Consider the following 288,358-nt stretch of genomic DNA (forward strand, 5'->3'; position numbering starts at 1 on the left):
AGACACTTAAAATATTTTCATCCATCTTGTTATATCTTGTTTTCTCATATTCCTAATGGTGACTTTCGAAAAGCAAATTTTTAATTTTCATAAAGTCTAGTGTGGTTGGTTTTTCCTTTTATGGTGTAAGTTTTTGGGTTCTTAGAGAAATATTTTCCTAACAATGTCACAAAATTTTTTTCTCGTGTGTTTTATCTCTAAGTTTAAAGTTTTAGCTTTTACATTTCGATCCATGATCCATTTTGAGTTGATATTTATGAGATAAAGTACTTGTAATACAATTTGGAATCTGTGACAAAGAATATTTATTAGCTTTCAGGAACAAACAAAAAACAAGAATTATGCAAGGATTTAGAAAATATCTATCTCATACCCTTTCCAAAGCTAATGGAGTGTGTATTCCAGCAAAGGGCGAAAACCAAGAGGAAAACATAGGTTCTGATAAACAGTTGATCTAGCTCAAATGAGGGATGAAGAGAAGCCTAAGGATGATTATTGTACAAGAGCCAATCAATTCAGATTGGAGCAAGAGGACAACAGGGCTCTAAAGTAGGGAGATCAAAAGGAAGACCTCTAGGGGCCTCACTAGTGGCGCAACGGGTTTAAGACACAACCTATGAAGCTATCTACAGCTACTGCAGCACGAGTTTGATCGCTGACCAGGGAGCTACCCACATGGCTCAGCAGACCTGTCCTGTCTTTTCTGCTGCTCCCCTCAGCAGTGTATTTCAGTCAATCTGCCTGTTGTGCTCCCCACTCTGTCTCTGGTGAATCCTCTCGCCCTCCACACTTCTGGTCTGTACCCCAGTTCTTGTATACCTAAATAAATCTTTAAAAAAAAAAGGAAGTCCTCTAGGTAAAAAGGGGATTTGAGAGACTATACTACATGTTAGATGATGGGACTGTGAAAATAATTATGAACCTGCATATTTTAAATATTGCAAATGAAAAAAGGTAATTTTCAACTCAAGAGAAAAGGAAAATGTTATACAAAGAAAAGAAATTACAGTATAAGAACTGATTTGTGAAATATGTGTGTGTTTGTGTGTGTATGTGAGTGTATAGTCACACTAAGTGTAAGCACATATTTAACAGAAAGAAGTAATGTAACTGTATAGCTATATCACAGGGTTGGGAGGATGAAAGCAAGGCAATACTGGAGACAAACATCCAAAATAACAGGAATTATTAGACAATGTCTAAATAACAAATTGAGAAATGGTCTATGCATAATATTTAAGTATTGTGACAGTGTGGTGGATTATATAATTGTTTTCAACATGGGAACAATTCCAGGGGTATATACATCCCTACCTTTGACATATGCCTTCACACCTCCCTGTTATTGGGAAATATTTTCTGTCCCATCATCAGGCTTGGCAATATCTCAATTGGGCCAGTGGTGTATGAGCTTGTGTCTATCACCTCTTGCCTTTTTCCCTTTGTCATTAGAATGGCATGCCCAAATAGAGACCGTTCTTTCACTCTGCGTCTTAAAATGAAGAGATGGGAAAGAGTTGAAACAGGGCGCTGGTAGCCCACCTGTAGCCATTAACAAGTAAAACAAGAAATAAATGTTTCGGGTTGGATGTTGAGATTCTGAAATGTGGTAATTGTTACTAGTAAAAAAGCTCACTAGAGAATAATTTTTTCTATAATTTATTATGCATCTTGGTCCACTGGTTTTTTTTTTTTTAAAAAAAAAACATACATGCCTTAGTTTGTTTTTCTAATTCATTCTTTTTGAAAATGCCTTCCTTTAAATATTTTAAATTAGAGTGGGACTAGAGGAAGTCTATGGCATAGGTACTAGGGGAATCTGCAGTGAAAGAACTGATGTCCTGGCTATTGCCAGTGGAGCCCTGACATTTGGCTGAAGGTTTTGATCCCTTGGTACCCACTGAGAATGCCTTAGGAATACCTGAGGCAGGTCCAGATGGAGGCAGCTCACTGTCCAGATGTTGTGGTAACTCAAATTGACCCAAACAAGTTTAAAAGGAAGCAAAGTGTGAATGTTTCTCTTTCAAGATGCTAACCTCCTCCTGAAGGATGTTCCCCCACACTTCAGTGGCAACAGCAACAAGTGGCACAGTTTTCAAGTATTCAACAGAATGTGAACAGACATAGAAGTTACTGGAAATTGCAACAGTTGGATAGCAATGTGACCATGCCAAAATGCCAAGATGAATAAGGCTGGAAAAAATTTTGTCTGGGTGAAAGATCATGTGCTGTAGAGGTGGTTGAACCAGCCACAAATAAAAGTCCTGGAACAGATTACGCAAAATTGGTTTTCCTCCCCTGCTTAGTACTGTTAACAGAATGAACAGGACAACAGTAACTAGTGTCTTGGAATATATGAATAATTGGCTTACAAAAAGAGACTTTATTTCAAAATTGGAAAGACAGTTTTATGCTTTATTGGTTTGTCTTGAAAAACCTTTGTTACCTGAGGCTCATTCACTGATTCAGCACCTTGCAAGAAGGCGCTCTCATGTGAGGCTCTTAGCGGACAGTAAAAATGATGAAAAGGTTCCTGCTTTGAATTTATTAATCTGCTTGATTAGCAGGTATTTTGACCAACGAGATTTAGCTGATAAGCCAGTTTGATGTAGCTGTTCTCTCAGAAATAGAAGATAATTGTACAGGCGGCCTACATCTGAGGAAGTGCAGTGCCAACTCAAGAATGGATTATGTCCTATCATGAACACTATGTCAAGGGTTGTCATCATAGTCTATGCCATTCCAGTTGATATCCAGAAGACAGTTGATACCCAGAAGATGTATAGATATGAATATCTGAAGTATCATTTGGAAAGACCCCATCCAGTTTTTGATAGTTTAAATTTTTTTTTGTAGGGCCTCCCCTGGTGGCGCAGCAGTTGAGCACTGGGTTGAGAGGCTGCCCGCAGCCTCTGCAGCGCCAATTAGATCCCCAGTCATGGGCGAGGGTCCCACCAAAAAAAAAAAAAAATTGTAATTAGATGCTTTTGAAACAAATTGAGTGCCATTTATCGGTGAAGCATCCTACACAGAAACTATGAAAATTTTAGAGGTTCTTGGTGCGGTTTCATTTTTTTATTGACATACATACATATAACATTTTCTTTAAAATGAAAGAAAAATTATAAATTAGCATACTAATTTATACTAAGTTTCTTGTGAGTAGGATTAGCATGAATCAATCTTTAGAATCCAATCACATGTAGGAACAGGAAGAAATTTAATTTCCTGAACAGCAAAAGTGAGACTCTGATTAAAGCAATCACGTAACTACAAGAGAGACGTTCTTTAGCCAAAAGATCTCTAAACCAAAAGATTTACCTAAACTCCAAACTCTGTAGTGCAAATTAAAGTGCAAATTAAAAAGGTAACTAATTATATGAAAGCAACACTAACACCCAGACAATATCCAAACATTCTATAATATAACCATATACAAAGAGTTTTTTAAATTTCTTTGAGTTTTATTTATGTAAAAAATTGTATTTCACAATACAGGGCTAAGTATTCAATTTTAAAATATCTTAATGAATAAAAAATAATGGGAAATTATGAGATATGTTTTGACTAAGTAAGGAAAAATTATCAAGCTATTTGGAAATACCTAGTTAGCAGAGGAGTTTAAAATGTTAATAAATGTTTACTGAATAAAGTATAAATAGATAGTGGAATGAACAAGCTATCATATCACTAAACATGTTTTACTTGAAATTTTGCTTTACTAATTAAAATTTCTGCGTTCAGGGCCTCCCTGGTGGTGCGAGGAGTTAAGTCTCAGCACTATGAAACTACTGGCAGCCACTGAAGCAAGAGTTCGATCCCCAGCCAGGGAGCTAACACACATGGCACAGCAGACCTTACCTGTCTCGCCAGCTGCTGCCTTCAGCAGTGTATTTCAGTCAGTCTGCCTGTTCTGCTCCCCACTCTGTCTCTGGTGAATCCTCTCACCTCCCCACCACACCTCTGGCCTACATCCCAGCTCTGGTACATATGAATAAATAAATCTTAAAAAAAAATTCTGTGTTCACTAATGAAAATCTTTTACTACACAACGCAGGCTCATTTTCATTTCACGAGTTTATGATCATGAGCATATTATATGTGGCTATACTACTTAGCAAAATAAATCACAATTTAGAAAGGCCTTGCCCCACATTTAAGTCAAATTAATGAGGTTTTATAGGAAGCCACATAAAACCAAAAGATAGGTACATTTTCTCATCCCTACATAATCTCTAAATAAAGTAGGAACTAAAGAATTATATGATTAGGGCCTCCCTGGTGGCGAAGGGGTTAAATCTTAGTGCTATCAAGCTATCACCAGCCACTGCTACCTTAGTTCGATCCCTGGCCAGGGAGTTAACCCACGTGGCGTAGCAGACCTCTCCTGTCTCTGCTGCTCCCATCAGCAGTGGATTTCAGTAGGTCTGCCTGTTCTGCTCCCTACTCTGTCTCTGGTGAGTTCTCTCACCCACATACCTCTGGCCTGTACCCCAGTTCTTGTATGCATAAATAAATAAAAATAAATCTTAAAAGAAAATAATTATATGATAAAAATTACTTGTGTGAATAAATTAAAAAAAATTTAAAAATTTAAACCTAAAATAATACTAAATACACAGACTCTTTTTCCAGTAAAAGGGACCTTTGCAATACCAGAAAAGTAATTAAGAGCCTTTGATTTCTAGTAGCTGGTGCCATATTTATTATTACTAAGTGCTCCATCACGAGTCTTCCAAGTATGCCTCGGTGAAGATGAGGCTCACGTAAGATAGCTCCTCATAATTTTACTCAGGATGAAGACCACATTGTCTCCATTGCCTACAAGACTCTCAGAGCTCAGCCTGCCAACTCCTCTTGTTTCAGCTCCTCCCCTCTCTGGTTCTTCTGTTCCCTGAATGCTTCATGTTTTCTTCTTCCCTCATGAGTTTTATCAGCTACTGTTTCTTCCATCCGCAATGTTCTCCTTCTGTAATGTTCTCCCTTCTCCCTTACCTCCTGTTTATTTCCTACACATCCTCAAGTTCACAGCTAAAACATCACTAGTCTAACTTCTCAGAATAGTTCAGGTGCCCTTATTAAATGAGCTCATAGATGCCCCTCTTTATCTCCATAGCACTTTTCACAGTTTATAATAATATCTATCACTTGATTCACCAGCACCTCCCCCATTAGACTTACAACCCCATGGTGGCAGGAACTATGATTTGCTCAGCATTGCAGACCCAGGCCCTAGCACTATACCTAGTTATTTAAAAATACCAATTTTTTAAATGTTATATGCAATGAATGAACTAATAAAGAACAAACCCTGAAAAGGAAGTGGAAAATGGAATTCTGTCTGAGAGGGGGGAAAAAAAATCTCCTTTTGTTTAAGTACAAACCCAATTTGAGGAAGAAATATGTAAGAGTGGTTACCCCTGCTCTTTCTAAGCTTAGGAAACATATATCAAGCTTAAAATAAAATCATCCCTTCTAGAGACATAAGAACCTTAAATTGTCTCACAGAATAGAAAAATATTTTTAGATTCATGATTTGAAAGAATATTCACAAAACAGCACTGTTATTTCCTTCATAAAGAATTTATATGTCATATTATTAAATTAAAATGATCATTGATTTGTGTGATTTCCAGGATCTCTTCTGAAGCTAAGATTATTTAAACCTATTAACCTTGCTTCAAAACCAGTACTGGGATTTTTATAGTTCTTGGTGTACGTAATTCACAAAGCAGTCATTTCTATATAAACCGGAGGAAGTATAGGTCACTTATTATTTGAAAGTGAACCTGAAGGAAATGACTGATTTGGAAACAATGGGGCGGGGTGGGGGGCTTGCACCCGTGAACACAAGCTTCTGCCTACCATCCTACTTGCCATTATCCTTTGTGTTCCCACTAAATTCCCTGATGCATTTGTTGAGATGGCACATCAGGAGTAACTGAGAGATATGACATCAATTAATTGCTATTTCGATTCTGACTATTCTTCTACATAGATAAATCTTTGCAGCTTATCTTAGATGTAATGGAAATAAGCCAAAAGAACAAAGGAAATACAAACAAATTTTGTTCATTTTAAATAGGGCATATGCCACACTATTTCCGTTTTTCGTCAGTTAAAATGATTTCACGCCTTTTCTAAGGGGACACATTATATATTTCTGAGGTTTTAAAATTGTTCCTTACTCTCTTCTCACACAATAATAACAGGAGAAAGTGTAAAAACAACATTTACTTCTAAGTGTATATAAAAATAAACAAAAACCCTGCACACTGATTTTAGGAATCATTTTCTCATAAATATACTTTCATGCATAATACAAATGCTTCTTGTGTACTTTGAACAAATAACTCTTTTCTTTTATGATACAGATTATATATTTGTCTCTTATTTATAAATTGTAGTTCAATTAATTTAGTTCAATTAATTTAGCTAAGGAATAATCTAGTGTACCCATTTTGAATTGTCAACAAAATGTAGTTATGTAACAATATAAAGAAATTACAGAATCACCCAATTTCACACTTGCACTGATATTCATGAATACATTGCTTTAAAAGATGTGAATTTACTCACCTTACATTCTTCCTGGCAAGTATCTGGTCCAAAGTTAGTGAAAATCCCATGCATAAAAATATAAGTGAAAAACTAAACAAGATTTTTCTTCCCATCAAGAAATGAATGTGTTTCTTCAAGCCAACCACATCTGTTAATTCATAAATGCAAACATTGCAGAGGCAGTACCTTTTCATGCCTTGTGACTGACAGCACATTCCTCCAATAAAAGGCCAGTTAATTTACCAGGATGTATTACATGTGAGGAAAGGTGGAGAAAGGGACTTAATACAGCTTAATTTAGAATCCAGAGTAAAACCAATGAGTCTACTTAGATTGTTTATTTAAATCAATCACAAATTATTAGGAACAGATCCTTAGAGAAAATATCTCTATGTCAATGAGCATTTCTTAGAAATTTATGTTCTTTTGAGACTGTCACATAACAATTTTTTTTTGAAATAATATTGGTTTACAACATTGTGTATGATTCAGAGGTATAGGTAAACATCTCTTTGGATGTATGTTACCACATCACACCCACAAACAAAGCACGCATAGTTCACCACAGTCCTCTAGGCCCCTTCTACACTTTGCTCTCCACATTCCACCGTCCCCTCTGGTAACCTCAATTTTATAGTCAGATTCCTAGGGTTTGTTTGTGATTTGGTTTTGTCTGACCTCTTGTTTTGTTTCTCTGTATTTCACATATGAGTAAAAACACCCAGTATGTATCTTTCTCCTACTGGCTTATTATACATAGCCTAATCCCCTATAGAAAATGAGAGGTTTAAGTGCAATGACTGGGGGCAAGAGGGATTGCAGAAATGAGGAAGAAATGCCAGAAATTTCTGCCAGAAATTGCAGAAATGCCAATAAAAATTATAAATCAGAAAAGGTCACAGCCATTAATGTTGCCTTTCTATGTCCTGTCTTATTACTTCTTCCCTTAACTCCTTTTCTTCTTTCCTTTCTTTCATTTCCCCCAACGTCTACTCTTGACCTCTCCTTTTACCTCTTGTTCTTTTCCTGATTCTGGACAAGAGGTGTCTGATTTTTGGCAGGTTCGCAAAAAAAGAAATATAGGACACCCAGTTAAATTAGAACTTCAGAAAAACAACAAATAATTTTAATATATGTAGGTCCTGTGTAATATTTGGGACAAGTGATAATAAATTATTTATTGTTTACCTAAATTTAACTGGGCATTTTGTATTTTTATTTGCTTGACCTGGCAATCTTAGCATAGGGATTCTCTGCTACTCAAATTTTAACATGCATACAAATCACCTGGGATTTCATTAAAATACAATCTGATTCAGTAGGTCTGGATGAAGCATGAGATGCTTTGTTTCTAACATGCTTCCAGATGATGCTGAGGTGGCTCACTGGGGAGTGTGCTGATGTGCAAGGATCTAGAACAGATGTGCAATAGAAATGTAAGGACAACTACATATGTAATTTAAACTTGTTTACAGCCGTGAAAGAATTTTTTAAAAATGTAAAAGTAATTTTACTAATATATTTAATTTATCTAAAATAGTATTTGAAATATTAATTTTAACAATTATTAAAATATTTTATTCCTTTTTTGCCCTAAGTCTAAAAACTGGTATATAATATACTCTCATATCATATCAATTCAGACTAGGCAGAATTTCAAGTTCTCAGTAGCCTCATGTGTCTAGTGGCCACAGTACTGGACAGTGGCAACACAGAACACCTCTTCCAGCTGACAGAGCAACACCCCAAAGTCTATCATGGTAGCAGTGGCAGGGTCTGATTATACTGCTCCAAAATCCCTGGTCAAAAGGGCCAAGCCCAAGCCTATGGCGATCCTCCACTGTGATAATAATAATTCTGTGAATACTCAGAACACATAGTGTTAGCCCTCATTGCTTACCATATAATAATCTTTTACGGAAATAGGCTTCAGTTATATTTTCAGGCACATATATACACACAAAATTATTTCTTTTAAATTGAGTATCATTTTAATATATTTTTATGGCCTGATGCTAAAATTTAATATAACATTCTTTCTGTTGAATTTTTTTCCCACTTGGTTAAGAATATTTAAGACAAAATAATAAGTTGCTAGTAGATTTCACACGTGTATTTGAGAATAGAAGTCACACTTAAGATGTGATTGTCTGAGAATAGCTCATCCTGTGACTTTGGAGGAGAAAAGCAGTGACAAAAAAATGCTAATATGATAGCTTGTAGGCTGCAAAGCACTAGGTATCACCTGCCTGGCATTGTACCACCCTGCTCAGATGGCTGAGCAGCCTGTCCAGAACTATGAAGGCTCTCAGACTGATCAAGTAGCCAACAGATCAAACTGCCACAGTTTCACGGATGCAGACAGGAGACACAAGTTTCCTGGGTCAGAGGCCAAGGAATTTATTACTCACCACACATCAAACAGCATGACCACTGGTATTTACGGCAGTTCCCCTTGCCTAAAGAAAAGTGCAGAAGGATGAATCCAGATGGGTAGATGGATGCTTGTACAGAGAGTTTCATTTGAAGAGAGAAACCCTGACTTCCCAAGGCTATAAGGTAACCTGCCTGAAGACACACTTTCTACCTTTCAAGGCTGTTTGCTCTACACACACAGTGCAGGAAGAAAAGAAGTAACCCACTCACTTGCAGCTGCTATAGAATTTGCAGAGACACACAGAAAGTTTTCCTTCAATGGTATCCCTAAGAGAAGAGGAAATGTTCATTCATGCTGCCTTTTCCATTGAACATACTACTTGAATTGCTTCATTTTTAATTTACAATAAATTACTAAATGAAATGTTACTGAAAATTTGAATATCAAAAATTAATCTTCCCACTATCATATCTGACCCTATAGAACTGTGCTCTCATGGGGTGGTCAGCCAGTCATTAGACATTCCATCTCGGACCAAAAATACCATTAGTCAAATGTTCAACGGTGTTCAAACACTGATACCAAAACCAAGTCCATCTACCTTCTACGAAGCCCTGAGCCACCTGAACTTAGTTGGTCTATCATTTAATATTATGCAAACGATTTTCCCCAACATATTTCAGTACATTGGCTTGTACTCAGTTTCTCAACACCCTCCGCAGGACAAGTTTTGCACCTCAGTGGCTTTCCATATACATTGTTCCCTCTGTGAGGATTATCTCACACCCCTCTAGTGCTCCCTGCATTCATTTTTGAATATCTTCACCATGGTAATTTTTGAGCTCTGATAGAAAGATAAAGTCTTCCATGTCTTTGTGCTTGGAATCTGGAGAGTAGTTTACTCCTTGCAATGACATATTTCCCCTGCAATCTCTACAATACCTTGTGTTGCATTTTTTTGTCTTTAGATTGCATTACTTTTTTTTAAGTATAAATAGTAGTCATGAATAGATTTGTACCACTTCTACTTTTCCAACAGATGGTGCCATGGTTTTATTTTAATTATTAATTTATTGGCCTTTCCCAGCCTCCATAGATCAAGAGACCTGATCTGTAGCCATTAAAACAGCGGTGGGGGAAAAGGCCTGGAGTGATCCAATTACTGGAAGGAATGTGCAGGGGAAGGAGAGGCAGGCTCATCCTATGGCATCACCAATATCCTTTCTCTCTAGGATTGCACACCTGAGTATCTGCAGTCTGCACTTCACTAGGTGAGTACCAGTCACCAACTGTGGGGAATGGTAAGCCCATCACAACACACTGTTCTTTTTCTTTTTCACTGGGAACCGGGTGCTGGGAATACCCTAGCTCCTCCACATGTGTCCCCTATGTTCAGGGTGTGTGCCCATACCTTCAGTGCCCCTGCACAAGCAGCACCACAGTTTTTATTGCAGCCTCCCTACACCACAACAGAGCCTTCGAGCACTTCTCTCCACATACCTCTTGTTTACTGAAGCATGAATTTCTCCAGTGTTCCCCTAGGTATGATCCACAAAGGTCTCCAATGGCCAAGAGGTGCTCCAGTTTTGCCCAAGTGATGAGGCCCTCTGGGTTTAGTGATCTTGTAGATAACTTTCACATTTTTCTCTTGGGAGCAAAGCAAGGACTTTCATCTGATGCCATCTTAAACTGACCACTGTCTCTTAAATTTCCAAAACGGGGATTATGTCTAATTAACCAATATAGAACTAGAACTAATATGCTGATGGCTCAAGTTGGTGCTCAGTAAAATGTACAGAATAAATGAATAAAACTATCAAAAGTGCCAAAAAAAAGTTATTTGATGTAACATAGTTCCAGGGCCTGAATATTTAGGTAACCATAAATGAAAAATCAACTAATCCAATTATTCATAGAGCTCAACAGCTTGAAAATACAAATAGACAAAACTCTGTTTATTAGCAAAATTATGTATGTAAGTATTGTTCCGCATGGAGGGAGGACTATGACTCTGTGATGGTTAATGTCTATCAACCTGACTGGGCCATGAGATGCCCAGATGTTTGCCTGAACATTACCCTGGATGTGTCTCTGAGGGTGTTTCTGAATGAGATTAATCTATGAACTAGTTGGATGGGCAAATATCATTCCCCTCCTATCAATGTGGGTAGGCCTCATCCAATCCATTGAAGATCTGAATAGAATACAAAGTTGGAGTAAGGGAAAGAACTCACCTTCTGACATGACTATCTTAGAATGGGGACCTAGGTTTTCTCCTGCCTTGGGCTTTAGCTAAGACTACAACTATACCGTTGGCTTTCCTGGGTCTCAAGCTTGCTCAATGCAAATCTTGGGACTTCTCAGCCTCCATAACTGCATGAGTAAATTCCATATAGGAAATGCTCCTTATATAGATATAGATGTTATAAATATGGATGTGGAGAGAGAGAAAGGATCTCTGAAGAATTCAAACTAATACAGACTCTATAAAGTTCAGAATCTAATTGCTGCCATGATTTCTACCAATTTTCATCAACTTCTTAGTTGATTAGAATCAGGTTAGTAAATGAAATACCTCTAAATGCTTTTGATTTAAATGTTAATGTTTCTTCCTTTAGATTTCCCCTTGACTTCTTGGAATGTGGATAATGTGTCAGATTAGTGTCTCATTCATATATATATATATGAATATATGAATAACATATATATATATATAATGTTACTTTTCTCAAACTGAGACAGGTGGCTTGCTCTTTCATAAATTTTCCATTAGATAAACACTGGCATGCGCTGGATACCAGTAATACAATATAATAATGTCATAGTCCATAGTCCAAGAAGCTCCCAGCTCAGTGATGTGCAGAAATGTGGAGATATAATTGCTGAGATAAGTACCTTTGGGATATTTCACCTAGCAAACCAGTGACCTTTGCTGAAACTGTTCTTACCTCCATTCCAGACAATAACTGATTAAATGAAGGGTAAAGTGAGGTAAGTACATAAGAGCTTAAGAGACAAATCATAAATAACTCTTTTGAAGAATTCAAGTAGCCTTACAATTCTTGATTCTACTCTTTTCATGAGGTCAGTATGCATCTCTCATGCTGCTGGGGTCTGTGAGTTACCCCAGCATCCCTCCAGTAAGTTGGCTCTTGTTCTCAGCACATTTTCTATTAGTTGCAATACTAAAGAACCTTTACTAGAAGGGATTTCTAGATAATAAATTTAGTATAATAATAGAGGCATTTTGATTAGTAAGGGAGGTTTGTGGGCAAGGGAGAGCCTCTCAGACTCTGGGTTAAGACTTCCTTCGCATTCAAAAATGCTCCCAGCACTTATCTGCAAGGTCCCCACATTGACAGGGATGAGAATCACAGTTTTAACCCACGAAGGTAAAACTCACATAGTGAATATATGCTAAAAATGTTGCTTATGATGATGACATCTACACCTTATATTTTAGGCCACTGTTTAAAATAAGAGCAAACTGGATTTTACTGGAATAAAATTAATCAGCATACTTTGTTTCAAAAAGAGCACTGAGTACAACTACTCAGTAACAAATCCAAGATGTTTTTTAGCTAAATGATTAGCATAAATTTGGAAATTTCACTTAAAATCTATTTAAGCAAAAATTTTTAATTCATTGGTATATGAGCACATTATTCCATAATATTAAAAATGATCATTATCGGGCCTCCCCAGTGGCGCAGCGGTTGAGCGCTGGGTTGCGAAGCTGCCCGTGGCCTCTGCGGCGCCGGTTCAATCCCCGGCTGCTCCTCGGCCACCGGAGGAGGGTCCCACATGGCGCGCAGACCTCTCCTGCCGCCCGCTGCTCCCCTCAGCAGTGTACTTCGGTCCTTCTGCCTATTCTGCTCCCCACTCTGGCTCTGGTGAATTCTCTCACCCTCCCATGCTTCTGACTGTACCCAGTGCATGTATAAACAAAACAAACAAACAAACCAGCAAAACAAATAAATAAAGCATGCCTCTTTAAAAAAAAAAAAAAATGATCATTATCTATGAACTGGTTACCAATTCAATTATTTTGGTTATCTTCAAAATCAAACAGGAATTCTGGTACCCACATGATTAAGAAGTAGTGTTTTTAATAATTGGAAAAATTATTCCTCTCCTTTGTGTAACTTATGAAATCAGAATACCTTCACTTTTTTTCTTTCTCTCTTCTTCCATTTCCTCCCTCTTTCCTTCTTTCTCTTTCAATTTAGGAAAAAAAATTTTGCATTACATTATTTAACTTATAAAATCTTAGTAAAATAAAATGCTCAAAACTTTGTATATTTATGTAGAAGAATTTAATTAACATTATATATGCATAATATGTTATAACATTGTATAAGTTTCAGGTATTCACTTTTGAGAATCATCATGTGTGTCTATCACAGTAAAGTCACACCAAGAAGCCCAAGTCTATCCTTCACCATTCCACTGTCTCCTTTTTCCAGATATACATACCCTTTTCCCTCTTCCTTTCTGGCAGCCATCAATTGATATTGCATTCAAAAAGTTTACTTTTTGTTTTATTTAGTTCATCTGTCTGTCTATTTTCTATATATACCCCTCCAAGTGAAACCATACAATGTCTGTCTTTTTTCTGTGTGGATTATATCACTAAGCATCATTCCCTCTAGGTCCATCCATGTTGTTGCAGGATTTCATATTTGTCACAGCTAAAGAATATTCCATCATGTCTATATTCACACATCTTATCATTTTGTCAATCAATGGGCACTTATGATGTTTCTAGTTCTTGGCTATTATAAATAGTGCTACAACAAACATGAGAATGGATAAATCTCTTCAAATTAGTGTTTTTATATTTTGAAGTAGATACCCAAAAATGGAATAACTAGATCATATGGGATTTCTAATTTTTTGAGGTATCTCCACATTGTTTTCCATAAAGACTGTACCAATTTAAACTCACAACAACAGTGTGTACGTTTTCATTCTCTCCATATGTCCTGCAACACTTGTTTCTTGTCTTTTGTATAACAACCCATCTCACATGTGTGAAATATCTCAATGTTGTTTTGATTTACATTTCTGTAATGATAAGAGGTGTCTTATCTGTTCAGATCATCTGCCCATTTTTCAGTTGGTGTTTTATCACTGAGTTTTATGTGTTCTTTGCATGTTTTGGATAGTAACTCCTTGTAGGATATATGATTCACCAATATCTTCTCCCATTCAGTAGGGTGTATTTTCAGTTTGAAGTTTTTTTGCTGTGCAGAAACATTTCAGTTTGTTGTAGTAGCGCTGATTTATTTTTGCTTCTGTTTCCCTTAACATTGGAGTTGAGTTCCCAAACGCATCTATAAGGCTGATGTCAAGGAATATATGACTTGTTTTCGTTGAAGTATGTAGGGTAAAGAAAATGTCAGGCTTTTCTGCCCTTCCGCCATCAGGATAGATGGTGGATCCTTGTCCTGAATGCATGCCTGATGGCGGGCACCTGGAATAGGGTGTGGGCATAGGTAGATGGGATTCAGCTGAGCTGAGACTGTGCTTTTAAGGGCAGTATCACGGGGGGACGCCAGCAGCAGCACCAGCAGCAGCAGTAGAAGCCAAAGCCGAAGCCGAAAGAGAAGCCGAGAAGCAGCAGAACAAACGCTAGAGAGCCCAGATAGAGTGAAGACTTGCTGGGGGCTGGCAGCCCCCCAGCCAGCACCCCTGCCTGCCATATGCCTGGTGAACCCCAAATAAAAAACCTGCAAAAACCCACTAAGGACTCTGACTCCTCCTTTACCCGGTCTGCATGGGATCAGAAAACCTGCCCCGTGTCCGTTCCTGCCCCTTACAAAGTATTAAATGGTTTCAGGTCTTACATCCAAGCTAATCCATTTTAAATTTTTGTGTATGTACATTCACCTTTACAGAATGTTTTGCATGTATATATTATAATAACTTATATACTACTATATTTAAATAATCTAGAAATAATGCTAATCTTCATTTTACTATGGAATACAAAGGTTGAAAGAATTACCCCTGGTCATTCATTCCCCATCACCAAAGATCAACTGATCCCCACTGAACTCACTGACAGCATAGATCTGGCTAACTGATCCTATCCTTAAGCCTCTCTAGGGAATGAGCTTATAATTTTTATTATTCCATGAATGAAGAAAATTATCTTCCTTTTCCTAGCAAATATACAATCTTTCTTTTCTGAAAGAAAAGGCCCCTGTTGAAACAGAAACCTAGTTTCTTTTTGTTTGGTCCTCAGCCAAGACAGAGAACACCTGGAGAATAACTCCCTTCCAGGAATTTCACTACAGGCATTAAAGAACTGCTTTGCCAATTCCCCCTAGAACCTACACATATTTTAATTATAATAACAAGATTTTAAAAATCAGAACTGAATATTAGAAAGATTAAATAGCAATACACGTGTTTCTTTAGTTTCACCTTGGAATTCATGTGAGAAGAAATAATCACGAACCAAAAAGTAGGTAGACTTAGGACAAGAAATCCTATTCATTTGGGTAAAGGAAAAAAAAAAAACTGCTTAATAATTTAATCAGGTAAAATGAAGCACTCAACATTCATCACTACTAGTTATACAAAGTATGCAATCATCAGTCTAACTGCTTCTGCATTCTTACTTAAAACAGTTATTCTAACTTGTCACATTTCCATAGTAACTGCTGCCTCAAGTTTTATAGCTAACACACTAGAAATCATTTCTAACTATTCTGAATGTTCCAATATCAATTGTAAACATTGTAAAAACCACTGGCTGTTCCTCCCCAAAAGGTAACTTCTCCCCAAAATGGTATAAAGAATCAGCATCACCCTTTACCTCAATCTCCTCATCAGCTGATCTAATTCATGAAAACCAATCTTTCTTCAGGGGGGCTTTGAGAGAAGTCAAATAACAACACCCTTCTGGCCTATATAGGTACTAAGTCAATTGAGAAATAAGACAAGGGGTAAGATAAGCAGGTGCAATACTACTTTATTACTGCAAAAGGTCAGAATGATGGACAAAACTTAGTGTAGAAATAAAATGGATTGGAACTGAACCCCTCCCTCACCGCTAGCAGAAGATAGACATGGCAGCCTCTGAGAGCAGCCCTGGTCTCTTGATAGGGAAAAGAGGCCTGCCCAGAAGAAACAGGAAACCATATGCATAGTGGGTCCCAAAAAGGAGGGCTGATTATGCCCAGACCAATTTTTCTAAATTTACCATAGAATGTCACCCTTCCTCACTTGGCACAGAATGAGTAAATTGACAGAGAAATCAGGAGCTGCACAAATTGAATTTTACTTGAAAGGAAATACTAGCAAGCAGGGTAACTCTTCCTTTGATAACAAATGTTGAAATGGCATCTAGAAAGGTGTTTCCAAGAAGTTTTCAATTTACTGTCTGGATCCATCGGAGGAATTACTATTTATGGTAGCTATCGCCTCCTAGAATGTACTTAATAAATAATAATACTTGAAAGTCAAAATTACTACTTGAACCATGAGCTGCAAAATGGATGTTACATTAGCAGGTATTAATACAGCATAAATGTCCTTGCATATTTCCATCAGAGCTCTTGAGTGACCAGATTCACTGTCAATGGACATTAATATTTTGAAATAAGTCTTCTTCACTGAGTAACAGTTCTTAAGAATGGGCTTAAATATTCAATGTAAATCACAATGGAAACACAGGTGCTGTCATCTAAGCTTTGTTATTCCATTTAAGAAAACAAGCACAACAGATTTAGCACATTCCTAAGAATGACAAATGAACATTGGTTTCAATTTTATGTCCCCAGTTGCATTAACTCCTAGCAAAGAGAATCAGTCTATCTTCTGAAGTCTTAAAGCCAGGCATAAACTTTTCATCTCTAGTAACAAAAGTCTTAGATGATATCTTATTCCAATAGAAGGGTGTTTGAGCTACACTGAGTATCTGTTGTTAGTGTTGCCACCTGTCAATTATCTTAGATCTTCTGGATAACTTGCTGCAGCCTCTTTATCAGCACTTCCTGATGACGTTTTCTTCTAGAGATGGTGTCTTTCCTTAAACTTAGTGAACAAACCTCTGCTAGCTTCAAACTATTTTTCTGCAGGTTCTTCACCTTTCTGAGCCCTCAAAGAATTGATGAGAGTGAGAACCTTGTCTAGATTAAGTTTTGGCTTAATCTAAAGAATTCCCTTAAGGAATCAGCTATAAAGCTGTTCTTTCTTCACATTTGGATGTTCACTGGAGTAGCATTTATAATTTCCTTCAAGAACTTCTCTTTTGCATTCACAATAGGCTAGCACAGAGGTTTTCGACCTTTCTCAGATTCTCATACCTCCCTTGCCCAGTGTAACCATTTCTAGCTACAGATTGAAGCGAAAGACATGCGACTTTTCCCTTTCCTTGAACACCTAGAAGCCACTGTAGGGTTATGAATTGGCCTAATTTCAATATTGTTATGTCTCAGGGGATAGAAGCTCAAGAAGAGGGAGAGAGAATGGGAATGGTTGGCTGTGCAGCAATCAGAACACAACATTTATAGATTACTTTTGCCTTCATATTTAGGTTCAGTGTGTGACACTCCAAAACAATTAAAACAGTAACATTAAAGGTCACCATAAGAGACATAATAATAGCAAAAAGCTTTATATACTGTGACAATTACCAAAATGTGACACATCATACAAAATGAGCACACACTGTTGAAAAAGTAGCACCTAGACATAGTGCTGTCACAAGCTTTCAATTTGTAAAAAACACACCATGCCTTCATGACAAACTACACTATGTCCATACATTTGGCAACTGAAATGAAATGGAAAAGCGCACACTGCGAAAGTTCACTAAAGTAATAATATGTATAGTACTATATCTACTAAATAAATTAAATTCAAAGTTAAAAACCTTCAAGCAACAATACACACACACGTAAATGAATGTCATAACAGCTTTCAACAATTTTGAAAACTTAACTGAAATAGACAAACTCTTAGAAAAATGACTTACCAGATCTGACTTAAGAAGAAATCACAAGTCTATGAGTGGCCCTATTAAAGAAATATAGGCTATGGTTAATAATCTTCCCAACAAGAAACCCCCAGATCCAAATCATTTTACAAAACTTTCAAGGAATAAATCATCCCATCATTACATGAACACTCAGTTTGTAACTGTGGGTATCAACTCAGTTTGCAACTTGTTTTTTTGCTTTCTTTCAGGTCTTTGTTGAACACAAGTTGTTAAATAGCTAAATTTATCATTCTTTTCTTTTTATCTTGTTTAGAAATATTTTCCTTTTTATATTAAGACTTTTAAAATATTGTTGACATTTAAGTCCTTAACGGATCTGGCATTGGTGGTTTTTTGGTCTTTTTTTTTAAAGCATGAGATGGTGATACAATTTTATTTGACTAACCACATCTCTGCTTGCCAGTTCCTTCTTTATGCCTTGATTTGAGATTTAATTCTGTTATTTAATAATATTCTATACTCATGAGTCTCTTGCTGGATTCTCTGTTCTATTCACTGGTTAATTTATCTACTTTTGTACTAATACTTCAATAACTTACCTTCATAGAAATTTCTTATATATAGCAGGGCAAGGCATTCAGATGTTCTCTCTTCCTGGCTTTTTACTCCTCCAATTTCAATATCATAGTTCAGTGCAATCCTTTCTTTGCAATTATTTAAATCCCTTGTGCTTTCACCCCCAGCTCTACTAAAACCCAACTCTCCACCTACTCAGTCACTACACCGAATAAATCTCAAAGATTATACAAAACCATTCTGATATCACCTTATGACTAGTCACAAATGAATCCTAGTAACTTCCAACAATCCCACATCATTTTGTCAATTTCTTCCCACATTTCTAGATTAGGAGGCAAAACTCATGTTGAAGTCGAATCCCCAATGTGCTGGTTTTAGTAAGTGGGGGCTTTAGTAGGTGATTAGGTCATGAGAGCAGAGCACTCAAAATGGAATTAGTGTCCTTATAAAGAGACCCCAGTATGTCAAATATATATCAATAAAACTGGAGGGAAAACAATATATAAGAGACCACAGAGAGCCATTTGAGATGCCAGCCAAAAAAACAAACAAACAAAAAAAAAACCTATCTATGAACCAGGAAGTTGGCTCTCACCAGAAAATAAATCTGTCAGCACCTTGATCTTGAACTTTCCAGTCACCAAAATCATAGGAAATAAATTTCTGTTGGTTATAACCCACCCAGCCTATGGCATTGTATTATAGCATCCTGGATGGACTAAGACTATACTTCAGTAAAAATGGGGCAATAAAAGTATTCATCTTTTAGTGTTATGAATTATTAAATGTAAATCACCTAAAATTGAATCTGGCACAGAGTAAGCACTATTTAATGCAAGTGTTCCTATCATAGATGACTTCACTTGACTCTCTCCTCAAACCTATGTTGCCTGCCCTTTGTCTTCACTGATGTCCTTGCTACTTACTTATTATATTGAGAAAAATAAATCAAAAGTTCCACATTTTTGCCATCAACAAATCTTCCAATTAAGTTGCAGCTATATCCCTCTCTATATTCTATCTTCTCTACTACCACAGATAAATTACTTTTATTTCAAAGGTCAATTCCTCCACTTGGGCATCATTCTAGTCTACGGAAGAACTTTCTTGTATAACTATCCTCTTTCTTTCATAAAGTATACACTTTTTGTTCTATATTGGAAAAACCACATCAGCATATACAAAAAGGTCAGAAGACCCGTCATCTAAAACAAACCCATCCTGGCACCACAAAAAACTTTCATAGTTAGTCCTTTTCTCATTACATTATAGAAAAATTCCTTGCAAAAATTACCTATAGTTACTGTCTATAATTCCTTCTCTCTCATATTCTTATTGCTCCAATCCAATCAGACTTACATTTTCACCACTCCATGGGATTCCCCATTTAACAAAGACACCAACAACTTCCACATCACCAAATCCAAAAGACAATTCAATCTTCATCTCACCCTTCTTCCACACTTGCTCAATGCTACCTTTCCACTGGGCTTTGGTTAGAGTACAGCACTAACAGTCCAAGTCATCATCGCTCAACTGAACTATTACAATACACTCCCAACTGGCCTTACAGACTCATTTTACAGATTTTTTTCTCCTCACAAGAGCCAGAGTGGTCCTACAAAAATTAAAATCTTATTTTGTTACTCTCCTGCAGCAAAACTTCCAATGGCATTAAATTATCTGGAGAGCAAATAGTTTTTTACTATGGATTATAGGTCCCACGTGTCACTATGCACCTCTCAGACCTCATCTAGTGCTGCACAACTCCTCACTCCCTCAGCTCCCCTTCCCTCGTCCTTTAGTTCCTGAAGAGCACCAGTCCATTCTAGCTGAGAATGTCTCTTCCTGGAAGGTTCTATCTCACATGCTTGTCTGTCTGGTTACCCCTCTTTAGGCTCTCGACACGATGTCTACTTAAACCACACTATACAGAGCAGCCACCCTCACCCCTAATCACTATCCTCTATCTGTATTTTCTCTAAAGCACTTATCAGTGTGTAAAATTGTATTTTGGCTAACACTGTGTACTGTCTCCTCCCATCTAGACTATAATATAATCTTTGTAAGGGAAACCTTCACTTTCTTGCCAACTGTTGTATCTCCAATGCCTAGATCAGTGCAGCACAGAGAAGTTTTGTTTTGTTTTTTGTTAAATATTCGTGGAATGAACCAACAGTCCAGAAAACCCTCACATCTACTTGATCTTACGGGACAAACAGGTTTCAAGAGTTAAATGAATATAGCCCAAGGTCACACAACCAGTAAATGGCAGCTTTGAAGTTTAAGGGCTGGTATAAAGTTCTTAATTCCTACACCACACTGCCTCCCTAAAATCTTTCCACGGTACTATGTTGCCTGTGAGGAAGAATTAAAGCTCAGCGGTCTACCTTCCCACACTGAGCAGAGGGCATCCACAAGACCGCCCGCAGACATCACGCCTGGGCCTCACCCCAAGTTCCGCTGCCAGGCCCCGCCCCCTGTTCCGCCCCAGGCCCCGCCCCCTGTTCCCTGCCTGACCCCGCCCCTGTGGGCTTGCCCAGAGCGCCTGCGAGTGGGTCTGGGGTTGGTCGTCCGTGTTCCTTCTGTCTCCGGCATTCACATGAAAAGAAATAAAAGACGCAAAGTAGATACCTCTGAATTTCATGAAGATGAAATAAAATGCAGATTCTGGTTTATGTCGTCTGCAAAGTGGTGCAAACGTGTCGTATTCAAACCGGCGGTGCGGTCTCTGGTCAGGCACTGCACGGACAGCCACGCGGGGTCCTTGGCTGGGCGGGGCTTGCTCGCGGTGGCTTGTGGCTCCTTCTGTGCAGGTTCTCCCTTTTGCGTAGGCCCTCGGCGCCGGCAGGATGGGTGAGTTGAGCCGGGCCGGGCTAAGGGGGCCGAAGGCGGGACTTGGGGGGGTCTCAGGGACAGGCATAGGGGTTGGAGCAGATCGTTGAGTTGGACGCAGAATGGACGCCCAGTAGGGGAAGGTCGGGGAGCGCTGCTCCTGCAGGCACATGGCCCGGCGCAGGAAGGGCCCGAGCGGCGTGGAGGCCTCCGGGCTCCCGAACGAGGGGACCTGGTGGCGGTCGCTGCCCCTCCACTGGCGTGGGGCCTCATTCCTTTGAGCGAACGCACCCGAGAAACACTTTTTAAGTTGGTTCATGGGAAATTTTGGTTTTGGGCAGTTGTTTGGTCTATGTGCCGAGATGTAATGCCTACCAGTTGGCAGCCCAGGTGAGCTGCTGTCATAGAAGATGTAAAAATATGATCGGCGTGTATTTGCACGGGAAATAAGGAGATTTTTTTTTTTCACTTTCAGGCAAGTGTCGCGGTCTTCGTACTGCCAGGAAGCTCAGAAGCCACCGACGAGATCAAAAGTGGCATGATAAACAGTACAAAAAAGCCCATTTAGGTACTGCCCTAAAGGCCAATCCTTTCGGAGGCGCTTCCCATGCCAAGGGAATTGTGCTGGAAAAAGTGTAAGTGAAAGTTCATTATCTCCTTAAGGTTTTTGGGGGGGGATATAAATTGTAGGTTTTTGTATAGCCATACATGAAATGTGTAGCAGGGTTTTAATCCTAATGTTAGCCTGTAAGAAATGAACTTGGGAACATTTGGAGAGCTTTAATGGTGTGAGAACTGATCTAAGCTCATATACCAATTTTGTGATCACAATTTTTTGTGTCAGGGAATTACATTAAAGAGAAATTTCTTGCCCTAGGTTAGTTAAGACTGAGCCTCATGAATTTGCCTGTATGCCTTTGTTTTATTTTAGTAAATGATCCTATCATAGTAATGAAACACTGAGGGGAAGCTTCTTGAATTCACAGGGGTTTAATAATTATGATTAACTTAGAAAGGTAAAAACAGAATTTCATGACCTCCATTGGTGCCTAGTGAATTAAGATGAATCCCCTTTGAAAAAGCCAGCTCACTTTACTGTTCTCTTTATTTCAGAGGAGTTGAAGCCAAACAGCCAAATTCTGCCATCCGGAAGTGTGTGAGAGTCCAGTTGATCAAAAACGGGAAAAAAATCACAGCCTTTGTACCCAATGATGGTTGTTTGAATTTTATTGAAGTGAGTGCTTCAGTCTGTTAGAGCTTTTGTTCTTGGGATAATTTCCCCTAGTTTTTTAATATGGTGAATGGATATTTCTAGTGATTACCACTGATAGCAGGAATAAACTGTTGGTTTTATTCCAGGAAAATGATGAAGTTCTGGTTGCTGGATTTGGTCGCAAAGGTCATGCTGTCGGTGACATTCCTGGAGTCCGCTTTAAGGTTGTCAAAGTAGCCAATGTGTCTCTTTTGGCCTTATACAAAGGCAAGAAGGAAAGACCAAGATCATAAGCTTCAATGGTGAAAAGGTGGTAGCAATAAATTTCTACATGGTCAGAAATCATGTGTTCTGTGTCTTGCTTTTCCCACTACAGAGATGCTTTGTAGCAGTTTGGGAGAACAGTTAATTCAGAATTTTCTGGAGTAAATGGGCTATTAACCTAGGACAAAAGTTTCCCCTACACTGTGGAATAAATGAGTGTGTCGTAAGTAAATGCATAATACCTGTATGGAGGACTTAAATTGAACCTGTAGTGGGAAACATTTGGGGGAGCCAATATGATAAATAAATGCTACCCTCTGCCAGTGTTTACAGATATCTAAAGGTCAGAATGGATGTTATACTTTTATGTGCTGCTGTGTTTATAAATAGTCACATGCAGTCACTGGTGTAAGTGGGAGTTGATGGAACCTTATACAAGTATATGAGGGCAGAAAAATAGTTGGGAAATGAGGTATAGAAAGGTTAATGTAAATATTTTGACCTTAGGCTTTTCTCTCAAGACACAGTAATGTGAGTAGGAACCGACAGGATGTTTTGGTTATTACTGAAGCTGACTGTTGGGTCATCATGGCACAAATTTTTATTTACAATTTTTTTCACTAAAATGGTACAGTGAAACAAGACTTTTTAGCCTTCTGGTTCATATCTGACCTGAGGAGCGGCTACGGGGCTGTATTCAAAGCTTAATGTTAGTTTATGTTCAGATCTTTGGGAGATGGCTTTGGCTTCTCATTTCCCATTGAATAAATACCAGAATCCTTACCCTGGCACAGAAAACCTGTGTCCCTCTGGTTCCTGCCTGCTCACCAACACCAAGTCACTCAGACCTTTCCCCAACTAGCTTCAACACCTCCCTCCCCTATATTTAGGCACCTCCCTTGTCACCTGCAGCTCATAGCACCACTTTACAGATCCCCAAACTCACAGTAACAGTTGTGCTTGTACTTTTAACGATTGTACAGGTGTTACCTAACGTGTATATGCAAGCTGTTTTCCATTACGGCGCCTTCCTGCTAAGTGTAATTGCAGACAGCGCTGGTCAAACCATCCCCAGAGCTAATGTCTAGCCAATAAACCCTGGAGATCCCCGGGCCTCACCCACCTGCATCGAAAGACGCCCTGGAGGGTCACGCTTTACCTCCCAAAGGCTGCCCACGAGGGTGATTGAGGGTGGGGGCGGAGTCCTCCAGCAGGCGGGAAGCTCTAAGTCGGTTCTTAGGCGGGGCCCCGCAAGAGTGGGGCGGGTCCTGGTCAGAAGGGGCGGGGCGGGGCGGGGCGGGGCGGGGTGGGGTGGCGGGTTCCTTCCCTGGTTGCGTTCTCAGCGGGGCTCACAGTTTATCCAACCTGTTAAGACCGGCACTCCTGGAAGAAATTTTAATACTACCAGCGACACTAGCCCGCACTTCTAGTGCTCTAGGTGCACGATGAATGCCCGATTTACGAATTAACTGACAGATTGACCCAAACATCCATCTAAGGAGCTTTAAACCCAAAAGTTTGAAACCGATCTGGGTTCCTTCTGCCTCCTGTGGTTTCCTTCCACCCCATCGCACCCACTGCCCCATCACGTTATGGCCTGCCCCCTTCATTCTTAGGTCCAGCATTAATCTATATCTCAGCCTAGCCCAGTGCTGTGCCCAACTGGGCACCAGCAGTTCTAGGGTGACAGGAATGAAGCACTCACCTTGGGTGCAAAATTTAAGCAAAATCCCAACAGCTTTTTTTTTTTTTTTTTGTAGAAATAAGTTAATTCTAAGATTTATTTGGAAAGGCAAAGGAACTACAATAGCTAAAACAATACTGAAAGTAAAGCATGGGCCTCCTTGGCTGCGCAGGGGTTAAAGACACAGCGCTATCAAGCTATCACCAGTCACCTCAGCACAAGTTCCATCCCTGGCAGGCCAGGGGAGCAACCCAAATGGCGCCCCAGACCTCTCCTGTCTCACCGGCTGCTCCCCTCAGCAGTATATTCAGTCAATCTGCCTGTTCTGCTCCCCACTGTCTCCAGCATCTCTGGTCTACACCCCAGTTCTTGTATGCAAAAATAAATTTCAAAAAAAAAGTAAAGCATGAAAGTGGAGGGATTCCAAAGCCTGGTTTAAAGATTTAATTTATAGTAGCAGTAATGAAGAGTGTGTTATTGGAGGAGTGATACACACCCAGAACAAAAGAGAGAGAGAGAGAGAAAGAGAGAGTAAGCGCACATAAATTGACATATGATAGGAGCACTGATTTTTGACAGGGAGAAAAAATTTAATGGAGTAAGGAATTTTTTTTTCATTAAAAAAAATCTAAATCTCATACCTCATTAAAAACATTAGCTCAAAATGGACACTATAGCTGCAAAATATAAAGGTATAAAACTTGTATAAAGAACTTCTTTAGACATCACACCAAAAGCACATTTCACAAAAAGAAAAAAAAAACATGAATAAATAGGACTTCGTGAAAATTTAAAACTTTTGCTTTGTAGATGTTAAAACAATGGAAGGACAAACTACAGACTGGGAGAGAATATTTGCAAATGACATCAAACAAAGGGCTTGCGTTCAAAAGAATTAAAGAATGTTCTAAATTCAAAAGTATGATCACAAACAGATCTGTTACAAGATAGGCAAATGAACAGTCACTTAACCAAATGATGACAAGCATATGAAAAGATCTTCAATATGTTAGCCATTAGGGAAATGCAAATTAAAAGGCGTTATTACCATTCAGAATGGCTGAATTAAAAAATACTGACATCAAGAATTGACAAGACTGGTGCAACTGGGTCTCACCCATTGTGGTGGAAATATGAAATGGTACAGTCAACCTGAAAAAGTTTGGCAGTTTCTTATAAGCTGATCCAGTGACTAAACTTACAGTTTTGTTTTGTTTTTTTAAAGATTTATTTACACAAGAACTGGGATACAGGCCAGGTGCACGGGAGGGTGAGAGGATTCACCAGAGACAGAGCAGGGAACGGAACAGGCAAAAGGAATGAAATACACTGCTGAAGGGAGCAGTGGGCGAGACAGGAGAGGTCTGCTGGCCATGTGGATTGCTCCAAGGCCAGTGGGGATCGAACCGGCACTGCAGAGGCTGAGAACAGCTTCATAGCGCTGCGCTCAACCACCTGCACCACCAGGGAGGCCCAACTTCTAGGTAATTTTAATACAGAAATAAAAATGAATGCCCATACAAAATCCTGTACTTTCATGTTCATGGCAATGATGTTTGTGATAACCAAGAATTGGAAACAACCTAAATGTCCTTCAGTGGACAAATAAACTTGGTACATCCATATATGAAATAAGACTCAGTCATAGAAAGAAACGACTGTTACATGTAACAACTTCTATGAATCTGTGTTATTATGCTCTGTACAAAAAAACCAATCTCAAAAGGTTACATATATCTTATATGATTGCATTTATGTAACACTCTCAAAATGACAAAATTATAGCCATGGAAAAGAGATCACTGGTTGCCAGGGATTAAGAATGGGGCTAGTATTTAGCTGTAAAAGGAGAACCCCAGGCAGTTTCTTTGAGGTGATGGAGCAGTTCTGAATCCTGATTATGGTAGTGTTTATACAAATCAATGCTTGTGATGGAATTTCATACACATATAGACCTAAAAAAACAGCAGAAGTACAAGTAAGAACTGTAGTTCAGTTAATAGTGTTGTAACAATGTCAACTTTCTGATTTTGAAAAGAACATCATGAAAGATGTTATCATTTGGGGATGCTGGGCCAACTATATTACTCGTGCAACTTCTTGTGAGTCTAAAATTGTTTCTAGATTACAAAGTAAATAAAATAATGAATGGGTTATTTTAGTCTGTTATTTACTTTGTGTTCATGCTTATATTTGCCTAGCAAAGTCCAAACAAATCAGAAATTGTTGAAGCAGAAAGAAACTGGAGATCACTTAGTTGTATGGTTTCCAAATTCGGGAATAACAGAATTCTCTAAGGCATTTTTTTTAGCTTACAAGTACTCCCTATCTTCTGGCAAACAGTCTTTAGGGTATTTCAGAACAAATACCATCAGAGCTGTCTGACAAGCTCTCAGGTAGTCCTCATATAGTCAATCCCTTCTTTCCTCATTTTTGAGAAGTACTAACCTCATCCAACCCTTTATCTTACAATCAGATGCCCCAAAGAGGTCTCTTAAGTTTTTTCGGAATTGGCCCAAATAATCATCACAACTCAAATCAGAACAGTGGTCTGTCCTCTAAATGAAACCATTCCTCTCGGAAATCCACTCCATTGCAAGACAATGAACACTTCCTTACAGGTAACTACTTAGTCACCTTACATTTATGCTGGGTATTTAGTAAGGTTTTTTTTTGTTTTGTTTTGTGCCTTCTAAAGGAAAGAGGGGTAATATAACATAGTAGTAAATGTTACATTTATTTGGAAATACTGAAATGCTCCAGTTAATGATTTCCTGGAAAAAAATATATAACTCTGTTAGGAAACACAATGTCTCAAATATACAGATCTCTCTCTCTTACTCTCATGATCGCTCTCATAAAACAAAGAAACACAGTTCTACTTTCACAGTTTTATGAATTTGAATGTTTTATTTGCACATATGAATTTCCTGTATTTCATTTTAGGAAAATGTCTGGTTGCAAGGTTTGGGCATGATAGTCACACAGTGGCTAGGATTCCTGGAGTTTCTTTGAAGCTTGTTTAAGTAGTTCATGTTTCTTCAATTCCAAAGAGCACCTGCACCCCTATGTTTATAGCAGCACTATTTACAGTAGCTAAGCTTTGGAAATAACCCAAATGCCCAAAAATAGATGACTGGAGCAAGACGATGTGGTTTATATACACCATGGAATATTACTCAGCATTCAAAAAAGATAAACACATGCAATTTGCAGCAACATGGATGGCGCTGGAAGGGATCATGCTCAGCGAAATAAGCCAGAAAGAAAAAGAAAAATACCGGATGGTCTCATTCATAGCAGGAATCTAGAAAACTTAAATAAGGGACCAGGAAAAAGAATAACTATAAGAAAGAAAATATCCAAATCAACAAACAACTATGAACCAGAGACACTCTATGGGGGGTGGGGGGCAGGGAAAGGAGGGCTTGGGGTCAAAATAAGGAGGTTGTAATTATATGGGGAATATAAAAATAAAATTTAAATTAAAAAAAAGTAGTTCATGTTTCTTTACTAGCTTCGCACAAAGTCAAAGGAAGAGACCAAGATCATAAATTACCATATTACAATAAATTTTTCACTAACTGCTACTTGTATAATTTTAATTTTAACTTATAAAATCTCTGAATTGGGTCATTCAAATATTAACTCACATTTCTTATGTCATTGCAGCAGGGAGGTGTCTGCCAGTTGTAGTGGATTCTTAGTTTCTAGCAATTTTGTCCATATTATTTCATAAGCTGACATTATGTTTATTAGTATATAAGAGAGAGAAGTGGGTGGATTTTTAAAAGTTTATTGTCATAGTAATGTCACCACAATCATTTTAGAACAAAATACTGAAACATTTAACAGTTGGATGTTTCTAAGCTTGAACTGCTTCATAGGAGAATATCACTTTTTAGACTGACACATTTGAAGGGACTCATGAGTCATAGGTAACTAATACTTCCAAATATGCACACACACAGTTACCACCACATTCACATTGTCATGTATGCCTTTAATATGTAAGTATTTTCCCAAATGAGGGCACCCCCCCCACATGCAGCCCTCAAAACTTCAGCCACGCATGATGAGTGCCATCCAAATCCCTTCCCATCTTGCTTTCAAGATGCCCGAAGTTTTTAAAGAGCAGATGTGATGCTAAAGAGAAGTTTTCCCTCAGGAGGGAAAGGAAGAAATCATGGTCTCTCCTCACCTCTAGGGTCTTTTGGCCTGAGTACCAGCTACTTCCACAGGTCCTTCCGTGGCCTGCCAGATTATATGTGGTAATAAGTTATCGACATGGATTTCATTCTTTCATTCACTCACAGTGTGAACATTTCATTTAACTCAAGCTTTCTAAAACTGCTTTTACTGTGGTTAATAGGAAAGAGAACAGGGTTCCTATTACTTGGCTGGTTTAAAATTATAGGACACACTGAGCACACCAACATTTTCAAATAAGTTTATAGTGAATACATGTATTATAATGCTTCTTTAACTCTTTGCTAACCAGGTAATGTTTAAATTTCTACAATAGTGAGCAGAGTAGGCCACAGTTTTAATAGTTTTTTATTTCAATCACAGCTGATGGCAGTTGAAAGAAATGTTACTTGTTAGAACATGTTACCTTATTAACACCTATTTAGAAATAGTGATATGAAGTAGATCGTTGTCCTATATCTTTTTTCTCTAATGATTTTGTGAATTTGTTCTGTACATAGTAAGCTATAGTTTTCTATATAGCTAGAAAGCTTCAGGTGCTCTGTTGTTTGTGAGAACAAGAGATTCTTTGCTGAGAATCCTTGCGTATTTTAGCATGACAGGTAAATTGGGCCACTTTTTCCTTATGTTCGTCCCCAATAGATTCAAAGTATTTTTTTTTAGGATCTTAATTCTAGTATTAAGTAGCTACTCTTGTTCATTCTGTAGCTTATGTTGATGATGAACTAGTTTTTTCCCCAATCACTATGCCTCTCTTCCTCTTGCTCATGACATAATATAGCTGTGTGTGTGTGTGTGTGTGCAATATAAGAAAGCAACTGTACATGGGATTTATTGATGATGATTCTTGATTCAGAATTTGAACTAGATTTTAGATGGTTTAGGAACCTCCTAAAACTATATGCAGAATTTTCTAATATAAATATATATATGTAACAACCAGCTATATGTGTATGTACACACATACACATATAAACACACATGTATTTTTTATAAAATGGTTTCTATACATTTTTCAGATTTTCAAGGGGGTTCCTTCCCAAGAAACTAGTGACTATTTAAATCTGTACAACAGTGAGCAGACTTAGTGACATAATACATATTTTTCCTTTGATCACAGCTGAGAACATTTACAAGAAGTCACCTATGATTTGACATGGTTAATGACATGTCCCCAATGTAGTAAGAACTGGGAGTGGATGAACCAGGCCACAGAACCTGCAAAATGCACGTCACATTCTGCTTTGATGGCACCTGCTGACCTAACTATGGAACAGCTCCCAACTTTATAGAAAAGCCCCAGCATCACTGGCCAATGCTGAATCAGAAAGGTGTGAAGTCCCACACTCAGGAGTAAAAACAGAGGACAAAAACCCAAAGACCTTTTTATATCTAAGATTGGAGTAACTGACAGATTGAAAAAAAATGTTCACTATGCACCTGTAGAAACAAATGACATAATGTCTACCTTTTACTTTGAAATATATGAGCAAACATAAAGAAAGGTTAAATGAAACAAATATGGGAAGAATCTTAGTAACTCTAATTCTGATGTATAAGTATGTGAGGGCTCATTGTACAACTTGATTTACTTTTAAGGATGTATGCACTTTTCCGTAATAAAATTTTAATTACACACACATCTTAATTTAATGCCATGCTCTCCCATCTGTACTCGAGCCAGTACATGGACAGTCAGCTGCAAGAGGAGCAGGATGGAGACTCAGGGTAATGGTGTGGACAATGAAGGAGCTGAGGAAACCAAATCTAGCAGTGCTGAGAAATGCATAACCTATCAGGAAGAAATGAAGCTGAGAATCCTTGCATATTTTAGCATGACAGAGAAAAATGTCCAATTCAATAATAAAAGCAAACTAAAATAAAATTATTTTAAAAGAATTTAGGAAATAGTAAAACACTGATTGCTGCAGGGAATGTAAATTAGTATCACCTTAGTAGTGAACAATTTAGCAAAGTGAATCTTAAGTCATAAGAACATCCCATATTCTTTGATCTGTTAATTCCCTTAGTACCAGTGTAACCAAAAGAAACAGATGCCAGTAACTGCTTCTACATACATTTTTTCACTATACTACATTCTACAAGCTATTCAAGGGAGGGATTTCATTTGCACTCCTGATCACCTTCCCAAGCATAGATCTTGATCTTTGAAGCAAGGGCTCAATGAATGTATGTTAAATGAATAGCAAAGACTTAAAAGCATCCTAAAAGTCCAATAATAAGATAATTACTTGGTACAATGTGATACAGAAGATATCCCAGTCATTTTAAGTTTCTTTTTTCTACGAAGACTAAATAATATAGGAAAATATTCAAAATATAAGGTGGAAAAAATCTGGAGGTATAAACCACGTGTATTTATTTATTTATTAAGACATATATATCCTAGTAAATATGTTTAAACTAGTATGAAGATACACATAACAGTGTTTATTGCAATTCATAAAAATTTAACTATAGTTGTGTTTAGGTGATATATTTATGGGACTAAAATTTTTTTAAATGAATTTTTAGTTTCACATTGCAAGGATAAAAAAAATGTAGCATTACATAAGAATCAGTCTTCTTTAATACAGAAGTCACTTCTAATCCAATTTCTCTTCTAATCCAGAGTCACTTCTAAGCCAATTTCCCATGTGTCACTCTCATTCTTGATCATGTTTTATGTTTTTAACACCTATACTGTATATGTACTGTAGAAAATGTATGGGATTGGTGTAGTTCTGATGTAGTGTTTAATGGGCGGCACAGCCAGATAGCATCTAGTATTTGTTTCCTATCCTAGCTCAACAATTTATGAGATCTGCCTGTTTTGTTCCATAGATATTGAATTCATTCCCCTTAAACACTGTGAAGGACCATGTTTTATTTAGCTACTTCCCTATTAACATTAGGAAAGGGCCTCTCTGAACCTATCCTCTTTGTTGTTGATGTTGGAAAAGAAAGCTTCTGAAAAGACAGAATGGGTGGAAATTCCAGAAAGAGGAGAGTGGGCCCATTCCCTGCTGTCTGCAGAAAAGAGACCGCGGGGAAGCCATGCTCAGGTGTCACCCACATACTCAAATATCCACAGAGATTTATTGAGTGTTACCAAGTACCAGACACCATGATAAAGTCTGAGATCTGACATGCATGTGTAAATAACAACTCACCAAAGGTTCAGGATATTCTGCATTATGGTATATTGTTAACCTAACGGCATGCTTTTTTATATTTCTGCCTCATAGTTACAATAGTGATTTCTGGTTCTTTGGAAAGTAATTCCAGAAATTACCACGCAGCCATTAACTTTATTCATTCTCATATAAAGTATATTTTAATGTAGAAATACATTTAAGATTTCAGCTTGTTTTTAATAATTTACGAAATAGGATTGGGTAATCTCTAAAATCACTTCAGCTCTAATTGTCGAAATACAAGATCCTTGCATTAGGGCTTCTTTACCACTAGGTGCCGCTATTGACAGCACAAAAGTTAATGTAAGGGCTCTCTATTACAGCATTGCTTGAAAGACCACCATATTTAAGAATAAAAATGTTAAAACACTTTTGTACACAAGCCCTATAAAAATCCAGAGGGGCTTCTGCACGGACTTATGTTCACATGAAAGTAGCTCAGCATTATGGGAAGAAATAATAAACTACTTCTTATCTCCTTCTAGAACAACCTTTAGCAATATATTGGTCAGCAGCAGTCAGAAGAACTAGAGGATCACAGAATTGGAAGAGAGTTTATTTATTCTAATTTTCAAGCTTCTGACACTTGCTTGGAGTTAGAGATACATTTATATTATAACACAAGACACATCCTTTTATACAAATTATATATGTAATATATATAAAGTATATATTTGTGTGTGCAGGGACTTTCTTCATTCTTTTTTTTAAAAGATTTATTTATTTATTTATACAAGCATTGGGTACAGTTAGAAGAGCGGGAGGGTGAGAGAATTCACCAGAGCCAGAGCAGGGAGCAGAACAGGCATACTGATGAAATACACTGCTGAGGGAGCAGCGGACGCAGCAGGAGAGGTCTGCTGCGCCATGTGGGACCCTCGCCTGCAGCTGGGGATCGAACTGGTGCTACAGAGTCTGCAGGCAGCTTTGCAGCCCAGCGCTCAACCGCTGCACCACCGGGAAGACCCCCTTTCTTCATTCTTGAACAGGCTAAAACCTGAGTTTTTCTGACTGCACTCACATCTCTCTTGTGCAAGCCTTCATAGTGCATGCTTTCCACACCTCTGCCATGACGAGCATTCTCCAGCCCCCATCCTCACCTGTCAGTTTCTCCAATGCACTGAGGCATTCCTGAGAGCAGGGTCACACCTGCTCTGCCTATCACCTAACCTCAGGTTCAGTACATGACAGTAGTTCAGTATCCACAGAAGAGAATATTTGCATATTCTTACCCTCAAGTTTTAATCCTAAAATAACCCTCAACTCATTGGAATATCAGCTCTCTGAATTATATAAGAGCTGACTCTGACAATACAGATCTCTATTTCTATTATCTTGAGGATGAATAAAAATAATATCTTAGGAGAACAGATGCAAAAGACCAGTTTAACTCTTTTTTTCCTCTTTAATACATTTTCGTATTATAGACTAGCACCCAGGGATCAACACAGCTTCCAACCCTTGCAGTGGTGGCTCAAAGAACTAGCCCACCCACTGAACTCCCCAGACTGGAAAGTTTTCTCTGGATAGATTACAAGGGGCAGACACCAACTCTTCTATGTATGCCACCTTACTATGCTATAAAACACAGTCCCCAGGGTCTCCTGGTGGCACAGGGTTAAAGTCTCAGTACTATCAAGTTGTCACCAGCCACTGAGCTACCCACATGACGCAGCAGACCTCTCCTGACTCGCCTGCTGCTCCCCTCAGCAGTGTATCTCAGCAGACCTGCCTGTTCTGCTCCCCACTCTGTCTCTGGTGAATCTTCTCACCCGCTGTACCTCTGACCTATTCTCCAGTTTCCGTATGCATAAATAAATAAATATATAAAAACACTACATAGTCCCCAAAAGTGGGTCATCACTTTAAGTATACATACTATCCATTATTAAGGAGAAGAAGTGAAAGCAAAAGACTAATTATAATAAAGTAAAAATCAAAATTAACAAGCAACTATAAACCAGGGACACACTACAGAGGAGAGAGAAGGGAGCAGGATCAAAACAAGGGGGGTGGGAATTGTATGGGGACTATAACCAAGATGAAAATGCATACATTCTGCAAAAATGAAAAATGATGTAAGAAATATATAAAATAAAAAAGAATTAAAAAAAAAGACAATTAAATGCTAATATGACTAAGCACCATGAAAAATGAAAGGAGGAGGTTGACAATTGGGTGCTGGTGGTTGGAGATGGCTTTGTTGAAGAGGGACTCCTATGGACTAGGTGGAGAGCCGGGTAGAGGCATGGGGAAGGAAGCATCTCAAAGTGGGAAGTGGCATGAGCGACAGTCAGAGAAGGACACGGCAGAGAAGATCTGCCTGATCTCCATTTGCATCTGGGAGCAGCTGGACACAAAAGGAGGTCCCGGCAGGAGCAGGGGCCCATTGTCCATGATCCAGATTCTGCGGGGCATTGTGTTGGTGCTGAAGCACACTCAGATGTACCAACCATTGTGAGCTTCTCTGTACCTTTAAGCAGGATAGGTATTGTGTGCTTCTTACTCATAAAAATGGTAACAGATAAAAGGACATGAAGAGCATTAGCCCAAGTGATATAACACAGCTAGCCAGACTCAGCTACGTCTTTGGTACAGTCACTATTCCAAAGGTCCAAGGATTGAAGTGGGCCTCACAAATCACAGTTGAATTTCCTCATTTTGTAAATGATGAAATTGAGGACCAAAGAGGTGAAATAATTTTTCCAAGGTCACACAAAAGTAGAGCTCAGGAGACTGGCTGGCAGGAGCTTTAACCAGCCTTATTTCTGACTGAAAGGGGCTTTGCATTATATTAACTGGATGGGAAACCTGGAGGGAAAAATCCTCCTATTGCAGAGAAAGAAGCGTTTCTTTGAAAAAACAAAATATTTTTTAATATTTTATAACTGTTGGGATAATAGTCTGTTGTATAAGTGCATTCTCAAAACTGGAAATATTTTTCACATTTTAATCAAGAATTTTAATTTTTTTAAGTAAAAAACATTCTGAAAAGAAACAGAGTAACTTGAGGAGAGGGAATCTAATCTGGGGGGATGTCTATACTATCTGGGGAGACATCTCTATAGCCTACAGGGGCAATATGAACTTTTGTCTGCCACTGATGAATTTTCAGGTCTTCATCAACCAAAGAAAAAAAAATTAACTTTTAAAAACAACTACATGCTGACCACAAACTATCATCTCAGAGTCTGTTACCAAATTGTAATTAATATTTCCAAATGAGTATATCATCTGGATGACACATTATTATTATTATTATTATTATTATTTAGCAGCAGATAAGACAAGGCTTGAGAAAGGACTTGCTGAGAAATCTGTGTTTACATTAAAGAGAAGGGGAGGGGGAGAAATCCCTTGCAGAAGTTGAAAAGATGTTAAGTGGTAAATACCAAAATGCCCAGCAAGCATGTAAGCAGGCTCACAGCCCGGCATGAATATATGCAGCTCAGCATTTTAAAATTTACTTTTAGCTTTTCTAGCAGTTTGAATTAACTCTTTCTCCACTACTCTTCTCTGTGAGAGTCCAGCCCTTAACCAACTGGCTGGAAGTGAGTGCTGTCAGATTCACCAGCAGATAATCCCTTAAACTAACAGCTTCTCCCACAGGCTGCCTCTCCAGTCCTAGAATTCCTTCCTCTCTAGGATCTCAGGGCGACGAAATCAGTCCAGTTTTCCAGAGTTGCACATAGAATTGGAAAACGCTGCTATGTTGACCCAAATCACACAAATAATTCCCACAGTAAAAGTACTTTCAGACCAGAGATCTTTCAGGAGCTTGTGCTTCAGAATCACTGCAGTGAGGCTGCATCTGAAGGTGGCTCTCAGCATTTGTAGTTGTAAAAGATCCTCAGGTAATTCCAAAGTACATCCTTCACTGACAGGCACTAATCTAGATTCTCTGAAGAGCCAATTACATTTTTCTCATACATTTTCAGCCCCTGGCAAGTTAAAATGAAAAACTAAATAAGCAGCCCTGAACAAAAAACTCTCCCAGATCAGGTTCATCTTAATACCTTACTGCTACACTTTGCTTACAAAAATACATTATCTCACTTTTTATTTTTATACACTATCTCCTGTACTTGTTTTCTTTATTCTCTACCTCCCTATCTATCTACAAACACACATTTAAATTAAAAAAGAATGAATAATCTATCATCCTGAGTCTGATTGTGGGAGAATAATGTAAGATAGATCATGTTTATGACATTAGCTTTCAGTGACATGTAAATCTTATATTTTACTATAATTTCCACACATCTTACATTAAAATGAGCACAGATATCTATTTCTCCATCAATCTTCATATCAGAAAAGGGGATATTTTGTTTGGTCCAGAAAAGAATGACCTGGTAGTACTTTAGTGGTGTCTGTAGGTCTATAATTGAGTTAGACTCAATTTTTTGCCATTTATAGTGATTTGTGTCTTTGAGATATTTCCTTTCAATATACATAGTATGTCAGTTGCTATCAAGGGATTAAAAAAAATCCATGTCAAAATCTTGATGTGCTGAAATATCACAGGGTGTTGGTACTAAACCAGGGTCCCCACATAAACTGTTTTCTTCTTGCTATTTCTATGTTCATTGGACTCAATAGAAGAATATAAACAAAACAAAAGGCTAGAGAATAAAAGAAGGTTAACTGAGCAGTAAAGACTTATTCAAGAATATCAGTTCTAAAATAAAACCATCCAGTTCGGTAGTTGGGTAACTACTATTGTAGTAAAGTTAAATGCTTTTAAATTATTGGGCACTGGTTGGTTGGAAAACTAAAAACACAAGTCAGTGTTCAGTCTGTAAAAGATGAAAGCGAGCTTGATATCTGGTGGGGCCAGCAAGGATGACATGTCCACGAGCATCAGAGACATTGTTGTGATCTTTGCAATGGCAAACGTGTCAATTAGTTTTTCATTGTACCTGGTCAGTCAATATTTCATTCATCTTGATTAGCTGCTTTCGCATAACTCAGAGGTAGATTCAGCCCAACAACTGGCCCGATAATGCTCAGCCATGAGGTAACGTAGTTGGTGTTCCTGGGAAGCAAATGAAAATATAGGCAATTCCATTTCTACTCTATTTTGGATGAGTGATAGAAAATCAGTTACCAACCAATGAGGGTCCCTTCAAAAATGTGTGCCTACCACTTGGAATCCTGGCATTTCCAAATGCCAAACCCCATTATTTGACAAGAACTAGAGGTCCAAAGCCATTGACAAGCGAAGCATTGGTTAAGAGCATGGCTCTATGGTTTCAAGCCCCAGTTCCATCACTTCACTAGAGGTGTGACCTTGGTTGAGTCACTTAACCCCTCTGTGCTTTAATTTCTTCTGTAAACTGGGTTAAAGAATGGTACTTAGCTCATAGGGGTGCTATAAAATGTAATATATTAATATATCTAAAATACTTAGAACAGTACCTAGCACATAGTAAAAATCAATAAATGTTAGCCATTATTATTATTACAAAGAATATTTCTTTTTTTCAGCTTAGCTTTTAGAGACACCTAAGAAGATTTACACTTTGAAAATAAGAGTAAAAGCCAATGTATCTTGTGGTGTTTCTTACCTATTGATTTTCCGAGAATTCTTTAACACGGGAGCCATGAATTCATTTGTCTTGCAGGGATGAAGTACAAAAAATGGTTGCCCAAGTATTGGATGCTCCTGTAAGAACCAGAGTTGGTCTAGGATTGCCAGTGTGAGTGCCGTTGAAAAGAGTTAACATACACGATCTATTTGTTTATTATTATTTTTTTAAGATTTATTTATACAAGAACTGGGGTATAGGCCAGAGGTGAGGGAGGGTGAGAGAATTTACCACAGACAGAGTGGGGGCGGGGGCCAGAACAGGAGACAGACCAAAAGCACTGCTGAGGGGAGCAGTGGGCGAGGCGGGAGAGGTCTGCCGTGCCATGTGGGTATCTCCCTAGCTGCCCGGGAATCGAACACATGCTACAGAGGCTGATGACAGCTTCACAGCGCTGCACTCACAGCGCTGCGCTCAACCCACTGCTCCACCGGGGAGGCCTGATTCACTTGTTTAAGACAAATGTTTGTTTTAAATTCTTAGTTGTGTTTATATTCAGATTCATTTCAATTTTGAAATACAATTAATAACCCAAACATGAAGAGAAGTTAGTGTGTAGAGAGATACATTGACAAAATTGTCTGGTCAAGTATAGGAGAGCTCATAACCGGTTTACACAATACAAACTGTAGATAAATTTTACCAACTCTTCATCAGCTAGTGTTTTGCTTTAGTCTATAATTATTCTTATTTTTCCTCAGTGATGTCCAGGAAGCCTAGTAGCCTGACAATATGAACAACGCATTTCATTCACCCTTGTACCAATGGTAAGGGGACCATAATCATTCATACCTTTTTTTAATATAAAGTTTTTCAAATACATTGTTTCAGACCTAACTACATCCAGTACCAATAGGCACATTTTCAGAGAATAGGATGAGGGAAGGAGTGGCCTGCAATATTAAATTGCTCTCTGAGTTTCTGCTATCTGTTTTTCTCCTGTCTCTCCCAAGCCCATAGGGCTGTTTCTATAAGCTAAAACCCCATGTGGAACTCGCCGCCTTTATAAGATGATGGCTCTAAGTTGCAGTTAAGACTGCTGCCAGGTAAGGAATGCAGGTGTCAATTGGCAAGCAATGGTGAGCCCTAGAAGGTTTCTATGTAGCGAGTGAGCTGTACACAATTCTACCAACATGAAAAAATTTTTGTTGATAAATATATCAATTGTTTACACTGTGAATTAACCAGTATGTCAGACTGCAAACCCAAATACTAAATTCGTATGTTCCAATCCTAAACTCCCATGTGATGGTGTAAGAGGTGGGGCCGTTGGGAGATGCTTGAGTCACGGGGTGGGTAGGGAACCTCAGGAAGAGATTAATGCCTTTACAAAGAGTCTCCAGAGAGCCAGCTCACCCCTTTCTACTCGGCAAAGACTGGGGGAGAAGTCTGGGACCCAGAAGAGGACTTTCATGAGACCAGGCTGTCATCCTGACTTCAGAACTGTGAAGCAGAAATCTCCACCACTGATGGGGACCTCATCTGTGGTATTTTGCTATGACAGCCTTAACAGACATAAATATCTGTGAAGAAGAGGCAGTGACCTGAAGGGGCGAGACCAGTCAGATACACCCCCAGATGACAAGGGCTGTGGGGAGCTGGAAAGTGGATCCAGCCGAGGCTGAGCTTCGCGCTCTAGCCAACTGTGCCATGTGGGAATGCAGGTTCAGTGTGCCAGGTCTTCCCATTTGTCAAAATAACCTACAAATCCAGATTTTTATGTAAAACTTCCTAAATTTAAATATTGGCACAATTTTTTAAAAAATGGTGTGGGCCAAATAAAACAAGCCCTTGGCTGGATTTTATCAAGGGACTGGCTAGATTCTCATGGCGTTTCCTCATCTTAGATTCAGGAGAAGCTGAACTTAGAGGTGCCCATGAAAAGAATTATGTGTGGTTGTTCCTTCACCTTCCAACCCCAAAACATTTATGTCTGTAAGAACATGCATACTCTTACTTATATGAAATGGGAAAGACAATTCCATTTGTACCGGTGACACTGGGAGTGGGGGTTTGGATGTATGTGTGGTGGGGGTTGAGTTACTCATTGTTTGGAGGATGGTGCATGTCTCCCCAAGTGCCACCTACACATTGCCTCTGCCTGTACTCTCTCTTTGCTCCCCTCACTCTCATTCTCAGCCTTAATCAGACCTTGGGGCCATAGCTCTAGCAAGTCCCTGTCCAACTTGAATCCAGCTTTCTTCACCTGCCACACACTAATATTTATTAACACATATCTATTGATATCTCTTATGCATCTGCTAGCTCTGGCTACCTGAAAAAAAAAAGTTATTTTTTTTTCATGTATTATATTAAGATTTTATAGCTATTGATTAAACAGATGATATTAAATCAATGACTAGCTGTAAAAATCAAAAGTTTATCTTAGAAAAGCTGCTAGAACTTCAAGTTAGGAACAGAGAGAATCTGCAGGCTTCTTACCTTGAAACACTTGTTATCCCCACCTGCCTCCACCCTGGCTCTGTCAATAAGGAAGTTTTACAGGAGTGGAGCAGGACGTGAGAACAGGAAGCTAGGCTGCCAGGCAGTGGGGTGGACTTGATTTAGAGCAGACTGCAAAGACCACTACCCAGTGGTACTGGCAATAAATATAGCAAAATAGATACCAATTAGAAAGGAAAAATGGCAACTGAGAAAAAATGCAAGTCAGATGTGGTAGTCCTAGTGGAGACAAGCAGCAGACCTGCTAAAAATGTAATGGGAAGAGCCTGGAAATGAAACAGTTTCAGAGAGGCTAGGGACATTCTCTAGGTGTCCCTGGCAGGTTGGGAACTACACATGTGTGCAGCAAAGATATAAGAAGCTCTGATGGAAAGTAAAAGCCAAGACCAACCTGAGTGTTATCTGAGTTTTGAATGTGCTCTCCACCCACACCTACATCCATGGACCAAAAAAAGAAAGTCTTATGGACTTGAGGCATTTTAGCATGGCCTTTGGCCAATCAATCTATTATGCCAAAAGCAATGTGTGCCAGTCTATGCTAAAACATGTAAACAAGAATGAAAAACAAAACAAAGACGTCAATGACCACATTAACAGGGAAGATAAATTCTGCAGGTAAAGCACAGAAAAGTTTATAAAACACATTTTAAGAATACTGACAACAAAAGGACAACACTCAAGAAAAAATACTGGGATCCAGAATCGTTACAATATTTTTTCTAAAATGTCTGGTTTTCAAAGATACTATGAAACATGCAAAGAAACAGAAAAATCAGATCAGATTAAGGGGAAAAAGTTATTAATAAAATGACTTCGTGGGCCCAAATGTTGAATTTACAAAGCATTGTCAAAACAGCAATTATAAAGATGATGTTTGGAGAATTAAAGAAAATTCTGTTCAAAGAGTTAAGATGGAAAATTTATAACAATAACTCTGTAAATATATTATCTCAATGCAGGAATACAAACTACTAAAAAATTCCCAGGAAATTCTAGAGTTGAAAGTTATGTTTTTTTTTTTTTTTTTAAAGATTTATTTATTTATTTATACAAGCACTGGGTACAGTCAAAAGCGTGGGACGGTGAGAGAATTCACCAGAGCCAGAGCGGGGAGCAGAACAGGCAGACTGATGAAGTACACTGCTGAGGGGAGCAGCAGGAGAGACAAGAGAGGTCTGCGTGCCATGTGGGACCCTTGCTGAGGGCTGGGGATCGAACCAGAGGCTGCGGGCAACTTCGCAACCCAGCACTCAACCTCTGCGCCACCTGGGAGGCCCGAAAGTTATGGTTTTTAAAAAAATTATTATTTGGGTTCAACAGTAGATATGAGGTGGTAAGTAGACTAAAATAATGAAGATACATTAATAAAAATGATTCAGTCTGAAGGAAAGATAAAAAAATGAACAGCGCCTCATGGGCCTATGGGATAACAGCAAATATGCCAGTGTATGTTTGAGAAAGAGAGAAAGGAACAGGTGAACTATCTGAAGACATACTGACTAAAAAACTCTAAACTTTGATGAAACACATATAACCTATAGATCCAAGAAGTTTAACAAACCCTAAATAAGAATACATAGAGATGCGCACCCAAATACATCACAGTCAAATGGCTAAAAGTCAAAAGCAAGGAGAAAATCTCAAAAGCAGCAAGAAAGAAAGGACTAATCACCTAGAGGAGTAACAATATAATAATGACCGGCTTCTCATCATTCTAGATAGCAGCAGAAGGACTTACATAAATCCTAAGGGAAAACCCCAGAACTGTCAACCAGGAATTCTATAGCAAGCAAACTCACCCTTCAATAAATGAAAGTAATATATAAAAACATTTCCAGGGAAAGAAACTGAGAGAATTTATTAGTAGACCTGCCTTATAAAATACACTAAAGGAAGTTCTCAGAAAACAATACCAGAGGAAAAAATAAAATGTTTCATAAATGGTAAATGTACAATGGACTATGATGGAGGTGGAGGACTGGGGGTCTTGGTGGTGGGTATGATGTGGTTAAAACACCTTTTGAAAGAGGAGCTACTATATCTCTACATCACAAACAATGCTGTAATCCAATGTACTTCAAGGAAAAAATAAAAGAGGAACTACCACTTGTGGCATAATATTTATATACATACATGTGTATACACACATACATATATATACATAAATATATACAAAAGCATAGTGAAGTATTTTTTCTTAATTACTTTAATAATACTGAACATTTTTTTCATATAAATTAATGGTAATAGCATCCCTTCAAAATAATCTACCAAATGACAGCAAATAGAAGCATTCTACTTTTGGATAATAGGAGGTAATACAAAATTATTAGGAGGTAATACAAAAATTATACTATGGTGTTGGGTTTAAAATGTATATAGAGGTAACACATATGAAATAACAGCACGGTAGGGGAGACTGATATATATATATATATATATAATAGCTGTATTTTAACGAAATAAGTCAGTATTAACTTGTGTTGTTATTGTTAGACTATAAATAAGGTTCTTTGTTTTTTTAATTAGAGTATTTAGAATCCTAAAGCTCCTTCTTGTTAAATAATCCTTTGAGCATGTTGCTATTCATGACCACTCATGTAGCAATGTGTCAAAATCATCCATAATTAATTACAAGACTAAACTCTATATGTTCAACACCCAGTGTTTTCTGAAATGTATCAACTACTCTTAATTGTGGCAAATTAACCAACTCATTAATTACTTTTCAAATATGGATTAAAAATTAATTTTAAAATACTCAAAATAAATACTTGTTTCTAAATATGTAAGATGCCTAAATACAGGACCTTGCTTTATTAAGAATATAATAATGTAGAAAAACTATGAAGATGTAGAAAAACTATGAAATTTCCCTTGTGATTAGAAATAATATATTCTTTCATTCACTTAGCAAATGTTAGTCTCTTGTTTGACAGTTTTATAATGATTTAAAGGCAAAGCATATCCAATTCAAAAATGGTTATCGTATGGCTATCCTAATGCTATAAAAGTGACTGAATTCAAAGTTAGACATGTTATTTGATACAACAGTATGTTTTTCAGTCACATTCAATCAGCTAATCCTACAAACCAAGCAATTTGTATTCAGACATAGTAAAGCAGAGAATTCATAAACAATTTAAGGCATTTGATCAGTATAGACAATCAATCTGGATAATATTCTCCAAAAGACATGTTTCTGCAATGGAGATATTTTCAAGGCTATGCTATCAGGAAGATGGTCTGTATTTTCAAATTTCTCCTCCAGCCAGCCAGAATCAGAGATGTAAGCAATCGTTAGTTGGTCTAGGAATTATGTGCTATAGTTTAAAAAAAAATCTAAAATCCTACACCTTATTTGTTTAACATACCATTTTCAGAAATGGAAGAACATCAAAACTGTCAGGATCTTTTTAGTGACATTTCTTAGATCAATTCAGAAGGTAAATTTGTGTGAAAGTGCTACCATCTGCTGTCAGTACTAATGAACTGATGCAAATCTGCAATGAGAAAAATGTCAGTGTGGAAATACATGCAGCCAATGAACTGTGCTAGGCTTACAACTCAATAAACACTTCTACTGGAACAAAGTTCTGTTAAATGGTTTCCCGTGAAAATAGAAATGATGGGTCAGATTTCCATCTCTGTAACTCCAGAGGAGTTATACAGGCACATTCTCTTATGAAATTTAATTTAGCAATGGTTAAATGTCTCATAAAATAAGTCTGACATGAATACTGTGAATTGGTTTCAGAACTATTAGATATGACTATCACAAGGAAATGATAATACTGCACCTTCATTCTTACATCTAATAAATATGATGAGTTACTTGGCTCATTTCTTAATTTTCTTGACTCTTCAGGAAGGCACAAATATAATTTCACATACTAAGCTTTCATCCAGTTTCATAATCCAAACTGATCAAATTTTGCCTTACACTCCTGGGCACATTCCTTATAAATGGAGAGGGACAGCTCCCTCATCCTGCTGCCTCAGGCAGGGAAAGGAAAATGGTTATGGCACATCAGTAGTATCAGGCACTGTACGACTAGTTTAGCACGGTTCACCTATGCCAAAATAACTCTTTGAGGAAGGCTTTATTATTGCCACTTGAAGAAGAGGTTCAAAGACATTATGCTTAAAGTCATTTATGAGTGAGGGGTAAAGCACCTCCCTAGTCTCCCCTTTTCACTGTAATTGCAATTCCTCGCCCCATTGACCAGACTTGATGTAATCAAGTCCATGGCTTAACCCTTTCTATCCACCTGTTCAAAAATGTATGCTTTTTATTTCAAAATAACGTATTTCCATACAATTATAGGAGAAATACGTACAGATTTCAGAAAAATGTTAGCAACACAACAGTACATAAACAGATCACTTCAGCCCTCAGAAAAGCTGCTGAAATATCCAAAATATTTTTTATTTCCAAACTGTTGTCTTTTTTTCATGGTGATTTTAGATATGAAAGGAAAAGTAAGTCTTATATAATTAAATTTATATTGTTTCTCCCTTGCTATTTTTTGTATCACTTTTATATTAAAAAAATCCTATTTAGAATTAGAAAAGCAGATATTTACCTACACATGTGTATAGCTTACTATTAAACTGCCTGTTGTTCCCCCCACACACTGCTTTTCTCCTAACTCCAGGCCTTTGTACATATGATTTTCTTTGCCTGGAACAACTCCCCACCTCCCCCCACTCACCTAGTAACACCTATTTCTCTCCTCCAGATTTCAGCTTTCTTTTACCCCAACCTTCAGTTGGGTGCCCTCTCTCTGTATTCCCCACCCTACCCCATGAGCCTACTGCTTAATTCTGCACTGTTCTGCATAGGTAATTGACTGTGTACAAGACTCCTTCACTACAAAGTAATTCCTTGAGGGCAGAGGATGTATTCTAATTACTTTTACCTCAGCTTTCAGGACACTGACTATCGTCTGGTAGGCACTCGATAAATATTTGTGGAATTACTGCATAGACTTTAGGCATCCTGCTACACCACACTGAATTGGTATTGGCACATGCAGTCTGTTCCATAAAGGGGAACACTTTTATAGAAAGCACCAGGGGGAGCCTAGGCTACTGTGAGGACAAAGCTGGGGACAGCACCTTCTGTATATTTATAGATGTCCCCAGATTGCTAAGAATTTTGATCTGTTTTCTCTACTGCTTTCCTCCAAAGTATATCTAAGAGTAAGAGAGGGGGCTTGCAGGTATGGTTAGGATTAACACTCTACATAAAAACTTAACCATGCAACATATTCTGAATATGTGTCTACATAAGAAGATAATAGGTTGCTATTTTATATACTTATGGTAACTAAAATTAGAATGTAAACTCCATGGGAACAAATTTTGCTTCTGCATTGCATACACTTAGATCTCCTGTGCTTAGGACAGTGCTTCATATATAGAACACGCTATGTTGGCTAGACGACTGGGTGGATGGATGCATATCTAACACAGAGTATCCATAGTAGGGTGTTCACTGGTATTTACTGAATGCATAAGTAGAAAAACACATGAAGTAATAAGTACAAAGGTATGAATTTATTGTATATTTTAGTAATGTTCGGTCTATTTCAAGTGTGTAAGACATACCTTAGGAAGATGCAGTGGTGTGCCATGGGGATAGGCTAACTCACAGAATTAAAATAGGTATCTCAGTGCATCAAGTTTTTTAATATGAGATATTACTTCTTATGTAGAAACCTATTAGCTTAACTCCCAAGTTTACAAAACAGTTTGTCTCCAGTACTCAAAGTTCTGGGCTGCACCTCTAGGGGGCAGAGCTCCAAAGAGGAAATAAATTTGCCATTAATCCCCTTCCTTAGGATAGTTTTAAAGAATGGAAAAGTAAAAAAAGATATTTCTTTACCAAATCCAGATTATCAGCCAACATTGTTTTTACTCTACATTTTAAAAGAAGCATTTTCAATATATTTACTTTTATTAAATTTCCTTTCCAGTAAAAAAGAAATATGTTCCTATTCTTTTCTGGAAATATGTTCCAGAGTAATATGTTCCTATTCTCATGAGAGATAAATAATTATTCTTTTAATTGTAAAAGCCAAAGTTCATTGACCAAAATTGATATTCTGAGTAGGATTTCTTCTTCCCAAAGAACAGGAAAAGCAGAATCACTAAACCTCAGATTTCTTATTTGAAACATGAATTAATTACCCTGATTTATAAGATCTTGTTAAATCTTAAATAATGTGGTAAGTGTACAATAATTAATAAAAGGTTTGACTCAAAAAAAAATAAAGAATGGAAAAGTAGCTCTCCTATGCATTTCATCTGCCTCATGGTAGGAGGTGAGTAATAAACAGGACTTGTGACCAAGTTCAAGAAAAGGTGGCAAGACAGTGGTTCCTCCATGGGGAGCATTTCTTTTTTCCTCATTTGGAGAGGAGATATAAGGCATCAAAGTATCACTAGCAAAGAATGAGGTACTCCCCACCGGGAGATCAAGGGGGATCTGAGGAAGACCTGAAAGTTCCTGAGGCCAGACAGAAACTCACCAGGAGAGTAAAGAAAAACCACAGTGCAGGGGTGGCTTACACCAGAGGGCCTAAGGATTGAGAGACTGCTTGTTCCCTGGAATGATACTCAAGGTGAGATAGTGGGTGCCTGGAATTCAACTATTTTCATCCCGCAGATCTGATGATTATTTTAAGTGTGTGATTTTTGTAAAGCTGTGGTGAGTGCCTGCAGTTGGAAACACCATTCTGTACATGGAGTGCATATTTTCATGAGCTGACAGGGACCTTGAGTTTAATGAAATCCGTTGTTTGTTGTTTCCTCTACTCTCTCGGCCCCACAGTCCATTTGGGCATTTTGCTATTCATGAGTTACAGAAATCAGTATACTACATACAAGATGATGAATCTGGCCACTCAAAAGGTCCAAATCCAGGAACAAGGGAATTCGGAGAAAGAAGGTGAGGGTCAGGGGCAACAAAGACTTCCTGAAGGTATGGTATTTCATCTGCTCCAATCCTTAAAGGTTGGGGAAAACCTGGGTGGGGAAGGGCAAACAAGAGTAAGGCAGTAGAATTTAAGACAGAATCAGTTCCAAGTTTAATGAAAAAGGCATTAAATGGGGGACACAGATTCCTACCTCTTAAGTAAGTCTGAGAAGTTTGGTAAATTTGGAGAAGGAAAAAAAATGCCTGTTTTGTTTTGTTTTATTGGTGTTGGAAAATGATTGAGGCAACCCCTGTAAAATCCAAAGTATTCTCTAGAAGTAATCAACATCTACAAGACAAAGAAGCAAGGTTTAAAGTGCAAGCAATCCTTTATTACAGTTTTGAAAAAAGAAAGGGGGAGTCAGAAGAAAAACTTCGGTATAGATTTCTGGTATATCTTATAGGTACGTGAGGCTATAGATAGAAAGAGAATTTTTTTTTTTAATATCTGGGGAAGAAATCAAAGTCTTGTCCAAGTACCCAGAAAGATCAGCAAATTTCTCCTAATTTCTCAAGTGGACAGAGGAGGCAGGCTGGCTGACGTGGCCAGTTAGTTAAGAATAAATTTCTGATGGTTTTGGGAACAGCGGGTTCCAAAAGCAAACAAACACAGGACAGTTCTTCAAAGTCGTATGCCGCACAGAAGCCACCAGACTTCCTAGAATTTTTATTAAAAATTACAGATACCACAGCAATAGTCTCAGATGCCACTTTCTCTAACAAAAACTTTCCTTTCATGGCTCCAGTGGGAGCCCAGAAATTAATTCTCCCACCTCTGCACAAATCTACAAAGGCCTCCTCCCTCCCCAAGCTGCTGACAGTCCCCACTCCAACTCCTGGATTAGAGAGCAGAGTGTGAATATATTTATAGAGTCTATATGGGTTTTTGCTTTAAGCAACCCCATTAATATGCCAGAACTCTGAGTTCCCAACTTATTCGGTTATCAATTTGTTGTACATAATTTAATCTCTCTGTATTTTGATATGCAAAATGGAAATCGCACTGCTGATACTTCACAGGGTGAAAGGAGATAACCAACAAGACCATTATAAAGCTTGCTGGGGGGAAAAAGAGCTTATGTAAATGTCTATTAATTAAACGGGAACTGCTGCACAACTAGGTCAGGCATGATGATAAGACTGAACAACCCACCCCAACCAGCAGCATCAAAAAGAAAAATGAACATTTAATCCTAATAGCACTTGTTGGTGACATTTTATAAAGAATATTAAATCTCCGTATTCTGTAACGTAACACAGTAACATATTTCAGATCAGCCTCAAAGAATTCTTTGATAGAACATAAACTTATTAGAGACAACAGCCAAAAACAAAAACAAAAAAAGCAAGCCAATTACTAATGAAGAACTTGTAAAAAGCTAATCAAAGCTCTCATCCAGAGAAAATGAGAAAATCTGAGGCTCAGAATGATTTTGTATATTGATGAGATTTTATATAGCGTCACAGAAAGAAAAGTAAAACAGATTCAAATGAAGACAAAAAGGACTCTAAGTATCTGCTGAAAAACCTTGTTATGTTCCATATCAATGTTTTTATTAAAATATTCTGTTCTAGTGGAAATGTCCATTTTTTAAGAAGACCTAATGGAGAATGCTGTTGCTAGAGAACAATCCAGGCTTCTGTCTCCTTATAAATCCCTGAGTGTTGGGAAGGCCAGGCAGGAAAACCTTGACTCAGCCTCACCCACTGGGGAGACACCTGCTCAGGGGGGCCTCAAGGTGCAGGCACTCAGAAGTGATTCCTGTCCAGATTTAAGAACAGAACTTACTCTTCTCTCACCAGGACCAACCCAGCTAAGGCTAAATGCAGAACTTGAGCATGAAACAACATTCAGGTATTAACTGGTTCTATTTTTGTCTTAAAGAAAACAATTGGGAGTTTATGCTTTTCAAATATTAATTAGTTTCTTTTTCCCCTTCCACTACATTATATAATGGTGACAATTTTGGCTTACTAAGTCTATTTCCGAGAAAAGTCATTAAAACAGGGACTGTTTTGAGCTAGGTATGTGGGGTATAATATGAATCAGCAATGAGAAAATTCAAGGATTTTCAAGAACAAAATCTCAAAACAGACTAATTTATTGATAATCAGCTGTTAATGCCTGGTAACTATTTTGTGAGCAACACAAAATAAAATGGTAGTGTGTTAGTATATATAATTATTTTTTACAAACAGTGCCAAATAGAACTAAAAGCAAAAGAAAAATATACAGATGTAACTTCAAGATTTTGTAAAATAGCATAGTTCTTCTCTTTATATAATGAATGAAAATTTCAAATAAAATCGCCCCAGCTTATAGCTAACAGTTATGTATTGTGTTCCTGCTTCTTATACAACTTTTATAAAATGATTCTTTTTATCCTTAGAAGCAGAATTCCCAGTGATTTCTTTCAGTTAAAATTCTATTTTTTTTTGAGAAGATGGCTCAAAGACACTCCATAAAGATAATTATAAGGATGTGATAAACCTATTATGAAAATCTGTTATCCATCCAATAAGGAAAATGTTAGGTAAAGATCTCATCTATAAAAATATATCTACCATTGAAGGGGGGGATTCTATATGCCCCAAAATGCAAACAATGATGTAAACCAACATTACCTCAATAAAAAAAAGAAAGAAAAAATTACCTACCAAGAGCTATATTCTATCTCAATTGCTATTATTTTGAAACTATGTAACAAAAACAATGCAACCAATAGGTTGCATTATAAAGAAATCATACTTTTCTATATAAAAATCTAATCATAGATTTTTTTCAGATGATAATTATATCTTGGTATTTTGCAAACAAATATTAGAGAAATAAACTGATCAACATGAACAAGAATGAGTTTATTTTAAAAGATGTTTTAATTATAATATAAGCAAATTTATAATATCAGGATTCAAAAACGGACTCTTGAGTCCCATTTCCTTACCAAATCAATTTCTTACATTTCTCCATAGTAACTTCCATTGGAATTTTAAAAACTGAAAGTTTGGATCCAGTTCAGTATTTTTTACACAAGAAAGTCTAGGACCCGAAAAAGAGTCTAAAGCCAAAGTAAGAAACTGGAATCGGAAAACACACAGGCTTTCCACATGAACTCCTGAGCTGAACCCCGGTTTAAAGGCTGAGCTCTGAGCTCGCTGTTATTTTCTCTCCAATGACACTTTAGACCAGCAAGGTCCACAAATCTCATGACTACTTCAGAATGGGTCATCCTTGATCTGCTTTTTCCCTTCCTTCTAAAGGTTGATTTCCTCCCAACTTATTGATAACGACACACCTATCTTTTATAGTTATATGGACAGTGAATATATAATTTTGTGATTCATTTTTTCAATCTTTCCTCTTCTTAACATGATCTCATAGCTTTCAAATAATTTCCTGTACTTTATATAATCTTTATAGCTTTCTATTTAGCTACATAGTATCCCATCTGGCTGATGTTTCATAATAGATTTTATATCATCCCACTGTTAGGTGTTTAGATTGTTTTCCAGTTTTTGTACTATTATAAATTGTGCATGTATATGAACTATGGATTGTTTCTTTATAAGAAGGTTTCAGGAATGAATAAAAACAACGAAAATATTGATCTGTTGATATATAATCACATTTCTCTCCAAAAGATTTAATTAATTTATACTACCACCAATACAAACTGTTTGACTAGTCCTTAACTGTTTCAAGTTGTACTGTCTTAATGTTAGAATTAAATCCTCCTTTGAAATATCTTGTAACAATATCACAGGCTTTATAAAGACTCCAGCTTGGGCTTTATGCCACTTTCGAATTGGCCATAGGATACAACTCTTGGGAACTACTGACTTGATGCAAGAGGACATATGGAGAAGGTTTAGGGCCCAGGGTGGGGTTAGGTGACTCTGTTGAATGCTTGAAAACACATATGTCCTTGGATGCTGCTTTTCCCCATTGGCTGGTACAGGGTCAACAATTTTTCAGAAATAGTATGCCTCAGCTCCAGTCTCTCACAGCAGACCTGTGTTGATATGAGTCTCCAACAAGCTGGCAACCTGGGTCTCAAAGAGCTCTGAAAATAGGCTGCAACAAATCACATTAACTGAAGATGATGCTCTCCTTGTATTCTGTGCCAGCTGGTATAAATATGGCTACAGTATTATTATATCACTCTTTTACTTGTTCTGCTTTTCCCTGGCAAGGGTCTGGAAAATAAAGTGTAAAAACTAGCACACAAAATTGTATATTCATTACAGTTACAACTATGGATATGCTGACATGAAACTTGCCCAGTGAGAAAATGGCATCCAAACTCAACTTTAGGTACGGCATGAAATAAAAGTGAAAACTAAAATTGTGCAAGTCGAAGTTATATAAATATAATTCGCAGGAAACATACCTGAGGGCACGTACATTTTCTTCAATGCTTATTTTTTTATGCAGCCAGCAGTCCATTTATAGGTGGTCCCTAAGAGGCCCATTCACTCATTGAGCAGGTCTCCGGTAGAAGAACAACTTTGTCTTTTCCAGCACGAAGTAGAAACAAAAGTGCCTCGGAGCATCTACTGGGGCAATGTAACCTACTCATTTCTATCTCAGAGCAGGATACACCCCAAGAGGGTCCCTTCTATGAAGAGGTCAAAAGACAACTCCAGTTCCCTGTTCAAAGGCAAGGGCTCTCTCCAGGCATTATCAACCAAATTGTGAGTAAGCAGCCCGGAGGAGGTATTCAACCAAGTCAGTCCATACAGAGCCAAAAAAACTTTCTGCCAGGGAAACCTGAGACGTCTAGAACTTTATTTAGCTCCTCAAAATGTTAAAGAAGATATTATTCTAATACCTACTATGTAGAAAACATAAACATAAAACTTCTTTCACTGGCTATTTTCAATCTTACAAATCAGTGTTTTACTCCAATGTCTTTTTTTTCCCCGCTTGCACACACCTAAATTTTACATACCCCTAGGCACATATCTCACCTCTAAGTTTTTTTCATTAGTTATATTACAAAGGATATAATTTCCAGTGTATTGTAAATATTGAAAAGTTAAAACGCACACTGATTTCACAGACATACAATTTTGAATATTGTGGCATTATTATGGCACTCTCTTAAATGCACACAGTTGAAAATAAATGCCAATGTTATATATCTATTACCATTCATTTAAAAATATATATGAAAAATTAGATATCTTACATTTTCTTCTTGAATTTATATATCCATTCTGCTCCTTTCAAAAAACTTATCCTAATGTATATTTTATGATTTAAACTTTCATTGATCACATTCTTGTGGGAAAAAAATGCACACACAGAGAGAATAGGAAGAGAAGAAAGGGGATTTATTTCCAAAATTTTCTATGGCCATTTGGCTCAAAGTGTTAACTTAGATGTCTGACTGAGTTGTCATCGTAATTATTGGTAGTACTCAGTTGATCAAAATGAATAAGTACATTATAAAATTTGATAAAATTTGATATGAAGCATAACATTTTTGGAAATCCTGAGTTAAAGGCATCATTTAGTGCATACTACAGGCCATACTTTTTACATATGCATGAGTCCACTCAATCCTCACAATACCCTATCATCATTATCACCATCATCTTCATCCCCATTTATAGATGCAGAAACTAATGGAGATAAAGTTTAAATAACTTCTCAAGATTGACTAGTTAGTAAGTTTCAGAGTGGGATCCATAAAGACTCTCTGGCTTCAGATACCAGGCACTTAAACATTATCCTCTACTTTCTGACTCTTAAAAATTGGATTGGGGTAGGGGGAGCAGGGACTTGGACATCAAATTGCTCCTTTGTTTGGTGCCCTGGGCATGTAACATGGCGTGGGGAAGGATGGGACAGGTGTCGGGTGGTCCTCTTTTGTACAACGGGAGAAAGGCAAATAGCAGAGGTAGGAAAGGAAGATCTCAGCCATGAGTGTCTTTTTAGGTAGATGATTTTGTCAGAGGGCATAAGGGGAGACAAAAGATCTGGAAATTAATTCCTTTAAAGCTCTCCACATATCCCACATATCCTCTGGATAATCTTCACATACACCCAAAGGTGCATATACTCTAGTTTAAATGCTACTGGTCCATTCAATTTCTGATACAATAAAAATCAGTGCTTTTGTAAAACATTTTTAAAGCTTTACAAACAGAATTTAATTAAAATCTGAGTTATTTTAACCCTGGAATTTTATTTTAAAATGGCAGTTAATTTCAATAATTTGGAAGGACACAAATGCTAAAATGTAACAGGATAGTGAAAAGCATAACTACAATCTACGTGGTAGGTTTCTAATGATTAGATGTAATGCATGAAAAGAGAGCAGGTCGGTAATAGAGTCATGCATAAAACACTCCCCTCAAAATCTTTATTTGCATTTCGATTACTGAAATCATTTCCTAATAATGAAGTTGCCAAGAGAGAAGCTCCATTACTAAGGAATCACTGTTACAGAAACAACATTATGAAAGCATCTCTATGTACAGGAACTTTTATTAGGATGATACAAGTTATATATCATTGTAATAAAGCTTCCATTATAATCCTAATTGCATAAAGCTGTGTTTGACTATAGCAGTGCTAGAGCTGTAGCACTTTTAATAAAGTATCAAAATAATGCTTTGGTAATAGGATTGTTTAGAATACTAATACTTCAGGGAAGGCTGAACTGCCTAATGGGTGATATTTATGTCTCTGGTTATACACATTCTACCAAGATTTCAAAAGAAAAGATGTGGAAGGACTCCCCCCGTGTGCGCTGTAGCATGCCGTGTGGGAATGGATGTCTTGAGAAACTTAGCACAAGATAGCAAGTTGCTATTGTGGACATTTATAACTGTGATGATTAAAAGGTTTAATGATCAGATCTATGGAGAGCTGGTAATCAAAAAATGAACAATACAATTATGTACACCTACAGGCACATCTTGGTAATTACCTGTTAGAAAAACCATTAGAGAAAAGGGTGGGGGGGCGTGGGGGAGGGAGAGATTGTGTGTGAATACTATAAGAATAATTCTAAGATGTCACTCTACATTACATATAAACTAACTACCGATCCTTCTGCGTTATGGGTAGAAGTTAGTATCAGACTTAGACTTACACCAGAGAATTTAATCATATTCGTCCAAACGTTTGTTTTCGCATTTCCCTCTAGAAGCATATATAATGTTCACCACCAGAGACCGCCAGAGAGCCATCCTAGCACCCCACAAACACAGCACATCCCTGTTGTGTGGAAAAGAGCAAAAAAGGTACCAGGTTGTCTAAAAAGGGCTTCAGCAGAGTTAAAACAGACGCTCTGATAGATGGTTCTGCCACAGCCATACCTGCCACAAGAGGATGAGCTCAAGGTCATTTTGTTTTGAGACCACTTGTAGCAGCCAGACTGACTTGGGATCTGCTTAAACAGCAAAGTGATTTTTCCTTTGAAGACAATGTTCCTTGCCACAGCTTCCTTGACCTCACCTTTCAGACGTGATAAACAATTGGTTGGGGTTAATTTAGAGCCCAGAATGTTCATTTCCCCCAGTGATTCTGGTGGTCAGGGCAAATGTGAACATTCCCCTAATGTGATGGTCCTCAAATCTTTGTGTTACCTGAAGGTATACAATTTTCAAAATTTTTTACTGTATGGTCATCTGGAATTTTTTTTTATAGAATTCTAATATTTTCTTTCATTAAATATGTTCAATCCAAACTAATCTGCATTGAAATAACAAAGGACTCTATTTCTGAAACATCAACAAAATTTGAAATCTCTTGACTTGTGAGTGTGTGACATTAAGAGGGTGTGGAAAATATATGGGTTTTATATATATATATAAAATAATATATAAGGGTAATATACCCAAAACAAAGGGTAATATAGAGACAAACCAATAAGAAATGCTGTAATATATAATAAAATAAAATGCTATATATATATATATATAAAATATATATACTATTAAGGGTAATATATCCAAAACAAAGGGTAATACAGAACCAAACCAATACAAAATACTATAATTCTGACTGTAAAACTGAGCAATACCAGAGAGAAAGGGGTCAGAGAACAGGGTACAGAGAAGGCCCAGTGGACTCTGGTGGAGGACAGTGGGTGCCTTGGTGGTCGTGTGGTGTGGTGACATGCATCTGAGGATATGTGAAACTCTCTCTCTGAATCATTCAGTACTGCAAATCAATGTTACCTCCATAAAGATATAGAAATAATACCAAAAGAGAGAAAGCAAGAGAGAGACTAGATGGTTAAACACCTATAAAACCAAGAGGAACCCAAATTATTTGAAGAAATCTCAACGTCCATAAGTCTAGCCAACAACATGAAATCAGATAATTTCAGCAGAAACTTTTAATTTAGACATTCATTGCATCTACAATTCACTGATGTCTTCATTTTTAACACATGGGGGGGGTGTAACCCATTTCTCCAATCAGGCCTTCAAGGAAGATCTAAGTTCTCTTTGTGACAGGAATACACAGGATGCTCACACAAAACCCTTATACCAAAGTGAGTGAAGAATCAAGAGGTTTGAATAAAACTGGTAGACTGATTTCTTTGGAACCTGATTATAACTTTAATACCTCCCACTTCCCCACCTTCTCCACAAACACTTGGTCAGTGTCCCCCAAAGCACAGTTTTCCTTTGAAGCCTCCTTGTCTGTCTCCCTGAAGACAATCAGCCCCACACTTGGGCTTCACAATCACCTCTGTCCCTTCAGCCATCACAGCTGTGCGTTCCATTGCTCCATCCTCTCTACTCCCCCTCATCCTGCACAGATAACTAATGCCAGTGTTCCAATTACCAATTTTATGCCACTCTTCCTCAAAATTATTCCATATTTCCCCCTTGTTTCTTAGGTTAAGCTTACCCTGTGGAGAGCACAGTTCTCTTTCACACCCAGTAAGAGCTGTGGACCTTAGAATGATGCATATTGCACACGGGGTGTATATGTGCTTTACAGGGTTCCCATACATATCATGAAGACTGGGGATTTGTGACCCTTAGGTAAAAAACCCAAGCCTATACAATAAACTTTGAATGACATGACCCTCTATTCAGTTTCCCCAGGAGCTCACAGCAAATTATTTTTCTAGCCTTATCTTCTATCAGAGTACCCCTAATCATGGATGAGATGATTCACAGAGTACCTTCCATGTGCCAGGGACTAGTCTAAACCCTAAATAGATAGCAGCAAACAAGACAAGTGTTCTCCTGTTCCTCAAATGCCAGCAACCACAGTTGTGCTATGTCTTATCTCCCTACTGCTGTGCATCCTCAAGAAAACGCAATTCCTAGTTTTAAAAGTCTGGCTCTTCATGTATTTTTTTTCCTTATGAAATTGAGTTTTATTTTATTTATTTTTTTTATTGAGTTAACATTGGTTCCCAACATTATATATGATTTAGAGGTACAAGATCACACCCTTCAGGTATATGTTACCACACCACCACTAGGCCACAAAAAGTCCTCCACCATGGTCCACTGTACCCCCTCCCTGCTTGCTTCCCCCTTTCCACCCCCTTTCGATAGCCTCAGTTTTACAGTCATATTTCTAGGGTTCGTTACTGGTTAGGTTTCATCTGACCCTTTGATTTGTTTCTCCATATTCCACATGTACGTGACACCATCCTCATGTATCATACCCCCCTGGTTTGCTCTCCTCCCAGTGTTTCCTGCTCTCTGCTCTGTGTTTCCTCACTCTGTGCTGGTCCCCTTACCTGTAATATCCCTTCTGCCAAATATTCAAAGAAAACCTCATGCCTCTTCCCATCTCCTCCCATCCATCTCCAGGAGATCTGTTTGAAACCCTTTCAGTTCACAATAAACATACTCTCTTCTTATAATCTCTATCAGTGATGTGAGACTTTTTCATATATTGCTTATAGCGCCTCTGTGGAGTAATCTTATTATCTAATTTACTACTACTGATTAATTCTTCGATGTAGTCTATACATTTCACCCCATCTTTAGAGAAAGGAGACCATGCTGTAGGTTTCTGTTTCCAAAACAACACTGTCTATCACTGTGCCTTCTATAAACACCACCACTAAATCTCAATTTGTTGGTTATTACTGACTGACTGCAAGGATAGTAACACCGAGATGATGAAACTTATCTCTAAGTTTCAGGGGTGATCCAGAGAAATTTTGGAGAACCTTTCTCAGCAAGGGGATTGACAATATGACCAAAGTGATACATAACTTAGCAAACTAAACCAACACTGTTATTCATCATTCTGACGGTGAGCCACCGATTTGCAGCCATGGGCATGTGGACAATATGTAATAAGGTGGTTTATATTCCAAAGAATGATTTGCTTTTGTCATCTACATATGATAGATTGGATGCATTCTTATCTGTCCTAACCTTCATGTTAACACCTGAATCTGAAATCTTTGAAGATGACAAAGGGCATATAAAACAAGCAAACAAACAAGCAAAAACCAGAGTCGATGATAATGTGCATTCGAATGCAGCCTTGTTTGGCACTATTAGTCACTGTAAAAGCATTTGCTATCTCTGTCTGCATCTATAACTCTCACCATCATCTCCCTGCAGAGTAAACAAATGTTGCTTATAAACTTCCATACATAGCCTGTCTTTGCAGGATTTTCTAACTTACCAAGTGCTAAGCAGAATCAAATACCCTGTTAAAACTAAGTATATGTCACAGAATTTAGGATTATTCTGAGGACTGTATGAGGAATGGTGTGACTAAATATCTTAAGCATGATACTTGTTTTCCTTGAAACCTGAAAGGACAATACGTCCTGATTGTTATCCTGGCATGCGCAGCTCCACCAATGCCCATGCAACCACATAGTTGATGTGTCTCTGAAATCCTGGAGAATGTCGTCTACCTTCCAGAGCTTGGGGCAGTCTCCACTGGGTTGCTATTTACCCTGGTGGCAGATTCCCATAAATCTTTAATCACTACCAGATGATACACTGTAAATGATTTTTTGATGGGAAAAATATGAATGTATCTCTATATAAGTATAATGTTATCTGTTATTTGTGTTTATGCCTGATACTAGTCACAAGGTATATTTATTCATTTTGAAACTGGTAACTGAATTTGAGACTATCATCAACATTGATTAAAAGATCCATATTAATAATAAAAACAGCTAATATTTGTGATTGCCCACTATGTGCCAGGACGTATTCTAAACATTTTATATTTATTATTTTATTTAATCCCTGTAACAACCCTATGAGGTATATACTACCACTGTCACCATTTTACAGATGAGTAAACTGAGGCACAGAAAGGCTCTGTACCCTGCCCCACACTCACAACCAGTTTGGAAAAGTTAGCATTTGAAACCAAGCAGTTTGACAGTAAGTCAAATATTCTTAGCAATCATGTTATTTCTACTTTTCATTTATTTAGTTCCATTCTTAAATTGGGAAATTAAGATATCACCAACTATAAAGAGTCTTGCCATGTCAGGAGGAAAATGGTATCAGCTATTTCTCATGACTCCGAACAGATGGAATTCAATGGTCTGGTCTATAGGTAGGTGTCTAGTATTAGTAGTTCTGAGTTTTCCTCCATACAGACATGGAATCTTCACCTTCACAACAAAACATACCCCAAGCAAATGTCTGAACTATGGACTTGGAGAAGATGACCAATGCTTATGCAGACCACCAAAACAAAACAAAACGCAGCCTCTACTGTGCAGTCTCTACTCTACACTTAAATAGGAGAGATAAATCCTTGGAGAATTTCTGGCTGGTATGCTAAAGAGAGAAAAATGCCAAGGCATCGCTAGGGCTAACCATGCTAGCTCAGAGAGGATCACTATGTCCAGTGGGAAAGTGTTCTAGACAGAAAGTTCCAGAAGCAAACTCCTGGATCATGAAACAGCAAGTATGTCGAGGGAGTTATAGGAGATGGAGAATATGAGAGGAAGACGCTTTGTGTGTTTGGGGAAGGTTGGATTATCTATTTCCTGAATCTGCACCCCCATCCCCATCTTGTTTACCAAAACAAACAATTCCCCTCCTAATATTTCCCTCCTAATATTCCTCCCTCTCTATCCTTATTATTATTGGCCCATTGTGGGAGCCTTCTGACAAAATAAATAAATTAAAAACAAAGTTTTATTATTTCAAAAGAATTTGAAGAATCACCGTCTCTATGTTGAAAGAATAAACTTTCCATGATAAGGCCTCTGTTCATCTGGCCAGCCCAAACTCTGACACTCTCCTGTGCTTTCAGGCACCAACACAGAGATTTGACTAGAGCCTGTCCTGTCATGCTTTTGGGACCCTACACACACTGCTCCCTCTCTCTTAGCTCCTCCTTGATGCATTTCACTGACAAACTCCTCTTCAGCTGAAATGTTATTCCATAGATGGGGCCTTGACCCATTTTCCAGGCAGGAAAGCTGCACTTTTCTCTCTCTCCTTACCCATGTTCATGGTGGCTCGTAACCTGTGGTTGGCAATTGCTGGCTTGCAGTGCTGCGACCCATCAGAATACAAGTTCTTTGAAGGCAAGGACTGTGTGTTAGCTAGTCCAACCCTAGCTTCTTCATAATAAGGGCTCATTTTCTGTGTGTGAATGAGAAACAGAAAGAGAATGAGAGAAAATGTGAATTATTGCTACTGTTTTCCCAGAGACAGTAATAATAAGCCCAGAAGTAATAGAGCATGTAGATCAAACAGTACAGTTAAATTCAGCTTGACTAACAGTCATGTTCCCATGTGGGGCAAGACTTCTCTCTGACCAGGTGGACTCCAGCTAATAGGACACGGTGTTGCAAGTAATTAACGCAACAGTCCTCACTGGGATGGTGGTGGGGCTGTTGTTAGGCTGCCAGCCCGATTCCACCAGCGACACAATCCTCAGGAGAGTGGCTGGTAAAAGTGTCTTCACTATCTCAATTCCACAGCTAATCAGAGAGGACTATTTGGGTTATAAAACCATTACACGCCAAGATTTATGTCCCTGTAGGATCTAGTAAACAGTCAGTGCCTATTAAATGTTCACTATTAATATAGCCTTTTCACTAAAAGAGAAGGGAATCAGTGAAACCACAACCCTAGCATGCTAATTAATTCTCTGTGTGAAAAGAAGTGCTAATCTCCATTTTAAAGCATCAATCATGGAAAATAAACTGAAATGTGACCAGATTTTAAAATGCTACTTGTTCTAAAATCAGATGTAAATGAAAGCTTCTAGGATTCTGTAAGAGGCGATTATATGGAGCTAAGAAACCCCATTTAAACTCAATCTTCTAGGAAACTTTAAAATACTTTTTTCCAGTTTGAAACTGTTCCCTAATATCACCCTTCATATGCTTTCCTTGTCTAAGAAGCTTTGCTCTATAAAAATTTCTCCCAATTTTTAAGTGAAATATTACAGAATTTCCCAGAAGCATTAGCGACGGTTCCTTAGCAACTGTTGATATGTCTCAAAACAACCTGAGATGATCTTCTCTGAGACATGTAGTCTCTCCCTCTCTCTGCTAACAGAATTCCACAATATGGCACAAAAGATTCGTGTGGCTAAAAATAGCCTCCGACACACATTTTTAAAGTTGATGGAGTCTTAATGATTTAAGTCTTCCATATCACAGCGTTGGGTAGGTGCGTCTCAACAACAGTATATCAAAGGGTTCCATGCAGAGAGATTTTAGAATCTTTTTCTTTTTTAATCACACCATTAACACTCTTGACATTTCAGAAATAATGTTTATCGATTTTGGTGTTAGCACTCCCATAAATTAAGTGATGTAATGGACGGGATTATTGTGGTACCATAAAGAATGTGTCATTCAGATTGTTAACTACATATTAGAAAAAGCACACACTCTGTATTCATGTAAAAATAGCCCTGGATCTGGATAGTAAATAGGAGGTGTAGGAAACTGACATATTTCAGTGATGATGTGTCTGTATCCTCCACTCTCTCCCGGCTGTTATACCAAAAGCCACTGAATTTGTTTAATAAAAGCAAGCTATAGTAGACCGCATTACACACACACACACACGTACATGCACACACACACAACCCAAAGATGAAAATATGATATGTGAATTTAAGGTTTTTCACCCCAAAAGAGTCATTATAATGAAAAGTATTAGTAATGAGAATATTTAGAACTTGTCACAGAAAAGAACCACATGGTGCAGATAGCAGAACAGTCCCTAATAATCTATGGGACTATCAGCTTCCACAAGGAATTTGCCTTGCTATACTAAAAGAAGAGTCAAAATCCAATGCAAATACAAATCTGTGATTATGGTCCTGGATAGGGATAGATTAAAAGTGGAAATAGTGACATCATCATGTAATGACAAATTAAAAGAATTTGAGTTTGTGTGTGTGCCTGTGTGTGTTAGAACAGATGTGGGATAAGCATTGTACCTACACCTTATAGGGTTATTATGAGGAGTAAATGAGTTAATGCATACAAATAACACAGCACGTGGCACATAGCAAATGCTAAATAAATGTTAGCTGCGATCATCACCATCATTATCACCATCACTTCCTCCACATTACATAGAAGGGCAGAGTTTTCAGGGAAGTTAGGAAACTTACTCCATGTCACACAGTTATCAAGGATCTCGACAGAGACTGCTTCCTGTCTAATTGCAAAGCCCCTGACCTTTCTGATTTCACTAACAAATCTAAATATTCTTACAGAAGTTGTAATCATTTTCCGTCATTTTACTTTTCAAGTAAAAACAGAATGTTGCTGCTATTACCATCTTCATTCTTATAGTTGCAAACTCAAATAAATCTAATGAAAACTCCTAATAGCATTAGTTTCATTGGCTAAGCAGATTAGAATGAACTATCGCTAGGCTAAGACATTTCCTGGTCATAGAGCAAGTATCTAGAAGTGGCTTTTGCTGAAGTGTTGCCAGTCTGCCATTGATCTCCCATCCCATACATGTCTAATTAGCATTCTTGAAACCACACATGTTGCTGAGGTGACTAACTTGATTATGATATTTTAAAACAATAACATTACTGTGGCTACAATGAATAATTTTTCCATATGAGAACATCGAAATCCATTTATTAATACTCCATCAAATAAGTCTGGATATAAATTAATAATATGTGTCTGTGTTCTGGTTTGGATATGAGAAAGGAAAGTTACTTGAAAACAAAAGGGCAGAAGATTTATTTTTAGCACAGGATATACTTAGAGTTAATAGTCCTAAGCCAGTATGGCTCAGGGCCAGAGCAAAATTCACTAATTTGAATCTCTTTTTGTTGCCCTTCCTCTTTACTCTCAAACAGACAAGCTAATAAGCAGTGGGGACATATCTGGGATCTACAGAATATTTCTGCAGTTTCTATTTTCTAAATCATCAAGCTGTTCTTTAGTTTTATAGAGCAGTTTTTCAATTGTCGAGGATCTTTCTGCAGAAAGGCAATTTGATTTCTATCCTTGGCTTTTCGATTTTACATTCCATCATCACTAAACATTGATTAAGCCTGCTGCAATACACTCCCTTGTATTTGGGTCTTTGAATTCCCAGAAGGTCATTATCTATTACAATGTAACAATCTGGAAATACTTTTAAGATATGGCCAAAGCAGGTAACTGTATTTGTCCCTATTACCCTTCTGTTGTTGTTCTGGGGAAAAAAATGCACTGATATTTCTTAACAAATATGACATTTAATTCAAATGGTTTTTTTTTGAAAGATATATGAAAATTAGTATTCTCTTTCTGAGAATGTCATCATTAAAAAAGCTTCAAGGTCTGGTAGGCAGGGTCAAAAATGGCTCAATAATCCTTTTTTTCTGATATTCATTTCCTGTGAAACCTCTTCTCCCTGCATGAGTCTGAACCCATGACATTCTACTAAGGAAGAGAAGATGGCCAGGGATGGGGTGTTGCTTCTCTGATCAGGTTACGTAAGGCTGTGACTTCTACTGTACCAGCACTCTCTCTCACGTTGACCCTTTTTCTTGCCCTCTCAATTCCTTCCTCTAATGGAGACCATCAGTCACGTGGTGAGATGCCCACTGGCTAGGAACCGAGAGAGGCCTCAGTTCAACAACCCATGAAGAACCAATTTCTGCCAACTGTCCCATGAGTCAGCTAGAATGTAGATCCTTCTCAGTCGAGCCTTGGGATGCCAGCACCTATAGTCACCCACAGAACCTATATTCTTGGCCCATGGAAAACGGAAGGTAATAAATGTTCTAAGTCACTAAGTTTGGGGGTAATTTGTTATATAACAGCAAATAACAAATTAAAGTTCTAATTTACATAATGTCAACTTTCATACTATGTGGTAAATATTTAATATGAACCTCTTATGTGCCAGGCACCTCTTATGGTTAGGCTCTGGGAAAACTGTGGTGAATGAATCACACTTGTCCTTCCCGTCTGGCCCCAGGAGAATTGTGCCTTTTCCTGTGCATTGGAGTCCCCACAGAAACTCTGATGAGTTTTGCTGCCATTTTCAAGAGAGCCCCCTGAAGAGATACACTCAGTTATAGAAAACCTTGGTAAGATAGAGCCTGGTTAGCACAACCATCCTTGGCTCCAAGGGGCTTCGTCGCAGGTACAAGAACCTTGGTATGTGTAGAAAGTGACACTTAATTACTTGGATTCTTTTACACATGAAGGATAAGAACAAGCCTTGAATAAATTTTTCTCATATTAAAAAAAAAACAAAACTTATCCCATTAGTCTAATCATAATAGTAATTATAATTGGAACTCAATTATAATTGTTGCAACAACAATGCTACTGCAAATCTTTTGTAAATTAGTAGTCTTCATCTGTGTCTCTTAAATTATTCCTATTAAGCTTACAAAATATCATACATTTAGCTCATTATCATGCCTATTTTTTGTTCCAGTTTTAACTATCAAAACGTCAACTATATTTACACTACCTTCAGATTTTGTAGCATATTCTCTTGGTGGCATCTGTATTTTTGAAGATCAGTAATATATTTAGAACATCTAATGCCATTCATATTCAAATATCTGCAGGTTATGAAGCAGCATTCATAACAATACGGAAATCTGTAGGTATAGGTAGATAGATATTTTACTCTTTCAACGTATAGCTGTAAAATTAGGCCAGTGAATAGATTAGGGGTGACAGTGAGGCAGAACCATATAAACAAAACTAGAAATCAATGCCAAATGATTGGGATCCAATTACTTCAAAAGTTATTTAAAAGATTGTATCTGTAAGCCCAACTCTGGCTTGAACAATTCAGAAAGAATGTATCAACAGACCAGTGAGAATAAGCAGAGATGGGGGGAAATGGAATTGAGAGAGATTTAGACAGTGCTCATGTAGCACCATCTAGTACAGAGAATACTGAGAGCACCTACCCATGTGAGTCCTCCAGGTTGACCACTGGAGGTAATGCTGAGCACAGAACACACAGGCCCTGCTCTCACAAACCCTACATTCCCATAGACCAAGTGACAAAGAGATAAGTCTAACTGACAGGAGTGTGCATGGTGAAGTTGCTACCACTACCCAGGATAGATGCTACCTTTAAAATCATCTTACTCTTCTAAGTGGGCTTCTAAATTCCCCAGAAAATACTCAGTTCTCTGCCCTGGATCCTAAGCCCACTTCTTTCTCAAGGGTGTGACTCCTGCGGCTCTCCTTTTGCATCATTACGGCTCCCTCCACAGACCCTGCCCATGACTATGCAAGCACCTTTATCAACTATCCTGGGGAACCTTCCCTTCAAAGATCATGAACAAATATTTCACTTCACAAAGTCAAACTATCACTATTTGCAGATGATATGATAATATACATAGAGAACCCAAAAACTCCACAGAAAAACTAATTCAACTAATCAATCAGTTCAGTAAAGTGGCAGGATACAAAATCAACATGCAAAAGTCAGTAGCCTTCCTATACACAAACAATAAATCTGAAGAAGAAGAAATCAAAAAACCATCCCTTTTATTATTGAAACAAAAAAAATCAAATACTTGGGAATAAATCTAACAAAAGAGGTAAAGGACCTATACAAAGAAAACTATAAAACACTGTTAAAAGAAATAGAAGAAGACACATGGAAAGACATCCCCTGCTCATGGATTGGAAGAATAAACATTATTAAAATGGCCATCCTACCAAAAGCAATATACAGATTCGATGCTATTCCAATCAAAATTTCAATGTCATTCTTCAAAGAAATAGAACAATTATTGATGAAATTCAAATTGAATCACCAAAAACCCCAAATAGCCAAAGCTCTCCTGAAAAAAAAAAGAAGGGAATGGAGGCATCACACTCCCAGACTTCAAACTATACTACAAAGCCATAATCATCAAAACTGCATGGTATTAGAACAAGAACAGACACACAGACCAATGGAATCGAATAGAAAAGCCAGAAATAAACCCACGGATTTATGGTCAACTAATCTTTGACAAAGGAGCAAAGAACATGCATTGGAGCAAAGAAAGTTTGTTCAATAAATGGTGCTGGGAAAACTGGGTCGCTACCTGCAAAAGAATGAAGCTTGACTACTACCTAACACCATGCACAAAAACCAACTCCAAATGCATCAAAGAACTGGACATAAGACCTGAAACCATAAAATACACAGAAGGAAATATAGGCGAAACATTACATGATCTGCACCTCAAAGACATCTTTACAGACACATCACCCAAAGCAGTGATTGTGAAGGCAAAGACAAACAGCTGGGACTACATCAAATTAAAGAGCTTCTGCAAAGCAAAAGAGACAATAACTAAAACAAAGAGAAACCCCACCGACTGGGAGAACATTTTTGCACACAACACTAATGATAAAGGACTGATCACCAAAATCTACAAAGAGCTGATGAGACTCAACAAAAACAAAGAAAATAATCCAGTCAAAAAATGGGCAGAAGAGCAAAAAGAAACTTCCCTGAAGAGGAAATGCAAATGGCCAACAGGCATATGAAAAAATGTTCAACATCACTTGTAATCAGGGAAATGCAAATCAAAACTACCATGAGATACCATCTTACACCAGTGAGAATGGCACACATTAAAAAAACTAGCAACAACAAATGTTGGCGAGGATGTGGAGAAAAAGGAACTCTCCTGCACTTTTGGTGAGAGTGCAAACTGGTCCAACCACTATGGAGAGCTGTGTGGAGATTTCTTGACCTACAAAACATAGAACTTCCATATGATCCAGCAATTCCACTCCTAGATATTTACCCAAAGGACACAGAAACATCAATTCCAAAGAGCACTTGCACCCCTATGTTTATAGCAGCACTGTTCACAATAGCTAAGCTTTGGAAACAACCCAAATGCCCAAAAATAGATGACTGGATCAAGAAGATGTGGTACATATACACCATGGAATATTACTCAGTATTCAAGAAAGATAAACACATGCCATTTGCAGCAACATGGATGGCGCTGGAAGGGATCATGCTCAGCGAAATAAGCCAGAAAGAAAAAGAAAAATACCGGATGTTCTCACTCATAGCAGGAATCTAGAAAACTTAAATAAGGGACCAGGAAAAAGAATAACTATAAGAAAGAAAATATCCAAATCAACAAACAACTATGAACCACAGACACTCTATGGGGGGGGTTGAGGGCAGGGAAAGGAGGGCTTGGGGTCAAAATAAGGGGGTTGTAATTGTATGGGGAATATAAAAATAAAATTAAAAAAAACCCTTATTACTACAAAAAAAAACCCCAAAACAAATATTTCACTTCACAGACAGGTACAAACAAGCACATTTGAAAGGATACTGAAGCCTACTCATATGAAGATTCATGCAAATTAAAACTATACTGAAATGCCATTTATATGCTAATGCCATATTAACAAAGACATAAAAGTTTTGAAACAAGATGAATTAAAAAGGGTGGGGGAAAAGGGCATTTTTTTTTTATTGAGGTAACACATTATAACATATATAAGTTTCAGATATCCATCACTGATAATCAACATGTGTATATACCACCTTAAGGTCACTGCTAAAAGTCCAAATCTCTCCTTCACCAAAAAGGGATATTTTCATACTGTGCTATTGGGAAGAAATAGGGATGACTTTGATGGAATATGATTTGATAATAACTAGATAAACTACTAAACTCCATTTCTTAAGTTCACCCTGTGTTAGACCTATAATTATGTATTGGAATTCCCCCCAGGATTTTGTAGAACTCATATGTCTACATATTCTTTCTAAGTGGTTCTATCCAGTTCCATGATTTTAAGTACCTTTTATAGGTCAGTGACTCTAAAGTTAAACCTTCAACTTAGAGACTCCTATACAAGTTTATCTAAAGAGCCTATTGATAGTTTGATGGCATCTCAATGAAAGGTAACTCAAATTGGATTGATTTTTCTCTCCAAATCCACCCTCCCTCTCATCGAGTTTTTCTCATTTCAATACATGATTCTATGCTCCTCCAATTTCTTAGGCAACAAACTAGCAATATCTATGATTTCACTTAATCCTGAACTTTACACCTCTGTTTATTCCTTGATTTTATTCCATTTTCAACTTAACTTGAAAATACTGACTTTGCCTTTCACTCTCCAATTTTTCTATTTTATGTTGTTTTGGAAAGAGGCAGAGCCACTTTTCCCATGGGAACAGGAATAAAGGCAGTGTCCGGATAGAAATGTCCATTTGCTCATGCACTGGTGCTGAGATGAGGCAGCTTTCTCCTCATTTTATTTTCACTGTGAGGTATGAGAGAGGGGGAAGCAGGGGTCTGAATCATGAGAGGAAAGTAAGGAAATCATTCTGGGGGGAGCAGGAAAGTGAACTTACGAGAGGTTGGGATGACTTACCAGTTCTGAGTGTCCCCTTGATCTGAGGTTAACAGTTTGAAGTCTGCTTTGCCAACATGGTTGTGTGATATTTCTCCAGAGATGTTCAACTATCTGGATGTGGGCACAGTATGAGAGGGACGCGGGATAATAAAGAATTTGAAAGAGAATGATTATTGGCCTGCGCCATAATCACTGGGTATGGAAAGATGTAAGAATGCTAAGGGGTAGAGGTGGTGGTGATAAAAAAGGGATGAATAAATGGAATGAAGGACTCAGTGAAGTTGGGACATTGCTACAATAGATGTACCTGAGTATGAGAGTGACAGGAGTTCAGAGGAACTAGAACATGAGGGCAATAGTAAGGGGAGTTCACAGGAGGGCATGAGGGGATCGGGAGAGTAGGGGCTGCGCTTGCCCAGACTCAATGGTGCTAGGGGGTCATGAGCCTGAAAGGATAGTTTAAGAAGTGAGGAAAGAGAAGGTTTCAGGGGAAGCAAGATTCCTGTGGGAGAGTCAGGAGTTAGATGAAGTCAGTGACTAAAAGAAATAGTCAGTGGAAAGGTTGTGAATTTTGGAAATTTTAAGTAGAGAGACAGTGAAAAATACAAAATGGAGAGCAAAGTGGAGAGCAGAGTCAGTGGAAAGAAAGGGCAGAGTATGAACATGGGGACCCAGGAGAGGTTGGGTGAGTGGAGGATTTTCCACCGTGAACAAGGAACAATCCTGGACCTGTAGGTTATATGTGCAAAATAATAAAATCATAACAGTACAAGATATGAGGAAATTAGGCCGTTTCAAAAAATGTATACTATACAATAGTCCACAGGACAGTAAATTCCTGACAGATAATATTGCAACCGGTTCCCTTTGGACTTAAGATTTTAGAATCACATTGTATACTGTATAAAGAAGCCAGTTCAGTGTTTCACAACTGGGAGTTATTGTGCTGAAATTAAAACCCAGAAGTTTTCTTTATGATGATAAGCCTCCTTATCTTTACAGGAAAAACCTTAAATTCTAATTAAACTTCTAAATTAACCTAAATGGAAGCCCAGCTGATTTAATAGAATCCTAGAACTTCAAATTATAAGGAAACCTAGATGTCATCTAGTTCAACCAAACACATCCCAAAAGTAGGGAAAAAGAAAAAACTTGTGCATTAGCCCTCCACTCCTCCAACTCTTCAACTTCCTCACCATTTTTCAGGATATATCCTTTATTCTTATCCTGACCAAAATCTGACAGCCCTCCCCAATCCCCCATTTCCTGACTTTCCCTCACAGTCCTCTCAAATAGAAAATCAGTGCCTGGGGGTTTCTCCGGTGGTGCAAGGGGTTAAGACGCAGCACTATGAAGCTATCTGCAGCCACTATCTGCAGCCACTACAGCATGAGTTCAATCCCCAGCCAGGAAGGTGACCCACATGGTGCAGCAGACCTCTCGCCCGCTGCTCCCCTTAGTAGTGTATGTCACTCAATCTGCCTGTTCTGCTCCCCACTCTGTCTCTGGTGAATCCTCTCACCCCCTCACACCTCTGGCCTGTACCCTAGCTCTTGTATGCATAAATAAATAAATCTTTAAAAAGAAAATCAGTGTTGGGCCTCCCCGGTGGCGCAGCGGTTGAGCGCTGGGTTGCGAAGCTGCCCGCGGCCTCTGCGGCGCCGGTTCGATCCCCGGCTGCTCTCCGGCCACCGGAGGAGGGTCCCGCATGGCGCGCAGACCTCTCCTGCCGCCCACTGCTCCCCTCAGCAGTGTACTTCGGTCCTTCTGCCTGCTCTGCTCCCTGCTCTGGCTCTGGGGAATTCTCTCACCCTCCCGCGCTTCTGACTGTACCCAGTGCTTGTATAAACAAAACAAACAAAACAAACAAATAAATAAAGAAAGAAAAACATGCCTCTATAAAAAAAAAAAAAAAAAAAAAGAAAATCAGTGCCTGGAAGTGGGGTAAGGTGATTCCTCCCACAGCCAATCCCAAACAGCTTCCCCATTCAAATGCTCTGGTTCAAATGAATCATGGCTAGAATGGACCATACGAATTAGGGAAGCTGGAAAAATATTTTAATGACATATTTGAAGGGTTTGGAGAGTTACAAAGACATGGGATTACAGAGCAAAGAATAAGGAAAGGAAGTTCAGTAGAGTGAGCCTGGCTGCAAAGAGCTGCCTTTTTTGTTGTGATTGTGATTCTGCAAATTCAGGGTCTACCAAGGAAGAGAGGCCTTCGTAAGCACATGACGATTTTGGATGGGGTTCAGAGAGACTACTCTTTAAAAGTAAGGGTATCGGAAACAGATCGGCCCTTTTAGCAACTAAAGCCCAGCTTCGAAACCTCAATCCCTAGCTGGGTAAATGTGATCAGAAATTGCTTGTGTCCCAGGCTAGCTTGCCTGCCTAAAGCAGAAATAAATCCTCTCAGGAGAAAAATAACATTTCACAGAGCCTTAAATTATCTCTGTAAAATTTTTATATGAGCAACATCTGTCCCCCAGTAAAAAGAACCTATTAAATATATATATGGAGAGACTTGAACAAAACCCAAGAGAAAAAAAGGACAATAGAAACTTCCTACATGATCCAGATAAAGAAGTTAGCGAATATGAACTTCAGATTTCAATTCGTATGTTCTAGACAAAATTGAACATTTTGGTAAGGAACCAGGATGTTTTTAATGAACTAAGTAAAAAAATACTGGACCTAAAAACATTATAACTTAAATTTATAACTGAAAGGTTTTCTAAGCAGAATTACATAAAAACTGGGAAAAAAAGTTCAGAAAAAAAGAAATCCAATAAGATGGCGGCCGGGCGGCCGGGCGGCCGGCTCCAGACCCAAGAAAACGTGTGGAGTGGGCTGCTGCCTCCTGGCCTGAGCGAACATGACGCTGAGTTGAATTCTGAAGATGAAGCCACACTGGAGAACTCTGGGCTTAACTTACAGGGCGATAAAGGAGAGGGGCGCATTACAAAAGCAGGCTTCGCAGCGTCCCCTAGAGATGGCCCCAAACTGAAGTGGAAGCAAATGTAAATTCTTATGAAGAATGTCCTTCTGGAATTCCCTTAAATATGTGGAATACATTTCAAGAGTTGCATAAAAGACACTCTGAACAGAAAACCTCAACTTCAAGATCCAAAGGGAGAAAAAGAAAACGCTCCAAAAAAGGTAGCTTGAAGGATGAAGAAGAATCTCAGAGTGCACAGACCTCAAGTGAAACCCAGTGGAAGGAACTTACTCAGTATTTTGGAATTAATGATAGGTTTGATCCCTCTGTTAAAAAGAAAAAAGTTGAGAAGTCCAGCCTGGAGAAGAGCGTTGACCAGGCAGTGGGTGAGTGGGACATCGAGAAGGCTGAGGAGCACAGCGACCAGCTGGCCACGCGCGAGCTTGGTGTAAAAATTGCCAAAGCGGTTGCCTGCCACAACTTTTTTTTTTTTTTTTTTTTTTGGTGGGACCCTCGCCAGTGGCCGGGGATCGAACTGGCGCTGCAGAGGCTGCGGGCAGCCTCGCAACCCATCGCTCAACCACTGCACCACCAGGGGAGATCCAACCTGCCACAACTTTGTAAAAGGCAAAAGGACGCTGAAAATTCACAGGTTGCAAGAAAAAAGAAGAAACTTGCTTGGGGGTTTGAAGCAAAGAAGAGATGGGAGACCAAAAGCAACATGGGGTACATGTGACTGCAGAGTCTTGCCCACGTTTGCGTCTCTGCTCAAGCTTTGATTGGGGTCTTCAGTTGCCCTGTTTACTGAAAAGATATTCCTGCGTCTGTGAAATACATCAGGAAATTGATAGAAGTAGAAAAAATAAGCATAAAATTTAAGAGTTGATTATCAAATCTTTTCAGTTCTTTCTAGAGTCCATCCTATTGAAGTGAATGAAAAGGCACGTTCTGTTACTCATACGCAAAATCTAAGCAGACATACAGGAAAGGAAGATAAGATTTTATTTATTTATATAGGCCTCGGTACAAATCCGTTTCACTTCCCATCCGTATAGTGTAGCATAGCCAATGCGTTCCTTGTACCTTCTTATCTGTGCTCGTGCGCTGCACTTCTGGAATTGTGTTTTTAAGATTGGCATTTGTTTATAATGGATTAGTTATAAGTACAGCAAAGTCTCAGTTGATACCATCTTTACAAATGACTTTAATTATCTTAATGTTATAATAGTAATTATTGGTTTTTTAATGGAGGCAGTTACAAAGTCAAGCAATTGATTAAGTTTTGTGTACCTTCAGAGAAAACATTTCAATAATAAAATATATATATTAAAAAAAAAAGAAATCCAGAATGAAGCACATAGAAACAGAAGTGGGGGTGGGGGTGGGAGAGAAGCATATAAAAGACATATGAAATAAATAAAGAATTCTTTTGGTGTCACCAAAAGAGTATATAGAGAACATGGGATAGAAGCAAAATAAATAAAGAGAAAAATAGTCAAGAATTAAAAAAAAAATCAATCCACAGATTCAAAGAAAACTATGAATCTCAATGAATATACACAGGGACTACAACACATAGACATATTTTTAAAAAATACTGAAAAGCCAAGATATTAATCCTGAAATTAGTCAAAGGAAAAAAGATTATCTTCTCCCAAAAGCCATAATTATACTGATAGCTGAGTAGTGTCATATCTATTGAAGAAAAAAAATATTCATTTAAAAAAAATGTTCCTGTGAAGAAACTCCAGATGCAGATGACTTCAATGATGAATTCTCCCAAACATTTCAAGAATAACACCAATACATTAACTGCTCCAGAGAATAGAAGATCCCTTTCCAATCCAGTTTATAGAGACAACATATGCTTGATGTCTAAAACTGACAAGGACATTACAAGAAAAAAAATATTCTTATGAATATGAATAAAAATGTCCTAAAATATATTAGCAAACTAAATCCAGAAAGCCATTAAAAATATAGTGTTTTACAATCAAGTTGTAAGTTGTTCTCAGGAATGCAAAGTTGGCTTAACATTTGAGAATCAATTGATATACTTAACTCTATTAAGAGAAAAAAATCATTTGATCATCTTAAAAGATGAAGATAAAGCATATAATTAAAATAAATCTCAAAACACTAAGTAAACTAGAAATTGGAGGAAACTTCCTATATCAGATAAAGAATACCTACAGTAAAACTTAATACAAGCCTCACACTTAAAATATTAAAGTTTTCCTTCTGAAATTGGGAATGAGATGCCCATATTTCCACATCCATTCAACAATGTACTGCAGGCTCTAGACAAAGGAAGAAGCTAATAACAAAACATGTCAAATCTGTAGGTAGGAAAGTAATGTTAAAATCTGGACTAAATTAATAGAGGGATATACCATATTCATAAACTGGAAGAGTCAATATTGTAAAAATTTCCATTCTCTGCAGATTGATCTCTAGATATAATTTGTAACCAGAGTCTCAGCATAATATAGAAATTAACAAGCTGCTCTTAAATTTTAAATATTTCTACACATATGTGGAACTTAATATAACAAAGATGCTAGAGCAATGTGGAAAGGACAATCTTTTTAATAAATGGTGCTGTGCCAACTGATACCCATATGGGGGAAAAATGAAATTGAACCCCTTACCATAAATAAAACCAGCTTCCAGTGTTTATTCCACAAAATAATTTGATAAAACAAAATTATGAAGAATCCAGATAACAAAGCTGCTCAGTATAACAACTAATAGCTATATGTGGGTATATAAATTTAATAAAATTAAATAAAATTTAAAATTCAGTTCCTTAGTCACACTAGCCAGATTTTCAAGACTTGACAGAACACGCAGCCAGTGACTACCTCTGAATGGTACAGATATAAACATTTGTGTCTTTGCAAAAAGTTCTACTGCAAAAATTTCTTCATGACCTTGGGGAAGACAATTACATCAGACAGGCTACAAAAAGTATGAATATAGAGGAAAAGATTAATAAATTAGACTAAAACCAAGAACTCTGGTTATCAAAATACACCAGTAATGAAATCAAAGGTCAGGCTACCACATAGGAGAAACTATTTTATACATATATATATATATATAAAACTATTTTGTGTGTGTGTGTGTATATATATATATATATATATATATAGCCACCAAGAAACTCATACCCCAAATATATGAAATCATCTATACATCAGTAAGAATAAGAGAGACAATCCAATAGAAAAAACTGGCAGTATACTTGAACAGGTGATTCATAATATAATATATCAATCTCATTAATCATCAAAGAAATAAAATTTAAATGATGATGAAATATAAAAACACATCCACCGGAATGTCTAAATTTAAATAGATGACAATATCAATTAATAATCACAATATGGAACAACTAAAACTCATGCTGCTGAAAGGAATTATATATTGATCCAATAGTTTTGGAAAACTAAAATTGAACATATGTATACCTTATGATCCAGCAATTCTAATCTTGGTATACACTCAAAAGAAATGCATCAAAAAGCAAGATCCTAAAAGATCATAATTGGGAGTGGAGTGGAGATCAGCTTGGGTGTGGAGGAGAACTGATAGGTCCATCAACTGTAGAAAGATAAAAGGATCAATTGTGGAATAGTCATATCATGAAATTAGGTACTCACCAGCAGTAAAAATAAATGCCTGCTACATGTGGCAACATGGAAGATCTCACCAGCATAATATTTTCCTTAAGTAGCCAGAATTAAAAGACTACACAGAAAGTATATGATTCCATTTATTTAGACTTCAGAAAACAGGGAAAATGAATTTAAGATTTTAGAAATTCAATAATGGTTTCATTTATAGAGATTGGAGAAAAAAATGATTAGGAGTCAGTATAAGGTAGGGACTTCTGAGATTTTGGAAATGTATTTACTGACTAATGGTGGCTATATATATAGAATCAGTATTTAGTAACTAATGATTCGTAAATTTCTGATTTGTGTACTTTTGTTTATGTATGTTACACTTTAGTAAAATATTTTTAAAAATCAGCTCCTTTGATGCACATACCATCTGGCCCTAGTATCATTTATCCCCTCCTCACTGCTGTTATTATTTACTAATCTCCCTTTGCTAAGATTTTGGTATTTGATTCATAGTCTCAAGTCCCATGATCATCCAAAGTGCCTTTTCCACCCATATGGATGGCCCATGCAATGCCATGACCTCTCTTTCTTGAGGTCCACTTTAAGTAAGCACGCTGACTGCCATGCTGAAGAACTGATCAATACTCAGAGTCACTCTCTAAAGCCATTCTCAGGCTGAAATAGCCTATCTTTTCAGATCTCTTAGACAACTGTTTACAAGATTTCAGGTCCTTGACTTTATGGAAGATCTCTAGATTACATTTTCTATGACCATACCTCTTCTCTTCTTTATTAAACTTAGAATCTATTGTTTGTCACTCGAATCATTTTCTTACCAGTAGTTTCAAGTTCCTTGTTTATTGTCTCTCCATCTTAGCAACTGGCAAAAATCTCAACTTTGGCTGATTCTAGTTGGCACTTCATTCAGATTGCCAAGCACTGCTTAAGAAGATCACATAACTTGGCATTACTCAAGTGGCCTCTTGATGCTTCCTGCTTGTCTTGACATATTTCTCTAATCTCCTCTTCCATCCCCCTGGAAGAAAGTCAACTCTTCTCCATTCTTTCTAATGTTCTGAAATCCCTTTTAGGGAACAAATGGGTTTGCTTCCAACTTTATAGAAAAAAATAGAAACCATAAAATACCCTTTCCGCCAAACTAAAAATACATCTGAATCTATAACCATATTTTGTTCTCTGTAACTTCTGTTATAATGGAAGAAACGATCTCATGTCTCTTTACCACCCCACATTTTCTGGAACTTTGTTCCTTCAACTCTCTCCTCCCTGGATCATCCCTCTCTACTGGCTTTTTTCTATTAGTTTTTAAAACACTAAAATTCTTTCCATCTTAAAAAGTAACATATCAGTGTTAATGAAAAAAATAATTCTCTGCAAGAATTATCCTATTTTTCTTTCACAATTCTTTTTTTTTAAAGATTTATTTATTCATGCATACAAGAACCGGGGTACAGGCCAGATGCGCAGGAGGGTGAGAGGATCCACCAGACAGAGTGGGGAGCAGAACAGGAAGACTGAAATATACTGCTGAGGGGAGCAGCGGGCGGGACAGACAAGGTTTCCCGCGCCATGTGGGATTCTTGCGGGCTGGCCGAGATCGAACCCGTGCTGTCGAACCCCCGACAGCTTCACAGCTCTGCGTTCAACCTCCTGAGCCACCCAGGGAGGCCCTCTTTCACATTTCTTAATGACTCACATTCTAGTTGTTAAAACTTAGGAAATTTATTAATTAAAAAGAAAAAGTTTGAGATAATCCTTCACAAGTACAAAAGAACAAAAGTCCTACCCAGAAATAAATGCAGTTTGAATGTTTTGAGAAAAATCAGTAAATACTCATCCAGAAAAAACTGTTTGCTTAAATTAAGTGAAACTGGATTTAACTAAGGTTTATCTTGTTTTTTTTTGTTTTTTTTTTTTTTTTTTTTTGTAATGCTAGAAATCATCCATTATGCCCACTCAAAAATTCAACATTTTTACCAGGTTTTTTCTAAAAAGAACTCAACATTATCATTTAGAATTGAAAAATCCCTGTGGCTGAGTTAGATGATCAGAGAAATCTGTCTTTTTTTTTTTTTTTTTTTTTTTTTTGTGGGACCCTCTCTGGCGGCCGGGGATCGAACTGGCACTTGCAGAGGCTGCGGGCAGCCTCGCAGCCCAGCGCTCAACCACTGCGCCACCAGGGGAGGCCCAGAAATCTGTCTGTTTTTAACTGAAACATTTGCAGGAAAAAATAAGGTGAGATTAGCTACATAATGTACCTGTGTAAGAGCTGCATGTACACAAGTACCTGGAAATGTTCAGGGCACCTCACATTCCTTACCTGAAGTTAAATGTCAATGATCATATTAACCATCAAGTAATACTTCCACTGACAAAACTAGGATGTTTGGTCTTTAGAAAAGCCAATGAGAAAAGTCAAGCAAAAGAGCAATTAAATAAAGTTTCAAGCAAGTCCCCAAATCTCCAAATAGTACTAGAGACTATTCTAGTACTGCTGCCTTCTGGGAATTTTTTTTTTTCAATTAAAATACAACAGCTGCCTGTCCTTAGATTGCTGTAAAACCTCTTAGCCCATGGATTCAGAACAATAACCATTTAGACTATGGATACAGGTTGTGGAATCTCTGCTTTGGGAGTGAATTTAAAGTTAAGGTCAAAACCAGAGAAAATACAAAGCAACTGTGCATCCTTAAACTAGTCTACACTTTGGTTTATTTTGCTCACCTATATGTGATCTAGTATTACTTAGAATCCTGAGGAGGAAAAAAATTTCGAACTGGGGAAGTGAAATGAAAACCCCAAGGGCTTTCACTGCATTTCCAGTTGAATCCCCTTAATCAACCTTCCCCAGCTCTAATCCCACCCCCCTGTCTCCCAAGTTCTCTCATTTTTTTCTCTTGAAAATATGTGAAGGCATCTCCTTTCTATGGCATCATGGCCTGAGGAGAATTAACCAAGACCTGGAGAGAATATTCATAGATCAAGAAATGCATTTTATTTCCTGCAAAACACCCACCGTTTTCAGGGCACTTGGGCTCAACTGAGGTCAGTCACCTGAACTCCTGAAAGGTAATTTGGTGTAGGTTCAGAAATCATTGTATCTATAGAGACTGACAGACAGACAGACATAAAGGGGTCCCTAAAATTTCTAAGCCATCGTCTGGTAAGTCACCACTGTCCTTAGGCAGACTGTTTTTTTTTTTTTTTTTAAGATTTATTTATTTATTTATAGAAGCACTGGGTACAGACAGAAGCACGGGAGGGTGAGAGAATTCACCAGAGTCAGAGCGGAGAGCAGAGCAGGCAGACTGACAAAGTACACTGCTGAGGGGAGCAGCGGGTGGCAGGAGAGGTCAGGCAGACTGGTTTAGAATACCTCCCATTTCAGTTAGTTAATGCTGTACCTCAGATTTCTTTAGTCTCTGCCCAAATCTGGTTTAAAAAAATTTGGGATGGTTGGATAGATTCTGCTAAACTGGGGATAGAATGTTGTTTGCAGGCAAGAACATAAGAATTTTCTTCTAGTAAAGAACCAAGACCAAGGTCAATGATGGCAAGAGTGAGCTGAGGGGTACATCAGGTAGACACTCTCAAGAACCAAAGTCCTGGGGCCAGAGGGGGTCAACGCTAGTGCTACAACAGCAAAGTGCCTGAAGCCAAGCAGGAAGGAGACAAAAGTGAGAGCAGACTTCACACAAGTAAGGAAGCAGCAGTCTTGGTGGTTCCCTGAGCTACCCTGGCACGTGTGCAGGCTGTCCAGCTTTACTAAAGCTCAAGTGAGCTGAATTAGTTTAAAGGGTTGACGTTATTGGCAGCTGTGGAAACTTAAGATCTTTCATTTCCAAAGTTAACTGACTATATTTTTGATTCTAAGAGAGCTCTGGAACATACCCAGCAGACCAAAATTTGTCTCCAATAAAGTGCTAGGATGAAGAGCTAAATTCAAACACTCCATCAACTTCCCCTAGGCTATATTGTTATTAGAAGTTGCCATGGTTGGAAAGAATGAACTCTGAAATACCCTACACCATGGAATATAAGAACCATTTTTATTCAATCACTCCAAAAATTAACTTTTGTGGATGCACAGGTAGGTATGGCCACAATGATCCCAGTTAAGAACAAAAGAAATTTTTCCTGAGCAACCTGTCAGAGACAATGTGGTCTTATATATCCCTGATTTATCTCTCTCTAGAACGCAAATTGTCAAGAAACAGGGCAATGTTAGCTGTCTAGCTTTAACCAACATTCTCTTGAATTATATCTAGGCAATACGTCCTCTAGCTCAGATGTTTTCAAACAATTTAAAGCAGCAGAATATGTTCTGCAAATAAAATCTTACAAGGAAACCCCCCAACCAAAAAAAAAAAAAGAAACCAAAAGAAACTGATAGGGCCTCCATGGTGGCCCGGGTTGAGGACAGCACTATCGAGCTGTCGCCAGCCACTGCAGCATGAGTTGGATGCCCCGCCAGCCAGGGAGCAACCCACAAGGTGCAGCAGACCTCTCCTGTCTTGCCCACTGCTCCTCCCCTTAGCAGTGTGTTTCAGAACATCTGCCTGTTCTGCTCCCCATTCTGATGAATCCTCTCACCCCCCAGCACCTCTGGCTTGCACCCCAGTTCTTGTATGCATGAATAAATAAATCTTAAAAAAGAAAAAAAAGAAACTGATAGTTCAGTACTTTTATTGAAGTAAGGTGGAGAGCTCCAAGGACTATCTACTTGGCCACTTCCAAATACATCTCCTCAGTCATACACCCTAATACACACAAATAGCCCCAACACCCCTCCACACCGATTCATACATGGGCTTTCTTTGATCAGTGAGGGTAGGGTAAGGAGAAATGTCAGGCTTTTCTGCCCTCCCACCATCAGGATAGATGATGGATCCTTGCGGTCCTGAATGCATGCCTGATGTCGGGCACCTGGAATAAGGTAGATGGGCATAGGTAGATGGGATTCACCTGGGCTAAGACTGGACTTTTAAGGGCGGCATCAAGGAGAGGCCAGCAGAAGCCAAGAACAAACAGAAGCCGAGAGAAGAGGAGAAGCAGAGAGACGGTCGGAGAGCCCAGATAGAGTGAAGACTTGCTGGGGGCTTGGAGGCCTACCAGCCTTCTGGCCCCCCAGCATCCCTGCCTGCTGTGTACCTGGTAAATCCCAATAAAAACCTGAAAAGCCACTGAGGAATCTGATTCCTCCTTTACCCGGTCGCTGGATCAGAAAATCTGCACTGTGGCCAGTCCTGCCACTATATATGAAAGCCAGGTTAGTTGATAGAATAATTTTAGGTCATAGAGCACATGAAATGACAATTATCGCGGGCCTTCCTGGTGGCGCAAGGGGTTGGGCACCGCACTATGAAGCAATTCGCAGCCCCTGCAGCATGAGTTCGATCCCCGGCCGGCCAGGGAGCTGCCCGCATGGCACAGCAGACCTCTCCTGTCTCGCCTGCTGCTCGCCTCAGCAGTGTACTTCAGTCAGTCTGCCTGCTCTGTTCCCCACTCTGTCTCTGGTGAATCCTCTCATCCCCCACACCACTGGCCTGTACCCCAGCTCTTGTATGCATAAATAAATAAATCTTTAAAAAAAAAAGAAATGACAATGATCTGATTAACATTCAGTAGAAGAAAGACCTTTTTGAAGACTGCTTCCCCATGATCCACATCGGTAGCTATTTTGATCACCGGGCCAAACTTGTGTAAGTTATAATTTAATTCCCTTAAATCAAAGTCCAAGAGGAAACATTGCTCACATATTCAGGAGACAAGCACTATTGATCATTTAGCCTTCTCTGGTGGTGATAAAGACACTGACGTCAAACATGCCTGTGAAGAATGTGAATTAAATGTGGAAAATAATTGCATTTCGTTGATGATTTCTACCGATGAGATAGACTTCGGAGGATCGAAAGTGATCATTTTACAGGACCTTTGAATGGATGTTCTCTTTTAACAGCTGCTTGCAATTAATTTAATTGTATGATGACCGGCAAAGAGAGAGGTGAGGAGGAATACTTTAGAAAACTTTTAACTGGTTACAGAAGCAATCTGCTGAGGTCGGAGGTGTTGATCTCTGGTAAAGGCTCCCACTGACTGTATGTAACCACATCTAAGTTTGATAAAGCTGCTTAACTGTTCTGTGAGTGTGTGAGGAACAGGCCAGTGCATAAAAACTATTTAAATAAGGCTGGCAGGAAGCAGCATAATAGAGGAAGTTAGTTAGACATGTAAGCAATTTAACTCTTCTCACTGGCAAGTGGTTTAAAAAATTGACATCTATAGCATTCAATTCTAGATGTAGTAGAGAATATGTTGAGATAGAGCTTATCTCAATGGGAAACCAGCTACAGTGACAGGCCCACAGTATACAAGTATACACCATGGCGTGCCAGTGCTTGTGGCCAGGCTCAAAGAGATGATTCTAGCAGCCCAGAGAGTCTGCTCTTGTAGTGTTGGGCTATCCCTCCCATGATCTGTCAACCCCATACCATTAAAAACAACTCTTCAGGGCCTCCCCAGTGGCGCAGCATTTGAACACTGGGCTGCGAAGCTGCCTGCTGCCTCTGCAGCGCCGGTTCGATCCCCAGCCACAGGCAAGGGTCCCACATGGCGCCGCAGACCTCTCCTGCCGCATCCGCTGCTGCCCTCAGCAGTGTATTTCGCCAATCTGCCTGTTCTGTTCCCTGCTCTGGTTCTGGTGAATTCTCTCACCCTCCCGTGCTTCTGACTGTACCTAGTGCTTGTATAAATAAATTTTAATTAAAAAAAAAACAACTCTTCAAAGTAGCCATCTAAAGCTGAAGATCTCTGAGGAAGGAAATTTGCTACAAAATTTATTCAAGTCCTCTTTCCTCTTTTATACAAAACTATAAAACTCTTTATCTAGTTAACTAAGTGAATATGATCCCCATGTACTCTATACCAACTTCCTCAGTAAACTATCGGTCTGAGTCTATGAATATACTGATCTTGCAAAGTTGAAGTTCAACAATTTTTCTACAATGACCACTATAGAGCTTTCTTTTCCTCAGAACAGAAATTATGTCGGCTGTATCTCCTTTCCACAGTATTTATGGATTAATGATGATAATAATAGGTCATATTCTTAGCATCCACTCTGTGCCAAGCATTATGCTAAGTACATCACATGCATTAACTCATGCAATTCTCACAACCGCCCAATGGGGTATTCCTTATAATAGCACCAATATGGAAATAACCTTCCATATTGTGAATGAGGAAGTTGAAAAGGTCAAATAACTTGTCTTCTGTCACACTGATAATAAGTAGAAGAACCTGTATAAAAACTGAAATATTCAAGTCCAAGTCTATAGAGATTTTAGAAGAAAAGAGTACTTTATTTCCTGTGATTGCAAACAGAAAAGTGAGCACCCATCTTTCTGGGGGGTGATCTGCTCCTACTTAAATAATCCATGAATCCAGTGGGCATTTGCTGCCATGAGGAATAGCTCAAACCAGATTTGCCATTTTTGGAAATTGTTTTTCAGGGCCCAAATGGATATTTTGAAAGTGTTTAAAATATTAACTCTTTGTTTGGAGGGTATATTCATAGCTACCTCATCCTGGCCAGCCTCATTCAAATACAGTTTTAGTCAATTTTAGTCAATAAGATATTCCAAACAAATCTTGTTATCTGGTAAGATGAATGTTTGGCTAACACCAACTGGCAAAAATTTTGTAGTCCAAAATCCTATCTTCCAAGCTTACAACTGTAGGAGTTAAGGCCTTCCATGGATTCTATGCAGTCATTTGGGCAAATCTAATGAGCTTACAAAGAAAAGCCTCATCCTGCTGGCAGGTACTGCTGCAGGCTGCTTTAGACAGCAGAAATAATGCCCAGTCTTGGCAAGAATGGCAATCAGACTATTTCTGACCACACTCAACTTCCCCAGTGTTTAAAATGTATGTGCCAAACAACTGCCAGGAAAACCCACAATTCAGCTATATAAGTAACTTCAGTGTTTGTTTGATACAGGGCTCCAACCAGAAGCCTGGTTAGCATGAGAATGTAACACAATTATTAAGAACAATTGTGACCAATGTCAGTGGGCACTCAGGGAAATAGGTGCCCCCATACACTGCTGGCAGAGGAATTTTACAACTTTTCTGAAAATGGCAGAGGGTTAGCTAACAAAATCTTTAAAAATAAATAATATTCATTGACTCGCCAATTTTACTTCTAAGAATTTATCCCTAAGAAAATAATCTGACAGCCACATAAATTATATGTACTTATATATTACAAGGATCTTGGGAAGTGTTTATAAAACAATTAGGAAAGAACTCAATGGTCACAACATAAAATTGGTGAAAACAATGCCCTTACAATGGAATTCTTTGCAGACATCAAAAGAGAAATTTTGATGTATTTAATAGTGACTTGAAAAGATATCTGTGATTTAAATTTCAAAAGCCAGGTACACAGTATGATCGTGTGTGTGAATGTGCATGTTTATATATAATATATACTTATATGGGGATATATATGTAGCATACATGTGTAGTATGATATATATCTAGAAAGCGATGAACTTCCAGTTAGAGTGGTAACTTAATTCTTGAGATTATGAGTAATTTTTATTTTTCCTCTTCATGCTATTAAAATTATCAGTATTAATTCTTTGTTGCAAAAATGGTTATTATAAAACTATTAAATCCAGATGATCCCATTTTACTTCAGGATAGTCTAAGATAATACTGAGATTTATACATTTAGAATCATACAGAATCTCTAAGACCTTTCTTTGGAGCTTGTGTAAGTATAGGAATAGTGAAACTCAAATGCCTTTAGAAGACAAATAAGTGAAATAGGGTAGGAGACATTAGAGTGGGGAAATGACCATGACTAACTTTTAAGCACATACATAGTTCAAGTGCATTCAAATGAAAAAAATAAAAAAATTCAAAATGTCCTAAATACATTGGTAGGCTGATCTTAAACAGCAAACTGTCAGGATGGACCTTTACAGCGTAAGCTCCTCACCCAACCGACCCCCCCAACCCAGAATTACTGTTATTTTCTCACACAGCTATGACTGAACATCACACTCATTCTCATCTCCTGAAGTTGGTATAGATGATATTTATAAAGGAGACCATCTTTTTCATATTTGTAAAATAGCCTGTTAAAATTAAATACAAGAATAAAGCTTGTCTCTCATGATATACTTTTCAGCTTCCTTCCATAACAAAATAAAAGCAATGGATTTTATTGGCTTCCATTTTCTGCTGTTATTCTAGAAAGCTCAGGCACTTCCTTTAACCTAGGTATTTTGCTAAACTCTTGTTTCCTCACTATCACTTAGTTCTTACTTGCTTTGATGGTTATAGGGTATATAAGCATTAATCTTGAAATACTTTTAAAATTCGGATTGGACAGAGTGAAGTAGGAATTAATATACTGCACAACTAAAATCAGCATCTAATAAAATAATTGTAATGACTTGCACAAATTGTAATGATTTGCACTTTATATACTTTGGTATTATCGCTATTTAGTGGCCAGATTTTATTTTTATTTTTTTTTTAAAGATTTATTTATTTTTATTTTATACAAGCATTGGGTACAGTCAGAAGCGCGGGAGGGTGAGAGAATTCACCAGAGTCAGAGCAGAGAGTAGAGCAGGCAGACTGACGAAGTACACTGATGAGGGGACCAGCGGGCGGCAGGAGAGGTCTGCGCGCCATGTGGGACCCTCCTCCGGTGGCCGGGGAGCAGCCAGGGATCGAACCGGCGCTGCAGAGGCTGTGGGCAGCTTCGCAACCCAGCGCTCAACCGCTGCGCCACCTGGGAGGCCCTAGTGGCCAAATTTTAAATCGTGTAATACAGATTGAGCCAGCATGGAAAAGAACCATGGTAAAGAACAGGTGAAAAGAGAAGATGAAGGAGGAAGAAAGTGGAATGCAAAAACATGCAATAATTGTAGGGTGGAATATGTATGTGCAGCAAATATTGTGTAAAAGATAAGATAAATTAAGAGCATCTTTCTTAGGAAGCTTATAGGGGACTCAAATGTTATCTGGGTAAGTTGTCTCCCAAGTATGTCTTCATAGCTTGTCCAGGCCTCTCTACCTACCGCTGGCTGCTGCTTAACTGCCATCCACCAATAGCCTCTTTCTCAAAAACTGGAAATGAGAATATAAATATTCTTCAAACTTGAAGTTTTTGAACTAAGATGTTTATTAAAAATTAAAAATTGATGGTAGATAATTATCAAAATGAAATGTGCTAAGATGAGTAATATTAAAATTAATTATTAAATATTTTAAATGGTATCTTATTTTTACATTTATACGCTTCTTTTTCGGCATAAAATTCTAAGGATCAATGAAATGCTAGGAAATTCTTTAAAGAAAGTCTTTGAAACCTGGGCTGCAACATGCCAAAAAAAATGAAACTAGATCATTACTTAATACCATATTCAAAAATCAACTCAAAATGGATTAAAGTTTGGATATATGACCTGAAACTGTGAAGAACACAAAAGAAACCATGGACATAGACTACAAAAATGTAAAGGCATCAACTCCTATGGCAAGGGAGACAAAGCAAAAATAATCAAATACATAGATCAAACTGAAATGCTCTGTAGTGCAAAGGAAATTATCACAAAAATAAAGAGGACCTACTGAATGGGAGAAAATATTTACACACCAAACATCTGATAAAGGGTTAACATCAAAACATATAAAGAACTCATACAACTCAATAACCACAAAAAAACCCATAGAGGGCCTCCCCGATGGTGCAGTGGGTTGAGCGCAGCACTGTGAAGCTGTCCACAGCCTCTGCAGCACTGGTTCGATTCCCGGCCAGCCAGGGAGATACCCACATGGCGCAGCAGACCTTTCCACTCTCGCCCGCTGCTCCCCTCAGCAGTGTATTTCAGTAGATCTGCCTGCTCTGTTCCCCGCTCTGTCTCTGGTGAATTCTCTCACCCTCCCTCACCTCTGGCCTGTACCCCGTGCTTGTATAAATAAATAAATCTTAAACAAACAAAAAAAAACCACAAAGAATCCAATCAAAAAATGGGCAAAAATTCTGAATACACACTGCTCAAAAAAGATATACAACTGGCCTGCAAGCACATGAAAAAATGTTCAACTTCATTTATTATCAGGGAAATGCAAATCAAAACCAGAATAAGATATCATCTCACCCCTGTGAGAATGGCCTATATCAAAAAGACAGGAAACAAGGGCTGCTGAGGGTGTGGAGAAAAAGGAACTCTGAACACTGTTAGTGGGAATGTAAATTGGTGCTGCCTCTATAAAAATGGCATGGAGATCCGTCAAAAAAAATAAAAAATAGGACTATCATATGATCCAGCAATACCACTCCTAGGTATTTATCCAGGAAATATGAAAACACAAACTTGAAAAGGTACATGCATTCTTTTTTGTGTGTGTGTGCGTGTGGGACCCTTGCCGGTGGCCAGGGATCGAACTGGCGCTGCAGAGGCTGCGGGCAGCCTCGCAACCCAGCGATCAACCGCTGCGCCACCAGGGGAGGCCCAGGTACATGCATTCTTATATTCATCGCGGTATTTGCAATAACCAAAACATAGAAGCAACCTAAATCACCATCACAGATGACTGGATATAGAAGTTGTGGTATATATCCCCAATATAGTACTATCTAGTTTTTAAAAAAAGATGAAATTATGCCTTTTGTGACTATGAAAATGGAACATAAGGTGATTATGCTAAGAAAAATAAGTCAGAAAGTAAAATGATTTCTCTGATGTGTAGAATATAAATAATGAAAATAAATGAACTAACAGATCACAACAAAAATAACTCTTACACTCTATGAAAAATATGGTGGCTACCAAAGAGGGAGAGAGAATGTAGGAGGAATGAGTAGAGGGAGTTAATCTGATGATGGAAATGGCACTAGAACTTTGGTGGTAGTTGAGGTAAGGCTTATACACACATTGAGGTGTGAAGCTTGGAAAATTTTATAGTACTGTAAGGTTGTGCCACAGTGTATTTAACTATTTGTCTATTAAAGCACACCTTGCTAACTTCTATGTTTTGGTAATAATGAATAAAGCCACTATCAACCTTAAAAATTTATTTATAAAAAGGAATTCTTTCTATAAATTCAAGGCATGTACTGAGTCCAAAACATAAATTTGATGGTAAAAAGCTAAGCAATATTCTCTTCAACCAGATATATATACATATAACACATAACAGAGAACATAAAATATTTTTATATTTTATATTTTTATTATCTAGTGAAATAAATTTCAATTTAAAGAAGTCAATCCCAAGTATATACTATAACCAGTTGATTATAAGAAATATATTTTTTTGTCACGTATCTTGAGCTCTCATTGAAATGGAACGAAACAAAACAGGTAAGAAATTGATAAGACAGGAGCCTTAAATGATAAATCATCCACACACCCCTTTTTACTTAAACGAGTTAGTGATAAGTGGTCAGAAAACTTTAGAAAATAAAAGTGGGATGAGAAAGTAATATTATACTTACATTTATTTAAATGGCATTTAGTATGAAATAAAGACTTTCTAAAAACAAACCGAAGGTATAGGGCCAGCGACAAATATGAGAAAAATAAATGACTTTGTCAAAGATAATGGGAAAAAAGTTTCATACACTTCTTAATGTAAGGAAAGTGTGAGGAACAAACAACATTTATAAAAATGTACTTTTCCTCGAAACAAGAAAAGCACAATGGAGTATAAATGACAGTAGATGCTTCTGAATTGATAAAAATAATTAATATGCAAAGTGTGGTGCTCTGATGAGACATGGAACAAACCAGCAGTCAACAAATATTAAAAAAGTCACAATGTAGGTATAGACTAACAATCTAAAACTAATTACTAATAGAGACAATGAAAAATAGCACTGTCATTATTACCCTAAGATACCAAGGAAAGTGAGATACAGTGATAAAACATATTTCACTCTCCAAAGACAGGAAAGTGTGCTAGAATCCCTGAGTCCTGTTAAAACACTGGAAAACTTGGACTCAAAATCTGCAGGAGAGATACATTTACTTTGACACAACAAACTTACCCACAAAAGTGATTTATTAACATCCAGAATGACTACCTAGAAACTCAGAATCAACAAATTAGCCAAAAATTACAGGGAAAATAATCACATGATGTCTGCAGTCCCATTTAAATAGATCTCCACCATGAAAGAGTCTGCAAATGGAGCTGGCAGGGATTTTGAAGCAGCAGCAGCAATCCATAAAGGCTTCTTAATTTTCTTGTCATTTAGGAATTAAGCCACTTCCAGTTCACACAGATCCTACCAGGTGCACTAAATTGATGTCATTATGAGCCATCAGGAAATACCCACCGAGACTTATATCAACACGGAGAAGTTTTGTTAAACAGCTGTGTGTTTTAATTGATTTGTATTATTTAAAATAGGAACAGTTAAAAGTCAGTTATCGGATGTTGTGTAAAAGAGATGCCTAAAGACTCCAGGGAGACTGGGTTCACAAGAAAGCCAATCATTGGAACTTCACTGGAGCACTTAAGATTATTACTAGAGGAAGCACAATTAAATCATCAGTTTATCAGCCATCATTATAAATCACCAGGCAACATATCAAGCTTCATTATTTGAGAATCCTTAACCAGTGACTTCCTGCATCACTGAGAGTCAAAAGCAATCTGTTCACCAAAAGGTACCTATAGAGTTTTGTTTTTTGTTGTGTTTTGATTTTTTACCCTGAGAAATTTAACATAAAAATATAATACTGAAATTATCATTTCTACATTTTTTAGATATGCTGAAGTCTTCAAAATGAAATCAGTGGCATATAGGATATGAAAAATATGTATTGCAGAAGCTCTTCCTACTCCACTCCCTACAAATATTTTTTTCAAATCTGTAACCCTGTTTGTTACTAGTATACTTTTATAATATATAGTAGTAATTACAAGGTGCCAGAATATACAATATTATTTTAGTTTTACAATATTTACAGTTCATATATTATAAAACTTTCTTCTCCATATGGAAGCCACTAGCCACATGTGGTTTTTAGCACCTGATATATATTTACATACATACATACATATATGTTGGTTTACAAAATTGTAAATGATATAGAGGTATAGGATCACACCCTTTATGTTGCTACAACACACCCACTACCAGGGTACTGCAAGTTCTCCACCATTGCCCATTGAACTTCCTCCCCACTTTGTACTCCTCCTTCTGCCCCCATCCCCCACCTTTTGGTAGCTTCAATTCAATAGTTGGTTATTGGTTTGGTTTTTAACTGACCCTTCATTTTGTTTCTCTATATTCCAAGAAGAAGTGACACCATCCACAACATGAGTATGCCACAACTTGTCATAGCAAAAAAAATCAAGAAACCATCAAAGCTATTTGGGGGTATCAATATAATTAAAGAGCTAACTTAAAGAGACTTCACTGGCCAAAGATGAGACAAGCTGAGACTCAACAAAAATAATCCTTAAAATGAAATGAAATGCATAAAACATTTATATCCATGAGTTCATAAAGACACATTAAAATGACATTTTGGAGAACCAACTCATTATCTTGAAAGAATCAAGCATTTATCCTGCCTTTTCAATACAAACCACGACTCAGGTAACCAAGCTGGTGAGGGAAAATGTGTCACTATACAAGTAGTCCAACTAATGAATAATGAATGATAGAATTAGAACATCAGCAATTGCAACCCCTGAAGTATTAATGGATGCAGACGATAATCATCAATAGTCACTAACAACACAAAAAAGAATAACAGACATTATGTGCCTTCAGGAAGTATCTAAAACTACCCAGGAAGCATTTTTGTCCAAAACACCAAAGCTGAATCTGGTCAACTCTTAAAATCTAACTACCAATTCACAGAAATTATAGGAGGAACATACTAAACACCACCACTGAAATATAATTAGGAAGAAAAAAGTCCAGAGTACAAATACTAAAGGACAAACAACCTTATTTCTTCAAATAATCTAATATGAAAAAGAGGGAATAAGAAACTTAGATTCAAGGACTCTTAAGAGTGTATTAATATATAAACCACAGTTGGATCCTGATTCAATGAAACTAAAGAAAAAGGGAACAGTTGGGGAGAGTTACACATCAATTGCTTATTTAATGATATTAAGAAATGAACAGTTTTAGCTATGATAATAGAATTGCGATTATGTTTTTAAGGAATTCTTTTTTTTAATTAAGTTTTTTTATTTTGAGATAACGACAGTTACAGGTACTTGTCAGAAGTGATACAAAGAGATCCTTCATACCTTTCAACCAGTCTCCCCAACTCAACATCTTGCAAAACCATAGTACAATGTCACAACCAACATACTGACATAGATACAATCAGATACAAAACATTTGCCTTTATAACCACATTTCTTCTCTCCCTCCCATAGTCCCCTCTTAAGCCCCCAACAACCACAACTCCTTTCTCCAATCTTTAATTTTGTAATTTCAAAAACATTAGATAAATGGAATCATGCCCTGTGCAACCCTTTGGGATTGGTTTTTTTACTTATATTATTTTTTATTGCAGTAATGTTGATTTACAACACTGTATATGATTTAGAGGATTAGGGGCTCATACCTTCTCAGATACATTTCTACATAGTTTCTACATTTAGAATAATTATTCTCTGCAGATTCATATGGGTTAGTTAGCATATCAAATTGGCTCCCTCTTATTGCTGAATAGTATTCTGTGACAAGGATATACCATCATTAGTTTAGCCACCTATCCTCTGAAGGACATTTGATTTGCTTCCATTTGGCTTATTATGAATAAAATTCCTATAAACATTCATGTAGAGCCCTTACCTTTTAAAGATACATACACAAATATGAATGATAATGATGTCCAGGATTTGCTTTCCCCAAATTCCAGACTGGGTGACTTGCCAAGATACAAAATTGGCCATGAGTTTATAAGTGAATTATATACTTTTGTGAATGTTTATAATTTTCCATAATAAAACGATTTTTAAAGAAAGAAGAAAATTACTTATCTAAACACTACACACACACATACATAAACACATACACCTTCAGATGTAATTTTTTATCATATGACTTTAAACTGTGCCACGATCACAGCAGTCTACCCGAAACATAGAGCTGACGTCTTCTACTGATCATTATTATAACATTCACTCTGCCAATTTAGGCGGATCTAACCTAGGCATCTGTTAACTTTCTTTCCGGAGTTCTTTATTAGGCTGCAGGGTTGAGATAATAGGCAGTCCATAATGTACAGAAGCAGGTAAGTAATCACCATAATCAAATGTATGAGATTCATGAGTGGCTTGTCTTCAAAAGAGAAGGTTCATGTCTGACATGAACAGGTCCTTATCATCAAGACAAATGCTGAGAGAACAGAAGTGTGATTACTAAAGATGAAGAGCAACAAACTGTATGAGCACAATCAAGCCTGAAAATGAAGTGAAACGCATTTTATATTATGTGAAGGCTGCTTTTGTTTTTAAGCCACTCTGGAGGACAGGATATTATTATCATGTTCAGTCTGCAAGCTAATGGTTCTTTAGTATAATTTGCAAAACTTATCTGCTATTTGGTGCCACCAATATTCTATCCGCTCATTCTCCTCTCGTGCTATATCATATCTTCCCCTCCCCTCACTGAGAACACCTTATTTTTCACCATATGGGAAGAAAAAAGATCTCAAAGATCTCAAGGAAAGAGAGCACATAATGCCAACCTATTAATTAAACTGAGATTAAAAACCAAGACCTTCAAAGGAAATATTCCTTATGACTTTCAATTGCTAAGTACAGCAATGGCAACAAATGAGTTTTTCTTGGTAGGTGTTTAATGCCTGGACATGCACCAGAGTGATTCTAAAGTTAAAAAAAGTTTGTTGTCAAAGGTGGGATAACTGTGCATAGATCAATCCCAATAAGAAAAGTTCCAAAGCAATATCTAAATGTTATTGTTGTATTGTAATCTGATTATATTAAATGTCTTCCCTATTAAGTGGACTCCACACTTGGTTGTTACAAGTGGTAATAAGTGGTATGCTTACTGTGTTAGGATTTGATCTTTACTACTATATTATGATAGGTAGAAAAAAGATGCTCCATTAATTGGCTGTTATGTGATACTTAAATGCTTATAAATTGAAAGACTGGTCAATTCCATTAAAAACGATCAATGTACAGATTGGTTCATTTTGGTTGGTTTTGCAATACAGGAGCTCTATCAATGGAAAGAAGTCGATATGCAATATTATACTATGAAACCAAGAAAACACAACTGAGTTCAAAAATCATATGCATATGTGACAAGCAGAACAGAGATGTGTGGAAATTAAACCCAAAATAACATAAGACCACCAGGATTTGAGCTACAGGCTTGTACTGAGGAGATTAATAAGGCTGCTAGTAGCAGAAAAGGAAAGAATAAGAATTGGGCTCAGGGACTTAATGCAAAACATACTTGAGAAGGAGCAGAGGAAGGGCACTACAGTTAAGCATGTCTATGCTTTTAGAAGCTATCTTCCTGCTTCCTTGCCATATTCCTCAACTCTTACAACCAAACATTTTCTGGATCCTGTAGTTTCTGACACCACAGTATACATTTTTGGACAGTCTGTGGTCACTGACATAACACTGGAAGTTAAAACCCTTATTAGCACTCACCCTGACATACTTAAAGGTTATTCTAATTTAAAATACTTTGCATAAAATAAATGCTCTTGCCAAAAGCATCTATGACTGATTTGCTTATGTCTTATTACCCTTCTTCACAGCAAGTTCCCCAGTAAGTCTCTAGAACTGGGATTTCAGAGCGGCCTACTTTTATGACTGAGGTGGTTTCAGAGAAAAGAACATATAAAAGAACAAGTAAGAAATATGCAAACAGAACAAAGAAGGCAGGCATTAAACCAGGAAAGAATTTCAGGAAAAAAACAGTACAAGATGGGCTTGGGGAAATGAATAGCCATGTTTGGCAGTAGTTGAGACTGCATAGAGTGGAGGAGAAGAGAAGTTTGAAAGGGCAGGCTGGAGGCAGGGACAACAGTCACTGAAGTCCAGGCAAGGGTTTACAACACCTGCCGCAGGCACTTGGACTGCTATTGTAGGTTTGACCATAGGTAAGATGAGTGCAGCGTGGTTAAAAAAAATGTGAGTAATGGGAGAAAAGACGCAGAAGATCAGAGGTAGAAGGCTCTACTAATTGTTCCAAATGAGGTCAGAAGACTTGATCTAGGACAGTGAGAGTGGGAAAGAAAAGGAAAGGATTAATTTGAGGGACAGTGTGAAAGATACATACACTTAAACCTAATTTTGACCTCAATTAAAACCTAGAAAATGGTCATTTGCTGTCATCATTGAAGAACTACTTATGAGATGCTAAGGATTCTTCTGTTGATTAGAAGGTAAACTGTCATTATGATGATCGAACATATAAAAGGACATAAAAATTCTAAAGGTTGATAAAGTCAGTATTTAAAGGAGGCTTTGATTAAGCTTAACAGAAGCTGGGAAAAATAAAATTTCTGATACAAGTAAAAATTATTTTAAGGAGACCATGATTGGTTGCAAGGTGATGAGTAGTTTTAAATTTTTAAAATAATTAACTGCTGATTTTAGCAAGGCAGCAGTGATGACTTATATGATTGACAGATATAATTTTTCTACTTTTGCAGTTCTATTTTCTCTACTTTTTTCAAACTTCTATTGCAAACCTATTAATAATCAAAAGTTAATTTCTTCCCAAATATACCTATGAGTAAAACTGATATTACAGGCAACACAAGTTAAATTATCTATTTCTTAGTGAATATGTTTCTACTTCTATGAAATATTCTATGAAATAGTTTCCATTCTCATTCACTGAGAATAGAATTTATTTTTATTGAGCACCTACATTATGATCCATGCTGGTGCTGAGTGTACAGTGAAGACATGATCTGAACACCTAGGAGCACAACATATAGAGGAAAAACTAGCAAATGATTAGAAATAAAACCATCCAGGGCGTCCCAAGTGGTGCAGAGGGTTGAGCACAGCGCTGTGAAGCTGTCCGCAGCCTTTGCAGCATGAGTTCAATCCCTGGTGAGGGAGATACCCACATGGCACAGCAGATCTCTCCTGCCTTGCCCGCTGCTCCCTTCAGCAGTGTATTTCAGTCAGTCTGCCTGTTTTGTTCCCCGCTCTGTCTCTGGTGAATCCTTTCACCCTCCCACACCACTGGCCTATACCCCAGCTCTTGTATTAAAAAAAAAAAAGAAATAAAACCATCCAAATATAGAATTACAAATTGTGATAAGCACTATGAAGGAAATTACAGGGTGCTATGAGAGCTGATAACAGATGCTAAACCAAGTCTGGGTCTGGGAAGGGGATCTATTTGTTTTTAATGAAGTATTATTATTTTATCTCGTGTTAATTTTTCACTCAGGTGTGGCCACCATAGCTCTCCCAGCACCGAAGCACCCACAGTCCTCCACCACAGCCCATTGTGCTCCCCCCAACCCTGTTTTTTCCACTCCCCCTCCCCCTCCTCCCTGAGAAGGAGCCTTAAAGGAAACTATCTTGGAGTTGAAACCTGTTTGTATGGATGTAAAAGAGTGAAATAGGAAAAAGAGTAGGAAAGAGAGAACTAGAAGAAAAGATGAACAGAGGGAAATAATCACATATAATAAAAAGGAGAGACTCTCTAACCTGTTGGGTAATGGTGTCCCAAGGCCCCTGCAGCAGCCGTGTCTTATAGCACTCATGGACTCCTTCCCAGATGTCCTTCAGAGTTAAAGGTCTTCCATCTGAAAGTGTGGGGTAAGACTGTCAGTATTCTATGTGATAAAAAGATGCTTGATGTCTATCTAGAATGGCTAGAAAAATATGATTTTTTACAAAATCCTCATGGTTTACATATGAAAAAGTGTTCTCTCTCTCTCTCTTTCTCTCTCTCTATACACACACACACACACACACACACACACACACACACACACATATATACACACACATATGCATTACTATTTTCTACCTGAGGGAAATTTAAACATTTGAGTGTCTGTCCTTTATAACCATCTAGCAGTTAAATTATCTGCTCATTCATTGCCTCAAGAAATTTTACCAAATAAGAAAAATCCAAATGTGTGTTAGAGAGACTGACAGATACAAGCATAGACAAAGGTTCAGGGAGACACTTTCATATTCACAGGGTGCATTATAGGCACCTCTGAAGTCCTAATACTTCCTCTAATCCTCAAAATCATACACTTGTATCTGTCACTCTCTCATTGACTGAGTACCTGTAATGCTCAAATCACTCTGTTGGATACCAGGGAGAATAGAGAGAGGGAAAACATACAATTTCTTCAAATAAGGAGCCCACCATCTATCAGAGAAACAACAAGAAGTATATCAACAGTATATGAACCACTAAAACGCTTTCCTTTGGTCGATGCCAAAGGAAAAAGGCAATTATGTGAAAGTCCAGAGGAGGAGACATTAATACCCACTGCTTATGGCAAGTGAAAAAGGGGATAGTTAGGGGGTGAAAGGACAGGAGAAGGATTTGGCATATAGAGATTAGCAAAAGATGTAGTGAACACTCATTCTTTTTTTTGTTTAAACAACTCAATTATTCACCCTTATTCAGAATCACCAAAATAACCTATTTTACACAAAGACATGAAAATGTGGCGCAAGAAAAGCAAAGTGAACAAACAGATATTTAAGTTCAGAAAAGAAAGGAGGAATAGGGCATTAACTACAGACTTTCAAACCACACTTTGCTGGAAAGGTGGTCTTACTGCTAGAATTTAGTGCTATGTGGCCCAGTTAGAGCTACCAAATCCTCAGTACCTATGGGTATGCTCTTTCCCTTAGGCAAGTGGACAATATCACCTGAAGAAGACTTGTCAGTATATTAAATCACTAAATCAAAAACAAAAACAAAAACAAAAAATGTTGATCATCAAATGCAACAACACTTGGGGGAATAATCTACACACACACACACACGCACACACACACCCCAATTGAGTTACTGTACTCACTAAGATAGTATAAAGCAGACATGTGGTGTGGAAAGATCAGTAGATTTGAAGTCCAGGATAACCTTGAACTTACTCTCCACTTGACTACAAGATATTTTTCTTTTAACTTTACCTGTAAAATGCAGATAATAATCCTTTGCAAATCTTGTACTTCTGAGGTTTACATCAGTGAACACACCCAGGACCATGTCAGGCTTACAATAAGCTATCTCTTCCTGGCTCCCATTGTACATTCCAGTAATTCTCATATGTAAAGCTAAAAGATTCATTTCTTCATTGTTATTTCTTAGAATTTTCTCTTGTTTCTATAACATGCACATTGTGTTTGATATAATAATACACTAATACTGTAAGCAGGGCATTTCTCCTGTTTGACCTGAAAAGTTGAACTTTTCCTCAACCTTTATTTTCAATAAATAGCAATAGAATATTTTGATACATTTTCAATAAGTATCTTCATCTTGGCATTTATCTGACGGCAGGAGACTATTATCTTGTGATAAATAGTTTTATTCCATTGACATTTTCATGTCTGTAAAATGAACAAGATTTATTCATCCAATTAACATTTGAATGTCATGTTTAGTTACAAGTTAAAAACAAGCTGCCTTCGGTATCTGTGTTATATTGTTTTCTGAACACATTTACAGAGTAGGGCCAAACTTTGCCCTTAAGATAAGCTCTACACATCTTCAAGATGCATGTACTCACACGCACATGCACACGTGACTGCGTGTGTGTGTGTGTGTCTGTGTGTGCGTGGAGAAGGGAGTGGGAACTTAAGGACTTCAGTGTCAAACAGTAAATGAAATAGTCAAATTACAAAAAGATAATATGCTTTTAGAATAATTTTTAGATGTCCAAGTTAGAAGAAATCAAGTTATAGGATCATATAAAATGTTAAAGTGGGTATAATTACTAATTTCATAAATAAGGCAAAAATATATATCTACCAAAATTAGGCAGTCTGTTCACGTCAGCACAGAGGCTGGAATTCAGGTCTCAGGACTCTCACAATTCAGTGCTCCTCCTACTATTCCATGCTGCCTCCAAGGAGCAAGAAGTGGTGGGAGAAGGAGAGGTGATGTCTGTATTTCTACCAGGTCCTTGCAGCCCCAAGCCTCCCTCACACATTGCAGACAGTTCCTAAATCTATTGAATAAATGTAAGATCTCCCTTCTTAACTTTATTTTCTCTAGGACAAAGAAAGTTTTTTCACCCAAAGAGAAGAATGGTGGATGTAATATCTGGTACGTAATGATTTTTAATCCGTAGAATACTTTCATCAACAATCTAAAGATGGAGTAAATGGTTTCGATATTACCACTCTCAAAAACCTGCATACTCTGCTGGAAATATCTGTACAGATACAATAATCAGCAGCCTAGCAACAAAGTGGAGAGACCCAGGACAAATGGTATAGAATATTTTCACTATATTTGATGCTAGAGTTAAGAGTATATGCCATAAGTTTTCAGTCAACCAAATTTAAAGAAAAAAATCAACATCTTAGAATACGGGAATTAAAAAATGAAGTGATCAGCTTAAAATAGACAATATAAGGAGTTAAAAATAACTCCAAAACATAAAAAAGATGCATGATATTCCTATACGTGCGTTTGTAAGAATGCTAACTAACTGCTTGCTACAAAGAGAACAGTGTGTTCCAAGTAAATGGATGTGACTGCTTTCTCTGATGCATTTAAGCAACTGTTCAAAAACACATATGGATGCTGGTTATGCGTGCTTGTATGCACGCTACTTTGATAACGGTGTCAATCTCTCCAGTTCCGGATGACCATTTACACAACAGAAGATATGATTAATAGCTTTGTCTCTCACATGAGAAGAATGATTTAATGATGTATGATGTGAGATCTTCTGCCTATACCTTCATCCTTGGCTTGCTTCTTCATAACTCACACCTTCATGAGTAAAGACATACCAAAGTTTGTTTTGAGATGTTCTACACAAAAACAAAGTATCAGCAATATTGTCAAAACTGTCCCATATACTGTCGTCATTTGAAAAAATATTTTTAAATGACTGTAATGCTTAGTATTTCAAAAACAAAAAGGAGTCTTCAGAAAATCCACTGAAATCATTGAACTTAGTCAAACATAGAACCACATCATAAAACAACTTAAATATGGAGGAAATTTAAAGAATTTTATAACTTTGTACATATTTATTTATGAAAATGAGGCTCAAACATTTAACTTAAAAGAAAAATGTGGGCAGAAACAAGTGGTGAAGAGACATTATTATGTGCCTTCATGTTCAGTTCATCTCTTCAATCAGAAAGTTTAAACCGTGTCAAGATGGTCTATTTTATTCTATTTGGCCTCAGTCAGAGGAGACATAAGCACACTCAATCAACAACTCCCTAGTTTCAGACCCAAGGTATTCGATAGCATCAATTTTAACATGCTTAGAAATCTCATTAATCACATTGAGGCTGGAAAGCTCAGAAAAATCCCTCACATACTTGAAATACTGAGGTAGAAACCATAATAATTTTAGCAGCAACCTGCAAAGTAAGCACAGTAAATCATGGCTATTTATTTAATAAGTGTTAGTATACTAAGTGCCTACTATGTGTCTCTATTACCTAGAATGATAATGCACAATTGAGCCAACGTAACATTCTGTCAGCAACCTAAATGTCAATGACAAAAGAGAAAGAGACATTGGATGAAAAATAGAATAATTAAAAAGTACAATCTTTAGCAACTGCCAGTAGCATTTAATTTAACATTTTCATATAAAATCTCTCAATTGAATAATAACCTACATGTCAAGTAATCCATATATTACTCAAAATGTGCAGCTTTCTAAATTAAATTTCTCAGGGCTATTAGTTTTCATGAATCAAATAACAGCAAGAGATATTTCACTAGCACTACCTAACTAGTGCAAATTTGCCGAAGTCACCTTTATCCTATTGTGCATGGTTTCACTAAAACTCTGTAATTCCTAAAACGAAGATGAGAGAGTATAAATTATTTAGAATAAGTTTAAGAATAATGTTCTGAATGTGATCACTAGAAATGAAAAGGAAAGAGTGGATTTTTCACAATGAAATATGTCATTATTCAATATACTGTCTTCAAGAGAGCTTTGAAAGATATAAAAATTCATGTCATACTCCACAGTAAGGCAGAGATGATGCTCCACCAAAGGGGAAAATTCATTTTTGCTTCAGTGAGAAAATTACATTGTGATATGAAATGAGTGTTAATTGTTCATGTACATTCATATCTACTAATATGCTGGCTGATTGTATAATATTTATTTATACCTATATACATTTTTAACATAGTATATACTAATCACAGGAAATCTGAACGAAGATTACAAACATAAAGATTACAGCAAATTCTTTTTACTTATATATATAACATCAATTAATTATTTGAATTCATGTTTCTTAAATTTTGATTATTGCATCATGCAGGGAAGAAAATGGGCTACACAGTTTGAATCTCAACAGCCTAGTTTTCATATACCCTTGAATAAACAAGCTAATTCTTCTGAGCATTTGATTTTCTGTTTGTGCATGAGGACACTATAATAACAGCTGCTATCTTACGTGTTATTGTGAGGATCAAGATACATAACAGCATTATTGAGAGGTATGATGTGATAAGTCCAATTTCACATATCACCTCACATACCTCAAAACTCTGCGAAGTAGGTATCACCATTCTATCAGTTTTTTCAGATGATGAAAGAAACAAAAGAACATGTTCAGTAACTTCCCCAAGGCCACACAGTTAGCAAGTAGCAGAGTTAGGAATAAGAAGTAAGGGCCTCTAACTCCAGACTCCCTGCACTTAACATCACTACCTATATGTCTCTGTATCCAGGAACTCCTTACACACTACCAGGTGATACAGCAAATTAGCTGTGCTATTGTTGTTCCCATTAGTAGTGTCCACTAACACTGCCTACCCAGAGGTCTGGAGAATTTTGCTTTTCCTTTATTTCTTACTATGCCTGGCCTGTCCTTCCCCTCATCAATGCATGGACAAATCCCAAGTTTAGCCAAGGCCTCTTTTGAAGACCCAGTTCAAAATATCTCAGCCCTTTGAGGCCTGATGACAATTTCTGCTCCCCCTCACCCAGCTTTATTGTGATATAATGAATATAGTGTGTAAACTTAAGTTGTACAACATTATGATTTGATTTATATGTATCTTGGGAATGATGACCACAATAAGGTTAGTTAAGGCATCAATTGCCTTACATAGTTACCTTTGTGAGTGTCTGGAGGGGGCGGTCAACATTGAAAATCTCTCTTAAGAACTTTCAACTGACCATAGTTTCCATGCTGAACTTTCGATTTTTAGAACGTAGTCATCTTATAACTGAAAATGTGTACCCTACGACCAACATCTCCCCATTTCTCACACCCCCAGCCTGGCAACCACCATTCTATTTCTCTACCTGGTGCAAATTTTTTAACCTCTATTATCATTCTGAACATATCCTCCTTGTGACAATGTTTTGGAAACATCTGCATGCCTAGTACATAAGTATTTTCCAATGGTTAAATAAATGAACAAACAGCACTATTGCTAGAGCAAATAACACTGTTATTAAGAATAAAGACTGAATTATAATTTAACAACTGGTTAAAAGTTTTACATTTTTATTTTTTAAAAACTCAAATAAAAAGCCATACCACTAAGTAGATGAAGCTATAGTTTATGTGATGTTTCAATACCCAAACATACATCCAGTTTGGGAGAAAAATTCTCAAATAAGTGTGAAGGAAAGCCTTGTTCCACACCAGTAAAGCCAAAGAAAGTAGCTATTCCCTTATGTCATCTTTCCATGCCTTCAGTTGACCCTATGATTGATCCTTCCAATAAGTTCTTTTTCTGCTATCATGCTCAGTTTCCACTATTTGCAACCAAGAATACCTAAATAACATAGCCCAAATAAATGGTATAAAAATCCTTGCTTAATAATAATCTATTTTCAAATTTATCAACCCAAATGTTTAATATGTTAAATATTTTTTCTCTAATTTTGAGCATAAAAATAAATGTGAGCTGTCCTTTAATTACATTAGAAAGTTTATGTATGTTACAATCTATTTTTTTTAGAAATATGTCCACACATTAAAAAATTTTACAATAATACAAATGCTGCTATAAGCTCTCATTTAAATGAAACATTTAACCTAGTAGAAGTACTAGATTCTACTAGGAAGCAGAAGTTCCTTACAAGTCTCTTAACCAGAAACCATTAAAAGGGTAGCAACACTGGGTCCACAGAATACCCGGGACACCAACCCTAAGATATCACCACTCACCAAGAACTTGGAGAACTGGGCCTCCCTGATGGTGCAGGGGTTAAAGTCAGCGCTATCAAGCCATCGCCAGGCACTGCAGCACAAATTCGATCCCTGGCCAGGGAGCTAACCCATATGGCACAGCAGACCTCCCCTGTTTCATCCGCTGCTCCCCTCAGCAGTGTATTTCACCCAGTTCTGCTCCTGTCTCTGGTGAATCCTCTCGACCCCCCACCACTGGCCTATACCCCAGTTCCTGCATACATAAATAAATAAATCTTAAAAAAAAAAAAAAAGTGCCTCCCTGGTGGCGCAAGGGGTTAAGACGCAACCTATGAAGCTGTCTGCAGCCCCTACAGCATGAGTTCAATCCCCTGACTGGTCAGGGAGCAACCCACATGGCGCGCAAGATCTCTCCTGCCTCGTCCGCTGCTCCCTTCAGCATTATGTTTCGTCAGTCTGCCTGTTCTGTTCCCCACTGTCTCTGGTGAACCTCTCACCCCGCCCCCCCCACACACACTTCTGGCCTATACCCAAGCTCTTGTATGTATAAATAAATCTTTAAAAAAAAAAAAAAAGAGCTTCGAGGACCATATCATCAGATGACTGACTATAACATTGAGTCTGCTGGTTCTAAATCAGAAGACACTCCACCTTCAATCTTATCCAAAGTATGCTCAGTCTCTTAGGTTGGTATCCCAGGATTCAGCATTCTGGACTCCTGGCTTTCTTTACACCTTCATATTCCCAGAACCCACACCTTTGATACATACACAGCATCTCAACTACCCATCCAGCTTAGTCCCCTTCCCATGAAAAATGTAGTCTCCACCTAGCACAACTCCTAAGAGTTATGCTATTTCAAAGGAGGAGAAAAGCACTAAATGGTTATAGTTTCAAGTAGGATGCTGATTTCTTTTGCACATTAAAAATAAACTGTTTTAGTGCTATGCACAGAGTAGGCACTTATGCATGTAACAAACAGGGCTCATTTTGCCAAGAGTAAGCAAAGTAATGTTTCTTCCTTATGGAGAGCAAAACCCTCCATAGTCCAAGAAATCTATAGTAAGGTTTCCTGCATGAGGGAAAATGAATTTATGTATCTTTAATGCCCTCTTTTTTAACCTCTGGATCCACTTAAAAACTGTTGTTTTTTGTGATGTGGTGTTTTGTACTAACACAGATTAGGATAAACCTTTTGGCTAATTAGTTATTCCTATAGTTTTGTTTCATTTTTCTTCAGTACCTTTTCTTTAAGACATTTCAAAGTCAGGACTTAATTTTCAATGAGATTCTGTCCTGTGTGTGTTCTAACATAGCATCCTACCTCTAACCTAATTCCCCGCAATGTTACAAAGACTTACATGGCTCAACAAATAATTTTTATTGAATTTCTACTATCATTTGGACTTTCAGCTTGAATATATTTGTATTAGCTAAATAATTTTCATAATTTTTAAATAACGTTCCCTGTTTGTTCTTCAAATTTCATTTCAATCTCTAGAATTTCTTTTTAATCTACCAAAATTCATCTTCCATTTCATTAATGTGACTCTGGCTAGACTTACCAGCAGCAGTTTATATAAATATAAGAAACAAGTGAACTTTCTTAAAGATTTTCTACAATTAAATAAGACTCTAAATTAAATTATCTGTCAAATCATTTTCTATTTTCTGCTCTTTGTAACAATTAACTAGATCATTTTTCCTTCGGTCTTTAAGTACCTCTTGAATCCACCTTATTTTTCTCTTGTTCAGCAAGCTACCTTAACTCTTACTGTACTAGCAAAGGTAATTTTTCCCTAAAAATAAATTTTTTCTAGCTCATTTTCTCTAAAAGGTTATTATAAAAACTAGTAATGCTAACAATGTCAAAAAAGCCAGACTTACTTCCTAAAAATTCCATTCTTCGTATTTTCTTTTTTCTCTTTATATACTTCAAACCTAAAAGTTATGCTATTTCAAAGGAGGAGAAAAGCACTAAATGGTTATAGTTTCAAGTAGGATGCTGATTTTTTTTTTGCACATTAAAAATAAATTGTTTTAGTGCTATGCACACAGTAGGCACTTATGCATGTAAAAAACAGGGCTCATTTTGCCAAGAGTAAGCAAAATAATGTTTCCTCCTTATGGAGAGCAAAACCCTCCATAGTCCAAGAAATCTATAGTAAGGTTTCCTGCATGAGGAAAAATGATCCATGATCTCTTCCATAACTTCATCTCAACATATATTTTCAGCCATTATTTCCCCAATTTATCTTTTTTTTAAAAAGATTTATTTATTTATTTATTTATTTATTTATCTATCTATTTATTTATTTATTTATACAAGCACTGGGTACAGTCAAAAGCACGGGAGGGTGAGAGAATTCACCAGAGCCAGAGTGGGGAACAGAACAGGCAGACCCACGAAGTACACTGCTGTGGGGAGCAGCGGGCGGCAGGAGAGGTCTGCGCGCCCTGTTGGACCCTCGCCGGTGGCCGGGGATCTAAGCGGCACTGCAGAGGCTGCGGGCAGCTTTGCAATCCAGCGCTCAACCGCTGCGCCACTGGGGAGGCCCTCCCAAATTTATTTTAAGGAAACCCCTCTTCCAAACTAGTCCCCCAAATATACCATGCTCTCTCCAGCCCCACAACTTGCCACTCACGCTTTCTCCAGAGCTTTTCCATCTTCCAAAAAGCCATCCTGTTACTTCCAGCAAAATGTTGGACAGTTATGGATATTTTACTTTTTCCCTCCAATTTCCACCAATCCCCTTTATTCCTGGCATTCTCTATTCTGCATACCAAAGATTTCCTCTTGTTCCAGACCATGAACAAGACTCTTCTTCCTCCTGCTTGATGATTCATATCATACACTACTCTAATTTCAAACTTTGCATCATTTGTTCTTTGTGTCAGCCTTTATCTTGGTTCAATTAATGCTGCCTTTGAAAAGCAATTATTCTTTGGCTAATTCATTCACCCTATTTCTCCATGACCATCATTAAAATGTATAATAAGTGGGCCAATCTTCTACATGAACTATTTGGCCATATTTTTAATTCTATACTCTTACTCCTTGGACAAGTAATAGAATGAATCTCCAGATGGAACAGACATTCAGTTGCTGCATGGAAAAATGTTCCCCTCTTATTGAAAAGTGGCCCTTCTGACTAATTAAAGAAATATGCCAAAACAGTTTCCAAGAAGAAGCCATATGTCAAACAAAGAATTAAATATTTTAAAAATGAGAAGAACCACTTGGTCTATTTTTCAAAAGAGATTGAGAACAAAGAAAAGAGACAAGGAAGAAATAAATCAGAATTCAGGCTGAAGTAAATATAGAAATCTCTAATTGTAATAAAAGAGGAAAATATGTAAGTTTCAGAGTCTAGTGAAGCCAAAAGTCATTATGTATATGACTAGGGTTTTTTTTTTAACCACTTCTAACATATTCCATTAGTTTTTGACCAAGCGCGAGCCTACAAAAAGAATGACAGGACATTAAAAAAAAATGATGGAATGATGGGGAGTGGGTGCAAGCATTTGGCATGATACAAATAATTCTTCAACACAGCACGCTTCAAAATTAGTGAGGTTGAGGTAATAGTGGGCACTTGAAGATGCCAATGTTATCTGAGAATGGACTTCATAAATGACAAAGCACCATGCAAACATTTATTATTATTTAACTATTTATTATTAATTGATATAAGTGCAATTATCTCTTATCTTGCTGGGTAGCAAATGGTATTAACTATGTCCTACCACCTCAACCAAAGCTAAAATGGCAAAATAGTTTGGGGGAAAAAGAACTTTGGGAAGGACTAATTTCTTCTCTTAAATCCATGTTACTTTTAGGAAACTGAGCTCCTGTGAACCAAGTAGCAGAAATGAAAAGGAACCAGAAGTAAAATGCAGTCTCAAAATGCAGACAGAAGTTCTGGGTCCTGGTCTCCTGGAAACAACAGCATTACTTCCTTCCTTAAAACCCATAAGACATTTCAAATAAGGCACCCCCAAATGTTTTTTCCTTTGGACTACATTCAAAAAAATGTTTAGAAATGCCTCATTTTGGTTCATTCAATAAATTCATGTTGATGCTTTGCCATGGCAGATACTGTGGATATCAAAATGAGTGAGATAAATAGTATATAAGACAGAGATCTACTACTACTACTACTACTACTACTACTACTACTACACACACACACACAAACTCACACACAACCATGTTTATTACTTCGTAGGTTGTAGGTAGTCTATATTAATTTCCTTTTCTCCCTCTTTTTACCTTAAAGTCCTCCGTTCTAGTTTACCACTTTATAGTGAACAATTAGACAAATAATTCTGTTGTAGTGCAACTTGAGAAATGATATATGATACAAATGTGACATGGTGCAGAGTAATATAAGACACAGGAGTGACAAGAACAGTGGTATGTTTTTCTGAGTCTTAAGCAGCAGTTAGGCTGGTGGACAGTAAACAATACAGAGGATAAGGGGAAATCACAGTCCACAGAATAAAGATTTCTGGAATCTAAGTCAGCTGATGAAATAATAGGTAATGTCAATTTAAATAAGAACCTCTTACTACTTGCTTTTCCTTCAAAGTAGAGATATACAAGAAAATACAGAGGAAAGCAGGGAAACTAATTTTTAGTAAGAATTCAATTCAAAAGAAATTCTAAATATCTGTCAAAAACAAGGCTAAATGAACTATTTTTGAAGCAACCAAAAAAAAAAAAAAAGACCCCTGGGCAAGAAATTTTATAGTCATCCTCTTTCTAGGTCGAAACTCTCATGGAATGAGACAAAGAAAAATCTGGACCTGGAATAAGAGGAAGAGTTAGGAATCCATTCACCACACTGACATACATTTGTTTAACAAATAAAGGACCAAAGTAATTATTCATCTCAGAAAAGGGAATTGATTGAGAGGACTACTATATAAAAAATTATAAGTCCAGGGCGATATATTTTTTGAACACCCATTAGGTTAAGCTAGGTAGAAAAAAGAAAATTAGTTAATACAATCTGATAAAAAGAAGAATCATTTTTCATGTTTTTGCTACAACAAAACATTCAGTATGTTTTGCAAAATTTCAATTTGATATTTTCGTATACCTGAACAAACATCAAATTAATTATGGAATTAAAAATTCCTACTACTCACTCTATACCACACAGAATGGGGAGGGTTGAAGAACAGGAAAGCTTCCATAAAACAAATGTTTTGGTTTTCCGTTATTAACTATAAATTAACTATAACTTATAAGGGATATTATAAGTATAGAAGTAGCATCCGTGAATGCTAGGGTTTTTTTTTTTTATTAAAGAAATAGAAAACCATCATGAAAGAAAGATCTTAGAAGTACACAAATATGAAAATAGCATTGGACTTGCAAGAACAATTTCTGTGCTGTCCTGTAGGGGGAGCTGTTGGCACACAAGAGCAAAGCACGCTATGAGCTCATCGCCGGCCTGGGCAAGACCCACTTCCAGCTAGAAGCAGTCATGTTTCAACACCTCCGATTCCCTAATGCTGACAAGCTAAACAACTTGTTTTGTCTCTGGGAGCTCTTCTCTGGTGATTAACTGCTTATGGTGAATACTAATTATATGGAAGTACAGTATTGAAGAAATAGTGTCCTCTTCCCTCTACCTGCAGCTTCCACATGTCTTTGAATTGAGAAGGTGCTGGGTAGGGCAGCTGCAAAGCAAAACCAAGACAGATATTTTCTCCCCACCCCGATAAATAAACAGATCTCCTTCTGCATTTTAGTATAGTACATCTCACTGACAAGAACCTCCTTCAACCTCTGAGTTCCAAACCAAATAGAACTCCAATAAAGGAGTGTTTTAAAGGCCTGCAATAATCCTAAGGATAAATCTGCAGCAAGAGTTTGTGTATTGGTGAACCATCAGTGTCCTCAATTCCCCATGTCCCATGTTGAAAATTTACCCCAAATTGTCAGTTCTTAGGAACTGCACCTCAGATTAAAATCTTCTCACCAGGGAGTCTATGAGAATTTGTTCTTGTGTTTTAAATCCTAAGTGCTTGTTAAACCCCCAACACTGCAAAATTAGAGACCATTAAACAATATAAGGCAGCAAGTGATTAAATCTACCAAATACACATTCAAAGCAGCTTAAGCTACTTTTTAATTAAAAATAAAATATCACTGGCTAAATTCAGATGTCCTAGCTATCCAGAAAAAGTTAGAAGGCTGTTCAAAATGCAAAATGTTGCTGATAAGGTCAGATAGAGAAGGAGAAAGAGGGTAGGGTGTAGGCTGGGGAGAAAACTTCCCTTGTCCCAGGGCCCAGGCAGCAGGGCTTGGCAGTGCTGACCCCGTTTAGTGGGAGGATGGGAAGAAGGGAATCAGGGCTGTGCTGCAGGGTGAGGACTCCATGCGGTTGCTGATTAAATAAGCTTTATTAGCAAAGGCCTGGGAGGAGACAGGGTGTTCCACCTTCTTGGCAAGGAGAGTGAGTTGAGTAACAGCATTGCAGGAAGCTAAAGCATTGGAGATGTATAGATGGCCAAAGGAAATGTTAGTGCTGTTTTTAAGTATAGCCTAAGCTAATTGATAAACAGTTCTTGAAATAATTATTTCTCAATAGGGAAGGAGGCATGGAGGGGGGGCGCATTGAGTCAATGGGACTTCTTACGATTGAAAGAAATTTTTACTGTAAAGTTAAAAGTAAATAAACATTGTAGCTTTAAGTTGTTTCTACTTGTTTAAAGAAAAGAAAAGGGCCAGGGGGCTTAGTCAATGTTGGGCACAAGGCCAAGAATCTGAAGATCAGACTTAGCCTGGGATGATATCATTCACTCTGAAGTCTTGATATTCTTTCTAAAGCATGAGAAAATTTACTGGTAAAACCTTTACCTCACCCAGTTTCCTTATTTTTAACTCTTTTTTTTCCTCTCAAAAATAAGTTTCCAAATATGCTTTCTGCCTTAATGTGTGACTATGATGGATTTACATTTAGCTTCTGACATGGTCTTACCTAAAAAGCTTGCCCTGAAGTAAAGCACGGGCACTTGGTAGCTACAGGAATATAAGACATGATACTCATATTTAATCACTTCAGTTGCTGCTGTAGGCTCAGTCACTTCAAAATCATCCACGGGTGAATCTAAAGCTTCCTGGGAAAAAAAGAAAAAAAAAAAAAGTGTGTTTGTCAATTTTAAAATGTACACTAAAATGGAGAGGAAAAGATGAGGATTTCTTTTTGCAAAATAACAGTTAAATAAATATAGGGCTATGAGGTAAGGAAAGGGAGTTTCCCACATTAATGTTTAACATTTGAATCCTGGGTAAATAGTAAAACCAGAAAATATTAGCAGTAAGTAATTCCAGATTGTTTTTAAAAGACAAAGCAACTCTGGGTAGAGAAAACAGGAAGAAGAAAGGGGGGGAGCAAAAAGATCTAGTGCAACAGCAACTCTGAAAAATCTTTACTGTACAATTTTAGCAACAAGATGATGGCTATACAAGCTATCTTCTTCCCTACCTGTGAAAGCTAAAAACATCCTAACAATTGAACGAGAGGCTGTGAAATGTCCCTAAAGATTCTATTGTACTTGCCAAAAGATGATTCATTGTGCACTGAACAATTCCCAGTTCCATTTTGAATAAGAAAGTTATTTTGCAAGAGGTTGAGTTTGTTAGGTACATTTCAAAACCTGAGATGAATCTGTTTTCGTTATTATTGTGCAATCTTTGGTATAGTTCTACAATAAATCTTGATTTATAATAGAGTAGATGGCAAATATTAATATCAACTTAAAAAGGGTTTTATAATCAAAGAAAGTTGCAGCCAGCTCACATTTCACCTACTCATTCTTTACTGGTTGATTTCTTATTATGTGTGGGGTTTTCTGAAGAATGTATCTTAACGGTTGGAAGTAATTAATTGGATACCTTGAGTCAGACGCTGATTCTATCCACCTTCACTTTTTTATTTGGGCTGAAGAATGTGCTTTGAAATTAATTTAGTAGAATAAAAGAAAGAAGCAGGTTGCTTTGGTTCATTTCTATTTCTCATTAAAAACAGTAACAACAACAATGAACAATAGGTAAGAGGTACAGGAAAGATTTCAAATTTTATCAATATGAAATAAGGTTTCCTGTGGAGATAAGTAAGCTACAGACTACTCAGATGAGTATCTCCTTTACTAATTCCCCACTCACAGTCCATTGGGGGAGATATTATACCAGATAAATCACAACTGGAGCTATTTACAGAAGAATTTTTTCACTAAACACCAGTAAACATTATCAATTAAACACAATGCATTAACCAGGCAGGAATCACTGAATAAATATTCCAAGATACATAAAGTTAAAACTGTATCAGTAAAGAGGTTTTGTTTGTATGTTTAATTTTTCATTAGGCAAAGCTATCTAGATCTTCTTTTAAAGCAATTTCTTTCTTTTTGACCAAAGGAGCTATTTAGCTTTTATAATTTCTTTCTAAACTTCATGAAAGCATTACATCTTTGTAATGAAAAAATAATGGCAAACACTAAACAAATTACCTGTAATAAAAAGTATAATTCCTTTCATTCCAGCATTTCTATATCACAGATGTAGAACTGTTTTTAACAGGTCAATGTATTTTTCCAGATTTTTAAATTTTGACCTACAAACACATATCTAGACACACACATATCTAAATAAACCCTATCTAAACAAACCCTAAATAAATCATGCTGAGTGTGTGTGGGGTGTGTGTGTGTGTGTGTATGCTTGTTATTTTCACTCATGGGCATCCTACCACATTCTGCCATGTCAGTGCTGTAGACCTGGCCTGTTTGAGTGACCTTACTGTATTCCACTGTATGACTATGGCACCAATTTTTAAAAATTCCGTATTGCTAGCTATTTTAGATTACTGCTAATATAACTCTGTTACTACAGTTAGTGCTGCAATGAGTGTCTTATCCACATTCTAACAAACCTGCTTTTCTATGGTGCAGCTTCCTAATGGTGGCAACACCATATCAAAGGATATGTATATTTTAAATTTCATTTGATTCTGCGACTCCATCTCAGAAAAAGACTTCTAACTTCTATTTCCAGCAAAATGTCTGTGAATGCACCTCTTTCCACAATCCATAAAACCCAAAATTATTTGTGCTTTTAATTTTTACCTATTTGATGAATGTTTAACTGCCAACTTTTTGCTTTAATTTCTAGTTTCTTGATTTATAGCATAGGTGAACATCTATTCATGTCTATCAGTAATTTGTATTTTTCTGTGGTATGCCTGTTCTTATCTTTTGCCTATTTTTCTGATAATTAGTTTGCATTTTTCCTATTGAATTATAAAAACTCTTTGTATATTAGAAATAACTCATATGAAATGAATTCGAATCCTTGGCCTGTGTCTGCCATTATTCATGGTTATTTTATGACAATGTAAATATCATCCCTTGAAGTAATATAATTTGGAAATCTCAGATTTCTACATATGTCCTCTTTCCCTTTCCAGTTAAAAGTACCAGATGGTTTTACAACTTCAAGACCAAGTTTCTTGTCATATTCACCTTTGTATTTTCAGAGACATTAGTACAGAGCTGAGGACCCTAGTAAATAATATTTTCTATTTCAGTAGCAGACATGCTTCCTCCCATGTAATTGTAATATCACAAACTTCATAGACAATTTACCAGCAACTCCAAAGTCTGAAAAGAAGTAAATAGAGTGAAAATGCAAAAGCTCACCAAAGATGATATACAAATGGCAAATAAACATTTGGAAAAGATAGTCAACATTATTAGCCATCAGGGAAAAATAAATTAAAACGAATGAGACATTGCTACACATCTATCAGAACAGCTAAACTAAAACATAGTGACACCATCAAATGGTGAAGGTACAGAGAAACTAGATCATGCATACATTACTGCCTGGAATATAAAATGGTACAGCCTCTCTGGAAAACCATATGGCAGCTTCTTATGAAACTAAACATGTAATTACCACACAACTCACCAATTGCACTCTTGGGCATTCATCCCAGAGAAATGAAAAACCTGTACACAAATGTTCATAACAGTTTTATACAGAAGAGCCAAATACTTGCAACAGTTCAAATGTTCTTCAATAAGTCAATGGTTACAAAAACTGTGGTACATCCATTCCATGCCGCTTAATGATAAAAAGAACAAGCTATTGATATAAACTGGTGAATTATGCAAGTGATAAAAGTCAATCCTAAAAGATTATAGACATATGATTCTGTTTATATAACATTTTAGAAATGAAAAGAGAGCAGATTGGGTTTTAAGGGATGGTAAAAGGAGGTGGGTATGGTTATTAAAGGGCAACATGAGAAATACTTGTGATGCAACTCTTCTGTATCATGAATATGGTGATGGGTACCTGAATCTACACACAGATAAAACTGTGTAGAACCAAATACACACACACACACACACACACACACAAATGAGCACAGATAAAACAGAAAATATGAACAATATGGGTGGAGTACATCAACACCAAGAACCAGGTTGTGATATTATACTAATTATACTATAGTTTTGCAAGATACTATCACTGGAGAAAATTGGACAAAAGTTATTTGGGATAGATCTGATTATTTCTGCATGTAAGTCTCTATTTATGTTTAAAAAAATCAATGAGACACAGCAGACCTCTCCTGTCTCCCCTGCTGTTTCTCTTTGCAGTGTATTTCAATATATCTGCCTTTTCTGTTCTCAAAAAAATAAATAAGTTTTAAAAATAAAAAAATCAATTAAAAATGAAAAGAAATAATGAGGCAATTTGAAGACTGTTAAAAAGCAAAAGAAAATTTCTAAGACCTTGGGTGCCACAGTACAGATGACAGAGGGATCATGTTAACAAAGAAAGGCTCATGTATGGGTTTTGTTTTATAATAAAAAACACAGCAGAGGGCCTCCCTGGTGGCACAAAGAGTTAAGCATAGCACTGTGAAGCCATCCGTAGCCACTGCAGCAAGAGTTTGATGGCCGGCCAGGGAGCTAACCCACATGGTGCAGCAGACCTCTCCTGTCTCACCTGCTGCTCCCCTCAGCAGTGTATTTCAGTCAGTCTGCCTGTTCTGCTCCCCACTCTTTGTCTCTGGCTGGTGAATCCTGTCAGAACCTCCCCCACCCCCACAGCGCTGGCCTGTACCTCAGTTCTTGTATGCATAAATAAACAAATCTTTGAAATAAAACAAACAAAAAAAAAACAACACAGCAGAGGAGTCAAGGGGTAGAGGAATTCAAGGGGCACAACTGGCCACAGAGGATTATTGAGGGTGCTTGATGGGTCCGTGGGTGTTTATTATTATATAATGTTTTACTTTTATAAATATTTTAAATTCTCAAAAAGTTAACAAAAGATTCTGATACATTGTACAATACATTGTCCAATATACAGAATCACAGTATTCTAACACTGAAAGAAACTGAATCACTTCACTTAGTCCAACAGTCACCTTTGCAAATACCAACAGGAAGACCCACGGAGGGTCACCCAGGTAGTCGGAGGCACAGGTAGGCCTATAAGCTATTTCTACTGACACTGAAATCACTGTTCTTTACACTGTAGTATGCCACTTCCTATTACTATACTTAAGTGCACTAATGTTCTGGACACCATAAAATTAATATTTTGAAGAATTTTGTTAACATTTTATAATTTTATGTTTTTAAAGGATGCAGGTATATTTAATTTGATATTAAGAGCTATTAATAAAAGAAGTCAAGTATACATTTATTTTCCTCAAAATGTTGCTATTTCATCAAATGAGAAGATACCTGTGTTTAGAAAATTACATTCATTCAAGGAGCGAAAAGATTAAGTGGCTCACATTAATTATAGAGACCTTGATTTTATTGAATTCAATTAACAATAAGTTGACAGTGATCTCTCATTTAGAAAATCTGATATGAATTAAGCTTTAAAACTAAATCCTATTAAATAGGGATCATGCTGAAGACACTTCATAGATATTTTATTGAAAGCAAACCCAAATAGTGTTTTGGGCTTGGGAAATGTGATCCCTATCTCTGTTTAGCCTACAGGGGAAAGTAATTGAAGGGGGGAAAAAAATCTTGTATCACTAAAAATCTCTATTACTATTACTGAGCAAACTTAAGTAATGAGCTTTGTTCATAATATCCCTTGAGGGAAAGAGAGTCTGTATTTGTTTATCTTCTACCAGTCAGGTCATTAATTCAAGCCTAACATTAATGGGTCAGAATCACAGCCACAGAGCCAGAGTGACAGAGGGGCAGGGCTGGACAAGGGCAACCTCCAGCCGTGCTCAGGAGTGGACACATAAGTTATCCAATCAGAGGAACCCATGGGATGGGGCCGTGTAACAAAAATTTGTTTTTCCTGCGCCAATAGACATTTAATATTTTCAGAAGTGATAAATACTGAGGAAGCCCTTCAACATGTCAGTGGAAAAAAATAATGAATTCTTCAAGAAAGGATTTTAATTATTAAAACATTTAATAATGATATGAGTTATAAAATAATCTGTGTGGGGATGCTAGGTAACCAGGCCCTTTTTTATCATATTACACTGAGGTGGTCACTTTACTCTCTTGACGCCTAGAATGACCTTTTTTCATGATCCCTGTGGCTTTTGAATAAATGACTATCGCAAAGCCCTTTGCAAGTGATGCCATTCTTTTAGCAACTGGAAACGTTGTCTCTGGTGCCAAATACAGGGTTCAACACCAGGAAGGCACATGTCTGACAGCATATAGGGTATCACTGAAACAGCAAAGGGAGGTCACCAAGATGATCCCCAGGATAACATCTTAGGGAGACTCCAAATTCCCAGTAATATTTTCACTGCTACAGACTATAGATTTTTTTTTAAGATTTATTTATTTATGCATACAAGAGCTGGGGTACAGGCCAGAGGTGTGGGGAGTGAGAGGATTCATCAGAGACAGTGGGGAACAGAACAGGCAGACTGAATGAAGTACACTGCTGAGGGGAGCAGCGGGCGAGTCAGGGGAGATCTGCTGCGCCATGTGGGTTGCTCCCTGGACAGCCGGGGGATCAAACTCTTGCTGCAGAGGTTGCGGACAGCTTTATAGATTGTGTCTTAACCCCCTACGCCACGAGGGAGGCCCCGGAATTTTTTTTTTAAAGGAAAAAAAGAGGTACCATTCTTTACTCTCTCTTGCTCCATCAGAGGGAAGTGAATTAGCATCAGCATGGCCAAGATGGGTTCCCACTAAGAGGAAGAACCAGTCTCCAGTGCAGGATTAAATCCTCCTCTGCAGCCTGTAGCTTAAGGGCAAGGCAAGAGGAAGGGAACAGAAAGCTGCTAGAGGACATCTGGCAGTTTTCTGGATGGTTACAGCTGGCTCCATTGTGCTTCTTAGAACCTGCTTCCTTTAGGACTATGCAGGAGACAGCAAAACAGCTTGAGTTCTGAGCTGGGCTGTGAGCAAACTGGCTGACGACAAGGCAGACTGAGGAAGACACTGTCTCTTAGATTCCGTGCCAGAGAACACAAGTTCCCAGGCAGGAGGGAATAGTAATAAAGCTTAACAGCACCTTTTTATGCCACTGACAATCAGTCCTCATATCAGAGCAGTATATTAAAAACATATTTACCTAGGGAAAAAGTCAGAGAAACTTTTAAAAGAAAAGCTCGGTTCTTCTAATCCACTTTTTTAAGATTGCAGAGCATTTAAAAGCAAAAGAATTAACAGGGTAAAGGATTTAAAAATCAGAATTTATGGAAATCATGATAAAAAGGAGAGCAAGAGACTTTTGCCTGGCAATATGAGCTTCAGAAATCAATCAAATGTGCTTTTATTCAGTTATTCTTTACATGTTACATAAGACTGGCATCAGTTATAAGGGTTTACAACATTTCTAAGCACATGCACATATGTATATTAGCATTTGTTCCTCTGTCCACAATCACCCAGCAGGTAAGAAACATTACATGACACAAATCTAAGCCTTCAGACTCAAAGCTCAGAGCTCCTATACTTTACACTCCTATACTCCTCCCATCTGGGAGGAGGGGTAAGTGGGAGGGAGGAAGGAATATTAAAAGTGAGTATTCTCAGTCTCCACCCCAAACTTCTACTTTTGAACTCAATAGTTCTGGAATAGGATTTAAGTGACCACCTTGTTACAATGTTCGAGGAGAGAGTCCTGATACAAAACAGGTGGTTAACACACCACTCCAAGAAGCCTTGCCCTACGCATCTATGGAGGATCTACTTGTGAAGTATCTACATTTGGGATCCTTCTATGGGATTATATATAGCATCAGGAAAGCCCAAACACCAAAATTCAAAATTATGCAATAAATCAATCTGCCTTCACTGGCTGCTCCTTCATGTCTTCAGGAGTATCAATATCCTACTTGGTGTCCACTTTAGGGGAGCCTAATGAATTGGCATTAACCTAAAACATCAACACCTGAACCCCACTCCCAGGGTCAAAGGCCAATCCACTAACCCTTTCCTTTATCTCCTCCTATACAAAAAAAGCCATCATTTTCTCCTTTTCCTTTTGATTAATGAATTCTTGCTAAAGTATCACAGGTCATTAATGGCTTAGGATGCTACTTCATTATCAATTATAACATTCAATGCAGATTTGTAATTGAGAACCCTAAACAAAAGGAATGTTTAATAGCAGGATTTGAGGTGCCAAAAAAGGAGTAACTCTTGTACCATGCATGCAACCAACAAATTATAAAGTTTGTCTAATAAGTCACTCTCTGTATTAAAGGTAGTCAGAAAACTCTTCCTTGAGCCTTGGGGTAAATCAGGTTTCACTGGGTTTATCCAGCCTTGCAGAAAATTAAGAAATAAGAGTTACCATCTTTTATATAATAAACTCTCTAAAATACAAAGTTATTGTCTTTAGATTTTTCCCCTATTAAACAGCCTCAGTTCTTCTGATTTTCTTTAGTCACACAGTTCCAAAGGAGTGCAAATTATTTTTCATAATTGAGGTTATGTTGGTTTACATCATTGTATTTTGGTAGTGTAACACTTCACGTGTTATTGCCAATGGTGTACTCACTACCAAAGCACCTGTGGCCTCCCACCTTAATCCATTGTACACCCCCTCCCCGCCTTGCTCTCATCCCTCAATGTATTTCTTAAAGAGTCAAATTGTAAAGATTTTGGCTTTGTGGGCTGTAAAGAATCTGTCATCATAGCATGAAAACCGATTTTGGCAACATGAAAACAGACGTGGCTAACTCCAGTGAAACTTTACTTACAAAGACAAGTTATAGCCTGTAGACCTTAATTTGCCTACCCATGCAAGTTCATCTTAAAGTTGCCTTTAATTTCATTTTACTATGTTTGTGTAAGTATTAAGCAGAACCTTCATTAAAGGACCCATGTCTCCATTTGGTGAACTTTATTTCTCTCCCTTTTTATTTTTTCTGTCTTAGGATGTTACATTAGATTTCCTCTAGGAATGATAAATTCTGCACCTTAAAAGAGTGATGGTAATTGAATCCAATAGGCTGAAGTTTGGCTGAAGTCATTTTCTAAAGTAAGAGATAGCACTACCCTAATTTAAACAAGTGAGATTTCTAAATGTCTTGATGAATAAACTGCAAATTCCTTCAGCATATGAATAAACTTCTATACTCAAATCCAGAAATGAGTAAATTTCACTGCCAAAGAGTGAAAATGATAAGGTCTTGAGAAATAGACCAAAAGGCAAGCACTGTAGTAATTTCAAGAGACTGAATCCTACTACACAGCTCTCTCAACTGTGCACAGAAGCCTCATGCCTAGGAATCTGCAGAGAACTGTACTAAAGGACCATCAATTAAGCCATCCATTCCTTCCTCTTCTTTAATGGTGTCTCTGCATTATGGGGATGTGAACAGGGTTTTATTTATTGCTCTTTGGGGTTTGCTTGTTTGTTTGTTTAAACAGGAGAGTCCCTTAAAGAATTCTACAAGTACTTAGTCTGTGCCAGATGCTGTGTTATTGCCAGGATAGAGACATAGTTGTTGCTTTTAAATACTATTTCTGCAGCAATGAGAGCAATACAGAAGTTCTCATCTTTCTACTTGGGTGGAAGAGTACACTTGAAATCGCAAAATAAAAACATCTATGTATCACCATCACTGATCATGAGGTATTTGCAAATCAAAACCACGAGATAGCATCTCACACCTGTGAGAATGGTCCATGTTGGGGAAAAACAAAAACAAAAACAAAAACAAAAACAGAACAAGTGCTGGTAAGGGCACAGACAAAGAAAGCCTTTTACACTGTGGTGGGAATGTAGGCTGGTCAGCCCGTATGGAAAGCAGTGTGGATGTTTCACAAAACACTAAAAATGGATCTGCTATATAACCCAGTATCTACCCAAGTAATTCAAAAGCACTAATCTGAAAGGAAACCTGCACTCCGATATTTACTGCAGCACTATTTACAATAGCCATAATATGGAAACAACCTAAATGTCCCAGAACAGATGAGTAGATCAAGAAGAGGTAGTATATATACACAATGGAATATTATTCAGCAATCAAAAAAGATAAACTCATGCCATTTGCAGCAACATGGATGGAGCTAGAAGGAATTATGCTCAGTGAAATAAGCCAGAAGGAAAAAGAAAAATATCGGATGGCTTCACTTACAGCAGGAATATAGGGGAACCAAATAAGACATCAGTGTAAAAAAATAGTAACTACAAAACACAACAAAGCAAAAACAGACAATTATAAATCAGAGACATAGTGCAGGGGAGGAGGAGGGAGAGGGATCAGAGGGAGGGAAGGAGGAGCACAGGGGACTGTGGTGATGGTGCACGGGTGCTTTGGGGAAGGAAATTCTATGGGGACTACACCTGAGGGGGTGGGGGGAAGCAATTATTGTTTAAAAATGAACACTGATGTAAAAAATTTAAAAATTAAAAATTAAAAAAAGATGTGTCTATAAACATAATGAATACTACTCAGCAATCAAAAAAGATAAATCTTTCCACTTGTGACAACATGGATGGAATTGGAGTGGATTATGCTAATTGAAAAAAAAAAGCCAGAATTAGAAAGACAAATACTGAATGGTTTCACTCATGTGGAATATACAGAAGGAAAACAAAGAATCATTCAAGACCAAACCAAAAACAAACCCTAGAAATCTGCCTGTAAAACTAGGGTTACTAGTGGAAAAAGTAGTGGGTTGAAGGCAAAGGTGGGAGGGGGCACAATGGACTTAGGTGGAGGCCTATGGGTGCCTTGGTGGTGGGTGTGACATGGTAAAATACATCTAAAGAAGTGTAATCCTGTATTCTGAATTATATGCAGTATTGTAGACTTCAATAAAAATTATTAAAAACCATTCTTTGCCTATAGGTTGTACAAAAATAGGTAGTAGACCAGTTTTCCAACTCTTGTTCTAGACACTTTCTTAGGATGTGGCAACAGAGGAGACAATAGACATCAAGTCCTAGAGAGCTTCAGAGTATATATAATTTTACTTCATCTCTACAGTTTGTGTGTGAGACTTTAATCTTTTCTGTTTTAGATCCTTCTAGTATAAACCATGCATACACAGCACAGAGCCTTTTAACATCCTAATCATCATTTCCCAAGATTTATTTTTAGTTTAAAGGTCATACCCTCCATCCAAATAGATTCTTAGGAGATGGCTTTTTTTTGGTTGTTGTTCAAGTTCACCAGCCTGCTTTATCACCTAGAATTTGTCACCCATCACCTCTCACTATCCAAGCTTCCTGCATCCATTAGAAAGTCTCCTCCTATACTTTGTTCTGTTTACCACAGAGGCCTCCCGCCCTCAGCAATAGTTTCTGCTTGAGAATTTCCTGCATATTTCTTCCTCAGCTTTGCACATGTACATGCACAGAGGTGTGCCTTTGGGCAGCCAGAGCACATACATATTCCCTCAACCGAAGATCACTGAGCAGCCACTGTGCACGAGGCACAGTGACCAGTGGAGAGACATTGGAGAACAAAATAGACGTGGTCTTTGCTTTCAGAGAGCTTATAACTAGATGAAGGCTGGGGGAAAATTATTGCATTAACAATGATTTGATTATAATGTTGCAAATGCTTTAAGATGTTAAGGATGCAGGCCTCCCCTGGTGGCGCAGGCGGTTGAGTGCAGCGCTGGGAAGCTGTCCGCAGCCTCTGCAGCGCCCGTTCGATCACAGACAGTGAGGGTCCTACATGGTGCAGCAGACCTCTCCTGTCGCGCCCGCTACTCCCCTCGGCAGTATATTTCGTCAGTCTGCCTGTTCTGTTCCCCACTCTGTCTCTGGTGCATCCTCTCACCCTCCTGTGCATCTGGCCTGTATCCCGGTTCTTGTATAAATAAATAAATAAACTTAAAAAAAAAAAAAGAATCTCCTTACCCTTAGTGTTTAAAAAAAAAAAATGTAAGGATGCATCTTGGAGTCTTATCTAATAGGGCGTTAAGAGAAAGGTTTCTGCTATGGCACACATGCACCCCATAGAACCGAGTGCCTTGAGGGCAGGGCTTAAGCCAATCTTACTCAGGTATTTCTTTTTTCTTTTTTTTAAGATTTATTTATTTATACAAGAACTGGGGAACAGGCCAGATGTACGGGAGGGTGAGAGGATGCACCAGAGACAGAGCAGGGAACAGAACAGGCAGACTGACAAAATGCACTGCTGAAGGGAGCAGCAGGCGAGATAGGAGAGGTCTGCCGCGCCATGTGGGACCCTCACCAGCTGGCTGGGAATGAACCCGCGCTGTAGAGGCTGCGGACAGCTTCACAGTGTGGCGCTCAACCTCCTGTGACACCAGGGAGGCCCTTACTCAGGTATTTCAAGTAATCTGAACAATACTTGGCAAATAGTAGGCATTTGATCAATATTTGTTAAATGAAATATATAAATGGATTGAGTATAAATTGTCTGCTGCCATTTCCATCCTATAAATCAGAGATCTCTGAACTTTTTGATTGTGACTCCAAGAATCAAAAAATTTCAACACTCATCTTTAATACATGCACATTTACCATTTGATCAATTATGAAGATGTGTTTCAGTATATTACACATTATAAAACACATTACAAGTGAAAAATTTTAAGGAAAAGACAAAGATGAAAGAAAAATACCTCCCTTGTAATTATTTTAGTTAGATGATGAGCTGGACACTAAAGTCATAGCCTTCTCACCCTGCGCTTTGCTCTATTACCAAAGGACTGGCTGGCCTGTTGACCTCACCTCCTCTTTGGGCATCTTGCTCATTTTGCACTCAGAGTTCTGGGCCAGTGACTGTGGTGGAATCAACTTACAGAAATGTTGTTTCTTTCAGAAATCCCTTTAAAAAAGGTAATGCTGTAAAATCTCATCCATGTAAACCAGCATGAAATGAGCACACAGCTGCCAGTCTGGGCTCCTGGCTCCAGAGGCAGTGCTGAGTCCTGGTCACGGTCCTAGATGCTCAGATGCCTGTCACCAAATGCCCAGGTACTGATGCTCAGAAATCCTGACTCTCTCCCTGGCAAGTAAGGGCAGCAGCCTTCATTCAAAACTTCCTTTGAAGAGTCAAAAGGGATATCCTTTCTCTTAAAAAAAATGATGTTCTAATATGTACAGAGACAAAAAGCCCTGGGGTTGAAATGTTTAAATCAATATAGTGTTGGAGAAAAATCTAATTATTTTATTTATTCACAGTGCAGTCACTTTTTTTTGCAAGTAATATTTTGAGGAGCACTTCAACTCAATGTGCAGGGTTTTTGGTTTCATTTTAAACTTAATTGTGATGTGGCATTTCAAATATAAGGTTTCAGTGCTTTCTCCATTTCAGATTGGTGGTTTTAATGGTTGCAGTATCTGAGAACGGTTCACTGATCCACATAGAAGGAGAACATCACCGGCTGTGCTTAGAAAATCATGACATTCACATTCCAAGGCCCTTCTCCAGGTCTAAGAGGTTCGTGTTCATGTTCTCGATGGTTTTCAACGAGGTGCTAATCAACCCAGATAGCGTCATACTATCACCAGGCACAAGACACAGATGGGTCGACAGTCAATGTTAATAATAGTAAGCAGAAATCATATTTTAAATAATCTTAATTTCAAACTTGGAGAGCTAACTTTTGGAAAAAATTATTACATTACTGTTATATAATGCCATTTTTCTTTTGTTCCTTATGCTTTGCAGGACTCTAAAGTCCTAGGTTGACAAGTAGGATTTGCACTAATTATAAATGAATATCCCAATAAATCAAGGAACAGTATATCTCAATGTGTCACAAACACCAAAAGGCAGCAAGTTGCCACTGTTAGCTCCTTCTCACTGTCTGGCTTCCACTGTTTCCTTTTGGATACCTTGGGTAACACACATACCTGGCCTGCTGACAAGTGCTCTGCATGGAAACCCAGTATGCTTTCATGATTAATGAATATTAGCTTCGTGGTGTTGTGGGTTTTTTTTTTCTTTAAGTAAATATAAATAGCAGTTCAAAGTTATTCCCCACATTTCAATGGATTGTTTTGCAAGCCTTCTGGGTGGATTCATCCACTCAAAGACTCTACCTGGTGATCCACACCATTGTTACACAAAAAGATGAAGAAAAAAATTAATCTCTGGCATATCCTACATCTAGTTTTTCAAGGCCTTCTTTTCCTCTTTCAGCACAAAGCTCCCAAATTCAGTTCTTCTGAACTGATCTTCAAAGGAAAAGGACCTAATAAACTTACCAATAGTAACTGTTACAGGCTGGGCATGCTAATCCTACCAAGAGTTTTTGCTTCTTAAGAGACAATACCCTGAAAAGGGAAATCTAAATGAATCACTGCTCATGAAGTTTCTGTAGCAGAGAACATAACACAGGAGTGAGGGGGTGGGGATAGACAGGGGTAGATTCTGTGGCACCTTTCAGAACATGCTTTGGGGTGAAGGTCTATTGTGCTGAAGAAAAGGTCAGATCTTTCAAGGACAGTGCAAAGGGGCCAGATATGAGGATGTCACCAGTGCCTCATAATTTCTCTCTGAAGTTGTAACAGGGTAATCCCCAGGAAAAGAGGAGGTTCCAGGTCCCGTGCTCCACCCAAGGAAGAGTGGAGCTGGGCAGGAAGGAGAACCCAGAGAAGACAGGGAGAAGGAAGGAAAGAATTCAAGAAAAGCACTTGGAGGCGACACATGGAACAGAGAGATGCATAAAGAAGCTGCACTTGCTTGTCAGCCTTGGACTTATACCAGGGACCTGGGGGACATGGAAGGAGACATGTGAGACAGAAACATGGGTGAAAGACCATGGGTGGGCTAACAGTGGCAGCCTTTATCTTAACTTGAGTTTTGATTTTGCTCTTTTCCTTCTGGACTTTCCTGGCCCTTTGTGCTCCTTTTTTATGCCCCCCCCCCAAAAGGTGTCTTAGGCTTGGGGCAAGTTTTGAGTCTCAGCAATCCTGCTTTGGTCAACCCTGTTTGGCTGGGCATTTACCCATGATGGGATGGGTAACTTTGGGCGCTAGATTCTGAAGCTAGCACTAGAGTATATTTGTCTTGATGCAGCAGAAGGCAGAACCCATTTCGAACAAGCAGGTTTGGGGGTCCTGAGTTACCCACAGCATGCACTGTAACAAAGTGACAGAAATAGCTCCTGGAAGGAACTCTGTTTCCCTTCAACTGCTGGATCCTCATGTCTCCGGGTCACTAAGTTGGGCTATCACCACTTTTTTTTTATTTGTAATACTAATGATAAGTCATATTTGACAGAAATTTCCAAAGAAAATAAAAGAAGCTTACAGAGTAATACTGAGTTAATGCATTTTTCTTGGCTAATTCCAATGGTAAAAAATTATTTGCATAGAGAAAGTTTGTTCAATAAATGGTGCTGGGAAAACTGGGTCGCTACATGCAAAAGAATGAAGCTTGACCACTACCTCACACCATACACAAAAAATCAACTCAAAATGGATTAAATAACTAGACATAAGACCTGAAACCATAAAATACATAGAAGGAAAATATAGGTGAAACACTACATGATATGCACATCAAAGACATCTTTACAGACACATCACACAAAGCAGTGATAGTGAAGGCAAAGATAAACAGCTGGGACTATATCAAATTAAAGAGCTTCTGCACAGCAAAAGAGACAATAACAAAAACAAAGTGAATGAAACCCCACCAACTGGGAGAACATTTTTGCCCACAACACTAATGATAAAGGACTGATCACAAAAATCTGCAAAGAGCTGATGAGACTCAACAACAACAAAGAAAATAATCCAGTCAAAAAATGGGCAGAAGAGCTAAAAAGAAACTTCTCTGAAGAGGAAATGCAAATGGCCAACAGGCATATGAAAAAATGTTCAACATCACTTGTAATCAGGGAAATGCAAATCAAAACTACCATGAGATACCATCTTACACCAGTGAGAATGGCACATATTAAAAAAACTAGCAACAACAAATGTTGGCGAGGATGTGGAGAAAAAGGAACTCTTCTGCACTGTTGGTGGGAGTGCAAACTGGTCCAACCACTGTGGAAAGCTGTGTGGAGATTTCTGGACCTACTAAACATAGAGCTTCCATATGATCCAGCAATTCCACTCCTAGGTATTTACCCAAAGGACACAGAAACATCAATTCCAAAGAACACCTCCACCCCTATGTTTATTGCAGCACTATTTACAATAGCTAAGCTTTGGAAACAACCCAAATGCCCAAAAATAGATGACTGGATCAAGAAGATGTGGTACATATACACCATGGAATATTACTCAGCATTCAAAAAAGATAAACACATGCAATTTGCAGCAACGTGGATGGCGTTGGAAGGGATCATGCTCAGCGAAATAAGCCAGAAAGAAAAAGAAAAATACTGAATGTTCTCACTTATAGCAGGAATCTAGAAAACTTAAATAAGGGACCAGGAAAATGAATAACTATAAGAAAGTGAAAATCAAAATCAACAAACAACTATGAACCAAAGACACTCTATAGGGGGTGGGGGGTGGGGAGGGAAGGTTGGGGTCAAAATAAGGGGGTTGCAATTGTATGGGGAATATAAATAAAAATTTATTTAAAAAAATTATTTGCATAGCAAGAAAAATGCTAATTTCATTAAAGCGCTATTAGATTAAGGCTTTTAGTCTAACTTGCAGTCCCCTAAAAAATTATACAGTTCTCACCTCTTTGGTATTGTTTGCCTACACAGTCGCCACATTGGAGGAAAAACCAAATCCAGAACTGACTTGTTTCCTAAATGAATTGGGAAGTTGTCATTAAGAAGCATCTGCTATTTTATTGCATTCATGTAGAAACATTCCTGTGCTGCTATAATGGACTAGTGAGCAGATGTTTAGAGCACTATACCCACAGCAATACGTGCATCATAAAAAAGATAAGGAGTTCCGACATAATTAATGATTTTGGTATCTGTAGAAATGAATTCCACTTTTTTTTTACTGGATTAAAAGTTGTGTCAAGAACTTCAAATTTGAATTCAAGCAATTCACTTGCAAGAAAGTGAACACACAGGGCCTCCCCGGTGGTGCAGGGGGTTAAGACACAGCCTGTGAAGCTGTCCGCAGACTCTGCAACATGAGTTCGATTCCTGGCCAGAGAGCAAGCCACATGGCACAGCAGACCTCTCCTGACTCGCCTGCTGCTCCCCTCAGCAGTGTACTTCTGTCGATCTGCCTACTCTGTTCCTCACTTTGTCTCTGGTGAATCCTCTCACCGACCCCCCATCCCCCTAATACCTCTGGCCTGTACTCCAGCTCTTGTATGCATAAATAAATAAATCTTTAAAAAAAAAAGTGAACACACAATAATTTATAGCAATTAGTAAGAAAGGTTCAGACTCAGATTTAAATCCCATGTGATAAAGTCTGAGGGTGGAAGAAAGACTTCTCCAACCCCATCACCTTCTCAACTTCCCACAGACCAGCCAAAGAATTAGCCATTGGAGTTCAACTTCTTTGTAACTTGAAGGTCTTCAAGACAAGAGAATATATATTTTCTCTGAGTATGGGGACAAATAAATCAAAGCATTACCCATTAAAAATTTTAAAATCTTGGCTAAGATTTTCAAACTGACAGTGGGCTCACAGTGAGAGAGTTGGTAACAGGCAAAGGGAAGGCCAGTCATGTGTGGAAACATTAACAGTGAGAGCTATTCACCGGTAACATGTTCCTCTTACTCTAATAAAATCACCTGGTTCTAAAATAAGAAGTTTAAAAACATGAAAAACAGTGCTTAACAACTGCATGAATGTTTGCAATCATACAGTCCTAGAGACCAAGATCCAGGCTCTGTTTGGGATCCACGTCTTAGCACATGTTACTCACAAAAGCATCCTTGAGACAAGGAGTGGAGAGCAAGCACTGTACCTAGAAACTGATTTGAGGAGTATCAATAAGGCAGTGGGGGATTGAGGCAGGGTGGAGAAAGCAACAGAGGGTACATCGGTGATCAGATTACCACCGTGCACAAGCAGGACCTCTTTCTACTGAGAATGTTGGGGACTGTAAGAAACATGCTTCAGAGGTTGTCCCACCTGACGGGGGAAGAGGAAGTTGGGATGTATACTTTCCAGGTCCCCCCCCCCCTTTACTAGTTTAAGGTACTAACTCCTGGAATTGAAGAACTAGTCACACTGGAACAGAAGTTGCTTCTGCTCCCACTGAACACCCTCAGGCAGAGCCACAGATGCCTACAAAGATAATGGGACATACAGGAACAGCAAGTATCTTGGGATAAGGCAGGTCTAGGAGCCTCTGCTGTTGACTGTTGACCTGGGCAAATGTCTCACAACAGTGCCCAATACCTTAACCACGATTTTGAAATCCAAATCCAAAATTGACCAGCCTGGATCTTGGTCTAAAGGACTCTAAAAATTGTTTTAATATTTTTTCTAGGTTTGGTACCAATATTTACTTGGGAGCAAATTCTTACCTGGGGTTTTAGTACTCTGCTTTGCATTAAATTGTTTCATTAAAGAAATATTAATATCTTGGAGCAGATACTGCTGTCCAAACACCACTGGGAATATAACAATACTGTATTTACATCTATAAAATTTTATTACTTATCTAAAACCCCCCAAATTCTGAATTCCAAAGCATATTGGGGATCAGGGATTGTGAGAATATAGTTTGGGGTGACTTGTACCTTTCTGTTAGATGAGACTTAAACACATACAAAATAACCTAGAAACATGTTGACCATCTTGGGCAAAAGGCAGTGACTAAACTGCTGAGCAATTAATTAACAGATTAAGAAATCTAGGTTTCACACTCCTGTGTTTATTGCAGCACTATTTAAATAGCTAAGATAGGGAAACAACTTTAATGCCCTGAAATAGACAAATGAATCAAGACTATGTGGTATATATACACAATGGAATACTACTCAGTGATCAAAAACGGTAAACTCATGCCATTTGTGACAACATAGATGGAGCTGGAAGGGATTATGCTCAGCAAAATAAGTCAGGATGAAAAAGAAAAATACCAGATGGTCACACTTATATGGGGAATATAGGAAAGCCGAACAAAGGAACAAAAAGATCAGGAAAAAAATAAAACTTGCAGGCAAACCATAGATCTGATGCATACAGCAGGGGAGGGAAAGGGCGAGGAATCGAAATAGGGGAGGCAAGAGCACAGGGGACTATGGTGATGGCTCGGGGTGCTGTGGTAGTGGAACTATGGGGACTACACCTGAGGGGAGAAATCAAATACTGTACAAAAATGGACAACAATGTAAGCGAATAAAAATATTAAAATGAAAAAATAAAATAGAAATCTAGGTAAAAGAGAAAAAGAGACTAAGGAAAGTTGAGAGGGGAAGATAACAAGAGAAAGAGGGATAAGGGAAAAGCAGTGATGATATTTACTACCATAAAAAGTTAAAGGTACCAATAAAAAGTGAGTGCTAGACTAAGACTAAACAAAATAACAAACTGACAAGTTGCATGCTACTATTTTCCAATTGTATTACTGCCAAAACTTAGTCCCCAAAACTTTGATATGAAAAGATAAAGAGGAGACAGGAAGAAAACAAAGGATTTAAAATTTAATTTATATTTGTAGAATAGTATACTCCCAAACTACTAATTCTTTACAAGCACACATGGTACAGTAATCATGAGAGACTGTATGTTTTGCTATAATAAAAAAAAATGGGTAAACAGATTTTAAAGGACTGACATCATACAGAGCATCTCTGGCTACAATGAGATGAAATTAGAAATCATTGGCAAAAGTTATCTAGAAAAACTGTAAATAGTTTTACATTACACAACACATTTCTAAACAATTCATTAATCGAATAAAAAAATCACAAAGGTAATTATAAAATATTTTGTGCTTAATGATAGTAAAATTAACAAAATATAATCTATGGGATGTAGTTAAATCAGTATGAAAATTTTATCTTTGGGTATTTATATTAAAAAAAAGAAATGTCTAAAATCAGTGATCTTTATAAAAACAAAGTAAATAAAAGGAAGGAAATAACAAAGATAACCACAAATTAGACAAAAGAGAAAAACCTGAGGAAAAATAAGCCCAAACCAATTCTTTCAAAAGATCAACAGAATTGGTGAAACTGATCAAGAAAAATAGAACAAAAATCATGAAAGCCAGAAATCAAAAAAGGATTATGAATAAATATCTTTCATACATTAAAAGAAAAAGAATATATGACCAATAACTGTACAACAAATATTTTACAATTCAGATGAAATGGACACATTACCAAACAAGATACCAAGGCATATTAATAAATACTTTAAATAAATAACTTTTTGTCTTTAAAGAAATTGGTTGTAGTTTAAAACCTGACACGGGAAACTCTAGGGCCAGATGGCTTAACTGGTAAACTCTAAAAAATATTTAAGGAAGATATAATACCAATTCTACACAAAAATCTTCCCCCAAATAGAAAAGGTATAAATACTTCCCTCTTGGGTTTTCAGAGGAGAATTACCTTAATAACAAAACCAAAGAAAGCATAAGAAAGTAAAAATCATTATCGCTCATGAACTTAGACACAAAAGTCCTTAACAGAATTTTAGCAAATTGAATCTAGCAATATATAAGAAGGTTAAGAGATGACCAAACGGGGTTTATCACAAAAATGCATAGTTAGTTCAACATTTAAAAATCAATTAATTTAATTCACCACTGAATAAAAGAGAAAAAGCATACAGCTTTTAATAGATGCAGAAAAAGAAGCTGAAAAATTCAGTGACCATTTATGATTAAAACTCAGCAAATTAGGAAGGGGAGGAATCTTTCTCACCCTAATAAAAAGCCTGTAAAAAAATTCTTTCAGGTAACCTCATACTTATGGTGAAATGCTGTATTTTATAAAATTTAAGGGTTAGTAAAGTTTTTAAAAATAGGTTAAAATAACAGGGCAAGAGGGTACAGCAGTGCTTACAAAGGAGTTAAAAATGTAACATGAGGCTAACCTGTGGGCAACTGGAATCATTCCTGGTATTTTTTAATGCCTTTATTTTGTGTGTATGTATGTAACTGCACTTCTTGATAACACTTTCATTATAAAAATACAAGAGAAGGATCTTTAAAACAGAAAAGACTACCCTTAGCAAAGGAAGGCCATTCCTGATTCTTAAGTGTAAATCTTCTATATTCATTGTTCTTTTCTTTTTTCTTTTGGTCTCAAGTAACCTGTTTGTTGGAACCTGTGGGCATTTTGCTTACTATATTTATTTATTTATTTATTTAATTTAGCCTAATATTTATTTCAGCTATTAAGTCTTTTCTTGGCATTATTGTGACTGATACTTTTAAATGATAATTTAGCATTACCTCTTCATTGTTATGTCCCCTTCTAAACCAGGAGGAAAATGAGACTAAATGAGAGTGTTAGGCAGGATACATTTTCTGTACAGTCCACAGATAATTTAAGTAAAGGACACATCAAAGTTGAAACCTCAAAAGCAATTTTCTTAATTAGCTTAATTAGTAATGACTGTGTTCAAATCAAGTATCTCAGTTCAAAAAATCCTTTAAAACACGGCAAGCTTCAAAAACAAAGAATTTTAAATTACAGGTTATTAATTCCTATATCCTAGTCTAATTTCAATTTTCATTAGATGACTTCAATTTCTGCTCTTAGCAAAGCAAATCCCAAAGCTTAAATAGCAACATTTTTATTGATAATGCTTTCTAATATGCCCCAATTTTTTTTTTATCTATTGGATGTATTAAAAATGGAGGCCACAGATACAAGAAGAATAAAACAAGGACTAGAGACTCTATTTTAATCTCAACCATTTCCTTTTCTTTTAACAAGTAGTTGAGGGTTGGACTAGGCTCTACAGATTCATTTTCAACTTTCGGTTGTAAAAGAGTCTCCATAAATAAAGCCAAAATATCCAGCATCCAAAAGAAACTGTCTAATTCACAGTTTTGCAAAGGACCCACACTATTTATATTAAATTATGAGCACACAAATTAGAAAATGTGTGAAGAGGGCATTTATGCCCCATGTCACTTTCTCCGCGGCTGCTGTTGGCAGGAACACAGGACTGAAGCTATCTCTGACCATCTCAGGAGTTCCATGATGCCCCCGGGTGACAAATCCTTTTATACCAAGATGAAAAATTAACTATAAAAGAACTGGGGGCAGGCCCTTTTAAGGAAAAGGACTCTAGGAAGGTATAACTTTACTCATGGGTGCTTGGTAGGGCTTGTACTGAACCCCATTTTGATTAATGTAATTTTATCATTTCATATATTGAAAATTTATAAACACAGTGCATAAGATTTCCAAATAAATTCAGAGTAATAAATAGGGATCTCCCAGTCAGAACCATTAGAACCCTTTAAACCTAAGTAGATAGATAACACTGCTCTCCAGTTTGGTTCAGGATATTTGACCTCTAAGCCACCTTACTATCTCTTATCCTAAATCTTGGTTGAATTATAATCATTCCTAGTGTTTAGTTTTCTGCTAAGTCATGAGAGATAAAAATATTACCTGGAAATGAGAGTATAATATAAACAAAGATAGTTAGATTTGTTGGAGAAAATAGACAGGGTTCTTAAACACAAACAGCAAAAGCAAAGGTTCTTTCTCATCTCCTCTTTTATCCATCATCAAAATCAATCTCTACCAAGAAATTCAAGGAAAAGGTGATCAGATGAATTTCCCCTTACTCAAAACACTTCCATCTCATTCCAAATATGATTTGCCTATATCAACAAGCCAAATGTTCTTCTTATAGTTGTTCCTTCCACACTAGTCCTAAATACATGTTCACTCCACTTTCTGACTTTTTCCCCATGTATATCCCACAGACTCTGAAACTTCCTGCTGGGCTAATGGGAGCCGGGCACCTAACCAAAAAACCTCAGTGGATCAAACCATACCCCCAATGGGCCAGGTTAGTTTCTACAACACAAAACAATTGATAGGGAATTCAGAAGGCTCTAGATTTTGTATATAATTGCAACAAATCAAGAATTTTTGAAACATTAGATAATTCTAAACCTTATCAACAATCTTTCAACCCAAATTTACTGATCAGTTAGTAGTACAATAGATGGGGTCTATGTCAAAGGAAATCTGTCTGCTGAAGAGTAGCAGCCCATTCAATTGAAAATTCAGAGCTATGGAACAGAGTACTAATGTTTATAATAGCAGTGGACTCCAGCAGCCAAACAATTCTTCAGGTGTTTCTAGTTCCAGAGAAATTTGTGGGTTTTTTTTTTTCTGTCTCTTTTTTTAGTTTTGTCAGACTAGTTGAATTTTAAGGAACCTAGTGTATTGCTAAAATAATTTGTTTTTCCAAAGAGAATCAAAAGAATAAAAGCAAGATTGTGATCTTTACTGTTGTTCAAAAAAATTCATAGTAACACAAAAAGCTTTACAAATCAAAGAATTACAGCTTCCCCATTCTAGCACACACACTAGTAGATGACAAAAGTTATAATAATACCCTTATGCATTAACAACAATTTACAATAACTAGCAATTCGTTTGTTTTTTAATTGCTTTAAAAGTGTTATCACACTTGAAAAGTAAAATTTATTCAAGTAAAAGGAGCAATGGACCATGAAAATTTGAAGGGAAATTAGTTTAGGAAATATACTTAATTTGAAAGTAGAAACTTCTTCCCAAATTTTATTCTATTCCTCTTACAGTTCACAGTTAGGCAATAATCCTAAATCTTATTAATTGAACAATACTAGTACTGAAGAATTTTCATTTCATAGGCATAGGAGGTAGAAAGTCTCCGCAGTATAGAATAAGTAATTTTACCATCAACTGGAGTTCAGATACAAATTCTGAAGCAAAGCACAGAACATTTCAAGAATCCCTGGTTTTTCTAGAAATCTCTTCCAAAAGTTGAAATTTCACAAATACAGTATACCAAAACATTCCTCCTAGAAACTCTTTCTTCAGTTTTCCTTTGATGACAACACTATCATGTGTTTTTCTCCTAAAATCCTCAACATTCCTCTTACTGCTGTAGACAATTTTCTTTTTCTATTTACCTCTTAAATATTTTTATTTCCCAGAACCTGTCTTCAACCATTTTGCCTCCTTTAGTTACTTTTTCTGTTAATGAAATATTCCTTGGCTTCAGGTTTCACTTACACCCCAAATCTGAATCTCTTACCAAGATTTCTCTTTCAAGTTTAGATAGATTTGTATCTCCAACTGGATTTCCCCTGGCATCTCAATTCAATGTGTCTAAAATATAATCTATTATCTTTTCACTGAAACTGCTCTCATACTTATGTATTTCATGTCTTAAAGGTATGAAAATTCATTTAGAATAGTGCCTGCTAATGAATAAAATGTTACTGAATGAACAAAACTAGTAAGTTGTTGAACGATTATTGAATATACCAGTATAGTCAGATACTGTGCCAGGTGCTACAGAATGCAGGTGTAAGCAAAAATACAAAGTCCTTGTCCTCATGGAGCTTAATTCAATGAAGATAGCCTTAAATAAATTTTTACAAGTGTAATTAATTTTTTACATTAATTAAAATAGTAATGACATAGGAAAAAATAATCCATCCAAATACCCACACCAGAAAACTTGAAAATATCTTTAATATTTTTTCCTTATGTTCAATTTCTGGTTAGTTCCCAAAATTTATTAGTTCCAGCCTTAAAATTTTTCTGATTTATTTCCTCCCCATCATTACCATCTTGTTCGATTCAAGGCTTTATCGTCTCTTTCCATTAACTGGTCTCTTTCACTGCAATCTCTTTGCATAGTCTAGTCTTAACACTGTTATTTTTCTACAGTGTAAATGCGATGGTATCACAATCCTGCAAATATTCTGGTGTGCCATTTCCAAATCCATTATCTTCATGATTCTTACAATTCCCCCTTCATTTGCCCTTCCAAACTTAGGACATTAATCTCAAACCCTGCATGTTGGTGTCCAGCCAAATCACATTTGTATTCTCTCAGACCTTCCTTTTTCTAATACTCAATATCAGAAAAACAAAATTGGTTGGAATACACTGCAGCCCTGGTTGAAGTCAGATTCCAGAGACCTGACCAGATCATGTGAGTGAAGCTCCTCTTACATGAAGCTATAACAGGTCAAGGAGAGGATCAGTTACCAGAAGCAGTGTACTTTGAAAATGCCAGATCAGAGTAGATAGCTAAGAGTAGATAGCTCAAAGTCAGGTCAATCATCTGAAATGGACCAGATGTCAACCAAGATATAAAGAACAAAAGTAGACAGGACAGACTAAAAGTTGCCGAGTCAAAAAAAAAAAAAAAAAAATCTGAAGCAGACAATGGTAAATGAAACCAGAAGCAGCTTCATAGCTAATGTTCTTACAGTTGCCAATAATAATAGGAAATATAAAGAACTCCAATTTATTCTTCAAACTTCTCCATGAAAATTGTCTCTAGCATAACCCGATTCTATCTCCTACTTTATTCTTTTTCTCTAATGTTCTCACACTTCTTTACATGTGCCACAATTTTAATGATCAGCACATTCAAGCACAATTACTTGCATGTCTGTTTACTCAGCTAAATATGAAAAGAATGAGGATAGGCACTGTCTTATTCACCCATTTATCCTCAATGGGAACACATCATATGTGTGTTAATTAAGTTAATGAAAAAATACAATAAGGCTATGAATGAACAAACAAATGAGAACAGTAGTCGTAACTGAAGGGTCCCTAATATATACAAATATCTGCTATTAAACTTAGAAACTGACTTTGGAAATTGGTTGCTTTTGACTGTTTGGGTACAGAAGGAGGAACTGAATACTTTTTCTTGGCTTTAATGAAAGAATTCAGAAGTGGGGCTCAAAGGAAATATTCAAATGTACAAATAAATTATAAATAAATACAATTAGAAATCATCACAATGTCAATATAATGCTGTCTAATAATGTCTTCTTTTGCTTTGTTTTTAAATAGTTCTGTGCTAGTGAGGCAATGGCATAACAGATATTCCGTTCATTCATTACTAAGCATTAATGGTTTAATTGCAGAAACCATCCACTCCCTTTTCCACAATTTCTAGCATTAAATATAGAATATGGATATTTGCAATATACCTGAAAAATGTGTACTGCATGACTATGTTTTTGATGGGAGAAATTCTTGCTTAACAGCACCCCCTCTCCCATCTAGAAACATAAGTGTGACTACAATTCAAATTATTTCATTAAATAAATTTTATTTTATTTTATAAATTAAAGATTCTTCTCTAATTTATCCACTATCAATATAACCAAATATCTGCATTCCTTGAATAATCATAACTACTATCTACTCATCTCAAAATCTTCTTGAGAATATAACTGAAATTTTGTGATCCTTATGAGATATAATACTAACTACCCTTTGGAAAGGCAGTATGAATTTGATAACACTTAGAAATAAGTGGGATAAATTAGATGCCCTCAACAGCCACTTCTAGATAAAAAGTCTATATTATTACAATTATTTTAGATTAAATACAGACTGTCAGGTATAGTGGAACATGCATTTCATGAGGAATTATCAATCTGGCTATTTGCCAAACCAGCTAACCAGTGTTTGAAATATGCAGCAGTCTCCCATTAAAAATTAGCCACCAGCACCCTTACTTTCCACAAAAAACTAAGCTCTCAGCCTTCATATCTGGTCCAATCTTGTACCCATTCCAAATCTGTTGGGAGTTTTTCCTCCTCAGGGCACCTTGTTACATTCTCTCCTCTCAAATCTGCTACTGCTACTTCTCTACTGATTTCTCTCCCAACGTATTGCTTATATTCAGCCCTCAAATCTGAATGCTGTAACATCTCAACCTGATTCATCTTGCCATGTAAGACTACCTCTGCAGACATTCGTGGACAGCTTGGCCGCCAAATTTGGCCTTCAACACACAAAAGGAAAAAGTGCAAGGTAACTTTTAAGGGTTATGGAGAAAGTAGAATAGAGAACCCTATGTGTAAAATATGACACTATATGATGTCACAGAAAAGCAATAGGACTTAGAGCTGATTGACACATTTGAATCCTCACTGTCACTTAGTGGCTGAGTAAATACACTTAGACAATATGATATACAAGGTGCTCTCCCAATTCAATGCTGTTTATTATAAAAACTTTCCATCACATAAAACCAACAAAACTGACAATAAATGCCCTTCATTCAGCTCAAGAACTGTAATCACTGCCCAATCTTATCTCATTTATTCCTCTGCCAATACTGTTACCCTAAAGCAAGAGCCTAGGTTTCATATTATTTCATCTGTAAATTTCACTGATATATTTATAATACAAGCTCACTGTATTATCACACCCAACAAAATGAACTAACTCCAAAAAATCAAGTAATGCCCAGTTCATGTCAAATTTTTCAGATTATCTCAAAACTTTTTAAATTTTTCACAGTTGGTTTCTTCTAAACAGAATCCAGCTAATATCTACACATTCTATGGTATTTCTTATCAGCCAATAAGGGAGAAAGGCTATAAAAGACATAAACTTGATTTGCTAATTCTGTGCTTTGTTATGTATAAAATAGATGACTTTACTCCAACAGAAACCTCTAGACCTATTTTTTCAATATAGAAATAGTCACTAGTGACATGTGACTATTTAAGTTGAAATTAAAATTAAGCAACAATAACAATTCAGTTTCTTTTTTTTATTTATTTCTTTTTTTTATAGAGGCATGCTTTTTTTTTAATTTATATTTATTTGTTTGTTTTTGTTTATACATGCACTGGGTACAGTCAGAAGCGCGGGAGGGTGAGAGAATTCACCAGAGCCAGAGCGGGGAGCAGAGCAGGCAGAAGGACCGAAGTACACTGCTGAGGGGAGCAGCGGGCGGCAGGAGAGGTCTGCGCGCCATGTGGGACCCTCCTGTGGTGGCCGGGGAGCAGCCGGGGATCGAACCGGCGCTGCAGAGGCCGCGGGCAGCTTCACAACCCAGCGCTCAACCGCTGCGCCACCGGGGAGGCCCAACAATTCAGTTTCTTAGTAATAGTAGCCACACTCAAATTCTCAAGAGCTACATGAGGTAAGCAGCCATCACACAGGTTGGCAACAGCACAGAGTATTTCTCTCAGCAATCAGTTATATAATATAGATCATACGTCTTACAGGAAATCCTACTGGGTGATGATGTTCTACATCCTACAAAGAAGACATACCTATGCAACAGTCAGATTGTCTCTCTCAAAACAAGTCTTACTATAAGCCTAAGAAGCAGAATCGCAGATGACTCAGACACCCAGGACCAACCAGACTGCACCTGGTCCAGGAGCCTCAAGAAAACTGTTCAGCAGGCCACAGCTTACAAATGAGTTGTTTTCAAAGTTTACTTGCAACCTGTTTCGAACTTGAGGCCATTTTCTTCAGGTTCCCATGCTATCTGTGAGACTCTAATCAACTGAAAACAGGGCTGAAACGTTATATAATGAAAAGTAGGGAGAAGAAACTATTATTGCTACTGTGCACCAGCCTGGAACCAAATAATTATGCATAGTGTAATTTCTATAAGTAAATGTGTTTTTCAGGGTAGAAAAGAAAGGAAAACAGTTACTGGAAACATGTCTCATTCCTCATTTTTTTTTAAATTTAATTTAATTTTATATATATTTTATATCTTTTTTCCTTTTTGTACAATACATGCTTTCTCCTCTCAGGTGTAGTCCCTGCAAAATCCCCACCACCAATTCACCCGTGAACCATCACCATAGCCCCTTGTGTAAGGACACATTCCCTCCCCTTATCTGATCCCTCTCCCTGCCCCTCCCCTGCAGTGTCTCCAATTAGCAGTTGCCTGTTAATTTTGCTTTTTAATTTATTATAATTATTTTTTTTCTTGGCCCCTTATTTGGTTACCCTGCATTCCTCCTATAAGTGAAACCATCCAATATTTTTCTTTTTCCTTCTGGCTTATTTCACTGAGCATAATCCTTTCCAGTCTCATTCCTCACTCTTTCTCCACGTCTTCCACAGTGGAGATAAAGCAGCAACAAGGAAAGCTGAATGTTGGAAGTCCCTTCCCTTGGGAAGAGCCCACCTCAGCATCAGGTAAAACAGTCAATCATAAATATGCAACATTTGTAAACAAGTCTTTATAAATAAAAATCACACAGTCCAACAAAGGCAGTTCCTCACAGCTTAACATCAGTAATATAAAGGCCTGATTACTTCTTCCTACAGCACAATCTCAAAAGAAAGAAAATTTATATAGCATAAGGTTGGTACGGGTCTTTCAATTCTTAACAAAGAAAAAAATCATAGGGCCTCCCCTGGTGGCACAGAGGTTGAGCGCTGGGCTGCGAAGCTGCCCGCAGTCTCTGCAGCGTCGGTTCGATCCCCGGCCGCTGGTGAGGGTCTCACATGGCGTGCAGACCTCTCCTGCAGTGCCTGCTGCTCCCCTCAGCAGTGTATTTCGTCAGTCTGCCTGCTTTGCTCTCCCTTCTGGCTCTGGTGAATTCTCTCACCCTCCCGCACTTCTGACTGTACCCAGTGGTTGTATAAATAAATAAATAAATCTTTTTTTTTTTTTTTAAAAAAAATCATAGATGAAAGGATTCCTAGATAGGACATATTTTTTAAATTATGTTTACCCCAACAACACTGCAAAGTTAAAATACAAAACATTTGTAACATATATAACAAAATGCTAATATCCTTAACAAATAAAGAATTTCATAAACCAGGAAGAAGCAAAAGAAAAATGGACAAAGATGAGGATAAGCAATTTATAAAAGAAGAAATGCAAATGGCTAAATTAACAGGAAAATTTTCTAACTTCACTGATAAAACAAGAAACATAAATCAAAGCAAGAAAATGTTTTTCCTATCAAATAAACAACAGAAAGATTAATTTTAATTAGTAATCTCTGGCACTCATTCATAGAGGGAGGTTTATTAGGAAGAGCAAAGCTATTGGCGTCTTGAAGGTACAAATAGCGTCTTTCTTAGTGCCTGAAAGAGAATGAGTACATACACTTGAAATAAGTCTTCACCCCACTGAAAATGCAAAATATATCACATAAACATAAAATATTATTCTCAATAGCTATGTTAGAGAATTTTATTAAGGAGATGGGCATGAAAAATGGAAAAACTTGACTTTTATGTAATATTACTTTCTCTCTTGGATTTCACATTAAGGCATTTAAAGTCTTTCTAGTCTGCTAGTCTGCATCTTCTCTGCATTGCTTCTTGGCATTGACTCATTAAGTATTCTTCATCTGATTCAAGGCAAAATATGCTTCTGATCAAATATGCACTCACATGCTCTTTGGCAAGCTACAAACCAAATTAGAAAAATCATAAATCTGGTGCTAAATGTTCTGGAGGGATGGTATATGCTATACCTTCCTTATCAGAAAAGCACACATATGGATTGCAATATGTCAACAAACTGCGTCTGTGACTTTTCTCACTCCTAATTTTAAAAATCATAGAAAGATCAATAAAATAAGTTATATTACTATATTTGGATTAATAACGAACCAACCTAGCACCTTACTCCTCAAAAGTAAATCATTCAAAATTACTTTGAAAGACACTCAAAATGTACTTGAAATGTACATTTTAAGAAATATATCTGCATCAAAGTTAAAAATAAATACACTTGATATCCCAAGGCTCATACCAATTTTAATATCACTAACTACTTATTCAATATGGCTCTCCAAAGAAAGTTTATTGTTAAATAGTCTATTTGATCACTTCAAATATGTGCTTTCTTTTAAGAAAATCTTCAGTTTCCCTATTTAAATCAATATAACAAAAATGACCAATTACATTCACCTTTTAATATATATGTAATGTCCATTTTCATGCCACAATTTTGTCATTTCACATTAAAGTCATTTTATAGGATTTTTAAAAAAAATAATTACAGCATTAATGTCAAATAACACAGAAAACAAAATTCTTTGCAGTTTATAGAAATCAGGATCTAAAAACATAATTCTGCATATGATCATTCAGTAAAATTAACAAACACTGAATTTTGCAAAATGATCTATAGGTATACAATGTCCCTATAAAACAATAAATCTTTCCATTCAAGTCATAAAACACATTAATCAATAATTAAGCATATGACTAATCATAAATTTAAAAATCAAAAAACTATCTTCATTGAAGAATCTATATAAAACATTCTAAGCCCTCTCATATGTATTTTATAAAATAATGGTTAACAAACATCAATTTTTAAAAATTCATATTTATTTCAGGGCCAGTATGTGTAAAGTTCTGAGCTATGCGCTATGAAGAGCAGCAAAATCCAAAGACACGTCTTGGACTTAATAAGAAGAAAACAATTTAATAATACAGATAAGACATACACATCCCAGAACCAAAGAATTTCACAACTTAAAGGGATATTCAAGTTTAACCCAATATTGGTTAACTACATGAGAGATGCTGTCTTCAAAACAGGAAAATATTTTCCTGATTTCTTTAATGTTCACCTTTATGTCTACATTAAATGAGTAAGTGATTTATTTCCCTTGAACTATTCTACTTGTAAGGCATCTGTGCACCCTTTACTTGCTTTTATTTTTTTGGTGTAGTATTGGCTTTAATTTTGAATAAAAACATAAACACACAACAAACATCTACCAGCCATTATATGCTGTAATATACCTGTTGCAATTTTCCATTAACATTATTCATATTGTGTTGGGTTTTGTTTTCTGGGGTTTTCTCCCCCTTTTTTTGATGGAGAAAAACTACAGATAATTTTTTATGGTTCCTAACTTGAGGTCATTCTTAAAAAGATAAGCGGTCCCCAGTGTTTCTACCCAATAGTTCCATGGATTCATTTTAAAAATTTAACCACTCCACGTCTTTTATACCTTCAGAATGGCTCACACACACATTCCACCATTCCCACCCACATTGACATCATCTAATTTAAAAGCAGCATAGTAAAATGAATACCAGAATGGACTCAAAAGATCTAGGACATGAATACCAACCTTGTTCTGAATTTACTTTGGGACCTTGCATACATTACCTAACCTATTATAAATCTTTATAAGATAAACATAAATATACACATACATGTATAGACACACACATATATACACACGATTTAGGAATAGTATTATTGTATTCAATATTATATATGCTGTATACACGTGTCTGAAAAATTATATATAACACAATTGTGTAATATCTATATGAACACAAAAACATACAAATTTGTATGTATGATATGTATGCAAATGAAAGGTATTTTTTTTTTAATCAAGGCCATTGTAATATCTCACCTGATCTAGTAAAAAAAAGTCCAAATTAGGGCCTCCCCTGGTGGCGCAGAGGTTGAGCGCTGGGCTGGGAGGCTGCCTGCAGCCTCTGCAACGCCGGTTTGTTCCACGGCCACCGGAGAGGGTCCCACCAAAAAAAAAAAAAAAAAAGTCCAAATTTAATTTTTCTGTTCTCCAGCCTTTTACTCTGAGTCAAGGATTATTTTATTAATAATGACTCTTAATGGTCTGCAATTTACCCTCCTTTGTCAAAGGAATAAAACTGAAATGCCTTAGCATGGATTTCAAGGGTGCTTTATTACCGGACTCCACTGTCTCTCTCCAAACTCACTTCCCAGTACATCCCTGCTATCACCCATGTTCTATCAAGCCACAACCCTATAATTTTCTTTCTCCAAATATATCCTGCATTTATGCTATTCCCTCTAGCCTAGAATTTCCATTTTAGGAAACCTCTCCTTCATGGTCCAATTCAAAGATCACCTCAATAATACCTTCACCGATCTTCATCAAGGTAAACAAACCATATTCTACTTTGTAAATAAAAGGATCTTTACAATTCTCTCCAACTATATTACAAGTTCCTGAAGGACAAGACCTTGGAAAATTCACCTTTGTCCATCACTTAACAAGCCTTAAGTATACATTTGGCATGTACTGACATATTTGGACGTGAATTGCATAAATAAGGCTCCTTTAAGTCTTAATTCCAAAGAAGAATAAGAAGTATTAGATAGTTGAAACTTTACAGCAAAAATGTATAATCAATAAATGATTAGTTGCAGATATCTCTTTAAATGAAAATGGATTAAAAAATTTAAATGCATTATTAATCTTTAAGCTAAACAAAAATACTGTTGGTGCTCCCTCTGCTGGCTTTGCAGCAGCAACTAAAGAATGTTGAACAATAACATCACAAAGAGGTAAACATAGATTCTGCTTATCTGCTCCCTGTCTGTAACTCCTGCAAATAAAAGGAGTCAAAATATTTCACTGAGTTCATTTGGAAATGATTCTATCTGCAAAAAAAGGTTGGTTTATGAAAATTGCTTATAGAGACACAAAACTAATATTACAATTTTAATGATAACAATGCTTGTTTATACCTTTGTTTTCTAACTAAACCACCCACTCGATGTATAAACAATTTAAATTTTAGCTGGAACTGTTGGGAGGAAAAGTAGTATGAGGGCTTTTTGCTTTAAATAATATGTAGCTTTTAAAAACTGACTAGGTACATAAGAGGTTAAATTCTTCTTGTGTTTCTAAACAGAGTTATTCTGAGTACCCTGAAGGCATTTAATTCCAAAACAGGAAGCCACAGAGAGGAACACTTGGTTACACTAATGTTATGCAGATCTTTTGGAACATATTTTCCTAAACACTTGCTGAAAGAACCTTTTCTATACTGCACGCTATCAGATGGAGTTGGAGAAGGGACCATGGATACCACAGTGCAGTTACTGCTCAAACTGCCCTTTATTACTTTCTCTCTTTTCTTCTACTTTTCTTCCTTTAAGTGGTCTTCTGCTTGCTCACAGAAAGAGTGGTAAGAAAATCAGGCTGGAGTCAGGGAATGTTTATTCACACACGATAGTTCCATTGTGTTTACATAAGTGTACAAGAGGTATGATATCACATATGGCAGTTGATATTTTTAAAAAGATATTTTTAAAAATGGTTTGGAATTGATACTGTGGTATAAGAACCTGAGATGGGCAGAGACATCACTGTTAAAGATCAGTGTCCTTTCTAATAAACTCATGTTTTCTATGTTTTTAACTCTACTATAAAACCTCCTTCACCTAAACTATGTTCAGTGAGATCTCACCCTTTTCACTGAAACAAAGAAAAATAATAAACCAGAGGAGAGTAGAAAGAGCAATGGGTTCATGTAATTAAGTGAAGTGGATGCTGCAGCAACCTCTGCTACGGAGCAAATCACTGAATGCTGTTGGCTCTGTTTCCCAATCTCTCAAGAAAGGGTTCCTGTCACTTGTGACCAGCAAGGTGCTACCTATGATTCCATTAGACAGGTGGACTAGATCCTGGGTCCACTTTAAGTTGCTGAGATGCAGAGGTGCGCTTTGTTAAGTGTTGGGTGGGGGTTGTGTGTGGGGGGGGGAGAAAAAAGCATAGTTATTGAGGTACAAGGCAGTAAAAAAATTAGACACCAAGGTGAGTGTGTTTTTCATTTGCCGTTTGATTTCATATACCACTTCAATGCCATGTTTAAAAATAGCTCTTTTTCTTACTTTCTGTCTTAGTTTATATTCAGTTATGTTTTAAAGAAAGTAAATGATCACTGAGCAATTATCCTTCTGTGTTGGAAATTAAGGTTTCATGCACATTCTTGATTATCCATAAAAATGAAGTGCAGTAATATTAAAAGCACTAGTCTAGTGAAAAGAAACCAACTAGGAAAAATAGTCAATATATTTGGATTTGCTTATGGTTACTCTCAAGGAATTTATGAAAATATTTATTCCATTTTTAATGCTTAGGCAGTAAGAATTTTGTTGAAATCAACTATGATAACATCAAAATAGTATTTTTAAACCATTCTGCAGAGCATGGAAATTATTTTTTCTCAAAGCATCTCCATGTGAAAAAGACCGAGGTTTAGCCACTACAGTGTGCTGCCACTGGCATTTCCATACTGGGATTCATACCCTGACCCCCTAGCCTTCCACTGGGACTGCAGAGAGAGAGGGGTTAGTGAGTAGGTTCCCCCAGTTAGGACCACTGGACAATGGCAGGCAGGCATACAGGAGGAGGAGAAGGTCAGAGCATAGTAGGATATTCCCAGGATCACTGTGACTCTGTCACCCAGTGCAAGGCAACCTCTAAAATGCTGAGCTGCTGTCTTTTTTGGCAAGGCTGTCAAATCATTAGATTTGTTTTTGGATTTTCAGCTCATGAATATGTCCTCTACTGTTCAGAGGGCATCCTCATTGAAATGTACAATTACATATATAGTTAGTAGCAAAGAAACCCTTCCATCCCAGAAGATCTAGCAGCAATTCTGCATCATACAAGGATTCATTTCACTTTAAATTATCAAACACTCTATTCTGAAATGATACAACAAGGTTTCAGAGCTGTAAATTAATTGGCAGTTAGACAATATCTAAAAAAATCATTTTGAAGTATGGAAGAAAAATATTCAGAAAATGTCATTCATTTTCATTTAACATAATATATGCCCAATGATAAATGAATACAGGAAACTAATGGTGTAGTTTGATGCAAAAATGAAAACAGTAGCGCCTAAAAAAAGTTATGCTTCTTGCATTCCTTACAGTAATCTGTTTACTCTATTAGCCAATACCAGTGCAGTAAACTACTGAACAATTTCTGAACATTTCTGTAAAGGAAATTTCATTTCTAAGTGATATTACCAACTGTTTTCACAAGTGAAAATGTCAAGAAAGGCCATTTAACAGACTTCAGTTGCACTGATGTCATTATTGGCAAATGTGTGACATCAAACACTAACACTATTAGGTGTTCACCATAATTCAGTATTTCTAGATCTTATAACGGAGTATGAATTGATGACAAAGTCAACTTGCATATGTCATATTTATTTCATAACACCCACAAAATCAAGGGACATTTAAATGAATATAGTTTTATATTCTAGGTGCATTTCCCCTGGAAAATAATAATAAAAGACCTTTACCTATAATGATTCAATACAATTTCACATAGAACTTCAATGATAAAACTTAAGTTCTGTCTCACCTTGAAGTCACCAGATATTTAAAGGTAAAGTTTGTTAGACCTTGGTTTAAAGTTAATATAATAAAATTGTGTTTTAAAAATATTAGTAGTTTTAAATTGCCATACCCCAATTTATCTATTGTTTTCTGTTAATCCCAACATGGGAAGCAGACTCTGGTCAGTTAACATTACTCTGTAAGTAATCACAATGAAGATTTATTAAACCAAAACTATGCCATGAAAATGTTCAGGGCAAATTATGTGTGGCCTTTATTTTTATGCATTGGATAATTCTTTTAAGTCTCTAAAAAGCACAATTAAACAGTGTTTACCATCACATTCTTAATATTTTGTTTACCTATTTAGAATCTATAAAACAAGGTTTCTTTTTTACATGACATCTTCTGATTTGGCAAGCAATAAATTTTCTCCTTCTGTTTCTAATGGAGTAAGCATCCAATAACTATTATGTCTTCTTAATATTTTCTGTATCAGCAACAATGAATACAAAACTAAAAGTACAGGAGTATTTTCAGTTTACTTCATCTAGACTTATGATGCAGACAAGGTACTAGTCTAAAACTGTAAAACTTACAACTCCAATGTGTTAAATCTTTTAGTTACAGAATTGTGAAAATTCAAAATACATACCACACCAACATCTTAATATTTTCTGAACAAACTCATGTATTTTAATTACCAAAGGAAAATACAAATCCACCATAAAATAAGACCGAAGCTGTATGTTTCTTGTGCCATAATCTTAAAATATATCTATCCTATAGCTATATTAATTAAAATTTAGGACAATTCATTGTTTAACAGTTTCATAGCAAATTTATGAATAACAAAATTCATAAACTTCATTTATCAGAAATATTGCTACAAGTGTGAAGTCATTATATATTCCCCCAAATCTTATTTTACTGCACCTTCCATTACAAGAATATGCTGGCTTCTGATTAACATGAAAAACAAGATTTGTGTACTAAATATTTACAAGAAGGAATACTTGTCATTATTGACATGTAGCAAGTAGAAACCTAATTATACCAAAATCTTCTATAAGGAAAGTTAATCAAACTAAAACTTGGCATCGCTTATGTACACTTATACTGAAGTAGTGTTGGCACATCAAATTCTAGAAGGAAGTATGCAAATCAGGTGTCCCCCTAAAACTTCTTGATAGGCAATTTCCTTGTCACTTTTGAATGTTCAGTGACAGTGACATCAGTACCCATAAAAAAGTCCATTCAATTTGGGGAATATGAAGCTATTACATGTTTTATTTATATTTAATAAAATTTACCTCTTTTTAACTTCTACCTACAGCTTCTATTCTGCCTCCAGAGCAGATAGGCTTGGCTATGAGTCTAAGCTGTGGAGTGTCTGGGGAAATTTGAAGAAGTTTTCTTATGAGGGAGAAGGTACTCCCTTCCCCACCACCACCATACCCACCCTTCTTCCTGTTGTTTGCAACAGAGATGTGGTTGCATGCGTTGCAGCAACTTACCATGAGGTGAATTTGAGGGTAAAAATAATCATGCATTGAGGAACTCTGAGTCAGAATCCTCAAGGATATTGTGGAGCTGCTTCTCTAGTCCTGCTCTATTTATCCCCAGACTTCTTTGACACAAGAGAAAAACCCCATGTGGGTATGCCTGTTACCCACAGCCTAGTTAAGAACTCACAAAATGAGTCTGCAAATAGTCTCAGTACTTGAAAAGCAACACCACCTCTACCTATCTGCTCTCTATTGCAAACTTAAAATTCTCAATTCCCTCACCATCTGAGTCATCTTTTTTTATAAAGGTTCAAGATTTCACAATACGTCTTGAAAGTTTCAGACTACAACTCAATGAAATCTACCAGATGTGATCTGGCCAATACAGGGAACAGAGAAATGATTCACTCTCCCGTCCTCCACACCAAGTCAGTCTTATGCATTTGCTTCTTCAGCAGTCCTCAAGACTAAACCTTCAGACTGTAGGTCTAGGCAGTCAAGAAAATCTAGCTTTACTGTGGTTTTGGGGTTTCTCCTCCCTACTCCTAGACCCCAAAAAGTGCTGTTAAACCAGGCTTTCCCTACTTTGTATTTATTTAGTCATTTTTCCCCTCTTTAAAGTATAAAACTCCGGCTTTTGCCTTATCGCCTTATTACATTTCTTCTTAGTTTTAATCTATTATTCCATACAATGGAAATAAATTTGAACCCTATTTTGGAACCTATGGTATCCATATTAATTAATTATCCTTCTCAGCTTCTATTTCATGCTTATTTGGTTAGCAAATACTCTGTGTCCCCATCAAGACCTCGGTAAGAACTTGACATGATAAAGGCAAAAGACAGAGCACTTTAGCGATCCAATGAAGACCTTCTTCCCAAAGGGAGGGCAATATACGGTCAACACTCTAGGGATGCTGGTCCAACCAGCCCTGAGTCCTAAAGCTCTGTTCTTCCTCCCAAGAACTCAGGGCCAAAGACAGGCCTATAAGAGGTCCATGGGTGGTGCTCAAGAAGCCCCTGGTCCCAAATGCTGACACCTGATAAAAACTTGCAGGTGGGTGAGCAGGGAAAAGGTGGTCGGGGATAGGAGGTAGTCAAAGAAATAGCACTGACTTATATAGCAAGTACTTGAGAAAAAAGGAAGTCACTGTCTCTTTAAAAGAAAAAAATATATAGTACAGGGTGGGGACTTGACTAGTGATTGATTGACAAAGCAGTGTAAATTCCATAACCACCCCATTTGCATAGATATTGATTGCAGTGGGTTTCAAAAGACTGATTATGCTGCTTTTCAGATTTGAAATGAGTGTCTTGTACCTTAGCCCTACAGAAAAACCAAGATAGCAAACGTTAAAGAACTTAAATATGCACATGTGAAAACGTATTTATGATTAATGATAATTTATTAAGTGTAATACTGTGCTAAATTAATATATGCAGAGTGAGACTGACTTGTGCTGATGGGATTATCTTGTTTATGATTACCCTTATTGACTTTAAAAATCCTACATAACTATTTTCTGAACAAGAGGCACAGTCTAACATACACAATGCAAAACATTTAGATATTGACTATATTGTTACTATTAATTTAATGTAGATTCAGTTACTGCAAATTAAGTGTTGGTTCTATTTATAAAGATATATAAAAATAATATTTAATAAACAGTCACTAATGTATTTATTTTTAATTAAAAGATATACAAAGTAAACTATAATATTTTATCAATTAAAAATTATAGCAATATCCCTTAAATAAGTCTTAATAAATTATTTGATATATAAACAATCAATTGCTTTAAAATTACTTATAAAACCTTTTATCAATCATTGTATTTTCCAATTTATTAAACTAGCATGAAATAAAGGACAAATTGCATCCATTCTTTTCATTTGGAAGCTGAAGTTTTTTCTAATTAAAAAACATAGATGAGTTTGGCTGACGCATTAAATTTTTTGAGCATTTCTTTCCCAATGAATAATTTGAGAAAATATAAATTGAGGTGAGGTATGCAGTTTGAACCACTATGATAGCTTTTTCTTTTTCTTTTGGCGAAAGAGAGAAGATCTACGAGTTAGTACAGTTTTGCCTAGTTTTTGGTTCATGGTTCATGTCAATTCAATTCCCTAGATAAATCTAAATTAAATTAAATTAAAGCTGTAATACTGTTTTACTGCTCTTATAAGGTTCATTTTTCTATTTTACTTCAATGCTGTCAACAATCTATGTGTTGTGGGTGAGCTGGACAAAGGTCCATGCAATTTGGTTGGGGTTGGGGTCCAGGCTGACTTATGGGGATCATTTAAAGGAGAACCATCTATTCAGTACTTGTGGAACTCATATTGTTTCTTGCAGATGACTAGGGCTGTTTCAGTAAATCTTATTCAATTCTGAATGACTTGAAAATTTTGTACTGGTCCCACTAACTGCTTTGTCTTTAAATCAAATCAAGTATGGATGTCTAGAAACAATGACGCTTTTGTTTTCACTCAGTATTAGTTAAAAACTAATGTTAGCAAATAAGTTCAAAAGAAAAGGCTGCATTCAATAAAAAAATTAAGTTCATTATTAACATATATTCTATTTGTTTAAATATTAAAATACTAAATGTAAGGAAAGACTTAAATGTTTCATTCTTGAGTCTCAACATTGATTAATTAATCTAAATTAAATATAATTAACACTTCACCTGGTCTAAGTCTTTGAGAGCTAAGATACAAAATAATTTTCTTGACCATCTTCAGTAAAAAACTCAAGATTACAACAGAATCCAGACTAAATGCCACACATGAAAACAAAATTTTCTTAAAGCACCAATTCATTCTTTTTTTTTTAAAGATTTATTTATTCATGCATATAAGAACCAAGGTACAGGACAGACATGTGGGAGGGTGAGAGGATTCACCAGAGACAGGGTGGGGAACAGAACAGGCAGACTGACTGAAATACACTGCTGAGGAGAGCAGAGGGAGAGACAGGAGAGGTCTGCTGTGCCATGTGGGTATCTCATCGGCCGGCAGGGATTGAACTTGTGCTGCAGAGGCTGTGGACAGTGTCACAGCACTGCAACTTCCTTCTAGGCACACACCATTGTGAACAGGGTATGGTAAACAACACTTGAGTTTGTAAGATTCCTTTGGTTTTGTGAACAATGTGAGTAACAAAAGTTTTGCTTACACATAAATAAAAAAATCTTTAAAAAATATAAATAAATAAAAGTTCTACTAGAGTAGATAGAAATAGTCCAACATTTTGCACCTCACTCATCAGGCATCTTCAATTATTAAAAAGGGAGCTAATGTAATGGGAAGTGACTGGAAATGTATTTTAAGTTAAATGATGAAAAAGATTATTTTAGATTTAGATTTTAAACATGGCTATCTTGTCACTGAGGTTCAAAATCTTGCAGTATGGATTTACTGTAAATTCTCTTGAGACTTCTTTGCGCAAATACTGTGCTATAATTTTAGATGGCCCCAGACCTTTTTGATAAACCTTTTCACATAATTTAAGTAATTGTGTAAAAGACTTTCTAAATATTTTGATATTTTACTACTGAATCATCATAGCTCTGTGACCTTTGATCTTTACCCAGAAATATTTGGATTTGGCAAAAAAAGAAGGTATTTTTAAATGTTAACACCAATATTTGTAGAGATAAAGGTCATTAGCATTTGTAATAACAATAATACTTCATATTTACTCAGTATTTTTTCCTCAAAGAAGAAAATTCCTTAATAAAAAAAATCAAGATTGACTGAAAATTCTGTTCTACAAAACATTAAAATTTAAGATATTTTAGATCTAGCTGGCTATAATTTTACAGGGAGATTACTTTGCTAAATTTAAAATTATAATGTATTATTGCTTCAAAAAGTGTACACTACTACTAAGTAAATGGGCATAATTTGCATTACCTTTAGGTAACCCAGAAGATATTTCTTTATAGGCAATTCATAGGTACCTCTTTTGAAGTATTTCTTCACAGGGCTTCATAAAAATGCATATAACAAAATAAACATGAAGACCAATTAAAAGACAAGATACTATTTGACCAGATGATTTTACAAAAAAACATGTGGTAGAGCACAGTATGAAGGAATATGGAATTACTAATTAGTGATTCCTTTTGCTAACTAAGGGCATTAGTCTATATAACATGGTCATAGAAACTTTCACTTTGGGGTGAAATGTTAAATTACAAGTCAGCTAATACTTTTCACTAGGATGCTAACACCAGTAAACAAACTGCAGCTTTTTGGATGGATGGGTTCCATTATAAGCTCTCAGGACTTCAATAATAAAGCCGGCCTAGTTAGCCCACAACCTATGAATCCCTTTCCTTAATGTCTCAGAGTCTGGCACAGGCACTCATCAAGAAAATACAATAATGGAAGGTGAAACTAAAGGGCTAGAGGGCAGCAAAAGAAATTGCAAAGCAGTGGTGATATCTGACTAGAGAAGATTGTAAGAAATTGAAACAGCAATATCTCAACAGGGGGAGGGTTCCGTTTTGAGCTAACTTTGGATTTAAGTCATTCTACAGGAAACATATCTGAGAGATAAAATCAGTTACAAGGTCTAAGTTGTTCTAAAATAAATATGAAGTTAGACTTATAAGAGCTAAATTTTAAGCTGCTCTACTAATAGCAAAAAATGGCTGAAATTGACATCTGCAGAAATTTTAAACCCAAATCATCTGACAAAATAGACAAATCTTAGAAATAGATGTGTGAGTGCACCTGCTTTTCTCACAGCAGTGCATAAAAATATTCCAAATCCAGACAGACTGTAGAACTGATGCTTTATAAGTCTTTATTTGACTATAAAATGATATCTATGTGAGAGCTGATGTGCCAGTGTTTTCATGGGAAAGATTAGTAATGTCTTTGGTAATAAACCCGGGTTCCTATGCCACAATGTTAGTGGCAAGAAACTGTATTTAAGGCAAAGGCAATAAGTTGATAGACGTCTAGCCTCTGTGAAATCTCCAGACCTGAGCCAACATACAAGATCACATGTATAAAAAAATGGGTTTTTTTTGAAGATCATTAATGTCTATTAGTTTTCCTACTAAAGTAATACATCTTGTATTAAGACAAACAAGGTGCTTCTTGTTCTTCAGAGCCAGTCTATCTCTAGGAGTAAGAGCAGCTAGAAAATGACAGTAGGTGAGCGATCACATGAAGAAGGGCACCATGTCACTTACTTAACTTCTTCCAGTCAATATTAAGCCTTTGCACCTCTGGCCTGCAGGCCCCCCACCGCAGCGAGATGGGGCAGTCAAGCAGGAGCCAGACGGGCTCTGAGGGACAAAACACTGAGGAAAGGTGACACAAGAGGAACTACCAGCGGCAAGTACAGCTCCAGTCTTGGTAGAAAAATATTCTTTGAGACCGCATTTTAGACAAAAATTGAGTTTAATTGAAATTAAAGATGGCAGCTCTCATACAGAGATAATTAGTATTTGCTAATTGCATCATGATAATAAGAAACTCATTCTATCATCCATTTATGCCTGGTAAAAATTATTCTCATTCCCTTATTTTATGTTTTTTAAAAAATAATTATAAAAAATAAACTACTCTTTACTGAGTATTTATATTGTGATATGAATATAATAATTATATGATATGCTACATTTGAAAATAATAACTTTAAAAACAATTAAAGTTGAGGTGTTATATAAGTCGCCCAAGATCACCCTACACATAAAAAGCAAGGAACTTAAACTTGGGTTTTGCTTTTTATATCACTCACCCCTCCCAATTGACAAATCACAGGTTTCATCTCCATTTTGTTTCATGTTAGAACTCCAACTAGTTTCTTGGAACCTTTCAAGGCTTCTCTGTGAAGGTTGCCTTTCCATTATCTTCCTTTAAAATTATAGCAGGGATATTTTCATTTTCTCTTCTCGTTTCTCTTTTTTATTTTACTTTGCTGACTGTAGATTTATAGAACCTCATTATTTTAAGAAGTTTAAAAAAAGAATGGAAACCAGAATATAAAAATCACCTGTAATTCTACCTTCCAGAGAAATGTGTGTGTGTATGTTATGTGTATGTTTGTTTGTATGTGTGTATTTCTCATGGTATCACCTACACATACTAATTTATAAATTGTCTTTTTCACTAAATATGTTTGAGACAAATTGTCTTTTTCACTAAATATGTTTGTGTTAATAAATATATATCTACCTCACTGAAATAGGGGATTAGTAGTATCCTGAATATATGCATATATACATATATATATATTTAACTAAGGAAAAAAATTGTAGTAACTGCCATTTAAAGATAATAATTTCACATACAAAGAGTAACTAGTTGACTAATAATTAACATTTCTAGTTTTTATCAGTAATTCTGCAGTAAAATTTTTTGCACATTTATGGAATTGTTAGGATAGATTTCCAGATATGGAATTGTTACATCAAGTAATGATTTTAAATTTTCATGCATTATTACTAGACTTCATTCAGAAAGACTTTATATTCTATTTTTATTCTCACCTAACTGTATCATTTCACCCATTTCATCACCCAGGTATATTAGCATTTATTTTCTTCCTTCTCAATATGATGATAGTTTCTTTTTGATTAGCATTAGGACAAAAAATCTTTTCATGTACTTATTGGTCATTTTCATTTCTTCTTTTGCCAATTATCCACTAACAAAAGCAAACAGACAAAATTAACTTTTTCCACTGAAATTTTTCATCATTTTCTTAATGATTTACAAGACCTACTTAAATATTAGACCTGTTAATCCTTAGTAGGGAACAATAGTAGTAAACACTTTCCAGTTTGTCATTTGTCCTTCAATATTTTTTACAGTGCCCTCCATAGTATGGTTATTTGTTTTTAATACAGTAAAATATAAGTATCACTTTCTATCTAGAATAATTGGGTTTCTGAAGACCTCCACCTTCATCCAAGAAAAACTAACAGGGAAGAGATTTATCTTGCCAGCTGAAACAAGTAAAAAACCAGACTGAATATATGAACGAATGATTTTTCAAGACATTAGATATTAGGCAACAAAATGAGACCCTGGGACATAGGAAACAAAGTAAAAACTAAGACAGTTGCACAAATATTTCCCAGAGAGAACTTTGAGGCCACAATGTGGGTAAGCATAACCTGGTATATTCCATAAGGCTTCCTGAGTTGAGGAGATGGAATTGGGAAGCCATGGAAACCAAGAGAGGTAAGAGATTGCAGGCAAAGAAACAGAGAGGTAAGTGCTGCACAGAAAAAGAAGTTCCTCAAATCTTCAGCTGAGTGTGGATGTATATAAGGAAAGAACCCAAGTCAAAAACAGCAACTACAAAGAACTATTCCAAATAAAGGAAGCAACACTTGCAATGGCGAGGGTTAACATGGGTTCCTACCAGTCATAATTCATGGGGTACTGGATAAAATACTCCAACAAGTTTTGCCTTAGTATTTGGGACAAAATAATACCTAAACAAAAGTTTTATTCTTTTTTCCAGCCCCACCTAACATGGCTGTCTTCAGAACAAAGCCAAAGAATATTTAGAGGAATACAAAAATATCCAGCAATGTCTGACATCGAATCATAAATTACCAGGCATGCAAAGAAGCAGAAAAATACAATGATCTAAAAACACAATCATCTGAAATTGACCCAGAAATGATAGAATTAGTAGATAAGCACAGTAAAACTGTTATTATAGTTATATTCCATCTGTTCAAGAAGTAGAGATTTCAGCATTTTTTTCCTTTAAAAGAAAAAAAATTAGGCTTTGCAAGTGATACCGTCTTTGTAACTACTACTCAGCTCAGCTACTGAAATGCAGTCATAAACAATGTTAACAAATGGGCATGTCTATATTCTGCAAAACTATATTTACAAAAACAAAGCTAGTGGACCAGATCTGACTCATGGGTTACCTTTTTTATCCCTGTAACTAGAGGAAAGAAGATAACATATTAAGACAGTGATGATATAAAAAAAGATCCAAACCAAGAGATGAAAACTACAATGTTTGATAAAAGATTAAGTAGAGTACACATTACAGAAGAAAAGACTGGTGAACTTGAAGACATAGTAAACTACCCAAAATGAAACAAAAAGAAGAAAATCAAATAAATGAACAGAGCATCACTGAGCTGCAGGTAACTTCAAGCTGACTAATATGTGTAACTGGACTCCCCAAAGAAGGGGAATGGGGCAAGGCAGATAAATATTATATAGCTATAAATTCACATATACAAGAAGTTTGATGAAACCAAAGCATAATAAAAATGAAGCAAACTACACCAGGGCATGTCATAATTAAATTGCTTAAAGTCAGTGATTAAGCAATTACATTTGTTAGGATGATACAAATATGGTTGGCAAGCAGAGAGTGAGGTTACCGTGTAATTCAAACTTATTCACATCATGAATTTCAGATTGTAAGTAGCAAAGGCTCAGCTAGAAGGGATTTACCTAAAACTTTATCCAAATCAACTTAGTTCCTGTTTTCATGCTGAGTATTGCTCTCAATAAGGGTACACAAGGACTCACTAGTCTGCATTCTTTTGCAATGTGATGTTGCTACCAGACAGGTATCTATATGTTGATATAATTATATCTGGCAGATCTTGCAATTTATTTTAACCGGTAAAATCTGGCAGAAGGGAACATGAGTTCTGAAGTCTAGACCTCAGAAGCCTCATAGCACCTGCCTTCACATGTGGGCCCCAGCCACCATGTAAAGAAGTTTGCTTTGGACAACTGAATAAGATGCAACGGAAAGAGACGGGTTGCAGCCTCTTAAATCCTTCAATTTCAATTAACCCAACAGATCAAAGTTGCTTCATAAGTGAGTCCCAGATGAGATCCACAGAAGGAATGCTTAACCAATCTATGGAATCTTAAAAAATAATAAATTATTGTTTTAATCATGGGATTGTTTATTACATACTAATAGATGCCTAAAACATTTTTTGGTTATTAATGTCATGTTCAGTATTAGAGTTCAGAACTCTTGCCACTTCACATTATAAAAATATAAAAAATGGGGCCTCCCCGGTGGCGCAGCGGTTGAGCGCTGGGTTGCGAAGCTGCCCGCAGCCTCTGCAGCTCCGCTTGGATCCCTGGCCACCAGCGAGGGTCCCACATGGTGCTCAGACCTCTCCTGCCACCCGCTGCTCCCCTCAGCAGTGTACTTCGTCACTCTGCCTGTTCTACTCTCCCTGTTCTACTCTTCCCTCTGGCTCTGTTGAATTCTCTCACCCACCCACGCCTCTGACTATACCCAGTGCTTGTATAAATAAATAAATAAATCTTTAAAATATATATATATATATAAAATGTATTTCTCCCTAACGCTTTTGTTTTGGTATTTGATATAAAGATGGTATCCAATCTTAATTTTTCAATTAGTTAGCTGGTTATCCTAATAAATGGTTATCCTAATAAATTTCCCCTGTTGATTGGAATGCTACTTTTAATATGTACTATTTTGGGGGATACTAAATAGGACAAATCCAAAGGAAAAAAACTCAAAGTCACTTTCAAATACAAAGGCTATTAAAAACTGAATTCGTAGCTTCTATAAAAAATTCCTTATTTACATTTCAAGTATGTATATACATATATATCACAAGCATAATTTTTCTACATTTCAATAAGAAAATTGGAAACATGTGTTTTTCAACATTTTGTCATGGAAATAGTCATTATTCAGAAAGCTTTTTAGTATTATATTCACTGCAATATGATTGTACTGGTACTAATTAACCCTGGTCTTGTAATGTGGTTTCTACAGTTCCCTGACTATGTATTAACCAAATGACCTTAAGTCAGTACTAATCCGACTGAAAATGCTTCTTGAGAAGGCTTCACTGCAATCTACAAATATGAGATAAAATTCAAGCTAATTTTTTCCACATTACAAAAATATGGCATGGGGAGAAATAGATTTTGTTAAATTCCAGGTAGGACTGTCAACATGCACGCCTCCTGGGGGTTCCTCAGTCTCTTAAAATGAAATCTGTGAGTAAGAAGAAGTTTTATAAAAATTATTGTAATAGCAAGATTAAATTCCATGTCCCTGATGACAAAACATGCTAGTAATGGGAAAGGAGAAATACAATCCCTAACTTCAAGTGAAAGTGTACACTCAAACGATCACTGTTAGATTGCAACTCACTCTCTTCTAATTCGATCCTCAGATTTTCCCTTATGAGTGTTACGGAGCCACTTAATTTAAGGAAGGAAAAAAATTAAAGCTTGAAATGGTAGTTAAAGCTGAGAACATATGACCCCCAAATGGAGTTCCTAAAAAGGACAGCCTGTCCACACATAACCACTGCCCTTCCCCCGCCTCCCCCCCAAAAAAAGGTTTTACATTGCTAGGATTGCTCCACTTGATTTGGTCATCTTGCCTAAATCACATCACACTGTAGTACCTAATCTCTAGAGACACCTCTCCTTCTTCTTCCCCTTTGTTTTCCTCCCCCATCCCACCCTACCCCCACAATAAAGCATGCCTTCCGAGTATGAACATCACCTTATGTGGTTTCCTGTCTTTGGAACTGAACTGGCCCTCAGACTCACTTGTGACTGAAAATGTGGAAGTGATACTGCCTGATTTCCAAGGCTAGGTTATAAGAAACTTTTCAGGGTGTCTAGTCTCTTGAACTGCATGCTTTGGGAAAGAAGGCCACCAGGTTAAGAAATCCAACTACCCTGAAACAGTCATGCTGGAGGAAATCCAAGAAAGCCATGTCAGAGGACATGTAGCGAGAGATGCCCTGCCAGCCTCAACCATTCCTGTCATCCCAATTTTAGGTGCCAAACACGAACGAAAAGCTGTCGTGCATATTCAACACAACTGAGACTTCAGGTGACTCATCCCAGATTGTTCAAAGTCACAAGGTTTTGCAGTGGTTTATTAATTAGCAATATATAACTGAAACACCCACATAAAACAATTACTCGGGCACATGGAAAACAAGATACAATACACATATGTTTCTTATTTCAGTTATATTCCTTAAGCTATTATTATTTATTGGTCTATTGTTGTTTTTTCATGGCTTTATTTTGTTAATTCTATTGCTGCTTTTAACTTAATTCTATTATTTCATGTTATAAAGTATAACTGGCTTTATTAATAACAGTAATATAACAACGGAAAACATTTTCTCTTTGTAAAATTCACTCAATTATTTATTAAAATTGTGGCTTTTGAACACTCTTTTAAAGTAAAGATCATGTCTTGATTACTTTTTCTCTATTCTAAGTAGCACATTGTAATTATTCAATAAAGGTCAAGAATTAAATTGGTGAGTGGTAAGAAATGATTATTTAGTAAAAAATTCAATCAAACATCTTGTACTGAATCCACCATTGACCCTGTAAGAATGTTTAAAATAAAGAGTTTTTATTCAACATCTATTGTTACATCTGTTTAAAATTCTTTGTTTTTTATTCTTATTCAGCAGTATCCATTCTAATCTTTCATTACTCCAAAATGCATATTATAATTAATCAATTATCAATTCATAAATAAAAAAATATTCTGACATTTTAAAAGCATTTGAGGGCTGAATAGAAAATAATTAGAAATAAATAAAATAGTCCTGTAAGATAGCTTTTGAGCAAAATTAGAAAATTTTTTCTAAAAATAACGTTTGAATTATTTTACCAGGTTTTTATAAATATCCGTATTTTATCTTATTAGCTTAATGGAGTTTCTTAAAAATCTACTTAGTACCTACTATAATTTGATATTGTACATGTACAATTAAAAATGCTCATATTTTTCTATAATTTTTGTATACCTAGTTAAAAAAATCAATTTCTAAGAAAAATTTGTGACTATTTTCCAAATTTGAAATTTGGGAAAACTATAAATATCTCTATTTCCTAAAACCTCAGTCTTCTAAACTTTGAGATTTGCTTTCTATTTCATAAAAACAAATGGATTTTTAAACATTTCAATAGTTTGACAAAAGAAATGAGAAGTTACTAATAGGTAAAAGACAGGGAATTTATTTTAGTCCTAATGGATTCATAGTGTACTTTTCAAAGAGAAAATCTAGACGTCCACCAGCCAGAAAATATGTTATAAAAGGTATTCAGAATAAATTAAGCATGTTCAAAGGCTCTCAAGAGGGTCTTCAAAATGAAGCTGTACATGAAACATGGCATTAACCTATTTTTGAAGAAGAAAGTAACTCAACCTGGCTAAATACCTATTTACTGAGATATTTCTAAGTTCAACAAATGAGAAGATACAAAAGAATAGGCAGTTAGGTGTTCCTAAATTACAATTCTCATATTTTAACTACCATCTTCAGAACTTCTCACACAGTCACTTCACTGAATTAGGATATGGATAGTAATAAATCACTGTGACCAGGGGATCCAGAAATCAGTCTGATTTTACCCTTTTTTTTTCCATGAAACAGAATTTTATGGGTCAGCACTTGAAGTCTATCAAGAAAATGAAATGACTGACTTAGTGTGAACAGAATGGCAGAGCATCAAGCAAACTGTAAAGCAAAGAAAAAGAGACCAGGAATTTAAATCAAACTACATGAATGAAGTCAGAAACAAATGAATTCATATAGGACCAAGTATAAGAAAAACTAGAAAGAGGAGTGAAGACAGGTGCAAAATTCAGAGTCAGGGTAACAGCTGTAGATAAGAAATACTGAGTTCTACATAGAGCTTCCATATGATCCAGCAATTCCACTCCTAGGTATTTACCCAAAGGACACAGAAACATCAATTCCAAAGAACACCTGTACCCCTATGTTTATAGCAGCACTGTTTACAATAGCTAAGCTTTGGAAACAGCTCAAATGCCCAAAAATAAATGACTGGATCAAGAAGATGTGGTACATATACACCATGGAATATTACTCAGCATTCAAAAAAGATAAACACATGCAATTTGCAGCAACATGAATGGCGCTGGAAGGGATCGTGCGCAGCAAAATAAGCCAGATAGAAAAAGAAAAATACTGGATGGTCTCACTCATAGCAGGAATCTAGAAAACTTAAATAAGGGACCAGGAAAATGAATAACTATAAGAAAGTGAAAATCAAAATCAACAAAAACTATGAACCAGAGACACTTTTGGGGGGTGGGGGGCGGGAGGGGAGGGACTGGGGTCAGAATGGGGGGTTGCAATTGTATGGGGAATATAAAAATAAAATTTATTATTTAAAAAAAAAAAATCTGTCCAACATCCACTGGCGGAGTTACTCTTGTTCCTCAATCATTACTGATCATTAAATGAAAAGTTCATTCTGAAAAAAAAAAAAAAAAGAAATACTGAGTTCTAATCCCAGGGGTGACAGTGAGGCACTGAGACTGGAGTCACTTGCTTACCTGACTCCCTGGGTAGAAAGAAGACTCTAGCTGCTCTCTGTAATACACCAAGTTCTACTTGCTATTAGTTTCATCTCTACCCAACTATAATGCCTTTGTTAATCTCTAAACATCAAATCTCAATGGACCCAACATTGCTTTTTACACACTTTCTAGAGCACAAAGTATCCTGGTCAGGGCCAGAAGAATCACTGCATTTAAAAAAATATATTTATATATTTATACAAGAACTGGGGTACAGGCCAGATGTGTGGGAGGGTGAGAGGATTCACCAGAGACAGAGTGGGGAACAGAACAGGCAGACTGACAAAATACACTGCTGGGAGGAGCAGCGGGCATGACAGGAGAGGTCTGCTGTGCCCTGTGGGTTGTTCCACAGCCAGCCAGCGGGGATCGAACTGGCACTGCAGAGGCTGCAGACAGCTTCACAGCACTGCGCTCAACTGCCTGCACCACCAGGGAGGCCCAGAACCACTGCATTTTTGTGTGATCCTTACCTGTAACTTCTTATGTAGGAAATGACCAAATAATTCAAAACAGGCAAAGCATCATATAACTTTGACTCTCTGGAATTACGTGGTCATTTCCTATATAGGATTTTTTAAGTAAGGCTCACACAAATGGTAAAAAACTGAAAAATTTTCCTCTAAGATCAGATACAAGACAAGGATGTCCACTTTCACTGCTATTATTTAATAAAGTATTGAAAGACCCAGCTAGAACACTTAGGCAAGAGAAAGATAAAAAAAAGGTATCCAGGGCCTCCCCGGTGGTGCAGCGGTTGAGCACTGGGTTGCGAAGCTGCCCGCAGCCTCTACAGCGCCGGTTCGATCCCCGGCTGCTCCCCGGTCACCGGAGGAGGGTCCCACATGGCGCGCAGACCTCTCCTGCTGCCCGCTGCTCCCCTCAGCAGTGTACTTCGGTCCTTCTGCCTGCTCTGCTCCCCGCTCTGGCTCTGGTGAATTCTCTCACCCTCCCGCGCTTTTGACTGTACCCAGTGCTTGTATAAATAAATAAATAAATCTTTAAAAAAAAATCTAATCTATAAAAAAAAAGGTATCCAAATTGTAAAGAAGTAAAACCACTGCTTTTTGTAGGTAACATGATAATAAACATAGAAAACCCTAAAGACTCCACTAAAAAACTATTAGAAGCAATAAAATAGTACAGTAAAGTGGTGGATTACAAAATCAATTTACAAACATCAATTGCGCTCCTATATGCATATAATGAAGTAAAAGAGAAAGAAATCAAGAAAACACTATCATTTATAGTAGCAGTAAAAAGTATTAAATACCTAGGTAAAACTCAACAATGCAGGTGAAGGAGCTGTACAATGCCATGACATTATTAAAGAAATAGAATATGACACAAAGTTATGTAAAGATAGTCCCTGCTTATGAATTAGAAGAATTAACACTGCTAAAATGGCCATTTTACCCAAAGAAATAAATCGATTCAATGCAATCTCTATCAAAGCTTCAAGGGCATTCTTCAAAGAAATGAAACATTACTGAAACTTATATGGAACTACAAAAGATTCTAAATAGCCAAAGCAATACTGATTAAAAAATAAATAAAAGGAAGAACAGAGGTTATCATAACCCCAGACTTTGAACTATACAACACAATAATAATAATCAAAGCAGCATGCTATGGGAATAAAAATAGACCCAAAGATCAATGACTAGAATTGAGAACCCAGATATAAACCCATATTTATATGGTGAGTTAATAAATGACACAGGAGGAAAGTAGTAGAAAAACTGGACTGCCACATGGAAAGGAATGAAATTAGACCACTCTCTCACACCATACACAAAAATTAACTCAAAATGAATTAAAGGCATGGATGTAGCATCTGAAACCATGAAACATACAGAAGAAGGGCCTCCCTGGTGGCACAGCGGTTGAGTGCCGCGCTGAGAAGCTATCTGCAGCCTCTGCAGTGCGGGTTCAATTCCCCACCGGCCAGGGAGAACCCCACATGGCACAGCAGACCTCTCCTGCCTCGTTCGCTGGTCCCCTCAGCAGTGTCTTCAGTCCGTCTGCCTGTTCTGCTCCCCGCTCTGGCTCTGGTGAATTCTCTCACCCTCTCGTGCTTCTGAGCTGTACCCCAGTTCTTGTATGAATAAAAAAATAAATCTTAAAAAAAAAGAAATATACAGAAGAAAACATTGGCAAAGCACTCCACAACATTGGTCTTGGTGATATATTTGGGTACTTGACTCCAACAATCAGGAAAACAAAACCAAAGATAAATGGGAGGACAGAAAACTAAAAAGCTGCATAATAAAGAAGCTATTAAAACAAACACACTCCACCAAATGGCAGAAAATATCTGCACATTATACATCTGACAAGGGGCTAACAACCAAGATATACAAAGAGCTCATACAATTCAACAAAAGAAAAACACATAACCCTGTCAAAATATGGGTAGAAGAGTTAAATAGATACTTCTCCAAAGAAGACATAAGACGGGCAACAGGCTCATGAAAAAGTGTTCAACATCACCTATTGTCAGAGAAATGAAAATCAAAGTCACAATGAGATGACACATCACATCGGTAAGGATGATTTATGTCATGAAGACCAGAAACAAGTACCAGTGAGGATGTGGAGAAATAAGAACCCTCTTAATACTACTGACAGTAATGTAGATTAGTCTACCCCTGTGGAAAACAGTATGGACATTTCTCAAAATATTTGAACTAGATCTACTGTCTGATACAGTAATTTCACTGCTAGGTATCTATCCAAATATTGTAAAGACACTAATTCAAGGGAATATACACACTATGTTCATGTAGCACTAATTAGAATAGCCAAGTTATAGAAACAATCTAAGTGCCCAAGAACAGATAAATAAATAAAGAAAATGTGGTATATATACATTAAGGTATACTACTTAGCTATATATACATAAAGGAATATTACTCAGCTATGAAAAAGATATGAAACCTTGGCATTTGTGCCAACATGGATGGAATTGGAGGGGATTGTGTTAAGCAAAATATGTTAGAAGGAGAAAGACAAATACCAGATGGTTTTACTCACGTGTGGAATACAGAGTAATAAAACAAAGGGCCAGCCAAAAATGAACAAAAAAATAACCTAGAAAGTTGACTGTAAAATTGAGAATACTGGAGGAGAAAGTGGAAAGAGGGGTGGGGGGTGTCCAATGACCCATGATGGTGGGTGGGTGTGATGTGGTGACATGCATCTGAAAAGGTGTGAGCCTATACTTCTGAATCAATACAGTATTGTAAACCAACATTACCTCAACTAAAAAAATGAAACTTGGAAAATAAAAGAGGCAAATCATTTTGTTTTCTACGACTGTTGATGTCTTCCTCTCTGGACATAAAAATATATACTAAAACATTCACTGCAGAGTGAAAATCAAAAAGGAGGAGAACTGTTAATCTAAAAAAGCACACTGGACAGTGGTTATACAGGAATGCATATCCTTTGTATAATATATGTATCTCATAAAACTTCAGTATTAAAGAACCTTCAGTCAACTAAGATACTTGGAATGATTATGATGGAAGAAAATTATGATTATATTATGCTCAAGTTAGAAAGTTAGTGTTTTTTTTCATTCTTAAAAACCATGATCCCAATGCAGTAAGAACTTACTCCCCAATAATAACTGATCAAAGGAAAGATTTTACTGCTGACTTGTACTGCAGTCAGTGAAAGATCAGAACCCGTAAGAACCTGCTTACAAAATACTCCAGACAAGAGCAAAACCTATGAAGTATAAGGAGTATATACCCTACACTATAAAGAAAAGAAAATCTTACAGCTTTTTCTAAAGCATCAATCAAATCAGAACGAAGTGCCACTGAGAGGATTTTGCTTTATGAAGTGCTGGATTCCTTCAAGGTCATTCATGACGGTGATGCAAAGATGTCTGCAATACTATGCTTTCAGTCTCGGCACTAGAGAACTGCCTAGGGTCCTTACTTAATGAGTTTACTAGCTGAACTTCATCTTAATAAAAGCAGTTAGGTTATAATTTTTTTTTTTAAATCTCAGTTCCATGCAGTCTGTTTCATAGCTACAAAGATTAAATAATACACTTAAAAAGTAATGAATATTAGGTTTAAAATAAATTTGACATCCAAAAAGTCACTAAATATCACTGCAAAAGCCAGTTTCTTTCATTTATTTATCATTCTCCTCAAAATCTATAAAATATTGGTCTTAACATGGAACCCCATTTGTGTTGCTCTCCTTTCTCTCTGAAGACACCTTAATGAAACTCAACTGAAAGACAATCCAAGTTACAAAGGATATAAAAAGCCTAAACCAGTGGATTGTGAAACAAGTTAAGAATTTGGAAGTAGATAAACCTGAATATGTGGACTTAGAATAAAATTTCTATTTAACTACTAGAATGTATCAGCATCTCTGCAATAAAAAGGGAAGACTGCCTAACAGACTTCTTACATACATGTTAAATTACTTGATTACTCTGTTATTGAGAGAGTTCAGTTCAGTCTATTATTCTATTAATGTTTTTTACTTGATAATTTTGTCTGGCCTTTCAGTGGGAGATTCATTACTGATGATCACCCTTATATTTATCAACTTCTCTGGTTGTACGAAAGTAATTCCATGGCAAACTAGTTTCTCCGAGAACGTTTTCATAAGAAGAGGTCCTCAGTAGGATCGCCATGTTTTTGTTTTTTCTCTGAGATCCTGCTGCCATACACACTGGACAATAATCACGAAAAACAAAGGTAAATTCCATAGCGGTCACCAAGGAGGATTTGGTCACCAAGGAGCCCTTGCTATGACACTCAAGGGTTACAGGAAGAACCAAGAAATTCTATTTGTCTCTTTACATGTCTACAAAAATAATCCAAGTAACACTTTTGAAAAGAAGTTAAAAAGTGCCATACAAACTAAATAGTAATACTCAGTCTAATGAATATTTGATATTAATAATGAAGAACACCTAGAAAATGTAACACAGACCTTAAAATATCAGCCAAATATTTTCATTTTCAAACGCTCTTGAGACGTATGTCACAGTTCTAGCAGTATTTTATTCCTTTTGATATCCTTTAACACAATGCCTGATAATCAATATTCAAAAATGTTTATGGAATGAAGCAGAGTGAAAAAATGAAATTAAGCAAAGTACAGGCACTAACTCCCTGAGGTTAGTGAAGCATCATTTATTATGCAGAAATAATCACAAATTACTTAAGATATAACCAGAGAAGTTAGCGTAACGGACAGTCAATGTACAAAGGTATTTTTGTATTAAAAAAAAATTCAATGAAAAATTTGTAATTTATTCATTCCAAAGTTATTTTTATTATTATTAAGCAATAAACTATATAATAATGTAAAAAAGCACTTATAGCTAACCATTCTTTACTGAAATAATTATAGATTAACAAATCTAAATCTAAATTTAAATTTAATAAACAATAGAGTGCACATCCTTCAAAATGCAAATAATTATATACAAGTTAAATAACTCCCCTTAATAAACTCAATCCCACTGAAAATTTTAACCATGTAATTTAAAATGGACATTGGATGTCCGTTCAAAATACCCTTTAATTTCTCTCACCTACATGTTTTCAGGCACTAAAAAAACCCTACTCTATTCTCTCTATGCCTTCCTATGCCAGCTCTTTATATCTTGCCCTCATGGTATTTTCCAACTGTCTGCCTTAAACAAAGAGTCCTTGCTGGCATTAGCTTGTTGCTAGTCAGTATTTAGCTCTCCCTTTCTGTAGCTATGACAGAGCTACCATCTGCTTCCCACAGCTTTTCATTTCTATGATAGTTTTCTGCTCTTTCCTCTTCCAACTCAGAAGCAGAAAGCAAGAGATAAAAACAAAACATCTTAGGTCCACAAGAAGCTGCAGAGAGCACCCGGGAGAGTTTCCTCCCAATCAGAAAAATGCTTCCTTAGCAACCAAGTTACCAAGGCCAATTAACCTCCCTTCTCTATCAATATTCAATTTACGTTGAAGTCCTTTTTGGTTAAGCCCTTCAGTTTTGCAGTGAGCTTTCTGGCATAGAAAAAGATGCTCTGTCTTAAAGGAGCCAGGCCCTTTCTCCTGAATGCATGTAAGTACTATCTGAACGAACATGAGCATCAGGTGATTTCTGAATGCAATGTTAGGGACTGGAAACATAGAAATTAAGTGCAATCAATCAACATATGCCTAAAGTGAAACTGAACATTCAGAGCAACCAGAGATCGGTGAATAAGAAATATGAAAAAGATGCTTTCTAGCTGTCATTGCTTCATACTTGGCTCGGCTGATTTATGTCCCTTCCCCACAACCAACAAAGCCCATGTTACCACTAAATAATCACAATATCAGTAGAATCCTGTAGAAAAGATGAATGAAATAAAGGAGCACAGACAGTATCTATCAAAACCAAGGAATTTCCTTTCAGACAAGAAAGTTAAAAATCACTATTAGTGAAGAAATAGCATTTTTATGTCATGAACTAATTCAGAAATAGTAAAAACTATAACACATTTAAAGAAAATGAGGTGTTTTTTTTTTTAAATGCAAAGTTACAATTTCCCTCCTCCTGAAATTTCAAGCTGTGAAATGAAGGTTATAGTTTTTAAAGTCTCATGATGAAATTATTACCCTGTACAAGGTACAGAAAACTTGACAGAAATATAATAGGTAATTAGTTGTCTTCTAATTCTCATTTTCCAGGTCTTGATGAAGCAAAATCCTTTGCTGAATAACTCTGAAGTTTCTTTAAATTCTATACATAATGCAATATGGAACAACTTCAAATGTATGTATGTAATTTTTAAAAGGCACCATAAATCATTCTTTGGCAGTTTTGGTTGCAGCTTTCCCATTTCCCATTGTATCTCAAAACAATCCTTGCTACGAACAATCAAAATCTAGAATTTCTGAACCAGTTTTGCTTTCTAGTGTTGTCACTTAATCTTTGTTGGACTCGATGCCACTTGCATGATTTCTTCTGAAACAGCAAAGCTGCCTTTAATTGTACTAATAAAAATTACTTAATTTTTTAATCCTTAGCTCCCATTATCTTTGTTGGATACTCACGAAAAATTTGTGAGGCAGGGATTGTTGCCACGCCCTTCAGCAGTTGAGGAGTGTGATACTGAAAAGGAGTAAGTAAACAAAAAGCATACGGACTGCCCACAGCAAAGTGTGTTTCACTTTCACAGCACTGGCCAGAGGTTTTCTTCCAAGATATCATTTAAAACACACATCACTCCCCTTAATGGATCATCTCTAACTCTCCACTTTCCAATTCCCTTAAGTATTTGGAACCCAGGTTTAGAAATCAGAGATTCAGACTTAAAAAGGTTCAATCACATGTTCAAAGTATACAGCTAAAATGAGGGATCACTGACATTTAAAACCAAATCTACCCAACTCCAAACCCCTTGCTCTTTCAACCACACCACATTATGTGCTACCCAAAGCCCACAGCTCCCCCGTCATGCTACTCTCTGCATCCTTTCCACTGATGTTAGCAATCTCCAAAGGAATGGATAGTATTTTCCAAATGTGAGCCATGAGGCATTAGTAACTTCTGAAATTAACGGGTGGATCTCAAACAGCATTAAAAAAAAAAAAAAGGTAAAAGAGCAGAATAATAAAGTAGAGTAGATCAAAAAGAATAAGAATTATTTCATGAACCTTAGATTCAAGTATGCATGTATGGAGGGTTCTAATGTAAAATATATCTTATTATGGGTTTATATCAAAAAGTCTGAAAGCCATTTGTCTCAGAGAATGTTCTTACACAGACCCTGATCAGGGAATGGAATCTACTCAACGCTCAGAACTGTTCACTAAAATTATAGCAGGAAACACAAGACAGGAAGCCCCTTCTCAGTCAAGGCAGAAAAAGGATTACCTAGAATCAGCATAGGAGGAGACGCTGATTGTATAATTACACACCTCCTTCACAGCAGCTCCAGTCCATCAAGTAGATAGTAAGGTTTATTTTTTACAGCACTAATTATGTAATTATCCATAACATTAAATCAGTTCCACCTGATTCAGTCTATCACAGGTTTCCTGAAACATTCATTTGTTTATATTTTTAAAAAGAACACTAAACTACCAATCACCCTATGTAAAAGTTCCAGTGTGGAAGCTGGATAAACTTTTCTTTAAAAAGATCTTCTGTCAAACATGACACTCAGGGTCCTCTGGGATAAACAGCAATTGAAATTTCATGTTAATATACCTTGGAGCTTCTTTAAACAACAGATTGCTGACAAGCACATTCTCATTTTTTCTGTATCATTTCATAAAATGCCTATTGCAGAGCAATAATATCACACTAGATATTTTCATAAAAAGCTTTTCTATAGAGTACAACTTGTTTGTTCTTTATAATCCTTCTTCTGGTGTATCATTCATTCAAAATGATTGCCTGAGGGCCTCCCCGGTGGCGCAGCGGTTGAGCGCTGGGTTGCGAAGCTGCCGGCGACCTCTGCCGCGCCGGTTCGATCCCCGGCTGCTCCCCGGCCACCGGAGGAGGGTTCCACATGGCGCGCAGACCTCTCCTGCCGCCCGCTGCTCCCCTCAGCAGTGTACTTTGGTCCTTCTGCCTGCTCTGCTTCCTGCTCTGGCTCTGGTGAATTCTCTCACCCTCCCACGCTTCTGACTGTACCCAGTGCATGTATAAACAAAGAAACAAACAAACAAATAAATAAATAAAACATGCCTCTATAAAAAATAAATAAATAAAATTTAAAAAAAAAAATGATTGCCTGAAAAAGTGTGGTGAAGATTAACAAGCTGTGGATCCTGCACTGAAGGAGCTAGCAGTTGACTACAGGAGATATAACATGAGACACTATGGCTTCCACTCAGCTGCATCTCAGCACCTCTGAACAAAACTGTACATAATCCCCAGCTACAGTCGATATCTTCAACAGCTATCAACCATCCAGAAGCTCAACAGATGTCCTCTAATCTGCAAGAGACTAAAAGAAGGAATACACAGACAAGGGCCAAGGCCAGGAGAAAGCATAAGAATTACAGACCCTATCTGGTTTTCCTACCCACATAGTCACATCACCTCTCGCTGCCTAACCTCTTTACACCTGTTTGACACAGTCAAATACCATTCATCCATGAATTGCAAAGAAGATCCAGTCTTCTGCAATTACTCAGGATCCTTCTCCCCTTCTCCCCACCTAACCACACTGCAGTCTCAACTCTGCCTAACTTCTTGTTGCTAGATTCCAACCATGTGTTTTTTAAGTCAAAATGACTTTTCAGGATGTCAGCTGTCAAATTGCACAGGTACAAGTACTTCAGCTTTACTTGAAGTAATTGCCCAAGATCTTCTGATTAACTCTATGGTCATGACTCTTGGCTTGCTTCTCATTTTCAGCTCCCCTTTGCCCTCTGGATTTCATCTTGATTTGCATGGACTCACCATTAACACTCCCCAAGGATTCTGACTTAGAGAAGATACTGGAATTACTGCGACAGAACAATAGTGAAAATGTCCTGTTCAAAAGAGAAAATAAAAGAATCCATTGTCAACAGTGTCACAGAGATGAAAGGAAGAGAGAACTTCGAAAAAGAAAGGGCTTAGTCAATAGTGTCAAATGTTGCAATGTGGTCAAGAAGGATGAAGACACCAGATGTGATGACTAGTAACTAGGTAACTAATAACAAGGTAACTAGTAGCAAGATAACTAGTAACTTCCAAGGAAGCAATTTCTATAGTTTAATTTTGGGAGAAGTCAAAAGGTTGAAGTTGGAATGAGCAACATGTATGAAAGTATTGCACATAATTTATTTAAAAAATCAGAAGTGAAGAGGATTGTAGAAAATGACTGAAAAATGGCAATACAGTTATCACATGAATGTATAGAGCTAAGAGACATAAAGTCTAGGAGTTGTGCGCATTACTGAGACAGTCAAGGTCAAGTCTAAAAACGTGTAAGAAATAAAAAGACAACTGATATCACTGAGAGTTTTGAGAGAATGTGTACAGAACATGTTTAGGGAGAGAGGCATAAACACAGCTGAAAACAAGGAGCTGATAAACAGAGATAAGGGTTTTAGGGTTTGAGATCATCATTACATTTTTTCCCTTTTGTGTCACATTTAACAAACCAATAGGGTTGCTGAGGGTGAACTATTTCACAAATAATTATTGGAAAGAACACTTAATAATGTCACTTCAGATTAATCAATGGTCATTTTAAGTACCTCATCCAAATAGTCTTGTCACTTTCAGATTACAGCTACTACTTTTCTTTTCCTTCAAAATAAACAAGGGTTGAGCAACCAGAGCAGAGACAACTGGAACTTCTGACCCACTGGTCAAGGAAATCACCCTTTTAAGTATCCATTCAGAAATACTCAGCTCAGCAGTCATCCTATTCTTTTCATTCCACTATAAACTACTGCTGAAACAAACCTAAAATCTCTAACCAAAGGCTCCTTTGAGATGAGCTAGAACTAAAGGGTAACTTCTCTTGATGCATACATATTATACCCTCTCTTACAAACAAGTAAGACTATCAGTTTGCTAAAAACAATATTCCTAAAACAACAAATTTGCAAACACCATCTGGAAGAATATTATTGAAGTTCCCATATTCTATCTGAGCATTCAAGACAGCACTGTTTGAAACACTTTGATGGCTCCTTAAGTTAGAGGTTTCCCCCTTAGCTTTTCATGTTGAAAACCCTTAATACAGGCTAGTACTTGGTTATTTCCATTATCTTTGAGGTAAAATTATTATTCACTCTTGGGCAGATAAATTAAAAAATAAACTTTAACAAGGATTACTAGCCATTTCATTTGATAAGTACCATTTTATAAATGACAACGAATTGATAATGACAAAATAGTTAATCTAACACTGCTAACTTTTAGTTATGTTAGTACTATACTTGGGAGCAGGGAAATTTTAGATCGTTTCAATCAAGGAAAAATGTGATATTCATTTCTGGCATTTATATGCCAGGCACCTAGCTAGACACTAAGGACACAGTGGCGATCAAAGCCTTGGAGCCAGGTCAGTACCTATAGCCTAGTATAATATTCAGAGCCATTATTACAGTTTGCAAATACTTTTTTATCACTGCAAAACAATCCATCTGCATTTTTAATAAAGGTTCCTTAATAGTAAGCATTTCAGGTACTACTGGAAGAAATAATGGGGGCTACAGAGTCCTATTACATAAGTAGCAATCTACATGCATGCCTGGCCCTAGTGCTGGGCAATAATAATCTATATGACAGTTCATCATTATCTAATGTTTTTTTAAGAAAATCCTGTAACTAATTTCTTTCAAGCTACAAAGAAAAAAAACCCAATCCTTTAAACATCTGAAGATTGCAATTTACCATGATACTCTACATTTCTGTTTCAACACTGAATGTCTTTAAAACATACAACAAGATTGTTTTTTGGACAATGCATAAAAATTATGCTGATGGATTTTTCTTTCATTCCATAAAATATATTTTTTAAATTAACCTTTCCAATGCCACTAAAAATAAAAAAGAATTTAATATAATTAACAAAATAATTTTGAAAATGCCAATTTTTATACTATATGTAATCTTTCGTGAGGTCAAATCTCATTGTAACACATTCCGAACAATGCATCCCTCCTCACAAGTGGAATTTCCACTGGCTTCAAAGGAGGAGAGAGAATTGCTAAATAGTGATTTCACTTTCATTGATTTTAGGTTTGATTATAAAATGAAGATATCCTCCCAGAAATTCTCCATAAAAAAACCATTGTCTTTTTTTTTTTGAGTTTGCATGATGGAAAGCATCTCAAACTCATTAAAAAGAAATGGGAAATACATATAAAGCAAACAAAATAATACATCAAGTATCCTCCTTCAGAAACAACTGATTCCTGTTAGACCTTTTCAACTGGACATAATCATTGGAAAACTTGTCAGATTTTTATACAGAAGTATCTGCTCAGGATTCTGTCAAGTAAAAATTTGCTGCTATACATGCTCTTAATCTTATTTTAAAAGAATACTTCAACATAAGAACAATGCATAAGCTTTCTAATATAATTTGCTGTTGTGTTAAAATACAATGGTTGTGGAGGTCTCTTTACAAATCTTTTAAAATAGATTGATAAATAGAAAATTTGTTACCTATCTGGATTTATTTAACTTGATTTCTTTCAAAAAACAGATTCTTTCTTTAGTCTGCTAGGTAGAAGAGAATACAGACTTTCAAATGTAGAAGTAACTGTAAGATCTTACTTAAGGTTATAAGGTCTCCCTGAACCTAACACATTATCTGAATTTTGTAAAATGATATTACTCAGGTACCAAGGGCCTCAAGAAGAAAGATTCAGAAGAATGTGGAATTAGCCCTGGCTCTACAAAATACTTCCTGACTTCATAGAAGCAGGACACTAAGTTGCTTTAAGAGCCTCCAAGCTCTTCTTTTTCTTTGTCTTCCCTTTGCCCAGATTTCTTGACATATACTGAAGATACTCAGTTTTAAGTACAAAGTGGCTTTTAGATCCCCTAAAATTTCATTACATAGTCTGAATAGTTTTAGTGTACTTCTCTATATGTGGTTTGTGCTGAGATCTAAAAGTAAGTAAACACTTCTGTCATAGAGCAGTTAAAGAAATAAAGTTTGTGTAGTAAATATTAAATCCAATAGATTAGGCCACAATTTTTATGGACATGCAAATCTTACTCAACCTGATTGGTTGTTCAGAATATCCTTTACTCAAATATCACACAAACCATGGCATATATTTATTCTTTCAGTTATATAAAAATAAATTTTAGTTTGTTTTTGAGCATTTTCATAACACTTTACAAAAACACAAAAGTATAAAAAACACAAAAATGTGATTGGAATCCAATATATTAACAATTATTTTCTTAAAAATCCATTTATTTATCAACATTATATTTATCATAACAATAAATACTGAGTAACATATGCACTTCCATTTGCATCTACACACATTAAGTAGAACAGACTTTCTGGCATTTTAACATTGCCTTGGTAATTACATTTCCAAATACAGGTGTAATCATGTTTATTACTCATCATTTACATTAGCAACATGTCTATACTTCACTCTAAAAATAGCAATTGCTTTACAGAAATACTGTTAGCACTAACCGAGAACTATGACTTACCATTGATGCCACTATTAAAAAGAAACACAATATTCTGACATATGAGTCTATTTTGGACATACAAAATAGAACTCATCCTAGAAGCCACTTCATAAAAATCCTTAGGGCAAATGAGTATATTTGAAGCCCTGGTTACCTCAGAAGATCATCATTCTCTGAATATGTTCCTTTGGCAATCTCCTATTACTGATTCTTGGCTTTATGCTTCAGGAAATTTATGATAGGTTGTTTTTTGTTGAGGGTTCTCTATAATATTCTACCTGCCCTGATATAAGGAAAGTGTCAGTTAGTGAACTATAAGGCCCTAGGACAAAATCCTTTTTTTCCAGTAGCATACTATTGCTATTTTTATGACTCTATCATTTTCATAGTTTTAAAAAATGTAATCTGAAAGTACAACCTGAGGCTCTAAAGTAATGAAGATAGTAAATGAATAAATAAGATATGCTCAATACCCATTTACAATACCTTTTCAACAGGAAGAAATGGAACTTCTGTAAATCCAACTTCAGACAGAAGAATCCTAACTAAAATGGTAGAAAAAAAATCATTGACCCAACCTATAATAAATATGCATGGGCATCTGAATTAATCCAAAGGAAAAACCTGGCCATCTCTATTTTCTATGAAAATACTTCAGAAATGCACCAATGAAGAAGTGAGACATGCAAAGAAAATGTAAAGAAATGTCGTAATAACAAATTCTATAGGAAAGACTTTCAAGTATTTCCTCTTCTAAGCATTCATTAATAACTTTTACTAGTGATAAATAATAGTCAATATACATGTTGAATATTCATGTCTATTTCCTTTCATTAAGAGCAATTTAATCTAAACAAAACAGAAGGCTTGTGCCCTATCTCTCTATTCTAATCACTGTAGTCTTCTTTAGCTAATGAGTTAATTTACAATCTCACATAATTTTTTAAAGTTCAGTAGTTGTTTTGCAATAATGTACATATATGAAATTTAAATGTTAGTAATGACTAATTTTCATCAAAAATTGCTTAACTGGACTATAGAGCTACGTCCCCACTTCCATTCTCAAATTATTATTTTATTTATATAAATAAGACTTTGATAAGGACTTTATACAATAAGGTCATATTTGTTAAAGCAAATCAACTGTTAAATCAAGTTTTCCCCTACTGTTAATGATGATATCTTAAATTCTCTAAGAAAAGTTTTCAGCTAAGTACAAAAAATCAGAAATTGGTAAATTGAAATATTAACACCAATATCTATTTATGGAAAAGAAGTGTTACATGTAAGATATCCCAAGGACAAGTTGATTATGTGTACACTATTGAAAACATTAATTTTTATTTTGAAGACTTTAAATCTTCTTGAGGCAATGTATTCCTTTTAGTCACTGATAAAGAAAACATCTTAAAAATTGCCAGTCTTGCTTACCATTTTGTAAACTCAAATATCACAAGCAAAATTGTACTAATTCTCAACATCAAAGTCTTATCTAATATGATTAACCTATGAGAAATCCTATTCCCTAATGTCAGCACAAAAGATACCCCAATATATTTAGAAGATTTCTGAAAATCATCTCATTATTTTATTATCCTTCAAATTATATTTAAAAAACTTAAAAGGTATAGATTATGATTTTCAGAAATAACTTTACTTATATTTTCCACTATATTTTGCCTTGACTTTTATGAGTCTATGGTTATCTACATTTAATTGTACACAGATAATCTCCCAGCATAAAAATCATGATTCCAGATTTCTACCCATAATCAAGACTGCTGGTTCTATCTATTTCAAACAAGGAAGGGAGATGATTTCCCAAATCATACATGGCAATTTTTTTTTTTTTTTTTGTGGGACCCTCGCCGGTGGCTGGGGAATGAATGAACCGGCACTGCAGAGGCTGAGGGCAGCCTTGCAGCCCAGAGCTCCACCGCTGCGCCACCAGGGGGGGCCCCGGCAAAAAAATTTTTTAAAAATTTTTTGGGAAACAATTATTGCCAGAGGTGTTTTTTTTTACTATCTTCACTTAGAAAATATGATGTTAATTCGCCTGCACAAATTTTTTTCAATTAAACCAACACATGAACTTAACAGATATTTATACTCAAGTGAACCTGGAACATTCTCCAGGATGACCACATGCTAGGTCACAAAACAAATGTCAACAAATTCATGAGGTTTGCATTTCAACTAATAGTGTATCAAGTTTACTTTCTCATTAGAAATTGAGAATTTTTAGTATTTATTCATTTGTTTAAAAATGTAAGTTAATATGATAGCACATTTTTATAAAAATATACTCTCCAAAAGAACATAAATTAGTGAGAAAGGTGAATTTTTTTTACATTTTTGCAAATCTTTCTTATGCATGGCTTAATAAAAGAGAGCCAGACTTGTGACTATTTCAGAATTCAATCTTTTGCTATATCACACATCAGGTAGCCTCTAGAAAACTCGGGAAATATAAGAGAGTAAAATTGTAAATAACATGATAATTATTATATAAGATTAGTTATGACCTTTTGTACCCCCCTGAAAGAGTCTCTGGGCCTCCCAGGAGTACCCAGAGCATATTTAGGATCCATTTATGCTTTAATTAATGTAGTTTGGGTTCCAATTAGTGTTTCTAGCATCCATGGCATTCATTCTTCTTATCTTGAGTTTGTCGTCAATTTGTAGTTCTTTCTAATGCAAAGTTGTTCTGTTTTTCTTTTATAATAAATAAATTTATTTATTTTTAACTGAGGTGACAATGGGGTATCCCATCAGGTATTACCACCATAGTGCATCCACCACCATCTCACCCACACTCCACCACCACAGACCATTATGCCTCCCTCCCTTCTTGTTCTTTCCTCTCTTCCACCTGTTCCCCTGATGGTGTCTCAGTTTTGTTGTCAGCTCTGAAGTGTTAGCAGTTCAGCTTGCCTTCATCTGATGCTAATTTAGTTACTTTATAATCAACGATTAGTGACACCATTCAGCCTTTACTAGAAACAACAGATGCCGGTGAAGATGTGGAGAGAAGGGAGCCCTCTGACACTGCTAGTGAGAATGCAAACTAGTCCAGCCAGTTTGGAAAAGCAGAAATGGAGGTGTCTCAGAACACTAAACATGGATCTTTAAAAACACTAATTTGAAAGAAGACTTGCACGCCTATGTTTATTGTAGCACTACTTATTATAGCTAAACTATGGAAACAATCTAAGTGCCCCAAAACAGATGAGTAGATCAAGAAGATGTGGTATATATACACAATGAAATACTACTCAGTGACCAAAAAAGATAAGCTCATGTCATTTGCAGGAACATGGATGGAGCTTGACAGGATAATGCTAACCGATGTAAGTCAGAAGGAGAAAGATAAAGTATTGTCATGGTAAGCCTCCCCCTCTTCATCTAAAGACTGAACTTATACAGTTATTTCCTCATAGATTCCAACATGTTGGTTTCAAGTTTTTATTCTTTGCTGGTGGATACTAATAGTGTTCTGTCCAAGCCCTTAACCAACATCAGTGAACACATCACCAAACATCTGTCATGACTGTTACTAGTAATAGAGGGACCCTCTCAATAACACTAGAACCACCTTGCTTGGAAAGCTACGTTCACCTCCATTTCAGTCAACAACTAATAAACCAATCATATCACAAAGGCAGCCCAAAGACACAAAATGGGTCTTATTCTGGCTGCTATTTGTGCTGCAAAGCTTTCCAAGCAGTCAGAAACAAATTAGTCTCCAATTGAGGCCACATTCTTCTTTAGCTTTCATCTTTTGCCTTGTCCTGCTTCTATCACAACCTTTCTCTTAAGCACACATCTCTAATAAGTCTCCATTTCAAGCTCTGTTTCTGGTAAAACAAACCTAAAATTTCAGCCATGAAGATTATTGAAATATCAAGCTGTTGTACATAGCATTAACTAACCATTCAGTTGTGTGGCATCTCAAATAAACTAAGCATCCTATTTTTAACAATACAGTGATTTTCAAAGTGTGGCCACCATCACCTTAAAACTTGTTAGAAGTGCAAATACTCGGGCCAAACTCCAGTCCTCTAGAATCAAAAATTCCATCTATACATGTGCCATAAAGAACTAATCCATGATTGGTGTACATTTCAGTTGCTTCCTTTTTTATATATTATAAATAATTATGAAAAGAATATACTTGCACATAAATGTTTGTTTACACGTCTGATTATTTTCTGAGTATTTACCTGTAATTAACTTTGATGCGAAAATACTACATCAGAAAATAAGATATACTGATCAGTAAATAGTTACATAATAAAGCAAGCACAGCAAAATGTGAGTGATTGAACACAGGTAAAAAGTACATGGATGTTATCCTTCCAAAAGCAATATACAGATTCAATGCTATTCCAATCAAAATTTCAATGTCATTCTTCAAAGAAATAGAACAATTATTGATGAAATTCATATGGAATCACAAAAAACCCCGAATAGCCAAAGCTCTCCTGAAAAAAAAAGAAGGGAATGGAGGCATCAGACTCCCAGACTTCAAACTATACTACAAAGCCATAATCATCAAAACTGCATGGTATTGGAACAAGAACAGACATACAGACCAATGGAATCGAATAGAAAATCCAGAAATAAACCCACAGATTTATGGTCAACTAATCTTTGACAAAGGAGCAAAGACTATGCATTGGAGCAAAGAAAGTTTGTTCAATAAATGGTGCTGGGAAAACTGGGTCGCTACATGCAAAAGAATGAAGCTTGACCACCACCTCATACCATACACAAAAATCAACTCAAAATGGATTAAAGAACTAGACATAAGACCTGAAACCATAAAATATATAGAAGGAAATATAGGCGAAACACTACGTGATTTGCACATCAAAGACATCTTTACAGACACATCACCCAAAGCAGTGATAGTGAAGGCAAAGATAAACAGCTGGGACTACATCAAATTAAAGAGCTTCTGCACAGCAAAAGAGACAATAACCAAAACAAAGAGAAACCCCACCGACTGGGAGAACATTTTTGCACCCAACACTAATGATAAAGGACTGATCACAAAAATCTGCAAAGAGCTGATGAGACTCAACAACAACAAAGAAAATAATCCAGTCAAAAAATGGGCAGAAGAGCTTAAAAGAAACTTCTCTGAAGAGGAAATGCAAATGGCCAACAGGCATATGAAAAAATGTTCAACATCACTTGTCATCAGGGAAATGCAAATCAAAACTACCATGAGATACCATCTTACACCAGTGAGAATGGCACATATTAAAAAAACTAGCAACAACAAATGTTGGCGAGGGTGTGGAGAAAAAGGAACTCTTCTGCACTGTTGGTGGGAGTGCAAACTGGTCCAACCACTGTGGAAAGCTGTGTGGAGATTTCTGGACCTACTAAACATAGAGCTTCCATATGATCCAGCAATTCCACTCCTAGGTATTTACCCAAAGGACACAGAAACATCAATTCCAAAGAACACCTGCACCCCTATGTTTATAGCAGCACTGTTTACAATAGCTAAGCTTTGGAAACAACCCAAATGCCCAAAAATAGATGACTGGATCAAGAAGATGTGGTACATATATACCATGGAATATTACTCAGCATTCAAAAAAGATAAACACATGCAATTTGCTGCAACATGGATGGCGCTGGAAGGGATCATGCTCAGCGAAATAAGCCAAAAAGAAAAAGAAAAATACCGGATGGTCTCACTCATAGCAGGAATCTAGAAAACTTAAATAAGGGACCAGGAAAATGAATAACTATAAGAAAGTGAAAATCAAAATCAACAAAAAACTATGAACCAGAGACACTTTTAGGGGGGCGGGGGCGGGAGGGGAGGGATTGGGGTCAGAATGGGGGGCTGCAATTGTATGGGGAATATAACAATAAAATTTATAAAAAAAAAAAAAAGTACATGAATGTTCACAGCAAAATTCTTTCAACTTTTTCACATATCTGAAATTTGTTGGGAAATAAATTTCAGAGCAAATAGAAAATGTTGGAAATTTTTCCATTTTATGAAGCTAAATTCCTAGAATTGGAATATATTATTCATAGTATGTGCACATCATTTGGTAAGTTAAAACATCAACCAGAAAGTATTAGTTCCTTCACACTATAAACACCACTTTTTAGTGCTTTTCAAATTTCTGCAAAATTTTTAGGCAAATACTGGTAATTCAGCTCTTAAATCATCATTTCCATATGCACTTTTTAAAACTTAATATATAATGAATTGAAAAGCTTTCTAACATGCTTGACTTCAAATTTGATATCACTTATTCAAACCATGAAGCAGTAATCAAGATTTGAGTATCCCCAGGACACTTAGCTTATTACTAAGCACAATGCTTTCAATAATAATTGATAAACCAAATTATACTGGTGCAACTTACTCCAGGCGAGCATCATACACAGGCATGGAGGCTAATGCCAAATTGCCAAATCAGATTAAATTAGTCCTAAAAAGGGGCTCCTCACAAAAATGTCCCTTCTCCCATTTTACCAGGATGCTCAGAATTCTAAGCATAAATGATTTCTTTCTTTGTGTTGAAGCAATTAGAACCCATCCAATACTGTTTTTAAATTCAAGTATTTCCCTTCAATATGAACTCCACATAAATATGGTATATCCATAGGATAGATTGCAATGAAGCCATTAATTAAGAACTATGTAATTCTATATTTGCTAACACAGAAAGATGTCCATGTATGCTTGTTCATGGTAAAAGACAAGTATGTATATGTGTATGTGAAAGAAATTTATGGAAGGATATTTACTAAAATATTAATATTCATTATCTCCAGTTAAAGAACATGTGGGAGTTTTTATATTTTTTTAAATAAATTTTATTTTTATAATCCCCATACAATTGCAATCCCCTTATTTTGACCCCAATCCCTCCCCTTCCCGCCCCCCACCCCCCATAGAGTGTCTCTGGTTCATAGTTTTTTGTTGATTTTGATTTTTACTTTCTTATAGTTATTCATTTTCCTGGTCCGTAATTTAAGTTTTCTAGATTCCTGCTATGAGTGAGACCATCTGGTATTTTTCTTCTTCTTTCTGGCTTATTTCTCTGAGCATGATCCCTTCCAGCGCCATCCATGTTGCTGCAAATTGCATGTGTTTATCTTTTTTGAATGCTGAGTAATATTCCATGGTGTATATGTACCACATCTTCTTGATCCAGTCATCTATTTTTGGGCATTTGGGCTGTTTCCAAAGCTTAGCTATTGTAAACAGTGCTGCTATAAACATAGGGGTGCAGGTGCTCTTTGGAATTGATGTTTCTGTGTCCTTTGGGTAAATACCTAGGAGTGGAATTGCTGGATCATATGGAAGCTCTATGTTTAGTAGGTCCATAAATCTCCACACAGCTCTCCATAGTGGTTGGACCAGTTTGCAGTCCCACCAAAAGTGCAAGAGAGTTCCTTTTTCTCCACATCCTCGCCAACATTTGTTGTTGCTAGTTTTTTTAATATGTGCCATTCTTACTGGTGTGAGATGGTATCCCATGGTAGTTTTGATTTGCATTTCCCTGATTACAAGCGATGTTGATCATTTTTTCATATGCCTATTGGCCATTTGCATTTCCTCTTCAGAGAAGTTTCTTTTTAGCTCTTCTGCCCATTTTTTGACTGGATTATTTTCTTTGTTGTTGTTGAGTCTCATCAGCTCTTTGCAGAGTTTTGTGATCAGTCCTTTATCATTAGTGTTGTGTGCAAAAATGTTCTCCCAGTCGGTGGGGTTTCTCTTTGTTTTGGTTATTGTCTCTTTTGCTGTGCAGAAGCTCTTTAAGTTGATGTAGTCCCAGCTGTTGATCTTTGCCTTCACTATCACTGCTTTGGGGCATGTGTCTGTAAAGATGTCTTTGATGTGCATATCACGTAGTGTTTCACCTATATTTTCTTCTATGTATTTTATGGTTTCAGGTCTTATGTCTAGTTCTTTAATCCATTTTGAGTTGATTTTTGTGTATGGTGTGAGGTAGTGGTCAAGCTTCATTCTTTTGCATGTAGCGACCCAGTTTTCCCAGCACCATTTATTGAACAAACTTTCTTTGCTCCAATGCATAGTCTTTGCTCCTTTGTCAAAGATTAGTTGACCATAAATCCATGAGTTTATTTCTCGATTTTCTATTCAATTCCATTGGTGTATCTGTTTTGATGATTATGGCTTTGTAGTATAGTTTGAAGTCTGGGAGTGTGATGCTTCCATTCCCTTCTTTTTTTTTTCAGGAGAGCTTTGGCTATTTGGGGTTTTTGGTGATTCCATATGAATTTCATCAATAATTGTTCTATTTCTTTGAAGAATGACATTGAAATTTTGATTGGAATAGCATTGAATCTGTATATTGCTTTTGGTAGGATGGCCATTTTAATAATGTTTATTCTTCCAATCCATGAGCAGGGGATGTCTTTTCATTTCTTTGTGTCTTCTTCTATTTCTTTTAACAGTGTTTTATAGTTTTCTTTATATAGGTCCTTTACCTCTTTTGTTAGATTTATTCCCAAGTGTTTGATTTTTTTGTTTCAATAAAAGGGATGGTTTTTTTTGATTTCTTCTTCTTCAGATTTATTGTTTGTGTATAGGAAGGCTACTGACTTTTGCATGTTGATTTTGTATCCTGCCACTTTACTGAACTGATTGATGAGTTGAATTAGTTTATCTGTGAAGTTTTTGGGGTTCTCTATGTATATTATCATATCGTCTGCAAATAGTGATAGTTTGCCTTCTTCTTTTCCTATTTGGATTCCTTGTATGTCTTTCTCTTGTCTTATTGCTCTGGCTAGGACTTCCAGTATTATATTGAAAAGCAGTGGTGAGAGTGGACATCCTTGTCTTATTCCAGATCTTAATGGAAATGCTTTCAGCTTTTCACCATTGAGAATGATACTGGCTGTTGGCTTGTCATAGATGGCCTTTATGATGTTGAGGTATGTTCCTTGTATCCCAAGAATTTCAAGGGCTTTTATCATGAATGGGTGTTGCACTTTGTCAAAAGCTTTCTCAGCATCTATTGATATTATCATATGGTTTTTATATTTCTTTTTGTTGATGTGTTGGATAACGTTGATTGATTTTCGGATGTTGAACCATCCTTGTGTCCCTGGTATGAATCCTACTTGGTCGTGGTGAATTATCTTATGGATACATTGTTGGATTCTGATAGCTAAAATTTTATTGAGGATTTTTGCATCAGTGTTCATTAGGGAGACTGGCCTGTAGTTTTCCTTTTTTGTGTTATCCTTATTTGGTTTTGGTATTAGTGTGATGTTGGCTTCATAGAACGTGTTTGGTATTGTCCCTTCCTTCTCAATTTTTTGGAAGAGTTTGTGAAGGATAGGCACCAATTCGTCTCTGAATCTTTGGTAGAATTCATTTGTAAATCCATCAGGTCCTGGGCTTTTGTTTTGGGGGAGGTTTTTGATTACCATTTCAATTTCGCTGCTGGTAATTGGTCTGTTTAGTGTTCTATTTCTTCTTTATCTAGCTTTGGGTGATTGTAGAGTTGTAGGAATTTGTCCATCTCCTCTAGATTGTTGAACTTGTTTCCATATAACTGTTCATTGTAGTTACTGATTATTCTTTTGATTTCTGCTGTGTCCGTTGTGATTTCTACTCTTTCATTTGTGATCCTGTTTATTTGTGCTTTCTCCCTTTTTTCCTTTGTGAGCCTGGCTAGGGGTTTGTCTATTTTATAGATTTTTTCGAAGAACCAGCTCTTGGTTTCATTGATCTTTTGGATTATTTTTTAGTTTCAATTTCATTTATTTTTGCTTTGGTTTTTATTATTTCTTTTCTTGTACTGATTTTGGGGGGGTTTTGTTGTTCTTTTTCTAGATCTTTGAGCTTCGAGATTAGGTTGTTTCTTTGAGTTCTTTCTTGTTTCTTGATGTGAGCCTCTATTGCTATATATTTTCCTCTTATTACTGCTTTTGCTGCATCCCATACATTTAGGAAATTGATGTCCTCATTGTCATTCAATTTAAAGAATTTTTTAATTTCTTCTTTGATCTCCTTAGTCCAGTGGTCTTCCAGTAGTGTGGTTTTCAATCTCCATGAAATAGGAGAGTTCCTTGACTTCTTTTTATGGTTTATTTCTAGTTTGATGCCTTCATGGTCAGAAAAGATGGTTGATATAATTTCAATCTTGGTGTATCTGTTGATGTTTGTCTTGTGTTCCAGTATGTGATCGAACCTGGAGAATGATCCATCTGAGCTTGAGAAAAATGTGTACTCCGTTTTTTTTTGGGTTTAGTGTTCTATAGATGTCTGTAAAGCCCAAGCGCTCTATGTCCTTATTTAGAGCTTTAGTGTCTTTACTTATTTTGTGTCTCATTGATCTATTCATTGCTGATAGTGGTGTGTTGAAGTCTCCCCATGTGGGAGTTTTTAAATCTTTTTTTTTAGATTTATTTATTTATTTATTTATTTATTTATTTATACAAGCACTGGGTACAGTCAGAAGCGCAGGAGGGGGCGAGAATTCACCAGAGCCAGAGCGGGGAACAGAACAGGCAGACTGATGAAATACACTGCTGAGGGGAGCAGTGGGCACGGCAGGAGAGGTATGCACACGATGTGGGACCCTCGCCGGCAGCCAGGGATCGAACCAGTGCTGCAGAGGCTGCAGGCAGTTTCGCAGTCCAGTGCTCAACAGCTGCACCACCAGAGGAGGCCTGAGTTTTTAAATCTTTATGTATCTATTGTTTATTTCTACAATGGAGATATTTTTTAAATTTAATAACAAGTAAGACAATCTACATTTTGATGAAAATAAAAATGAAAACATCCCAGAAAACCACTATGCCTTTAGCATACAGTATGTTTTAAAGAGCATGGGAAAAGGGTTAGAGGCAGGCTAGAACAAGAGGTCTCCTGGATTAAGCAATTTAGGATTAGGTATTATACGGGGGAGATTGCAATGGAGAAAAATCGATGGGCAAGGGAAAGAATCTGTGGCCATTAGGTCCATGACAAACCAAAAAGGTAAAGGCTCACAACAATCTATATAAACTCAGAGTGTATCTTAAATTAAGCACAATTCCTGTTTTCAGTATTATAAGAGGAAATATGTCCTGACAAATGATGTTCCTTCTCTCCCTACGCTAGGTCCAGAATTCAATGACAGGTATTTTCTCAAAATACACATCTAACAGATTACAATTCTTTAAATGTATATACTCAAAAACTGAAAAGAAGAATGACACATTAAACCACTCACCTCCATGGAAAGGCAAGTCTCTACGTGAGCTGATATTTCTGGATGTGACATCACGGTCCCATTTTTAATTTGAAAAGATGTTTTGCACATATAGCCATCAGAACAGTCCTGTGTTCCATCAGCAAAGAATACAAAGAAAATGCCAGTTATTTTCATAATCCATCATTCTGAAACACACAATTTTGCAAAGTTCCAAAATGAGTAATGAAAACAAGTATATTAAATGAGATTATATGGGTAAAGAAACTTATTCAAAATTCCCTGCACACTGCAGGTAATCAGTAAATAGTTTTAGTATTCTACATTCTTCTCTTAGATTATAGCTTCACCCTGTTTTTGCCCAAACAGTACATAGCACTGAAATCACTGAGCACATCCTTTTTTTCCCTTAATTTTTGCACATCACTTTTCATCACTCGTCCAAAACACAGAGAAGAATAGACTTTGAATAGAATTTTTACTCCCAATTGACTCGTACTCTTGACCTTCTCATTACCTCATGCCAAACAGAACCCTGTAAAAAAAAAAATTAAACTAGGTCTTATAGTCCTGCTTTTGTTAGCTAATAAGAATTCAAATTTATAGAAATATCTTGTCACATAATTAATATGGATTTTTATGCATATATAGAGAGGGAAATTTTATTCCTAGATTTTGCTACACATCTTGAAGCTGGAAGGGATCTTCCATTTCAATTTGTCGCTCAAGCAAAAATCTTCCTTAAAAAAAGTCCAGTGGGTTATTATGCAGTACCCCCTGAGCACTTCAGGAACCTGCACTTTTCCTCCTTATACCACCACCACCTCCATGGTGCACTGGTCATTGAAAAAGTTTTGTCTTATATTGCATCTGATTTGTTCTAGTTCTGTCTTCTGGAGCCTACCTCTTTTGCATAGTTGTTCTTCAAAGAACTGAAGTTATTGACCATCGTTTTCAAACATGCCTTGATTTCCAAGCTTCTCACTAGTTGGATTTTGCTTCTTTCCCTTTAAATTGCTTTTAAATACACTAATGAATGATGTTTATCTCATTGTGATCAATTCCATTTTCTAAGGCAAAACTTACTTGAACTTAATAACATCATGTATAAAAATGTAATAACTCCCAAGCACAAACATAGTAATTCAATGAATGATTATTGTCCTACCAAACTGTCACACTAACATTCACATTTTAACAGAATAAATAACAATTAAGGAGGAAATAGTCACTTGATCTGAGGTAGTAAGAAATAAAGAATAGCATTCCAACTGAAAAATTCATAATTCATTTAAAGAATTTCACCAATTCCAAAATCTAGGTATTTACTATAAAACAGAAAAAGTTGTATAGTGTTTGTGATGGATTTCATATTGAATATTTTTAAGAACTTGTGCCATGCCGACTGTGTAAGAGTATTTGATTTTCAGTAACTGTACTGTGCCTCCTTGCCCCAAAATTCATGGCCACCATGAACCTGCAGATATGACCTTATTTGGAAATAGAATCTGTGCTGAAGTAATCAAGTTAAGATGTGGTCATACTTCAAACTATACTACAAAGCCATAATCATCAAAACTGCATGGTATTGGAACAAGAACAGACATACAGACCAATGGAATCGAATAGAAAATCCAGAAATAAACCCACAGATTTATGGTCAACTAATCTTTGACAAAGGAGCAAAGACTATGCATTGGAGCAAAGAAAGTTTGTTCAATAAATGGTGCTGGGAAAACTGGGTCGCTACATGCAAAAGAATGAAGCTTGACCACTACCTCACACCATACACAAAAATCAACTCAAAATGGATTAAAGAACTTTACATAAGACCTGAAACCATAAAATATATAGAAGGAAATATAGGCGAAACACTACGTGATTTGCACATCAAAGACATCTTTACAGACACATCACCCAAAGCAGTGATAGTGAAGGCAAAGATCAACAGCTGGGACTACATCAAATTAAAGAGCTTCTGCACAGCAAAAGAGACAATAACCAAAACAAAGAGAAACCCCACCGACTGGGAGAACATTTTTGCACCCCACACTAATGATAAAGGACTGATCACAAAACTCTGCAAAGAGCTGATGAGACTCAACAACAACAAAGAAAATTATCCAGTCAAAAAATGGGCAGAAGAGCTAAAAAGAAACTTCTCTGAAGAGGAAATGCAAATGGCCAACAGGCATATGAAAAAATGTTCAACATCACTTGTCATCAGGGAAATGCAAATCAAAACTACCATGAGATACCATCTTACACCAGTGAGAATGGCACATATTAAAAAAACTAGCAACAACAAATGTTGGCGAGGGTGTGGAGAAAAAGGAACTCTTCTGCACTGTTGGTGGGAGTGCAAACTGGTCCAACCACTGTGGAGAGCTGTGTGGAGATTTATGGACCTACTAAACATAGAGCTTCCATATGATCCAGCAATTCCACTCCTAGGTATTTACCCAAAGGACACAGAAACATCAATTCCAAAGAACACCTGCACCCCTATGTTTATGGCAGCACTGTTTACAATAGCTAAGCTTTGGAAACAACCAAATGCCCAAAAATAGATGACTGGATCAAGAAGATGTGGTACATATATACCATGGAATATTACTCAGCATTCAAAAAAGATAAACACATGCAATTTGCAGCAACATGGATGGCGCTGGAAGGGATCCTGCTCAGCGAAATAAGCCAGAAAGAAAAAGAAAAATACCAATGGTCTCACTCATAGCAGGAATCTAGAAAACTTAAATAAGGGACCAGGAAAATGATTAACTATAAGAAAGTGAAAATCAAAATCAACAAAAAACTATGAACCAGAGACACTTTTAGGGGGGCCGGGGGCGGGAGGGGAGGGATTGGGGTCAGAATGGGGGGGGCTGCAATTGTATGGGGAATATAAAAATAAAATTTATTATTTATAAAAAAAATAAAATAAAATAACAGCTATCATTGTTAAAAAAATTTAAATGTTTAAATTTTATGATGTTAAAAGAAGCAAGTGAAATTTTAATGATGCATTTTAATTGAATCTAATGTATTTCAAGATAAAATCATTACAAAAATTAATAAAAAAAAAAAAAGATGTGGTCATACTGGAATAGGGCAAACTCTGAGTGCATTATGACATGTCCTTAAAAAAAGGAAAATTTGGCTACTGAGACACAGACACATAGGGGAGAAGGGCATAGGAAGACCAAGGCAGAGACCATAGTGATGCACCTACAGGTCAAAAATTGCCATAAAGTACCAGAAGCTATAAGATGAAAGGAAGGACGTTTTCCCTGGAGTCTTTGAAGGGAGCATGGCCCTACCAACACCTTAACTTCCAACCTCTACAACTGTAAGACAATAAATATTTATGTTTTAGGTCAACTAGTTTGTGGCACTTTGTTACACTTTTTCCTAGGGGAAGCCCTAGGAAACTAATACAGTGACGCTATTTTCTAGGAGATCTGGCAGCACCTTTACAATGCCTCCTAGTTGGCTAGGCTGACATCTCACCAGCAACTACACTGAAGTCCCACTGGCTGAATGTGATCAGAACCAGTTCTGATTTGTTGGACCCAATTCATTCCAATTCATTGATACCATGGTCACAGATTGTTAAATATCTTAAATATTATTACTGCTTGTAAGTAAACTATGAAATGCCCAATACAACCACCTTTTATTATTTCATTAAGTTTTTGCAATTGTAGATGGAATTATTGTTTGAAATTCTAGTTCTACATCCTTCAATCACAGAGCATACCCTTTAATAGAATTCTACCACTGAGATCTTTGTATTTAGACAATGAAAATGATTTTTAAACATTTAATACTAGCTTAAATTAAGAAAGATATATGTAGTGGCAGTTGTTGCTGCTTTTTACATCAAGTATCATTCTGCTTTCTTTTGGGACAATAGCCAAGTTTCCTCTAAGGAATCACTCCCTTCTCCCTAATAAGTGAGGATATGACCTCCCAGCTCCAGGATTGGTCAGAGAATTCTGAACTGGCCAATCAGGGCACCATTCCAGCTGGCATCAGAGACTTGAGAGGGCAAATGATTCAATCTAAGCCAATAAGATGAGATTCAGGACGTTGTTTAAATGAGGGGTGGGGGAGTTGTTCTCTTTTCTGCTGTATTTGAACCAGAAAGACAAAATGCTGTCAGTGTTGGCTTCCAGCATATAAATAAATGAAGTCTGAGAATGATGTCATTGCCAAGGAAAGCAAGGTCATGAAATGCAGAGACCAGATCCTGATTACACTATTTATACCGGCCATACCGGAAGCCAGTTCTAACCCCTTGAATTTTTTAACTACATGGCCCCAATAACGGGTTGGGTTTTTGTTATTTGCAACCAAAATAACCTTTGTATAAAAAGACATATATTGTGTTTTATTAGCCTGGAAGATTTTGTACTATATTGTATACAATTCTCATTATTATAGATAACCAATAGTTGAATATATAAAATATTTACCAAATATAATGAAACCATAGTGGCATGTGTTCGTGGAAAAAAAATACTGGAAGTCTGCAATTTAAAAGTGATCTAGTCTGCTCATTTTTTGATTGGGTTATTTATTATATTTTTTTGTTGAGTTGTATTAGTTCTTTGTAGATCTTGGCTATCAGGCCCCCTTGGCAGATGTAGATATGCAAATATTTTCTCACATTCAATAGGATGTCTTTTGGATACTTCTCCAAAGAAGACATACAAATGGCCACCAATAGGCACATAAAAGATACGCATCATCAATTATCATCAAGGAAATACCAATCAAAACCACAATGAGTTACCATCTCACACCTGTGAGAATGGCCCATATTAAAAAAATGCAGAAACAACAAGAGTTGACAAAAATGTAGAGAAAAATGAATTTTCATACACTGTTTGTGGAAATGTAGACTAGTCCAGAATCTATGGAAAACAATAGGGAGATTTCTCAAAATACTAAAAATAGATCTACCATTTGACCCAGAAATTCCACTCCTAGTTATCTACCCAAAGAATGCAAAACAATAATACGAAGGGACATATGCACTCCTATGCTCACTGAAGCACTATTTACAATAGCCAAGCTCTGGAAACAAGAAAGTGCTAAGAGATAGATGAGTGGATTAGGAAGATGTGGCATATATACACAATGGAATATTATTCTTTAGCTATTAAAAAAAGATAAACTCTTGTCATTTGCAACATCATAGATGGAACTGGAGCGGATTATGTTAAGTGAAATAAGTCAGAAGGAGTAGACAAATACTGGATGATGTCACTTATATGTGGAATATAGGGAAACAAAAGAAAGGGCCACATAAAATCAAACAAACAACAAACATTAGAAATCTGATTGTAGAACTCAGGCTACCAGCAGGTTAAGGGAGAAAGGAAAGAGCAAAGTTGGGAGGGGGCACATGGGACTATGGTAGAGAACTTTTGGTGCCTTGATGGTGGGTATGTTTTGGTAACCTGCACCTGCAGGGTGTGATCCTATATCTCTAAATCAATGCTGTAAACCAATGTTACTGCAATTTAAAAAAATAAGTACAAATAATCTATCAGTAGAGGGAAAAAAAAGCAAAAAATTCTTACGATATTCAAAGAACAATTAGAATTAAACTGTGCACTGAATATAATTTGTCAAGTGAGGGTAACTGTTTTATTCCATATTTTCTATATGTAAGCTCTGGCCATACCACTTTAAACCTATTAAGGGAAGCTTTATTTTTATAAAACTCTAATTACAATGCATAATACATCTCCTTTGACATCAAAAGAAGTTGAGCAAAATATTCCTCTGCGTTTATGTAATAAAATCTATATAACTATCTGGTCTGTTTTCCAATGAGTTAAGATGGAGAACTATGTCATTTTTAACACTGTACATAATTTAAGGGATTTCAATTTCTATTTTAGGTAATTTCTGAGACTGTTTATTAGTCTCCATAAGCAAGTGCACAAGGGTTTTTGATCATACTATATTTGGTCATGGTGATTTTCTTTTTCAGTATCAACCTCTTAATCTTTTCAAGATTAACCTTGAAAAATTAAATGTAGAAAAAGGACAGTTATAGCATCTTACTTCTCTTCAAATGTTTACTTCCATAGAAGCAGGGCTTTCACCTGTATTGTTTTAATTTCAGGGAGGAAAGTAAGTTTTTTCCTTTGCCGTTAATGGATGCCTTTGTAAAGAGGAGTAAACAAAATAGCATGAAAGCCTCCACCCTGAGCACTACAGTTGATATGGTTAAAATGATGTTTAACTCAACTCTCCCTCCCAACTATTCCAGCAGACACTCAACCCTAGGTTCCTACATTCCTTTAGTCCTTATGACGGCATACAATTTAACTCATTTTTCAGTTTTTGAACATGCATTACTTTTATTTCCACCAGTGGATCTTAAGTTCGGGCCCTAGACACCAGCCCTGAGCAGAAAGGCCTGGTAAGGGTCCCTAACTGTGGTATCCAGACTGAATTTTCACATAAAAACCTGATCCTGTGCAGCCTGCAAACACACTGTGCCAGCACAGGAGGAGGCAGAGACAAAGGGAACAAAGTTCAACCCTCTTGTTCTACAGATGAGAGTGAAGGACTGAAGTACTTTTAAGAGCTAATTAGGGGCAGGGCTGGAAGTGGACACAGGTCTCTTGACCCCAGTGTTGTTTCTACTACACTAAGTAAATTCTGCCAGAGAATAGAATCAGGGCAGAAACATGCTTACTGACTCTAAGAGATTGCTGTAAGGCAGTATTTTTGTGCTTTGAGTAACAAGCTCAAATCACTCAAGTGTGATCTGGGGACCAACAGCCTCCGTATTATCTGAGAGATTGTTAAACAGGCAGACTCTCAAGCTCTCCCTAACCTCCTGAATCAGAATCTGTATTTAACAGGATCCAGGGTGATTCATGTGTACATTCGGGAGTACTGAGGCAGCGTGCACTGCAATCCCTGAGTCAAAGGGATTGCAAACTGATTGCATTAAACAGTAGTTCGCAACCCTTGTTGTACATCAGAATCACCTAGGGAGTTTTCAAAATGCTGTTGTTGGTGTTCCACCTCAGACCAATAAAGCCAGAATCTTCCCAGTAGATGGTAATGCAGCAGCCATGGTTGAGAAGCTCTGCACTGAATTCACTGGAGTCCCTCCTTTGAATGTTGAAACCCAATCAAGCAAGTAATCTACAGAGAAAAGATCACGAACAACCACTACCTCAGGGAATACCAGAGCTCACTTGAAAGACTGCATCATGCTAAATAAAATCCCTACGCAGATGCTCCTCATGGAGCTGGTGTGCTGAGATTGCTTTTTAAGTTGTCCGTACTACCACCTCAAACTATTTTCCAGCAACATGCCCAACCTTGACCTGTCCTCTATTACTGCCATTAATCTCACAACTTCAAACTGTCACTGTCCCATGTTCAACTACACTTCAGTCACCAGGACTCCTTGCTGCCTAACGGCCACAAAGCAGCTTGCTTCACTCTGTCACTGCAGAAAAGAAACTAATAGGAAATGTCCAGGTGCTGCAGCCTGTTATACCACTAATAAAAGAGAGAACACTTCCTTGCAGTCAAAACTCTAAGTTATCTAAATAGAATGCCCTTCACTTTATGGCAAAATAAAGAATAAAGATATATATATATATATGAGAAAAATAATAATATAAATATGCTAGATGAAAACACTGGAGATCATATATGTATATAATCTATAGCTTCTTAAATATGGCAAAAACTCAGGAGTCACAGCAAAATTATTGATAAGTTCTACTACATGGAAAAAATTCTTAACTATAAAGTCAGAAGACAAATATAAAAATATGGGAGAAAAGATTCATAGCTCATAACAGAAAATGACTCATTTTATCAACATATAAATATAACTTTAATTTTCCCAAGTTAGTGATAGTTCCTGAAATCATTAAAAAGAGGACCAACAGCTCAATGGGAAAATGCACAAAGGGTATAAATAGTTATTTAAAGAGAAAATACCCATGGTTATTAATCAGATAAAAATATGTTCAATGCTACCCATAAGAAAAATGCAAGTTAAAACTATGTAAAATTATTTTTTATCTATCAGATCAGCAAAGATAAAAAAGTGTGAAATGCACTGTGTGGACAAAGATAGGGATATAGCAGGCAGGCATTCTCAGACATTGCTGGGGGCAGGGGAGTTTAAATTAGTATAATCTCCCTGGCAATAACTATCCAAATTAAAAATGAGGGGAAAAACTAGCACTACCTTTGATCCAGAAATGCTTCTTCAAGGAATTTCCTTACAGATATAGTTGCATGTGTAAGATATAGAAATCAGGCAATGATATGCATTAGAGCATTGTCTTAATAGCACAATACTGGAAATAATCTGAATGTCTTTCAGTGAAGATTGGTTAAATAAATGATGGCATAGTCACCAAATAGAATGCTATACATACATAAAAAATGACCAAGTTCCATAAATAATGATATGGAAAAAATAACAAAGTTAAATCATTAGTTAAAAAATTATAGAGCAGTATGAATATGTGTATGTTATGCTACCATTTGCTTACATATAAATGCATATGTTTATATAAATGCTGAATATATCTGGAAGGATACCCAAGACATTGATATCAGTGGTGACCTCTGAGGGTTTAGGTGAGGAGGGTGGGAAGGTTAAGAAGGAACCCTACATTTTAGTATAAAATGTTTGTGTACCTATAAATAAAAAATATTTCATGTCAAACAAATTCTTCATTGATTGCCCTTTGCAAATGGGATGCCTCTTGGCCATCCCATTGCTGCAACAAGTTCCAATTTTATTTTATTTTTATTTATTTTTTTTTAAAGAGGCACGTATTTTATTTATTTATTTGTTTGTTTGTTTGTTTATACAAGCACTGGGTACAGTCCGAAGCACGGGAGGGTGAGAGAATTCACCAGAGCCAGAGCGGGGAGCAGAGCAGGCAGAAGGAACGAAGTACACTGCTGAGGGGAGCAGCGGGCGGCAGGAGAGGTCTGCGCGCCATGTGGGACCCTCCTCCGGTGGCCGGGGAGCAGCCGGGGATTGAACCGGCGCCGCAGAGGCTGCGGGGAGCTTCGCAACCCAGCGCTCAACCACTGCACCACCACCAGGGAGGCACAAGTTCCAATTTTAAACTTCTAGGGAAAAAATGTGCTGGAGGCCTTACAGAACCCTAGAGAGACAACCGAATGACTACATATTGGATGGAGGTCTAAGGATTTCCTAACCAAACATGTCTGAGTCTGTTTTCTTATAAGCTGTCATGGGCTATGCCACCCAGAGAGCTTTCTTATGCCTTTAGGAATCCAGCTACCCAAATAATTACAGGGGTTCTGTTGCTGAATTTTAATAAACATTTAATAATCGTCTCTAGGAAAGCACTGCTGTATTTAAAAAGTGGATGGCAATTATCTAAAGACCTCGGCTCTACTTTGGAATAAAGTATTGCATATATAGGACTTAAACTCAAGTTCCCAGAATAAAAAGACTTGGCAGGTCCATAGAGAAGGAACGAAGACAAGGGTAAGTTTCTAGGTCACTGTGCATTAATCAAACAACAGGACCTTCAGGGTCAAAGAGATCCTGAAGAACAGGACAAACCGAGGCCACAGATCTCAAGTGATTGTTCTGTTTCCCTGGAGGAGATCAAACCAATACAACCAGTAAGTACATACCCCTAAACTGATTAATCTTGAGGGAAAAAAAAGTAAGAAACTGCTGCTGAAAAGCAAAGCTTACCCTCAGTAAGTCAGACATTAAACTAGTGTCTACTTTTTGGAGTCAAAGTCAGATAGTATAAGTAATTAAGGATTTGGAGCTCCACTGGGACACAATTCTGAGTATGTTAATGTTTCCTCATGCCCATCCTCAATATCAATCAATCTCACTAACTCTGGTTTCAATTTCTACTCTTATTATCCCTTGTAAATGCATGTGTGGATCCTGGTAGCTATAAGTCAACGTCAAGAGTTATCAGGTTTATTCAAGGAATTGACAGATGACTGGCTGGACTTTGACTCACTTAGACAAAAATTCAAAAGACCAAAAATTCAAGAAAACAAAATCTCAAAAATAAAAGTAAGGTTATACAATATGTTTCACCTTTGAAAAAAACCTTTGTATGCCTATAATTTCCCCCAGGTCTTACAGCATTTGGGGTTTGATTAAATATGATATATCCATTAATTAAAATGTCTATCAATGCTGTAGAATTTTCTGGGGGAAAAGGCTAAAGATACATAATAGTTCCAGCTGAGGAAGCTTGGCTTAGTCCTCTGGGAAAGAACTAAACCTACATGTGTTCCATCTGATGAAACTGACACCCCTTGTACAATACAACTCATGATGACAGCTTTTATCTAATATGCAAATGTCCACTGAGCACATTTTTTCCCTATCTGGGATTAAAACAACATCACCATTGATCTTTGACCAGAGTTTCTCTTATTCTGCTCAGTTTAAAAAAGCTTTCTTAGTATGGTCATGGCATGAAACTAAAAGAGAATCTGTAGGATTTTGACTTGAAATGGTCTCTTCCCAGGAGCAGTGCATCAGATATACACAGCCTTCTATCACAATAAAATTCTGCAGTGAATCTTATTTACATTAGCATACTCATTACATACTTTTATTAGGTTTAAATCTCTAATCAGCCCATAAAAGGTACAAAGAATGAGCTGCAGTTACCAAACACTCTAAATTTTCTAAATCTTGATGATGTAAAAATAATAATATAATTAATTTAAAATCAGGCGAAATAGAAAGGAATGTGAAAATTCATGAAAGAACACGAAATCACTCATCTTTCATAATAGAAATGATCAATTATTGTATAATGATGAGAAATCAGGCAGTAAAATATATTGTTTAAAATTTACAGGAATAGGGGCTCCCTGGTGGCTCAAGGGGTTAAGCACCACACTATGAAGCAATCCACAGCCTCTGCAATATGAGTTCTATCCCCAGCCAGCCAGGAAGCAAACCACATGGCGCAGCAGACCACTCCTGTCTCCCCTGCTGCTCCCCTCAGCTGTGTATTTCAGTCAGTCTGCCTGTTCTGTTCCCCACTGTCTCTGGTGAGTCCTCTCACCCCCTGCAACTCTGGCCTATACCCCAGCTCTTCTGCATAAATAAATAAATCTTTAAAAAAAATTTTTAAAAGTTATAGAATAACCACAAGAATAACTTAGGAGTTCTCTTCTTCAACAGTAGTTCTGTTAAACAAATGTAAATCATCCATACAATGGAAGATTCCATAGATATTAGAAAGATAGCAACAGTTTTATATATGCTGGCAAAGGAAGGTGGTCATGTTGTGATGTTAAGTAGAAAAAGTGAGTTACAGAATAACAACTCCATCTATGTAAATATTGATGACTTACAAATGTATGCACATATATTCATATGATGTAGAAAATAAATTACAGAATTGAGTCAGAGGAGAAGGAAATATTTCATCTATATTTTATATATAAATGTATCATCAAAATTTTTACAATGATCATGTATTGTTTTTCTTTGTAAAAGAATAAATAAAAGAAAAAAGTAAAATAAAAACCCAACTAATAACAGAAAAAGTAATATTGTGCTAAGAAGTAAGGAAAAGTTTATTGATGCTTCCTTCCCCACTCTTTGCAATCAGTATAATTCTAAAAACCATGAAATGTTCTTGTCTACAAAGTGAATTTTTGTTTTCTCTCCTTTTTGAACTAATCCTCTAGTTTGTAAACCAAAACAAGGCAATTACTTCTTTCCTAGGTCACTATCAAATTATAGCATACCTTCATTTTGTTTTTTAAGTGGACATTGTTTTTTGCCACTTAGGATTTCAATTTTCAATCCCATTCAGTAAACACATGCTGAGAACTCCAGCACTGTGCTGCTCTGCATAACATCTCAGTTCTTACAATATTCCTGCTCCCTTTTCTTGTCAGACCTCCCCAGTTCCTCTTATTTCTCCCTCCAGCAGAAGAACACACCAGTTTCTCATTTCCTGAATGAAAGTCAAAGCACAGCAGGAACAATGACCCCCAGGAATAAGGAGCAGAAGAAAATCAGTTACTTGTCAGGAGAGAGAAAAGAAGGTTGGCAGGACCGACCTGGTGACGTTTCTCAGAGGGCAAACACACAAGCGTGTGCTTACATGTACACACACGGTCTGCTTATTTCACACAAGTTTTTAAATGGTTAGAGATTGAATAATGCTAAATTCCTTCTATCCCTTGGAGCCAAAACATCTAAAAATTAAAATACACTGTTCCATTTTCCATATTAACACTTTCAACCTACAGCCCTATAATGTTAGGTTTTATTATTAAACATTTTCTGGGATTGCATTCTCATTTCCTTCTTTTGCTTTTTAAGAATGTTTTGTTTTTAGGATTTCCAACTTGCCCATTTTAAGTTTCCAATTTTCAACTCAAAGATGTGCAACCTCCATGTGTGCCTTCATACTTTTACTATATTAAACAATTTGGTTTTGCCTCCCAGACATTCCTACTTATTTGTGGCCAAAGAATGGCCAACAGTGCTATAAATGAAGGGAGGGAAGGTGGGGGTTGGGGGGGTGGAGCAGGGAGGGCTGTTGTAGAAAAATAATTTTTTTCTCTTCCTATTTCTATTTCCTATTTAAATTCGTAGAGATTTTATCATATCTTGTTTGCTCTAGTTGAAATGTGCTCAAAGGTTTATCATTGCTTTTCCAATATTGGAGATGAAATATAGATGGCCTGATTTTTAATCTTCTAAACTTCTGGATTTAACAATACTCCAAATCATATTTCTTTCATAAATAAATAATTTCTTCTTAAAACATTACATGTTATATGAGTATTACACAAGAGAATTAAGAATATTAAAATAATTTTGTATTTCACTAAATTGAAAGTAGTGATTTGTTGATGGTAGAAAATTAACAGGATGGCAAGTTGTCACTTTGATTTCAAAGTACTATCCAGGCAATAAAATAATGGGTTAATTTCCCTAGTTTTCAGTGGCACAAAGGGTGCCTGAGCTGAAGCAGGTAACTCAGAGGAGGATCCTGCCATGAGGGTGGGAAGAAGGAAAGAGGAGGTGAGAAGGCATCGCTGCTGTGGGTGCCACAGAAAGTAGCACACACTGGATTAGAAGAAATTGTCAGCAGGGCCATGCACTCTTTCGACTTTGGGGAGAAAATCCTTGTCTCTTCCTAGATTCTGAGGTGGGGGGGGTTGCCAACTTACAGACACACCTATCCAATCTTTGCCTTTGTCTTCATGCACTTTTTCTACTATGTATCTATGCATTCAAATTTTTCTCTTCTAAGTACACCATCATTAGGACCAGTACGTTTTACCTTATCTTGATTACATCTACAACAATGATCTCCAAATAAAGTCACATCCAGAGATTCTGGGTAGACATGAGTTTTGTGGAACTCCATTCAACCCAGTACAAGTTGGGAGCCAAGGGAAAAAGGCAGTCACAGCTCCTCCATCTAATACAGGTAGCTTGCCCAGATAGTTGAGTCAGTGGACTTGGCTTCAGAAACTGTTCCAGTCTGAGGATACCAGAGCAGATTCTCATGGTTGTATTGGAAACCAAAAGCACTCTGACTAAGCATGGGACTGAACATGCTGACAGCTTTAAAATAAAGCTGCACAGTAGGGCCGTCACTGCTTTTTTGTTCATGGAGCCAAGGTAAAGTGAGATAAAAGACTTTACTGGGATCTATTTGCCAAAAGAGCACTGAATATCAACTACCTGGATCAATAACCATTCACATGGCAAAATCACACTGTCAGCAGAGATAAGGAAAGGGGAAAAAGCAGAGAGGGAGGATGTTATCCACTCAGCCTCTTTCATTAATGTAACAAAAGTTTCTTGACATATTTCCCAGAATGAGTCACAATCTCTGCCCTCATAGTCATTTCCATTCCAAGCCTATGCATGTTTAAAGCTCTTATACTGAATTCCCTCTCCTTCTATATTTTCCATCAGACCTCCTGCTTCCCATAGCTTGATATTAGCAAGTCTTAAAAGAAGGAAATCGGTTGCCTTCGCTTCAAGGCAGGAACTGTGTCAAGCTGGGCCCCACAATGCAATAGCAGAAGGAGCAGAAGCACACCACCTCACCTCACCCCACACTACAAGTCTTAGGGAGTTTTTCTTTAATACCTCTTCTTCACTTCTAGGAGTTAATCATGTTCCCCCATTGCTCTGTTCCCCATCTTAGGTTTGGAAACATACCTGATGCTCATATACATCCAATAATGTCTGTACCTAAAATTTATGTTTATTAAATTTACATTTCATATAATGTAATGTATGGGGGGGGAGAGGGAGAGGCACTGGTATCCTTCAAGAATTTTCATATTCTTCTAAATATGTCTTTGGTCCTATAGACCAAATAGAATAATAGAAAGAAGATTTACTACCATCACTCCCCCATCTTAAAAAAAACAAACTAAAAACAATTTTTAAAAAGATATACAAAATCAGGGTTTTGGCCACAGGTATTGGGCACAGACAGTGTAGGACAGTAACCTCTGAGAGGAGTAAAAAACAAGGTAAGTTCTATAAGGGTCCAGACTCACAGTCTAAAGAAAGTTCTTGTAAAAGAAAAGATAAAGTGGTAGACAGTTTCATTGTTTGTTTAAGTAGTCTAGAAGAGTTAACAGAAACAGTAATAAAAATAGAAGAATTTCAGAGAGTATCCAAGAAAAAGATCAACATACAAAAATAAAAAACTTTATAACAGTAGCAATAATCAATTAAAAATTATAAAGATAAAATACACCATTCCCAGTATGAACAAATATTGCCAACTATCCAGGAAAATACCTATTATTATGTCAAGAAAACTCCACAATTTTACTGTAGAATATGAAAAAAGTTCCAAGAAGTTTTTGATGGAACTTTTAAGTGATTCTAAAATTTATCTAAAACGGAGTAATTTTTTTAAAAAGAACCATAAAAGGTAGGGTTACCAGATATCATAATCAACAAAAGAGCAGGAGTAATAATTAAAATATTTGTTATTGTGGAAGTGAAGAAAAATGGATTGGGAACTAAAATATAGTATCTAGAAATAGACTTAGTTATATATGATAAGAGAATTTTGGATCATAGAAGAATGGATGAGTCAATAACCAAAATGATGAGTCAATTGGCTCGCAATTAAATAAACTATGTTACCACATCACACAATCTCCAAAATAAATTTCAGATGGATTAAAGCTCTAAATATAAAAACAATAAAGTTATAGAGAATATTTTCATATTTTGAAATGGGAAAAGACTACCTCAACAAAACACCAACCCAGAAACCATGAAGCAAGAGACTGGCAGATTATTAAAACTTAAAACCCCCTAGATGACAAATGATACTATTAACAAAGTTACAAGAAAAGTAACAGATTGGGGGAAAAAACATTTGTAATACATATTGGAAACAAAGATATTAATAATATGTAAGTTCTTCCTACAAAGTCAATATTGCAAAGATAAATAACCCTACAATAAAACAAAAAACAAAAACAAGAAATTCCTAGAAGAAATGGCAATGACCAGTAAGATGATGAAGATATGTTTTAATCGTATAATGAGGAAAATGCAAATGAAGACATATCATTTTTTAATCTTTTAGAATGAAAAATTTTAAAGATCATTAAAATACCATTTTATAGAGAATATGAGAAAACAGGCACATTCATGAACTTTTTCCTAGGTGTGTAAAATTGGTACAGTTTGAAATTTGTCCATGTCCTCATTCTATATTCATTCTTTCAATAAATATTATTAACAACTATTTTATGCAATTTATTGTATTAGGCTCTAGGGATATAGCAGTGAATGTAACAGTCAAAAGTTCTTGCCCTTGGGGCCTCTCTGATGGTGCAAGGGGTTAAGACACAGCCTATGAAGCCATCTGCAGCCACTGCATCACAAGTTCATTCCCTGCCCAGGGAGCTACCCACATGGCATAGCAGACCTCTCCTGACTCACCCTACTGCTCCCTGCAGCAGTATATTTCAGTCTGCCTGTTCTGTTCCCCACTCTGTCTCTGGTGAATCCTCTCACCCCCCACACCCCTGGCCTGTACCCTAGTTCCTGCATGCATAAATAAATAAATCTTTAAAAAAATAGTTTTTGCCCTTACCAAGCTTACATTCTAGAGGGCAGCATGAAGAGTGCAAAAGGTAGCAAATCACTAAATATTTAGAGTAGGTAGTTTTCAGTGCCATAAAAATAAATAAATTGAGGTAAGGGGAAGTGAAAGTGATAGGGTTAGGGAGATGTTATTTTACACAGGATGAACAGAGAGGAGGAACTTGCTGCTAAGGTGAGCAATGATCTGAAAGTAGTAAGGGACTAGATGACAAAGCAAGACATCTGGGCATAGGAAATGGCAAGACCCCAGGATGGGGACAGCAAGGATATCATCATGGCTGGAGCTGAGTGGAGGAGCAGGAGGTGATAGAAGATAAGAGGAAAGGAAACCAGAAACCATTTAGGTCTTGGAGATCAGGGTCAAAGTTTTGGACTTTATTTTTTTTTTTAAGATTTATTTATTTATTTATACAAGCACTGGGTACAGTCAGAAGCATAGGAGGGTAAGAGAATTCACAAGAGCCAGAGTGGGGAACAGAACAGGCAGACTGATGAAATACACTGCTGAGGGGAGCAGCGGGCACGGCAGGAGAGGTCTGCACGCCATGTGGGACCCTCGCCGGTGGCCGGGGATCGAACCGGCGCTGCAGAGTCTGTGGCAGCTTCGCAGCCTAGCGCTCAACCGCTGCGCCACCAGGGGAGGCCCAAAGTTTTGGACTTTAAAACTGGAAAATCAATGAAGAATTTTTTTGAGCAACAGAGTTATATGACTGAACTTATATTTTTAAACAATTAGCTCCTTTTTAGAGTTCTAGAGACCAGATTCTATGGGTATTAATTAGGATGCTATATAAGCCACAATATATATAATATATATATATTATAAATTGTAGAGAAATATATAACATATAGCAAAATGATGGCAGCCTGGACAAAAGTGGTACAGTACAGGTAGTGACAAATTGTTGATGATGGATAGATTCTGAAGATGGGGTTATTAGGATTTAACAATGGATTAAGCATGGGATGTAAGGGAAAGAGAAAAGTCAAGGTTTTTGTCCCGAGCAACTGGAAGTTACTATTTACTGCGATAAGGAAAACTGGAGTGGAAGCAGGTTGGGGAAAGAGGGGAAAGATTTAATAAATAATAAGTCAAATTTTCAATACCTAGGAAACATCCAAATGGAATATCAACTAAGTTGCAAGATATAAAAGTTTGTGTTCAGGGTGGGGGGGAAGAGGGTGATAGGCACTGAAATTCAAGCATCATTAATGTATTGACAGTCAGGGAACTAGGGAAGATCCCTTGGAGAGTGAGTTTAATTGGAGCTTGAGCACCAGGCTCATCAGTGTTTAGCTGTAGGGAGATGAGGAGGAATCAGCAGAGGAAGCCAAGAAGGAACAGTCTAGAGACTTCCACCTTGAGAAACTGAGAGGTTAGTGTCCAAAACATCACAAAAATTGTATTTGAAGCAGTGCCAATTGTGCCAATTTTTGTAGTACCTTATAAAGTGAGCATACTCTCTCTTTCAGTAATTCTAGTTTGAACTACCTATTCTAGAGAAATATATAAATGCATACAAAAATTGCTTTACATGAATATTTATTAAAATATCATCCATTACAGCAAACTAATGCTCGTTGCTAGAGGACTAATTAAATTATGTTGCATTTAAGTAAGGAAACAGAATGTAACAATTCAAAAAATCTTGCAGTGGTAACTGATATGGAATGACCTCTGAATATTAAAGTTAAAAAACTACTTGAAGAATAATCATAGGGGATGATTGATGCCAAATATATGTGAAAACATATGTGTATATGTCACCCCAAGAGCAGGCAGAAGAGAGTAGTGAGAAAAAGCATGCGCTCCAAATCAAACTTTCTGGGACATAAATTTGGCTTGCCACCTGGTCAAGTTTCTTAACTTCCCTTGGTCTCCTTTTTCGCTTCCAGAAAAAATCACTGAAAGGGAGATCCTTAGGATTAGAAGAATGAATATAGCAAAAAGAGTAGTGTCTGGTACATAGAAATCATTCAGTAAGTGTCAGATATCAATCATGTCTTAATAGTATACACTATAATATAACCACACATATAAGTGCTGTGAAAGAGATTTTTGAAGTTTATTCCCCAAACTGTTAACACTGGTTTCCTCTGAGAAGTATGAGACTGGGAGTTGGCAGTGGGGAGGTGAGAGGAGGCTAAAAGGAACTTAAACATTTTACATATGTACATCTATATTACTTCAATTTTTAATAATATACTAATGCAAACTTTACAAAAGCATGTGTGCATATCTTGTGAAATCTTTAAGTTTTTTAATTGAGAAAGGAAAAAGAATAGTAAAAGTTTAAGGATCTTAAAGGCTATTTCTGGAAATTTTTATTCAATGATCTATAGCTCAGATAACACCAAAAGATAATCAAAGAACTGGGATAATACAAAGTAGGCAAATAAAAACTTTTCTAGCCATGCACAAGAAAGAAACTCATGTGGCAATAAAACTAGAAAAGACAGCAAAGAATATCCTGAATAAACTTTGAGTTAAACTATTCTGGCAAATCAAAAAAGCACTATCATACCTAAAAGAGTAATGATATGGACAGCATGTATTATTAGTGAATTACCCCTTCCATTAATCAAATATAGTCCCTCGTTGGCCCCCCACTTGTCTCATCTGAAACAACGTAGAATTAAGACTTCTCTCTCCTACACAGACTCATTCTGGCTACATACTCTGGCCCCAGTAGTGTGGCTAGACGCGCCCAGTCCTGCCCAGTGTGGGCAGAGAAGCATTCCAAGCAGCAGGCTACTACAGTTACTACAAAGCTAAGGCAAATATTGCTAAGACTCTTTCCATACAGTGATGCCAACAGGTAGAATGATTAAGAATAATATGGATGTACAATTACATGACTTCTGACATTGACTGAATTCTGTTTGGAGAAACAACAGGTATTTGCAAGAGACAAATGCTAGTTTGGGATCTATACAGACTCAACCCATTTATACATAACTAGAATCCTTTCATCATCTCTCCTTTGTCTTCAGTACAAACCCTCCGCCAGTTCCTTCCCAGACCTTCCCAAGGTGGAGCTCACTACTCCATGTATGGGTCTGTCTCTAATTACTATTTACTGCATTTGCATGTGTTTTTTTCTCATTATAATGTCATTAGCATGCGAGGGAGCCTGGTTGCCAGGGCAACCAGGAGTGGTAAAGGCAAGGCACAGCCTTTAATGAAAACTTAACCCTACTTTGTTTAATTCCCACTGTGTTTTTTGGTTCTATTCACTTGTGTGGTGGCAAGAATGGAAATAGCTTATGTGCTGCTGCTTCAAGGTTCGGGAACCCATGTGTGTTTCTCCGAACATAGTAACATATACACAACGTTATACATTTCTTAAAACTAACCTTGATAACTTCCTCTGAAAACAGTAAATTCTCCTTCCAATCAACACTGCTCATTCAACACTGTTCTCTGAATATCTAAAATAGTCTACTTTTCTCCAGATTAATAATGCCCACAAGGTTTTTCCAATTTTATATGATTTCTGGAGTCCTCAATCAATGAAGAGCCTTCTCCTGAAAGCATTCTAAATGATTCGGTTAAGATTAAATTCACTACTTCTCTAGCATCCTACCAATTTGGTAGCCTTCTCAAGAGGAAATCGGAAATTAGTTTGGCATGACTTCTTTTCAGCCATCCTACTAAAGGTATGCCTAGCAAAGCTGGGTTTGTCAGGTGGTCAAATCAATATTTAACTAAAACAAACAAACAAACAAAAAACCTCAGTCACAGCAGGCAAAAATGAGATGACATGCAATATAAATAAAAGTATATCCTAAATTTAGGCTGAAAAACCCCACTACTGTTCTTGCTTAACAGTAATGCACATTTTCAACTCATAAGAGCTACAGATGTCTTAAAGTTTACCAGGAGCCAAGTGTGACAGGCTGTCATATAGGGATTTCTTAGAATTCAGTTATTAATTGCAACAGTTGCAAGATAAGGTAAGGAGAGCAAGGTCAATAGTATAGCAGAACTGCTTTAAGAAGGTAAATCTTGTACAAACCAGCAACTAATGACCACAAAAATCTATTATTCTCTGGTATCATTGCTTTTTGCAATATGAGGAAAGACAGAATCAATAGAACCAACCACTGAAGCAAGGCAACCTAAGGAGTCAGAAGCCCACAGGAAATGAGCTTTCACTTCCGATGTACTGACTTAAAGAAGACCAGTGAAAATACCATTGTCCAGTAAAACCATCTGTGATTGTGGAAACACCCTGCGCTGTCCAAAACAGCATGCAGTAGACATGAAATGTAGATAGTGCAACTAAGGAATCAATGTTTAAATTCTATTTCATTTCATTTAAATTTTAATTTGAATAGTCACATGTTGCTGGTTAGTGGTTACCATATTCTGAAACACAGCTACAGAGATAATGGTTGCTGCAAAATAAATGTTCTGATAACATTTTAAGATCAGACTGTGCCCTTCAGTTTTCCCCAAACAAGTACCGACCTGGGGGTTCAGCAACATCCCAAAGACCCTATTGTCAGATCCATAATAGGCTACATCAGCCACAAGGGAAGGCCCAGTTCACGACAACAGCTGGTATTGAGACCAGGGTGGTAGCTTAGAAGATGAGTGATTAGTATCACTACAGACTCAGAAGCATTATGGCATAGAGTGAAGCAGACTCTAAAAGCCAGGCTCCCTGAGTTCATATCCCAGCTCTGCCAGGAATAGTGTGAACTCACTTTCCTCATCTGTAAAGTGGAGATAATATTGAGTACTATTACCAACCCAGTGTGAAGATAAACAAAGTTAATACATATTAAACATATGGACTAGAACCAGATGCAAAGTAATTTTTTTTTTAAGATTTATTTATTTATTTATACAAGCACTGGGTACAGTCAGAAGCACGGGAGGGTTAGAGAATTCACCAGAGCCAGAGCAGGGAACAGAACAGGCAGACTGACAAAATACACTGCTGAGGGGAGCAGAGGGCACGACAGGAGAGGTCTTTATGCCATGTGAGACCCTCACCGGTGGCCGGGGATCCAACCGGCGCTGCAGAGGCTGCGGGCAGCTTCGCAGCCCAGCATTCAACCACTGCGCCACAAGGGGAGACCCCAGAGTAATTTTTAATGAGTATTTTTTCCCCAAAAAGAGGTTTCTCCTTAAGAGGTGATTAATACTGATCAATTCCCATGAATGAGTTAGAGAAGGCTAGGAAAGCCTATTTTTCACAGGCCTTTATTCTTCTACATAAGTCAGCTATTCAACTTAGTCCAGCTCAGTCTGATCATCATCTTCCTGCCACTTACCCATTCCACTTTGCTGCCCCTATCTCCTGAGTCAGTAGAATATAAGAGGAGGCTCTACCCCATCACAAATACCTAGATGATAAAAATATGTCCTGATTTTTAACCCTCTCCCAATCCTTGCTTTTTATACTATTCTCTGAAATTTTTTAGTTATTCTATTTGGGACCTGTCACAGTTAACACTCTGCCTCAGCCTTCCAGATTGTCAAATGATTCAGTCCAGTGCTTCCTAACTCTTTTCACAGCATGATACACATAAAAATTCATATTTGAAAAATACTGTGGAGTAAACTGGAGGGAATTTGGTAGCATATATATGAAACTTTGTGGGAAAAAATCCAAAATGCAATTTCTTTGTATTATGTAATTATGACAGTCAATCCCCAGTCCTATCCCAATCCCAAGCTAATCTACTTTTTGTCTCTATAAACAAGAGTATTTATCAATTTTTCTACAAAGGAAGCACCTTCTTTATCACTAGCCAGTATCTGGGTAACTCAAATCTAAATTATACTTCAAATTATACTAATTTCAGTAAATCAAATAGATCTTCCTTTACTTTCACTGACAAGGTAATGTAAAAAATTTCTTATGTGAATACAACTGAAATCATATACTTCAAATCAATATTACACAGCCTTTCCTTAAATATGAAAGATTCGCTGTAATTGTCTCAATAATATTATTTACTATTCAAACCATGACACAGACTAAACGGGTGAATTTGTTTTTAACCTCACATTTCCAAGGCCAGATTTTTGCCTTGAATTCATAAGTATTATCAGTACATGTTAATACATTATCATGAGGCTCTGGCAATTTTCTACTGGGTTCTATTAACTGAATGTTAATTAAGCAATTTTTGAGTCAGTAAGTTCCAATTCTGAGTCCAAAAAGTTCCAATTCTTCTAGTTCATAAACTTTTGACAAATCCTTCCCTGGGCATCTACCACCCTTTAGTATGAAACAGTGGAAAGTTGTATTCCTATTCCATTTATTCACAGAAAGCTAAAAACAGATGTGAGTAAACCAACTTCAGTTCTATTAGATTCTTCATTTAGATATATCAGACTGTGTGAAACTCATATATAGGCAAACTTTTACAAAACAAATTTTCTCTGTGAATAAAACATTGTACTATTTGATTCTCAGTGTTTTCACAATGACTCCTGACATAAAGCCATTACACCCTCCTTTACTGCAGTCACCCCATCAGTATACAGATTCAAGAATGTTTCCACAATATCTTAGTTGAATCAAGGTACGAATTTACCACCTTCAATATTTCGTCCCCAGTAATTTGTTTTGGTACTTCTTTACAGAAAACTAATAGTCTTCCTCGCCTTTCTCTTTAGGAATTCTAACTGTGCCTGAATTTAACAGTTTCTAATATGTATAGATTCATCATACTGAATAAAAACCTACTTAATAATAATTTGAATTAATGTTTTCTGTATGTCATCTGACATATAATCAATATATTTACAAGTATTCACTTAGAATGCTACCTTTTCCATCTCTTTCGTTTTATTGGCCTGAAACAATTTTCAGATTGGCTGGTAAAAAAGAGATATATCTTTGTGTGAGGCTTCAGCTTTTAATGGTGTGATCTTTTAACTGGCATATTTACCTTCACCTAAATCAGTTCAAAAAGTTTACTGTTGGAACCAATCTCAAAAAAGATAATTTGGTTTTTTGTGTTGCTTTATAAAAATTAAGAACATTCCAGTTTTTTACTGCATGAGTTCTTGTGGTGAGGTGTTGGTGCACTTTGATTAGTACTTTGTCTTCATCTGATAACTTTTTTTTTTGTAAATAAATTTTATTTTTATATTCCCATTACAATTGCACCGCCCTTATGTTGACCCTAATCCCTCCCCTCTCCGCCCCCCACCCCCATAGAGTGTCTCTGGTTCATAGTTTTTTGTTGATTTTGATTTTCACTTTCTTATAGTTATTCTTTTTCCTGGTCCCTTATTTAAGTCTTCTAGATTCTTGCTATGAGTGAGACCATCTGGTATTTTTCTTCTTCTTTCTGGTTTATTTCGCTGAGCATGATCCCTTCCAACACCATCCATGTTGCTGCAAATTGCATGTGTTTATCTTTTTTGAATGCTGAGTAATATTCCATGGTGTATATGTACCACATCTTCTTGATCCAGTCATCTATTTTTGGGCATTTGGGTTGTTTCCAAAGCTTAGCTATTGTAAACAGTGCTGCTATAAACATGGGGGTGCAGGTGCTCTTTGGAATTAATGTTTCTGTGTCCTTTGGGTAAATACCTAGGAGTGGAATTGCTGGATCATATGGAAGCTCTATGTTTAGTAGGTCCATAAATCTCCACACAGCTCTCCATAGTGGTTGGACCAGTTTGCACTCCCACCAACAGTGCAGGAGAGTTCCTTTTTCTCCACAACCTTGCCAACATTTGTTGTTGCTAGTTTTTTGAATATGTGCCATTCTCACTGGTGTGAGATGGTATCTCATGGTAGTTTTGATTTGCATTCCCCTGATTACAAGTGATGTTGAACATTTTTTCATATGCCTGTTGGCCATTTGCATTTCCTCTTCAGAGAAGTTTCTTTTTAGCTCTTCTGCCCATTTTTTGACAGGATTATTTTCTTTGTTGTTGAGTCTCACATCTGGTAACTTTTCATAACAGCAAGACACCTGGGGTCAAAAATTACCCAACACACATCTAATTTGAAATGATTCTCATTACATTACCTAATTGTAATTACTTCAGCATTTTTTATACTGTTTGTCCTGTACAACTGATATCTTTTAAGTTCCAATGAAAAGTTACCAAGATTAGAAAGTAAGTACAATATCTATAAAATTTAAGTTTTTTTTTAAATATAGAAAACTAATTAAACCTATGGGGTTTTATGATAACACAAAATTTCTTTACCAGAATGGGGATCTTCTGAGAAAACTAAAGTGGTTTAAAAGCAAATTTCATAAAATTTCAATCACTGGTTTTTGTTTGTGTCCCCCCAACCCCATAACAGGCACAAACCTATTTAAGAGTCCCTGTTGACAACAGAGTTCACAGTCTCAATGTTGGATCAAGATCAAACTAAATCTTTTAAATAGTAACAAAATATACGAGCTCTATCAAACCTTTAAATAGAAACTAATCTCTATCCTTCTCAAACTCTTCCAAAATTTGAGGAAAAGGGAATATGCCCAAATACATTTTATGAGGTCAACATTACTCTGATATCCAAAGCAGACAAGGATATTACAGCAAAGGAAAGCCATAGACCAATGTCCCTGATGAACATAAATGTAAAAATCCTCAACATAATTTAGCAAACCAAATTCAACAATATATTAAAAGGACTATATATCATGACCAATTTGGATATATCCCTAGATACAAATATGGTTCAATATACATAAATCAATCAATATAATTTACTATATCAAAATAATAAAGATAAAAATAATACGACCATATCAACAGATGTAGAGAAGAAATTTGAGAAGATTCATCATCAACTTATGATAAAAACTCTCCACAAAATGGGGATAGAAGGAACATAACATAATACAGGCCATATATGCCAAATCACTAACATCATACTCAATGAAAAGAATGCCTATTTTCAACACTAGTATTCAACACAGCATTGGCAGTCCTAACTAGAACAATTAGGCAAAATAAAGATATAAAAGGAATCCAAGTAGGGAAAGAAGAAGGTAAAATTTCACTAATTACAGATGACAAAACAATATACATATAAAACCCTAAGGACTCCAAAAAAAATCTATTAGAAACAGTAAATCTGTGCAATAAAGTGGCAAGCAACACAGTATACTGAAGTCTCTTACATTTCTATACGCAAATAATAAACTAGAAGAGAAACAATCAGAAAACAACCCCATTTACAGTAGTATAAAAAAAGTATTAAATACCTAGGAATAAGCCTAATAAAGGAGGTGTCCTATTAAATGAAAACTATTAGACTGTGTTAAAATAAATAAAATAAAGCACAAATAGAAAGATAGTCCCTGCTTATGGATTAGAAGAATTAACTTGCTAAGATGTCATCTTACACAAAACAATCCTATTCAGATTCAATGCAAACCCTATCAGAATTTCAATGACATTAATCAATGAATAGAGCCAACATGACTGAAATTTATATGACCCACAAAAGACCCAAAATAGCCAAAGCAATCTTGACAAAAAAGAATAGCAAAGAAGGTATCACACTCCTAGACTTCAAAATATACTTAAGGCCATAGAAACAAAACAGTATGGCATTGAAGTAAAAAATAAGCACATAGACCAATGGAACTGAATTTAGAGCCCAAAAATAAACCCAACTTAAATGAACAGTTAACCTATGACAAAGAAGGAAGGAGTATACAATGGAAAAATAAAAGTATATTCAACAAATGGTGATAAGAAAACTAGGCAAGCACATCAAAAGACTGAAAGTAGGCCAATCTTATACTATACACAAAATTAACTCAAAATGGATCAAAGACTTAGAAATAAGACCTGATATCATAAAATGCACAAAAGAAAATACTGGTAAAAATTCATGACAATGACTTCAGTCTTTGGAGATCTGACTCCACTGGCAAGAGAAACAAAAACAAAAATAACAAATGGGCCTATATTAAACTAAAAAGCTTCTGCACAGCAAAGGAAACTGTTGTTAAAATGAAAGACACCTTAATGTATTGGAGAAAATATATGTACATTGTATATCTGAAAAGGGTCTAACAACCAAGATCTACAAGGAGCTCATACACTCAAATAAGAAAACCACCCAATTAAAATATGGGCAAAGAGTTAAACAGGATCTCCAAAGAGGTATACAGATGATCAATAGGGACATGAAAAAATGCTCTCCATTATTTATCATCAGGGAAAAGTAAGTCAAAACCACAATGAGATACATCCTCATTGTATGAGTAAGAACAGCCCATATCAAAAAGACCAGAAACATCAAGTACTAGTGAGAATGTGGGAAAAAAGGAACCCTCATATACCACTGATGGAAATATAGATTGGGCTAACCCCTATGGAAAACAGATGGTGGTTTCTCAAAACATTCAAAAGTAGATCTACCATATGATCCAGCAATTCCACTCCTGGGTATCTACCCAAAGATTATAAAAACATTAATTGTAAGAGATACATGCACTCCTATGTTCACTGCAACACTCAGTATTTACAATAACCAAGTTAAGGAAACTGCCTAAGAGCCCAAGGACAAATAAGTAGATAAGGAAGATATATACATACAAAAATAGAATACTACTCAGTTATAAAAAGAGATGACATCTTACCATTTGAGACCACATGGATAGAACTGGAAGGGATTATGCTAAGTGAAGTAAGTCAGATGGAGAAAGATAAATACCTGGTGATTTCACAGAGCTTAAAATACAAGACAATAAAACAAAGGAACTAACAAACCTAACCCAAAAGAAACCCCAGAAAACTGAGTGTAAAATTGAGGATACCAAAGGAGAACAGGAGATTGAGAACAAATGGGTAAGGGGACCCAGAGGTCTATGAGAGAAGATTATGAGTTCTTTGTGATAGGTGTGGTAACATATACCTGGAAAAGTATAAACCTAGTCCACTAAATCATACACAGTTTTGTAAACCAAAGTCATCTCAATAATATATATGCATCTATATTATAATATACGTATGTGTGTTAATATATAAAGTAGTCACAAAGCATATATAAGGCATACACTGGTATGTGACTGAAAATATTTTGATAAATTTATTTCCGTAGAAGGCCTTAATGAACAGACATTTAAATTATATTCAATTATTTGATTTTTAGAAATATTTTCCATTTCTAAAAATAAATAATAAATCACCACAAAATCCCATCAAGAATGTGACTGGCTAATTTTAACACTTCCAAAGCAAAAACTACACAAGTAAATAACTAAATCAAGAAGTATCAAAGTCAGTGTTTTATGTAGCAACATGAAGCAGCAGAAAATGGTAATACTAGTAATAAAAGTAATCATGCAAAAGTTTTATATTTGTAAAATTGTAAAATGATGATAATCTAAACTGCAGTAAAAATAGAAATATTTTACATTTATTAACAAACAAAATTTTAAAACATGGAAGCAATCCAAATATCCATCAACAGTTGACTGGATAAATATGTGTTAAATGAATAAAAATATACACTCACAAACACAATGTAATATAATTTAGCCTCAAACATGAAGAAAATTCTGACATGTGCTATGATGTGGATGAATATAAAAGATAATATTCGAAGTTAAATAAACCAGTTATAAAACAACAAATGATTCTGCTTATATGAGGAACCCAGAATAGTCAAATTTATAAAAATAGAAAGTAGAATAGCAGTTGCCTGGGTTGGGAAGAGGAGGGTGGGGAATTGTCATATTGGTACACAGCTTCAGTTTACTAAGATGAAGAAGTTCTGGAGAAGACTGGTGAAAATAGTTACACTTGCAATGTGAATGTTTGTAATACTACTGAATTGTACTACTGAACTGAGCCACTTAAAAATGGGTAAAGAGGGTAAGTTTTATGTCATGTTCTTTTTACCATAATTAAAATTTTACTTTAAATCATTAAAATGGTAAATTTTATGTTATTTAAATTTTACTGCAATATTAAATTAAAAACAAAAATTACTTATGACCAGAATATCACAAGTGTGTAATCAGACTCACTGGGATGATTCAAGGTCCATTGTCCTGGGAAGGTTTTGTGTCTTGTGACTACTACAGAGAACAACCCAGCCCCAGGTAGCATACCTTAAAGCTTCCTGGTCCAAAAATAGTGAATTTACATAAAGAGTCATTCAAAAAGTACTTAAACATCATTTCAACTAATATAAATTTGTTAATGGTTATACACAACATTGTTAATGAATTATGACCATTAGAATCTTGAGCTTATCCTGTAGCCTATTCATGGCATAGCAATGTGACATGGCAGAGCAATCAGGAAGTTTCCAGCTTTCTATACATGATCAGACTCTTGTGTCTCTCCCAGGCTCAACATATTCCTGGAAAATTGCCTGGGTAAATCTCATTCTAATTCAAGTCCTTTGCTTCTTGAATGCTATGCCTAGGATATCTCCCATCCAGTACATCCCACCCTTGTGGGCAGAGGGGCTACAAAAAAGCTAATGCATCATAAGCAGCATTAAGAGAAGCAATATCTGAAACAAGGTGAAATATATGACCTTCTAACACTAAACCTCTTTTCTATGACTTCTGAATATTTTTATGTCTCAAGGTTACAGAACATAAATCTCAACTTTATATTCTGATTGCTTGTCAAGGTATCAGCAATGAATAAAATACATACCAAAGAGGCATGCCTTGTGTAATTTTAGTAGCACTAGGCTATGATAGGCTAAACTGAGAAGTAAATTAAACCTGTCATTATGCTCTCCCTTTGTTATTAATACTCACATAATGTCCCATGGTGGTCAAAAGTCTCTAACTCTTCAAAGTGTTACAAAGTGCCTAAGTCAACTTTCTCTTTTCTTACATTTCCTCCACCTAAAATCATGCCCCAATTTTAAAACATACAATTTGGCAATAGCCCACGCCTATCTGGATACCAGTCCTGGTTAAGGTTCCTAATTTTCTTATGAAATTATCAACAGCAACTCCCACTGAATGGTCACTAAGTGACCTGCCTTTCATGGAAAACACAGAACACCTCCACCAGGTTCTACTAGCCAAACCGTAATTCATTAAACATTTAATGCCATCAACCTTTGTGTTAGACTAGAATTATAAATAATGGACTTTTCTCTTTATTCAAATTTTAATATCTAATGTTACATAATGGGGCAAAGGGACATAAATCAACATTTAAAAATCTCATCTTAGTCCAAATGCTTTTCAAACCATCTGTGGTGAAAGATCAGGATTTTTATTTCCAATCTGTCATAGAAATACTTTTATGAAAAAAATCCTGAAAATGAATTACTAGAAAAAGATGATAAAAAAAATCCAAAACATACCAAACACAAGTCCTAATTTTTTTATTTTGCTTTATTTTTTAGATCAGTTTTAGGGTTACAGCAAAATAGAAAGGTATAGGATTTACCCTCCCTACCCCGCACATGTATAGCCTTCCCAATTATCAACATCAATTTTCTTCATTATATTTGACAACTACAAAAATTATTCCATCAAATTGCTTACAGGTTTCTAGCCTTCATTTTTAATTCCTGTACTCATCTCCTTGCACTGCTACCAATCTTGGACCACACTCTGAGTAGCACTACCTCTCTCATTCAAACCTAAATATTTACCTCCACCTCATCAGAGTCAAACAAATCCACTCCAGAAAGAAGCAAGAAGATACAGAATAGTCTACACTATGGTTAGTGTGTAGCTGGGAGTACATCTGAAGTTCTAATTCATATAAGCTAATCCTTTTGTATAAGCTATTTGTCAATCTAACATTCTCAGGTTCATGAGAATAACAGGGCCTGAGAGTCTCAGATATGTCTTTTACTTTGAAACCTCTCATTTTTTTTAAGAGTAGTTAAAACCCCTGTTCTGGTTCCTGGTTATTTACATAATAAAGATCCATTTATATGCACACACACTACACCCTCCTGAAACCAGCAGGAGGTGAACATGAAGATCTGAGACCAAACTTCTCTGTATGTGTGCAAAGCATGTCTCCATTGTGCAACTGCTTTATAAATAAGAAATAAACACTGGGTTTATAAGACTTGGAAGAAAAGGTTTATGGCTTTGACTGTTTTCCATTACTGGAAAATTTACATGCTGAAAAGTAGCAAAAACCAGTGCAAAAGAATAAACAGTGGGTGCACTTCAAGGACCTGTTTCTTTCAAGAATCAGGAGTAAAATTGGGTTTTATTAGCTGTTTCATTAAGTTTTACTTTGAAGAAAAACAAACAGTGAAAGCATATGTGCAACATCTGATGAAAAAGGATTTTATTCTAAACAGTCTCTCTACAAAACTCATTAATGTAACATTAAATGGGAAGACTTGTCTAGCAATTTAAGGATAATTTTACTCATTTTAGTTTATTTATAATTTCTGACACAGTTTATTTAACATATTCTAATCTTTAAATCACCATGTGTACTAAACTAATATATTAAATCTGTCTTTTCAATGACATTTTGCAATAAATATCTACAGCAGCTGTTAAAGGCAATTAGTATATGAAGTTTCTATCAAACATAACACCTAAAAATAATACAGCTGGATATTGATAACTTGGAAAACTCATGAAAATAGATCAGTTCTTCTTAGTAAAAGTCCTAATTGTAAATTTTTCCTTATCTACAAATATATGTATTTTAAATCTAAATAAATGTTCTATTTTAAGCATCAAATATAATCTCAAAGCATTAAAAGTATTTTCATTATAATAAGTTTAGAACATGCTAGATATTCACCAGATTTCCACTGTAAGAATTTATTAAATTACTACTATAGGGCCTTCCTGGTGGTGTAGGGGTTAAGTCTCAGCTCTATCATGGCTTCAGGCAGCCAGGGAGCTAACCAGTATATGGCCCAGCAGACCTCTCCTATCTAGACTGCTGTTCCCTTCAGCAGCATATTTCAGTAGAGCAGCCTGTTCTGCTCCCCATTCTCTCTGGTGAATCCTCTCATTGCCCCTGCCCACTGGGGAACACACCCCAGTTCTTCTATGCATAAACAAACAAACAAACAAACAAACAAATAAATACCTCCCTGGTGGCGCAAGGGGTTAAGTCAAAGCACTATGAAGCTATCTGCAGCCACTGCAGCAGGAGTTCAATCCCAGGCTGGCCAGGGAGCTAACCCAAATGACAGAGCTAACCCACATGGGGCAGGAGACCTCTCCTGTTTCACCCACTGCTCCCCTCAGCAACGTATTTCAGTAGACCTGCCTTTCCTGCTCCCCACTTCGTCTCTAGTGAATCCTCTCACCCACCCCCCCACCTCTGGCCTGGATCCCAGTTCTTGTATGCATAAATAAATAAATCTTTAAATAAATAAATAAATCTTTTTAAAAAGAATGCTATTTTGCCATCTCAAGATTAGATGTTGATAAGAAACAACTGAAGTTTGGTAGTGGGTTGGGGGGAATACCCACAATTACATTGGCTACATAATAACATGGGTCACTGGTATGGAGCAGATTAAAGTTCACCTTCTACATGGATGAATTCAAATACTAAACCAAAGGTTAAAACCAAAGTCTTTGGAAGCAGACACATCTTGGTTCCAATCTTGACCCTGTTCTCACTTAAAGACTATGTAGCCTTGCACAAGTCACGTAACTTCCCTAAGCCTGCTTCTTCATCTGAAGTAGAAATAATAATAGCTAATTCATAGGGATATCGAGGGTATTAAATTAAATAAGATGTTACATGTAATTAGAACAATGATGTACTCTGAACATAAACTTTCCTCTTTCAAAAAAATTACCCTTTAATCAACATAATATAGCACACAGTGTAAAAAAAAAGTCAAATAACATTGAAACATATATAGTAAAAATCAGTAGTACTTTCTCACCCTCACCCCTGCCCATACTCTGGTCACCCTTCCCACAGGCAGCCATTTGCAACCTGCCTTGTTACTTATTTTGGTATTCAACTCCAAATTCCATACATTTTATATATATTCCATTTTTTAATTTATTAAATAGATTATATATATTCAAATCCAGTATGAACTCTGTTACAAAACTAAGATCATTAAAAAAAGACTTCTGTTAAACTTACATACTGAAAAGAATACACAGAAGAAACAATCTCAGTCCTCGGGGCCTATATAGTCCAAATCAATTACAACCTGTTTATGAAGGGGTCTGTAGTCCTCAGGGTACAAATATGAAACAGTTTTGTTTGTTCTAAATGATAGCTTCCTTTCAATCTGGTACGTATGAGAGACTGATTGCCTTAATGACCCCAATTTTTTGGGGTCTATAGCCTTGACCTTTCTTGGTGACTTCCCACACTGACTCTGAGTTTGTGTCCCAAGAAAACTCAAGGAGAGGTTTGAAAAAGTGCTTGAGTGTTGCTACTTCCTCCCTATGAACACTTTATCAGTACCCTGAGGACTGGAACATGGAACCAAGCAGAAGCATCCCAAATATTATCTGAGATCAGTCAGCTCCAGCCAACCCTCAGGACGGTAGAGGCAAAAGCAAGTCCTACAGACATCAAGGGAACCTGTCACAGATCAACAGTATGACCTAGCCAATTTACAGGCTTCTAAAAAATAATAAATGCTTGTTGTTTTAAGTTTAAGTTGTTTTAAGTTTTAAGTTGGTTTAGGAATGATTTATTATAAGGCAAACCTAATTGATATAGTAGGATTTTTAAACTTTAAAACAATTTGGTCCAAGTTGATAACTTTTTAGATGCTCCCAGTGATTGAAACACTATCCTTCAGACTCAATCTTTTTATTATTTTTGTTATTTTAGAGACTTGAATCTCAAATATAATTTGAAGCTCTTCAACCCCCTACCCTTTGAAAGAAGAAACAAGGCAAAGTCTTGGTCAGAACAAACCTACTGCCCCTCACTTCATCTTTCAGGTGCTCATGGTTTGAGAATTGGGAGTAAAAAGGAAGTTCATCTCCTTTCTTAATTGGATGCAATCCTCTAATTTCATGCTGTTGCTTAACTGGCAGGCTGACTGGGAGTCCATGTACCCTCAATGTGGCAGGCATACAGCCGCTAATCCCCTTATGGGGCGATTCTCTATGACTTGTCAGAAGATCCTACAGGGAGATCGTCCCCTGCAATATTTACCTGATCTTGGAAATCACCATCTCCCCCTCTATCACTGCTGAGGTCCCTTTGCCTCAAGCTGACAGCCTTCTTGAGCATAAAAAAAGGAAAAATAGGTCAAGTCTAGTTACTCTTTGAAGTGACAACATTAAGTAGTCACTACCACTATCGTTCTCAACTCCCTTTAACCCTGCCCCTACCAAAAAAGGGCAGATCAGCAAGTTCATAGTTAAAACAAATGCTCAACCAGGCAATGAAAGCACCCCTTCATATCCAGGGACTTAAAGGCATCCCAAACTCTTCTTTGGAAAAGGAAGTGAGACTAGAAGGGGGAGAAGGGCTTGATACTTTCTCCTTAAAATATTGCATTTCCCTGTGCTGAGTCCTATTCAGGGAGTGGGGTGGAAGATCCCAGTTCTTCTGGAAGGGGTCCTTAAAGCAGTCTCTGCAGTCAGGTTTCTGGCCCTACTGTCAAGTAGATTATTCAGGGCAATCTAAATGTATAAAATTAGTTACTTAGAGTCTTTTGTCTTCAGCTTGGCCTTAGCTGCACTTCCAGAACAAGATAAAAAAGTTCCACTCAACACACTGTTACATGGTTATTTTTAACTCTGTGCATTAAATTCTACCATATTGCATATCATTATAGAAAAATTCCATTTTTACAGAAATGCCAGTTTTATTAAAAAGTCTGCCCTGAAGAGGTTATTTGAATGATATTAACTTTTTATGTAAATTTTATGGTGTTTTCATGGATTCTAATTCATCAATTAAAGGATAAAAGAGCAAGATTGGCATTTTAAATAATTTCTCATAATTTTTCAAGTAAAATGTTTTGTCAAATAAAATTATTCAAACAAATTGTGAATTTATTTTTCCAGAAAATCATATATTCAATCATTCATTTAAAAAATATTTGTTTGTGTACCTACTTTATATCCAGTGATATTCCAGTTGCCCTGGGCAAATCAGAAAAAAAAAAAAAAGCCAAAGTTCTGTGTTCTCATAGATTGAACAGGGATAGAGAGGCATTATTAATAATCAATAACTGAATTGATTATTATGAAGGAAAGAAAAAAGTAGACTAGGATAAAGGGATAAGGAGAACAAGAGTGCAGGAGTAAAACTTTTAGGTGGGGAGACCAAATGGTTTTAAATGTAGAATAGCACAGTCTAGGAGCCTCAAGTATAGATGGTGAGCTTTGAGATATGAGCAAATGCATGAAGTATGATCGGGGCTGGGAGCTAGCCATATCTGGAAGGAAAATATTCTAAACAACAGAGGAGTCAGTCAATTCAGAGGTCCCCCAGATGAGAATCTTTGTCTGATACATTTGAGGGTCAGCAAAGGAAATCAGAATTCCTGGTCCATTGTAAATGAAAGGAAAGGAAATCGGAGGTGAAGTAAGAACTGATAGTAGTTTACACTAGTATTGATAGTAGTCCCTACACCAGAAGTAGGGAAGTAATGAGAACTGAACTGATTCTAGATATTATGAAGGTGGAGCAACAGGATTTGTTAATGGATGGATCTAAGATGTGAGAGAAATAGCAAATAAGGACCAACTCCAGTAACTTGAGAACTAGGAACATGGGGTTGACATCAATGGAGAGAAGGTTTAGGTAGTAGTGGGTGAGCAAGGTTGGGAGGAGGGAGATTAGGAGTTTAACTTTGGACATGTTGACTCTGAGATCTAAGTGGAGATATCAAAGTAGAATTGTCAAGGATATTGGCCTTATAAGCTTAGAATTCAAAGAACAAAGTTTGGTCAGGGGATATACCTTTTAGAGTAATTGGCATCTGCTGGAATTTAAATGATGACCTTGATGGTTATGAGAATATTTAGAGAAGACATAAGAATAAGACAGAATAGTCTGGGCATTAATGTTATAAGGTGGTAGAAAAAAAAATAACAGTAGACTGAGCAAAAATAAAAAGTAATATAGGTGATCAACCAAGAGAGGATACCAAATGAAGAAAGTGTATCAAGGAGAAAAGACTAATCAATGCTGCAAAATGCTAGCTAAATGATAAAAAAATTTACTCATGAACTTACCAGTAATAAATTTAGAGGTCACTGATAACATTACATAATAATATTGGACCTAATGGCTCATTCCACGAAAAAGGAATTTCACCATGCAGTGAAAATTCTCTTAAAACAAATGGGTTTTTAAATACAACTGAATGACCCACTTATTTCAAACAGTATATTTCACAATAAAAGTGGAATATAATTAAATGTATTTACACAAATAAAAAACCTGGCAGGACTCTTTGAGGCTTATACGATTTTAATTCAATTAAACAAATACCTCTACAGTGCTTACTATGCTAAACAAGGATATAAAACAAAATCATGTCTGAGGAATCAGACATGTATACAGATCATTAATACATGGAATTGCAGGTCAGTTGGGGTCATGGTTGCCTATCTGAGAAGATAATGCTTTATTTAATCTTGAAAAAATAGGTAGTGATTACTCACACACACATCATAAAAGAAGGTACCAATAAATAATAAATGAAAAGGTGTTCAAATAAACTAGTTTGGAGGGAAATGCAAATTAAAATCACCATGTGTCCTTGGGAGGTAGGACTTCAATACTCTTCCCCAAAAAAAACAACTTGGCAATTGTTCAAAATTATTAAAAACAACTATTTCAGGGATCTGGAAATCAACCAAAGTTAAATAAGATATTAAGAAGCACTTATTCATGAACCATAGTTGAAAAAGGGTAAGAACAGTGGGAGTCTGTGGTGCTCCCACCTGGGTCCCCTGTCATGCCTGCCAGGTAGTCAAAGCAGGGGTTCTCCTCAGACCACAGGTGAACAACTTCATTGCAGAGTTCAACTAATCTAGAGCCAAAAGTAAAACCAAGCTATCCAGCAGCATTACCAGCAAAAGTTACAATCTCTGTAGCAAGTCTGAGGTAACTATCCCAGTTGGGACAAGCAATCTACCAGCAGCATAAAAGCAATCCCAGAAAGGAGAGCTCCACAGGAGAGCTTAAACTCTGCAACAACCCTTGCTGCCTTCCGTCCCTACGTGTAAACACACTGTCCACTTATCCTAGGTTGACAGTGGCTAACACACATGAACAGAAAAGAAAAGGTAGGAAGGATTAGAAACCTGCCTGAACAATATACTCCCCAACCCACACACAGATCCTTCAGGAGTGGAAGTCTCACTCCACCCTTCATTCTCATGGTATATGAGCATAACCTGTGCCCAATCACTAACCATGAAATTATGCATAAATATAATGCTGAGAGAAGGAAGCCAAGCTCAAAAGAGTCTCTTTTTTTTTTTTTGGCAAGAACTGTATATGTTTAGTAAAGGAGTTGGAATCACGAAAAGATTTTAATCAGGGTGTCGTGGATTGGAATTACATTCTATCAGATCACCTTGCCAGAGTAGAAGGCAGGTTGGCAGAGGGCAAGATTAAGACAGAGTGTAAATAATGGTCTGATCAAAGACAGGTTGGGGAGATGGCATGCAGAGGATGCACAGCAAGCCAATTTAAGAGATTTCTCAAGGTGGAATATTAAAGTCTTCAGGTTTATGGCCTCAGCCAGAAGGATGGTGGAGCATCCTACTACAACAAAAAATTTAACTGACAAAATATTGAAAAAGAGGGCCTCCCCGGTGGCGCAGCGGTTGAGTGCTGGGTTGCGAAGCTGCCCGCAGCCTCTGCAGCGCTGGTTCGATTCCCAGCTGCTCCCCGGCCACCGGAGGAGGGTCCCACATGGCGCGCAGACCTCTCCTGCCGCCCGCTGCTCCCCTCAGCAGTGTACTTCGGTCCTTATGCCTGCTCTGCTCCCCGCTCTGGCTCTGGTGAATTCTCTCACCCTCCCGCACTTCTGATTGTACCCAGTGTTTGTATAAATAAATAAATAAATACATACATACATACATAAATAAATCTTAAAAAAAAATTGAAAAAAGAATAAGCTCAATTGTGATCATGTTGAGCATGAGGTTCATAGAACTCTAATGTATAAGATATTTTTATGTAATCAAACTCTACAAAATCTATTCTTTAAAAAAACTAAAATAGCAAATGGAAATATAGGACCATACTGATCCAAATACATGGTTCTTGCTCCAGCTCATACTTCAAACTTGGGCAAGTGAACTGTTCTCTTGGTGTCTATGTTTATTAATTTATTTAATTATCCTGATACAAAATGAAGAAAATAAGATCACAAGATCGCCCTATATACTTACACGAGTGACATGAGCATTAAAAAAAATGCTGTACACATAATTGCTGCTATAGCACACAATTTGTTCTAGAAATGAACTATAATGCAATCTGAGCAAAATGAAGCCATAAATACTGGCCAAAAAACTCACATTTTCCCTATGTCAGATGACATGAAAAGCACTAAATATTTACACAGCCAATTACAAAACATACCTAGAAAAATCAATTTTTAAAGTGAATATTATTTTATGTCTAAAATGGAAGATAATGTTATACATATATAATTTCACACCACATAAATTTAAAAAAACAACTGTTAAAATTCCAATTGGTAAATAATGCAACACTTGCTTATCTAATTTAGAGTATCTAAAAATAAAAGGCTACATATGAAGAAAATTCACAAAAAATAACCACAATTGTATTAGGGTGATGGGATTTTGACTGATTCTTTTCTGCTGTTTTTACAGATATTCATGATCATTCTATAGTTGGAGGTCTCCTCCAAGGCTTGAGGACTGAGTAATATAAGAAAGCATTTTCGCCTCCCCTGGTGGCACAGCGGTTGAGCGGTGGGCTGTAAAGCTGCCTGCAGCCTCTGCAGCACCAGTTCGATCCCTGGCCACCGGCAAGGGTAGCACATGGTGCGCAGACCTCTCCCGCTGCCAGCTGCTCCCCTCAGCAGTGTATTTCATCAGTCTATCTGTTCTGTTCCCCACTCTAGCTCTAGTGAATTCTCTCACCTCCCGTGCTTCTGACTGTACCCAGTGCTTGTATGTATGTATGTATGTATGTATGTATGCATGTATGTATAAATAAATAAATAATTTTTTAAAAAAAAGAAAGCATTTTCAAGTTCAAGTATAAATTAACTCATAACACATCAGTGCAGCTAGGCAAATGACCCTAAGGAGAATGGTACCCTCGCTTGTGAGATTTGATTGTGATCAAACAGAAACCAAAAAAAAAGACTGGTATTAAACCTTTTAAGAAAATTCAGGTCAGTGAAACGAACTTTAGTAGTGTCTATTAGACTGTTCAAGAGAGAGATTCTACACACTTTAAACAAGTTGGCCCCAATGATAAGAACAATATGTATGCTACCACTTCTAAATAATGCCATTAAATATTTCATTTCTACAATTATACATGAGAACTTGTTCTTACTTTGTGTTCACACAATTATGATTTTCCTACCTACAAAACAAAAAAAATGAATCATCACATTGACAGGAGCATTCCAGTTCATTTGACAATTCTATTTATTATAAATTAATAAACTGGCTTCCCACATATATACATATATATCCTTTGACATTGCTTAATGTGAATTCCTCTTTGAGAGACAGCTCCATTGCATTGCACCTGAACCTGAGGGTCAGATTCTAGACTTGATAAACTCCTTCATCAACATAAAGGTAACTCTCTACAAAGCTTTTGAAATACATCCTGCCTGCCTGCCCAGTGAACCCAAACATCACTGCTAGCCAAGAATGTGCTTTTAACTCTTAAATGTGCACGAGTATCATTAAATTTAATTTTAATTTATAAATTTATAAAGTGTTATAGCTTTTCCTTTCACAGATACTCATGATAGTCTTTTAAAAGGTATTTAAAAATATTTAATTCACAAGTGATACAACCTCTTCGTCTTGAAATGATTGCTTAAAATTTGCATATGCTTAAGTAACAAATCATATCATAACACACAATAAATTATGAATGAAAAATCTTGTATAACTGACTATGATTCAATGTTTATTATAAAACACAGCATGCTGCTCCAAGTGCATTTTTCTCTTAATCTCCAAAGATAAACTAAAAAAAAAAATCTACTTTAGTCTCATCAAGGGACTACATGAATACAATATATTACATCTTTATCTAGTGACATTTGGGTCCAGAAATTATATTTCACTAACTCACAACAGATGATTTAAACAAATACAGTATTACAATAAAACTAATAGCAGTAACATGTTCACAATTCTAAAAAGGATTATTAATAATGAAAGATAAAAAATATATAAAATAACCTGGATCAAGAATAAATGTTAAATTATTTCAAACCAACTTATTTGTTACTCACATAAAACAAATTTACCTAAGAAACCTGTGGGAAATGTCTATCCTTTCAGTAAATCTTAAAATTGTTATTCAATTTTAGCAAAGAATCCATTTAGGCATTTGTATACATAAAGATTGAAATTTCTAAGGGGACAGTTAATATTTCACCTTTAAAATAAAAATCACTGTATCCACAATTCAATGTAAAATACCACACTACGTAAATGGGTAGGCAAAGTAACTATTTAAGATATGAATGCTATTATTTACATTCTAATTTGATTATATTTCTAGTGGTAATATCAAGTAGGATTTCTATCTGATCAGCAAGTAGCGGACAGGGTGAAGAACTAGTCGTGTGAGATACACGTGGAAGGCATTTTGAATCCTCTTTAACAATGTTGTGCTTCAGAAATTAAAAAATGGAATATCTTAACAGAATGAGGTTATGTATTTCAAGGAGTCATAATCAAACAGAAATTCACCCCAAATTCTCTCTTTAGTGTTCTGCTTCATAAAACCCTAAATCAAAATTTGGAGAAATAGTAGGTGATCCTGGAAGACAGTGTGCTTAACTGAAACAAGTCAGTCACAAAAAGACAAAATACTGTATGATTCCATCTGTAGGAGATACATAGAGTAGGCAAATTTGTTCAGGTTAGAAATAGAAGATTGTTGTCAAGATCTTCCAGAAGGAAGGTAAGATGGTAAATTTTATATCATGTATGGTTTACCATACTTCTTAAAATAAACATTTTTAGAAATACTATTTCATTTCTCTAGGTCTTTTTCTGAATTCATTCATTAATTTTAATATATGATGACATAAATTTAGAGTGCACTTGAAGATTCCATAATTTTAAAACATGTGGGGGGGGGAGGGAGGAAGAAAACCAAGTTAATTAAATTGAGATATATCATGTCATTTCATAAATGCCACAGATGCTTTATAACATTATGTTCCTGGCTGTGAGCTGATAATTGTGGAAGCTATGTGATAGGTACACTGGCATTCATTATACTAGTCTCTTTACTTTTGTATACTTGAAATTTTTCACAACAAGACATTAAAAATAAAGATAGCTATACAAATAAAGGAGGTGTGAAATTCAGCAGGACAGCAAGATTGATGGGAAGGGCACGGTGGACTTTCTACCCAGACAGTGTTGAAAGATGGAATAAAATAAAATATGGAAATCTTTTAGAATCTATTTTTAAGACATGAATTTGATGTAATTAGCATAATTGTGGAGTTTTAAGAAAAGCAATGTGAGTTAACCAGAAATGCTACTGAAGGAAGGAATCATAAAATCAGTTTAAATTTCTACTGAAAATAAAGTGAAAATTTAAATTTTTACTCTATATAAATTAGGAAACAAGCCCTTTCAATACGCAGTTCCTAACCTGTAAAGGAAGTAATCAAAATATTTCTAATGAGTTACTATGTAAATTTCAAAATATAATAAAGTAGATTTAACTGAAGAGCATAGGGACTGAAAGTGGGGGAGAAAAGAAAGGATCTTTAATTTTTTAAGAATAACATACAAAATGATCTGGTATTAATTATACAAAATCTAATCTCAAGAGTAGTAGGATATTTGTTTTTAGTATCTAAATGTTCTCTGTTCCTGTTTCTAATATACAAAAGTAAGAAAAGAAGACTTAAGGGAAATCATTTTTACCAATAACCCATGAAAGGTCAATCACAGAACTGAGGTCCTAAACCTATGTACTTATATCTAGTTAGAAAAACACAAAAACAAAACAAAACAATTTTAGAAAGCAAGTTAAAATTCGAATGACTGCACAAATCCCCAAAAAGGGGTTTGAATATAAGATTGGGCTAAGAACATTTCTACTTATGAACAAAAGTTAAGGAATAAGAGCAAAATTGTGACAAAATAGAAAAAAAGGAAGCATCTATGGAACATACATAAAAATTGAAAGAATAATACTGAAATCAAATCCATATATACATTATTTATATATAGTATATCAAGATTTTGCCACATTTGCAAAATCTGTTTTTTCTAACATTTTTCACCTTAGTCCATAATCACATATCCCCATCTGTCTCAAAAATGTCCCTTTATTTTTCAAAATAGCTTTTCTTTTATTTCTAGGAATGTGGCAAGAGTGGAAGGTAAAGTGGAAAGTGGACGATGAAGATGGAGATGTGTCAGGAAACCACAATGTAGAACCTCAAATACCCTTTTGTAGTGTTTATACATTATTCCAAGATAAGACAGAGTTCAAATGAAACACAAGTAGAAATGGTCATGTAGGGCCTCCTTGGTGGCGCAGGGGGTTAAGGCACAGCCTATGAACCTATCCGCAGCCACTGCAGCACGGGTTTGATTCCCAGCCATGGAGCTGGCCAGCAAGGAGCAGCAGAACTCTCCTGGCTTGCCCGCTGTTCCCCTCAGCAGTGTATTTCAGTCAATCTGCCTGTTCTGCTCCCAGCTCTGTCTCTGGTGGATTTTTCTCACCCCCTGGGTCTCTGGCCTGTCCCCCAGTTCTTGTATGCATAAATAAATAAATCTTTAAAAAAGAAAAAAGAAATTGTCATGCAGAAAATGGAACTCCATCAAAGATAGTTTTAAAGGGTTAACCATGGCAGCAAGTGAAATGGAGAAGAGTTCATAGGCTGTTGAAGTGATTCAGATAAAAAAATTTATGGTCTTGAACTAGGGTAAAGGCATCTGATATTAAATATTGATGAGATCAGGGGCTGCTAAAGAAAAGCTTGTAAACATTTTGATAAGGTCATTATTGAAAGGTAAGATAAGAAGTCTTAGACTCCTATTCCTCTTCTTCGATTCTAATCTTCTGTTCTTCTTATCCTAGAGAACTCACGGCAATATACTACCGTTTATTTGGTGCTAAATAGGCTTTCAGAGAGTTTTCTGAGACCCAAACCACAATTTCATGTAAAGTATTATTTGTGTAAAGAAAGACACTGAAAATTTCAAACAACCAATTAAAAATCCTAACCAAGTACCAGAAGATATGCTAAATTGTTTGAATGCAAATCTCATTTAATCTATACAATAACCTTATTAGGTGAGTGTTATTGCTATTCTTGTTTTATAGACAGAGAAAATGAAGCTTGGAGACATTAAATAATTAGTCCAGCTACTAAATGCCAAATGGTTGAGCAAGGATTTGACCGTGGGTCTATCTGACTCTCAAATCCATGTACTTCACTTCTATCTTCAACATCTGACAGACCATCATATTAAATAATGACTGTCAAAGGGGTTGTACCATCATTCTGAAGGGTTTGGAAATGTTAGAGGAGAATAAGAAGAAATGCCCTGACAAGATGCCAATAGCATCTAGCCCCACTGAGAAACTATTGTCATGATTCTAGAATCCATGGTGCCAAGGGGATTCATGAACAAGCCTGAAGGTATGAATGACAATGTGTACCCTCTTTAAAGAATCTCTATATGGGGATAAAAAAAGAGTATATAAAAAATTTTTTCAGGGGCAGAGAGAAGCATTATTAAGGGGTACAAGGAACCTCATGTGGGTGTTAAGTTTACTCTCTTGATTATAGTAGAGGTGCACAAGTCTATACATATGTCCAAGCTTGTCAAATTGTGTGCTTTTATATGCGCAGCTTAATTTTTTTGCCATAAATACCTTAACACAACTATTAATAAAACAGAAAATCATTGGTGGAGGATAAAATGATAGCATAAATACTGTCTCCAGACAGTCGCCAAAAAAAGGCTGAGATACAATACAGAGAGAAGGTCTGAAGGACAGTACCAAGTGATTGTTTCACCATTTCCTTTACAAAAGTGGTAGAGGATTGGGGCCTCCCCGGTGGCGCAGGGGTTGAGCGCTGGGTTGCGAAGCTGCCCGCAGCCTCTGCAGCGCCGGTTCGATCCCCGGCTGCTCCCCGGCCACCGGAGGAGGGTCCCACATGGCGCGCAGACCTCTCCTGCCGCCCGCTGCTCCCCTCAGCAGTGTCTTTGGTCGGTCTGCCTGCTCTGCTCTCCGCTCTGGCTCTGGTGAATTCTCTCACCCTCCCACGCTTCTGACTGCACCCAGTGCATGTATAAACAAACAAAAACAAAATAAAATAATAAAATAAAAAAAGGGAAATTAGAAAATATTTTTAAAAAAAAGTGGTAGAGGATTTTAGAAATTAAGTAGCAAAAACACTAACAAAATTCAGAAGACAGGGATCTGCTTTGCCTGGCGCCCCTTTCACTAGTTCAGATCTACAGCAAGCACTGAGAGAAGGCTAGAGAATAAGCCCGGGATCCCACACAGTCTCCCAACCCCAGATTATCAAAGGGCCACCCAGAGCCCATAGATGCATCACTGCCATGTTGGATGTGGTCCTCACTGTGCTTGGGAAAAAAAAAAAAAAACTTTTTAAATTAGTTGCCAACATTTAAAAACTTAGAGATTTCTGACTCCAAATCTTTTTGACTTTTCTTATGAGCTCTGGTAACCATGGCCCCATGTTTCCTACCTGGCAACAGGCCAAGAACTCTGATCAGCTACAGACAATAAGAGTCAGTCTCTGTGCTGTCTTGTCTGTCCCTGGCAGCAACATTTACATCATACCTGGTCTCCACAGGCCTTTAGTTTGTAGTCCTGACCCTAAGGCTATCAAGATTTTCTCTGAACAGTATTTTGCTTTGTTTTGATGCTCTCTATGGGCTCAACACCACCCCCCACTACACACACACACACACACTACCATCACCACACATACACACACACACACACACACACACATTAAAGAGAACTGTCCTTAATTAGAGGTATAATTCTCACTGCAACAGGTAGGGGTTTTCCTAACTCAGTAAGCAATGGCAGTAAACAAGAAGCTAGACTGACTTAGCCATACCAAGCTGTAGCACAGGCCACACCAAGAATAAAAACAAATCCTGAAAATTGGTTCTTGGGGCACTAGTTTCAATGAATTCAATGCAGAAACTTATAACAAGTAAAATTTTCCCTTCTTGGGATCTTCCCCAATGCTCTAGTCTGCCACCTCCCCCTACACACACACACACATACACACACACACACCCCCCTAGATTCCTCCGTAATCTTCCCTTCCCTCATTCTACTAGGTCACTAAAATGGTCACAGGAATTAAGATAAAAGAAAAATTCTTTTAAAAAAATTTACAAGGGAAGGTCCCTAAGGAATAACCATGCAAATTATTAATAACAGGTCAAAAGGGGTCACTCAGTGACTGAACAACCAACATTTTATTTAATCATTATATATGAGAAGCATTAATAGTAAAGTCACAGTAAAAGTAAGGAGATCTATCACCTGTTACTTAATATTTCTTTAATCAAATCATAAAATAATAGAAATATTACAAAGAAGGTAACAAAAATCTGTTCATTTGCAGATGGTCTAAAAACCACAAGAGAAGTCACAGAAAAACTAAAAAAAAGAATTCAGTAAAGTGACTGAATGGTTATAAAATTAATACACACAAATTAGCAGTTCTTTCATTTATTGATCATAATCATAAAAGAACAAAGACAAATAAAAATTCAAAAACATCAAAAATTATTATAAAAAACTCAGAGACAAAATTAATAAGAGGTGCTAGTAAGGTCTTGTTATCTTGGAGCAGGGGATGCCCTAAGAGTTTATGAACAGTCCAGTTACTAACTTAGAGAATGGGGCTGGAATCTATAAGAAATTCACCTGATCATTTCAAACTTAGCTGGTATATGACCCAAAAGGAAATCATAGCTCCTCTCCCCAGTGACATTCTGGACCCAATCAAGACCTGCATTTCCCTGGCCTAATTTTGAATCATAGAAATCAGCTCAAAACTGTTCAAGTTTCTCAAAGTGCATATAGGAAACAGAACCAATCAGCAGAGAATCAAGATTCATCACTTTTTCAGGAATCAGATAGGGTATCAAGTAGAGAAAACTGACTCATTCTTTAAGAAAGAGATTCAAAAACTCTACAAATTTTTGACAAAGAACCGTACTGAATGTACATGTAAAAATAATTGAGTTCACGGACTTTTTAGAATGTTATTACTGAATAGAATCAAAAGGAAATATTTAGAATGTGTTTATATTAAAAGATTCCCAATTCCCAAAGTCCACAATATTTCACAATTTGTAGTTGTTTGAGTATGAGTTGATTTTATAATTATTTTCTCTCTCTAAAGTAGTTTCATAAGAAAATTATAAAGTAAGGAACGTATTTAAAGCATCATAGAAGCATGTTTACATTCAGATAATTAATATGCTAAGCATTCTTATCTATTAAATTAAAGCAGGTCACCTAAGGACTTTTTTAGATAATACTTCATTAGCCTAATTATAATGTTTATATATATATATATATTTGAATAAAGCATCATCATCTGTTTTAAAATATTCTTCAATTTAAGCCTTTTACTAAATCAAACTAGCTTTCATACATTAGTTTCAATTACTGCCATTAAACATGGGGAAAAAACCACCATTGAAACAGGAAATAAAAATTTCTGTTTTTACCTTTGAAGTTCTCCATTCCCAACCATCTCCTATCTGCTGTGAATGCTTAATGAATTCTGTACAATAATGCTGAAATGTTTTTTCTCCAAAGAACTCATCTCCTTCCATACCAAATGATAACTGCAATTAAAAAAAAAAAACCTAAGTATTAGCATTAGCTCTAGAATGAATACTGAAAGAAACCCTGCTAATGTCTTATTTCTTAAAACAATGCAAAATTTGGTATAGATAATAGAAAATAACTGCAGCGCCATTACAATAAAGTATTTTGTTTCCTTCTCTTCCCAGTCCCCATTTTTTAATCAGGAAGAAAATGTGATCAACATGAAAAGATAAATTTGTAACAAATACACATCTATGGCTTTTTTAATAATAAGGGTGTGGTGAATACAGTAACTCTTTACCATTACATTATATTTTAGTTGTACCTATATTTAACTGAAAACTTAGTTGGTTCATAAGTTTAGTTTCCAAAGCTTAATTTTATAGCATTTCTTCTGAGCTAATGTTCCCAAGCAACCTCTGTCTCTACCTCATGCCTTAGCTCTTTTATAGTGTTATATGGCACAAAGGAAACGTGGACACTAGGGCTAACAAGAAGCAGGTTTAATGCACTGGTGCTGATTCAGCACATTTACAACCCAAGGCTGAGCCTGTCTGTAGGAAGTCAGGGGCTTATAATACACTTTCAGTTTCTACAAGGTTCCGGGTGGGTTTGCATTGGCAGCTGTACATGGTCAGATATGACATGGCTACATACCATGAAGTGAGTTGTATAGCTGCATACCAAGGAGTGAGTAAACGGTCAGTAGTCATGGGACCCCCCGCCCCCAGGTCCATTCTGCTTCATGGCAGTACATGGTTTAACATGAAGCAGGATTCATATCAGGGAATAAGCTGCATACCAGGAACTGAGCAAAAGGTTGTTATTAAGCCCCTCAGGCTGCTTATCTCAGGTGACCATGCTTCAATAGTGTGACAATGATTAGCAGCACCCGGCTGTTATTTCACTAACAAAAGATGTTCTAATGCCTGGAAGTATCTGCTTTTCAAGGTGCAAGTTTATGATCAACTAATCACCTCCTTTATTGAGTCTACAAATATGACAAATTAAAGATATCGAGATTATTTATCACCTAAATCTATTCAAATATGAAACATTGCTTATAGAAAGAATTTTAGAGCAGGAAAGAAATGCGAAGATTATGTAGTTCAAGTCTTGATGAGAAAAAAGTTAGACCAAGTGAATTGTCACATTCTCCTCATAAGATGTAAGTATCATCAGGACAACTAATACTTGCTAACTGCTTACTCTGTCAAGCACTATGCTACTTACTTCACATTCGCATTTAATTCTCACACAAGCAAAAGTTGTCATTCTTCCCCTTTCTCAGTTGAAGAAGAGAAAGAATCTGCTCAAGAATGCAAAAGAGAAAGGATTCAAAACCGCAGTTTGACTGCAGAGTCAATGATCTGTCTACACCAGCTGATTCCAAGGCACTGTTCTTTCTGATTGTTCAAATTTAGTAGATCTTATTGAATTTGGTCATTCATCAAACAAATAGTTGTTTTAGATTTTTTCATTTTCTCTTTATTAATGTAACATTAGTTTACAACACTGTATAGCTTTCATGTGTGCAGTTTCTCACATTATTAATTGTATATGACACCAAGCCCAACACCAAACACCATCTACCACCAACAAACCAGCCCCTCTACCTGTACAGAGCTTATTTCAATTAACATAAACCCCTCAGGTTTCATCCATTAATAAATATATCTTAAATATCTACTATACAGTAGGCACTATACATAGTATAGAAAGATAAAAATAAATATGTAGTTCTTGCCTTGTAAGAATTCATACATTGTAATGAAGAGAGATAAGCAATAAAAACCATTACACTTAACCAACCTCCATGCAACCTATTTTGCCAATTAATCAATACAATGTCCATTCCCGCTATAAATGATTATATCTACAACATACTGATCATGAAGCAACCCTGCTCCCATTAGTTGAGAATATGTTCACAAATGGCATTCTTGCATTATAAATGCATACTTTAATTAAGTGCTATGCAGATCAAATAAATAAAATATTAAAAGTCAACTGTTATTTCTATGACTTAATGCCTTAGACTTTCTAAAGCTCAGTCTCCATAGGAAAAGAACAAGTGAACGAGGTAAAAACAACTGGTGGTGGGAGCAGGGATCATAGAAATCTCGGATTCTGCACTCAGATTGCTGCATAGGTGGCTTGAGTTCTTTCTTTTAAACCAGAAATCTAGAGACTGCATTCTGAGTTCAATTTAATCAAGAATGAGCAATGAATTTCAATCAAGTACCCACACTCAAAGAAGATGATGTGGTCATACATGAAAAATTGACAAATGAATGTTTTATGTTGAAGTAAAATGTTTCAAGTATGCTTTTTTTTTTTAACTTTAGCTTTAATCAACTTCAACTCTCAATTCTAACAGTATCAGAAGAAAGGATTTCTATTTAAAATATAAACAATATAGGACCTCCCTGGTGGTGCATGGAGTTAAGTAGAGCATTATGAAGCTATCCACAGCCTCAGCAACAGTCGATCCCCCTGCCAGCCAGGGAGCTACCCACATGGTGCAGCAGACCTCTCCTGACTCGCCCACTGCTCCCCTCAGCAGTATATTTTGGTCAGTTTGCCTGTTCTGTCCTCCACTCTGTCTCTGGCTAACCCTTTCACCCCCCGGCACCTCTGGCCTGTACCTCAGTTCTTGTATGCATAAATAAGTAAATCTTTAAAAAAAATAAAGTATAAACAATAATGAAGATATAAACAGAGATTATGGAAGGTATCCTTATAGAGTCCAGGCCAGTCAGAATCCTTGGCCTGGGTCCCTGAAAACAGCCACTGTATCAGCTGCACAGGCTGGTCAAGATCTACCAGGCACAGGGTTTGTGTTGAGCTGCATAATGAATACTAGAAAATAAGACTAAGGACAAGATCGGAGGAACTTTGTTTAGCTTTGAAAGAACCCAACTAGCTAGGCTCTGGGGGTTCAAAAATAAACTGATGTGTACATCAATTTCATAAAATAAAGTTTAAAAAGGCTTTAGGGACTCTCCTTTCTTTGTGAGAAAACAAACAAACAAACAATAGAGTCCCTTACAAGAAAGGGATGATATGGGAGGGCTCCAAAGGGCTTTGAAAGTGGGAGTGAACTGAGGAGATAGGCATTCAGGCTTCCAGTGGAGACTACAGAGCATGCTTGAATGGATGAACACTAGTTAAAAGTCTCTTACGATAATCCAAGAGAGAGAAAATTATGCTAACAGAGTAAAATACTGCCAATAGGGCAGATGAGGAAGGATTCAAAAGACATTTTGGTAGTACACTCATCACAACAACTTGTAGATCTTGGTATGTGGGGATAGGAGTGAGAAAGAAGATTCAAGAAAGGGTCCCGTATTTTTGCCTAGGGTGATGATACACTGACTAAAACGGAGAATCCTGAAGGGAGAGTAGGTTTGGAAAGTGTGATGAGTTTACTTTACCCAAATAAAAGAGATCTAGCAGACATGTTGAGGTGGGTCTGGAACTCAGAAAGAAAAAGAAATCTGGGCTGGAAATACTGATTCTAAATCCATATTACGTAGATGATAACAGGACACATTTGATCACTAAGGAAAAGGATGCAAAACTAGAATAGGAAGACTAAATGGAGCACTGAAAACTATACAACGACCCTGACATATACCAAAAGATATCAAATCAAAGAAAGCTGAATTTATTTCTTAAAGACAACTAAAATATTTTGGAATTTTTTATATATTCAAATGAGCACTTATTTAATAGGAAAACTGAACTAAGTAAAAACACTCCATTCCCCTAGGCCTCCAGTTACTTGAGGTTTACTGAACTATTCAAAATTTAGTTGAAACATAAAATATCACTCAAAAAAAAAACCACAATTTCTCTAATTAGCAGAACCCTACTACTTGCAAGATGACTGAACATAAAAGCACTAATTAATATTTGGTTGAACATTTTTTTAATTATCTAGACTGGACTTTTGCTAAAGGACGTCACATACAATAATATAAACACTTAGAACTTGATTATAAAATCAGGCACTATACTACATTTAAAAGGATATCCATCTCAATTCAAAGCATCATAATGTGCCATAATAAAATATCATGGAATAATTGTCTCTGTGCCCAAGTAAGAACATTTCAATGAATTAAAAATGAAAATAGAGCACAATCAATATTTTACACATACTTTTCAAGTTGTAACACTCTCTGCTTCTCTATCAAGTTCAGAGACTAGCAGAGAAAATAGAATCTTAGAACTTCCAATTATGAAATGGTTGACATTGTGATCAAAAGTGGAAGTATAGGGGCAGGATGGGCACAGAGCAGGTTTTCTATGATTCCAGCCAACCAGACGGGTAAAGGAGAGTCCCTGGGCCCTCAGTGGCTTTCTCAGGCTTTTATTGAGCTTTCACATGTAGCGCAGCAACCAGGTACACGGCAGGAAGGGGTGGGGGGGGCACAGGGGTGCCAGGAGGCCAGGAGGCCTCCAAGCCTGGGGTAAGTCTTCACTCTGGGCTTCTCTGGCTTGCTTTCTCCCCTTCTGTCTCTCCCCTGCCTCTGCTTTTCTTGGTGAACATCTCAATATTACTGCTATGGTCCACAGAAGCGAATAATACAACTTATAACAATGTAACAAATGCAGGTGCCCCATCAGGTAGGGCAATCCTAATGGCAGGAGGGCAAAAAAGCCTGAAAATCATTTACCTACAGGAAATAACAACACCCACAACTTACTTAGCATTAAATGGAAGTAGAATTCGTATTTTGCAAATGAAAAATCTTAGACAAGTGAACTGCCTACATTTCCAGACTTAAGTTCAGACTATAGTTGACAACAGAATACAGGCGAACTCTCAGTAAAAAGACTAATTCCAATTCTCATCTCATTCTAAACAATGAGCCCCTTATTTCTTATTATAAGTGAAAGTAAGAAATGAGTCAGAGTTCTTTCATGTCATAGAGTATAATTTGTTAACATATCTATTTTTCTTGAATCTCACTCTTGCTGAACAAGTGTTTGATTTTTTTCTTAAGCTTAAACAATCAGAACCTTTTAAGAACTGCTTCAGCAGAGGCTAAATTGGAAAGATAATTTTTTTCCCAACCAAGTGAAAGCAGTCTTTCTAAACTATAGGTTAGTCCTCAGACACTTCGGTGTGAAACTTTTTCTGTGATTAAATGTATCTTTTCAGAAAAAGCAGTCCCAGTGAATCCAAACACTGTATATTGTCATTGTTCAAATGGTCCTTTTTAATTAAAAACAGTTTTTTCAATACAACTCACCAGGTATTTTGTGATTTTTTTTTTTTAATCTAAGGTGTGGGGAACTGATTCTTTGTTTCATTTTGGTCAGAGAGATTTCTTTTGACAAATCTATAAATTATTGTATATTAGTCATAATGACATTAAAATACTTTAAGAAAAAGAATTAAATTTCTCCAAAACTTAAGACCACTTACAAAAGTATGATTATCACAGAACATGTATATGTTTAAACATTAAAGATCATTTTAGCTAATAAAAGTAGGTTGCTTCCTCTGTAATTATCCCTCATAGCAACAATTCCACATTACTGTAACTTTAGATTTAGAATCTTTCCTTAAAAATTGTAGAATTACTAAATAGGGAGCTAAATTGAACCCATTACCTTTAGGACAGATTGGCATGAACTCATTTAGACTAGTTAATTACATTCCTAGCAGGGACCTTGGGCAGTGGGCCTATTACCAGGTTTCGGGGTTACTAGAAGTTACCAGGTTTTATGGGATCCTCAGTCCTTTACTAAGGTCATGAAAGAATACAAGCCTAGTCTAGGCAAAGCAAAGCAAAGTTTATCTAGAGACAGTAAACCTGGGAAGAATTCATGGAAGAATAACTGCAGGAATGATGGACTCCTGGCTTACAAAGTCAAACAAATCACTGTTTCTGAGAAAAATGTTGGAAAGAAATCTACACCTAGAAGTAGCCTAGTTCAATACCTTAAAGAAAGATATAGAAAAAAAAAATGTTCACCATACTATAAATGAACAAAAACCAAGGTAGCCTCAGCTATCTCTTGTTCAGCAGAAAATCTTCAGGAGATGATTCAGTAAGATCTAAACTTCTAAGCAATTCTTACTTACAATTTTGTATCCCAGGCCCATAGCAGAGTTAGGCATGTTGTAAACATTAAGCAGAAGTTCTAATGAAAAAAAGAAAATCCAAACATTTAAATGAATTTATCCTACATATCTCTACCTCCGTAGAGTACTTTTCTTCAACTCAACTTTCAGGTCTACTCACTTGAAAGTTTGGATTTTTTTTCCCCATTCAAACAAAAGATTTATATAACAGCCAATCTTTCTGATACCAGTGTCATTACTTTTTTAAGATTATAAATTTTTTACATAAAAAGGCTTGTCTGCCTACACATAGGAAAAATAGCTCCAACACGAGTGAGGTTTGAGGGGATCCACAAGCTCAAATCTCTTGCTGCTTTGAACAGTGGGATTTGTAAAACTAACTGTTGTCAGCATATATGCTAATTAGGCCAGAACCAGAAACTAAAGTTTTATGTTGGCCAAAGATATTCATCAAACAAGAAAATACAAAAAAAATCAACACTTCCGAAGCTACAGTCTCAATGTCTGTCTGAATACAGATGAGACAACAATGTGTTTTTGAAATATACTACCAGGTTACATTATTGGGGGTGGGGGATGGGGGAGTGAGCAAACATTTTTGCAATGGTAGAGACATTCCCTCTAAGTTTTTCTTCTTGCAAAGTCTTCATTAAAGACTAATATGCCAGGGCCTCCCCGGTGGCGCAGCGTTTGAGCGCTGGGTTGCGAAGCTGCCCACAGCCTCTGCAGTGCCGGTTCGATCCCCGGCTGCTCCCCGGCCACCCGAGGAGGGTCCCACATGGCGCGCAGACCTCTCCTGCCACCCCGCTGCTCCGCTCAGCAGTGTGCTTGGGTCCTTCTGCCTGCTCTGCTCCCCACTCTGGCTCTGGTGAGTTCTCTCACCCTCCCGCGCTTCTGACTGTACCCAGTGCATGTATAAACAAAAAACAAACAAATGGATAAAGAAAGAAAACATGCCTCTGTAAAAAAAAAAAAAAAAAGACTAATATGCCATATCATTTCCACAAGCTTTTCATTCCTTCACCCAGCACCTACAATATCCTAACACCTTGCTGTGTATATTCTCATAGGAATGTTAAAACTTTGCTGGAAAATCAGAGAAAACTCAAAAAAGGAAAGTTTGGAAGACTTGATTTTCATTCTTGAAGAACTGAATTTTGAAATTTAAGTAATGAACTACCAAGTAGAGATAAAGGCACACCAAAAATATGGAAGAGCTCCTGGAAAGACAAGACCTAAAAAGAGACAAGACCTGTGCTAAATTAAAAAAAAAAAAAAAAAATCAGCAAAACAGCCATGGGTAGTTAGGTAAGCTTTGGGTAGATAAGGTCCAATGGTTCCCATCTTCTGGAGGTGCTACTCTCAGTGGGAAAGTGTGGAAATGAATGACCCTACCTTCATCTTTCTATTCAAGTTTCATATTTCCATGATGCTGATCTCTTGTTAGTTTCGTATATTATTATATCATATATATTTTCTATAAACTACCTCATACTTTTAAAACAAAATAGGGGGGCCTCCCCGGTGGCACAGCGGTTGAGCGCTGGGTTGCGAAACTGCGCGCGGCCTCTGCGGCGCCGGTTCGATCCCCGGCTGCTCCCCGGCCACCAGAGGAGGGTCCCACATGGCGTGCAGACCTCTCCTGCCGCCCGCTGCTCCCCTCAGCAGTGTACTTCGGTCTTTCTGCCTGCTCTGCTCCCCACTCTGGCTCTGGTGAATTCTCTCACCCTCCCTCCCGCACTTCTGACTGTACCCAGTGCATGTATAAACAAAACAAACAAACCAGCAAAACAAATAAATAAAGCATGCCTCTATTAAAAAAAAAAATTAAAAAAAAATAATAAAAATAAAAAATAAAAAAAAAATTAAAACAAAATAGGGTATAAATTTTATACAAGCAACAAAAGTAAAATGGAGGACAGAAAGAAAACAACAGTAAGATAAGGAAAAAAAATACATTGAGCCCCTAAAATCATCCTAGGAGAATTTTAAGAGATCTTTTTTTTTTGTGTTTTTTTTTTAAAGATTTATTTATTCATTTACACAAGAACCAGAGTACAGGCCAGATGCGTGGAAGGGTGAAAGGATTCACCAGAGACAGAGTGGGGAACAGAACAGACAGACTGACTGAAATACACTGCTGAGGGGAGCAGCGGGCGAGACAGGAGAGGTCTGCCACACCATGTGGGACCCTCGCCGGCCAGCTGGGATTGAACCAGTGCTGCAGAGGCTGCGGACTGCTTCACAGCACTGCACTCAACTGCGTGGGCCATCAGGGGAGGCCCTTCCTTGTCAATGTTTTGACAGTATAGGGTTTCTCTATTCAGGTGTAGAAAACTTTTTTTGAAGTATAATATATGGGTTTTGCCCTCAAGAGTTTACAATAAAATTTGTAAGAAAAAAATTCAAACTGAAAAATTAGAGAATAAAAGAAAGTGATGAATTATGCAACCACTTTAAAGAACTAAAATGGATTAAAATAATAACTTTAAGAGCATTCATTACGCTCTTACTATGTATCAACAAATCTACAAATTGTTAAATCCTGAAAGCAACCCTATGAGGTAGTGATAAACTTCTCAACTTTACAAGTGAGAAAAATGGAACAGAGAAGTTATTTGTCCAAGTTAATAGAGTTGTTCTGTGTATCAGTTTGACCTAAGGCAGTCTAGAACCAGAGTCTGTGCCCTAGAAGACTTAGATTTCAGATAATCCTTAAATTATAAAAGGACTTGAAAGACAGAAATACAAAAAGGATGAGGATGGGAGGAAAGTAGAGGAAAACAGTGAACCTAGAAACATGCTGATATGAGACAAAGTAGGCAGGTAAAGAGTCTAACTGGAGAGCATAGGTTGGGAAATACAGGAAAATTTGGGGAGTGGAAAAAAACGCACTTTATATCAGTAAATAGCCCTGTAATTCTAAAGAGATTCCATTTAAGACAGTGGGCAATAGTAGGTTGAAATACTGTATTCTTGAGTTCAGAAGAGACGATGGAAGTTTTCTCCTAAAACTATTACATGACTATAAAATGATATAAGCGCAACTTCAATGCTAAATTTGTATTGCTAATAAGTACTATTATTGGGTCCTCAAAACCTATCAGATCTAGCACATCGATGCCTAGAAAACATCAGAGAAGCCTCTGGTTCACTTTTCAGCAATCCCTCTCTACCCCAGGTGCTTTTAGGTAGGGTTTATGCTTCATTCCACTTTCCAAATGTTTTATACCCAGCCTGCTTAACCAGTGAAGACATTTGTTTTCAACAGAGAATTGCCAAATAATCTCTGTGGCGCTTTATTGTTAGGATTCTGATCATGTTCATGATGCAAATACAGTCTCTAGGGTCTCAAACACATCTCTAGGCTTCAAAGACAGTATTAATCAAATCAAGTCAGTCTTAAGCAATCTATTTATAAAAGTAAAATGCCCTACTTAATTTTCTAAGGGGCTGGCTGCTTATCCTTTCCAAAAAATATGTAAGTATTAAGAATTGTTATCAGCTTATAATTTGTCACAAAACATTACACTCAATCTGTCCCATCATGTAGCAATCTCAGTTAAATTTACCCTGAATAAAAGGGGGAGTGTGGAGAGGAAATAACCTTATAACATTTCTATAGCAAAGAATCTTGTACATTTTACATCCAAATGAGTCTATTTTAGAACTAGTGGAAATTATTTCAATTAGTTTCTTCAATTAAAGTATTAGAACAATATTTGAACCTGTAATTTGCAAGACTTTAATTTGAATTTCTCAATACTCAACACACTTTTTTGGTCAAGGTTTTCATTTCATGAATGTTTCCTCATCCACATTTGACTCATCAAAAATTTTAAGAAAGGTTTCACTTGAGGCCTATGAGTATTTGAATTCCACACAGGGCCTATGTTTTCCAGTCCTGTAAAGTAAAAATTTAAGCTTTTGCCACTAAAGAGCAGAGGCCACAAACTGTAATTTTTTTTAGAAGTTATAAACATATTCATACAAATAAAGTCAGCCTGTGGCAAAGATTTATTGAACTCATAATGGAGCATGCTGAATGGCAAAAAATGATAAAAATCCTCGAAATAGGGCAATAAAACCACAACCAGCAGTATTTTTATGCCTTCCCAGTGAGAAATAATCTGCATCTGGACTAGACCAAAAGAAAAAAAAAAAACCACCAACCCTGGGCCCTAATCAATGCTTTGTGAAGCAAAAGTATAGTTCCTTAATTTATCCTCGGGTGGGTCTGTTAGCTAAGATTCCATTTTGTCTTTTAAAATACATGGAGCCATCCCTTTTGCCTTTTTTGAGATGTTTATTAACTTTTACCTTCATAAACAATGTTTCTACAAAGTAGTTAACTATTCCTGCACGCCAACCCACCTCACCTCCCATCCATGACTTCAGATACGATGTGCAAACAGGTTAGAGCAAATTTGAAGCCCTTTCAAGTTAAGTGCGACATGGTCACAGTAATTTAATATCCTTTGTTTCAAGGTTACACGGACAAAGACTTGCTATCCGTGTGCAGGCGTTAAACACGTGGCAGAAATTACCCATACCGAGGCACAGCAGTGGCCCAGGAGGGCTGGTCACACCAGGAAGGCACTGCCTTCCCCATCCCCGCCCGTCCGAGTTGCAGCTCCAGCCTGACTGCCAGGACGCGGCCCGATTTTCGATAGCAGGAGCCGCGTTTCCCCGGCCTTTTGTTCCGGACTGGGCTCTTTCCCGCCTACCCTCACCGCCCTTCCTCCCAATCCCTGGAGTGGGGTGAAGACCGTGCGGGAAACAGAGGTGGGAGGAGGCGGCCACCAAAAGCTGTGGGAATACTCACCCCACTCGGCTCAGCCCCTGACCCCGCCGCCCAGCCCGCTGGGGGCGGAGCGACGGGGTGGGGGAGGGAGCAGGGGAGAGGTGCCCAACACTCCGCAAGCTACCACTCCGCTAGTGGCCCCAGGGTGGGAAGGGACGGGCCCCGGCGGCCCAGGTGGGCGGAGGCGGAGGAGCGGGCTCTCAGGGAGGCCCTAGTTGGAGGGGCGCCGGGCCCCGCCCTCAGCCGCCCCGCCGCAAGCCACCTAGTGGGAGCATGCGCACTGCGCCCGCGCTCCCGGGCGTCAGGCGCGCGCCGGCGGCTGACGTCAAAGGCCGCGCGCGCCCAGGGCTGAAGGGGCGGGGCGTAACCTCCAGGAGGCCCGCGGGAGCCCAGCCGGGACCCGGCTCCTTACCTCACAGGCCCCTGCAGCCCCTAGGTGGCTGTGCAATCTGAGCCTCACACGTAGGCGGTCTCTTGAATGGGGCGCGGAAAGTAAGCTGACACCGGGTAAGGGGTTGCAGGCTTCTGAAGTACTTTCTCGTTCTCCAACAAAGAACCAAGTGTCTGGAAAATTAAAGGTCATCTGTGGTAAAAGGGTCGAGCAAGAACAGGTATCAACTAGGTAACGCCATTAGCATCCCTCTGAGAAGTCGGAGAACCTTACTGGAACGCGTGCGCGCGCGCGCGCGCGCACACACACACACACACACACACACACACCACCCCACCCCCAAAAGTAAGCCAAGACTACCCCCTCTAAAACTTAAGGAAGGAGGGCCTCCCATGTGACGCAAGGGGTTAGGCACCGCACTATGAAGCAATCAGCAGCCTCTGCAGCACGAGTTCGATCCCTGGCTGGCCAGGGAGCTACCCTCATGGCGCAGCAGACCTCTCCTGACTCGCCCCTCAGCAGTGTACTTCTGTCACTCTGCCTGTACTGTTCCCCACTCTGTCTCTGGTGAGGCCTCTCACCCCCTACATCTCTGGCCTGTACCCCAGCTCTTGTATGCATAAATAAATCTTTTTTAAAAATTAAAAAATGAAACTTAAGGAAGGAAAAGTTAGGAAGTCGAGATTTGACAATAGTTCCATCTGTGACATGTATCTCAGAAAGAAAAAACTGACAGCAGAATTAACCTAGGGGGAAACGATGGGTTAAAGAGGACAGAAAGATGTAAGAGCAACATGGGTGATGGAACTGAAACACTGCAAATGCAACAACAGACATCTGAGGGAAAACTAGCATCTGCTCCTTTTAACACAACAGAATTAAATTTATGTGAAAAGAAAGGAGTAAACACAGGCAAAGAATGGAAAGGAAAACCTGCCCTCAAATGTACAGGACAGAGTTTTGATCTTGTATGACAATTTTCTTTGGAGAAAGCTAGGTAATGGTTACAGGGTACTATACTGTTGATATTTTTGCTATTTCTTTTGAGTCTATAATGCTTTCTAAACAAAGATTTTTTAAAAGGAGCAGAATACTGCTTGGTGGTGACTAGGAGGAGGGGTTGGCAAAAAGGGGCTTGATAAATGGAACTATTCAATACCTTAATTGTTTTGGTGATTATATCACCTTTGTCAAAACTCGTTAAAAGATAGGTTTTAGTGCATGTAAAACAGTTTAAAACTACGTTTTAAAAAAGATACTGTCATTAAAGAGAAATTTCCACTAACATGTTTGAGCAAATAAACATGGATAAATTTATTGGATACTTGCCAATTAAAGTTATCCATTTGATTTTTTTAAGTACAGGTTAGTAAGTTCTGAGTTTTAGTGGCTACAGATGTCTTTAACTTTAAACAGTTACTATAAAAGCTTAAAGCATTACAGGCAAAAGTAAGAATGCGTTGTTTTGTATTGTGTTCAATACTTTAGAAAAATTCAGTGCACATTTAATACTAACTTTAAAGTTACTTTTTGCATTTTAAATATTTTTAAGTTTCATAATTCACTGCCAAAGTTACTTATGACAAACAATGGCCATGACCTGTTTATGTACTGATCCTACTACTCTACAAAAATGCAAGGTTTGTCATCATTGCAACCCCAGAAGGGTTCCATAATACTAATAAGCATTTGTTGAATAAAATGAAAGGAAGGAAACTAAAATTTATTGAACCGACCATAAACTTTATACATAATCTCATGATAACCTCAAGAAATAGCCATTTTGTACATATGAAAACTGAGAGTACTGATAATTATCAGTTAATCATTCTGGTTTCTTTCATTCCTTATTTTATTAGATTTCTCTGTCTCATTTTGACATGTGGATCACCTAGAAAAATGTACTTCATTTAACTTCCATAAAACCAAAATCCCCTGATTATCTTTCTACTTATCTCATTGGTATTTTTCTCAACCTCACAGACTTCTGTTTGTCCAGTACACCATAAATGTCGACGTTTCCCACGTTTCTGGTAATTTCTCTCTCTTTTGTTTCTTTGTTGAGATCTGTGTAAAATGAAAAAAAACAAAGAATCCAATGTCTAAAATAGTATTAGATAAACACATTACATTTAGTGTTTTCCTTTATCCAATGAACACTTTTATTATCAAAATTACAATGCAGTATAAACTGTGTCTTTTACAGATAATAACAGGACTTATTTTATATTAATTCACATTATCCCAGATCACATGAGACATGAGTGTCTAGTTATGGGACACAAGTTTAAAGTTATGGGGTAAATATCCTATTGTAAATCTTGTCAGTTCATACTACTTGTTCATATTCTTTCTGCTCACAATGGGTAATATCAAATCATTGCCAGAGTGATCTTTTTAGGACATTGTGTTCCGCTGACAAATTTATAACATAAGTTAAAGTTCTCAAATATCCTCATCCATCACTCCACTTATTGTTACCTTTACTACACCTAAATATACATATAAATATATATTTTTCAAATTTTTATAATCAACCATTTTGAGGTACAATTAAACGTTCCCATGTAGTCTATAGTTCATTTTTTACAATAATGAAAAACGTATATACTCATGTAACCATTACCACAATCAAAATAAAAAATTTCCATTCTCCCAAAAAGTAACGTCAAACATCTTTGCCATTCATCACATCCTCCATACTCAGACCCTTCGCAACCAGTTGTTTACTCTAGATTAGTCTAGATTATTAGTTTTGCCAATCTAGAAAATTTTATTATATAAAACATATGTGCCTGACTTCTTTTACTTAAAATAATTTTTAGAGATTCATCAATTGATCAGAAGTTAGTTCCTTTTTATTGCCAAGTAATATTCCATTGCATGACTATACCACCACTTATTTATCCATTTATCAGGGTTGGACACTTAGGTTGTTTTCAGCTTTTAACCATTATAAATAAAACTGCTTTAAATAATCATGTACAAGAATTTTTATGGGAATATTTTGTTTCATTTCTCTTGGATAAATACCTGGGAGTAAACATATACTTTGTCATCAATATGGATATACAAATTATATTCTACCACTATAATTCTATGTTAATGATATTCCTTATCTCAGAGTTTGTCTTTATGATTATTCTAATTTAGAAAAATTTCTGTTGCTATACTTTGTTATTTTTATGGAATTAAATATTGTTAAATTACTCTAACTGTGATTTGATTTTTTGTTGTAGGCATATGTGTTTACAGTGTGCAAAATGAGAGACTATGGCAGGACACTCAAGTACTCAAATATTTGTATGGAAATAGCAATGGAGGACTGTCATTTTTAATGACTTTCAATAATTCTATAATCATCTGTTTCCTTAGAAAATTTTTTAGAAATGTTGTGATGGCTACTAAAATTAGTTGTAAATATCTTGATATTAGAGGATAAATTTAATTGTAGAGTCACAGCTACAGTGAGGTATTATAGCTAACAATGTAGAGCAGTGGCTACATAGCTGTGGAATTATATACATATATTAAGGATCTTATTCTTGAGTGTCTAGTTTTAACTATGAAGGTTATAGCACATTTCAGGAAAATACAGTTTGAATCGTCTGGATAAAGGTTGAAATATTTTTTGAATTCTCATATTACTCTTTATTTTGTAATATTTTTGGCTAGACATTTGTATCTTTCAAGAATTTGAGGACATTTGGGAACTATAACTTATGTTATGAATTTGTCAGAGGAACTCAATGTCCTAAAAGGATCACTCTGGCAATGATTTGATATTACCCAGGATGCTTGTTTTTTTTTTTCCACTGGGATTGGTTGGGATAGTCGTATGTTCTTTTGCTGGGAGTAGGGAAGAATATGGGAAAAAAACATGCATGTTTACAGTTTATCCTTCTGGGTTATCAGTTTCTTGCCTTGTTCCTTGTCTTTGAGCTGTTTTGCAGTCTTTATAAGTTGTAGGTAATTAATAGATATGTAAATTTTGTGTTGTCTAGTAGTGATTTTAATTAACTCTGCATCCTACCCCTGGAAAAACCAATTCTGTCTCATTTATCTGGTTCCCTTACAGCTTGTGAGTAAAATGAACTATTTAATGTATTCATTTTTTATCTATATAAATATTTTGGGGTTTCTTTCCTTAAAATTAAATTGTAATAGAGTCCTGGCAATTTCCATACAAGAACTCCACAGGAATTAATTCTCACTGTGCATGTTCAGTCCCAAGCTTCACTGAAGTATCCATGATCTCTGAAAAGGAAGGAAGACCAGGGTTGTTGGAGGCATAAGAGGACTATAGATGAGCAAACCAAAATCTTGACCAAGAATCTTTAAATGGCGAATAGTGAAAGATGGAATAAGATTCAAGAAGGAAATGAAAAAGTGGATCAATAAAAAATTATCAGTGATGAAAGAATGCATAAGACTTTTTGGATTATGTGAAAAAGTCTGTCAGGACATTTACGGCACCCTATGTTCAGAATCCTTTGGTTTGGAAAGAAGTGGGTGGAGAATAGAGAATTAATTACAGGATCTCATAAATTCTTCAAAATTTTTGGTTCATATACCCCATAACCTTCCAGGTTAGAAACCTTGGAACTATTTAGCAAGATATCCTTTCCTGCTAGATATTCTGCTCACCATGTAGCAAAAAAAAAAAGGTAGCAAGACAATATGTATATGTCCAGGGTCTGGAGTTATGCTAGCAAGGATTTGAATGTCCTTATTCAATAATGATATGTTTTCTTTAATGTTGTATTCTGACTATCGGATTCAGCTGAATATTGATATTGGTGTGTTAGGGTGATATTTTGCATTAAGATAGGTTCAGACTGCAGCCTCAGAAGCCTTTGTGCAGATTTAATTCAGGAAGCTGTCCTAGATTCAGACCAAATCAGGAGTAGCTCCTGAGGCAATGACTCCCTTTAGACTCAAAGACAATGAATAATAACAATAACATGTACTTGGCTGGCCCCTTCATCTGCATTATCTCATTAGAGAAACAGGAGAAACACTGTGGAGAGGGTAACAATTTGGAGTTAAGAAGTCATTGAGTAAGTGTTATTTTTGACACTTGGTATGTAAATTTGGGGCAGCCAGTTACCTTCTATGAATCTCAGAGTCTATATTTCTATAAAATTAAATTAGTAATAATCCCACCTTTGCAAGTCTGTGGAGAACAAAAAAATATATATACATTTAAAATTTAGGGGATTGATGCATAGTCATTAATATAAATATGTAATCTCTGTTTGCTAACATGAAAAGGTGACAAGGTACAAAATAGTGTGTTAAAGCATTTATGATCCTATAGAAAAATGATAAAAAGTTATAACCTAAAATTAATGGCTATTCCTGTGGAAGAGCATTATAGTGACTTCTTGTCTTCATACTTTTTTGGCATTAGATTTAAGAAAAATAATGTATTATTGATGTGTTTCTTTTTATAATAAAGAAGAATAATGTCACCTCCAATAAAAAAATTAAAGTTCGTGATTTTTTGATGAGAGCAACTTATTTACAATCTTAACATCATTGACTATGTATCTGTTGCAAAGGAAGAAATATAATCTAGATACAAATTGTATCCTGATATTCAGGATACAATTATTCCCTGATGTAAAGGGAATAACAATGAAGAGGAAAAGGTCAACTTCAAAGAGAGAAAAATCAAAATGTGATGGCCAGCAAAGGGTGACAGGGCAATTTGCTACCTTCTACAACCCAGAGTTGGCCATGGGGAAAGTCTCTGCATGATTTAGTCTTCCCCAAATTAGGGGGCTGATAGTAGAAATATGAAGGAAGATCAGTAGAAGAATGTACTTATTCCAGAGATAATCAAAGCACATTAAAAGGCATATTACAGAATATTAGTCATGACAGGTAAGAAAGAGGACACCCAGAAAGCTGTCTAGTTCCATTGTAATTACATGTCATTAGAATGCTGAATATGGAGTGAAATAGGTCACAGTGGAGTATTGTTACATTTTGATGCAATGTTTGACTGCTTTGTATTATGATGCTTTTAATTATCTATGCTCTTAGGCGTAAGTGATAAAGAGGAAGTAAAGTTTACTGCCGTATATAGACTTGTATTTGATATTGGCTTTTTTTTTTTTTGAAAGATTTATTTATTTATTTATATAAGCACTGGGTATAGTCAGAAGCGCAAGGGTGAGAGAATTCACCAGAGCCAGAGCGGGGAACAGAACAGGCAGACTGATGAAATACACTGCTGAAGGGAGCATCGGGTGGCAGAAGAGGTCTGTCACGCCATGTGGGACCCTCGCCCATGGCCAGGGATCGAACCAGCACTGCAGAGGCTGTGGGCAGCTTCACAGCCTAGAGATCAACCGCTGCGTCACCAGGGGAGGCCCTGATATTGGCTCTTAATACACAAACCATAAACCCTACTTGTAATAGATCTTCAGTCTGGTCAGTGGGATTTCACTTGGCTGATTGGCCATGATGGCCTCATAAGGATGGTCTTTACGGTGATGTAACAGCTAATGAGTGAAGTGCAGCACTTAAAAAGACTAGTAAAGAATCGCAATGCCTTGCTAGATGTTCATAAATTTCACTAATCTTAATAAGGGCGTTTACCATGAGGTTATTGGTTTGTGTGATGCTTTGATCAGAGATTCCAACAATCTGAAATTGTCTATGACTACAGCCAGGCAGACTGGGGTATGGCAGCTGTATAGTGCTAAAGGACATTGACCTGGAGTAAGAATATCAACCCAGATGATGTGAAACTACTAAATGGGTGAGCTGTGCCCTGGTAACATCACTGTATCCTTTCAATAAATATGTTGCTAAGTAAAGTATAAATTATCTCATTTCTTCTCTCAGAAGTCTAATTAAAACTATCTATATTGGGCCTCCCCAGTGGCGCAGCGGTTGAGCGCTGGGTTGTGAAGCTGCCCGCAGCCTCTGCAGCACTGGTTCGATTCCCGGCTGCTCCCCAGCCACCGGAGGAGGGTCCCACATGGCGCGCAAACCTCTCCTGCCGCCCGCTGCTCCCCTCAGCAGTGTGCTTCAGTCCTTCTGCCTGCTCTGCTCCCTGCTCTGGCTCTGGTGAATTCTCTCACCCTCCTGTGCTTCTAACTGTACCCAGTGCTTGTATAAATAAATAAATAAATCTTTAAAAAAAATATATCTATATTGGCATATCGAAAAGGTACTATCCGGTAGACAGTTTGGTGTGCAAGTCCACAGTCAGTTCACGGAAGAGGTCAGGCTGAAAATAGGTACAATGAATTTATCTCCCATACTTACTTAACTTACAGTAACTCTACTATATATGCTTGGCAAAAAACAAAAACATGTTTTTCTTATAACATGGTTCCTAAATGCAAGCCAACAACCTTATCTGGCATTTAAAGAAACAACCTCTGTTCAAATAGTCAAAGAAATGTGGCCATCTAGGGTTCTTGATAGAATATATAGTTTTGTATATATTTAAAATCATGTACTATTTTAGAAGAGATTTTTCAAAGGCTATTTTAGCTCTATCTCTGCCTTTCCCACTGACTTAGATCCTAACTCTCTTAGAAAAAGTCACTCCGCTACATTTGGGTATCATTGATATTGATAACAGGTGGTAGTTACAATTCTGGTCACAAAAGACACTATTCCAAAGAGAGTACACAGAGTGAGAAAAGATCTGAGAGCAGAATCTTAGAGAATTTTCTAAGAAAGTTTAGAGGGCAGGAAAGAATATTGTAATTAAAAAAAGAAGAGAGCTCTAGAGTGATTAACAGTATCAAAAAGAAATCAAGAAGAAGAAATACTGGGTCCTCCCTGGTGGTGCAGGCAGTTGAGCTCCACACTGTGAAGCTGTCCGCAGCCTCTGCAGCCTCTGCAATGACAATTTGATCCCCGCCAGCCAGCGAGAATCCCACATGGCACAGTAGACCTTTCCTGTCTCTCCTGCTGCTCCCTTCAGCAGTGTATTTCAGTCAGTCTGCCTGTTCTGTTCCCGCTCTGTCTCTGGTGAATCCTCTCACCCTCCTGCGCATCTGGCCTATACCCTGGTTTCTATATAAATAAATAAAGCCTTAAAAAAAAAAAAAAAGGGAAATTCTGAAAAGTAACAATAGGATTTGGAAATTAAGACATTTATAATTTAGCAAATGCAGTTTTGATATTTTGGTGGCCTAAGCTAGTTTATGATGGGTTACAAAATGTATGGGTCTGTAAAGGAAATAAGTTGACACAGCAACAAAGTGAAGGGGGTGGTAGGGCAAAAAAGTAGAAATCTGAAGGTTTTTTGTGAAGCAAAGAAGATAGTGCTGATAAAAACAAACAAACAAACAAACAAAAAAAAAAAAACATGAGAGCCAAGGAAGGGTGCTCCAGTATTTCACTTTTTAAAAAAATATTTATTTTATTTATTTATGTATATAAGAACTGGGGTCCAGGCCAGAGGTGCAGGGGATCAGGGGGATTGAACTCAGCCTCCAGTGGCTGGCAATAGTTGATAGCACTGGGACTTTAACACCTACACCATCAGGGAGGCCCAGTATTTCACTTTTTAAGTAAATGTGACTTGGTCCAGTCTATAAGCCAAGCATAAGAACTGAAAGGAAATAGAACTAAGGCAAAACTGCCCTACAAGAGAAAAAAGGGGTTGGATCCCAAGCACAACTTTACATTAACTCGGAGGGGTTCAATGGAGAAAGATGTTCTTATAGGAGTGGAAACAGATGCTTTAGTATTTGGGAGGGAAGAAGTGCTGTCAAAGAGCCTTTGAGGAAAATTCATTTCTGGTGGTTTTTACTTTCTCTAAAATGGGACGTTAACAAAGTCATTTTCTAAAAATGAGGAGGGGGCTTAAAAACAAGTCAAAGTTTGTAGTAGTTTTTGACAGAAGTAAGAGAAGATGAGAAAGTGTAGGTAGGATTTGAGGGTTATAGCTAAGACTGAATTCCTGTATTTGTAGAGTTGCTAATTGCTATATTTTGTGTGATTTTTTTTCAGCACCACTCATCCTGCTTGGGTGAAGAAGTAAAGGCATATATGAACAGGTGAGTTCAGAATTGCAGCTTGCAGTGCTGGAGAGAACTGAAAGGTAGTGTCAATTGAAGTGGCAGGTAGGAGAGAGAGAGAAGTGACATCCATGGGTATGGACTGGATGGTAAGGAAGTGATGCTAAGGGGTTGCCAACAGAAATAGAAAAAGGAACAGAATCAAGGCACTTAAGATTATCATGGTATCAGAAAATAAGCTTATAGAAATAAGAGGATTGGCAGAACAGAGGAGTATATGTGGAAAGGAAATTGATGTGTGAGATTATAGATGTATCAGGTAAGTACAAGGCCTAAGAGGTCAATCTAAGGTGGGTTGCTAAAGTAGAATGAAAATGAAATCATTGGATGGAATAAACCACAGAACTATGAGAGGATAGTAATAAATGGGTCATTCATGAAGAATTCAAAATTACTAAAGGAGCTGAGTTGAAGAAAAAGTATGGTACCAAAAATTTAGATGAATGTAGACAACTAAGAACAATATGTTGGTGAGAAAGGTGGGAACTGGTACAGATGAGTTGGAGTTCAAATGGAGGGAAATTTTGCTTGATGGAGAAATAAAATGGTCTAGAAACATGATCGGTTGAAATCATATTTGGCAAATGCTAGCAATACTTCTGAGCTATGAGAAAAGAAGTGAGGCTTTCCTTAAAGTAAAGTGGGGATCAGAAAGAGACCAGTGTTTCAAATAGGGGGCTGTATCAGTCAGGGTTCTGCACAGAAATGGAACCAATAGGATACATATAGATATGTAGAAAGATATTTATTATGGGGAATTTGTTTATGTGATTATGCAGGCTGCACGCTATAGGCCAGGAAAGCCAGTGATACAGTTCCAGTCCAGATCTGCAACCTAAGCAGCAAGAAAGCCAATGGTGTCTCAGTCCAACTCCAAAGGCTCGAAAACTGGGATTAGGGTGGCAGGGGAGGGAGGTGTGAAGCGAAGCCCTGATAGCCAAGGAGATAGATGTCCCAGTTCAAGGAGAGAGATTACCTTTGCCTTTTATTCTATTTGGGTCCTCAGGGTATTGGATGATGCTCAATCAGAGCCAGTGCCTATGGATTTGAATACATAGATGACTCACCAATGTGGGTGATCTTTATTCAGTCTGTAGATTCCAGTACTAATCTCTCCTGGGAACACCTCATTCACATACCCAGAAATAATGTTTTATCAGCTACTGGGCATCTCTTAGCCTTGTCAAGTAACAAAATTACATAAAATTAACCATCGTAGTAGGTCTACAACTAGTTCTCTCTAGTAGGAAATAATAGCAGTAAAGCATGGTAACTATAAGCCTGTTAAGAGTCATCCATTCTTTTCACAAATTTTCAGGAACCTAGTATATGCCAGCACTGTGCTGGTGCTAGAAATAACAATGAACAAGACAAGTGTGCCCTTTTCTTAATGGAGTTTAGAGTCTTTAGTCAGCAAGACCCAAACAGATAAGCAGAAAAACTTTCTGAGCCTAAGCATATTATGAGGCTATGTAGATCTAATTGTTATGGGAATGTTAAAGGCAAAATCATCCAAAGCTTTCCTAAGAAAAAAGATATGCACTTTTTTCCTAGGTACTGATATTGATAATGTTGATAATGTCTTTGAAAGTCACTGATAGAGCTATTTACAAAAGAGTGAATATGGGTTTACCGCATCTTTAGGGGTTATTTACATTACAACAAGGTATAGAATCTATTGATATGTAAATTAAGCAAGAATGCTACAACAGAAAAACAACCATAGAAACTGTAGAACTGAGTAATGTTATTCTAAAACAAAATACCTAAGAACCACATGAAAGTTAAATTTAAATGTTATGCAAAATGGAAAATTTCTTAGATGCTTTTAGAAACACTTTTATAGTCTGCTATTCCAAGTTCCAAATGATAAGAACAGTGAAAAGAACTGCAAATGAATTATAGGTAGATGATATGTGACTTATATGTAAATTACATGAAAGATGATTGTGCCTTTGACACCTGGCAAGCTTTACTCAATAATAGTATTTTCATTTATAATCAGTCAATTTAGAGAAAAGAATTCAACCATTTTAGATCCACTTTGAAAAAGTTTTTTTCCATCTAAATTTACGTGTAGATTTGCAAATCTACAACTATAATCAATATATTAATAATATTCTATACAAAAGAAATATGGGGAAAGAAAATGTAAACTTACAATGTCAAATTATCAGAGATAAAACTTTCTATAAATAAATTATAAAATGGTTAAGATATAAAAATGAAAACAAAAAATAAAAATTTAAAAATAAATCATAACTTGTGCTATGGAAGAGGAGAGAGAAGAAAAAACTTTTCATAATACACCCATATTCCTAGAGTACAAAATTGTTCAAACTTCAAATCCTGGTGCCAACAGTTCCCGTTAGCCTTCTCAGCACATCCTCACATCCTGAGGCTTGAACATAAGCTTTTAGGGCTGAGTAAAGCCTTTGGGAGGCTTGCCACCTCGGGTTTCTCTGTGGATAAGGCTCACTGAACAAATACCAGGCTGAATCACTAGCTGACCTTCCCTTAGGAGGAGGGATTTGGCTTAGGATGGGTTTAGGGTTTTAAATCTTGTGTTTGCTTCCCCACCCCTCCCACTATTGTGCCAGAGGCCCCTTACCTTTCTGCTACACTGCAAATGTTTCATTGATATCACTTGTCATACAGAACATAAACATTCCAGAAAACGTTCATTAATATTTCACAAATATATCCTTTTATCTTATACTAAATAAAATTAGAGACATGGTCCCACAGAGAGTATACTTGGTTGGGCTAGGTGTAAAAAATGCTAGCTGTTTAGTCATTCAACAACTACTTACTCAGTAATTTAGTACAAAGCACTTTGAACAAAGCAACATAAAGTTCTTGGTCACAAGCAATAGAAACTGACTGGCTAATTTTAGCAGGAAAGGAATTTATTGGCAGACTATCAAATAGCTCATAGAATCAACAGGAAGACTGAAAAACCAGGCTGAAACACAGACAGGAACTAAGGCCAAACAGGCAGTAGGAACCACAAGGTCATATCCAAGTTTGGTTAGGATACTTCAGCTCAACCTACCATAGGTAAAGACACGGTTAGACACCATGCAGGGACCACTCACTGCTGGGAACATCCCTTATTCATTAAAATGATTCACTTCAGATTCAAACCCTCAAATCTGATTGGTTAAACCCAAATTTCATGCTCATGCCTCTCATTGCTGGGATTTGGAAGAGGGGGTATCTTTTGAAAATAGATTTGGGATCCTAATGTGCATTAAGATTCCCACAATGAGAAATTTACTTCAAAGGAGGGAGCGAGGTTAGTTGTTCAGTGACCAAACAAATTATAAATGTCCACTTTGGTTTACAACTTTAACTGTCCAATATATACTCTTTCCCCCTTTCTTCCCCCAAGAGATGCTATTGCCATCACTGCTGCAGCTTGTCAGAATGCCGTATTTTGTATTTTATGATGCATCTCCTACCCTACTGCTTCTTCGCCTTTGACTATTTAAAGTTATTTACCGTGTGTGTGTGTGTGTGTGTGTGTGTGTGTGTGTGTGTGTGTGTGTAAAGGAGGGATTGGGGTTGAAAAGGGGGGTGCAATTGTATGCGGAATATAAAAAGAAAAAAAAGAAAAAAATAAAGTTATTTACCTTGTGGGGCAACCTTGCGTGTGTAAGAGTGTAGACATCTTTACCCATAAAGAAGCAGGCATCCCAAGGAAACTCCAAATTCATACCCTCCCTTGACTCCATTATACAGAGCATTCTTATTTTTTCTTGATAATCAAAATCAGTCATCGCGGTTAAGATTATAATCTCCTTTTTGGCCAATTTACCCAGTAAGAAGAGCTCACAATGGGGATTATAATCTTGGATGCAGAAATCATAACCCAATCTTACAAGATTGTTTTTCTCCCAATTGGAATTGTAACTGAAAATAGACTATTAGTGTTCTATAACACACTTACTTCTTCTGATAATGGCATATTTCATAAGATGAAATTCTGTAGGCATTAGCACAAACCCTTACTTTTTTTTTCTTGGTAATGTGAGTTCCTTTGTCAGAAGTAAATAAGAATCTGACAATTCATAAGACATCTAGTAAGTTCTCAAGAATGGTGCTGGCAGAAGTATGGTGGGAAAGAAAGGCTAATTTAGGATAGGTGTCTATTGAAATGAGGAAATCAGTGCTTCCTCAATCATAGATGTACAATACAATCATCTTGCTAACAAGTGCCCTACTGGACCATACTTCCCTCATCACTACATTATGGTGCTCTGTTGGGGGCTTTAGGATTTACAACTGTTACTGACAAATAGGACAGTCACTATTATCGTAATTAGATTAACCTTTATGAGAGGAAATCTGTTGTACAACCAAATCAGCCTGTCCATCTCTGCTACTAAGAGACTGTTTAGCTAACACTAAGGTAACTGGAAAAGGATGTCTTATGCCTGGGTGACTGGGAATTGGATGTCTTATGAATTGTCAGATTCTTATCTGTTCTTCCTAGAATAAGTCATCTTGTCCACCTTCAGCAGTAGAGTCACCAAAAGGTGATCATCATTTGAGGAACAAATAATATCAAATATGAGCCCAGGCCAAGAGATTGGACCATAAATTTATTTCTCAAACCTTGTATATAATCAACACATCTCTGACCAAACAATAAACCATGAATCAAGATAGCTCAGCTCATATGCTATTTTTAAAATATGGTGTTGACTTTCCTCCCATTGAGAGGTGGGATCTATGTTTCTCCCTTCCCTTGAATCTAAACTGTGGGGGAAATAAAGCTATATATTTTCCAAGGTGAAATCATAGAAGGTAATACAGTTTCAACTTTTGGAAACATTCATCCTTAGAACCTGGTTGCCACATTTGATAAAATCCAGCTACATGGAGACATAATATATAGGTTTCTGGTCAAAAGTAAAGTCCAAAGCTATTAGGAGAAAATATATTGCCTTGTTAGGCAATTAATTCTTGAATACAACACCTAAAGTATGATACTTTCTCTGAAAAACAAAAGTACTCCATTAAAATCTAAAACTCCTGCTCTGCAAAGGATATTGCTAAGAAAATGAGGAGCAAGTACTACAGATTGGTAGAGAACATTATCAAAACACTATGTGTTAAAAGACTTAAATACAGAACATATTAATAACTCTTACAACTAAAAACAACTGGAAAAACAAGGTATATAACCTAATTTTTTAAATGGGCAAAATATTTTAACACTTTACCAAGGAAGATAAACATATTGCCAATAAGTATATGAATATGAGAAAATTCTCAATAGCATTTGATCTCTGATTCATTGATTTACAAATATATAAATAAATATACTTATTTTTGCATTTGGATGGTCAGTTGTTCAGCACCATTTATTGAAAATGTTATTCTTTAACATTTGCATTATCTTGACTAATTATCTTTGCTAAATGACTCTGTGTGTGTGTGTGTGTGTGTGTGTAGAGAGAGAGAGGGAGAGTGAGAGAGAGGGAGAAACTATTCTGTCTCACTGATCTATTTGTCTATCTTTACACAAATATCACACTTTATTAATTACTATAGCTTTATAGTCAATATAGAAATTAGATAGGTTAAATATTCCAACTTTGTTCCTCTTGTTCAAAATTGTTTTAGCTTTTCTAAATTTCTATCCATGTTTTAGAAACTGCCTGTCAAGTTCTACCCAAAAAAGTACCAGAAATTTCATAAGACAAGCATTAAATATATAAGTCATTTGGAAAGAATTTTGGAATCTTAAAAGTATTGTTTGCTATCTACAAACTTAGTATATGTTTATACTTTTAGTTCATTAATTTCATCTATATTTCTAGTTGTCCATATGCAAGTTATACACATCTTATGTTAAATTTATACCTAATTATTCATGATTTTTAAAAAATGTTACTTTAAAAGCATAATTAATTTTCCTGTAACTCTTGGATATGTTGTGTCGACATATCTCTTTTTTGTCTTTGTGCTTTTGTTTGAAATTTTTTGTTGACATAACTTTAGTGTTACTAATTTTTCCCTCTACATTATCCAGTCTGCTGATAAACCCATTTAAAGAGTTCTTCCTGATTTTTACTTCTGTTATTTCTTTTTGACTTTTTATTTTTTTATTTTTAAATTTTTTTATTTTATTTTTTTAAGATTTATTTATTTATTTATACAAGCACTGGGTACAGTCAGAAGCGCGGGAGGGTGAGAGAATTCACCAGAGCCAGAGTGGGGAGCAGAGCAGGCAGAAGGACCAAAGTACACTGCTGAGGGGAGCAGCGGGCGGCAGGAGAGGTCTGCGCGCCATGTGGGACCCTCCTCCGGTGGCCAGGGAGCAGCCGGGGATCGAACGGGCGCTGCAGAGGCTGCGGGCAGCTTCGCAACCCAGCGCTCAACTGCTGCGCCACCGGGGAGGCCCTCTTTTTGACTTTTTAAAAGAAATTGTTTCCACCCCTGTGCTGAAGTACTTTAATCTTCATGAATGTATCATACCTCTAAATCCGTTTTTTAAAATATTTATTTATTTATGCATACCAAGAACTGGGGTACAGGCCAGAGGTGTGTGGGGGAATGAGAGGATACACCAGAGACAGAGTGGGAACAGAACAGGCAGACCAACTTGAGATACACTGCTGAGGGGAGCATCGGGCGAGAGAGGACAGGTCCGCTGTGCCCTGCGGGCAGCTCCCTGGCCAGGGATTGAACTCATGCTGCAGTGGCTGTGGACTACCTCACAGGTTGCATCTCAACTCCTTGAGCCACATAGGAGGCCCATACCTCTACATCCTTTAACTCATTAGTTATAATTATTTTAAACTGCTGACATCTAGGTTATCATTAGGTCTTATTCTATTGACTATTTTATCTTCTGAAGATGAAGCATTTTTCTTTCTTGTATATCTCTTAAGTTTTGCTTGAATATAGACAATATATGAAAAAGAATAGTAGAAATTGAAGTAAATGATATTTATGAACCCAGATGGGCAAGTGTCTTTGTTCTCAGGTCAATGACGTGGAATTGAGTCCATCTAGGCAAGAGTGAAGTCCATCTAAACGAGTTGAGCTGGATTTCTGTTTTCTTTTTACTTCATTTAGTTTCATTGCACTACAAATTTCAAACTCCTTCAGTGGGAAATTGCTGCTTTGTATGGTTAATGTAAGACCTGGAGTGCTGGAAGGTTTTTCTTAGAATGTCTGCTCTACTTTGAGCTTTTAGCAGACCCATATTCTATTCCTGCACTGTAGAGGGACTCCATTTGCTTTGCTGTCTTCATCCCAGTGATGGACTTGCCTGAATATTACTTGGTGCTCGTTATGGAGGTGGATAATCCTTAGTTCTCTTTTCCCAGTTCACATGACTCTTGAAAACCTGAGTTTCAGGAGTGGAACCTTCTTAGCAGTTCTTCTCCTCCCTCAAGAGAGGCAAACAACCTTTTCCTCCTCTTCAGAGTCAAGAATGGTTATAGCAAGTAAACAGTCAAAGATAATAAGTAAACCAATGGGTGTGGCAATGTTCCAATAAAATTTTATTTGCAAAAACTGGAGAAATAACCTGATCTGACCAGGAGGCTATAGTTTAGTTCACTAGCTTAGAGTGTAAGGGGGCTTCCTTTCCCCTATGTAGCAACCCAACTCTCCTCTGTATCAATTAGGAGGTCCTGCACATGAGCAAGTGTCATGTTCTTTCCTCAGCGGCAATAGAGCTCTTCTTTTTATCAGTAAAGGATCCTGGGCAAATAGGATTTGCTTCCTGTCAGAGAAGTGTGTAGATTACAGGCAGGTTTCATTTTTGCCTCTTTTCCCTTATACTCATGCCAGGTCAGAGGATGGATGATTTTCTTGGTACTCCTATCCAACCTCAAGTAAGGGCAGTGCTTGCACACCTGCACCTCTCTAAGGGGCTGTTTTGTCTCCTGCTTTCTTGTTTTGTTTTGTTTTTTTATGTGTAGTCTTTCTTGTTATATCTCAGAATAGATTTATGAGATATAGCTGACCAGTAGGTGCAGATTGTTCTAATGTCTAGCACTTTCAGATATTTTAAACATTGGCCTTTAACAGTTTGTTCAAATTTCACTTTTCTCATTACCCACTTTTATGATTTGCACTTCTCATATTCTGCCCAAGATCCTGCCAAAGATTAAACAGTTTGTGTGTCTCATGTCTCATCAGAGGGGCTCATCACACTTTGTAATTGTCTTGAAACCTTATGGCTCCAAAAATTATGATTTTATAAAGTATCTCACTTTGGGTTATTGTTATATTAGAAGTAATATTGTCCTGTGGCTTTTTCCTCCTAAACCATATATGTTAGAATGATGATTGATAATGTTTCATACACACATACATACATATATATATATATATGCACACATATATTTATATGGAATAGAGAAAGATAAAATAGAAACATAAAGGTGTATCTAATTCAAACTAAGGGTTTGGTGAATAATAGTTATCTTGGAAATGCAACATTCTGTCTGTGTATACATGTAATGAGTCACACAGTAAAATCCATTTTATATTGTGGGAGTTAGGTAAAAAATTACTAGAATGGCACCTTTCTCCTCTCTGTGTGTCAACTGAACCCCCTTACTCTTCACATCTTAGACTGAATATTATTTTCTCTAAGAAGTGAGTCCAAATTAGGTAACATTTTGCATACTCCAATAACACATTATACCTTCCTTATTTTACTACTTGTCATTGATGCAGTTTAGATCATTTTCCTGCTTTCAGAGGACAGGCATGGGAAGAATGGAAGAAAACTGGGGAGTCCAACAACAACAAAGTGGGGATGATGTACCAGATAATAGTATCATTATTCCCTGCCTCTACTCTTAGAAATTAATGTGTTCTCCATAGAGACCACTGGTACTTATACTAATTTTAAGATAATATTACGGTACATTCTCTATATAATCATCAATACTGGGGAGAGAGTATTATAATGCTATTTATAGCAGTGAAAAGACCAATTTTTTTAAAGCACTATTTTTTTTTTCTCAGTGATAAAGTTTTTGTTTTTGTTTTTTAATTTGTTTTGTTTTGTTTGTTTGTTTATACATGCATTGGGTACAGTCAGAAGCGTGGGAGGGTGAGAGAATTCACCAGAGCCAGAGCAGGGAGCAGAGCAGGCAGAAGGACTGAAGCACACTGCTGAGGGGAGCAGCGGGCGGCAGGAGAGTTCTGCGCACCATGTAGGACCCTCCTCCGGTGGCCAGGGAGCAGTCGGGGATCGAACCGGCGCCGCAGAGGTCGCGGGCAGCTTCACAACCCAGCGCTCAACTGCTGCGCCACCGGGGAGGCCCTAAAGTTTTTTTTTTTAAAGATTTATTCATTTATACAAGAACTGGGGTACAGGCCACATGCGCGGGAGGTTGAGAGGATTCACCAGAGACAGAACAGGGAACAGAACAGGCAGTCTGACTAAATACACTGCTGAGGGGAGCAGCAGGCAAGACAGGAGAGGTCTGCTTCGCCATGTGGGAACCTTGCTGGCCATCCGGGATCGAACCGGCACTGCAGAGGCTATAGACAGCTTCACAGTGCTGTGCTCAACTGCCTGCACCACCTGGGGAGGCCCTCGGTGATAAAGATTTAATAGTGATCCATAGTAGAAAGATCAGCCTAAATCACACAATAAAGAGTACAAAAAGGTGCTGGTGCTAGTCTAGCACTCTGAATTTCAAAGACAAATAAGATAGAATCCTTGCTCTCCCAGAGTTTAGAGTACAGCAGTGACACACAATTAAATAGGCCATTGGTATGTAGTGGGAAAAGTACTGAAATAGATACATATGCAGAATTCAATGAAGCATGTAGTCGGAAGGACCAAGTCTCAAGTGTGGGGGGCAGGTTGGTGGATGTCAGGGAAGACTCAGTGGAGGATGTGAGGACATGGCAACCTGAGACGTCTTCTGAAGGATGAGTAGGAGTTAGTTTCTATCTTGTGAGCATATTTTATAATCAAGAGCAATAAATCACTCAGACAGCAGTTATGTTACAGTTTTATTGAGAACAGTTCTAATAGCATCCTTATTTTCACCTATCATAACACTTATCAGCCTGTACTGTAATCACCTTCTCTCTTGTCTGTCTCTCCACTAACCTTTAAACTCTGTAGTGATAAGGGACCATGTGAGCTCTGGTCTTTGCTGTATTCTCCACATCTAGTACAGAGCCTGGCACAGGGTGATAAAAAAAAAAATGTTTGTTGCAGGAAAGAACGTCATCAAAACATTTTATGTATGGACATAGAAATAACTGCTACAGGACCAATCTTGACACTCAGTTATAATACTGTTAAACTTTAGAGTCAGTTTATATTTAGAGGCAGTTTATATTAGCTTACTTTCATTAATTATGATAGTAAAATCATAAAATTAGGATTATATCTTAGATCTGCTATAAAAGATCCAAAGATTCAGCTACTACTTACTAAACAGAAATGCAAAGAGGATGTAGGGGCGGAGCAACATGGCAGCGAGGAGACGCTGCGAGTAAGATCTCCCATTAAAAAAAGTTAATAGGGAGGAAAAGCGGCAGGTCCCAGTGAGAACTGGGACACGGAAGATAAACGGACGACTCCAGCAAACTGCCCAAAGAAGAAAGTTGCCATAAAAGAGGACCAGAAGGGAGGGAAGCGCAGAACCCTGCTCCCCTCCCCCGCCCACAGAGGCGGCACTCTCTGACCGGCAGAGAGGAGGGAAACAACAAACCAAAACGGAGAACAAGAAAAACGGACGCAGCAAGTGGGACTGTGAGTGGAAAGGAACTATTGCAGCCACCACACCCCGTGAACGGGAGCTGAGGCGAACCCTGCAGGATTCGCCGCGGCGGTGAGCGAACGGCTCCGGGCGCCATTAGAGAAGAACAAAGACCCCGGGAGACGCGCGCACAGCCCAGGCTGCCGGTAAGCTTGCGCGGAAAGTGGCGCGCTCGGCGCGCTTGAAAAGCAAGTGCAGACCAGGATCTCGGCTGCCCAGGTCCCCGCGCCTGCGACCTAGGCTTGGGAGACGACCTAGGCTTGCGGGGAGAGGCTCGGAGGTCCTCACTGAGGTGAAGGTCCCTCCCTGAGTAAGCAGGAACCAGGCACCCAGGCACGGAAGCGGTGCAAAAGGCGCCATTCCCGCGCCACTGAACTGGGCTATAGCCCGCGTCCTGGAACTGAGGGCTTTGGAACTGAGACCCGGGGCACGAAATTAGGGGCGTGGGTTCCCCACGACGGTGGGGCACAAGGCAGACACAGCACCCCAAAGCTGTTGAGGTGTACCCTACCATCCCCGCTCTGCTCCCTGTCCCACGGGGTGGAAAATCAGCTCCCCAAGGGCTCTAGGAGAGATCTCTGGCGCCACCTAGCGACTTGAAGCCAGCACAGGCTCCTGAAGGAGCTAGTGGCCAGCTGGGGAGTTAGCCCACACCCGGCCCCTTCCGAACAAGTAGTCTGAGCCCACAGGGAGAGCGAGCACCCACAGCCGGGGCAGACCAGGCACGCAGAAGAGTGTGCCTGACACCGTACGCGCAGGGAGTGTGTCCCACATCACCATTTTAGAACAGGGACATTTCTTCAGTAAAGACTACCTGCAGAAGGCTTCCTCAGGAGCCAGAGGTGAGCGGGGGAAGTTCGCCCACGCCAGACCCCCTCTGGCCTGCAGTCCAAGCCCAGAGGGGGAGCAGGAACCCACCGCCGGGGCAGACCAGGCGCACAGGGGAGTGTGTCCCCACATCGACATTTTAGGACAGGGACCTTTCTCCAATAAAGACTGCTTGAAACTGACAGATGACTCCTGGAGGAACCAGAGGGGAGCAGAGAAGCTCACCCAAGATGCCGGCCAGTCCCAACTACACAGTGTCCCAACGCATACGGCAAATTAGAAAACAGACAGTAGGGAGGAGAAGAACCACACGCAACCTAGCAACTCTCCAGAGAAAAAGCACACCACAAAAAGAAAACCAGCCCTCAGATTGCAACGACAGTAACTTGGAAGAACTTCTGAGCCTTCCAGAAAGAGAATTTAAAATTGCCGTGATTAAAAAACTGACAGAAGTCATAAAGGAAAACAATGATAAGGGAAAAATAATCAACGATCAGAAGAATGAAATTGAGTCCCTAAAGAGGGAAGTAAAAGAAATGCAGGAGATCAAAGAATTAGTGGAAGAACTAAAGAATTCTGGGAAAAGCAATGAAAGCAGAATTGATGAAATGGAAGAACGAATAAGTGCTCTTGAAGACACAGAAATAAAAAGAACCAAAACAGAAAAGGAAAGAGAAGTACGAAGGAAAAAGAATGAAGAAAGACTTCGGGAACTATCTGACTCCATGAGGAAAGGAAATATAAGAGTTATAGGAATACCAGAAGGAGAGGAGAGAGAAGTAGGAACAGAGAAAATATTCAAAGAGATAATTGAAGAGAACTTCCCAAATGTGAAGAAGGAGCTGAAAATTGATATACAAGAAGCAAGAAGAACACCAAACTTCCACGACGAAAGAAAAAATACAGCAAGACACATAATAGTAAAGCTCCCAAGAATCCAGGACAAGGAAAAAATAATGAAGCTGGCAAGAGGGAAGAAACAGATAACATTCAAAGGAAAGCCAATCAGGCTGACATCAGACTTCTCTGAAGAAACACTATGGGCAAGGAGAGAGTGGAGGGACATAGTCAACAGACTCCAAGAAAACAGATGCCAACCAAGAATACTCTATCCCGCAAAGCTCTCCTTCCTCTTTGAAGAAAGAATATGGACCTTCCCAGACCAACAGAAACTCCGGAATTTCATTGCAACTAAACCCCCACTCCAAAAAATACTACAAGGAGTCCTAAAGCCAGAACCTCAGAGGGACGAACAACAATGAAAGAAGGCCAAAAAAAAAAAAAAGTTATTAAAAGAATAAATAAATAAAATCAAAGGAAAGACAAACACAATGGCAAATACAGATGTTAACATATCAATATTAACTCTAAATGTAAATGGACTAAACTCTTCAATAAAAAGACACAGAGTTGCAGCCTGGATTAAGAAACAAAACCCAACCTTTTGCTGTCTCCAGGAAACACATTTAGCTACAAAAGATAAAAATAGGCTCAAAGTTAAAGGATGGAAAACAATCCTACAAGCAAATGGACCAAAAAAGAAAGCAGGAACAGCTATACTTATATCAGATAAAACAGATTTCAAACTCAAAAAGATAAAAAGAGACCCCAATGGTAACTACATTATGATCAAGGGGACAATACTTCAAGAAGAAATAACACTCATTAACATATACGCACCAAACGAAGGAGCACCAAAATATATCAGACAACTGTTGTCCTCTCTGAAAACAGACATCAGAGAAAACACATACGTAGTGGGAGACTTCAACACACCACTATCAACAATGGATAGATCAACAAGACAAAAAATAAGTAAAGAAACCAAAGCTCTAAATAAGGACCTAGAGCAATTGGGCTTAACAGACATCTATAGAACACTAAACCCCAAAAAAACGGAGTACACATTTTTCTCAAGCGCACACGGATCATTCTCCAGGATCGATCACATACTGGGGCACAAGACAAACATCAACAGATACACCAAGATTGAAATCATATCAACCATCTTTTCTGACCATGAAGGCATCAAACTAGAAATAAACCATAAAAAGAAGGCAAGGAACTTTCCTATCTCATGGAGATTAAAAACCACACTACTGGAAGACCACTGGACTAATGAGGAGATCAAAGAGGAAATTAAAAAATTTTTTGAATTGAACGACAAAGAGGACACCAATATCCTAAATGTATGGGATGCAGCAAAAGCAGTAATAAGAGGAAAATATATAGCAATAGAAGCTCACATCAAGAAACAAGAAAGAACTCAAAGAAACAACCTAATCTCGAAGCTCAAAGATCTAGAAAAAGAACAACAAAAAAACCCCAAAACCAGTAGAAGAAAAGAAATAATAAAAACCAAAGCAGAAATAAATGAAATTGAAACTAAAAAAACAATCCAAAAGATCAATGAAACCAAGAGCTGGTTCTTTGAAAAAATCAATAAAATAGACAAACCCCTAGCCAGGCTCACAAAGGAAAAAAGGGAGAAAGCACAAATAAACAGGATCATCAATGAAAGAGGAGAAATCACAACTGACACAGCAGAAATCAAAAGAATAATCAGTAACTACTATGAACAGTTATATGGAAACAAGTTTAACAATCTAGAGGAGATGGACAAATTCCTACAACTCTACAATCACCCAAAGCTAGATAAAGAAGAAATAGAACACCTAAACAGACCAATTACAATTAGCGAAATTGAAATGGTAATCAAAAACCTCCCCAAAAACAAAAGCCCAGGACCTGATGGATTTACAAATGAATTCTACCAAACATTCAGAGACGAATTAGTGCCTATCCTTCACAAACTCTTCCAAAAAATTGAGAAGGAAGGGACAATACCAAACACGTTCTATGAAGCCAATATTACACTAATACCAAAACCGAACAAGGACAACACAAAAAAGGAAAACTACAGGCCAATCTCCCTAATGAACACTGATGCAAAAATCCTCAATAAAATTTTAGCCATCAGAATCCAACAATGTATCCATAAGATAATTCACCACGACCAAGTAGGATTCATTCCAGGGGCACAAGGATGGTTTAACATCCGAAAATCAATCAACGTTATCCAACACATCAACAAAAAGAAATATAAAAACCATATGATAATATCAATAGATGCTGAGAAAGCTTTCGACAAAGTGCAACACCCATTCATGATAAAAGCCCTTGAAATTCTTGGGATACAAGGAACATACCTCAACATCATAAAGGCCATCTATGACAAGCCAACAGCCAGTATCATTCTCAATGGTGAAAAGCTGAAAGCAATTCCATTAAGATCTGGAACAAGACAAGGATGTCCACTCTCATCACTGCTTTTCAATATAATACTGGAAGACCTAGCCAGGGCAATAAGACAAGAGAAAGACATCCAAGGAATCCAAATAGGAAAAGAAGAAGTCAAACTATCACTATTTGCAGACGATATGATATTATACATAGAGAACCCCAAAAACTCCACAGAAAAGCTAATTCAACTCATCAATCAGTTCAGTAAAGTGGCAGGATACAAAATCAACACGCAAAAGTCAGTAGCCTTCCTATACACAAACAATAAATCTGAAGAAGAAGAAATCAAAAAAACCATCCCTTTTGTTATTGAAACAAAAAAAATCAAATATTTGGGAATAAATCTAACAAAAGAGGTAAAGGACCTATACAAAGAAAACTATAAAACACTGTTAAAAGAAATAGAAGAAGACACAAAGAAATGGAGAGACATCACCTGCTTGTGGATTGCAAGAATAAACATTATTAAAATGGCCATCCTTCCAATAGCAATATACATATTCAATGCTATTCCAATCAAAATTTCAATGTCATTCTTCAGAGAAATAGAACAATTATTGATGAAATTCATATGGAATCACAAAAAACCCCGAATAGCCAAAGCTCTCCTGAAAAAAAAAGAAGGGAATGGAGGCATTACACTCCCAGACTTCAAACTATACTACAAAGCCATAATCATCAAAACTGCATGGTATTGGAACAAGAACAGACATACAGACCAATGGAATCGAATAGAAAATCCAGAAATAAACCCACAGATTTATGGTCAACTAATCTTTGACAAAGGAGCAAAGACTATGCATTGGAGCAAAGAAAGTTTGTTCAATAAATGGTGCTGGGAAAACTGGGTCGCTACATGCAAAAGAATGAAGCTTGACCACTACCTCACACCATACACAAAAATCAACTCAAAATGGATTAAAGAACTAGACATAAGACCTGAAACCATAAAATATATAGAAGGAAATATAGGCGAAACACTACGTGATTTGCACATCAAAGACATCTTTACAAACACATCACCCAAAGCAGTGATAGTGAAGGCAAAGATCAATAGCTGGGACTACATCAAATTAAAGAGCTTCTGCACAGCAAAAGAGACAATAACAAAAACAAAGAGAAACCCCACCAACTGGGAGAACATTTTTGCACCCAACACTAATGATAAAGGACTGATCACAAAAATCTGCAAAGAGCTGATGAGACTCAACAACAACAAAGAAAATAATCCAGTCAAAAAATGGGCAGAAGAGCTAAAAAGAAACTTCTCTGAAGAGGAAATGCAAATGGCCAACAGGCATATGAAAAAATGTTCAACATCACTTGCCATCAGGGAAATGCAAATCAAAACTACCATGAGATACCATCTTACACCAGTGAGAATGGCACATATTAAAAAAACTAGCAACAACAAATGCTGGCGAGGGTGTGGAGAAAAAGGAACTCTTCTACACTGTTGGTGGGAGTGCAAACTGGTCCAACCACTGTGGAAAGCTGTGTGGAGATTTCTGGACCTACTAAACATAGAGCTTCCATATGATCCAGCAATTCCACTCCTAGGTATTTACCCAAAGGACACAGAAACATCAATTCCAAAGAACACCTGCACCCCTATGTTTATAGCAGCACTGTTTACAATAGCTAAGCTTTGGAAACAACCCAAATGCCCAAAAATAGATGACTGGATCAAGAAGATGTGGTCCATATATACCATGGAATATTACTCAGCATTCAAAAAAGATAAACACATGCAATTTGCAGCAACATGGATGGCGCTGGAAGGGATCATGCTCAGCGAAATAAGCCAAAAAGAAAAAGAAAAATACCGGATGGTCTCACTCATAGCAGGAATCTAGAAAACTTAAATAAGGGACCAGGAAAATGAATAACTATAAGAAAGTGAAAATCAAAATCAACAAAAAACTATGAACCAGAGACACTTTTAGGGGGGCGGGGGCGGGAGGGGAGGGATTGGGGTCAGAATGGGGGGCTGCAATTGTATGGGGAATATAACAATAAAATTTATTATTAAAAAAAAATAAAAAAAAACAGAAATGCAAAGAGATTAAGAGTAATGGATTTCTTATCTTTTTATATAAAATAGAAGGGTTAACGTACAAGCTCTTTACTTTCCATTAATTTAAATGGCAAGGACTTCTTTAAAGAACCCAGATGTGTAAAGGGAAGCATGACATTGCAACGTAATATGGAGAAAACGAAGTTGAAAGGGAATCTAATATCACTATTTTAGCCGGGAAGCAGTAAACTTCAGCTTGAGGGGTAATGCTTTATGATGCATGGAAACTTACCCTGGTCACATGGAAAACAACATCCCACTCTATAAAAACGTTGGCATTTGCAATAAATTAAATCCTAAATAGATGATAGCAGTCGTTTTCCAATATTAGGTTGCATCAGAATTACCTGAGAAATTGTTAAAACATAGATTTCTGGGCTCTTCCTTCAGAGTTTCTGATTCAGTAAATTTAGGATGAAGCTAAGAACTTGTATCAATGACAAGTGCCCTAGTATGCTTCCTTTTGGAGGCTATGCATTAAGAACTACAGCAAGCCCTTACAATAGTGATTTTTTCTTAATGTATTCTTCTACTACTCTTCATTGAAGTTTAAACACCTCTCCTCATCTTAGAAAATTCAGTATTTTCTTTTTTTAATAGAGGCATGTTTTATTTATTTATTTATTTGTTTGTTTGTTTGTTTGTTTGTTTGTTTGTTTATACATGCACTGGGTACAGTCAGAAGCGCGGGAGGGTGAGAGAATTCACCAGAGCCAGAGCCGGGAGCAGAGCAGGCAGAAGGACCAAAGTACACTGCTGAGGGGAGCAGCGGGCGGCAGGAGAGGTCTGTGCGCCATGTGGGACCCTCCTCCGGTGGCCAGGGAGCAGCCCGGTATTGAACCGGTGCTGCAGAGACTGCGGGCAGCTTTGCAACCCAGCGCTCAACCGCTGCGCCACCGGGGAGGCCTGAAAATTCAGTATTTTCTTTTACAAGCTTTTCTAGTTGGGAATTCCTTACAAATGCTGAAGTACATGTAAGGGCCATTGCAATAAACATGAATTTTTATTATTCCCTTGGTAATAGGAATTGAAAGTTAAAGTTCAGAAATATTAGAGTATGATGTTATTAGTCAAGATTCTCCAGAAACAAGAACCAAAAGGATCAATCAATCTATCTATAGATAGAGGAATATTATAAAGACTCAGTTCATAGATTATGGGCATTGAAAATCCCAATATCTGCTGTCTGCAAGTTGGAAACCCAGAAAAGATAATGATTTAATTTGAGTCTAAGTTTGAAGGTCTGAGAATCAAGAATTCTAATAGTGTAAATCCTAGACCAAGGACAGAAAAACCTTAGTTCAAGCAGACAAGAAAAAACAAAGGGAGTGAATTACTCCTTTCTCTATTGATTCAAGTTCTATTCAGGATCTCAACAGATCGGGTGATATCTACCCACATTGGAGAGGGTGATCTACTTAACTGAGTCTATTAGTCCAAGTGCTAAACTCATCTAGAAAGACCCTGGAAGAATAATCAGAAATAATGTTTCATTGGGTTAGCCCTTGGCCCAGTCAAATTGACAAATAGAATTTACCATCATAATAATAAAATGTTAAAATCAATATCTGGGATTTCCTTTTCCAGAAATATGACAGTTGAAATAACCTAAGAGCTGTTGTAAAGAGAAATGATAGGCTCAAATGGAGTCACTTGGTGCTAAGACCACCAATATGTAATACTTAATCTAAATGCAGTTACATTCCTCCACCCTGACCCCCTGCCAAGAATATAGTCTTAACCAGTCAATATGTAATTTTCTGGTCAACACCCATTAGGTAATTATTTCCAGCTTCCAAAGGAAGATGAGGTAATTGGCCACAGAGATCCCTTCCATTCCCTATAGACAGGTCAGCTAAACCTGAAATAATAATTATTATTATTTTTTTAAAGATTTATTTATGTATGCATACAAGAACTGGGGTACAGGCCAGAGATGTGGAGGGTGAGAGGATTCACCAGAGACAGAGCGGGGAACAGAACAGGCAGACTGACTGAAATACACTGCTGAGGGGAGCAGCGGGTGCAACAGGAGAGGTCTGCTGCTCCATGTGGGTTGCTCCCTGGCCGGCCGGGAATCGAACTCCTGCTGCAGAGGCTGCAGATTGCTTCACAGTGCGGTGCTTAACTGCTTGTGCCACCAGGGAGGCCCTGAAATAATTATTTTTTTTTTTACACTTACCATACCATGAATTCACAAGGCATGGGTTCTAGCAGTTCAGATTTCTTTCCATTGGTTTTCACAAAGTATGGGTGGATTAGGCTATGCTTCAGTTGAACCCCAGTACTTTTATCTTTAGCTTCCTTTTTTTGAAATAATCTTTTATGACTTCCCTGTGTTGCCTTTAATAACCTTGCCCTCTATAGCTTTTTGGAACACCTTTCTACTTGCTGGATAGGATGTTACCTGATTCAGTAATCATTTAATAAAATCAATTAGATCTTCAAATTTTACTCAGTAGGATATTTAACAGCCTACTATTAGGAAAAATTAAAATACTGGAAAAATATTACTTTAAATCCATAACTAAGAGGTAGTATTTTTAATGATTAAAACCCAGAACTTGAAATCACAATGCCTGAATATGAATCCCAGGTCTGCCACTTAATAGCTGTGTGACTGTGGGCAAGTTAATTATGTCTCAGCTTCCTGATTGTAAAGTTGGAAAAATATTATTTTTTTGAACATACTATATAGATTGTATGAAGATAAAATGTAAAATGATTACAACAATATCCTTGGTCCATTATATATATATATATATATATATATATATATATATATTCTATAGAAGTACTAGCTCTTGTTGTTATTTTTCATTATATTGTTTTTTTGTGAAGAAATATGGGAAATATATAGGTGTTCAAACTAAAATACAACAGAAAAACAGATCAGGCACCATGGTTTGCTTGTTTTAACAATATGAGGAGTTAAGTGTTTATGCCTATGCAGAAGGATCTGCCTAAAGGTATATCGCCAATAAAAGATTTAACAAAAGTTCCACTTACCATATAAAAGAGGTTGTTTACTTTAGGCTAAGTACTGGGAAGAAGAGTCAACCTTAAAAATCTATAGCCACAAGCCTTTGACTTTGACTATGGGATAGGAGAAATACTGAAGAGATTATAAATGTTATTTTTCAGAGTTGATGAATACGTGCTTTAAGAATAGTAGAGTAAAAATTTAAAGATTTATAGATCACAGATCTCAAGAAAGATAAATAAAAATAAACTTTTCCAAAAATGTCATAGTGAGATTGCAGAAAAAATCAAAGCAAAAGGTAATACTTCAGAGTTATTATATAGAATAAATCCATTACCTACAAAGGAATAAATGTATCCTGACAAGAAATAAAACAAACATTATACAGAAGTCAAATACAATATTAATTTTAAAGGCTCAAGATGAAAAATTGTCACCAAGAGTTCTATACCCAGCTAAGAATTATGTACAAGTTACAGCACACTTCCACTAGCTGCCATAAAGGGAAGCAGTATCTCTGCCTGTGACTCAGCCTTACGATGCATCCTTCTATACCCCAGACCAGGTCTGCCTGTTAACCTGATAGTGAGAGGAGGGAATGTGTGTGCCTTCTCACTGCCTTTGCCAGGTACTATTACTGCTCCTCACATTGAGCCTTTTTGTACAACAAAGGGAAATCCACAGTAACCAAAGATGAAGAAAGAGCTGAAAGCAGAGTATAAGGAATTTCAGTGGCTACTCTGAAGGATTTGCCAACAAAAGGATCCTAGGATTAATGACAATGTAGGAGAGAGGAGAAGAAATTTTAAACCCATTAAATGGAGAGTCAGAATTGAGGCCTTTACAAATTTTAACCAAGATTTTAAAAAGACTACAATGAGAGGATGAGAGAGAAAAAAATCTCTGTTGGAAAAAAAAATAACATTAAAGGAATGTTGTCTTTCACAGACCTTATCATAGGTGAAGGAGAAAACACATTTATCTGGCGAATTCATAAGCACCAACCTGCCCACACATGGTTTTGGTATTCACATTAATTTATGTGGTCTAGTATAATTTGTGCCAAAAGCTTCTGGCTCAACAATACCTTAGGGCGACTGGCAGAAGCAAAAGCAAATTCTCACTAGGAGAATGCACCTTCTTTCAGGTTTTGTCATACTGAGTTCTACCACAAAAAATATAAATGTGTCAGAGAGAGAGAGAGAGAGAGCGAGTACGCGCACATGAGAGAGAATATATTTAATCAATGTAAGTTAATAGCTCTTTTGATGAGATTATGGAACTTTGTTATCCAAGCACTTCAACATATCATTAGTTCTAAAATTGAGTTTCTTTCAGAATTCAATATTTTCCAGCCTACTAACTTAGGTATACATTCATGAAATTTCTTGCTCCACATTTTAAAAAGGCATTATATGATATTCAGTGAACTCCTTCATTTGTAGCAATCAGTGTTGACATTCTAAAAGTTTAGGGCATTTGATCTAAGTTAGATTTAATAAAATTATACAACTCCCTGGATCGTGAATTGTATATCTACCAAGTTGTATATAGCCAATTCTTCCAAAAGTCTTCTTTTATTCAAAATTATAACCTTCTTTATGTTTCCTCAACAACTATCAACTTTGAACAAAAATTATCATGATTTTAAAAATATATATTTTGATACCCAGCACAGTATAAATTATGTGATGAAATAATTAATGTCTATGTGATTAGAGAACAAGAAGGGAGGAAGAATTCAGGGTATGGGTACAAGTAGAGAGGTTGGCATTCTGAGTAAGAAGCATTAGTTTAGATCCTGAAATGTTTTGGAACTATAAACCAAATGTCCCAAACCTAACCTTTGTGGCTTTAGGGTAACATCATAACTGTAGGGCTTCTGCACCTTGTCAATACCTTCCTCTACCTCAAGTAATTCTGAGTCCCTGAGAGTGGTTCAGATAAAATCAATAGTCTGTGATCTGGTACGTTTACACCCAACCTCCTCAGCACAGCCACTGAGCTTGCAAATTTCTGTGGGCCTCATAGGGTATTTCCTCTGATCCTCAGGAAAGAGGCTGAGTGATCAGATATCTTATTGTCCCCTTTATCTCATTATTGCTTCAGTCCCTGGCCCTAAACACAAAAGAGATCTCCTTTACTTTGCATTCATATCACTTGGTAAGTTGAGGCATACATTTCAGTTTAGGCTCAACTAGGATATCTAGCTACAAAATATTTCTTTATTCAAACAAAACCATCTATGGAGTACCTATTAAGTGAGGGTGCTATGTTAGGCTTGGTGACACAACAAGCAATTAGAAGCAGCTACTTAAGATTGACATCTTTTCACCTGAAACAGATGGCTACAGAATCCAGTTATAGTATTTTCTTTTAAAAAAATCTCATCAAAGCTAAAATCAACCTTGCTACTCAGTGAAATTTCAAAATCTAAATTAGGACAATAAGAAGTTAAGTCAAATAAAGAAAAGCCTGAATTTCTCCCAAAGGTTAATGAATGATGGTGAGCTTTATTATTCAGGAAGATGAATAAAAACCCAAAGCAGTTTAAATTCATGTCTGTTCAGGAGATGCCATCATCTCCTGGTGCCTAAGTCACCACCAAGTTATTAGATACTTTGGAAAGCTGCGTTAAGTCCTTCGAAAAGTTCCTGTCTTGAAGCAGTAAATGACTAGGGTTGAAATAACATGTCTCCCCTAAGGAGAATAGCTTATCGCCTTATCCTCTGATAGCAGATGAAAGTCTGCATCACTGCAGACAAAAAAAAAAAAGATTCATAGTAGAAAAAAACACCTGACCAAGTTATTGTGAAGAGGAACTTAAGTCTAAGGCCTCCCCTGGTGGCTCAGCAGTTGAGCGCTGGGCTGCGAAACTGCCCGCAGCCTCTGCAGTGCCGGTTCCATCCCCGGCCCCCTCGAAGACCCGACATGGTGCGCAGACCTCTCCTGCCACGCCCGCTGCTCCCCTCAGCAGTGTATTTCGTAGGTCTGCCTGTTCTGTTCCCCACTCTGGCTCTGGTGAAGTCTCTCACCCTCCCGCACTTCTGACTGTACCCAGTGCTTGTATAAATAAATCTTTTTTAAAAAAAAAAAAGAGGAACTTAAGTCTTAATGCTTACTACCACAGGGAGAGAAAGCATAGCAGACGTAGTTTCCTACTGAGACTGAGTGAAAATGTATACCAGATGGATACATTTAACATGACCAAAAAAAAAAAAAAAAGACAGAAAAAAACTACACCCTGGAATTCTCTTCTAGCTCTGAAACTGTGGTATCTATATCCAGATATAGATATTTTATACTTGTGCTGTCCAACACAGCACCCACTAACCATACATGACTACTGAGCAGTGGAAAGGTCAGTAGTCAAATGAAGATGTGCTGTAAGTATAAAATCTATACCATATTTTAAATACTTATTAAAAGTGAGAATATTTTATCAATGTTTTTAATAAGATCACATGTTGAAATTAGTTTATTTTAGATATTTTGGGTTAAACAAAATATATTAAAACATAATTTTACTTTTTTTTTAAACATGTCTGGTAGGAAGTTTTAATTACATTTACAGCTTGCTTTGTCATTCTGTTGGATCACACTGTCTTAGATATGACTGTGTTTGAAGAGAAAGCCCGGAACTGGCCCTCTAGTGTTTAGACAAAATGTCCACTATTACCGCCTTTAACAGGGCTATTCTCACAAGCAAATGTCACCATGCCCAGTGTTCTATGGGGCAGATAAATAGTAACTTGCACCATAAATAAATTCCATATTCTATTATTGCACTGAATTCAAAAGAAGGTTCATGAAGACACCTACAAAACAAGGCCACTTAAAATAGTTTTATAGCCACCAGAACCAGATCTTTTCAGACTGCGCCTTCTGCTACATGAGTTAGTATAAACCGTCAAAACAGATCAATTCTAGAAATGACTCAAATAAGGTCCTAAGAACTGATATTATTGGACCTAATTTGAAAGAAAAATCTTCCAGAAATGAATTTATTTGTGAACTCCTAGAGTTGGAAGACTGAACAACAAAGTCAGTGGCTCTGAAAACACCCTTGTTGTTGACTGAATTACCAGCTCCCACCCCTCCCACCCTCCCCACCCCCGCTATTCATATATTGAAGCCCTTACCCTTATGTGACTGTATTTAAAGATAGGGCCTCTAAAGAGGTAAATAAGGTTATATGAGGTCACAAGGAAGGGGCCCTAACCTGATAGGTCCTTTTAAGAAAAGGACAGTAATCGAACCAGCTGTCCTCCCTCTCCCCAGCCCAAGTAAGCATAGAAGATCATTGAACCTGCAGAGGATGCAGCCAAGCAGTGGCAGTCTGTGACCAGGAAGTACGCCCTCACCAGAAACCAAGAAACATGGACTTCGAGCCTCCAGGAATGTGAGAAAAGAAATGTCCATTGTTTAAGCCATTCTGTGATATTTTATATGGCAGTATGCACAGACAATCCATAAAGGGGATTGTGGAGAGTGTATAAAACTTTAGTGAGTTTTTAACCACCTTCCTTTGTGGTTGGTGTGATACCACATAACGGAGACTATGTCCTGGTGTCTGAACAATGGCAGTCTACTAAAGAAGTGAGTTACACAATCACAAATGCAAGAGGATATAATTTGAAAATTTCAAATTCTGCAAAAAGACTGCTAAGATATCTACACAGTCTGTGGGACCTTTCTAAAATTTTTCTTTTTTTTGTTTTTTTTTAAAGATTTATTTATTTATGTAAGCACTGGATACAGTCAGAAGCACGGGAGGGTGAGAGAACTCACCAGAGTTAGAGCAGGGAGCAGAACAGGCAGACTGACTGGTGTGGCAGGAGAGGTCTGCGCGCCATGTGGGGCCCTCGCCGGCGGCAGCGGGGGATCGAACCGGCACTGCAGAGGATGCGCGCAGCCTTGCAGCCCAGCGCTCAACCACTGCGCCACCAGGGAGGCCCTCTAAAATTTTTCTTGCTGAGAAAATACCTCAGAAATTTCAAGAGAAGCATAAAACCTCAACTATGCATATCATTCTAATGAACACCAAAGAGATTTTTATCTTGTACTTTTATCTTGTATTCAAACTAGCCCTTAATTTAATACATTTTCATCTAAGTAATTCTCATTAATAAGAATATGCTCTAAAATCAGACCATTATCTATGCTAAATTAATGCAGTAAAGCACTTATTTTAATTCTAGACAGGTGGGCATCGAACTATTTCTGGCATTAAGAATCATGAGTAGAGCTTGTTAAAAATGCAGTTCTTATTCCTTGGGGATTTTGATAAGGGTGGTATTTGGGGTGGGGCCCAGGCCTTTAAATTTAAAATACATCCTATGGGATCCTGCATATGAAGTTCCTAGACCACACCATGAAAAACACTATTCTAGGTTTCTTGCAAACTTGAAGAACAATTTCTCCTAAATATACATGGAATACTTAATGTTATCCAAATGCTTACCATGAGTGTAATTATACTTTGAAATGTATGTGGGCCCTCATTTTTGGCTCCAATTATATCCTTAACAATGGCAATTTTAATGAAAAGTTTATGTGTGTTAACTTCATTTACTGTTTCACACACAAAGTATGTGCTAAAAATCATGTCAACACTCCGTCTGAAGGGGCATTTTTTTTTAAAAGGTGTAAAGAACATTTGCTTTCCACAGTAAGTTTTGATGTAAAATGAAAGGAAAAGGGAAATGTAGTCATTCATATAAAAAAAGTATAATATTGGGTACAATATTAGTTTAATGCATTAACTTCAGCAACAAATATATATGTGTGCTAGCATTGTCAGAGAGAGATCTGTCCTCAGGAGGCTTACAGTCTATAAGGAGAGAAAAGGCACAGACACAGATGACTGACACAGCAGATGGTGATATACCATAAGAAATACAAACTGAATGCTGTGAGGATGAGAGGAGGGAACATTCTCTGTGATTGAAGCAAAAGGGGAAAGGCAAGAGGGGAAAGGCAAAAGATGAAAAGCAAGAGGGGAAAGGCAAAAGCAGGAGGGGAACGGCAAAAGATGAAGCAAGAAAGGTGGGCAGGTCCAGTTCCTGAAGGGTCTTTTATGCTAAACACAGGAATGTAGTATTAATCCTTAGAGCTATGGAGAATCATTGAGTAATTACTGAACGCTTGCTACAGGTCCAACACTGACTAAAACTGCCGACTAGTCTTCTGTGGAGCTTTTAAACCCTCTCCAAAACCCACCCAGACCTACCAATTAGAATCTCTAGAGTGGTGAGCAGTACTAGATTACTTAAAATCTCTCCCAGTGACACTGATAGGCATGAAAGTTAGGCAATCCCCATTAAAGATATATATGATATATATGAAAAACTCTTAGCCCTAAGGTGTCTTCAAAGGGAGTCTTTGGGCACAGGAATTTAGCTAGTGATAAAAATAACTTAGTGAATGTTGCATAAATGAACAGCAAAGGAGGCAGCAAAGAAAAGTTGGACCGGACAGGTATGGGGGTTGTCAGTTGGTTGAGTTGCTAAATTCCTCGACAGGAAAGACCCTCTGAGAAAAGTACTTTAGGAAATTATTTTGCTTGTGATGTGCAGAAAAGATTAGAGAAGAAACTGGAGGCAGAGAAACCAAGAAGAGCTGAACGCAGCAATCTATGCATAGGATTATGGCAGATGGTGAGGTGATGACTGAAAGGATGGAGAAAAGTGGATGGAACTTGAGTGACAGCATTTGAAAACAGCCACATGGCTTATAATGTGTGTCACTAGTGAGAAAGGAGAGAAATAAGTGGGAGAAGGGAAGGAGGTAGTACAGAAAGTGGACCAGATGATGAAACTTAGATTGTAAGAAAATATCACTGACCCTAGAAATGTAAACTACTAGTTGTTTGAATAGAACCAAGACTATAAGTATTTGAAATTGCACTGAAAATTGCCATTTTATAGGTGGAAAGTTCAAGCATAAAATGATAAACCAAATATCAAATAAATGTGGCAACTTGTTTGAGGTTTATTAATAGTATTTTTTTTTTTTTTGTGGGACCCTCGCTGGCAGCCGGTGAACGAACTGGCTTCACCAGGGGAGGCCCATTAATAGTATTTTTTTAATATAAACACCATGCCTGCAGGGCCTCCTCGGTGGCGCAGCGGTTGAGCGCTGGCTTGCGAAGCTGCCCGCAGCCTCTGCAGCGCCGGTTCGGTCCCGGCTGCTCCCCGGGCCACTGGAGGAGGGTCCCACATGGTGCGCAGACCTCTCCTGCCGCCCGCTGTTCCCCGCAGCAGTGTATTTCGTCCATCTGCCTGTTCTGCTCCCTGTTCTGGCTCTGGTGAATTCTCTCACCCTCCCGCGCTCCTGACTGTACCCAGTGCTTGTATGTATGTATGTATGTATGTATGCATGAATAAATAAATAAATAAATCTTTAAACACCATGCCTGCAGTCTTGTTAATATTTTGTGAAGTATTGATACAAAATGTTATTATATAATACCGTTGCTCTTTTTTTTTTATTAAAAAAATAAAGCTCCCTCTCTGTTGCCCTTGTTTCACAGTGTCTCTCCTGGTGTCCATGCTTTCTTCTGAAGTCAATTACCATAAAAAAGGGGAAAAGGGGCATAAAAAGCCTCTTACTAGGACCTCCTGCCAGGGACAGATGTGCTCACTCTCTGGTGCTTCCTGTGCACAAAGGACTCTTAAGCTTTAAGCTGAAAAGTTGACAGAAAACACAGCCATATACATGTGTGCAGGCTGTGCACTGCGCAGCTCCGAAGTGTGGTTTACCTCTGTAGATTTGTATACTTAATTTCTGGCAGATGGATATCAAGTGCTTGAGGGAGGGATCGCTTGTCTCAATTCTCACTAAGGCACTGAAAGGGCCAGCAAAAAAAAGCTAAAGGAAATACTCTTTTTGTACAATGTTTCTCATACCATGGTCTTGGTACTACATACATTAGAATCCTTTGTGAACTTAAAAATATAGATTTCTACATCTCACTTCAGACTACTGAGGTGTGCCTTGGGATCTGCATTTTTAACAAATTCTCACAAGGCAATTCTCACATTCTATTTAAACACAACTTTTCAATTACTAGGCAGATGACCTCATCTTCCCTTAACCAACCATTACAATATAAAGAAGCATATATGTATATATTTAAGCCATTTTTAAAATAAAACAAAGGGGCAGTACACTAGTTCATAACTGCCCTTCTATTTTAGAATAAAAATGTGGTAAAGAAAATATAGATGTAGATGGTGGGAAGTGAAGTTACAATCTTAATGTCAGCAATACAAAGAGGTGCCTTAAAGTATGCTGGAAATGCTAGAGGAGTTGATATGTCAGTTTTATTCCTCTCCATCATCTCAAAAGTCAGATGTCCCTAACTTGTCCATTCTGAATCAGTGGTTACACACTCTTACCAAGCATATTTATATTTTCAGTTTACAAAGCCATGTCATTATATAACTCACTCTTGCTTCTAGCCTAATGTGTAAATTTTTACCTACCTTTCTGTGACCTGAAAGGAGCTTTATTGAGTGTAAGTGGCACTCTCAGCCACTGCACCCTGGGATCTGGTGGACAAAGTGGTGTTTACACTAACCTTCCCATTGCTTTTTGATTTATAGGCTGTAGTCCGAGCCCCATACAGAATGAAGAGCCCTAATGTTTTTCATCTGTTCTTATAACAAAAACTGCCATCACCTTTTTGTTATTTTACTTGTCCTTGTAAGGATCATTTCTTCTTTTTTAAATGCATGTTGTCTTTTTTAATATTTAATAACCTGACATGTACAAAATTGTGTATATGTGTGTGTGCGTGTGTATGAGTATATATGTATATATATACTCATATATGCACATATATTTACATACACACTGGTGTTTTCTCATAGGCATAAAATCATGAATGTGTTATTTCTAATATAATTTCTCATCTTAAAATTGCTTTCTTGACTTCTGAGCTATCATTTGAGGCCTCAGAGTCATCCTAGATATTGAAATATCAGATACTGATATTTGATAAAAATGGAAGATTAATCAAGTAGAAGAGCCAAGATGAGCTGAATAACATCAGCCAGTTGTTTTTGCCAGAGCAACACTTTCCATCTTACCTAAACTCACCTTCAGCTGCTTGGCTTCTATCCAAGTTCAGAAATGGTCCAGAAACATCTAAGGCAGGAAACTACACTGCAGGGACCTGATGAAAGGGAAGCATTTAACAGAGCATCATCTGGACAATGACAATACTGCTTCTTCCATATGCCTCATAATTATTTAGATGGTTCAGATTCTGATCTCCACAAGCATTTATCCTGTAGCATGTAGGTATTGATAAGGTTTTGTATTTTTTTGATGGGGTGGTAGAGTAATGGCCTAAAAAACAGCACAAAAAACTCCAAGTTCGGTGTTTTTCAGCCTTGCCTTACAGGGAGATACAGACTTAGGTTTAATTCATGTTGAAGGTCACTGTGTGCCTTGCACTGAAGTATGTAAGCCAACTGAGAAAGGAGCAGTGGAATCCTGGAATTCCTCATCAAAGGGCCTTACTCTCCTCTCTTCCACTTTGCTCACATACTACTCTCGTCTGGGAAATTGACTCTGACTGGCTTCTCTTTGAGTAAACACTCTGGTACTTGGCTTCTCCCCCCCTTTTTTTTTTGTTTAAGATTTTATTTATTTACTTTTGCATAGAAGAACTGGGGTGTAGGCCAGATGTGCAGGGGTTGAAAGAGTCACCAAAGACAGAGTGGAGAGCAGAGCAAGCAGATTTACTGAAATATACTGCCGAGGGGAGCAGTGGGTGAGATAGGAGAGGTTTGCTGCATCATTTGTGGGATAGCTCCCTGGCCATGGACTGAACTCAGGCCATTGGGGTGACAGCAGTTAGAAGCAAGAAGATACAATAAGAAGTTGAAGTATTAAGGCAGTAATAAAGAAATGGCACTGGGTCTCACTACTAGTATTTAAAATAGTATTGGAACTTTTGGCCAGAACAATTAGGAAAGAAAAATAAATAAGTGATATTCAACTTTCAAAGGAAGAAGTAAAAATGCCATTTTATATAGCTTACATGATATTATACATGTCATAAATACTCCACTAAAAAGAGAAAAAATAAATGAATATAGTAATTAGATTTAAAATCAATATACAAAAATTTGCTGCATTTCTATATACAATGAATGAATCAACAGAAAGAGAAATGAAGAAAATAACATCATTTATGATAAAGTCAATTAGAAAAATACTTAGGAACAAATTTAATCAAGGAAGTAAATGATCTATTGATATAAACTGAAAACTGTAAAAAATTGTTGAAATTAATTGAAAGACATCCTGTGCCCAGGAATCAGAAGAAGCAACATTGTTAAAATGGCCATTTTACCTAAAACATTATATAGATTAAGTGTAATTCCTATTAAGATCCCAATGGCATTCTTCACAGAAATATGACAAAGAATCCTAAAATCTGTATAGAAATACAAGAGATTTCAAATAGGCAAAACAATCCTGAGGAAAAAAGGAAAACAGAGATATCATGCTCCCTGACTTCAAAGTATATTACAAAGTTATAGTAATAAAAAAAAAGCATGGTATTAGAAGAAAAAAACAGGCACAGAATTCAATAGAATAAAATTGAGAGCCCAGAAAAAAACTATACATATATGGAAAGCTAATTTATAATAAAGGAGCTAAGAGCATACAATGGAGTAAGGAAAGTATCTTCAATGAATAGTAATGGGAAAACAAGACAGTCACATGCAAAAGAATGATACTAGACCACTATCTTAAATCAAATTCACAAATTGAATAAAAATGGATTAAAGATTGAATGTAAAATACATGGAAGAAGACATAAGGGTAAGCTCTTCAAATCAACTTTAGAGATATATTTGAGGATTTGTTTTCAACAGAAAGAGAAACAAAAGAAAATATAAACAAATGGAACTATATATAACTAAAAAGCTTCTGCACAGTGGGAAAAAAATCATTAAAATGAAAGGCAGCCTAATAAATGAGAGAAGACATATCAGACAATAGATTATTACCCAAATATATGAACTCATACGACTCAACAAAAAATATACAACTGATTAAAAAATGGGTAAGGGGTCTAAACAGGTATTTAACTAAAGAAGAATTACAGATGGACAACAGATATCCTTCCTCACTTATTGTTAGGGAAATGCAAATCAATGTCACAATGAGATTTCACCTTACACCAGTTAGAATGGCCATTATGAAAAATACTTAATATATTTGGTAGGGAGGTTAGCATAGGAGAATTGTTCTAGTTCAGAAATGTGAAGTTTTGGAAATCTCAAGTGGAATGTCAGTAGGTAGTTTAATATATTATGCTAGGGTTTAGGAGCAAGGTAAGAGCTAGAAAGAATAATTTAGGACTCACTGGTCAAGAGATGGTAATTAACTCCAGAGTCCTAGATAATGTAGCTGTCAAAACGAAATGAATAGGGTCCATGTTCAAATGCTGTTGTATTTAGATAGAAAAGGAGATGGCAATAAATGAGAAGAAAGAGCAGCCAGCAAGAGGGGAGTAAGACTTGTAGTGTGTGATGTCTTGCAAGTCAGGAGGCAACTATTCCAAAATACAATTTATTGAGCAATCTATCCCTTTCCCCATTGATCTGAAATGCCACTTTAATCACATTCGCCCCCCCCCATATTTACCCAAGTTTGTTTTCAGACTCTTCACTCTACTTGTCTGTTCTGCCCTAAGCACAAACAGGAGCCATATTAATCTCTGCCTTCTATTAGGTTGCATTTTCCCAAATGTTTCTAGTTGCTCTCACATATAATTTTTTTCTTTAGATTTGCAATAACTTGTATTATTCCAAATAATCCCAATGGAATGTCATTGTTTACTTGACCATTCAGAGGAATATTAACATCTTCATAACGGGACAGGACATGCTCTTTGTCTCTTCAGGTTTTCTTCTACATCCTCAGCAAAGATTTATAGTTTTTTTTCTTTTTCCTGAAGGTCTAGCATGCTTGCTCATAAGTTTGTTCTTAGATGCTTTATGGTTCTCATTGCTAACATATATCAACTTCGTTTTATTGCACTCTTTAATTGATTATTGCTGGTTTTATTAGAGTTCTTTATTGTAACCCACAGACACCAGCTCTGACCAAAAGGGACCTGAATGGAAGCAAATGGGGGAGTATGTTGATTAAAGGGAGATTGAAAAATCAGACTCATAAAATGGCTACATTTTATAAGAATGAGGAAAGTATTTTAATTAATAAATTACATAAAATGAATCAAATTTAAAATGTAGTGAAAAAATTTAAAACAGGGATATATTAATATCTTTATTGTATAGGTAACTTCTAAAATTGTGAAACATTGTTACCCAGAAGATAAATATACAAAGGACAAAAATAAACTCTTTGAAGTATAGAAAAAAAACTACTAACAAATAAATGAAAACTTAATCAGCCTCGCTAGTGAGAAAGATGTCATTTAGGTACCAATTTTTCATCTGCCAAATGCATAAAGTTGTATGAGTGTGTGCTGTCACTGTTGTTTTGTAAAAGATTAATTCCAGCAAGGATGCAGGAAAATTTCATTCTTATCCGTTGCTGCTAAAATGTAAAATGATATAAGAAATGTCAAAATCCTTAAAGATGTTTGCAATTCTATCCAATCCTTGACTTTGTAGTTACACTTTTAGAGTTCTATTTTCTGAAAGTAACTCTAAATATAGAATAAATTTTATATGCAAAGATGTCTAGCGCAGTATTTACTAAAATAGTGAAATAGTAAAAAATTGGAAGCAGCTCAAATGCAGGAAATGGTTAATTACACTCTAGCACATCCACTTGATAGAATATTAAATGAACTTTAAGTGAGCTTTAGAAGTGTGAGCTTTATGAAAGCTAAATAGTAGCTAGATTTGCTAATGTTAAAATGTGGAGGGAAAAAACATCCACATGTCTAGAAGAAAATCCATTCTAGCAGTTATCTTTATGACCTGGTCATAGGTGATATTTCTTTCTACTTTTCTATAGTTATTCCAGATTTTCCATAGTGAGTACATTTTGCTTTTATAATGCAAATATAAAAATATTTCCAGTGCGACCTATGTATTCCTTGAGCCGATTGCACTTTAAATTCTTGTTTCCTAAAGACAAGAACTTGAAACATGAATTTTCCCATCTTTCCTCTTCTCTGCCACTAAATGTCAGTCCCTCTCTGCCACGATGGCTGTTCTCTCCTTTTCCAAGGCTAACTCATCTTCTGTGAAATCCTGCTCTGTCAATTTTCCCCCGCCCCCAGCATCTTCAATCTTTTCCTTTTTGTTGGCTCCTTTCCCTGAAGCTACAATGTACACAGGTCTCATCTTTCTTCAAACAATCATTAACTTGACCCTGTTGTTTTTAATGCTCATAATACTTTTTCTCTCTTTTTTTGCTACCTCACTTCCTTATTTTCATTGTCATCATGTCCTTTTCTCTCTCACTTCTATTTCGAACACATCCTAGAGCCCCCTCGTAGTCTTCTAGCGTGTACATATTAAAATGACAGAGCTAGAAGTTCCTCTAGCACTGGACCAAACCATCTCGTTTTATAGATGCCACATCATATACTGGCTGTGTTTCTTCAGTCTTTATTTTGGTGCTCTCTGAGCATCAGTTTCTTTATTTATAAAATGGGGGTAATGTTGGGAACCTACAAAGTTGTTGTCGGCAATAAAGTGCTTATAGCAGTGCCTGACACAGAAACACTCAGTAGCAGGTGATCTTATCCACAAAAATTCACAGATGAGAAACATGATGTAAGGAGCCTCACCTGGCCATGTCAAAACCAGAGGGCTTATTCCTCACTTCCAGCTCAGTCCTCTTCTCACCACTTTATACTTCTACTTAAATGTTTTTCTGTGTCCTCTTGTACCATTTTTGTGTGTGTGTGTGTGGCATTTGAGAATATTGTTTTCTCCTCACTTATTACACTACTTCATTCCTCTATATCCTTTGATAAGGAATCTCTCTTCTGCCCCCTACATTTTCCCCAACAGGCAATCCTAAGCTTATGTTCCTCTCTGGTTTGCTCTCTCCTCTTAGTTTTATTACTTCTACTTTGGTTTCATCTATTTTCTCCTTGTTTTAATTCCTTGCCTTGAGTAAGATTGCAACTTGGTACGACTCCAGGGGATGCCATTTACCTCCTAGTCTATGTGCATGCCACTCCCTGGAGTTGTGCAGTGCATGGCCTGTGTGTCCATATGCTGTGACTTTGGTGTTGACCTCTCTCTTTAGTGTTTGTCCAAGATGTCAGACTGCATAGCAGGCATTTGTATGTGGATGTCCGTGGTCACCTCTAACTTGTGTGTGAAACATGATCATCTCACTCTACCTACCAGACTAGGGGTTTTTCCTCACCTTTCTACCTCCATAAGAAAAACTGCTTTCAATTGATGTGATTCTCAAACCCTGATCTTAAATGCCAGGATCACATCTGCCCTCCTAATGCCTTGTCACGTATGCCCCACCAATCTGTCAGGCAATGAGCTGTTTCTGAAATCAGCACAAGCTTAGAAGGAAAGCTGGTCTCAGTAGCCTGAGCTGAGGCTGAAGTCCTGGAGAAGATACCCCGGGCCTGGTGAGGTCAGAGGACCAGTATGAACTGTAGGGATGAAGAGCACCACAGGTCAGAAGTAGAACAATAGTGCCAAATGTCAAATCAAAACATTGAGGGAAAGGGGCCTCCCGGGTGGCGCAGCGGGTTGAGCACAGCACTGTGAAGTTGTCTGCACTCTCTGAAGCCCGGGTTTGATTCCCAGCCGGCCAGAGAGCTACCCACGTGGCAGACCTCTCCTGTCCACTTGCTGCTCCCCTCAGCAGTGTATTTCTATCCATCTGCCTGTTCTGCTCCCCACTCTGTCTCCGGTGAACCCTCTCACCCTCCTGTGCCTCTGGCCTGTACCCCAGTTCTTGTATAAAAATAAAATAAAATCTTTTAAAAAGTAGTTTAAAAAAACAAAACAAAACAGTGAGGGAGAGATGTGCCAGGCAATGAGGCTTGGGACTGGTGCCGAAAACATCAGGAACAAGTGAGAAAGCAGAGCTTAAGGCTGACTGAAAACTGAGGCTGTGAGAGGGGTGTGGTCTAATCCTTAAAGGCGCTGCTTGTGTACCATGAAGACTCATCTTTTGAAACTTCCTTTATTATTACTTTTTTTTTAAAAGATTTTATTTATTTATTTATACAAGCACTGGGTACAGTCAGAAGCGTGGGAGGGTGAGAGAATTCACCAGAGCCAGAGCGGGGAGCAGAGCAGGCAGAAGGACCGAAGTACACTGCTGAGGGGAGCAGCGGGCGGCAGTAGAGGTCTGCGCGCCATGTGGGACCCTCCTCTGGTGGCCGGGGATCCAACTGGTGCTGCAGAGGCCATGGGCAGTCTCACAACCCAGCGCACAACCGCTGCGCCACCGGGGAGGCCCTATTATTACTTTTTTTTTTGCTAAAGTGGCTGCCTGTTCCCACTGCTATTATATTTTAAAACTTATTATTATTAAGGCAATATTGGTTTACAATACTGTGTTTCAGGTGTACAGCTTTACTCTTGACAACTGAATATGCTATACTACACCCACTGCCAACTATCTAGTTATCATCTACCACCAACAAACTGTCCCCCTCTACCTATTCCATCCCCAACCTCACAGTTTCCCCTTTTTGTAACCATCATTCTGTTGTCAGAGTTTTGGTTTGTTTTATTTATTCATTTGCTTTGTTTCTTTTTATTGACAACATGATATACGATACAAGTGAAATCGTACAGTATTAGTTCTTCTATTTTTTATTTACTTCATTTAGTATAATCCCCTCAAGCTCTATCCATGTTTCCAAAAATGGCAAAATTTCATCTTTTATGCAATTCTATAAGTTGAAAATGCTTCTTTTTTTCATTTTGCAAATTATTTTTATTGAGGTGGCATTAGCTTATAACACAGTATAGACTTCAGGGGTACAGTTTCTCACTTCAGCAACTGTATATCTCACAACACACCCACCACCAAATGTCCAGTCACCATCCACCACCAAGTCAGTCCTTTCCACCTGTTCAGTCCCCCTTCCTCCCTGGTAACCACTATCCTACTGTGAAAATCTAAAGATTTGCTTTTGCTTACTTACTTTGTTTCTTTGTATTTCACATAAGTGAAATCATACAGTATTTCTCTTTTTCCTTCTAACTTATTTCACTTAACATAATTCTCTCAAGTCCACCCATGTTGCTGCAAATGACAACATTTCATGTAATTGAGTAGTAGTATTCCACTGAGCATGTACACCATTCATCTGTTGATGGACACTGAAGTCTTTTCTGTATTTTGAATAGTGTTGCAATGAACAGATAGATATGGATATAGATACAATATTTTAGTGTCTTCATATACATATAAACATACATTTACATAAATACACACACACACACACACACACATACATACATATAAAATAGCCCCTTCCAGAGGCAGGGGGAAAACTACTTGTGCATAGTAGGTTTGATAGACAGTGTGGGGGAACAGGGGTGAAGTAAAACTGTTTTCATGTGTACTATCACATTGCCATTTTTTCACTGTTTTCATTCCTGAACTATCAAAATCAATAAACTATCAACTATCAACTATCAAAATCAAAATCAATAAACTACAATGTGAAAAGTAGTCATGTCTCTTTAAATCAGATAATGCCATTTCAAGAATCTCTGTAAAAATAACTTTGATTCAATTCAAATAATACTCAAAGTAGTTCCCTAAAGAAACAACTGTACTGCAATTTGGGCATTGATAGCTATAACACGATTTGAACAGGGCTTCACTTTTTTGTCTTAATAGGATTCCACCCACTGCATCCTTCTGTGTGTTGTTTTGATGATCCTGTCACTTAGGGTTCTTTGAGCTTGAGTTTTAAGGCATCAACGATGAATGAAATGAACTCAGCATTGGGTATATTTTCAAGAAGTCTTCACATAGTTTGAAACCATCCTATATAATTCCATCATACTTGATTATAACATGAATGGAAACAGAAAAGCTAATCATGACATAGAAGCAACTTCATGTCAAATAATGTCCATGAATGAGCCAAATTAGTTAACTCTGAATTTACTTAGTCTGTTTGAACATCCATAAAGGGGACTTAGTAACAACAGTCTTTCCATATGCCAGGTGAAACCCTCAGAGGGAATAGGCTTCAGTTTAATAATGAAAGAGAAGGGAAAGGGCTGATAATTATTCTGTCTAAACAGTGTTTTGTGGCCTAACATTGATTGTGTCTTGAAATCTCCTTTGGGAATGGAGCAGGCAGCTTTTCCTTTGCTTTCACAAACTTCATGCAAATTATTTAAACATTTTTGCAATTATTTTCCTGAAACTGAGTTTTGGCCCAATGCCTAGAAACACTGAAGAGTGACATCACACTGCACCCAGGGATGCAGGTTCCAAAAAATTCTCTGGGGATCCTCACAACTAACAGTCTTAGAGGCCGATTTCCATATCACCATGTAAACATGGGAGTCTATTGGTACTTCTGCCTTTAGAGAGACTCCAGATAAGGACACCACAAGTAAGCAAATGTTTAGGCAATTTAATTCTAGTTATCTTGCTATAACTTGACTGTATGTGCAGTTTCTTTTAATGTTCTTTTTAACTATCTGTGTGAAAAATATTTCTGTTGGCACTTTCTTAAATACTTGATGTGTCTGTTCCCCTCCCCCTTTTAATGTTAACCACGGAAAGATGCCTGCTCCCCTTTTTTCTGTATTCCAGACCTTATAACTGGTTATTCATAAGGATAATTTTATAATTAATGCAGATGACTGGCCTAAAAAATGATGACCCTCTTTTGTACTATTACTTCATGCTGAGGACAAAGAGGATACAGGAAAATTACTCCTTGGCCCAGGAAGTTTATTAAAATGCTAAATGAAGGTCTGGCGGTAGCTCAAAGAACTTTAAATAACCTTGTGGTGGAAAACCTCCAAAACCTCTTTTTACCGTCAGCTTAAACTAGGCTGGCTGTGACAAAGAGTAAGAAAATAAGTAGTTTCAAGAGTGCAATAACACATCTATTTTTAAAAGGTAGGTCTGTCCAATGGTTGCGGGCAAATGTGACACAGCCTTCTGAAGCATGATGATGATCACTTATTGTACCGTGGTTTTGCAGGGTTCACAGCCAGCCCCACACGTCAGGCCTGGGTGAAGTTGTACAAAAGGAAGTATAATTATGTCGTGGTTGATGCAGTGTTTTCTCTTGTTAGTCAATACAAAACATGCTACAGACCATTCTGTGAATAATGTCCTTGTGGCTAAAGTTCCATAGAATTAAAACATAAAGTTACATGAAGTACAATGACAATTGCTCCTTCAATGAATCACACACTAGTGTCGGGTGGGAATACCTGACTCCATTGATGGAGTTGTGATGCTTTGGTTCTGTGATGCTGTATTGAGTCCTTTGACTTTCAACAGGTAACTAACTATATAAAAGATATGTGTCTCCAGGGCAAAGCTGTTGATCCACATTATCTGTAAATTATTACTGGGCCATCTGAAATCCTTAGAATTTTCAGGTAACCCACAGGGATCGGAGAACCACATACACATTGAAGAAGAAGAGAAGCTAACTTTTTAATGGGGTCCCAGGGAGAACACAGTAGTTAGACTTCCACAACCTCAGAAGAGCTGACAACAAATAAGAGAAGAAAATCTTTCCTTAGAGCCTTTCCTTAGAGCTTTCCAGAGATACTGATACATAGCTCAGTTAAAAGAATTCATCTCCCATGGCCTTGTTTCCAACCCCTGTTGATGTCTTCACTGGGGGCCCTGACTCCACCTGTAGCTACTCTGTTAACCTTTTCCCTGTAACTTAGCTCCCCAGACCCAACTTTAATCATCAGGAACATAAAGAAATTGAGCCTGGAATTCAATATCCTGCTTCTGGTCAGCTAGCAGAGGATGTCTACTTTGGTTCTGATACTTGGATGTGTTGAGAACTATTTCCATCCTGTTCCTGGTCTTATAACTGCAACCCTGCTATGTTTCCCTTCTCTGTTTCGGTAATTCATCTATTATGAGTCCTTCTAGAACTTAAACTCACCGCACTGCTATTTTTCAGTCCGTAGGCTGCTCTTGAACCTTAGATCAAGGGTTTGGATCTCAATCCCTGATAGCTTCTGGATTCTTCCTGTGACTGTCATCATAACCCAAAACTGGCAGGCTCCCAACTGGTTTACAACCAGATCAGACAGAGTTACTTTGCTGTTGGTCTGGATGTCTTTCCAACTCCTGCTGCTGGGCATTTGCATCCATTGCCTTCCCCATCCTTATAGGCAGGGGTAGCTCCTGAACCTGCCCATCCTGCTTCACTCAGGTTATCTAGGCCATCTCATGTGGTGTCCCAAGATAAGAAGGCTAGAACTCAAGAGACTGATTTCTCTTTGCTAAGTGTCAACTGAAGCTAGAAAAACAGTGCAGATTATTTCTGTGCTAAGATCAATGCTTTTCAAATCTTGTTTAGGACAGTTAATATCACGTGTTACTTACTAATCAAATTGAGATTATTACAGAGTCATTGAAAATCTTAAATTTGAAAAAGACTTCATGCTTTAG

General features: G+C 37.0%; 3 protein-coding genes and 1 pseudogene across 7 annotated transcripts; 3 read left to right on the forward strand and 1 right to left on the reverse strand.

The window, feature by feature from the left end:
- Positions 1 to 1,280: 1,280 nt before the first annotated feature.
- Positions 1,281 to 2,607, forward strand: LOC311170515 (gem-associated protein 2-like; annotated as a pseudogene). The gene is made up of 2 exons: positions 1,281 to 1,298; positions 1,807 to 2,607. The product of its transcript is annotated as a gem-associated protein 2-like (transcript).
- Positions 2,608 to 21,307: 18,700 nt separating this feature from the next.
- RPS23 (ribosomal protein S23) lies at positions 21,308 to 22,842 on the forward strand. Its single transcript, XM_084234019.1, has 4 exons — positions 21,308 to 21,326; positions 21,781 to 21,940; positions 22,419 to 22,539; positions 22,665 to 22,842. Exons 1-4 carry the CDS (start codon positions 21,323 to 21,325, stop codon positions 22,809 to 22,811), a joined length of 432 nt encoding a protein of 143 aa, XP_084090145.1. The 5' UTR covers positions 21,308 to 21,322; the 3' UTR covers positions 22,812 to 22,842.
- A 13,968-nt stretch (positions 22,843 to 36,810) lies between these two features.
- Positions 36,811 to 228,438, reverse strand: ATG10 (autophagy related 10; the record flags this gene model as incomplete). Of its 4 annotated transcripts, XM_084233264.1 has the most annotated exons (6): positions 36,811 to 36,910; positions 37,443 to 37,540; positions 94,011 to 94,108; positions 107,654 to 107,792; positions 182,349 to 182,456; positions 228,325 to 228,438. In XM_084233264.1, 6 exons carry the CDS (start codon positions 228,430 to 228,432, stop codon positions 36,811 to 36,813), a joined length of 651 nt encoding a protein of 216 aa, XP_084089390.1. The 4 variants fall into 4 exon arrangements, with proteins under 4 accessions (XP_084089390.1, XP_084089387.1, XP_084089388.1 ...); XM_084233261.1 differs by lacking the exon at positions 182,349 to 182,456 and having other exon boundaries at positions 228,325 to 228,432; XM_084233262.1 differs by lacking the exons at positions 94,011 to 94,108; positions 107,654 to 107,792 and having other exon boundaries at positions 228,325 to 228,432.
- Positions 70,488 to 71,368, forward strand: LOC311171192 (protein FAM204A-like; the record flags this gene model as incomplete). The annotated part of the gene is given in 3 exon segments (XM_084233863.1): positions 70,488 to 70,695; positions 70,698 to 71,173; positions 71,228 to 71,368. Coding segments are annotated over 3 exon segments (825 nt in total).
- Positions 228,439 to 288,358: the final 59,920 nt, after the last annotated feature.

This window comes from Talpa europaea (assembly GCF_964194135.1).
Source record: "Talpa europaea genome assembly, chromosome: 5".
Lineage (NCBI taxonomy): Eukaryota > Metazoa > Chordata > Mammalia > Eulipotyphla > Talpidae > Talpa > Talpa europaea.

What these genes read in the sequence shown, in the direction of transcription:
- RPS23 (XM_084234019.1), top strand. An exon ending in GGAATTGTGCTGGAAAAAGT is followed by an intron (nt 21,941 to 22,418) that starts GTAAGTGAAAGT and finishes TCTTTATTTCAG; the next exon opens with AGGAGTTGAAGCCAAACAGC. An exon ending in GTTGTTTGAATTTTATTGAA is followed by an intron (nt 22,540 to 22,664) that starts GTGAGTGCTTCA and finishes GTTTTATTCCAG; the next exon opens with GAAAATGATGAAGTTCTGGT.